The sequence below is a fragment of the Centropristis striata genome, chromosome 1 (genome assembly GCF_030273125.1).
Source record: "Centropristis striata isolate RG_2023a ecotype Rhode Island chromosome 1, C.striata_1.0, whole genome shotgun sequence".
Classification (NCBI taxonomy): Eukaryota; Metazoa; Chordata; class Actinopteri; order Perciformes; family Serranidae; genus Centropristis; species Centropristis striata.
In genome coordinates, this window is record NC_081517.1 from 35,028,430 (window position 1) to 35,316,787 (window position 288,358).

The 288,358-nt window shown below is 40.2% G+C and overlaps 2 protein-coding genes and 1 long non-coding RNA gene across 3 annotated transcripts; all 3 read left to right on the forward strand.

The window, feature by feature from the left end:
- The first annotated feature begins 599 nt into the window (after positions 1 to 599).
- Positions 600 to 134,476, forward strand: LOC131976848 (alpha-1,6-mannosylglycoprotein 6-beta-N-acetylglucosaminyltransferase B-like). Its single transcript, XM_059340036.1, has 18 exons — positions 600 to 1,205; positions 7,954 to 8,066; positions 44,258 to 44,408; positions 56,982 to 57,091; positions 60,215 to 60,291; positions 61,002 to 61,181; positions 64,310 to 64,474; positions 74,361 to 74,530; positions 106,824 to 106,955; positions 117,864 to 117,997; positions 118,793 to 118,923; positions 119,767 to 119,772; positions 123,775 to 123,930; positions 124,143 to 124,289; positions 126,431 to 126,547; positions 130,233 to 130,307; positions 131,053 to 131,336; positions 133,434 to 134,476. Exons 1-18 carry the CDS (start codon positions 1,138 to 1,140, stop codon positions 133,630 to 133,632), a joined length of 2,415 nt encoding a protein of 804 aa, XP_059196019.1. The 5' UTR covers positions 600 to 1,137; the 3' UTR covers positions 133,633 to 134,476.
- LOC131977890 (E3 ubiquitin-protein ligase TRIM69-like) lies at positions 29,238 to 30,655 on the forward strand. The gene has a single exon (XM_059341389.1). It carries the CDS (start codon positions 29,238 to 29,240, stop codon positions 30,339 to 30,341), a length of 1,104 nt encoding a protein of 367 aa, XP_059197372.1. The 3' UTR covers positions 30,342 to 30,655.
- Positions 134,477 to 210,569: 76,093 nt separating the features above from the next.
- On the forward strand, positions 210,570 to 212,613 carry LOC131971638 (uncharacterized). Its single transcript, XR_009394397.1, has 4 exons — positions 210,570 to 211,395; positions 211,570 to 211,639; positions 211,826 to 211,990; positions 212,265 to 212,613. It is a non-coding gene; the product is annotated as an uncharacterized LOC131971638 (long non-coding RNA).
- The last annotated feature ends 75,745 nt before the right edge of the window (positions 212,614 to 288,358 follow it).

The following is a 288,358-nucleotide window of genomic DNA, read 5'->3' on the forward strand; positions in this document are numbered from 1 at the left end:
ACATTAACATCAAACAGATTTCTTTCCCCCTCCCCCATTTCTCAGTAGTGACCCCCAGGCTTGTCTGGGTTATAAATAAACAATAGATAAAATATAAATTTGAAATGTGTTTTATGAAGCATTTTATTTTAAAAAAGAACAAAAGCTAACAGCATCAACACATTTTATAAATTTAATTTAGGATGTAATCTATTAAATGTATTTTTTAAATTATTTTTGGTGTGTGGATACTATAGTGTAGATTGATAGCATGTGAAACATTATAACCTATAAAGTCCCCTGATTATAAAGTCTTGGGCAAAAAGTTTGATTAAGGGTTTTATAAATATTGACTATGAAGACATATGTATACTTCCAAATGTAGAAAGCTATGTGGGAGTAAATGTTTGTAGGCAAGAGAAGGAAGACTTCCCACACACTGCTTTATTATTTGGTAAAGCAGCTTTGAATAAAGGTCTGAAATGTTGTATTACTTACTATAGGTTATTGTAAGTAAATGACAGTGGAATAATTGTTTAATTGTGTTGCTTTGCCCCCTGCTTAGATTCTTAGAAATGATCGGTCACGGACGAGGCTATTATTTTGAAAAGATCAACCGGACGTGTGAAACTCTACAAAAATCCAAATTGTCTCTGGAGAAGTGGACGAGTACGAGGCAATACGGCTAGATTGCCACAGTCGCGCTGGCTTCGCCGTGAAGTTTAAACGTCCATGAAGCTAGCTCTCCTCTCCGTGAAACCCTGCACAGAGACAACGTAGATATAAAACGACACACATTTTCACTTTTTGACCAAAACGCCATTTTTTCCGTAAAGAACTCACCTCGGATATGACTCCAATTGTCGACACAACCTGCAGCGACTTCACCTCAGATTCAGAGTGTTTGTCTGACGACGGAATAACGCTTTAAATTACATTTTCAGCCACGGGAAAGGAGACTTGCTGAATGAAACTTTTTTTCGCCATAGCCCCTTCGGAGAGATAAATAAGCACTTATAGGTGCCGTGTTTGTTTAAAAAATAAGCGAGTTGACTTGCAGCTGTGGACCGCTGGATGGGACGCTGATAAAATGTTTGGACACGTCAAGTTTCATGTTGGGAGGTTAGCAACGATGTCAGGGGTCGCTCGTTTTGGAAAATGATTACTGGCTGCACCGACGGTAAAATAATGGTCAGAAGATGTCTAGTAACGTTCAAACCGTTCAGGTAAGAGCTCGCAGCGTTATCCTAACCTGCACCCAGTTTCCTCTTTAGCCTCTAGCATTGTTGTGGTTGATTACAATCTGTTTTCCCACTGCTAACATGCACCACCAGGGCATTGTACACATTTTGTGGGGCCAAGGTGTGTGTATGTGTGTCACCACTCCCCTAATCACACACATACTCACTCACTTACCAGATGTTTCTCCGCTGGATGAATTGGATTAGGATCCACATGGATAAAGGGACAACACGCAGCGATAAATCATGAAAGAGCCATTGTAAATCCGCCTGTACTGGCAGTCAGGCGAGCTCTAACTTAGTTTCCTCCTGCATGGGTAGCTCCATTATCACTGTGTGGCTGGGCTTTGTTTGTGAAGATATTAAAGGGAAGCTGTTACACATGTTAACCACTTAAACAGTTGATGCTTTACAGTCCATTGGGCCATGCTGTGGCAACCTGCTTTATTTTATTTGCCCTGATAGGTATAGAATAATTACAGGCTTGAGATGAATTCCTCTATCTTTTTTTTTTCTTCATTCTGAGAGTTGGAGATTAAAAGCAGCATTGATTATAAGTTGTACGAAGCTAGAGGATCTCCAGTGTTATACTGACACTCACCTTTTACCCACTTGAACCTGTTATTACTTATGGATTTTCAAAACAATCTCTCTAGAAGGCCATGATGGAGTCCGTGATGGTTATATTCATGCTGCACTGAATTGCTTCACCTGTTGTCAGGAGATCAAGCACGTATTCAAGTGCACTCAACTAAGCAGCTATGTGACAAAGCTGCACTTGCCTTGACAAGATAGACAATGAGAACTCTTCACAGGTGATTTGTGTGTATATATCTTGTTCAGAACATCTCTGGCACAAATATTGGTATTTAGTCATTTTACATTGGCTTTTTGCCTTAATTTGATAGTTTTGACAAGAAAAAGATACAAACATTGGGAGAGATACATTTGCTTAAACTATGGATTAGGGGTGTAACTAACCATTATTTTCAATATTGATTTATAAAAAAATAAGGCCAAAGTAATGTGCTTAAATGTCCAAAGCTATTCAGTTTAATACGATACTAGACATAAAAAAGCAAAACATCTTAATTGATCATCGTCATTCTGACTCTTTCTGGTCAGTTGGTTGAGTAGTTGGTCAGCATGCTCTTGCCTGACTTAATGTTCATTGCCAAGCTATTTTCCAAGTGCTAGAGAGATTTGGAGAGGGCATTGTTGTATCAATGCCCTTCCAAAGTGCGATGAAGGGTTCTGGTTGCTATTATATGAAATATCAGCAGAAAAAAATATCAGACGTAAAACTGGCACAAGGTGGAGTACTTTCTCTGGATGAAATGAAGCTGATGTTATTGAACCACTGTGTAACAGTTACGAGTGGCAGCCACAGGATTTTCCCCATAGTTGAACATTTTGCAAACACCAAACATGCAGCAATTATAGTGCAGGATAAACACTCACACTGCTGGCATTTGTAGTTTAAATACTTGGCCATTGCAAAGGATGAAAAAAGTAAGCTGACATCAGGAAAAAAGCCTTCTGGCGGACAAGCAGCGTTACCTGTGTTGTTCAGTGGTGGCTGATTTAGTTTATCTAAAGATAATTTGCAGATTTTTTTCTCCATTGAGTAAAGTTCAGTCGACCATGTCCTTGGTTGACTAAAATTATACCTACTCTTCTAGTTGACTTCAGCCCTATGATTAACTACTCGATTAGTTGACTCATCATTATAGCTCTACTACAGATTGTGAATATGCATCTTAGATCACAGGAGCAGCAGTGATCAGATATTAAGGCAATATAGATAGTCCAAATTTATTTTTTCTTTAGCTAAGAGGAATATTAATTAACTCGACTGATCTTAGGCTAGTTCAGAAGCCAGTAAAAGTTTCTTGGAAAACACCACAACTAACAACTACACCATGCGTGGCAGACGTCCTCCCGCTTCAAAAATCATCTACATGTACCTTGAGGCAAAATCTGATAAGTCTATATGTGTGAGGAAGCCAATTAGCTGATAGCAGATCTCTCTTTCTGATCCAATTATAGGGAGCAGAGCATTTACTTTAAGCCTGTTAATTAAAGACTTGTCAGGCAGGACCGAGGCCTAATCCTCTCATATCACCCACCTAACGCCACTTTGGAAAACGGCTAAATGATAAGAGAGGAAACGATCGCCCTAGGACAGCATCGGGCAAGCTTCTGCACACCCACATGAACTGAACATTTTTCCTGTTTTGTTTTTTTGTCCTCCATCAATCGCTGCGTTGCTTACTAGCATTGGTGCTTATTTTCCCTGCACACACACATAAACACACACAGGATTGTTAATCCTTAGATCACAGAGAGAAGATGAAGTGAATTAGAAAACTGAATGGCGAGCTGTAAAATCAGCCAATTTTCTTCATGTCCTCTGTGTAACCCGTTTATCTTTTCATACCTGTCAGCGGGCCTCTCCAGACTCCCTGACTGTAATAAGACGAGGCACTGAGGATGGGTATGAAAAACAAATAATCGGGCAGCTGAAATGTTTAAACACTTGTCCTAAATCAGGTCAGCCGTTCTGATTTTCAGCTTTCACCTTGGATTGCTGACCTTACGGTATAGAAAGTGCATAATCCATGCAAGGTTTAAGTATCTCTGGATCACGGCGTCATATTCATGACAAATAATCCCTTCATCGTAATGATTGTTTGGGATTGGATTCACATCAGTTAATGTATTGCTGCTCTGTGGTCCTCCGACAGTTATTGAGCTATTCGGATTCATTCCGCAATATGCTTGGAACAGATGGGGGTTATGTTTTATTATTTCATAATATTACAGTATCCTGGGAGAGAGGTAAATGAGAAACCATAGTGAATGAGCGTGCTCCAGCTGCTTACTGTAGATGCTGGGACTTTGATGTTTTATACAGTATGGTTATAATTTCCCCACGTGTAAATCAATACAAAAATGCTACATGCTGGAGCAGTCGTTGACTTGCTGCCACTTGACTTTGAGGCTGTAATCCTGATGATCACACTGATCATCACATTAATGGGTCTAATAATCAGTTTCTGCCACCAGCAAATTAAGTTGATAATCAGAAATGGGGAGTCTAATTTCAACATGTATTCATACATAAATTACAGTTTGTCTTGTTACAAGTGCAATCAGTGCTGTGATTCATTAGATCCACTTCCAGCTCAAAATGTAATCTAATTACTTTGCCTCCAAAACGTATGGAAAACGAAGATAAATTACCAATTTAACTGGAGCGACTGTATAAATGTAATCATGTTTGATGCAATCCATTAGATAAGAGCCTTAATGATTATGAAGATGATTTTTCACTGTCAATATGTTTCTTTGCTGTGCAAAAGTTTCTTCTCAAAGAGCCACATCCTGCTGGCTGTCCTTGAAGCTACTGTATTGTGACTGAGGACAAGACACATTGGCTCTGTCTTGGAATATAAAGTCACTGTGGGAGCTTGCCAAACCGCCACGCTCTATACTTAACAGATTATTCAACATCATTTTGATCCCTTCGGGTCAATCAGATCACTCCAGCAAATGTTTTTTTAAGTGGCCATTCTTCCTTGCTGTTGATAGGAACTCATTTCTTATGGCCTCATCAATATTAAGAGGTTTTGTTCACAACTTCGCGTGACTGGAGCTACTTACCATTCCAGGAAGTGCTGTCAGATTTCACAGTGGCCTATGCATTCAGGCAAACAGCTCTGGCCTGGCTGTTAAGAGAAAGCAATATTTATAAATAATGAATTGCTTTGTTGTGTTAACATTACATTTTCTAACATGTGGTGCAGAAGTTATGCCTTTAAAGCTTACCTGTGCAAGGTTGCTCTTAAATGATGAAGTAAATTGTGATCATTTTAACATCACAACAAAAGTTAGTTTTGTTATTGTTGTTTTATCTCATTACTACCATTGCTTTAACCCGTTAGGATGGCTAGGGGAACAGGGGATGTTCAGGGAAAGATAAAAGGTCAACAATTGATGCCACATAGACATTTGTGTACAAGTACACTATATAAAGGCTTAGAACCTTATAGTGGGAGTGTATGGTAGACATTTCCATGCTAAATTTGGCCATTTCTCACCACCTGAGAATTGATAAAGAAATCCCTCTTATACCACATTAAGACACCAAAACCTTGAGGAGCAGCTTAGCAAATCCACGCTGTGATTTTATGCCAAAAATATTGACATTTTGGTTTCTGCAAGAATAATATTTTATTTGGCAATTGGATGGTGAGCACTTTTGTTCTGGAAACTGCTGACCCCTTTATTATCAGTTCAGCTGGGAAAGGCCGACATGCCCTAGGTCTCTATTAAGTGACCTGAATAACGAGTGGCTGCAATTTTCCCAGAGGTCACAAAAGTTAATTTTATAGGTCAAGTTTCAATAAAATTATCTCACTACAATGAAATGGCTACAATGGTGACTACCGCCATCACACATGAATAAATTAGGCTCATTGTGGCTTTCCAGTAATACCCAGTTTATGTATTACCAATATTGTTTAGGGGTCTCAGTATGCAGAAATATTGAAATACAAAAGGCAAAATAACACATTATACAGCATGAGAAAAACCACATGGTTCTCGCCTCAAACTGCATGGGATCTTTATAAAGTGGGCATGTCTGTAGAGGAGAGACTCATAGAGCTCATTTTCACTCAGATCCCTTTGAAAAGGTTCATGCCAGTTTTTCCCTCGCCCATTTTATATACCATCCTTCCCGCCAAGATATGACATGGTTGGTACCAATTAATTTCGGAGGTCTTTTAGTTTAATATGACACCAGTGTCTTCACTGAGCCTGCTCCAGCCTCTGAAAGACAGAAAGTCAACTGGGATTTTCCTCATATGCTGGATAGGATTTCTCACTGTTTGTTATAGCAGCCCTACATATTTTTAAAAAATGACAATGCATTCACCCAAACAAATTAACATAATGAGGATATTTAGGGACATGGCTTCAGCTGCTGAAATATGCAGCATAAGTACTGGAGTGTTAGCCATTCTTTGTCACATAATTCTGATTTTGTTCAGCACCACTTCTACAAAATCTTCCAAGAATGTTCTCTTGTGGGGTTTAGCAGCAGAGCAGCAAGCATTTTAAAGTGGGACTTGTTAGTCATGGAAGCTGACTGGTATTTTGTCCAGCGGATGAGAATCACTGACAGCTTTGCCTCTCCGGTTCCCCAAAGAGTCTTGGCATCATAAGATAACCTTTGATCCATATACAGTGAAGCGAGTAGCTTAACTAGGGCAGGATTTACACAGATACAAAAGACCTGATTTTCAAGTCTTTTAAGTCAAAGATCTGATTCTCTCATGGCTGTCTAACAAGGGAGAACCCACACAAGTTTCATCCTGTTTCCCCTTCTGAGGCTTTAAGATTTATAATATCAGAGCTGTTCCACAAAGTAGAGTAAGGAAGAAGTTTCTGTTTCTGCACTACAGATCGGTGCCCACATCCTGCTTTAAAAATCTCAACACCTTTGACCAGTTTAAAGAATAGGTTCATTTTTTTTCCAAGTCCATCTTAAAACAATGCTGACATGACCACATGTACATGACAAGAGTTACTGGTGGCTCAAATCATTCCTGCTGTCCATACTGGCTGATTTGGCTAACTCTGGCTGATCCAACAGTTAAACAGACGATTTTTTAATTATGTCCCCACTTGGATACTATGCACTATATTCCCAATATCTGTTCTATTGTTAAACATACTTTGTGTAAATAAACGGTTGGATAGCTATTTGGACACACTGAAGTGCCGGTTGGATATGTGTATCTGACACAAGGCATGATGGAGGACTCTGACCAAGGCAAAAGTTAATTTTGGTAAAAAATCATTGTGAAAATAAAACGAAAAGGAGTGCCAACCATTAAAACATCACTGTCCACGGTTGTCTGTTATGCACATTTTTTCGTTACTACATTGCACTATAGGATATTTATGGTGCCATAGTATACAGTAACTCACACAGTGAACACTGTTGACCTAATTATGTTTGTGTTTAGACAGAGGCATGAGTGAGGCTAGTTTTTGTGTTCAGGGACTTTTGTGAATATTTTACGTATCTTTATGATCTTATTCTCACCTCTCACCATCCTTGCCTTCCCTTCCCTTCTCCTCTGTACACTTCTGATATTACATTAATAAGCACATCCGTTTTGCCTGCGCTTATAGGGACAAAATACTCACCCATATTTTGGCAGTTGTCCGAGAAGTATGCCAACCATTATCATCAAAACACTGAAGTGTTTCAAGTGCCCTTGAGATTCAAGTTTGTACTTTTTTATGTGTGATCGCTGCTCTATTTATGCTTTCCTTACAGGGCTTTCTGGAAGGAAGCACTGCTTGCTATTTCTTGCTTGTCGCTCTGTCTCCCTTCCTCTTCTGCTCTCCTCCACATTTTCCCTCACCCCCTCTTTTTGCCAGTCATTCTTTCCTGCAAACTGGCCTTCCATAATTGTCAGCTTGTTCATCTGCCTACATTCTGCCTTTTGTTCTTCAAGCCTCTCACTCTTTATCCACTCCTTTTTGTACCTCAAAATATCTCACTATCCACAATTCTCACTCTCTCTCTCTCTCCTCATCTTCATATTTTACTACTCACTCAAAACACCTATTTACCTGTCCTTCCCTATAAATATGTTTATCTATCTTGACTCCCTCTTCATTTATTTCCTCTCTCCTCCCCTTTGTGTTGCAGGATATTCGTGGTGGGGATCGGCTTCTTCAGCCTGTGCTTTCTAATGACCTCTCTGGGGGGGCAGTTCTCAGCCAAGAGACTGGGGGACTCCCCCTTCACCATCCGCACAGAAGGTACTGACATGTGTTCAGTGTTTGTGTGTGTGTGTGTGTGTGTGTGTGTGTGTGTGTGTCTGTGTGTGTCCGTGTGTGTGTGTGTGTAAACAGTACCCTCACGGAGTTGAAATGCTGTAATGTCACTGCATATTGCCGTGCTATAACTCTTCATGGTCCTGCTGGCACTTCACTGCCTCGTGCCACTTTGTCAAAGCCGCACCACCTGTCACTGGAAGCATAAAACAGCCAGGAATAGTAGGATGAGGCAAAGAAATCATGAAGTAAATGTAAATTGCATTGTAGAACCAGTATGGCCAGTGAGTTTCATTCACATAACTCTCAGTAGAAAGACTGCATTTTTCCATAGTTGCGGTCAACTGCTGAGAGATAAATCAACATGCTTATAAAAAAAAAGGATATTGTGGGTGTGACATGAGGTAGAAACGCCAGCCAGTAGCTTGTAAGTTATTGGTCTGATCCCCAGCAGTGACAGCAGTGTGGGTGGCTAATATTATATCTGTGGGTTTCACTCTACTACTTTCAGGGACTCTACACTAATGGCAGCAACAGTATATGCTAGGGCTGTGTGTGTGACATATAAGATATGAAATACATGCAAATATAAGCTTCATTAAATGTTGTTTACTCAGCTGTCAGTACTTTGCAGCACAACGAAACAAAACTATGCATTATTTACAACAGAATTAATCCTCTTTATGGTGATAGATTGACAGCAAAAAGCACTCCACTGTTTGTTTGCACTATCTTTGATGACTTAAGAGAAACAATAAGCCATGCGGCCTAAAATGCATTTTACAGCTCCCCTGAACCCTTCCAGGATCCTCTGTAAGACGCTTTATCATATAAGAGTCCATTAAAGCAAGCCTTTCTAACTTTTGCTGTAACCACAAGTGGAAATAACAGTATGATGATGCAGTGGGTTAAGTACAAAAAAATTAATGTTGCCAAGCGACAAGGAATAAACTATCTTTTTACTTACAAAGATGTGGGGTTGTTGAGGGTTGAATGAGGTCGGGTATGGAGGGAAGAAAGGGGGTTGAGGGATGAAATGACGTAGGTCGAGTATGAGAAGATGAACGGAGGTTAAATGTGGACTGATGATGGGCCTGCAGGTGTTGAGGAACCCAGGGAGCGAGACTCAGGGTAGGTACGTCTCGCTGAGCCTTGGTGTCATCATCCCGCTGTGGTTCCTGATTTTTTAGAGGAAAGACGGAACAGGATATTCGGGATAAGGTTGTGAGAGCTCAGACCAATTAGGCAGAAAGTGGTTAGAAGAGACCATCTAGTCTAGATAGGCACAGGAAACCTAATTGGGATGAAGTGTGGTCTTGCCCTTGCACTTAAAGTAACATTGCTATTTTTTTGCAGTTCAGCGCAGCAGTTGTGTTGAATGCAATTTACTTTTTGATCGCTGCCGTAATTATGAACTGCTGTACATGTTCTAAATACATGCTGTTACTCTTACCAATACTATGCTCAAACACTATTCAAAGCAAGCAAGTGGCAGCCTCTTGCTCGGTCACTCTTTTCTTTTCTCTTCTCTTCTTAGCTTCCTCCATCAGTGCCCCCCAATCAATGCTGACACTGCACATTGTTTACTGTACTTGTGTTGCATGGACAGTGAGTCCAGCAAAGCCATATCTCACCAGTGAAATGTCATTAGCACATTAGCCAACCAGCAATATCACATAACCTGGAGTGAAGGCTGACTGCCAGAGGCAAGGCAGGAAGAAAAAAAGAGAGCCATTGTAATCTCCTGCTGTACGAGGTGTGAAGATTGAAAGTCAGAGGTCATTTTGTGGAGGCCAGCCACTACTCACTGCTGCTACAGTTAAAATAAGAAATGTTCCGAGGGCGCTTCGACATGTGTGTAGCATGTGTGGATGCACAACGGTAGCTGAAGCATGCCATGTGTCAATCTGCATGGGCGTGAGAGCAAGAGGAAGACGGAGCAAGTGCTACTATTTGTGTGAATCGCTCAGGTGTTTGTGTGTGTGAGTCTGTGCTCTAATCTGTCAGGAAGAAAGATGAACCAGTGGAAATGGAAACAGAAAATAGCAGACTTAACTGAATGCATAGATGCAGAAGAATATTAAAAAAGGCACTGTGTGTGTGAGAGAGATAATGGGGCGGAGGGTCATTTGGGATTACTGATCTTGTGATAAATTAAGATTACTGTGTTTGTGTGATAAATTAGGATTAGTTTGTCTGTGTATCTTGTTAAAATGTACTTGATTAATCAACTAGTCATGCACGGCAGCCTGGGAAGACATCTGGCGCGAGCTCATTAAAAACTGTATAGTGTCCATCCGTGCTTCCCCATAGGAGTTTACTTTGGTGTGCATGCCTCTACATGTATTTGTGTGTATGCCTTTATGTACTTTAATACTTTTGTGCTTGTCTATGCACAAAACATTCCTGTATCTCTATCATCAACAGTGTGCCTCGGGTATATTTGTTTGCCTATGCCCCACTGTTTCGCCTCCTTTCCTCCCTTTATGCATGTCTCTGTGGTCTACTACCTCACACTGCTTTCGCTGCTTTCTGCCTTTGTGTGTGTGTGTGTGTGTGTGTGTGTGTTTGTGTGTTTGTGATGAGCTGGCAGGAAATTGGCTGTTAAATGGGGCGACAGCAGCAATGTGGGACAAGATTGAGACCAGAGAGACCGAGAGACTGATCCATCTGCTCTCTGCAAATCAGCCCCGCGAAACAACTGGCCCTTTCATTAAGCCTCCAGTCACCACCTGCAGAGCAGCAGCACACACACATACAGACACACACAGTTCCAGTCCCGTGTTTCATTAACTACATGTCAAATCTGGCAGACCTTCCATGTAAAAAATTTGCACCTCCTGCCAAATTAAAAAATTTTGAGTTTCTGGCCTTTTCACACAGGACAGCAGAGCAGAACTAATATATTCTGTGGTGACTTTAGCTGTGGTCATTTTTATTAGCCTTTAGGTCATTTTGCTCGGATAATGAAGCATTGCTTTTGAAAAGTTTTCCACAGACAGAAATAGGCTTTATCATCATCATCTTGGTTACCATTTGACAGCTGCCAAGACATTTCAGATTTCTTGTTAAGGAGCAGCCAGGGCTGAAAGATTATTTTTATATTGAAATCGTATTTTTGAAAAAGTACTGACTAAATTGAGGGACCCACAATTTAAGTACGGACCCTAAAACACAAAATGAAATAATTTGCTAATCCTTTTTGACATATATTCAATGGAATACAGTACAATGTCAAGATATTTAATGTTTAAATTGCTAAACTTTTGTTTTTTGTAAATATATACACGCATTCTGAATTTGATGCATTCCGCCCCAGCTTTTTTTGGAATCAGGGTTGTACAATTGCATAATAAACAGCGTCTCTCCAAGCTATTGGAAGTTAAGGATTGCGAGCTATTGATGGTTCCTCGTCTGTACAGATATAACTACCACTAGTGAATTAATTTAGCTGCATAAATGAATGTAAGTTGGGGAGTCGGCTGTTTCTCTGTACTTTCTCTGCACAATTAACCATTGGCAAAAGATGGTTTTGTGCAAGCAGAAACACCACCCTGGTCAGCCATTTGTGATTTTTTTTCAAGGAATGTTTCCACAGACACTCAGTTCGTAATATCGCGAATGCAAGGGCTTTCATCAGTAGGCTATAGGTTGAAATATATGTTGAAAACAAATACAGGCGTCTAGTTTCTAGTCTAGAAGGGTTCAGCCCCAGGAGCAGCTCTCTTATTTTAGCATCAGTCTAAAATGTTCAGGAAGTTTTCCCAACTCATGGCATACATTATGTATCGGTAAAAGCTTTATTCCCAAGTTAAAACAGAGCCTTTTTATGAAGAAGTGACTTTGTCATTACACAGCAAACTGTCAAAGACTGTTTTGTTTTGTCCATTGCCTTTGGCTTTCTCTCTCAAACATGACCTCTAAATGGAAATGCTTCATGGCAATAAGCTGAAAAGTGGGTTTCCTAAAAAGATGACTGAATTTAGGTCTTTCATACACAAGTGACACAATGAGCTGCAAAAGATATCTTATTAAACCCCTTACAGGCTACATATTCATAACACCTTTGTCACTCATAGCCCACAGCAACCCTTTAGTCACTACTGTCCATTTCTATTATCTCAAAATATGAATGTGTCTGGATGTCATTATATAACAGGGCTTTCTATGTCCCTAGTTGAGGATATCTGATGACGTCAGCAGCCATCATCAAATGCTACTCATTTGTGTTGAACAAGGCCATCAGGAACACAGCAGACAATATGCTTTTCTGTTTATAAATCAAATTCACAGGATATCATCTCGCAATGTGACTTAGTCCTTTTTTACACAGACATTAGCTTGCCGTTTGCACACAATAACAGAAAAAATTGTGTAGGGCTTTGTCACCTTAGCAGGAGTTGCGATGATAGCAATTGTTTGGGTATTAGCTGAATTTCGTCGCCACCTCTCGCTCTCGTGGATTATCAGCTTCCACTTGGAGGTTCAGAGTGCTGGGTTGTCGTTCAAATTCCCGTCTCCCCTCAGTGACTCACAAACTCATCAAGGGCTGTGAGCCGGAGATGGAGAGGTAGGGGCTCAATAGTGAAAATGAGAAAGTGGGGGAGGGCGACAGAGGTGGAAGTAGAATAGAGCATGTATGTGTTTGTGTGTGAATCTGTGATTAAGCAAGAGAATGAGATTTCTAGAGGTTGCTTTTGCTCACGGAAGAGAAAGATGAAAAAGCAAGATAAAAAGGTACATAACCAGATTTTTTTCCCTCTTGACTCAAATACATCAGACATAAGGGAGATGTTAGCTTGATCAAAGGCCTTCCCTATGGAGCTTGTTTATACTCGGCAGTTTATTACATTAACAAGGACCCATGACAGTCCCTTCACCCTAAGCATGTTTGTCACAAGTGTTTGTTCTAGCTGAAAGACTCGGGGCTCTCTCACTGTCGAGGCGGGTCCCTGCTGGGAGAGAGAATATGATTTTACTTTTTTGCCTCAGTTTAAATTTTGCAGTTCTCTCATCTCTGCAGGTTTAATGGCTAACTACTCGAGAATACTGTCAATCAAAGACTTTGATTTATAAAAACGGAAGACATCTAATCGCCAAGAAGAGATCACTCTGTTTGGAAATGCTGCTGTGCTGAGATCCAAGCAGCGGCCGAGACTAATGGTTGTTTGAGTCGCATTAAACTCAGTTCTGTGATGTTCATTAGAAGGTTTCCATGCCATCCGTCAGAAAAAGACTCATGCCAATGTGTCACATTCCCAAAATATATTTCTACTTGTGTCCTCAGAAGACCTGAATCGAAAAAACATGAACCAATAAGTAAGTGCAGCTTGATTGCATATGCATTCCCCCCCCATTATTCTAAAGATCGTGTATATTTCAGTACATCAGTATGCAGTAGCTGGTACCGGTTGAGCACACCAGACACCCCCGCTCTGTGGTCCCCTTTCATGTTTTTTTCACACTGGATGTTCATCTCTCTCACCCATTCCCTGCAGTTATGTTTCCTTCCCATCGCTTCATGTCGAACAAATCTGGCATGACAATCTTCTGCATGTCGCTGGTGCTAGGTGCAGCAGGGGAGTCAGTCGGGGAGTACACTTTATCAGTGCCCTCATAGCCTGGGGAGTTTGAATGGACTGTGTGTATGTGTGTGTGTGAGACTACTTGTACCTCCTACATAGTGAGGACCGGCACAAGTTTTTAACAGAGTAAGGACAAATTTGGAAATCGGCCCTGAAAAAACTCAGTCAATCCCTATTCATGAGTCCTTTTATAAAAGCACTTAATATATTGTCCTTACCAGCTTCTTTCATACCCCTTTGCTTAGTTGCCTTACATCTTCATCACACACAAGTACAATGGCCCTCATTTATCAAACGAGCGTAGAAACCAGCGCAGATCTGAGTGTATATTTTGTCTTAGGACATCGCTCACGTGTGATAAACGATCGTATCTCGCCAATCGCATGGTAAAAATGATCGGCTGTTGATAAATGTGGCGGCTCGAAACGAGCGTCATTTAAATACCACGCCCTAATATATACCTGATTCAGATGCCTCGCCTTCAGAGTTTACGACACCAAAGGACGCAATATGGCCAAAAAGAGGATTTTTTTTACCCCCTAAAGTCAGCTTTATTAGCAAAGTGCACCGTTACAACAGGGGCAATATAGACATATTACAGAAATATGCAGTGAACTTGTTTGAGTTTATAACTATAAGTACTTTTATTTCATGAACCTCTGGGTTTATGAAATAGAAGTACTTATAGTTATAAACTCAAACAAGTTCACTGAATATTTTACATTTGGAGCACGGACAGCTTTTTGGTTGAAGGAGGTAAACAATGTTTTAAAGTAAGTTTTAATTCAAAAAGAAGAGGAATTTCTCAGAGGCAGAAAGTAAAACGCTGACGTCCAACAGCTGCAACACAACAAACTGGTTTTGTTTGGCAGCATAAAAAGTGAAAAGGAAAGAAATCAGTGGTGCTGTCAGCAGAGTAGCGGACTATTAAACTCCCGAGTAATTCATTTATACATTGTGATATAAAAAAGCCTTAATCTATGTAAAATCCGAAAATTGCTATTATTATGATGGAGATATATTATTCACCTCTTTACATTTACTAAGAATGATGTCCTAGTCAGAGGAGCGTGTGGTAGCGATGATTGGAAATGTTTCTATTCGGGCAGCACCGGCGGTGAAGGAGACACTGACGCTCCGGTGTCGGAGCTGGATAACAGTAAACAGCAGAAGATTTAACATTTAATATCCTCGGCTGGTATTCTGTTTCAAGAATTTCATGATCGCAGGGTGTATTTATTTTTGGATTATGTTTTAATGATAAATGATGTAGTCTAAACATGTTTTGCTTTGTCACCATTAAAAATCAAAAGACCACAGAGTTTTATCAGCTCAAGGCATCGATACAATAGTCTAAGATCAATTCTCCGACCCAGACGTGTGGACTTCACGCTGACACAAATTTGAGTACAAGAGCTGAGAGCAGACGTGAGATCTGATCGTACCCTCCGCTCACGTCCAAATTGATAAATGCCGAGGCTTGCGTAGAAATGATCTTACGCACACTTTACACTCACTTTCTGACGTACGCTCGTTTGATAAATGAGGGCCAGTGTGTTTGCACCTGTATTTTTTATACACACACACACACACACACACACTGTATTATCCAAATTTATATCTCTCCTCCCCAACTTTGTTTCCCCTCTGTGCAAACTTCAGGCCATTCACTGTGCTATTCCATCCTTAGCCCATTCCTAACACCAATACATATTAATGAGAAAGCCTATCCAATTTCCAAGTAGAGAAGGCCATTGTTCTGACCTAAGTGCTATTACCAGGCCGTAAATGAGAATTTTCCCCGCTGCACATTATATTATGGTTATGTCTCTGGGAAGGTTACTCAGCAGCAATATGCTGTCTCAATTACCCAGCCTGCATCAAGCTTTGTCTACAGGTCGCTAACTCATCGTTTCCTCCACCGTAAGCTGGGTATTTTCTCCGGTCCTGATAAAGTCATACTCAAGCGCGGTTGTGCTTCCTTTCTGCAGATATACACTAATGGTGTTTACGAAGCCCTGGCCTCTGTTGCTTGACGGTTTTGGGAAAACTACCGGTTGTATTATGTCTGTGTTGACAAAAAAATGGCAGCTGTATTTGTCTGGTTCCTTTACTGGTGTGGGCTGATAAGGTCGTTAAAGCACATCAAGCATGACTTGAGATTATTTCTTTCCTCAAGCCACCTATTTTCCCACCTCTCTCTCCTGATTCTCATTCTCACTCTGCTTTCCCTCAGCGATGCCTGGTGAGAGTCTGAATAATTGTAGGGTAGATGTAGCTTTTTTTTTTGTCTCCTCGGCTCACTTCTGCCTATTCCTTGACCGCCTTTTCTCCTTCTCTCGCATGCATGCCTGTGTTCCACAGCCCAAAAAAACCCACTCCTGCCTTTGTCTGAAAAGCGACCAAATAGATCACTGCAATGCAGGGGAATTAATTTAATTGGCACAAAGAGTAAATGGAGGGGTGATTAAAAAGGCAACAACACAAAGGGCTGTGAACTATTTTCATATCTTTAAAATGACAGATTTGACTCTAAATAAAGTTTCATTTCAGATGGTTAGCAGACAACCATCAGTTGGAGACTATCAGAGAGCCAGACCTCTTTATGGGCAGTAGCCCTTGCCTCTTGTGTTGTCTTTTCACGTGATACATGTGCAAAGATACTGACACTATGCCAAATGCCAGCAGCAGTATAAAATGTTTAACATGGACAAATAACCTCTATTTTTTAATGCAATATTAGAATATATACTGTAAACAAATGAGAACATTGCCATGACATTGATAAAATGTACTATCTGTTGGAAAAGACACAAAAGAATATTGATTTTTTGCAAAAAACTGAGAGGGGATCATTTCGAACCAGAACCAATCGGCTATCATCTGGTGACAATATGCCTCTGGGGGCTAGAGGTTATATTTCTAGGGTTCCAGTGTAGTCCGTGGATATCTGGTCCAAGACTTTCTCTTTTATGTGCTGGCCTTTGTTTACAGTCCAGTTAGCAACTTGAGACATGAGTTTGAGTTGAAAAACAGCATCTATGACCAGATTGTTTCATATAGCCAGTTTAGCTTTTAGTTAGCTAAGCTAATAAAAAGTTAAATCTTCATCAGACGATAGCTGATGGATTTTGAGATTTCATTTCAGCCAATGTTCTACAGTCTATGGTTCTACCTCTACTGCTCTCCACAGGGACTGTTTACCTACATTCAACCAAAGCCCACTCAAATGTAACTGGCTTTTAAAGTTTCCCAGTGGAATGAGGGAGGGCTGTAAACGGTTTTCTTTTAGAGAAAACCCCACAAACAGAGCTCCACCATGGAATGAAAGTGGCACCATTCAGTTTATCACAAAAAACAATGTATTTAATTGGAAGTTTAATTGTGCAGTTGTGTTAACAATTCCTACCAATAATCATAGTCTCATTTGTTTAACAGCTATTATGCCAATCAGTTTTTAGTAATATTTGACAATTTATATTTGAGAAAATGCAATATGAGGGAAACATAAACTCACACAAGGAAGCTGAGTTGCCTCATTCATGCATACTCTTCTCCTTGACACAAAAAAATGCATTACAAGGGGATTTGTGACAGGCGGGTGCTACAAAAATGGCATAAGGCATGCCACACTTTAATTGTATGCAGTACAACAATGAAACTGCCCCTGGTAGAAATGGGTAGAGAGCAGAACTCAGCTTAGAAATGGATGCATAAGCTACCATAAATAAATAATGTTACCAACACTGATTTTAGATTGGTGGAACAGTAAATCCTATATACTGTATGCACTGTATGTGGATGGCTTAGTTGGATACGGTGCTTATGTAGCAGCACAATGCCTATGAGGGCACTGGTGCTATTTCAGGAAACGCTGCAAGGAGGAAGTGACACGTCTCTTAGGGCAGCAGAGAGGCAATAAAGATAAACAGATGAGGAGAAAACAATAGATGAGAGAGATCTCTCTAATAAGAGTTAACTCTGCTCTGCTTGTTTGTTTCACAGTGCAACACACTCCTTTTTGATTTGCATCATTTGCTGCATTGACACTGCAGCTCTCTTCTCCTCCATGTCAATGTGGCTTTTTTATTTTTCTCCCTGTCATTGTCTTTTGATCTGGCTTCTTGTTCGAGAGCAGTAAATGTAATGTTTGTCAGCAGGTTTGACATTTTGGCACAAAGAGATCCTAAATTATTGAGCATTTACAAAACATACTTGACATTACTGTACCAGTTTGTATGAAACAATCATGTAATAAAAAAAAGCATATTTACACATAAAGCAACCAAAGTACACAAATAAAGTCATTTACATTGGGTTTATATAAGCAGGGCATACACACAAATATGTTTTGGACATGATGTTACTTTGTCCACCGCTCAGTTTTGATATTGTACTTTCTTATTGTATGTGGTTTAAAAGGCTATTTGTGGAGATTGCTATTTCCCAAATATAAAGAATTGTGATTCCTTAATGTGTATGCCATATGAAATGATTAAACTAAATATACTTCCAGACACACAGCTAGAGTGTTACCTCAACATTTTTTAAGTTTTCCAAACATTATTGAAACAAAGCAAATGGCTAACAAAAGCCCCTGCCATGAATTTAGAGCATTATTTAGCAAGATTTGGTATGTTTGCGACATACATTACTTATGATCAGTAAGTAGTGAGTCAACTTTTCTAACACAGCTAAACATCAAGCAAGTGCAACAACACAAAACGTGGCAAGTCAGCTAATATGACTTACTTATCCAACAGCAAGAAGACTAGCTTTGCATCTGTCTTTTATCTTTTTGTTGTGCAGGTCTCTGCCTCTCGTCTGCCACTAAAAGCTCTATCAAAGATTTACTCTTGTCCGGTGGCATCTTGCTTGGTGCCTCACTTTTTATTAGCTTCCTCCATCAAAGTTCTTTTCTATCTCTTTGCGTCTGCCATGACATCCATAGTGGTTTGCTGAACCCGGTTCTGTTGCGCACTGTTTTTGGCAAGATACCAGCGTAACCAACGCAACAAATAAATATTTCTGTCAATCATCAACTGAAGGACATCAGATGGAAAGCCTGAGAATATTTTCTCTACAAATCTGTGACATAGCTGGTGGTGTGTGACTCAGCGCTATAAAGCCTTACATACTTCTCGTGGGAAATTGTACCCACTCAGCAAAGTTACAAAGTGGCTCAGAGTGGGAATGACAGAGGAGCCATACTCCCTATTACAAGTCAGTGTTGCTTCAAAATGATTTTAAAGTTATCTTAGGGTAAATAGTTTCATAATGTTACTTTAAGGATGGACACACTCTCTCCCTCTCTCTTTCTCAAAGCTATACAAGCACACTAAAGATAGTTTCTTAAATCTTTTCTTTACTCCCCTACCTCACCTCTCCGTTCCTGCAAGATGGACACAGAAACCGTCTCTTGCTGACAGGTAATAGCAGAGAATGAGAGAAGCAGTTTGACTACAGGAAAAAAAAAAAGGCCTGGAAGAGAGAGAAATGAATGGGTGCTCAAGGGAGTCTCCCTTAGCACCAGACAGGTGGACTTAACCTCATCTACGTGTGTGTTTGCTTATACGTGTGTGTGTGAGAGAAGGGCCTGTTTGCAATAGCTGGGGAGATGAACTGTCTGAGCTAAGGTGAAAGGAGAGGAGAGTGATTGCACAGAGTTTAGAAGAAAGCTCAGTTTAGGGCAGCTGAGATGTTTTCATTTTAAAAGAAGGGATACACAGGGGCGTAAAGCTAAATTAAGATGCATGTGTGCTGGAGACACAGATCTATAAACATGGTCTTTTGCGCACTCGTCACGCAGTCAGTTGAAATTACGGTCAACTTCACTGCATCTCTTTTCTTTCTCCCCTTCTGCTTCTCGCTCTCTATCTATCTGCCACACAACCTGCACACAAACAGACACACAAACAAACACGTGCCAAGATTTCCCATGCTTCCAATAATCACATGGTATCAATGATCACACCAGCAGCGATAATTATAGCCGTTATGTTGAACATCTGTCAGCGATACGTGATAATGTCAGGAAGCTGTTGATGGTTGCCACCAGTCCTGTGACACACAAACACTTGCAAAAGCTATCACTTATAATTACCTTTCAGAATATGTGTTACATTTTTAAAAAAAATCTGTTTTTACCCCGATGAGGTGTAGTTGTTTGGTTTGTAATAAAAAATATTATTGTTTGAAAGAGCAGAAGTGTTTCTTGAGCGGATAATGTCACCTCTGACTTTACTGTATGTTACAGAGATAAGAAATAACTTGTTTCAAAACCACTGGCTACTTGTACCAAACATTTTGAACATCTCAATTATAGATAATGTCACACTTCAGTTTGCAGTTTGGAATCATCTGTTATATTGATGTTTTTCTTCTTTCCTTCAATAACGGCTATTTCAACAGAGATTAAAAACAGTCCTATTCAGACACATTTATTCATTTTTGAAGTTGTTTTGACCCCCAAAAAGAAAACATTTCTGTCTAGTGTAACTGTTGTAACCATTTTTCTGCCAAATCCCCTTTGATTTCAAATGTGTTTTCTAGCCCAGAAATGTGTAAGTGACCCGAGATTATCTTTGGGCTTTGCAGTTTACTAAGTGGTTAGACTGAATCATCTATTAAATAGCTTTGCTAAAGCAACACGCCTGTTAATGCACTGATATATGAACCTGTCCTGTTTAAATCTGCATTCATTTTAATGCTAATTTTCTTTCACCAAATGACTGGCTATTTGTTATATTGTTACTCAGCTGTAGCTCATAGGTGTCTTTGTCTTTTTCTGCCATTTAAATGATTGTGGTTGAACCATAATGGGACAAGATTTTGATATTCTGGTTATCTTTTCTAGTCGCTTTAGTTTTGACGAATCGTGTTTGAGTGATTTGCTTGAATGCAGGTAAACAGTCCGTGTCAAGACCAAGAAAGAGACGGAGCGCATTGGCTGAAATGAAGTCCTAGAACCCACTGTCTTTAGTCCGTTGAGGATTTAGCCTTTTATTCGCTTTTCTTTTCAATGTATCTACATTCAGAGAACCAGTCCAGTTGTAAACATCATCTGTCAATTCCAACTCCATTGTTGCGGCTCAAGTTGCTAATTAGACGAAGAAGAGGAAGTCTTGGCCCAGATATCTATATCTGCTGGCTACAATGGATAACCCGGAAATATTGGCGCTTGCCCTCAGATGCTAAATTGTCGCCAGACTGAGAGCCGATGGGTTCCGACATTGGTTAAAGCATTGGAAATTCGCCTGGATATTTTGGGGACCTTTTTATTTAATTTTTAATGACCATTGTCTTGGCCTACAACATGCTCAGTCTGAGAATACATGTAATATCTTCTTGGCACTGGATGTTGTGGATGATTGTGAGGCACTAATAATAATATAATGTGTTCATAGAAAGCTATTTAATATGTGCATACAGTATGCATGAAGTCGTTTATTGTTTGGAATGACAACAAGCTCTTCAATTCTTTACCTAGACATACATGCTGCCTGCTGACAGCTTTCTCTCACTCGAGCATCTTTTTAGCAGCTTACTGAGCTGATCTGGTAGTGTGTGAGCTGTACTGCCAAGCCTTGGGCTCTTCCTCTCTCTGGGAAAGTTAAAATGGCATTACCTGTCAGCTCGGATGATAGGGCCCATCCGTTTCTCAGTAAATAAAAGACATGCCGAAGCACAACAGAAAAAAAGGCAATTTCTAAAAGGTTTTCCCAAATCTCTCATTCTTTGTTTCTGTCATGTAACATTCAGTAGATTTGTCTGCTGAGAAATGCATCACATTTGAATGGAAACGGCTTTAACAAGCACAACCATTTTTCCTTGTCAGAAACACTCACCTTACCATAGACGTGGTGGAGTACAGTCGCTTTCCTGGGATTTACAAATAAAAATGAGAGTTTAATGCTGTTCACTTCAAGCACAAGTTCAGTTGCAGCCAGAGTGGCGAGGCGTGAAACATTTACAATGTTGTACAGATACTAATTATAGCTTCTGGCTAATCTTTGTAGTCCCAAAATGCCTTAATCGTGCAGTGCTTTGTATGCATCCATCTAAATGTTTGTAGGAGTGTGTACGTATGTCGGCATGTGTGCCAACATGTTGCATTTGGCCCTGCTTACATGTGGGTGTGTCAATCCAGATTTAGATTTCTTTATCTGCCTCCGGGAGATCAAGTTGGATTAATCCGTTTTGATTGATCGCTCTCATTTCCTTAATGGACTCGCTCAAGGCGCCGTCAGTCTTTGTGGCTCCCACCAGGCTTTCAGATTGAGAAAAAAATGAAATGTGTCCGACTCAGCATCCTGTGGCCGGGGAATCTGGGAATACACACAAACCTGTGGTTCATGCTGTAGATTATTTACACATACAGTGGTGTGATCATTCCCAAACATATATAGGACGGCACATATATATAGGCTCCGACCTCCACGCTCTCCCTCTCTCACACAAACACAGCTAACTATACCCACAAGCTTTTGAAGCAGCTGAGCTCAGACAGTTTAGCAAGTCGATGGAGAAAATTGCCTCAAGCCCCTCAGCACGGCTTTGTGCAAATAAAATCCATGCTGCATTCACATCTAGAAAAAAAATGTTCACAGCAATTAAATGTACTTTACATCTACATTAAAATGCACCCAGCTGTAGAGCAGTTATTGTATCTTCTTCTGTGATCCCCTGGGATTGTGTTTGAAATTATAGATTTGTTTATGCATAACCCACCTCCTGTCCACAGTGTCCATTGTTCTGCTCCTCTACACAAGTCCCACTCTCTGTCTTCTCTCTACTTTATACATTTATATGGGTTGGTTTTGTTTACGCCAACTGCCATGTAACGCGCAGGCACATTATATTTTTCTGCTCAAGATGTCTTGTAGAAGCACTGAGGTGTCTTTTGCTGCCATGTTTCAACATGGCTTCTCTAAACTGCCGTGTCAGCTTATCATGGACCCATACTTTCAACCATTAGTTTGTCTTAAATGTTTCTCTAGTCTTAGGTCTTATTTCTTGTGTCCTTATCAAGGAAATCATGCTGGCATAAAGTGGACCCCTCCCTCTACCTTTTGAACTAAACGTTTGCTGTGTGCAGCTGAACAAATCGATACCATATCATCATTACCAGACCAATCAGTGTCACCGCTGTCAACGACCAGACAGAATCTGTTAAGGTTAAGCTGTGTTGTGCGTGTCTAAGTGACCACGTATTATCATTTGTTGGACAGAGGTGGGGGTGTGGGAGGAATGAGCAGCCTCTATTCAATGCCAACATTTTCAACTGTTGTTCTGTCACTCTTTAGCTGCAGCCATCAGTCCATTACAATATGGTATCAAGCATCACAAAGACACAACACTGAAGGAGAGTTATTGTACTCACTTTTTCTAGATACTGTTTCTCGTGATGAGCAGATAACTCATGTCAATACCAAATTATAGCTTTGAAATAATTTAGAAACAATGTCACTATTGCACCATTTTTTTCACCAGATAACACTGAGAAGCAGATTGTAAAATGTCCCACTCAGTATCTATCCTGATCAAACTCAAAATTGTTTGTTTTCATTATGTTAAAGAAATCTGCTGATATATTGTTATTTGGTTCAAAGAATGAGTAAAGTTTCGTTCGGCTAAACTGGATTAAAAGAAAAACTAAAAGAGCACTCAGTCTGAATTTGACGCATTCTGTTTTTATTCACCATTTACACATCGGCCCAAATGTTTTGAATCGTACTGACACAGCCTGCAATACACATCTGCAGCACAGTAAGGAGTTCAAAATGAAAATGTCTTTGACCAATCGGGAAATGGTTTTGATCACTTCTTTGGCTGAAGCGTTGAGATTGTACTAATAAGAAGCAACAAAGATTTTACAATATAAAAGCAGTATATATAGCAGTATATCGCTTTGTGTGTGATGGCTTGTCTTCAAAGGGACTTTATTGGCATTGTTACACAGAAAGGTGGCTGCTGTGAAGCAAAAAGTGGGTCATTCTTTAACAGCACTAAAGCGGGCAGATTGACAAAAATTAGTTAGACATTTCAGCTTTAAGGAAACTTTACTGTGCATTTTTCTGAATAACATGGAAACTAGATGTAATCTTATTGAATATGCCACACAAAGAACTGCTAATGCAATTATGTAATTAACAAACATACTTGGAACTGTCTAGTCGCTATCATCAATATTTCATAAGAACATCATCCTCAGCACAGGGGAATTAGTAAATAATTGATTAGCCATCCTGTGGGATTTAATTAGAGTTTTCTTTGCACGTGTGGTGTTATGATTTGTGTGTTGTGCCTCTGTAAATGTAGCGTGGCATGCCCATGTTTCTACTGGGCCAACTGTAATCATTGCCCACTATCATCTTTTTTTTTTTTTTTACTTTTTTTTTAATTTTTCACATTTTTCCAGTGTCTTACACAGACAATCAAGACATATGAATCTCATAAATCAAAACATACATAAATCAGAACATACAGGTCACCGAGGGAAATCAAACTCTTTGTCTCAGAAAAAAAAAAGAAGAAGAAAAACACACTATGAAGTAGGGTCACAGTAATCCATAGGTAGGAGGTTAGGAGTTATTCTGTTTTCTCATTTACATACGTAAGCCATTTCGACCAATATTTCAGGGCTTTGTTACGGTTCAGTCTTAGAGAAAAAGTCAACATCTCCATTTCATATATCTCTCTTACAGTGGCTGACCACTCTCCCATCGTTGGTGGCTCTCTGTTAAGCCATTTCCTAGTTACTGGTTTTTTTCCAGCTGCCAATAGTATCTTTAGTAGGTATTTATCTTGGGATGTAAGGTCAGTTGGTAGATTGCACAAATAAACGGTTTGAAAAGTATATTTAATGTCAAAACCAAGAATTAAGTTTATTTCTTCACCCACTATCATCTTTAAGTGGCCCGCAATGTTGACGGCGTAGTGCGCACTTTGTTCCAAATCTCCCTCTGGTTTGTCAAAATGTCTCATCTCCGGGTCAGCGTCAGCAGATTAAAACACAGTCGAGTCTCAGGTAGCTGAAAGATAATGCAATTAGGCAGAGAGCACAGAGCCTCAGCTGCAAACGGAGGCTTATTGAAGCTGACGCTGCTGTCAGATTAGGCTGGGAGGGAGACACATCAGAGTCTGAGCTTTAGTATATGTATATGTTGATGTGTGAGTGAGTGTGTTGGACAGAGCGGGCGGGCGCGGCAGCCTGCTGCAGATTACACAACAGAGTGTCAATTGGGAACAGAGACAACTCTCCTCTCCATCCCTCTGTTTGGTTTCTCTTCTTTGTTTGTTTGGTTCTTATCCTCAGCTGCAGATTTCGGATCTAATCACAGGTTTTATTATATTTGAATTGGTCTTTCAATGAACTTTACTTAATTGAGAATATTTCATTCTTCATAACAGTTGCCACCAAATTTTATAATTCCACAATGATCCACAGAAGCTCATGGGCAACATGAAACTATTAATGGCAAAATATTACTCTTTGGTGTATTTGATAGACTATTAAATGTTTTGTAAGTGATTTTCTTATATTTTTTGCTATCTTTAGAGGGCCCATTGGTTTGCCTGGTTTTATTTCTAAACAGATTAAAGCTATAAAAGCATATTGGACTCTTAAACTAAGATGCCACACCCTGAACTGAAATGAATGGTGTTGGTTTCTGTTGTGTTCTGTACAGTATTAAGAACAGAGTTCAGTGTATGATACAGAGTCTTTATTCCCTTGCTTGCTTGCTTGCTTGCTACGTACAATGTTTGTGGTAATGAGGTGGAAGATCAGTCATACATAAAATCATGATAAAAGTGTTTCATTATTCAGTGCCGCTTTGAGATTAGCTAGCTGCTATGTTTCCTGAAACTTTAAACAATGCCTTCTGTTTTCTGTTTTACTCATCTTGGCAGGGAAAAAAAAAACACATTTGCTGCTTTAAAATTCCATCAGCGGCTGAAAGTTTGGGAGTTTGCACTTGCAAAAAGCATTGATGGCTGTTTCAGCAAAATGCTGTTTATACCCGTTTTTCACGAGCTGTATAGAAGCTGCTTGCACTTTAACAAGATGTATGCTAGCCACAAAACACTTCTGGTGCTGAATGAATTGAAGTCGGTATGAAAAATGAAAAAATAAGTAAATGTGTGAAGTGTTTTCCACATTAGAGGTAACAACTGTGTTGTTCCTCTAAAGCGTGACGTTCATTTTCTATTTTGGCGCCGTGAAACACATGTCACAGGTCGTTGCCACTGGCTAAAAGCCTCCAGATAAACACCTTTTGCACTGTACACCTGAAGTGCCCCTGGCCCAGCTGTTAATTTTAACTGTAAACATTTGTATATCCCTAGTTTGCAACTCAGCCTCCCAGTATCACAGGGCCAGATGTCCATTCTGGCTCCAAGAGTGGTATATCTTTCCTCTCTCACACACGGTTTCACCAGTCCTTTGCTTCATTACCTGTGAGCCAGAGTAAATAACGGGATGAGTGAAGGTGCCAGGCTGCTGAAGTGTGCCATTGAGCAAAAAAAAAAAGGAAAAAAAGACGGCAGCTTCTGCCAAAGCTCTCGGCACGGAGCAAAGCCTTGACAGATGCTAATTTATCTGCTGAGGGCTGAATTATAGAGACAAACACTTATAAGTCCAGAGAGGGAAACAGGCAGAGACTATTGGATAAGATTTAAGGAGAATAGGGAGTGAGAGATGCCAGAAGGGAAAGTATGAAGAAGTCAGGAATAGTGTGGATGAAGAATCTGTGAGTATATAAAAAAGGGTGAGGAGACAAATGGAGACAAATGACAGCGAGGTTGCTGAGTGATATTACTTTTAGCCCAAATAGCTGCTAAAGCATTTTGTACAGAATAAATGTGTGATAAAGAGTTAAAGGAGAAACAAAAAGTGGTAAGAAAATCCTTTTTTGTTTCACATTACACATAATCACCATATAAACTTCCCACTGGTATGTTGCCAAAACAGGTGTAAAATGTATTCACAACACAGTAGGTCAATCGTTCCGAATGAAGTTAAAAGTGAATCACTGTCCTCTTAGTCATCACAAAGCCTGGCAGCAGAAGTTACTGGCTCCATGCATTTCTAGAAACTGAAAACAAGTAGCCAGCAAGTGCTTACGTACAATGAAATGTTTCACAAATGTTAAGAAGGAAGGATAAAAAAGCATGGTGCTAGGAAAGGCCCTATTGATGTGAGCTTTACAATTCAGTATGTATAACATAAATTGTGACAGTAGCCTCTGGCATGTATCTTGTTATTTCTGGAAAACTGATGGATGACCACTGAAATCCACTTGTCTTAAACCGGTTTTACCGCTGCTCTTCCATCTTTGCCTTATCCTTCCCTCAGGGCTGCTGTGGAACTATGTTTCATTGTGATGTTGATTGATAGGAGGCCTTCAGGTGATGTAGTGAAAGATAATGGAGAGGCAAAGAAGATACAGCACATGCAATTACTGCCTTGGACTTGGCATGTCCACAACAGTTAAAAAAACATACTGAACCATCTTATTGTGATGCATCTATTTGTCTATTTAATATTACAGTTTCTCTGATGCCAAATGAGCACCACAGATGTTGGTTTCAATGTGGAACTCTTATTGACTTTAATGGCAGGAAGCAGTCTAATCTTTCTACTGGGATTTTCAGTCCAGATTTTCTATTTCTTTGTCTGTGCACAGTGTAATTGTAGCTACAGGCAACTCTGTGCAGCATTTTTGCACGGTGCAACCATGTAAATAAAACTGAAAAGATGCAGTCTGTCCATGAAATATTATTTGTTTGCAGCACATGTCATGACTAAGTCAAAGGTAACTGGTTTCTTTCTGAACATGTCTTTACTTTAACGAATGGAGCTTCATTGTTCATTATATTGTCACTAAATTTAGATATTCTTTTGAGATTTGTTGTTCCTTTAGATCAGGCATGTCCAAACTATTCCACAAAGGGCCGTGTGGTTGCAGGTTTTCGTTCCAACCAAGCAGCAGCACACCAGACTTGACTCAGTTAATCAACTGATCTCAGTCTTCAGACAGCTGATTGGTCAAACTGTGTGCTTTTGCTTGGTTGAAACGAAAACCTGCAGCCACACGGCCCTTTGTGGAATAGTATGGACACGCCTGCTTTAGATTATGTAAGTCAGTAAATACAGTATAAACATTATATCATGTGAGCTAGCTGTTGCAGTTGTGTTGCTAACACATATCCCACAGGGTAATGCATATATAATATTAGAACCAAGAATTAAAAGGAAAATGGGTAAAACTGAACTACTAACTATTTGAGGTTTCACTTAAAATAACTAGTCAATAACTTGACTAGTTATTTACTATGACTTATTGGTCAAACTTATACATAGTGTTTGTTAGAAGTGTGAATCAGCAGAGGCCCACGATACGATTTTATCACGATACTTGCGTCACAATATGCTATTATTGTGATTTTAAGCATTTTGCAATATTGTGAGTATTGCAATACAATATATTGCAATTTAACTGTTTAAATGCATTTTGTGTCCTCAAAATGTAATTTAATCAAGAATTGTTTAGCAAATAAGAGAAAATTCTCAGTCTATTCATCTCACTTCAGTCTTTTTATTTCTCCACAATGAGAGTCAAACCCACAGACTGACCAACAAAGTATTCAGTCAAACTGAACTGATATCAAACATGTATGGACGACAACAATTGGAGCATTTTCTCAAAATTGAAGCTTCACTACTCTGAATTTTTTTTATAGGTTCAACTAATTCAAGTTCATGTTTATGTTGTTACCTTGAGCCTGGAATCACAGGACAGTGTTTGCCATATTTACTTTACGTGGAAAGGCAAAAGTATGTCACTTTTCAAGTCAATCTTGAAAGGCAAAAAACCCTTATCTTCTGAGAAGAGAGGGGAGGAGCAACTCTGGTAAAGCGAAACAGTTTTAATGCCACATAAACACTGCACCTTCGTGTGAGCAACACCAGAACAGCAGTCGAGACACTTGTTTAATTTTCTCTCAAAAGAAAAAGTTGACCTAAACAGGCCTTTCTCAACAACACAGCAGAATCTCTGTCAACACCGGTGAGTACAGCTGAACATTTTTAAACTTTTCAACATTGGCAAAAAACTCCAAGACATTCCATTGTGTTAGTGTTTTACTTAAGTGTAAAATGACTTCTTGATATTCCGGTCGACCTATCTAGGTTTTTTAATGACACTTTCACCTTTGCCTCACTGTAGACATGTCTGCTGTCAGCTGTCTGCTGTCTGAAGATCAGTTTCTGTGCACCGTTTGTCTGGGTGTGTTCTCTGAGCCAGTCACCCTACCATGTGGACACAACTTCTGCAAAATCTGCTTTACTGAACACTGGAATATTAGAGACCAATGCCATTGTCCCAACTGTAAAAAGGACTTTGAAACAAGACCTGAGCTGCATGTCAATACTTTCATCACTGACATGGCTGCTTTGTTCAGACAAAAATCTCAACAAAAAGCAGGAAAAATTCCCTGTGACGTCTGCTCGGGAACTAAACTGAAGGCCTGGATGTTCTGCCTTGTGTGTCTGTTTGTCATGCTCTGGATGGTTTTCGACAGCAAGACACAGGATGTTGTTCCTCTGAAAAAGGAAAATGAGAAAAAGACGTCCGAGCTCGGGCTGACAGAGGCTGAAATTCAACAGGCGATCCAGAAGAGACAACTGAAGCTGCAGGTGTTCAAACACTCAGTGGAGCTCAGTAAAGAGAATGCAGACAGAGAGATAGCAGAAGGGGTTCAGGTCTTCACAACTCTGAAGGAGTATGTTGAGAGAAGCCAGGCCGAGCTCATCGACATGATCGAAGAGAAGTTTAGAAAAACGGAGAAACAGGCTGACAAATTCGCCAAAGAGCTGCAACAGGAAATCTCTCACCTGAAGAAGAGAATTACTGATACCGAGTCTGAAGACGACCTTCCTGTCCCCCAAAGCTCCCCATCCCTTAACACTGCTCCACCCATCAAGGACTGGACAGAAGTCAGTGTCCATAAACCTTCATATGATGGGACTGTGGTGAGAGCTGTGATCCAGCTAGAGCAAAAACTCATGGATGCGATAACAGATCTGCTTGTGGCCGAGCTGAAAAGGGTCCAGCAATACGCAGTGGATGTGACTCTTGATCCTGATACTGCACATCCTTCATTAATTCTGTCTGATAACGGAAAACAAGTAAATTGTAGTGATGATTATAAGAATCTTCCAGACGACCCAGGAAGATTTAATTATTGTGTTAATGTCTTGGCAAAGCAGAGTTTCTCTTCAGGAAGATTTTACTATGAGGTTCAGGTTAAAGGGAAGACTTCTTGGGATTTAGGAGTTGCCAGAGAATCAATCAACAGGAAGGGAGAAATCATACTTTCTCCTCAAAATGGTTTCTGGACAATATGTTTGAGGAATGACAATGACTTCAGAGCCATTGCTGATCCTAATGTTGATCTCTTTCTGAGCAGGAACCTTGAGAAAGTGGGGGTGTTTGTGGATTATGAGGAGGGCCTGGTCTCCTTTTATGACGTTAATGCTGCATATGTTATCTACTCCTTTACTAACTGCACCTTCAATGAGAAACTCTACCCATACTTCAGTCCCAATCTTAACGATGGTGGCAACAACTCTGCCCCCCTGATCATCTCTCCAATCAATCACACTGACTAAGAAAATGACTCATTTACCAGTATGGTGTACTGTATGATTAGTTTTCTTCATACTCTGATTATTCCCCACCTGAACTGATTTTGTTTGAAGCATGTGTAACTAGTCCTGCTGCAGCTGTTAGCCTGTGTTGCCTCATATAAACAAAATGGCAGTGTTACAGTTTGATTAGTGAACCTGTTAACTCATGATCTCAATTATTTACGGCAATTAACCAATACTTGATTAATCCTGACATCTCTAGTATGAAGTTGGGACTTTTGGCAAATCTTTCATTCGCTTTTTGGTTTTTGGTAAAGCTCTTTATCTTTCTGCAGATTACCAAGTTCATTAAAAAAAGCTTCATGACTTACACAATATCAAGATGCTTTGGTGGTTTTATTTCCGGTGAGGACTTTATTTATTACACACACACACACACACACACACACACACACACACACACACACACACACACACACACAAAGATCAAATAAAAAAACACTTCTGAATATAAATAACTGTTGATTATTCCTTACTTAGTCATTGTGCTTTAAGAATGGCCATCAATAGTTCAGCATGAATGTGTGAAGTATTTATTTTATTCAACGGCCAGGCCATGCTGACTGTTTTTTTCAGAGACTGTAGTTGGCTCTGTTTTAAGGCTAGTGAAGGTACTTGTATCGTATGAAATTAAGACCTAAGAAAACAATTGGTACCATGCCGTGATATCTTGTTGGGAAGGGGGTAAATAACGCCTCAAAGTTATATGGGGTACATTTTAGTGAGGGAAAAACTGGCAAGGCCATTTCAAGGGGGCTTGACTTTTGACCTCAAGGTATCTGAATAAAAATGGGTTTTATAGATATCCACAAGTCTTTATGTTCATTCCATGGAGTTTGGGGCAAAAAAACATGTAATTTTCCCATCTTAACCTTCCATCCCATATGATTTAAATAGTATCCCAGTGAGGTGACCACACGCTCCACTAGTGCAGACACATCCCTGTGTTATTTTCTCTCCCATCTTTTCAGGAAGTCCTGAATGAGACTAAACATCACCTACTCATACATACATATACTCACACACATTTGTGAACACACTGTAGCCAAATATGCACACTCAGTCACACAGAACAGCGAAAAGGTCATGTCACACAAATTCTCAATCTAAATTCTTGTACCCCCCCCATCTAACACACACACACACACACACACACACACACACACTCTAAACTCAACCTCTCGCTCTCTGCCAGTCCCGCTGTAGAACACAACGCTCTGTCACACTAACATACATTGACGTGGTTGTGGTGAAAGGAACCCCGCGGCTGTGTGTCTGTCCGCTCTGAACAGCAGAGCTGTGCTGAAGCAGTGAAAGTCAACAGAGAAATGCTTTCTGAGAGACAGCCGCTTCAGTAGGTGGTGGAAATGGTAATGAGGGCCACGGCTCGTGTTTGTCAAGCTTGTCGGGATGGAGCATGACAGTGCCTGCATGTTATCATATTTGTGTGTGTGTGTGTGTGTGTGTGTGTGTATGTGTGTGTGTGATCATAAGGTAGGTCATAAGTGTCACCATTCAGTTCAGTAGATAAACACATTGCATGTGTAATTCCAAGGGGAATAATGCTATCTGATGAAGAAGCCTATTGTTTTGTTTTCCATTTGAAATTGCAGTTTGAAACAAATTGCTATCACCCTATTTCATCACAATTTCATCAAGAAACAAACACACCCACGCAGATGCACTGCACTTGTCTACAGATTAGCCTTTCATTCTGCATGTGTATATGCGATTTGGTCTGTATTCAAATATTGTTTTTTATTCGTCTGTCTCAAGTGCTTTGTGTGTCTGCAAGCTCACTTTTTCATCTTCTTCTTCTTCATCATCATAAAGTAAACGAATGAGAAATGAATCAAGACGACAGAGAGGGAAATAGAGAAAATTAAAGAGTGGTAGAGAAAGATAAGAGAGAAGAATAAGTGATGCTTTTGCAGATGGGCGAAGGGGCGGAAAATTTCAAGAAGAAAGATCTTGTCCACTTTGAATGTGACATCTTCAAAACCAAAACAATAACACAACAGCTTACAGAGGCTTTGTACACAAATAAAGTTAGGAAAAAAATTGGGGGGAGAGGGTTGAATTGAAGCTGAACTGTTGGGACACAAAGAGCTAGATTACAGCCATACACCGTTTTTCTTCATCTCCTCCTCGATCACTTCGAAATAGAGAAGCACTCAAAAGAGAAGTGACAGAAACTGTCAGCATTAATAGGCATTGTAGCTGTCTGTCTTTCTTTGTGTCTTTTATTATCCTCTCATCTATCCCTTCTCCCCTTCATGAAATCCAATTTGCCTTGACACGACTGGATGAATGGTGAGAAAAATGTCAAAACCAGATGAACAATAAATATTTGAAAAGCTGAACTAAAAGGAGGAATTATAATGGAGCAAAATGGCTTTCTTTTTGTTTTTCGATAATCAGCTGGTTCTATTCTGTTCTGTAAGGTATAAAATAGCTTATTGATCATCCCCATCACATGTGATCTTACATGTTAATAAATTGTCTTTTGGATCATTGGCATTCATTGTGTTTACTTCATTGCCAGCACAATATTTCACTTCCTTTACGCTTCATTTGCTGCATTTTCATTTGCCTAAACCCTGCTCCCTCCGTTACTTCCATTCCCATTGTGCAGCTAAAAAAACCCCATCCCACTCTTTTCTCTCTGCACTCAGTCCTGCCGTTCTTTAGCTAATGAACATTAGAGCTCCTGCGCCATAATAATTAAACTGCATGTAATTTGTAGTAATTGAATGTGGGTGTGGAAATGAGGAGAGGAGATGCACTGGAGATTGGAGTGGTAGCAGGGCATTCAGCACCAGTTTGTCTGTCTGTACATCTGTCTGTATCCCCCGCCAAGGGATAAGAGAGGAGTTTTACTGGTGATTGTGTTGTTTCCTTTACTGCAGCTGGAGAGGGAGGGTAAAGAGGAGGAGGAGGATGAAGAATTAGGTGAAGGAGGATGATGAGAGAGAGGCATGAGAGTGAGGGTAAAGAAGGAAGAGGTTTAGCGAGGAATAAAGGTTAGTGGGATAGAAGTGAGGAAAGCAGAAGATGACGTATGCAGGGGTAAAACAGCATAGAGTCATACCTTCCTTTTTTTTTTTTTTTTAGTAAAAACTTAGCTGCTGGCTATAGAAGTCATTGCCTATACTGTTTTGTTTCTAATATGCAACTAGCCCCCTTGCTGGGTTTAAATACTTGTAGGAAACTTTGCTGATATCCAACCGGGTGTGTGTCACTGCATCAAGCTAGCTAGCTAGCTAGCTAGCTAGCTAACTAACTAGACAACCGCTTAATCAGTACTATTTAATAACTAAATGTTTCATACACTCTTCTCACACAGCGTCGGAAGTCACACTGCCATTGCCAGATGAGTCACAACTTTTTTCTGATTTTTTTTGTAAGTGCAGCAAGAAAGCATGTCTAAGTTGGTACGCTAGCTAACTAGCCGGCTGTCCGCCACAAGCCCCCTGGAAGTGTGCCAGGCTTTGATCCCCATTTGACATAGTGGTCTAACAGTGGATTTACAATTTCTGAATGCATCACATGATGCCATTGGGCCCAGAAATTTACATTGGTAAAAAGATGTCTCTAAATAAGTGGATAATTTTTTTCGAATGTCACATCCCCATGAAACATTTGATCCATTACCTCTGATTACATTTGGAAAGTCTGGAAGAGCTGTACAATTAGTTTAATTCACATTCGAGTTAGTGGAGCACAGAACCGGAAGTAGCCAACTCGGCCGGTAGAAGTCATTAGAAGAGCATTGGAACATCCAGGTATTTTTTATAAAGATCTGGGTATTTTTATGCATCATGTGCCCCTGAGGAGCTTTCATAGGGAATAAGCACAACCCCGCCTAAAACACTGTATCCATTTCTCTTCATACATCCATGTTTTGCAAGTTACCTAGCTTTAGTGCTACACTGGTGACAGAGATGGACAGGTTCATCAGTGCAGTCATTGCCAATGCTTCTTAAGGCTTTCTTCATATGGAAATGGGTGTGGTTTCCCTTAAAGAGGGTAGGGAAAATGATGTCTGTTCCACCAGTTGAGATTGACCACTGACGATGTGTGTTGTGCACTACAATACATCATCTCAATACAATATATTTGTATCAAAAGAGGATTATCTGTATTTTTGACGGTATTAAAAATCATAAGGTTGGGATTTCAAAATACCCTGTTATATTGTAATACCATGATATCACCAAAGCCTCGTAAAGTGTACGTATCAGCTGGAGGTTATTATTTGTTGCACAGCTCGGTATTAGTTAATTATTTTTAATAAGTCACTCTTTAACCTGAGGAGCTGATAACAGACTATGGTGACAAATCCTGGAGCTGACAGTGAATAATGGAAACCATGACAGCGCCCAAAGTGATTTTACTGGGATACGGCAGCATTTCCTGAGCCACAGCTGGAAGCCCTGCATGCTAATTATAATCAATGGGATAGAATAACTCACAACAAAACATGTATGAGCCAACAGAGTTATTAAGCGCTGATGAAACATAATGTACTATGTGACATCATCAATTCTTGATTCTCAGATTTTGTGACAAAAATAGAGAGTTTATTGTTGTTTTTGTTTTTTATATATTTACTTCAACATATGAAATAAACAATTTTAGTTTTGGGGTGGATTTTCCAGTTTAACTAGCTTTCTGTGCTGTTTGCTATTCTGTGAATGTGTTTCGGTGTGTGTGCTCTTTTGACAAAACGACATCGGTCTCCGGTTAATTTAGCTGTGTCAACTCATATCCAGCAGGCCCTTCTGTTAGCATTCATCAAACCACAAATGGTTTTCTGCTTATGAATATGCAAAGCCCCCCCCAGCCAATCAAAACACCATCCTGCTCTGGCTCAAACAATACCTCACGCACACAGATGTGTGTGTTGCAATGCTTAAAGAGACGATCGTATAGGCACACTTGCACAGCATTGCACGTACACGGCATTTTCACACACACACACACACACACACACACACACACACACAGATGATTGGCTGACTCACCGTAGGAAGGATTATAGTTCAGAGCTGTCTCACAAACTCACCACATATCAAATGATAGAGTTTGCTTCAAGACAGTTTCATTTTCAAAGACAGAGCTCGATCGCGCCTGATATGTGGAGATGGGGAAACATTTTCAAAGTGCCATAACTCCACTGCAGGTGAACACTCATTCCTCATTCCTGAGTTTTTCCAGATCGGATTTCATCATTTTCAAAATGCTATTTTATGGGATCACGCCATATTTGATTTGTAGTTCTAAACTGTCAATACTAAATTGTTCAGTACACATGTCAGATTATGGTGGATATTTTGCCTTCATATTTCATACTTTGTGCATTGTGATTCAGTTTACTTCAATTATCCAATGCAAAAAAAGCAGAGATACAAGCCCACCCATTCCCTGCGTAGCGTGCACTCTTTGTGACCTCTGTCCTTTTAACAAACATACACACACACACACACACACACACAGAACACCTCCAGGCACAATCACACTTGTTATGACAGGACCCCACTGCTTAAAAGCCTTTTTTTTGGCCTGCTTTCAACCGTAATGGATAAATCCATTGTATTCAACCCTGCACACATTACATGCCTTAGCCATAGACGTACTTACATACTGTACAAACCTGCCAGCGCTGTTTTTTTTTTCATGTGGCACCCTACTGAGCTTAGATGTGAAATGTAAGAGGGTGCATTTGACAGAGAAATACTGTTTTCAGCCTTTGTGTAATTCCTTTTTTCTTTCTTTTTTTTCTTTTTAAATAACTGACATACCAAAGGAATTTGATGGAGGGGAGTCATTGCTATGTTGTATTGACTGACCCTTTCTGTCATTTCCATTACAATAAATTCAAGCAGACAGAGACACTGTGGCAATTTCATGAACTCATTTTCTAAAGCACATGTACACATATAGTGTATACACAAAGACACAAACAGGGAATTATTAAATTAGTTTTAGTGTTTCTGTATGGATTCTTTGTGAAGCTGCATCTGTCTTTGCAATTTAATTTCCAGTTCCTAATGTTAATTGTTCCCACTGTCAAGAATGTGTAGCTCAGAAGGTGAAATTTGATCAGGGACAGTAGCCAAAGTTCTGTGTGGGCTACAGTGTGTGTACATATTCACACATCACAGTACACATACACAAACGGCCTCCCTCTCAGTTTTCAGAAGTCTGTTTAGAGACACTAACAAGGATTCTGTTCACGCTTCACGCATTTCAGACCTCAGGAGAAATATGATGTGCCGTGACACTAAATATTCAGTCCAATATGGTGGCTAAAGAAGGGCACTGTGTGTGTGTGTTTGTGTGTCCATATGTGTGATTGCGCTGATTTATTCCACACCATGCCAGTGGGGGGAAGTCAAACACGGCATGAAATAGTATGCCAGCAGCGTGGTTCTGTTGGCTCACTGCTTTGACTCTCATTGAATCTTAAGTCTGCATTTATCTTACACAAACAAAAACAGGTAGTCAGTGAGACAGTACAGCAGCTCTGTGCTGGATTCATGACTGAAGGCGTCCAAAAATCACTTTTGTTTGATCTTTTGAGATAATTATTCCCTCATGCATAGCAAATAACTTGCAGCATAATTCTAATTAAAGTAAATATTTGGTTATTTTGAGTCAGTTTAGAAGTCTACACTACTCAGCCAATTTTCCGTTTCATCATTTTCTTGGGATCAAAGTTGACATTATAGCGTAATTGGAACTTCAGGGCAGTGGAACATCAATCAGCTTTTACCAAAAAAAAATGCACGCATTGATCAAGATTAGCAATTTCATCATGAAGAATTTCATTAACAGTGTGTTCTAAATGGTAAAACTCACAAATATGGTTGACTAACCACATCGCACTGTGGTCTCCATCAGTCTGCTTCACGATGCCTTTGGCTAGATTTTCTTTCCCCTCAAACTTGCTAAATGTGGTATTTTAGTCCTCGAGGCAACTATCACTATTAAAAGCTGATCCGACTCACTTTAAATTTGGTTTCAGCATGGACCTTTATTTAACATAAGCCTCAGTGTGCCATAGTGCAAGTACACTAGCTACCTTACTTACAAGTAATGGAATATTTATCATGCATCTTTATGATGGCATTTGCAAGTGTAATTTACCAAATGTACTTTAAAATGTTTATTCATAAAGGATGAATTGATTGTATTTCAGCAGGTTGAGAAGAAGGAGAAAGCTGCCATAACACCATCAGCTATTAATAGGGATGGTTTTTCTGATGTAGGGAAAATATGATCAGTGTCCTGGGCATTAACAGCAATGGGAGGCCGACTTTGAAACCTGTTTGTTATGTGACTCTTGTCAGAATTTGAATGCATCTTAAATGTGGATGCCCCCCCTCCCTCTTTCATACTGTGGACTTTGGTCAGTTTATTTTGGTCTGTTGCAGGATCAGAGGTGTCAAATATGGTCTCTGCTCTTGGAGTTATGCATATTAGAACTAAATCCCCAGACTCTTTGCTTCACAGCATTTAAGTTTCACTTACTGCTGCAGGTCAGAAACCTCTTAATTCCGCTTTGGTCTTTATTTATTTCAATCCTATGACATTTGGCTTCTTTTTGTTCAGTAAATTGTTTTGCTTCGGGACCAGTAAAATGTATGCATAAGGCATTATGCTACATTAAAATACAGTTAGGCTGTTGCAGTAGAATTTGTTTTTTTTCATACTCATAACATCAAACCTTCCTGACCTTTCACGAGGGCATACAGTTTATGAAGATATTTGTGTTTGTGGTTGCTTAAATTTTAATACCATTACTTAAATTTTACTTCAAATAGTCCTGTAAGTCAACAAGTTTCTCATCTCAACTGTCAGTTCCACCTAAAGAGACTGACCTCTGGTCGGGTGCTGTGCACTTCACATAAAAAAGCAACTATATCAGTGTGCATAGAATGAAAGAGCAGTGTCTGAATTTCTTATGACATTTAAAATAATACTGCCGGGATTTCTAAATATGGCCTAGAGGTTAGGAATCAGGCTTGCAACTGGAGAGTCACCGGTTCGAATCCCGGTAGTGACAGATCTAGGACTGAAATACCCTTGAGCAAGGCACCTAACCCCCCGCACAGCTCACTGCAGCCACTCCTTGCATGGTGTGTTCACTTGTGTGTAAAAAAGGATGGGTTAAATGCAGAGGTTGAATTTCCCCATTGTGGGATTAATTAAGTAATCTTCTTCTTCTTCTTCTAAAAGTTTCATACTAGTGTGATGTGAAAAATGCTGTGTGGGAATACAGAAAATCCACATGTGGCTTCTTTGTGACAGTTATGCACACCCTGTCCGGTGGCAATTAACTGTATTGCCATGTTCCATTTTCCACTCAACACAACAAACACCTATCCAGGTATGGGTGACGATAGGAGCTGGGATAGGATGAATTGGGTAATATGGCTGATATGCACTTGCTAATGTTATGTGTTACAGCTAGCGTTAGCTTGAGGTCTGATTAGTTTCTGTATTATGTTGGTAATATCAACTACATTAGCTTCTTAATCATATCTCAGCTACTGGGGGATCTTAAGCCATACATGTAATATTGGCCTTTAAGAATCAAACTGATAAGATGTTACCCTATTTAGGCAGCAAGATAGATATGGCCTAAGACCATAAGAAGGGGTGGGTTGGAACAAGGAATTTCATTGGTCAAACATATACACTGGTTGAAATTGAGGTCTGTCTGGATTGGGATGCTTTTATTGAACTCAACTGTGAAAAATTGTCGAATATATTCCCCAAACAATGGGCTAACTGCAGCAGTGAGGACCCTATTAGAGTTCTGGTGTTTGTTTAAAAAATAATCTGTGTTCAGTGAAAGACTCCATCCAGATACTCAGAGGGGGAAACTGGTCTCTAGTTGTCTTTTACTCTTGGTTCTTGTCCATGTTTCTTTGTTCATCCGTATCTACCTACTTAATTGTTTTCTTTCTTATCTTGATGTGCATATTTCTGTTATCAGTGTTTCCAGGTGCTATTTTCTCTGTGATGTCAATGTCACACACACACACACACACACACACACACACACGCTACTGTTTTTGACTTCCTTGACTTTTGAGCTTAAGCAAGTCAAATCATTACCTTCTCTGCAGTTTCTGCTGTTTATCTTCTTTCTACTCATGTCAATTACACACAGTATCCGTGGTCACTGTGTCCTTCACTTGCAGCTATATTACACCAGTGGGACCTGAATGAGGTTTCATCTGATGAGAGCAGAGAAGGGCAGGCATTTTCTTTGTAATGATATCATTTAAACAAGCTACTGGGAATATTGGCAATCGTCCTTTAAATTGGTATTTGGGCACCACAGCGAAACACATTAAAAAGATTGAGAAGTGTGTGTCTTTCATGAAGGTATACAATGAAAATCATGACAAGGATCAGCTTTTCGAAGACGGACATCATTTATTACAGCTGGTCATTTGCCATCCATGGGGGAGCAGCTTCTGTGACTACATTTTGACACGGAGATTCATCAAGAAACAAAGAGTCATAAAGAACAATTAGCCCCCTGACCCGAAATGATATTTGATTGATAGACCATGGAAAAATATGAAAGATCTATTCTTTAACTTTTTGGACCCCTTGGCTCCCATTTCCCCCACTGGCTGCACTGTTCTTTCTCAGTAAGGATTTTTATAATAATGTTTGGGTGTTTGTATGTTTTTTTTAATTATACATATCTCATTATTAACAGCCAAGTACAAACAGAACCCAAACATCAAATTTAGCATGATATTAGCAAAACAAAGAAAGTGAAAAAGTGTGTTTACTGTTGAGTCATCTAAATGCACTTTTAGATGGTTTGCCAAAATTATAATAGGCCTATCTGGGAGAAGCACTGAATATTAAATAAGCCAGTCTTTGTTCAACCCAATACAGAATTATAATTTTGTCAGCATGGTCGCTGCTTTAGTTTACTTGACCCTCAGCGTGGAAGTTATCCATTATCAGCCAATCACAAAGATGTCAACAGAGCGACCCACCGGCACACTCTGACACAGCGATCCATCACAGCCAAAGGACATGACACTGCCAGTCTGAGACGAATACATCTGTCGCTGAGGAGATAAGTCACTGAACTTAGGATTCGGCTGTTTGAAGAGATCGAGGCAGACAATGACCTTGCACCGGAGCTGTTAGGCACCGGAACCCATTGGCTGTAATTGCCTGTCAAGCAGCAGACATGGGGTTTGACAGAGTGGTCGGTCAGCGTAATTCAGGTGTTTGTGGTATCAATATGGGCCCTTCCAGGTCCTCTGATGGGAGGCTTGGAGAATACACTCTGACCTTTGTGTCCCTTATGCCCCAAGCTGCATCTTATTAGGCTGTTTTCTCCATCATCTGTGGTTACTGAGGATTTAATGATCGCATCAAATTGAAGTGGACAGATTCCCTCAGGCCCTCTTTACTATGCGGCAGAATGTGTGACTATATTTAATATATATTTATATTTAAACACTGTAGATATTGAAATTAGATTTCTATGAGCAGAAACAGATTATCAAGAATCCCTTCCCTTCTGAATGTGCAGTCTTTAACAGTTTTAGTATGAACATCTCAGCAGGCTCTTTTACCATCTGCTATTATCCATTTGCATTTTACTCTTTTCATTTCCTCATGTGTTTGATTTGTATTCACCTACTAATTGCATTTGCACACAATTCATTATAACTAACATACTTAAGAGTCCTGTTCATAGTCTTGAGAGTCTTTCTGACCACTGAATACTTTTTCTGAAGTTTTTCCTCAATAACATTAAATATTTATGCCGTAACAAACAACCATTAAAAGCTAAAGTTAAAGGTGAGAGACATTTGTTGATATCTTTTATTAAAAGTTCAGCACTCAGGAATTCAAGCTGATCTGCTTCATCGGGACAGTGTGGTAGTTTGATCGGATTTGATTCACAGTGTCCTGGCAACATAAACACTTATTGGATTCTCTTTCAAATGTTGCAGAGACAAAAACAGAAATAAATCTTTGATAGGAAACAACTAGGGATGCACCAATTGTGCAGTGCTGGGATGATTAAAATAACAATTTGGCAGATAACCAATGCTGATACCAATGTTTTGTTGTTGTTGTTGTTTATTTTGACTGTTTCAAGAACCTACTGTATCCATCTTTGTACATATTTTGAAGTACCTACATAGCCTGAAAAAAAACTTTTTTTAAATTGTAAACATGGACTAAACATAGTTAAATGTAAATCTTCTTGTGCTTTTCATACATGTTCTGGTTGCAGATCTTTCTCAGAGACAGTGTAATACTTACATGTGGCCAACATTTTCTTGGCCATTGGCCAGTGACTTCTCATAATCAGCAGCTGCAGTAGCAGCATATGCATCTCCTGTTATTCAAGTCTGACCAGAAATATCCAACGTTAAATTTAGCTGGCGTAAAATGGATTTGACACAACAGATAAACATCTGCCACTGCAATCAGTGAATGTCTTCTTATTTAGAAACATGCTAATATTGGTTGATACAGATGTTTTGTCACTGAACCAGTGCATAGAAATAACCAATACTATTCTTATTTTAATAAAAGATTGTATGTGGAGAAGTCAAGACCCCATCAGTCGGAGTAAGCATCAGGAATATGTGTTTTCAGGGTGTAAAGGTATAGAAAACGGTGGTGATGTAACTGTCAAGCATGTTATCAATGATGTTTTCTTTCCATTTGCAGAGTGAATTCTAGCAATATGGAAGATTTATATAAAGATCGCTTGATCATGTGCTTGAAAGGGCAAACACATTAGCTTTGTATTTTTTATACAGTGCTGCATAGTGAAAGTTGGATAAGAAAGATAAATGGCACACCTCTCTACTTAAAACGAAGTCTTGCTCAAAGAAATAGCTATTCATCACAAACTGAGCCGCAATTTTTGTCCCTCTCATTCTCATCAGCGATTGTTATATCCTAAGATTATTCTGTTGCTTTTTTCTATGAGCACTTAAAAATGATGAGTTAGACGTATATAGGAGAGATTAGTTCCACACAGACATTAAATGAGAAAGCTTTCCATCTGCGTCTCCACCTTTCAGTCACCTTCCTCGTTCTGGGCCATTATGACTGAATTCACAGACACTCTGACCCTGGCAGTGTCGACGTAATTATCCTAATGAGGTCTCATACACCTTTTATACAGTCAGAGTATATTCTAGCTCTCTCCTTCACTGTCTCCGGAGCGGCATCTGTGTGTGTGCGTGCAGATGTGTTAAGACTCACTTTTCTGTCCTGATGGCCAATGATGTATTCATCTACACACACACACACACACACACACACACACACAATACATACACAGCCGCTCCTTTCTGTCCACAGAGAGCCCTCTCTGCTATGAAGGGTGAAAGAAATAAATTGGCCATCACACAGATACAGACAAAAAGAGAGGCAAGGAAGAAGAAAAAAAGCCTCTGTGTAATTAGTTCCTGGCTTTTCATAACTCATAGTCTTGGTGGAAGTTATTCTCATATCAAAGGGTATCAAAGGATATAAAGGTAAGCCCATATTCAGACATCAGACTCCAGAGTGTCTGGATGTCTGGCCCGAACAAAAGCCAGTTTATGACAAAAGATCAGAATACAGCACTGGGTGAAGTGCACTGCTGTAGGCAGAGGAAATGAGAGATCAAGCTTTAGATATCCAGGTTAAAGGCTGAGATAATCAACTTGTTGGCTTCGGGCTTCACAATGAGGATTTATACACAGACCTAAGTGAAGAAGAGGTGCTCTCATGAGGTTAAAGTAGTATTATTGTAGAGGTGGTCTTTCTCCTCTGCAAAGTTGTCATTTTTAATTTTTTTGTACAATACTGGATGTTTATTGCAGCTGCATAAATAGACATCTGACATTTTCGCATCAGCTCAAAGCAAACATCTGAGTCAATGAAAAGTCAAAGGAGTTTGCATGTTGGTTGCACCTAATGTTCATTACTGGTGAAAGTCTAATCAGCGAGATGGCATCATGGATGTATTTTAGAACTGGAAACTGTGCTGCCATTCAGGCTCGCAGGCAATTTTTTCATCTGGTGGCCACTTGCTGTACTGCAATACAACACTTTCTTTCTCTCCAGCCCAAAAAGCATTTTGGGCATAGACCACCATTATCAGAAACGTTTGTAAAACTGTTAAAAAAATATATATATAAAAAAACACCTTGAACTTCAAATAAGGTGTGTCTTTTTTCATTTATAGATATCTGATCCATGAGGCAGAGAAAAGCGAGTGTGATGTCTTCACAGTGTAAAGTCTAAATATGGGCCGAAGTAGAACTCGTGGGCGAGGCCACCATTTTTGCATATGAACTATCTCACCAATTCTCCTTGGACTGAATAGATGCCGTTCATGGCAATTTATATTAATGAGTGGCATCAGAAAACTGCTCCACTTTTTAAGGATCCATTCACTTCTACAGGTGATACTGTACTCCACTCTAACCCACTTTGTCATTTAATGTTATAAACTAAAAGCACCATTAAAGATTAATCCCACTAAATAGAAGTTATACCTTTTTAAATGGATGCTTAATTTAAGAGGAAATGCCGATTTTTCTTCATAAAAATGCCAAATCTAATTGAGGACTTTTGCATTGTTTGGCACGCAACAGAAGGGAATTTGCTTTTGATCTGCATTGCAGTGAAGTGCATAGAGACAGTTGTCCAAAACAAGAGCGCAGCCAAAATCAACACCAGAAGAAGCCAGCCAAAAGAGCTGCAGGCTTTGTGATTAATGTGCATGCTGTTCTGCAAGTTTCTGCAGTTCGCTCTCCAGCTTCTCATTCATATCTTGTCTTTCCTTCCATGTCTGTCTCTCCACTCAGTGCTGGGAGGCGTGGAGTCACGTGGTGTGCTGAGGAAGATCAGTGACATGCTGGAGGTGATTCTGAAGAGGATGGACAGCCTGTCCAAACTCGACAACACCTCCACCACTGAGGCCCGGCGCCTGGATGAGCTTAGCTCTGCTATCAACAGGTAAGTCGACTATTGTTTGATTCTGTGTTTAACTGGTAAACACAAACATTCTTATCACATTAATCATTACTCCCTATGCATAACAGATTAGATGAAAAAATCATCAGTCAAATTATCAATCATCATTAGTTTAAAAATAACATTTTTGTAACCTATTTGAAAACATTTATCAGTGGTTCATAAACTGAATTACATTAGTATAGCTTGGTCATCTGTTCACAACAGATTGAGCTTTTGCCAAATTGCAAATATCAGTAGTAACAATTCAGTGATTGGGTACTATTTTATATAATTGATAAGGCTTCCAGCGTGTAATAGTCAATGTATGTCATTTCAATCAAATGTCAATTCCAAGTATTAGTTTTGATGCTGCCGTTGCACAGACAAACAGACTGCATTCCTTTTTCCTTAGAGCTACCAACGACAAAGAACACCCTGCATTTGTTTCCAAACAAACTGTGCAATGAGACATAATTATATTTTCAGTCAGGCTGGACTGGATCAGTCCATATGTTCATATATCATTATCGTTAGCAACACGACCATTACTTGCAGCCTGGCTAATTATACTATAAAAATAATAAACAGCTGTAAACGCCCAATTTGAATGAGAAACCCCAGTCTCTGTTCTATGATAAAGGCTGAGTAAAACACCTGGTAGTATGATTTACTTTATAATCTAGCATTGTAGAAAGAATGTTTTAATCACTCTCCGTCCCCGCTTCAATCAGATGGCCTCTTTTTCTTTTGCGGGGTTTAGAGTTTTCACAGATATTCAAATGTTCAACCATCCACCATTTCCACCGACTGGGGATAGCTACTAGCCTGGGTATACCCATACTGCCTTGCACTCTCAATTTCATTTCGAACTGCAAAAGGGTCTGGCAACTACGGCCATTTCTTAGCCCTGTTTTAAGGATCCAATCACAGAACGGGGAGGGACGGCAAGACGATGGCGCGTACTACTCGACAGATGGAAGCTTGTAGTTTTGTAGTTTTCTATCGCTCACTGCTGTAACGCCGGTGACAGCGGAGCCGCCGAAAGACCCGCAGCAGCTCGTCTATTGCCCATTAAATCAGTGGATGTGTGTGGCTGAATGACATGAGCGGGAAATAAGGTATAAAAATAAATAATCTTGCAGAAAGCGAGAACTGGAGAAGCAAAGCAGCAAGCAACACTCTCTCACAGACACACACACACACAACACACACACATTGACACTGCCGGTAAACTGTGAGCTGAAACTATAGAGCAGCCAGAGCCACAACATGCTGCAGAAAAACGTTGCAGAAGCAGAAATCTGCATTTTAGTCTCAAAGTAGCGATGGGCTAGTCTGGCTAGGTCAACGTCAATTTCTGTCGCTCTACATATGTCAACGGGTATAACTGATACGATTGGCTAAAAGAACCAGACGCTTTTGATAGACATTCGTAGCGCCCAATAAACAGCTCTGGAGGATCGCAAACCACGCCTCCTCTACGGAGAAATTAATGGCTGGTTTCCAGACTAATCTCATTTGTGATTAGTCTGGTGTTAGCCAGGCTAGATAGCTACTGCAAGCTATTTTGTGCAGTTACCTCTAAAGGAAATGCTCTCTAATATGCAGTAAAGCAGTGTATATGTCTAGGGCTTTTATTGTAAAAGATAAGAACAGAAGGAGTGAAGCTGTAATGCAAGCTGTCGATATGCGAGACAACATAGAGTTTGATGTTTTAATTCAGACTCGGAGCCTCTGTGTTATTGTATTACCTTTTTAAGTATAGGCACTAAAGTGCTGTCCTCTTCTGTTTTGTGCCGTAAATCGAGCCTTCATTCATCGAGGAGATCAGACCATGTGGCAGACAGGATTGCATAGTGAAAGCGAGCCTTATAGGTGTCATTATTCTGCAGCTATTACACTGTGTAATCAACATTTACTTCATAATGATACGTTAAAGCATAAAACTTGTCTATTGCCACTTTAAGCAAGACTGAATTTCGTATTAAAGGAACACAATCATTTTATATAAAATGTTTAATGTGGTTGTAATGGTATAGTAATAGTAATAGCAAGCACCGTTATGTCTCCTTATGAATTAAAAAGTATAGACATAGAGATGATGCTTTTATAATACAGCATGCAGAGTACTTTGGTCACCTCAGGTGTGTATAAACAGAGAGCAGCTGCTAGAGCTTTGTATGCTGACTTATCCTTTATGCCACTTAGATGTGAAATATTATAATGAGACCAATGTATTTAATATATATTGCTCATTGGCATTCATACCGCACATCAGCACTCTGTCTCTACTGTAGTCTTGACTTCCATCTTCTCTTTTTTTTACTCCTCGCCTTTATTGTATTTTGCACTCATCTTTACTCTCATTTTTCCCCCTCTTACGGTCGCTAGTGGAAATTGCTGCCTATTACCTCAAAATCGCTGCTGCAAACACACAAGTGTTGCATGACCTTGCCGTTACTGCTTTTATCAAACGGCTCCTCTCTTTGCCCCGTTAGTACCAAAACATCCAATTTGTCTTTTCTATCTTACATTCTCTCCATTCTGACTCCTTTCATTTTCAAACAGCCTGACTAAACTCGGTGCAGCAGGAGTGATGTGATACACACTGACAGAAATCCCCTCACTTCTTCGAACCTTGTTAAATGATCCTGGATAAGCGCTCAGGTTCAGATCTGCACGGAGGCACTCGAGCAGAAGGATGGAACGATTAATACGGGCTGGCGTTAGTGTTAACTGCAATCAATGTCTAGTAATGGGCTGTTTAATGTGGAGGAAGCCGTTCAACTCTTAGGGCAGGACAGGGGAAAGGTGTCCTGCTAACGGCATCTATTGTCAGGGACTCTAAGTCGGATGGTACATGCATGTGTTCTTGCAGCAGAGATCAATTTCTAGTTATTGCCTTGAAGGGGGGTAGTTTGGGTGGATAGAGGGTTATGATCAGGGTTGTGAGCGGTTATGAGAGGGTTATGAGGGTTAAACACAAGAGTTGAAACCAGTGTTGCATGGCGTGTCATGTTTTAAATATGGCAAATGAACAGTTTGCACTCAGTGGCTCACCCTTCAATTTAAATAACAAGTAAATGTACTTAATTTGCTCTCCAAATCAGTTGAAAATTTAGACACAAATGACAGGACTAAACATAATTATGATAATTACATCATAATTGACATCGTTATTCTTTAATGAACCTTAATTAATTAATTTTACCTACAGTTTCATTTTCCCATTCGGTGAATGGCTCTGCATGTTTTATTTGCAGATTTCTTGTCTTGTGGAGGTTAAATATAGCACACATGATTAAAATAGCTTTATATTAGGTTTTAGAGGGTGCCTGAGTGGCACGGGGCAAAACAGCACTCAGCTACCACTGCAGCAGGCTTAATCCCCAGCAGCAGCGTCTTAAACTTGGCTAGACAGTCCCTGACACACAACTGGCATTCAACCTTTTACCCATATTTGTAGCTGAGATTGCACTAAATGTTTTTTCGTCTACCTACTGTATTAATTACACCAAAAGCAGTGACCAGTTAATAGGGAGTTATTGATACTAGTTCTATTATAGATTCTGCTTATCAGTATGATTCTTTACAGATTCCTTTATTGATTCCTGATTGATCTTCTGTGTGGGAAAAAACAGAGAGAAGATACAGCATTCGTTTACATTAGAGTTTCTGTTAAACACATGGCAGGCCTGAAATTTACACCTGTTTTGTGTGGAGAGATGTTTCAGCATATCGCTGGTGTTTCCATCCTTACTTGAAATTATAATTTTAGAGGAATTTCAAGCAGCACTATTATCATCGAAATGAAGCTACGATTTGGGCTGTTTTGTCTATGCAGTAGATCGTGCATTGTTTGTCAGATGCTAATGGCTCCGTCTGTTCATTTATAAACAAACATAATATTATATTAAACACATTGTCACAGTGTACCCTGTCATCATCCTCAACATTTCTTTATTACCAGACAACATCACTCTTTCTGTGCTGACTGCCAAGCATGTACATTAGAACGAGGGGAGATGTTGGGTGACGGATGGTTCGGTTCTCTCCAATGGATAAAACAAAATAAAAACTAAAAATTGGTCTAAAAATAAATATATCTCAGCGGCCTACCCAAGTAAAGTCTGTATGTCTGAAACACTGTAAATACAAGTTTTTTTGTGTGCCATGAAACGGTGAAGCATAGGCCAAAGAAGAATCCATCAAATTTTGGAGCGCATCCGAATCACGGGGCGGATACCTAAATTGTCTTCCCTTCGTTAACATTGCAAGAAAGGCCTTGGTCTCGGTGGAGGTTATCTTGGTTTACATTCTGAATGATTGGAATGAATAATTATTTTGCTGTTCCTTTTAAATCAAGCTTTTTTCGAACAGGAAAATTGAGAATGTGTGGCTTGTGACTTGCATTTGACAGCTTGTCTAAAATAATGTTTGTACAAACTGATGCAAGTCAAGGTGGGTTATAAACGTCAAACTCCCCGCAGAGACCAAACGTCATTCAGTGAGCCAAAGAAAAGTTCCTCAGAGCTCAGAGATTCTTTTTTGCCAACTTCTGCTACTTGAATTTCATATTTCCTTTTTCCGTTCTTTTAAAAATAAAAATTGTCTTCATCAGCAGCACTTTGGGAATAATGTTCAAATCAAAATCAGAACAAACAAACAAAAATCCATTTTATTTTCTGAGCACATTGTTGTTTGGTTTGGACTGAATAGACCCTCAGAGCAAAACTGCATAAGTAGCTTGAGTAAAAGTTTTGATTCAGGGAGCAGACTGAATAAGGATATCGACTTAGGAAACTAGTGGCCACGTACAAACACACACACCTTTCTTGTCTTGATGATGTTCCTCTGATGTCCTCCACTCACTTAGGAGGGAGAATTATAGCCGTTTATCAAGTGTGTGTGTGTGGTAGTGTTTTTGTGTAAATGCAGCATGCATGTGTGTGTCTATGTATTAGTTCACTTGAGGTAACACTTGTTAAAACCAGTCTGGGCATGAGACCAGGGCACAGACCCCTGACTGAGGATATAGCCTGCAGGATTAATAGGAACACACACACACACACACACACACACACACACACACACACACACACAGGGATGACCTAAGTCTCTCTTCAATCCAATGATTTCCATTCCATCACTCGTTTCCCATTTCTCCCTGTCTCTATTTCTTCTTCTCTCTACCTTTTCTCTCCCTCCCTTTGCTTTCTTGCTCTCCGTCCTCTTTTTACTTTCTACTGTTTCTCTTCCTCTTGCACTGGCGCATATACACAGAGCGAGGGAGGGTGTGTGAGAAATGTAGTTGAGGATGAGTGACGTGGTAAAGTGTGATTTTAGCCAGCGGGGAGAGGAGAAAATGGGAGGAGAAAGCTTTATAAAAACATATCCCAAATCCAGGCCAGTCAGGCACGCATTCACAGAAAGACACACACACACACACACAGACACACACACACACACACACATTGGGCGGGAGTCTCATCTCCGTGTGAGCTTCATTGGTGCTGACACACTCCCGTGTAGCAGCGAATCGGACTTGATGTCTGAGGCCCCAGCCTGTGATTCGCCCATGGGGCAGCCACTCGTTAGAGCAGAAAACGGAGGGAATATAACGAGGGGGAAAGAGGGACAGCAAAAAGCCTGAGAGCGGGGGACAAAGGAGGGGAAAGGATGCAGAGTTGATTCACTCCGTTTTACTTTGCGGCGGATGAGAGGGGAGATTGGTAAGTCTCCCCTTAGGCGTGCGCTTTCTGAAGATCACTGCTCTGGCTTGGCTTTACCTATTCCTCCTCCCTTAAGCACCCATCTAAGCTCCGTCAGTAACAACCTTTATCCCGGGAGGCCTTCTTTTCCACGGCACTCAAGTCAATGTCATACTGCAGCTTTGCTGGAAGGAGTCAGTGAAGCGAAGGAGACACTTTTTTATTTCTTCTTTCCTGATTTTCTTTGCTGTGTGCTTAGATCAGTGGGCGGCATAAGGAATGCTGTTTAAGCTAGAACAATTACTTGACTACTCAATTCAAGTCAAATCAGCAACTATTCTGACAGTTTATATGTATCATAATTATTTTATTTAATTAGCCCAGGAGCCAGTCAAAAATGTTTGGATTGTGTGCAAACCAAAGATATGTAATTATAATCTGCTACATGTCTTGTCCAGTGATAAAGCATTACGATGGGAAAGCTATTTAGGTCTGCCGCTGGTCGGAGGGTAGCTGGAGAGGACCCAAAAAACTGAAGACTTTACACCCGGAGATCGGTGTTGGCGTTCTGTTGTTGAATGCTTTGTTCAAAAGTAATGTTCTTGTGTCCCGTTGTTGGAATTTATGTAATTACTGTTGCCTAACCCTGTTATTTTTACTTAACCTTGTATAGTTTGGGTGCCTAACCTTAATTAAGTTTTAAACCTCTTAACACATTTCTGTAGTTTGTGGTTGTAAAGTTTCATGAGGCTGTTATTATCCTAGAGGTCACAATAGGTAATTTTATGCAGTGAGGCTAAGTTTCAAAAAATTTTCTCATTGAATTGAAATGCTATCATGGGGACTATAATCATCACACATGAATAAAATTGGGCTCATTGAATCAACAGGAGTCTCAGATTTCCAGTGATATCCATATTTATGAAATTCATGGACTGTTTAGTGACCTCAGTATGCAGAAATATTCTAAATATAGTCTTCAAAATAGAAATTAACAGGTTTGTTGTGGTTCTCACATATTTGCAGCATCTAGACATTTAAAGACATTTGCTTGGACTTTTTTTTTTTTACTATATTTGACATTTTATTGACAAAATTATTAATCCCTTAATGGGGAAAATATTTGTCGGATTCATTCATAATGAAAATAATCGTTAGTTGCAGCCTTAGTTTAAACCAAAACCAATAACGGAGCTAATGCATGTGTGTCTGTGTGCATTCATGCATGTGCCTTGGCATTTCTATATGTGTTGGACACATGTGGTGGAGTGAGCACTGCTGAGTGTGATGTTTTAACACCACGCCATGGGGCCGAACAAGTCAGGACTCACTCAGAAAAACCCTAATGCCGATGCCTTGTCACATGCATCTCTTGCCCCAGACGGCTTTGGTTGATGGGATGCTGCCAGAACTGTCCTCTTCCCTTAAGAGGATGAGCTCATTAGATAGAGAGGGGAGGGAGAGAGAAATAAGGAAAGCATGAGAACACATCTTTGTATCCTTAGAAACTCTCCCTCTAGTCATCATTGATTTTCCTCTTACCGCCTCTCTCTCAGTTTCGTCTTTTTAGAGTGTTCTACTTCTGCTCGGCATCCATCAGTGGATTCCCTCTCATCATTTTCTCCCCCCCTGTACTCTCCTCCCGTTTTGTCTTCTCTTTGCTCTTCCTCATTTCTGTTTTGTTCCCTTCATTTGTAAAAGATCCAACTGTCTACATTCATCAAAAAGTAAGAAGCTTCATTGCGAGTAGCTCGTAACAGTGGGCCATCAAATATGTATATCCCTGTATTCTTTGATCCTAATCAGCGTTTAATGTTTCAGTCAAGCTCTGTGTTTGCTTCCACACGAAGGCGCAGAGGTTCTCTTTATTTTATTCTTTCCCTTTCTGAACACAAAGGTCCCCCTAGTACAGTTGGTCTGTTTGCTGAGGATGGTTGATGTCCTTCTCTTTATTTTCTGTCTGCTTTTATTCCAGTTTTCTTCACACTGTGTGTTTCTCTGTCTGTCTTTTTATTCCCTGTCCTCTTTGGATCTCATTGTGCAGCTCTCTCTGCTCCTTCTCAGCCTTTCATCCATTCTTCTGCCCGAGTCTCTCCGTCTATGACTCTCCCATTCTTCTTTTCTCTGTGTTTATCTCGAGGGACAAGTTCACATTGTAGCGCACGTTCGAGGTGAGATTAGAAGGTCAAGCCTTATACTTGCACAGTCACAGTGAAGCCCTCCGAAGAGACCTTCACAGTAACAGGGGTTACTCAGCTTACCAAGCAAAGGTTTTGTCCTTCAGGCCAAATACATTGCAACTTTTACAGGAGGCGCCATGGTAGCTGTAATCCTCTACAGCTGGGAGGTTTTGTGAAATGCTCCATGTAATAATATTAATGTTTTAATATAATTTTATTGCCTAAACTAATGCCATGTCATTATAAGACAATATAAGGTAATAACTTTCACTAAAGCGTATACTGTATTTTCCTCAGTTGCACAGAATGGAAGAGTGAAATTATAATTAGTTCTGTCAGATGATTTTATTGCGATAACTCTGTCAGGGAGTCTTTATGCCGAGCACATTCAGAAAGGTTTATTTACACTGTGGAGGTTTTCCCTTTGGTGTCGTTTAACACATGAGAGGAATTCCATACATATTATCTAGCATTAAATATCCACACTTACAAAAATGAAAGGGTTCACAGTTATGTTTCCAAACTGTGGTGCAGAATGCAAAAACAGCACTGAAAAACTATGAATGATCATCAGTAGGTGAAACTATGGTGTTATATATCTACACATAGAAATCTGAGACCATGATACTAAAAAAAACAAACTGATTCTCCTCTTCGAGTTTGGAGAGAGTCACTCTGCAAAGTGATGGGGTTCAAGTATTTTTGGGTCTTGTTCACTAGTGAGGGCAGGTTGGAGATTGTCAAGCTTATTGGTGATGCTTCAGCCTCCTTGGATTGTTGCGCTGAGGAGGCAGATCTTGATCTACTGGTCAAATTTCCTTTGCAGAGCATCCTGCCCTGGGTCTTTTATTTTTGAAGGTCAGATAAAATGGTTCGGGCATGTGATTCAGATGCCTCCTGAATATTCTGTTGAAAGTATTCTGGCCATGTCCAACTATGAGGATACCATGCAGCAAACTCAGAACATGCCAAAAGGATTATGTATCGTATTTGGTTTGAGAAGGCCTTTGGGATCCCCCAGGAAGAGCTGGAGGACATGGCCCCTGAAACAGCCTCTTATGTGGATAAGAGGGGAAAATTGATGGATGGAGTATCATGCTTAGCTTAGGTCTCAAGACTGGAAAAAGATTTTGCTTTGTTGATTGGTTGTGTCGCATTAAAACTATAACAAGATAAAGTACCCAGTGCATAGAGTGTAGTTGATAAAAACCCAAGACTTTCTGGAGGTTAATGCGAGCCTCTTTGTCTAGCCTGGATCCCAGATCGGCTGCTTTGCTTCTACTTCATCTCCCACCATGGAGCTAGATTTTCTGGGGTCCATCTATTGTCAACAGTCTCTAAAACACAAAATCTCAGTTCGCGTACAGGTCGTAATTTTAGTTTTGGATGTAAATCGTTGGTGTACAGCTAACAGTGTAGTTGCATCTAATGATTCATCCTCTCTGAAGGCAGACTGGATGCTACAGTGACTCACTACTGCCTCTTGAGGTACAAATGGCATTACACAACAGGAAGGGCCAGAGCTTGCTTGTGGCATGCTAATTTTAGTAGATATTTCTGCAAAATAATACAATGTTGAAACTGTTACTTCTATTTCTAAAAATATTTGAATCCTAAAACTAATTTAAAAAGTTAAATTATTAATATGACTATAAAAATAGTGAAAATACCTTTACTATATGCTAGAAAAGCTAACATACAGGTATAACATATGCCTATATAAAAGCTTTATTTCTTGCAGGAATAAAGTATTTTGCCATAATTTTGCATTTCTGCAATTGTTTCTGTAGGGCCTCACAACGGGGCACCAAAAATGTTGGGATTCTGAAACACCCATTAATGTTCTATGCCTCGCAACGAGGCAACATTTATGTTGGGTATCTGGTTACAGATACCAATTGCCTCCATCACGGGTCATCATTAATGTTGGGGTATCTGGTTGGCTCTTTTATGAATAAATGATGACCTTGCACAGGGGGTCAAATATGTTTATCAAAGGGCGTTATCATAAAGGCTATCCCTCCCATAAGGATACCAAATATGTAGGGATTAACCTGAGCAACACTTATGTGAATCTCACGGTTCAAAAGTGTGGTTAGATGGCTATAAGAATTATTAACAATTATCATAAATAATTATTAATTATAAGACATGATATGACTTGATTTGCTCTATGTCATAGCTCGTTGGGGCACCATCTGTAAAACAGGAAAACATAGCCAATTCACCTAAATCAGTCTCATAAAGTTACTAAACTATCAATTTGGAACTGATTATTATTATGAATATAATTATAATAAAATTACCATATTAATATTTAGTAGTGGTTGAAGGAATCGTGAATTCTTGTAACAGCAGAGGCCCGCATATCGTTCATAATGTACAACATTAAATACACAGCATTTGTCATCAAAAGGTATTTATTCTAAAAACAAGCAAAGCAAATAATGGTACACATCTATAAAGTATAGAGAACTACATTACAAAAGAAGAAACGTGTGTGTGTGTTTGTGTTTGTGTTTGTGTTTGTGTTTGTGTGTGTGTGTGTCTGTGTGTGTGTGTGTGTGTGTGTGTCTGTCTGTTCCTTGCACAAAAGAAAACTCCAGCTGTGAAGCCGGGTGACTCGGCCTGGTGGCAGTGTTACAGCTAACTTAAAATATATATTATGTGTAAAGCAGTGTGTGAGCAGGTCAAAGGTTAGTAAGTTAGTTGCATACAATACTGACTGTCTGTATAAAGCAAGATTAACATATAACTTTGATTTTAACACGTAACCAAATCATTATTTACAGGTCAAATCCTTCATACTAAAGTCCTTGCTGATTGCTTATCTAAGCCCAGTTATATTACTCACGATTCCAGTTGAAAAGGGGGGAAATCCTTTTCCAGTGGAAGAAGGAAGTTGAGTTCAATAATTACCTTTCTCTGGCAGTTGCAATAAACTTTGTGTTCATTGATGCAACTTTGGTGTGCAGAGAAGGTCAGAGTTGCAGTTGGTTCAGAATCCTTGTGGTTAGGAGATTCTGGATGAAGAAGGAGGAGGGGGGCTGGTGGATCCAGTTTCTGCTCCGGGGGCAGTGGAGAAAGAGAGAGAAGGGAGGGAGGACTGGCTCCCTTATAGCAGACCAGTGGACCACCTGCAGTGTCAAGGTCCCTTGACCAATGAGGTGACCTGGAAGGTGTCGTAAATGCTGAGCATTCTGGGAGGGAAGTTCTTGAGAGGACACAAAATGGCGCTGACCTGCCATTTTGTGAGTTGACTCAGAAAGCTGTTTCATTTAGTCCATAAAAGTCCACAAATGAACCCAAGATTCACATGTGGTATGATCCCAACATTTCTAATGATTTGATACAGCTGTTGCCTTGGAAATATACATGCAGTGGAGAAAAATGACTTTTTTTGTAGTGAACATATTAAACAGGGCGAAAACACACTTTGCAACACTTTCAAGTGACACTTGCAAAGCTGTTAATGGAGCATGGAGACTGCCTGTGACTTTGACAGCTGTCTGCTTTTGTGTTTACAATTTGTAAAGCAACAAACGTACTTTCCTCGCATTATTCCCTCGATCCCAACACTTTTAGTTCATTTTCATGCAGCTGCTGTGAGCATTTAGTTTGTTAATTGCATTCCATTCTGCACGCACACATACTTTTGTCTTCTTTCTTTGCGAGGACACTCATTGGCAGAATTAATTTCTTAGCCCTTTACCCTAACCTTAACCATCACAACTAAATGACTTCTCCTGACCTAAACACTTGTAACCTTAATCTTTAAACCATGTCTTAACCCTGAAAAAGTTAGGACAGGCTGAAATGTCCTTACTTTCCAAAAATGTCCTCACTCAGTTGATTAAAAACTTTGAATGGACCTCACTATGAAGTACAAGAACACACACACACACACACACGCGCACACAAATCAATAATTCTGATCATCATCTCTGAATCTCTGATGTGTTATTATGCTGCATTTAATCCTCTGGCTTTAATGAGGGTTAATACCATCTGCTGATTAGACAATACAGAGAAACAGGAAGGCGCTCTCTCTCACAGATACACACACACACACACACACACACAATACAAACTGAAATCAAGTCATTTGAATGGACATAATGGGCACAGCAGTATGAGCATGTGTGGGTACGCAGGCTTGGCTTTGCGTGATGTGCAATCATGCAGTCAGATGCTTCGGGAATATGAAGAACTACAATGAGCACACAAACAGATACAAACACACACGACAAACACACACATTTCACACACTTCTTATTATGTGAATGGGAAGTCTCTCGCCCTACAGAGGAAGTGGTATTAACAGCGCAGGTCTTTTTCTATTTCACGCTCCAACCAAGTGTCTAACAATTTGCATCTCCCACTAACACTTCTACATCTGTTGAGATGTAAAAAGGGAGGGAGGGGAAGCGGAGAAGGAGAGGCAAGGGAGAGATGAGGTGAGGGAAGAGTGAGACAGGAAAAAAGTAGAAACAACAATGAGACAAAACTAAAAGATAGGAGGAACGGAGAGTGACCATCTCAAGTGAAATGAGGAAGAATGGGGGTGAGATCTTGGTTATTAGAGGTTCTTGTTGATGCAGAGGAGCATGCATTGTTTAACAACAGTGTGACGATACCTCTCTTTACTTCTTCTTCACTCTTCATTCATGTGTTATGTGCAGGTTTCAACCAGCCGGCCTGGTGGAGAGGATCCAAGCTATAGCGCAGAATGTCTCCAACATGGCCACCAGGGTGGAGCAGATACTGCAGAACAGCATGGTGCAAGGAAGAGGTACATTACCACTCATCTTCATCATTGGTGTGAAATTCATTTACTACCTGGTTTTAGTTTACATACGATTTTATATATAATGCATAATGTTGGAAAAAATAAGTAAGTTATTTTGATAGTATGACTCTTGATGTGTTGTCCCAAGCATCTGATCGGACTTACTCTTCTGTCCCTAGATCAGCCATATGAAAAAAATACAGCACAATTAAATCACAAAAACATTAAATAAGTAAACAATTCTACGCACATATCATTTAACCATCTCATCCAATTATGTCGTCTGACATTGGAATCCCATGCACACCCTCTGTAGCCTGTTTTTTACATCACTTTGATTTTTTTGTTACTATTGTAAGTTGCTTTTGCCAGGAGCGTCAGCCCAACGAATGCAAACATAAAAGTATAATAAAAGATAGCGCACCTAATAATTAGACAGCATACAGTCTTGTGTGAGCAATAAACGGTCCTACGCAGCACCAACCTAAAGTGTTTATCCCCTTGGCGTTCCATTAACGTTAATGTTCTAAACCCTAAAAAAACTTAAATAGATTTCATTAATGTATTAATCAAGCCAGTTTTATTAGATATTTATAAGAAGGATAACTTGACTCACTAAGCTGCGTCTCAAATTCATCTTCATGTTCTCAGCTTTCAGATGGTTTACACCACTTCCATGTGGCATCTACTGTTGACCTGCTATCTCCCCCTAAAAATCCACCGCCCACAACCCCCAATCCTCTATAAAGGGGGGGCTGATCACTGAGGCATTAAACAAGTACACATATCTGGTATAAGAAACTATTGTTCACAAGAACAAAAATCAAAGACGCACACAACATAACTATTCAGTGATTAGTACTACTAGAACAATACTGTTGTCATAAGACTACATTTTCATTTTACAGTGTTTCCCATTAGAGTGGGTGTAGGGAGAAGAGTGACTGTAAACTTACCAACATTCAGAAGAAAAGAAAAAAGCTACATTACGTATATTTCTTCAGTGACGTTCGACTTGAAGCACAGATGGACTCGTACACAGCTGTCAGCTTGTGTTGAAGCGAAACTTCAATTGCTGCTGTTACCCGCAACAGAACAGAAGATAATACAAAACAGATCTGCAGACACACATGCAGAGTAACACACAAACACACACACACACACACACACATCCTCAGACTAATTTAAATGAGAATATGGAGCTGATTTCCACTGACACAAATCACTTCTGACACATGCCAAAATACACAGGTGACAGTTTCCGTTTGATCTTCTCCACACAAAAACAATTTTTAAAAAAACAATATTTTACCATGTGTGCATTACAGCAGTAAAAATAAGTTGTCAAAAACAACAATCAGACAAAAAAACATTCAGATCAGAGAGATTCACCTTTGCAGCATTTTTTCTTGCCTTTTCTAGCTTAGGTTTATAGGTAGGTGGCAAATTGATTTTATTTTTAGTTGTAAATGGAGATATAATGAGAGTAATAAACTCATCTTGGAAGCACTGTTTGTCCATGTGGGACACCAGTCATCTCTGTATTTCTCATCATTGCTTTATTGCTTCCATCCAACCCTGGTGTTTTCTCTTGTCTTGTCTTGCTCCTGCACATTTTTAATCAAAACTTAAATAATACTAAGCTTGTGACGCACACAACATAACCACCATTATGATCATTCTTCCCTCCGTATTCTCCTTTCTCACTTTTTCTCTTGAGGGTAATTGCCCAACTCTTTACATGAGAATAAATGAGCATTACATTTCCTTTTGTTTTCCCCCACTGCATCTGCAGGGACGACGGCACACGCCAAAATGAAAACACTGCTGCTTTCTCTAATCACAGATGAATTGAAACACTGCTGGCAGACTTTATTATCATACGGCTCAGTGGCGGTTTATTTATCTCGTGGTCAGGCATGTGCAAGAGGGAACGATGGGAGAGAGGGAGAGAGAGAGAAAATGAGGACGTGATTAGAATTTCCTTCCCCTCAAGCACCGACAAGGCTTTTATTTTCTGTCTTGCAGGGACAGGAGTCAAGTTTTTATCTAGTTAGTTGACCACATTTCCAATTGTTGCTACAGCGGTTGCTATTGTAATCATATTTGTAAGCAGTGTGTGTCTCAGTGTGTGCGTTTTCAGTCGATGGAGAGAAGCTCCGGGGAAGACTTATGTGGAGAAATGTCTCTTTTTCATTAGGCAAATGGAAACAGACGGAGCCTAGAGAAAAGGCAAATATGTTGGTCCAGGGAGAGAAAGAGGGAGAGAAGGAGGGGAGGCTGAAAGACAGAAAAACAATGAGAAATCCAGGCTGCATTGGTTTTCTTCTCGGATGATATCATCCCAGTTCTCTCTCTCTCTCTCTTGCTCCCTCTGTCAATCTCGTCCCTTCTTTTCCTCACATCAGCAGCAGAGAAGCAGTTAACTAAGTCAGTGGAGCAATTAATGCAGTGAGTGTAGCCTAAGTGAGCAGACGTACTTGCTGGCGTAACCCTAGGACGGTTGGCAGCAGCGGGAGACGGGCCCAGTGAATAGTGTGCACTGCAGTAGAGCAGATATGGTGTGATGTTGCAAAGGGGAAACCACAGGGATTTATGGTCAATGACGGCGCATATGGCATATGCTGGAAGCGATGATGTTAATGATGATGGAGGACGCGAATATTGCCATAAAACGTCCACAGGCAAGAAAAGTCTGTTAATGCGAGTGACACTGTAACCTGGCGGTTGTGAGGGGGGAGTCTGTGGGTCAGGCAAGGTCGTGTCTGCAGTCACTTTGTAATAATTATTTGATTGAAGAAATGAAACCTGCATTTTTAAGAGGCTTTGACATGCACCATATGCTGCTAAAGCAGCTGATAGATAATATTACGCTGGCTGATTGCTGTTGGAATAGTTATTTCACTGGAGAATAAACATTCACATTAAGGCCAGCTGACTTCAGTGAGCTAAGCCGAGACTAATGAAGCAGTGATTGTGGATGAGGCGAAGTATCTCACTCACAAGAGTCACATATTGATTTATTATTCAGCTTTATTAAAAGCTAAAAATGGGAGTGGATCCTGGTGCATCTAGCCTAAAAAAAATATATCAATTTCTAAAATTTGAATTCAATCTTCTTTTCAGCAGTGAGAGATGGGACGTCAAACCAGTGTGAAGTACCAAGAGACCCCCGCTTTCCAGAGTGTCCTGGAAAAGTAGATGTGAGTATCAATCTGTTGTTTTTATTTTGAATATGATGGAACAGGTGTTACTAGCCTCTTGTATGCCTCTGGGCTGCCTACAGGGACAGAAACATTCTGCTTTTGGGTTATCTATCTGCCAATTCTTGTGAACGTGAAATCTCAGGAGCACCTTAAGACCATATTTTTCATTTCACATACATTTCTAATCAGACAAAATTCTGATATTTTGTTGATGCTATTTATTGTGACTGTATTTTTATTTTATCATTTGCTGTTTCTATCTTGTTTCTATTGTAAAACTTTTTGTTAACCTTATGCTTGTCCCTCTGTGTATTTAGGTTTAATTCTACAGCACTTCAATGGTCAATCATTGGTTGTTTTCAATGTGCTATAGAAATAAACTGACTTGTAATGACTTGACTAACAGGGATATCACAACCCCAAAAAGTTCTGGGAAATATAACGAACTTATTAGACATTTTTATCTCCCCTATTTTCGTTGAAGAAATTCCAGTAGCTGCAAGTTGCACTAATGAGTTTGTTGCTTTTGCTAATTTTTTGGGAGATAGATACAGTAGAGACAACAAGTCTAAGGTTAGAAAAGCTAAAAAGTTATTTTTTCAACTCTTTCACTGAGTTATAGAGTTTCCCTGCAGCCCAGGACGAAAAAAATGCATGCCTAGCCTAGTTAAACTGCTTAATATATATGCTATCTGTATACCATCCAGTGGATGCGTGCGCGTTGGACATCGGACCCTTGCTATGCCTTCTACGGTGTTGACGGCTCAGACTGTTCCTTCCTCGTCTACCTGAGTGAGGTGGAGTGGTTCTGCCCTCCAATGACCTGGAGGAACCACAGCAGCCCCCCGACTCAGTATGTACTGCAGCCAAAGGCCCCCAAAAGACAGGTGAGATTAGTAATTACTGTTGACATGTCAGAAATAAATAGAAATATACTCAGAAACACACATTCATAATGGGAAAAAAGCTGCAACTTAGTAAAGACAGTTGGATGTAGAGTAAACACACAGGTTATTATGCTTGGCTGATCACTTGAACAGAAACATAACTAGACTACCTACAGAGTGCTTACTACTACAATAATTTAAACATACTCAGCAAGGCAACTCCCAGAGGAAATAACACATATTGCATTTAATCCTGTTTAAATGTTGTGTAGAATCTGTTGCCAGGACTGCAGAGGACCTTTACCTCATGCTCTGTGCACACAAGAGTGGTTTCTCCATTCTTTGGCCATTACTTTCACAGATACCTCACCCTCCCAGTTAATACCCATGACTCACATGCTAGGGGCTAAACATTTTATTAGATTTTCTGTTAATCAAGTTCACTTAAATACAGTAACATCTGGTCTGTTAACAGTTTGTTTGTTTGAAAAAATCTGACTAGTTCATACTTTCCAAGTATGCTTAGTTCACCAAGGTGATTGTAGAAATATACAAATTAATGGGGAGTCAGGGCAACAGTGCCTTTGGAAATTCAGACAATTCTGCGAAGGTAGAAACAAGAGCCAAAGAATGCAGCTGATTATTAGGAGTGGACTTTGTGGTATTTCATCCTGCTCACATTTTTCTCATATAGCTGCCATATATTCAGGAATGAATGTAACTACTGTCCCCTTTTGGCCACTGGAGATGATTTGCAGAGGCTGCTTGGGCTGTGGTATTTTTTCCAGTGCAGTCTGGGTCCTAAAAAGGACAGGTTTTTAATTTAAGATCAACTAATGGCGTACTGTGAAGTAAAAGAAAATCATCATTCTTATTCCATAACATGTTATCAACATGTACAATCTTTCCCTTCATACCAACCGTTTATTCTTGAGCTTTTCTGCACTGTTGCCACCTCTGTAAATAAATATCTACAGTATTAAGTTATCAAAGAACTTAAATGCTAATTCCTTGCTTCATTATTTAGAGTGTTGAGTCCTGTAATGCATAGAGATTAGAGTAGATTGACTAGAAAAGAGAGTGATGAAAAGAAAACACTTTAAAGCAGCAATAATGTTTTTAGTCCGCTACTGGAATTGACAAATAATTCACAGTCGTGTTATAATTATAGTTTTTTACCAAACAAAAATACCATCAAAGGCATTTTTCTACCTCTGTTATTTGTCCTAAATTGTTGCTTTTGTATTTTCAGATTTAGACAGCCTTTAATAACAACAAAGACAGAAAATTGCAAATGAAGAGAGTGATTGATGGTGGTCGTTATGTTGTCAGTCACATGTCCACAGTGCCGGTCAAACGAGGGAGAATAAGTGTGTGAACAGGCCTTTTGTTCCAAAGATGCTGCTGAGTAATTGGAGCAGTCTGCCCCCATCACTTCATAATAGTTAACCTTCATCTGACCCTCTTCACTCGCTACTAATTAAAATAGGCCTGATCTCCCTCATCATTATCCTCCAACCTCTATTTTTCTCAACATTGACTTTGAGGTCATGGAGCAGTAATGCTTTAATTCCTTACACAGACAAACTAATACACACTAACACGAGTGTGAGCAATTTGCAGGCTCACAAAAACACACAAACGGTATCGAGTTATCTTTCTTGCTCTCTAGCTTCTTAAATTCATGAATGGCACAAATTATGTTGCTGTTAACTGTGAAGGTCTGCCCTAATTCTCCCTACTGGATTTTATAAAGGAAAGTGACATTCTCCACTCTTAATTTTATACTGACTGCTTTTTATCACAGGCCAATGAAATTGCCTATATTTTAATACAAACTACTCTGTTCCTGACATTGGTGAAGGTGTCCCCTGGGGCTGTGCGGCGATAATAAGGGTCTTTGAATTTGGATGTTAACCAAATGGAAACAGGAAAGTCTTCATGCAGACTTACATATAGAGTTTAGTATTGTTCCCAGTTACAGCAGCTCAGTCAGCCTTCTACAAGGTTTGTTTAGGAACACAAAGTAATCATAAATGTTTAAAGTTGTTATTAAAGTGATCTACGTGCACCATGTCTTTATATAGTCTAACCTTGCTTTCTACACTTCATTTCCGGCAGCAGTAAAATGTTCAGCAGGTAAAGCAGAGTGAAGACTGATATCTCCAACCCCATGACCCACATTACTGAACTGTGGATTACAGTCGTCCTGTATCTTGCACACAAACAGGGCTGAGTCAAGGTTGTTCTCAGAGGAGAAAAGTCTTAAGTGTTTATAGTATTAGTTGGAAAATGCATGCAGTTGTAACTTTTTTTTTGACAGGGGAAACTAAAGCCAATAAAGCAAACTGCAAAGTGAACAATTTTTAAAGGACTGTTTTCTTCTGAAATATTAACATTGTCAGGGCAAATATTGCATCATGTTGCAAAATGGTTTATTCTTTTTAAATGTACCAGTTAGTGTTTGCCTGCATTTGCAGGGAAGTTTGAGTTGCACAGCTTCCATCAGCTGGGGTTCTTAAATCGGCAAGTGACACATTTCTCTTTCCCATCTTTTCTTACTTGCTTTTAGTTGTTTTGTAGCCCAGCAGTAACAGTAGTCAAATCAGGGAAAGACAAAAAAGAGAGCGTCACACAAATGGCTAAGTGATGCTGTCAAGCTCATTATTGAGAAACCCAACCTTGACAAATTTTAATTCTGATCTGATGAAGGCCAGGTCAAAAATCCCACGAGTTTCTACACCAAATAAACTGGTAATCCATCCAGCAGTTATCAAGATATTTCACTCTGAACCAAAAATGTTCACCTGCTTCTGGTGCAAGAGGAAAAGACAGAAGATGATCAAAGTCAGTCAGATTTATCCACCGCCAGGAACCAAAGATATCCGTAGAAAATTTCTACCAAGTTGTTAAGCTATTTCAGTCTAGACCAAATTGTTGAATCCACTGACTCCACCTTTCCGAGAGTTACACCACGACCGTAACTGAAAGCTTGAGATTAACACACATCTTGCTGGTGTGAAATGTTAACTGACTGTGGTGCTCTTTCTGTCTGATTTCTACATTGTCACACTTTCTCTTCACTTCTTCCCATTTCTCTTTATACTTCCAATCCCTTCCTATCCCAGGCTGCCTTTCGCACAGACCTCTCTGTGCTGCTGGACCAGGTCGGGGCAGGAAAGGAGTCCCTCAGCTTCATGAAGCGCCGAATCCGACGGCTTGCACAGCAGTGGGCAACGGCCGCCAACCGCCTGGATGCCAAGCTGGAGCAACGATGGAGGGACCAGAAGAAGGTGAGAAAAAGAAAAGGTTGATTTGTGGTGGAGGATTTAGGGTAAAGTTTTTATTTTCTCACTTTGATCAGGTAATAACTTTTTTGTTTTGGCTAAATGTAAAGTGCAGCTAAGAAAGACTTTGCAATAAGATTAAGAGCTTAAATGTTGTAGAGTATAACAATACATACACACGCACAGCAGTGGTAGTCTGTTGAAAAAGGAGAAGGGAGGAGTACAAGAGAACTTTACAGAAACACATTAACATACATAGTGCAGCTTATGGTACAAGATAATGCCTTCTTGAGTGTGAGTATGTACCCAACCCAAAGTTATCTACAGTGCCTCAACAGTGAAATGAAGGATTAAAGGTTAGCTTAAATCATTTCAATAAAAGATCCAAGGCATGGAAAACAGTTTTTTTCAAGTCTTTAGGCATAAAATGCTTCTTGAGGGTTCTCAGTTTGAATGATGGTAGGAGAAAAATGATAGAGGAGGTAATGATACGTTGTCATCCATCGCTGCAGTCGGCATTCTTCTTCTGTAATTGGCATGTAACTGTCATTATGTATCTGTTCAAGATAGCCCTAAAAGCTGTATACTCTGAAATAAGAATTTACTGCTTTATTGTACTGTTAAATTGTTCAACCTCATTTTTGGTTGGCTCCAAAGCTGTGCAGTATGGACTTGGCTTCTCTCTGCCAGGGGGCCATGCATGCCAAGGGCTTAGTGTGAAAGAAAGGAAGAAAGAAAGAGATGCAAGGATAGATGAGAGGGCCAAATGAAAGGGAGAAAGGAGGTGAGAAATGATGATTATGAACGATTGGGATTATGATGAAATGCCAAGCATGTGCCAGTGCAAGAGGGAAAAGAATAAGATGAGAAAGGAAGGAAGGACAAAAGGGGGATGGATGGCAGTGGGGAAGCTATTGTAGAATATGGATAAGTAAAGGATTGATGGTGGTGAAGAGGGGAGTCATAAGGGTGAACAAGAGACAAAAGATAAATTGGTTAAAGGTCCTAAATTGAAAAAAGTGAGATTTCCATTTCTTTTATTATAAAGCAGGTCTAGCTGTATGAAAACTGAAATTCCTCAAAATGCTCAATGCACACAGCACACATTCAGAAACTCTGCCCTCAAATGAACTGTCAGGACTAAAATATGGTTGTGAAGTCACAACTATACTATATATCGGTAGAAAGTGCCACTACAGTGCTGTTACAGTCATTCCCTGGCTGCAATGACAGTGCAGAGACGTGGAAACAATAACCAATCAGAGCAGACTGGGATTTTTGTGAGGGGGCTTAAAGAGACAGGAGCTAAAAAGGAGCGTTTAGACAGAAGGTGAAACATGCTTAGAAACACAAAATACAAATATGAGCATATGGGTCATTTTTTAAATAGCCAATTTGTCTCCATCACATTTCAGTGCCATAATTTCTTAAAATCATTCTTGCACTGCAGCTGGATCCTTGTGTCACCACAAAATCAAAAATATCTGCCTGAAGTTAGGAGTTTGAGTCTGCATGCCCAGCGTTTGGACCAATCGATTATAGAGGGTGATAGATGGACGAGAATAAGAAAACATACAATGCAATGTAAATATAGAAGAAACAAATGTGCATTGTCCAAAAAGAGAAATGCAAGCTAAAAAATAAGATTGTAAATGACCAAAAAACCTGCATGTGTCAATCAGTTGCAGCTATAAGTGTATATGACTTTTACTTGTGTGGTCGGCGTTGTGTGTGTTTTATGCTGAGTATTTTCATGTCCTTTTGATGCACTGTTATGCAATATTTTCCCTGAACCACCATTATTATTCTGGCCTTATACCGATCCCTCCATTACATTGCCTGAAATTGCATCGGCTGAAGTTTTTTTTTTATCTGAGCCCCTATGTCCCCACCACTTTTCAACCTAAAATGAAAATGAGCATATTATGTCCCCTTTAAAAATATAAAACTCAGGGTGTAGTTTAAAGGCTTACTTTCTAAAATGTCAACAAACACAATATGTAATTTAAACTTCGTAAGTGTTAAAAACTTTTTCACTGCGTGTAACCTTTTACTGCACCACATTCATCGAATCTATTATGTTTCCTATCCTGCTCTAAGTAGACTCATAATCTTTTACTCAAGAAAATAATGATAAATGAATGAGTTAATGTGAGAAGGCAGATTGAGCACACGTTCTGCTTCTTCTACCCAAAATGTCTCTCTCTGGCCCGATCTCTCTCTAAAATAAGTTAACAAGTGTGGAAATGGTCCTCTGTCACTGAGATTGATGTTCTCCTTTCTTGTAGTGCACTGAGGGGATTTGTTATCCTCTATCATGGCTCCGTGACTGCTCCAACAGCCTATATGCCTTACAACGTGCTGCAGGAATCTAAACAGCACATGTCCCAGTGTTTGTAAGAGTTGGCCTTGGCTGTTGAAAGCTGTTTATCACAATAATTAGAAATGGAAGTAAAAATGTGTTTGTGCATGATGGCTAATTGGATATCACTGCCATAAAAGGCAAAGGGCTGAATCTCATACATTTTACTTGAGAGTTTAATTTCAGACAGTAGCAATCAGACTTACTGCTTTTGACTGTTTTCATCCTCCCACTCAGGAATATTCCTTTTCATTTTAAGTCTAAAATAAGCACTCACTTTACCATTGACAAGGAGAACACTGTTTGATTTTAATTAACCCTGGCCTCGGAGAAAACATTGTCTGAATTGAATTGACTGCGGCCTTGCACCCGCCTAACCTTTGTCTTTGACAAAATCCCTCGCTTCCAATAGCAACTTTTGCATTCTGCTGGAGTGTGCAGTCTTTACAATTCCAATGGGGCTCTGTTGGTTCAGTTCTGTTTCCTTGTTTGGCTTTCTCTTTGATTGTAAGCGGACTGGATGTTTACTCAGAAAAAGAATAAATTAGCAGAGCAGACAGGCAAGTATGCAGGGAGACGGGATCGGGAGAGGGAGAGAAAAAGCAAGATGATTCTTTTGAACTCTCAGCAGCTGACACAAGGACAGGAAACCAGGGAGGTGTGTGTGTGCATGAAAGTGACTGTAGAAACTTTGAGAAATGTATTTCTGAAGCCATTCAGTCAAGTATATATGAGATATAGACATTTGGGGGATTTTGTATGCAGGGTGCTGCACTGAATGAGGTAGAATCCTGCCTTAAATATTCTAGGAAACCTCTTTTATTTTGTGATTAATCTGTCTATTTCCACAGTGATTGTGGAGATCAGAAAGAATACAATCAACCTTTTGCTGCACTTCACTTTCAAAAGCTGAATACATTTTAGAGAACTCACCTTTTTTTTAGTGCAGTTATCAAACTAAATCAAAAGCCTGGGTCAACTCATTCAGCCATTATAACATAGCTGATGGAATATTTTGTGTATAGCAAATTGCTGTTCTCTTTTTTTAGACATCACTGAAGACATACTCAGCTCAGCCGTGGTATAATGGAAAGGCTTTTAAGAGACAATAGTACAGATTGAAGGACGCTGACCTTATCCTGTTAACCTGCTACAGCGCAGTCACTGCCTGTCTGGATGGAGCTAAAGTGTCTCAGCAAGCGACTTTGTGTGCATCTGCGGCTACATTTTGTGTGTTTGTCAGCATATGCCAAACTGTTAATTCTCCCTGTGTCTGCCCTCTTGAGAGTTAATTGACCTCTGACTGATGAAGTGCAGACAGAGTAGGAGACTAATGGGATATGGAAGGTGAAGTGCGGAGGGAGGAGGCGGGTGTAGTGTGGGGACGGAGGGATAAGAAAAAGTAAAAGTGAGGAAGAAAGAGGAGAGGGAGGAAGCTGGTTGGAGGAATGTGACAACAAGGAGGAAAGACGTGAGGAGAAATAAAGTGAGTCCGTAGAGGCGTAAAAAGAGGATGACGGAGAAGGTGAAATTAAGGGTAGAGTGGCAATGGTTGGCAGTGCCAGCTTGTGTTGCCACCCGTGGCCTTCCATCGGACAGCTGCGACCTTCATAGGGGCCACAGTGCATGAGTGAACAGGGTCACACACACACACACACACACACACACACACACACACACACACACACACACACACACACACACTCAAACACACGCTCAAACACACATGCATTCATGCAAAGCTTTGTGCTAACAGATGCTGAGACAAGCATTAGCATTCCTCTGTCGTCAGTGATGAGTGGAGCAGAGCAATGGAGTGGTACCATATACTCGAGAGCCACTTCTACTCCCCTGCTCTCTCAGATGTATGCACCAAGGACTTTCCAAGGGTTTTACTTACATATTTAATAAAAACAAAATGTTAAATAAAACATTCTTAATATCAGAACATGAAAGAACAAGAAAAAAACTGTTCAGAACGGAGACGATGTTATGGAAAGACCTTGATTTGCTCTAGTTGAGCTGCGCCTTAAAAAGCTGTCCTTTGTTTGTCTTCTTCTGTGGTGGGTGAGTCAGGGAAAAAAGTGCAGCAAGGGAAGACTCACACTTGGTTGCACTAAGGAAATTAAACTAGGGCTGGGCAATCATTCAGTTGTATTGTTTTTCAATAGACTCATCGTCATGATTAATTATATTTCAAGATATTATATATATAATCTAAATTGATAATAACAATCACATACTTACTCAAATTTCTCCTGGGCCTAGAGGTTTGGCATAGGGCTTGTAACTGAAGGGTCACCAGTTCAAATCCCAGTACTGACGGGTCAAGGACTGAAGTGCCCTCGAGCAAGGCACCTAACCCCCACACAGCTCAACACAGAAATGTGCTGCACACTGCTCCTAAGCACGGTGTGCTCACTTGTGTGTAAAAAAGGATGGGTTAAATGCAGAGTTTGAATTTCCCCATTGTGGGACTTAATCTTGGTCGGATGCAACATATTTTGAACGACTATCATGTGAAGATTGCTGTTTTGTTTTACATCACACTTTTTTTATTTCATCTCAATTCAATAAACAAACTAGACTCCAGCTGGCAATCTTCCAGTCATAAGCTTCTCCAACCTTTAAGCTCTATTACCCAGAATACAATAGTGCTTACAGCTCAGGATAAGGTTCTTTCTGCATAATTATGGTAAGGAATAATTTGAAAAATGTTTATTATAGCCAAAATGCTGGTTAAAATAAACTGTGAGTGGTGTTTTCTAACAGCAATGTGCACAACTTTTCTTTAAACATTCATCTTTATTGTTCAACTCTTGCTTGCATACACCCAAGAGTTCTGCTTTTATGAATACCCCAGTGTGGTTAAATCAAACTATTGTCCTATTCTGATTACTCTGCATTTGTGTGTTCATTTTACACAAAAGTGTTTAATTAAATGGGAAAACCTTCATTACTCTTCATTTGTCTCATGTTTAATTCACACAGGACCACACATTTTGTCACTGTCTATTAAGCCTTGAAAGTATCAAATAGAAATACTTAAAATCCAGACTCTCGTCCAAATGTTTAATTTTTTCGTTCTCTGTTAGAGGCCTCCTTTGCTGCACAAGACCTTGATTTGTGGTATTAAAGTTTTGCAAGATGGGTGGCACATGAACACACGCACCAGAAGATGGGGTGTCGTAAAGGTGAGCGTGAGATTTGAGCACAAGAGCATTTGTTATTGTACCTCTCTGTGTGTCTCAGTGGGTTTGGCAGGTCTTTGTGCTCGGTCCCCATGGGAGGTTAACAGTAGAGAGTAACTTCAGGTGCTTTTGAGAATACCCCCCTAGCTCACGGCGAACACACATCCCCGCACACACAGAGTTCACTGATGTATGTCAGTGTGAAACAAATGCAGGCAAACAAAGAAAAACAAACACAATTTCAAAATCCATCAGGGCAAACTCACACACTCAGACACACACCATCTGGGAGTGCCATAAGTCCACTGAATAAAGAGCTCCACTCTGGTGTGTGATCAGATTCCTGAGGGAGGCAGCTGGCCATGATACAGGAGTTTATGAGGAAGTACAGCTTTAGCTTCAGAGCTACTCCCTTTGTTGTCGACATCCCATTGTGTGGCTTTCCCACCCGTTCATCTTCATTTTCAAGTGCGTGTGCGAGCAAATATGCAAGATTGTGTTGGCGGCGAGAGTGTGTGCCGGTGATCTGCACGGTAAAACACAGTGTGAACCCACCCACACTAGCTTCTCTTGCCTCTCCGTTCTAACTATCGATTCCCATTCTGTGATATAAAGGTTACCTCTCCAGCACTGCTCTCGTATGTGTCATTGAACTCCACTCTAATTTAGTTCCCTTACAGAGGAATTAACATTTGCAAATGGAGATAAATACTGGCTATTACAAAGAAAGTGAAATCCTCCTCAGCAGTTTCGATCATGGGTGCAAGTTGCCAGATTTTGTAAAGCACCCTTCACTCTATTAACTTTTCATTTGTGTGTGGATGCCATTTTTATAGAATCCAATCCACAGTTATTCAGCTCTGCTGCCATTGGGCGATATTTCTCATATTTATTGAGCAGTGTTACGGTGCTGCTGCCAGTATATGAAATTCACCTCCTTCTGTCTCCATTTCTGCGTGGTTGCCAGTGTTTGTGTGATACGCTCTCACCAGCACCAGCACCACCAAGCCAAGAGAGTGAATAGTATTGGCGCCATGAATTCTCACTCTTGCCATCTGCCACCCAAACTGTAATTAAATTTCACTTATCTTTTTTTATGAAGCAGAAGTTAATAGAGCGGGCTTATTAAATCAGGGGATTTTTCACGCCAGCTGGAGTCTCACTGGAGCTTGACTCTGCTGCATACACACCATTGTCCAATGTTTTACACACAGTTGGTACATGTTAACTTAAGTGGAAAGACTAGCAGTGTACAGACTAGTGTACATTACTGGATGTACACAGCTGTAATACAAAAGAATCTTCCTATATATATATTTATATATACATTATATCATAGGCTGTATAGATGAAGTGTACATAGCCTGTGGGAAAGAAAAGTGAAGTCGTTCCAAAAATGCCTTAAACAGGTATTCTTTCAAATGTCCAGCAGGGGATGAGTCCACAGGTTGTAAAAACAAGTCTGATTATACAGTCTATGAGAAAATGGTCCTATACTTCTCATTTGATTTATGTCCTCAGTAACAATTTTCCTCAGTAGTTTATAGTCTTAGCAACAATATCAATGGCACTGTGTAAATCTAAATACCCATGCACTTGTTTTTGCATCACCTGAAACTATGGAACATAGTTTATGAGCAGCAAATATTCTTAGGATAGCCAGGAACCAGGTGCAGCCAGATTAGTGGGTGTACCCTCTGGTTCTCAGTCAGATCCATCCTCTCGTCTAAGTATGATCTCTTGCGGCTCCAAAAACCAAGTGGAAATGGACTAAATCACCGTAGTCTCTCTCACTGGATGAAGACTATTGGGATGAGTCTGTCTTCCACTGTCTATTTCCAACACCAATGCTATGTCAGTTATCAATTTTGCACCATCGCTGCATCCTGGGCCGTGTAGCGCCCAAGACTATTTTGATTGGTTTAAACTAACAAGCCAGAGGATTTTGATCCCAGAATGATAATAGTTGCAGCCAGACCTTTCTCCAGCATAGACATTCTGGAGTCAGGCTATGCAAGTCAATCTAAACCAACATGATCTCACAGGAATCCATGAAATAGCCACGGATTTGTTTAACTCAAAATCCGTGGAATAGCCACGGAATCACTCAAATTTCTGTGAAACTGACACGGATTTCGCTACAATGCAAGTTAATGACAGTCATATCCCGTGGCTATTCCAACATACAAAGTGATTATGTACATTCACTGAGTGAATATTTAGAAAATAAAACATATATTTCTCGCTAGAAATGTGATCAAAATCCATTTTTATGCAGAAACTAAGTCAAAATATTGATTTTTTTCACTAAAAATGATAGAACTGTCTGACTTGTTTTTTGTTCTGACTGCCGGGACCTTGAAAGTCACGTGACTTGGAACAAACCAATAGGAAAAAACATCCATGGAATAGCCACGGGATATGACTGTCATTAAGTTGCATTGTAGCGAAATCCGTGTCAGTTTCACGGAGATTTGAGTGATTCCGTGGCTATTCCACGGATTTTGAGTTAAGCGAATCCATGGCTATTTCACGGATTCCTGTGAGACCAGGTTCATCTAAACAGTAGTAAAGAAATCAGTGGGTGTCTGCATCTGCTTCTTATGTCCAGTCTATGATTTATACTTATACTAAGTTATGAAATATCTGTTATCCTGCGTTTCTTCTCTTTCTGGTTTTCAGACCTAGTCTTTTGCTGGATCATAAAATGTGTGGTGTTTACAAACAGTATGTGTGTGTGCTGTTTGCTGGTGTCTGTTGGCTCCTACAGTAACCTTCAAACATTAGTGTATTGTGGCTAATGTGGCATGATGAAGAGGGGAAGAGAGCAATGAGAGAGTGCACTGCAGCACGCTTCTAAAAAGCTCTTGGAAGCTTTTAATCATTACCACTACAGTTCAAAGCTGTGAAGGTACAAACAGACGCATATGCACTTACATACAAGCAGAGCGAGAGAGAGAAAGACAGACATAGTAAGCAGCCGCTGTCAAAACTTTCTGGCAAACTCCACGTAGTTGGCCTTAAGCTCATTATGTATGTTGCATGGAGGTGTTCACGCTGCGTTAGCTAATCAGGATTACTCAGTAGAGCAGTGTTTGGACATAGCTGTGTCTAATCCTCTGTGAAAGGCAACGTGTTGCTCATTTCTCAGTGGGTTGCACTAATTATGCAGGAGCTAGGTGGACATGATGTCAGGACTGTAGCCTGTAAATGAAAAGTTGTATAACAGTAAAACATATAAAATGTGATCATTCCTTCACATGTGTTATATGATGCTTTAAAACAAAAGGGATTTCCCATCAAGTACATAGGAATGAGTAACAGCAGTTATCTTTATAAACATACGGTGCATAAGAAATGAGTGCACGTGCATCCATTGGTGCATGAGGGGATTCATTGGGGATTTTGAAGAATTACTTTTCAGTTTCCATAATTTTCTTTTGGAAGAGGCTGAAATTCTAATGATTCTAATCCTCAAACTCATTAAAACAGTTTGCACTGCAGAGGCTTAACTTTCAAGGAGCTTAACTTTATACAGTACAGTACGCACATATGTAAATGATATAATATAAATCAGATTAAATTAAATTTACGTGATGACATTGGGCATTATGTGTCTATAAGTTACGTGCACCTCCATCAATATATATTGTCTATAAAGTGTTATCTACAAATGTTAATTTGATGCATGTAGATTAGGCTTATTATCGAACAGGATATATTGGATATTTCACTCAGGATTTGTGCAACCAAACTATGAGTTGAGAGCCGCCACTTTCAATTCAGAATGTGACATTGAGATAACAGAGGAATCAAACAAAGTCATGCACACGAGCTGGCAGGATCTTTGGTAATTAGTAAAAGTATTTTAAGTTAATAAATGTGCAATAGGTCACTCAGGAACATATATACATACAATTACACATAGTTCAGCTCCCAGGTTAGCCAAACTTATTTAGAAAATACAGTAATTGTTCTTTGTTGATGTGACATTTCAAGTGCACTCAATTTTAAATTATGTGGTTTAGATAATCTACAGTAGCTGATTATGTTTTTGTCGCATTGGACACATTTTGCAATGTCATCATGGTCCCAGGTCTCACTGATTACCTTGGTGAGTGTTTACATATCCAATAGAAATGACGGCCAAGACTATAAAAATGAAACCATTCAGTTTGAGACTAATTATGATAAGTAGTCATTAACAGAATTATAAGCCTCCATAAACACTTTTGGTATATTTAACAGTCTATATTCTCAAATGGAGCTTTTGTTTTTGAGTTTCTCCACAGACTTTAATTTTAACTTTCTGCCACAATGTGTCCCTGTCCTCCTTCAGATCCTGGTCCATGTCGGCTTCCTAACAGAGGAGTCTGGAGATGTTTTCAGCCCCAAAGTGCTGAAGGGGGGTCCTCTGGGAGAGATGGTCCAGTGGGCTGACATCCTCACCGCACTCCATGTTTTGGGACATAACCTCAAGATCTCCATGTCTGTCAAGGAGCTGCAGGGGTGAGTTACTGAATCCTCAAGCTACCGAATTCTGGGCTGTTTGACTCGTTAGCGGCGGCTGGTTTTCGGCAGGTCATGAGAATGCATATGTTATCCCTGTTCCTCATCCGTCCAATCAACCAGTGTTTGCTTGTGAATCTGAAACTGCTGCATTATGTCGATAAAGAGATTTTCCCGACAAGGAAACAAGATTGCTTTAAAAGGAGGAAGGTTATTGGTTGGCAGGGTCAATATCAGTAAACTGTTTGATTACCAAAGAATGTCCATTTCTAACATGTAAATATTTACCTCCCCTCATGCCATTTAACAGTTCACTGGAATGATACAAAATGAAACTCCAGTAATGACAGCTGTGACAATAAACCAGTCATCTCCTATAATCCTCCTGTTATCAATGTGCTCTTGTACTCCCACAAATTGTATTCAACATGTTTAAGAGAGCATTGTGCTCTAATTACACCCCATTCCCACTTAAGATTATGTATGAGGGCCCTAAGGTCCGGTTGATTTATTTGTTGTTGTATTGATCCCTTATCGACGCGCTGCACAGCTTCCTGTCAGATTGACTGCGTAGGTGTGTGTCTTTTTATCTCCGCGTCAGCACGCTTGCATGTTTCTGCTGACGGATACAGCTATAGAGCCAACACACACACACACACACACACACACACACACACACACAGACGGGTAGATGGATGTAAATCAGCCCTGTTGGGAAAGATCCCTCAGGCTTGTTCTGTCCAGTCTATGCAATATCTACTTCATGGTCGAGACTGAATAAATCACACAGGTTGTCAGGCTCCCGTGAAGATGGATGGCTAATGTTAAACAGAAGAAATATGAATAGGTATGAGTTTGAGAAGACAACTGAATCACGTTGTACATGGGCGACGTCTTTGTTCAGCCTTGATTGGGCCAATCGTCTTTGTCTTTCTGCTATCGTTGATCACGGCGATGACACAAGTACAGAGTATAGATCAATATAATGATGTCTACAGAGGCCCCGCTGCACTCTTTTACACTGTGCACTGCCCGCGACAACTCTCACAAATCATAGAAGAAGTATTGTATTGACCCCCAGCCTTTGGCAGTCATTTTGTAGACATATAACGCCTCTGCAGGGAGCAGAAGAGAGCGTGGAAAATCTAGAGGAATTTTATCCTTAAAAAATGAGTTTAGAGATGGCAGGGACATCCACAAGGCTGAGCTCAGTTGTCAGATTTTAAATGGATGGCGCGATCGGTTTTGCTGCGTGGGTGTCACTGTAGAGTCTAGGGACCCACATTTTGAAATTGGTCTTTCTCACAACCCGAGCAACGATGTGTTTTAGGCGACTGTGAAGTGTAATCTCACCTACAAGCATGAAGAATTATTTTGTCCAGCTCGCCCACATGAAATGGCTTTGGAAGGAAAATAGTTTTTAGCTTTGGATTACTTGAGGAAGCAGTCTAATCTTTCTTCAAACTGCATTTGGATCCTGACTCAGTCCTTAAAAAACACTGGTGTGAGAAATAGCACATCAACTTTTCCTCCCAATGTCAATCTTTCCACATGGTTTGCTGCAGTAAAGTGGAACAGAGAAGGGTTATGCTGTGTGTCCAATCGTTTTTTGTTGGTATGTCAATTTTTTGTTTTCACACCTTTCATTTCCCTTGGTCCCTGCCTTCAGTAAAACAAAAAAGAATGAGAGTTACGGTTGAACTAAGGTGGTAATGCAGTTTGGCTTTCATGGAGTTGTATTATAAAAAATACTGTGTTCTGCCATCCTGTGACTCTCATATTGCCCACAAATATGTGGCGTCTTTATTGATCTTTGGCTAATGTTTAGAAGACATTACAGATAACATGCCATAGATGATAATGTAATACATTAGAAAGGTTCCATTCAGTTCAACCATCAGTGAAAAAATCAATGCAGAGCAAATAGATGCTGCATAAAGGAGAACACACTGTTTTTATCTATTAGTGGCATAATGATCCATAAGATTCATTCAGCCTATTCCATCGGCCTATCTGACATATATCAGTAAAATATTGATATAAGATGTATATTGCACATGTTGCAGATGTTTTTTTCAAATATAATGCAGGAAGAGATACTTTGGTCATTTAAAATTGGTCCCTTAACAAAGTTTGTTAACTCTATAGTGTCATTCAACACAGGTGCACAAGAACTTAAAATCAGGAGCAGTGTTTCCATCAACAGATTTCAATGAACATTTTTTAAGATTTGCATGAAATAATGAATTTGAAGGAAAACACCAGAATTTAAAAAAAACAAAAAACATTTAAAAATGTGCATATAAGTTCTAACTCTCACTTGTGGGGGGGGTTTTTTTTGTCTTTTTTTGAGAAATAGTTAATGCGCTAAACGGGAGATGGAAACGCATTTGTGAATAATTTTTGACGTAGCGAATAACTCATGACTGATCAGCTGTTTCTGCTCAAGATGAGCTGACATGAAAGAACAATTATAAGTTGCCCAATTGAATCTAATTCCTGAAGACATATTTTCTCTCATGGGTGACCAAAGTTGTCTGATTAGCAACCTCTTTTTTATTATTTTTTTCTCTCTTGCTCAATCTCTTCTTCTTCTACTGTTTACTGACAGATTAGCCTACAGAAATACACTACACTGCCATCTTCTGACGAAAGCATGTTAAAGCAGATTTGTTTATTCAATCTAACCAGTTGAAGGAAATGTCCCAAATTAAATTTGCTTTAATGCGACATTTCAGAATTTTGCTTCAAATTCAATTAAACTTTAATGGAAACACAGCTAGTATGATAAGATACAGCTACCGTCAAGAAATGTAGCAACCACCTTATTTATAGTTGAAATTATAAACCAGCACAAAAGTGACAATTGCCACCGTTGTAACATAAAACAACAAACTAGCAAACTATATACTGTATGCATATAGATTATCTGATTTTTTTTTTACTACCTTATATTGGTATCGACGTCAACCCCAAAAGGCCAGTATCGTCTATCCTTTGTGCTCTAAAGCTATGTAGTTCAAATGCATATTTATCCACCATGTTGCCTGCCTCGCTGTAAAGCTACACAGACAATTTTGCAGTGATTTGTGATTTGAAAAGCATGAGTATTGATTTTCTTGGCACTTTAAAATACACAGAGGGAAAAACAATATTCGTGGAAGAAACAGTATTCTCTCAACACAAAACAATGTGATGCATTTTTCTGGTGTTTCTCTGTACCCAAACACCTTTCTCTGTACATTCACACATTGGCTTTGTGTATATCCCCTTCAAGCAAATGCAATCATCATGTTTTGTCACTAAACAGAAATGAGGAAGCCATAGTGAAAACACCTTGAGTAGCTCACAATCAGCATTTCACTATTAATACCACTCAGATGCAAATCAGACACTTGCGGTGAGACTTCAAGCTGAAGACTACAGTCCTATTTCAGTTCAGATTTTTTACTATTTTTGTCTCTTACAGCACTCCCGTGTGGTCTCAAAATAGTTTCTTTCCTTACCTAATATCTTTCACTCGTTCTACGTAGTGTCTATTTTTTGGGACACACTGCACTTCCTCCATTGTTCCTTCTGTCCTCAATAATGTACAACTTATTAAGACACAACGATTTAGCCAGATTTGCAAACACAAATACAGACAAATGGCCTGACAATCTGGACTAGCAGGTCAACTAAGACAAATTAAAAACCAGCCACACAGACAACAGTTGCCCCAAAGAGGCTGCTTAGTGGAAGTTGAGTCCAAACACAGATTTAGGAACGTTTCTTCACTTTTCTTTGGACAACACTGCAGCATTCGAACAAAACTGTACAAAAAGTGCCCAGGGTCCATCCACCTCCACAAATCCAGAACTCCACAATGGTTTGTGTGTGTTTGTGTGTGTTGTGTGATACATTGCTCTCATGGCCACATCTGAGAGTTGTAGTTGGCTTAGGAGGAAGCAGGAGGTAGCTGTAATTGGCCACTGAGGGGATGATTTGGTCCATGGTTGTGTAACTGTATATAACATACACCCTGATTTGTCGTTTCTAGTCAGTACTACTATCAGGTGGCTGGACCTTATTCACTGGAGATGTGTGATCAGAGCACATAGAGACTCACTAACATACTGTGGCCCACAGACAAAGTACAAGAGAGAGAATAAACCAAACAAAGCATCTTCTATTGATTTGACTTGGAATGCAATAGACTTGTATAGATAAATCCTGAAATAAGTTGAATTCTAATCTGTTTTTGTTCTCTCTGTGCATTAATGTGGGCGGCTGTGGCTCAAGGGGTCCGCTAATCGGAAGGTTTGTGTGTCCTTTCGCATGACACTGAACCCCAAATTGTTCATTATTTGTTATCAGATTTTAAAGCAGTAAATAACACCACTTTCCCCCCTCCCAGTTGCGCATCTGGCTCTAGATGTTTCAGCTCAGAGATGCAAAACTCTTGTCAAGAACCGAAATATTCTTGCAACTGTTTTCCTTATTAATCTGAAAAATACAGCTGTACACCTTCTGAATTCAATTTTCTCTCCTTCACTGAACAAAGACTAGTTTAATCGTTTTGTTAACTCATCTAAAACACGTCATTCAGACTCAATACAAACGTAATAAAACTCACTGAACCCACCATAGTTAGTCTTTCCCCTGTTCCAACACTCACCAACTCAGGTCATAAAAATGAAAAGCAGAAAATAAATATGAGAAAAACCCCTGTTGTCTGTAAATCGCCATGTTTCTCAGTGGCCTGTTACAATTATAGAGACTGACCTCTGGTGGCGTTTGCTGTGCATTGCACGTCAGTAAATATAGCATCTCTTTATCACTTTAATACATATGGATTGAAAAATGTATTTTCGACTGCATTGAAAATCATAACGAAAAAAAAAGTATAACATAGCCAAGGTATTGAAAATCATACTTTCAGGATTAGTCATTATAATCCTGTAATACCGTGATACTGCCCAAACCTTATTATTATTATAATAGAGGAAATCATTCATGATAAGCTCCCTTTTCTGTGACATATCTCACTCCACGCTGTCACTGCGTGGGAGGATGAGAAAATATGAGTGAAGAGGCCTGTGGGGGGGAGGGAAAACAGGGGAGAACAGCAAAGTGCTGAGTTGGCATCTGTGGAGTTTGAGCAGGGACTTGTGTTATTCAAATATGCAAATAATGGATCTTTGCATTGGATTTTTTTTTTTTGAAGGCTCTCTGATAAATGTCATCCCTTTGTTTTGGAACTTGCACTGTCCTTCATTTCTGCACAAAGCAGATTTTTACTTGCATCATTCATTTGCCCACACACACCAGCACACAAACCTGAGTTAATTCAATACGGGTTTTTGCATCTCCGCTTCTGCTGAGTGTGCACTCCTTACAATGTGGACTAACTGAGCAGCTTGATGGAAATGAAGCTGAATTTGGTGCCAATTAGATTGGCAAGGCACCTGAGATGTATCAGTGTTAGAAGGAGAAAAGACAGGGCTCCGCCTGCTCTGCATTACAGACTCCAGGGTGCAGATCACTGAGAGCTGCTGCAGTCAATGTGAAGGTGGACCGTCAGCACCTTTGTACCTGATCCTGTGACTAATGTAAAAAGAAATATAGGAAGTTTTATAACACTGAAAGACTCTGCTCAGGAGAGGAAAATATGCCCTTTTGCAGTTAAACACACTCTGGACATGCGTCATGGACTGATGAACTGTACAGTACAGCATTCTGGATGTGAAGATCCGAGGAACAAATTAGCTACAATTGGTGCTTTTCTTGAGCATCACGTGTGGTACTGACAGTGTCAGGGCTTATGTAGAAATAATAGATATTTTCTTTAGGCCGTGGCTCAGCTGATAGAGCGGTCACCTGCTGATTCGAAGGTTGGTGGTTCGATCCCAGACCACTGGCAGCCTACATGTTGGAGATTCCTTGGGCAAGATACTGAATCCCAAAAGGCCCATCTGCGTTCATCGGTGTATGAATGAACTTCCAATGGTGGCAGGTGGCACCAGTGTGTGTGAATGTGTGTGTGAACGGGTGTAGTGTAAAGCGATTTGGATAAAAGCACTATATAAGTGCAGTCCATCTACCATCCATCTACCATGTGTGTCATCTTTTACTTGATGACTAACAGCAATTGTGTCATTATGAGAGAGTTAACAAAGGATGTGGGAAAAGCAAGATGAAAATGACCAGCTACAAACTTGCGGGATTAAGAGCCATCCGTGCTCAATGTGTCCGACCATTTCTATAATTTTCCGAGACGGATATTCGTTACACAACTATGTCCAGCAATGTGAACCAACAAAAGCAACACTATGAATGTTTTCTAGGTGAAACTGCCTGTTGACTGCCAACTAACAGTTGCTTTTGGAAACTGCTCAAATGCTAAATTTATATTATATTTTATTGTATTCTTTGTGAATATTTAATTTTTGTTTGTCACTTTGGAGTTTCTTCTCTTTCTTCTTTCTCTACTGAAGGGTACGAAGCTGAATTAAGACCATTTGCACATTAATTACTCCCCACATGTTACTTTGACTTCTCAAAGAAAACGTTTTTTCTTGCAAGCGTCTAAAGTGAACGAAGATGTAGTAAATGAATGCAAAACTGTATCAAAACGTACATTTACAATATCACATACAATTTGTGCAGTATAATACAAGTCAACTTTTTTTCCCCCACATCATATTTTTTTCAACACTTTTGCCATTAACGTCTCAGGCTTGTGCAGGTGTGCTGGGAGCTTGTGCCAGTTGGAGAAGAAGTGCACCTGCACAAACCTTCACATGCCAAATGTATGTTTATACTTAATTTAAATATGTGCACATAATTTGGGAGGACAAAGATGCTATAAGTGCAATAAGAAGTGCATTTCCCTCTTTGCGGGTGCTTTAAGGATCCTCTGTTTTTTTTTGTCTTATTTGTGCAGGTTAAAACAAACTCTGCCCTCATGGCTTTTAAATTCTCAGCCCCTTCTCGTGCTCTGTGTGACTCGCTCTCACTGCCTTTTGCATTCCCTCTCCCTCTCTTCCTCTAACTTAAGGCTGTCAAGTCTCACAATCTCATCCCAGCTGCAGGTAATGTCTCAGTTGCCATGGAGATCAGACTTCTGGCCTTTAGCGGTTGGAGGTGGAAAGATGCAGAGTTACAGCCAATCAACACCTCCAGTAGAGTAAAGGAGAGAGAAGAAGTGGGGAAGGAAGCGAAACATTTCAAGTCTGAGTGATATTGTTATCATTGAGATCTGCTGATAATTTGAATTTGTAACTGGACAGATATGAGGCACTTTCAATCAAATCTTCCAATCAGATGTTTGAGGGATTTTAGTGCCGGTGTTGTTATGGTAGAACTACAAAAATTTGAGTCTTCATGTCCTTCAGTCTAGTTGTTAGAATAGTTTCAGAACTGTATTTTGTATTTCAGTCTTGCTTTCACATCTTTCCCAATCACATAAAAGCACATGTAAAGCAGCAAAGACTACAAGGATAAGTATGCTTTACATAATGCTTCACAATGAAACTGTCATGGTTTGCACTGCTTATGCATATGCCCATAGAACTGTCCTTTATGTGAGCCTAATGTCACACTATGGGAACTTGAGTGCACAAGTGCTAATCTAGTTGGTCCAAGTAGCCCCCGAAGTGCATTTCTTTGAGCACTTGATGGGCATGTGGAGCGCTCATATACCTCATTGGTTGGCTCTCTGATCAACAAAATGTCACCCTTGGCCAGGCCCCTGGGCCACAAGGTCAGGTGCTTCTGTCATGTGACATTGGGGCAAAAATTAGCCTTAACCCCAACTGTGAATGTTTGATAATGGTATAATTATCTTTTGTATCCAAGATCACTTTAAACCACTCTTACTAACAATTAAATATTTCTATAAAGGCCATCTGTTCACAAATCTTTTACACTTTAACTTTCATCCTCACCATAAACCTCTTTATGTGCCTCTGTACATTGCCAGATACGTTCTCTGAGCATTTAATTAATTCTAGTTCTGCTTCCACAGTGGTGCTGTATTCTCCTGTCCTTTTCTTCTGCCCGTCACTCTATTGAAGTCACATAACAAACGGAATCACTGTCAGTGTCAGTGTGCCTTTCCCAGAGTCAAATCCCCTGGGTTATTGTGCGCTCACAGTAAGGGTAAACGGGTGAATAGGCATCTTTTTGTATCTTGTACAGTGATTAATGTTTACAATTGATACCTTTCACACTGACATATCGTGGAGTTTTTGTTCTTTTTATTTTTCATAACCTCTCCTTCTCTCCTGCTCCATCAGTATCCAGACATTGTGTGTAAGAAGGTTAAATCTGCTGGTAAAGGAAGTTGCACGTTTATATCTTTTGGACAGGGCATCAATATCAAAAGCCTATTGAGCCTCTGGTGACGCGTTGTAAAGCAACGCAACAGCCAGTCTTACATTTCCAGCCCTAAGGCACTTCAGTAAAGCCGAAGAGAAAGGCTCCATATGTACTTGTGAATCCATTTGTGTGCATGTGCTACTACAGCATGCTGCAAAAAAAAATCTGAAGCTAGTTTGCATCATAAGCTCATTGCTATAAATCTAGAGATTTGGCCTAGAAATTGCTTGCATAACCCAAGAGATTAATTCAAAAAAGAGCTATCCACTGAGGTTACGTAATGCCTTATAAAATTGGATTGGTCTTCAGATTCTCTCTGTTGCACACTTGTTTTCCTCTGTGCTTTCCGCTCTCTTCGTGACTCTTTTAGTCTGCTTCTTCCTTCTCCTTTCTGTTTTCTTACAGTGGCTCCACTTGCTTTTGGTTACAGTTGTCTCTCTCGCTTACATATAAGAGCATCATGACCTTGTTACATGGTTTGTGTTGCAATTTCCAAGAGTCTGAAAGTACCAGGTCAAAGTCTTTTTAGCACACTGTCAGCTAGGGAAACATGCATTTCCTCTCAGAAATGTGACTTATGCAATATGCAGAATATAACTGGATGTGAATCTGTTTTTATTGTTATCTGTTATAAAGTTGTTTTTTTCGGTTCCGGTGTGCACTACTTCCTCTTTTTGTCCTGAGGTGTTTCTGGTTTTCCTTTTAGCCCATGAAAAGTCAAAGCCACGCTCCGGGTGACGCTGTGCCTCTTAAACCCTCCTTCTCTCTCTTCTCCCTCCATCACCCCCCATCAACCTGACTCCCTCACCTTCCGCTATCATTAAAGTGAATCCTGTAGAGAGACTGGAGTTAGTGACCCCGCTTCACCTCTTGCTCTCCCACAGGCAGGCTACGAGCTGCCTTATTATATCTGCCCCAAGCAGATAAGGACACACACGCATACACACACATATATCCTTTTTAAAACCCTGATCTTGCTTTCCTTTCTTCTCCCTGGCAATTAAGCTGCTCTCACTTTCCTTACATCACTGCTTTAATAATGTTCTGTTCCTTCTGACTTTGTTGTGCAACAACTATGCAGGTTTAGGGGGAAATAACTTGTAAAGCAGATGACTCAAAACATTATTATACACTTGGCAGTAAGTGCGGGGGAGAAGCGTCTCCTATTAAAAATATCCAAGCACGGAGTTATGAAGTGTGTGTGTGTGTGTATCCGATCACTTTGTTTAAGAGAAGCTGCTGAGGTGTATGAAACTCCAAAAGAGGCTTGTGAGGTAACTCCGTCTTTAAGAGAAACTGTAGCACATTAACATTAATCAGCTGGGGGAGTTGTCTGTGTGTGTGTGTATGTGTGTGTGTAGGTATGCGTGTGTGTTTGTTTGGGATGTGAGGTAGAGCGTCAGCTTGTCTCTTTGTTAAAAACTAGAGCGTGCAAATGAGTAGTATGCTCCGTCTGCATCATTTTGTCTGCTTAAAGAGAGTGAGTTAGCAGAAACTTCTTTCCCCCCTCTTCTCTCCTCTCCTCTCCTCTCCTCTCCTCTCCTCTCCTCTCCTCTCCTCTCCTCTCCTCTCCTCTCCTCTTTTCTTCTTCTCTTCTCTCCTCATCTATTGTCCTCTTCTCTTTTATTCCTCTTCTCTCCTCTTTCCTTCTCTTCTCTTCTCCCCTCTCCCTACTTCTATCACTTTTGCTCCCTCTCTCTGTGGTTCCCTGTTTTCCCCTCTAAGCTCAAATCAATGTGCTTGTTAGCAACTTCCCAGATTTTTACAGCATTTCATCACCCCTATCCTTACTTCTAACCCCTTACAGACACACACGCACGCCACCACACACTTGGTAATGACTTCCTTCATCCCATGTCTCAGATTTAAAGTGCTGAGGGGGAAAAGGCTGTTGTGGCCCATGGGTGACTTTGTCTTTCGTTACTGGTGTTGCTTTGACTCACATCTCTGCATGACATTACCTCTAATTGGTCTGCTTGACACAACTGGGACTAGAAAATACAAATAGGACAAGTTGCTACTTGCACATCTTAAGCTGATTTAGCACAATGCTTAATGTAGTTACATTAGTGTGTCAGTGCATGCTGGTACGTCTTATCATGTCCCTTTAACATTTCTATAGCATGAAATTGAATTGAAACATCAAATACAATAACTAATGATATAAATTGAATATTGTGATATGAGACTAGAAATCTGGAATTGTGGTTGTTCTATAACTTAAATATTTACCTAAGGACTTCAGTAGCTTGGGTAATGTGACATAGCTGACATCGTGACTGAAGCTGTGGGTGGGGGTTTAGTTACGAGAAGGATTTAAATTAATCTAATTTGATTGGATTGAAATATGAGTTTTGCAAATCTAGCGCAATTTTGCAATTGTAGGACTGTTTACCTTTATAGGCTGCCTCCAGTGTCCATATAGAATTCTTTTTCTAAGAACCAGCATTTTTTTTAATTGATTCCCAATAAGGAGAGGGCATTTGCAGAGAAAAACCACTGCATCCCATTGTTTTTGTGTGTGCTCCAATTTTTTTTGTGCAGCTGCTCCAAATACTTCCTATTGAAAATCTCTAGACTTTTCAGAAAGACACTGGTGTTGTCACTGTCTCTCCTTTTAAGGCTACCAGGGGATGGGACTCTATACACTATGGTAAAGAAACTGGCCCCAGTGTGTGAATGCGGCCTGATAAATCTAAACCCTAGAATGCATTACCATGGTTTTAATTACACCTGTGCCTTTCATGCTACATGTCAGTATGTCTGCCATGAAAACGGCCCTGTGGAGAAATATATTTCTCTGTAAGCCATTTTGGCCCATTAAATAAGTGTGTCCTGTGAGTACTTTAAAAAATAATGATTGATCGAAGGAGAGAAGTAGAGCGTAGAGTAAAGGCAGTTTCCATGTTGGTCTTTATACGGCCTCAGTTGTCTGACAACGTGAGCAGAGGCTAAGGGAGGTCAGCCTCTATCGGCTGCAGGGCCAAAACAGTTGGCTTTGGGTGAATAAAGTGAAAGGGGAAAAAATCTAGACAGATAGGTACCACAAGGGGGATGTGTAAGAGACGTGGTGTGTGTGTTGTATGAGAGTGTGAGTGTGTTTCTTCATCCCAGACTCTGGTACTGAGGGCTTTTCAATCTCCTCTAACTGGGGAATGGAAGCAGGGGAGGTGAGTTTTAGCACTGAATAGAATCCAAGGCCTGAGGACACATTGAGGTGAGCTCCAGTAAAATCAACGCCATCGGCCGTTAATCAGCCTCCTTCCCCCTCACGAGCTTTATTTCTCACGAGAAGTTGCCTGAGGCAGACAGTAAAGGAAATAAGGAAAAAGACAGAAAAAGAGAAGGTGGAGGAAGTGCAATATTATGTAGTAACACATCTGGCTTTTCCTAAAATGCTCTGTTCGTCTGACCCATTACTGCCCTCTTCCGCTCCGTAAACTACTATTGTTATTCTCTTGGCTAAAGCAACATGGAGAGAAAAAAAATAGCAAGCATTGCTGAACAGTTGATAATGACACCAGATCGTCTGAGAAGTGATGTGTGGAAGCATTTGATAAAAACCTTGGAGTAAAAACAGCTTGCTGTAGTGAAGCAGTGGAGGCGAGGCACCCCCACACTCATTATTTGAACAAAGTGTGTGTTGTTGTTTTTTTAAGCAACAGCCTAAACATTGAAAGGATTACATTTTATTGGACAAAAGCCTGCTATTTGCAAAAAGAGATGAGTCTTCAGTAAAACAATCTTTTTAAAGTGTTTCATGTAGCCAAAGATCTTGTGTATTTTAAATTTACAAAATAACAAAAAATTACTTACAAAATAGATGTTAGTCTTATACTAATTGTGTTTTTCACCCAGGAAAACTAGAGTTACAGTCTTGAGGCCGTATGCCTCTGGTTACAAGCCAAGTTGAAGTTCACACAGGCCCGTTTGGTAGATCGGTTACCCACTGAGCGGAAGATTGGTGATTCGAACCATGTCAGACTACATGTCGAAGTATCCTTGGGCAAGATACTGAACCCAAAATTTCTCCTGATGCTGCGTTCATTGGTGTATGAATGAATTCCCTATGGTGCACTAAGGTGGCACTGTTAAGACAAGTGTAAAGCGATTTGAGTGGTCACAAAGACGAGAAAAGCGCTATATAAGTGCATGCTTACATCTAGGCTCATATGTAGCCATGACAGTAGACAAGGCTTCAAATGTGGATGTTGCTGCAAAGAAGCTACAAATTCTAAAAAATTGGAGGCTTCACGACTGTGACATTTACATTTAGTAATTTAGCAGACGCTTTTATCCAAAGCGACTTTCAGGAAAAAGGGGAAAAATCTAGGTATAGTGCAATAAGAGCCATTAGTGCAGCAATAAGTGCTAGTGACAATTCTTTAAGGAGTAGAATTGTCGTGTCGTGCTAGGAGAGAAGATTTGGGTCTTCAGGAGTTTTTTAAAGGTAGAGAGGGACGCCCCTGCCTTGGTAGGAACTGGTAAAACTGTGAATAGTTGTAAAGACAAACAAACAAGCTGGGGCGTTTTTTCCCTTGTGAGGGCAGCCTGGCCATTCTCCTGTGGTGATAGGTCCGGCCATGAGAGACTACAATGACCTTGACCTTTGACCTCTAAAATATATTCAGTTCAACCTTGAGTCTAAGTGAGTCTAAAATCCCTCAAGGGATTTCTGGGACATTGTGTTCATGAGAATGGGTCACAATGACCTTTGACCATTGACCACCAAAATCTGATTAATCCTCGAGTACATGTGCATGTTATTATTGGGTTGACGAGAACTGGATGGATGGATGGATGGATGGATGGATGGATGGATGAATGGATGGATGGATGGACAGGCCACTGCATAATACCCCACAATACTTCAGTGTGTTGCTGAAAGAACCAAATTCATTCTTTAGTTAAGAGAAATAATGAGTCCTGGCTTGAAAGATTATCAACATCATGATGATTCTTAATTGCTTCTCAGTGCAATGGTGCATGACCACAACTGATAAATTGGTGCGCAGCACCTGCAGAGTAAGCACATAGTCATCAATTTTGATGTTGGGGAAGTATGCAGTCATGCATTAAAGGAAAATATAAATGGTTACATCATCAATTATGTGCATCGTAAAACTGAACCACTGGTAGTGATCAGTTACAGTACATTCTGGATTCTTATCTCTGTTTCCCAACAAATTATTTTATTTTGACTTGTATCCATGATGAATTTTGAGCATAACAGCTTTTTCTGTGTACTAGGTCAGTGTCAACTCTTTTCTTTATGTAGCCATTAGAAAGTATAATTTTATCTTTAAAGCTTGAAGTAATTTAAATGGTATTCAGACCAGAGACACCAGTTTATCACATCTGTGCTGAGCACTGTTAAAAGTGGGGTCACAAACCTCTTATTATCCACATTTTCCTTTAGCAAACTTGACAGTGCTTGTTAGTCATATCAGAGCCCTTGTTATCTCCGCTTTCATTGAAAAGAAGTGCAGCTGATGTGAGCAAAGTCAAGCATAATTGGGTTTTGGTGCCTACATACTGTACCTCATGAGGCCTCCCTGGAGTTGTTAAGAGTCAACACGAGAACCCAAAACATTTTGCTCAATGATGCTGTCAATGTCTCCTTTTCCTAATGGCTTAAAAAGCAACGGGCTGTCAAAGCCGGGCTCAAACTGATGTCAGTACACCTGATATCTCTGTGCCCTCTCTGTAGAGAAAATTGGGCCATTTTAGGGCAGCCAGCCTTGAAATTAGGCTGAGCGAAGAAAGGTGTTGATTTCACTATATCTAAATAGATTGCTGTCTTTTCTCTCACCTTTTTATCTTTTTTTCCCTTTGATTTCCCACTTTGTCTCACCTTAGCCTTTTTTCCTATCTCTCTATCTGGTTTTTGCAGCAAATTCTAGGTAATAACTGAACATAACTGAACAAATGCAGTTATAAAACATCCACTTTTTGTGGATGCAGACAGTATCAGTGCAGACAGGCGTTGCTCTAACAGCTTCTTTACAGCTCCTTCACCGACAAACTGACATTGGGTTTCTGCTCCATTTGTCTGATGGAGGGATGTGAGCAGGTGTAAGAGAGCCCATAACATACTATATATCCCACAGAAACCACATTCAACCATCTAATATCTCTTATTCTTTCTTGAGTTAGAATTAAGAATATGGAGTGTTGAAGAGCCTGAGCAGAGTTCTCTCACCATGAGAGTATAGTATAATTAATCTTGTGTCCCTTCTGTTCTGCTGTTATTTCATCCTAGATTTAATCTATTTATATAATTTCTCCTCCAATTTGAACAACTAAATACATTGTATGTAATAGCCCGCCAAAATAGCACATACAAGTGTTTTCTCACAGGACATACTCTGCGAGAGTCTCCTAAATCACTGTTGCAAAAGTAAAACATTTTTCTCAGACAGTGAGTTTTTGTTAGGTTGAGGCACAGGGTAGCAGGAAAATCCTGGTTTGTCTACCAGTCTATAGTCATGTTAGTGGCTCTGCCAGGCTGTCTTTAGGCACAGCAGTGCTTTGAACTTGTATGTTAACCATGTGCACCATTTTAGTTTATTTTGTTAGCATGCTAAAATTCCGCTAATTGCCACTAAACACAAAGTACAGCAGAGGCTGATGGGAATGCCATTAGTTTTGCAGATATTTGGTAACAAACAGTCCATCAAGTAGTGAAGATATTTCACTCAATACCTTTATTTTCTTTGTACTTGCATATTTCATGCATGACATATTCTCTCATTTAGATCTATGCATCTGTCTGCATTGACTCCATGCAGGCTCGTGTTTCAACTATGTCTCATGGGTGTAACTGTGACCTGAAGCATTCATTCAAGCTTTTTTTGATGATACAAGCATATATTTGAGGTTGATGCCCAATAAAAACTTACTGAATAAATATATTTGTCTAAATTTTACAACTTACACTGGGCAGTTTGTAATTCCAAAGACTCTCCCTTCACTTTTGCCCAGCAGCTGGGAAGCAAGACACAGGAACTTCTTGGATATTGGGAAATGTTTTTCATGAGCAAACTGTAACCCACACTGTACATTTACTGCCACCAGACAACTCTACTGCTAACCTTCTCCTTTAGCACCTGTCTGCCCTGAGTGAAGCCACTGTCACTCTCTCTCTCACTCAACCACACATTCACTATGTGCTCACACTATATACTGCCCTATTGAGCCTTGCTACATTGCAGACATATCAAAGGGAAACAGTACAGTGCACAGAAAATGTTGCTGCTTCTTTGCTGCTAAATGCTTTGAAAATAGTGGAAAAGACAAAATAGACAATTCAGTCTTGTGTGCGTTTGTAACATGAACACAGGAGGGAAGACAGATTATGATTGCTGTATTAATCATCTTTCAGAGCACACACAATATACTCCCCTGTAACTTTCCTAAGGAAAGTTGCGATAAAATCTTTATTAACCCTTGTGTTGTCTTAGGAGTCAAAAATGACTATGTTTAACAGCATAGGAAACCCCCTTAACGATCTTTTTCAACTTGTTTTAGGGGTCTTTTGATCCAGCAGCTATAAAATAATACAAAAAACAAAAACCATAAAAACCTTTCATGCATGTATGCATGCATGCATGCTTGCTAAAAAAATGTTTGCACCTATGCCTCTATACCTTATGCCTTTAGCAATAAGAATGATAAAAATAAACCCCAACTTAAGTAAAACAGTAAACCAATTATGACAGGAGAGCTGTAATAAATACGAGTGGATTCCACTGATTAAATTCAGTTTTTCTGCGCTATATGAGGGAAAACCTCGATATTCACATCGTTTGCGATGACTGACAGGTTGTTTTCTTCATGCAAAATAGATTTGGGTGTTAAAATTCAATCAAGCTGCTTTATTTAAGGGGTTTAGTGAAGGTGGGTAATTTTCACCTTTAGGACAAGTGTATACAGAAAGTTAAGACACGAGGGTTAAGTTAATGAACTTGACACCAGCATAGGCATCATGTGACCATGGTGTTGCCGTCATGCAGTGTGGTCACAGCTTTACTGGCAGCATAAAACATTAAGCAAACAGCAACCTCCCTTGTCAAAAATTGCTCTCCACTATAACCTCCTCCTTCTGAAGCTTTATAACAAACAGCCCACAATTTTCTCCTTTCTTCCCAATGGACAGGAGGCTTAATTCCAATGGCAGCTTGAAGGATTTGTCACTTGAACGTAAACAAGTGTTGTTTTGGGGCATTTGCTGAAATCACCGTTGCGGTCGTTTTTTATTAACAGTCAAAAAAAATGCCACATGCAATTAATTCAGCACTGTGTTCTGTTTCTATCCGCCCCATCAGCTTTAACACTTTTGAAACGTGCATGGCTGCTTCGGAGTCACATCAGCTCTATGTGCGAACAAGCAACCTGCTAATTATCGCTTGTCAACACCGAATGATAGTTACTAAAGAAAACAACTCTGCAGACTTTTCCCGCATGTTTCTGAGGCATAGATGAGACGTGGGTTTATTCTCTGTCGTTTGCCTGCCGCTGGAAAAACTCTTTCATCTAGCGCCAGTGTGGGTTTGAAAGTCTAATTTCAGGTGTGAGCTCCAGCTCAATTCAGGCAGCTGAGTGCAGCTTCAGAGGGTCAATGGCCTACAACACACATCGCCGAAAATTAGTTCTCAGTTGGCGCTCTGCCCTGTCAGCAGGGCAATACTAATGAGTTCACTTGAATGCGCTGTGCGTGTGTGTGTTGGGATGTGGGATGGCTCTTGCATCCACACATCCACTTGACTTCAGATGATTTGTGAGTGTTTGTTCCTACACATTCATCCATATGCGTGCGTTCGTTTCCCTCTTGAGTGAAAGGCATCTGCCCGCTGTACTGTTTGACTGGCACTCTTCTTCTGTTCGTTCCTTCCTGAGTGCCGGTAGCAGGTTGCAAAGTGGATTTATCTGATCTGCACCATGTGTGAGAGCATAATGATATGTATATCTGCCAAAGTATCTATTTACACACCCGTATCCCCAGCATATGCATTTTCATATGTCTGTGTGTGCTGCGCGGCCCCTTGTGTGTATCCGTAGATGTGTGTGCGTTTTCAATTCCCTAGACTTTTTCCGTCACAACCAATGCCGACTCTTATTCTTCTTGATTTAGTGGGATTAGATCAAAAGTTGCTGATAAAGGGAAAAAGGCTGACCGCCTGACGTCTTGGGAGACAAAGCGGGAGCTGGCTTTATTAGCAAGGTGTGTGTGTGTGCCTGTGTGTGTGTGCCTGTGTGTGTTTATCTGTAAATTCAAATTACATTCAGCAACAAAAGTCAGACTTTGAGGTGCATTTTCCATTCCTGAGTGGCTGAACCAGATATTAGCATACCTGTCTGTTCTTAATAATAGCCACCATCAGGCTTTAACACCTTTTTTTGCAGTTTACTTACTGTTTACTCATCAGCACAATCATGGCTGGAAGTGGGAACAACTCAAAAGTGTCTTTTTGCAGTATAACACAGTTATACTATATTTGTGTAATACATTGTTTTTTATTTTATTTTTTAACAGGGTCTAGTTAGTGAAAACTGTTTATTTTTGGCAACGTTAAAATGAGACCTCAAAATAGGAATATCAAAATTTCAAGCTTTGTTTTGGTAACTTGTGCTAACAGAAATGTTTAGTAACCAATGATCTATTCAAGGACTGTCGGAAAGTTCAAACTCTGTGGATAATGTTTTTACAGTTTCTTTTTTTAATGAAAAAAACATTCTCATGGTGGGGTTCAGAGGGTTAAACAGACAGGTGAAAGGGAGGTGGCAGATAAAACAAGTAGAAAATAATGATAACCACAAAATAACAAGTTATGCAGAAAAAAATGTATTACATCATAAAGTAAGACACAAATCTATATAGGTTTTTAATTAGGTTGTGAGACACCTATTTTTTGACAAAAACAAATGTGATGTCTATATCTTCATTAGGACCAGGATTCTTTTAACACATCTAGTCAACGGATCCAAAAAGCTTCCTTTTACATGGTCGCCCATAAAGTTGAAATAAAATGTTTTTTAACCTCTTTCCATGAAATGATAGTTACGTTTCTGTATTCTGTCTTCCCCCATGTGACCATTACCTGTTTTATATTTCCCTTTGTGCCCAATCCTCTTTTCTGTTCATCTTTACCCCTCTTCTTTTCTCCTCTCTCTCTCTCTCTCTCTCTCTCCCTCTCTCTCTACCCGCCCCTTGCACCTAACTTGTCATTTCTCCTTTCACCGTGCAACCCCCCCCCCCCCTCCTCTGTGTCTCTAACTCTCCCTCTCTCCAGTGGAGCTCTTCATCTGAGAATTTTATTATCTATGACAGGAGTGTTGAATTTTTCTCTCTTCCTTCTTTCATCTCTGATTCTCCTCTCCCTCCGCCCCCCACTCTCTCTCTCTCTCTCTCTCTCTCTCTCTCTCTCTCTCTCTCTCTCTCTCTCTCTCTCTCTCTCTCTCTCTCTCTCTCTCTCTCTCTCTCTGTATTGGTGTTTATGATGCCTTGCGGCTCCCTTATCTAGTGCACCCTGCCTTGGCTGATAACTGGGGCCTGTCAGCTGCTTATAGCACTGCCGTATATGTACGTGTGTGTCGGTGCATGTGTGTGTTTGTGTGTAAAAGATTGCGCTGAGTGGTATGTACGTACTGTATCTGCTTGTGTGTGTGTGTGTGCGCGCGCGCAAGCGTGTGGATGTGTGTGTGTCAAGTAACAGAAACTTTGCCACAGATTGCCATCCCCTGGGTGTAATCAGAGGCGGATGCGGAAACAGATGATTACATGGATATTTAAATGTTTGATTATGCTCTGTGTGTGTGTGTGTGTGTGTGTGTGTGTGTGTGTGTGTGTGTGTGTGTGTGTGTGTGCGCGCACGCGCATCTGTATGTACCCAACTATCATTTGATTGCGCTTAGAATTAAGAACATGTTGATTTACAACAGTATTTACTTCTTGGGTTTGAATTTTTTTAAATACTCAAGCTATCTCTTCGACCACACACACACACAAACAAACAGTAAGGTAACTTCTTGACATGTAAATAGACTTGTCTTCCCAAACTGTGTATTAGGCTGCCTACAGCTGCCTCTAGGGTCCACACATAAGAGGATCAAGCTCGTGTTGCACAATTTTGTCATCATGTCACGGTGATAAACTTTTTAACTGAGTCTTAAAGCGGAAACTTTTTGATGTCACCTTATGCAACACCAAGGCAACATCTTTGATGACATTTAGGGCTAAGATTATTCTCTATTTGATTTTTGCATGGCACTCCTTTGAAATTGTTTGGAGTGACTTAGGCTTGTACGCAATTTGCATTTTGCATACTGGGTCAACATTTCCCTTTGAGTTTTGTGCTAAAATCTGCAAAAGATTCCTGATACAATATTTTAGGCATGCATTTCAATTTCACACCATCTTTACTATAAATATGCTCACTTGGCTTGACCGTTGTGCCATGCAGAAATAGAAGTGAGAAGTAATTTCCTCTGTTTTTGTTGTTTATTCCTTGCAGAATGAGAGCTTTTTTTCTTGCATGTATAATACTTGTATAGCTTTCTCTCAATCATCCATCAAAACAAAAAATAAGACAATACTGTTGTTAATATACTGTTGAAAAATCATCATCCAAATTGTTGTTTTGGTTCTGAAAAGGTAAAGAATTGTAAGTGTCCTGTAGTCCAGGGGATATTTTTAAGAGTTCTTCCACATCTACCTCCAGTAGCTTCGTCAAATTTAACTTTTACTTGAGTCATTTTTTTCATTCCTAATTGTGCTTTTGCTTGAGGGAAGATTTTCAGCATTTTACCCACCACTGTATACAATGTAAAAAAAAATAATAATAATAATATTAATAAAAACAGGTGTGAAAAGGCCCTTAATTAGCTTTGACTAATTTAAACAAGAAAAGAAAATTGCAAAAACAAAAATGTGATTAAAATAAAGTGCTTTGTTTTAAATGTCAAAACATTTTCATGACATTGGTGTGCGGCGAAGAGATCATTCTGTTAGTGCGTTTCTTTATAAATATAATAAAAATTGACAAAAAAAAAGCATGGGCACTAGAGTGTAGTTATTATACTGAATATACTGTATATCAGTCAGACTGTACATAATGTACACAAAAGTCCAACAATATTGAGTGAACCAGACCACAACAACATCTAGATTTGAATTGATCCAAACATAAACATTAGTCTGTTTGGTCTGTTTTGCCTTGTCTTTATTCAGTACTACTACTATTTACAATTTAGTATAGTAGGACACACACACACACACACACACACACACACACACAAACACACAAACACACACACACACACACTCTTTGCAGTGTTGGTCACAGTGTCATGCGCCTCCACCCTCCTCTCCTGCTGACCCCTCCTCGCCCTCTGTCAGCCAGGACAGTGGGGATGACATTATCTGACAGCAGTGATTGGAATGCCCTTCAACTTTGTGTTGTGCACGTGCGCACACACACACACAAACACACACACACACACACACACACACACACTTCAAAAATGGGGAAATTCATTTATATTCACAAAATGTTTGCACATACATGCACAGAACACACAGTCAGTTGCACACATCCCTATGTTCAGTATGGGTAGTTAGTTTTCTCTCTCTCTCTCTCTCTCACACACACACACACACACACACACACACACACACACAGACATACACAAGTATACGGTAATAGAGCTATGGGCAAGGATAGATATCAGCTCCCCATAAGCAGTACACTGTGTGTTATTCCTCATTTTGTGCGTCTAATAACACCCTGCTAAATTGCTCCTTAGGAGATCAATACAGGCATTTGGTATTGAACGGAATAGCTATATAGCACTATGCACTGAAAAATATAACTAGTAACACACACAAACACACAAAGTACAACTGCAAACACGTACATACAGTTTTCACTGAGATCTATTGTTGTATACAGGATGAGCAAAGATTTCAAAGTTTTTAAAGCTGTTTTTTTCATATGAGAAAGTTGATATGATAAGGAGAATCAAGGAAAAATATAAACTGTGAACACAAAATCTAATAATCTGCTCATCTGTTTCCTGTTTCACAATGAACATTAGAGCTGCTCATATGGTTGGAATTAATATCATGATACTATAAAAATATGTACTAGTACAAGTCTATTTTATCACACGGGACAAATGTGGAAAAACAATCACAAATAGAATCCTCAAATTGACAACACGCTTCAGTAAATATGTCTAGTTTTAAATAAGAGTAATCTTTCAATTAATAATTTGGACCAGAAAAACACTTAATGTAGCACATCTATTTCATGAGAGCTGTAAATGAGCAGCAGAGCTGTTTTTATGTATAACAAATAAAACACTTTCATTTAATTCATGTCTGCAGTGGAACAACCAGATGTCCATGTATTTTTAAATGTATAGGTTTGTGTTCCGTCAAAAGTGGACAGTGCTGTGTTCAAAGTGTTTCCCGAGCACTGGACCATATGTACAATGTTACTGTTAGACTGTGGAGCTCCATCAACATTAGCAACACATATTTCTGCAAGACTTCTGGTTTTCTATTAGAAGTTGTTTGTTTATTTGTTGGTGTGGGCAACTCAGGCTCAGGAGGTGGAGTGCTCGTCCTTTAATCCACATGTGAGTCCACATGTCGAAGTGTCCTTGGGCACAGCTCTGATGGCGGCTACATTGGTGTAAGTGTTTGTGTGAATGTTTCCTCTCTTGTGATAAGGTGGAACCTTGTAGGGCTCCTCTCTGCCACCAGTGTGTGAATGGGTGAATGCTGGCTTTTGTTGTAGAGCAGAGATGGGCAACTTAAATGCTGAAGGGGGCCACAATTTTTCATCGGCACTACCACAGGGCCACATATAGGACTGTGCACTTAACCAGATATGATGAAACTGCAATTTTAAAAATGTTTACAGTGCAGTAACTTAACATATTTCATGCTCAAATGAATGTATAACAGTAAAAATAGGAATACAAAAGGTTTGAAGCAAATGAAAAATAACCACTTACTGTGATTTATTTTATTTTCAGCGCAAGAACAGCAGACAAACATTAATTGCAAGAAGTAATTCTGTGCATTTTTATAGTGAATTGTTATTGGTCTGGAAATATTAATTGAAACGCTGCTCTCCTGCACTCTCTCACACATGTATTGTTATACTCAGTGGAATTTTGTTGTTTGTGTGTGTGTGTGTGTGTGTGTGTATTATTCTGCGGGCTTGTTGACTAGATGCCAGCCAGGAGACAAGAGAACCTTGGGTAATTGGACTCCTGTGTGGTCCTGCATGGCACTCGAATTGTGTCTGGGATGGCTGCCACAAGTGTGTGTGTGCGTGTGTGTGTGTGTTACCGATGTCTGTTTTGAACCCCTGAATGAAGTCTTTTTTGCGTGTCAGCATTCATACATTTACAGTAAAGTTTTGATCTGTATAAAGTCGCTTTTATGTGTACCAAAGGTGAGCCGTAATCCAACTGGTTTTGAAACATAAATCCAGATTGTTGTTGGGTATATTGCTGTGATTTCTCAGCTGACTTTTCAGTTTATAATGTATATATTGCAAACTACAGCTAATTTTCACATCCACAATTTCAGATTTAACCTTCAAAATCCAACTAATAAAAATAAAAGTACTCACTTTGCAGTAAAATGTTTCTTGTCATTGTTTTAATATATGATGTTTTTAGATTAATAATAGTACTGCATAAATGTACAGACTGTACAACCCTATGAGACAAATTTGTGTTTTTGGGCAAAAAAATATTGAATTGAATGAATGTGTATGGTGCATTTTATGTACTGATGTTTCAGGTTGCACCAATTTTAGCTACTTTGTGGAGTGTTGGGATTAAACTACAGCAATGCATATTTTTTTATAAGAATACCTCATGGTTGTAGCATTGCTCTCCTGTGACAATAACTTAATTTTAATAGCCCTGTTTTCAGATTTGTGACAAGACATATTCCAGCTAATCCAAGGTTCTGTTTTTATTAATGTTTATTCATTTTTTAGAAGTTTATCAGGAAATGTAAAGTACACAATTTAATTTGGAGATACATGGTTTTCACTGGACAGGAAATTTGAGTAACTTCAGCTGGCAAAATTGTAGCAAAGTAAAAAAACAAACAATGGGCCTCATTCACAAACCGTTCTTAAGAACAAATTTGTTCTTAAGTCATACTTACGAAGATTTTACAAAGATTGTGGCATTCATGATTTTTTTTCTTATCCAGGATTTTTCTTAGGTAAGAACAAATCCTACGAACACTCAGGAGTACTCTTAAGCACATTTCAGTGCTGACATGTTGGCATGGTTGTGTTGTCTTCTTTTGTTAAGTTCAATAAAATACATTACAGTGACATTTCCGTCATATTTATGTATTTATTTATTTCATTTTTTTTCATTTATCAATTTAATTTAATTAAATGTGCCAACGCTTTAACATGAATCAAGTAAATTGGAAATCATGCCGTCCATTAGTGATACCACCCTATTTATAGGTGGCATTTCTCCATCCTAAAAAACAATGGCATATATATTGCTGCTGCCCGAGGGCTCTGTCCGTTCTGGTTCTGTTGCAAGTTGGCTCTGCGGGACTTCATCTGTGAAAAAAATAAAAAATTAAAAAATAAAATCAAGCCAAGCTTGCAACCTCTCAGTCATATACTAAAGACATATTTTGAGTTTACACACTATGGTAAACTACTGCCTTACAGGGCACACGTTTAAAAAAAAAAAATATATATATATATATATATATATATATAAGGTATTATTCAACAGAATGCTTTAGGCATTCTGTTGCTGTTTCCTCTGTGTGGCGTCTGCACACGGCCCTGCAGTCCTTTTTATTGGTCCTTTTATGGGCATTAATGGGCGGTTACCTATGTTAATCCTATGTTAATTAGACTCACCTGGCACGCCCGCTCAATTTACGAGGAGATGGCATTCATCAGTTTAAGAACATGGCTGCGAACAATTCAGCGGCTTAAGAACACGTTGATGAATCTGACGTAGGGTCTTCTTAGAAATCTTAAGAAGGACTGAAGAAAGAATCTAAGATGATTCTTAAGAAGATATTGGTGAATGAGGCCCAATATTTGCCCATGAGATGTATTGGAGTAAAAGTATAAGGTTGCATGAATAGGAAATGCTCAAGTAAAGAACAATTACCTAAAGTTGGATTTAGGTACAGTGCTTCCGTAACTGTAGGAGTGATTCAAATGTACCTGCATCGATGCTTAGTTTTGACTTCATTCTTCAGTGTTGAGGACTGAATATAAAACCACTTGAAAAATGTTCTTCAATTAAATAAAAATTCAGTTTCAGCACCTTTTGCTTTGTTTGTCTGACATTCTGTCGGTTTCTCCAGCAGAGACAGCATGTGTCCAATTAGCAGCACATCCAAATTTAGTTCCATGCCATTGACTTGTCCTGTACAAGGTGTGAGCAGGGTGTTAACACTGTACCAACATCTATCACTGGATCTATTGGACAGCTGGTTCAGTTGATCTCTGTAAAAATAAACCATGCAAAGGTCAGGTATTCAATTTAGTTTCATCAGAGAAATTGTCCTTCGCCGTCTTTAACAAAAGTCGGAAGAAAATTTGACTATTTCCAGAATAAACAACTCATTTTCACTTTTGGCCAATATACTATGGTTGAGCAGCTGCCAAAGGAGAGGGATTAGAGGAAAAGAATAAGGGACGCGGGCTGCTGATGGAAAATTAAGAACCAAGGAGCTGCTTGTATGCTGCTGTTTTCTTAGCTGTTGATACATTACAGTGTGTGTTTTTCTTTCTTTGTTTTTTTGTCTGCCTTTCTATAATTCCTTTGAATCCCGGTTAGTATTACTGGAATTATCCAAGCCCTTTCTCACTGCCCCTCATTGTCCCGCTTCCCTCTGTTATGACACACAGACAGACACACAACGTGACTGATAGACATCTGCAGGCAAACAAAAGGCCCCAGACTGGGCTGCAGCGCTGCGTAATGAAAATGGATTGTACACATTATGTTAATGTTGCCTTTCTCACAATGAATAACCAGAGTTGGTGTAGCGATCATCATGAATTACAGCTTTTTTCTGAATTTGATGGAACACAGAGTGGATGGATGTGCTTTATTGGGTGAGTGATACAAAGCCTTAATGAGGGTATGAATTTATTTATGTATTTCTCTTAATCTTGTGAGCAAAAAAGTTTAATCTGAAGCTTCTGAGTCCCTTCTATAAACAGTTTTCTAATAAACAGAGGAACTACTGACATATCAATTTCATGCTCGGAATACCAATTCTGGGTTATATTCATAGACTGTATATATAATGGACGTAGCGACCCTGACGTCACCCATTGGTCTGTGGACTGTTCGTTCAAGGCATCAAGTTTGGCGTGACATTCTTGGCCATCTTGCGTCACAATCTTGTTTTCGGAAATGGGGAGCAGACCATATTTGGACTGTGGAGGAGCGAGAGGGATCTGACAAAACTGACTACATGCCTCTCTACACCGACAACCTGACTGAGAGAAGTCTCTGCTATTTCATGTTAGCATTAACTGGAGCATTAACTGGGATGTTAGTTTTGGCTAGCGAGAAACAAAAAGAAAATGTATGTTACTTACCTGAAAAACTGAAGAGGGATTCCTTGGAGTGTCTATTAGTCCAACCAAACGCTGAACAAGACATATTTAATGAACAAAACATTCAAATAAGCTGTCATTAAGTGAAAATACAGTGTTAAAGGGTCAAAGTTATTACCAAACCAGTACCAGTACTATAACTATTAATTTATTGACACGTTGCCGTGGATACGCATTGTTCTGCCTCTCTTCTGTTGACGGCTCGCCTTGTTAGCCACCTGTCAATCAAAGGTAGCCACGCCTCAAATCATACAATTCTTTATCTTCTATTTTCTTCTAAATGGGGCCATTATTTAACCTATTAACATCAAATTGTCTTGAAGAAGATTCTTTACTAGCGATTGAGACCATAGTGTTGGCCTAAAAAATATTTCTGAGGTAATAAATCAAGTGAGAAGTTTTCTCATTTTGTATTGAAATGAATGGACCGAAATGCTTTAGCATCTGCCGTCAGTGCCCCCCTGTACGAATTTTTGGTAGAATGCCGCTTAAGGCACTGGTTTGCCTCACTGCTCAGACCCGGAGGTTGTCGCCTGGTTAAATTTCACCCACATCTGACTTTAGGCCACACCCACTCAAAATATAATATGTGGATATTACAAGTACGGATGGTGTTTTGGTGGTGGAAATTTTAAATGGTAAACCATGAAGCTGAACATGTTCATTTTAATCTGTGTGAACTGAACTTTGAGCTAGCTCTTGTAAAAATGGGAACTCACACAACGCCGGTGTCAATATTTTGGTGCATTAACATAAACACAAAAAAACTGTCTGTCACATGAGCCCACATCACTAAAACAAAGCTTCTTTTGAAGAGCATTTAAGACAGAATCTGATGTGGTATTTGGGAATTGAAAGCAGTTTGGGCTCATTCAGTAAGAATGACATTATCACCCCTTCTATGCTAATTTGTTTTATTCTTTTTGATTCTGTTTGATTCTGTTTTGTAAAATATGTAAAAAGAAAACTGGAAACTGAAAAAAGCAGAAAATGTCACAGTTAACACATTTCTGTTAAATCATAAATACAATGAAATCACACTGCTTCATTGAATACCTTGCTACAGTAAAAACAGGCATGTCCAGAGTGTGATTATTATTTTCTTTCTGAAAGTACAAACAGTGGAAGCATGGTGTGACTGAGCATTTTCTCATTGTAACACTTCCTGACCTTCCAGTCCAAAGTTGGCCATGAAGTTTTCTCAGGAGAGGAGGAAATTTAGCAGGTGTGTAAATGTGACTCAAGGTGTTCTATTATAAGAGAAAAACATGTTAGAATATGCTCTGAAAACTAGATAACACTTGGAGGATGAGCAAGTATACAGGCTAATTTTCAAACCATGGTTGAAAACATTGAACACTCCAAGGCCTCATCCAAAGACCTTCATAATTGCATACAGTGTTCCCTCTCTTTATTTCCACACCAATAAATAGAGCTCACCTGTTCTATAAGAGAACAGTTTTGTTCATAAAACAGGTCTCTGTTTTATGAACAAAACTGTGAAAATATCACAACACTCAATCCAAGAAGAAATGCACACAGCATCTGTTCTGAAATTGTGCCTTTGAACAAGCCACTAGGACTTCTACCTATATCTGATGGTGCAGGGACAGAGAGCGCAAAGATGCGAAAGACTCATTTTGACTACTTTTTTTTTTTTTTAAACATTTAAGCCTGTGAACATGTTTGAACCTGAAAATGAGCACAACACGTCCACTTTTTAGTGCCCCGGTGGTGGAACGACCTTCCAAACTCCATACGGTCTACTGAATCCTTGTCAATTTTCAAAAAGAGGCTGAAGACCCAGCTCTTTACTGAACATCTACACACACATAATCAACACAGAGAACAAAAAATGTAGCCCATGCCACTTATTCTCGCTTATTTTTGTGTTGTTTCTTGACTTCATCCTTACTTGTGTTGTATGATCTCTCAAATGAACGTTGCTTTGGATAAAAGCATCTGCTGATTGACATTGTAGGTTGTAGACTTTAAGGATTAGGACCTAAGGTACATTTTTATATAAAACTTTAACAGGTCTTAGTAATACTGTAGATAGCTTTATTTCACCTGTCATCTCTGAAATATGATTGATCTCATTGAGTGGACTCTTTGAATAGGCCTCTTTAACTCTCAGGGTTCTCTATTACCTGTAAAAGATGGAGGCAGACAACGAATCGCTAATGGAAACTAGACTAATGAGGGGGACCACACTCCAGGCAGAGTGCACACTTGAAATCCCATCATACTATTCCATAATGCGTAACAAGGCTTCAAACCACAAATAGCAGCTAGCCTCTGAAGATGCAGACACCATTACAGTTGTGTTTTTAATAAAACCTGAGGGATTACATTGTCTGCTGTGAGATGATATGTAAGAGGCATGGACCCGTTGAGACTTTTTGTGAATGCACATGAAGCACAAAGACTGTGCAGTTTGTCTCCCATCACTTACATCTTGATCACAATAGGGACAGATCTTTTAACAGCCAGTATGGACAGGAGGAACAATTACATACACCAAAATCTGTTTTAATACATATTGACAGACTTGAAAAAATGTAAACCTATCCTTCAAATAACTTTTCTGCACACGATTCTGCTTCAGTTATAGTCTTGTTACAAAAATATGTTGTTTTAGTTAAATATTCTTCGTTTTACTTGATGGAAGTTTTAATCTCTAGACAATTTAGTCTCATTTTTGCCTCAGAAAAATTCACATAATTTTGTCTAATTTCCATTTCATGCATTTGTAGAATTTGTTTTTCAATTTTACTGTTCAATGAAATCTTTTTGCAAAGTTTTCGTCTGTTTTAGCAACCTAAACCTCATGGTGCATTTAATAATATAGTACACAGAAAGTGAAATTCTTTGTCTTTTTTTTTTAATACATACCGAAATATGCCTAAAATTATATTCTAGATTTTGGGAATAGCAAGTTTCTCTCTACTCAGTTCAAAACTCCAGAAAAAGAAGTGAGTAAAAGGACTTGAGGTAAGATTATTCTGTCACATATTCTCAGCACACCAAACAAAAACAGCCCCTGAAATAACACACTGCAGTTGTTGGTTTACAGGGCAAAACAACTTTTCATCTTTCACTCCAGTCCACCACCTTAAATTATTTTATTTGTGTGTTTTCGCTGCTGTCCTGTGTTTGTTATCAGCTGCCAGCGAGGCTCCTTTAAGTGCAGCCTTGCAACACTATCAAATGACCGTTTGCACAAGCAGTGCAGTCAAAAAGACTCCAATGTAAAACTAGCATAGCAGAATGAAACTCACTGGGGGTACGCATTGCATTACAGCCTCCATTAGCCTTTGGCCTCATCCGTCACAGAAATAAGAGCTAAGTAAGAGCTAGCAGACCACTCACAGGTCAGATATCCAATAGCAGGTCTGTCGGCACGGTAACAGAGAGGCCCTCAGTCAATCAATACGTGAAATAAGGATGTGAAACTGGACACAGTACATCACACACTTGAAATAACATCTCTTCTCTCCTTTGTTTGTGTGTGTGTGTTGAAGATCTTGTTGTAATCAAAGTAGACTATTGGGAAGTGGTAGGGAGTGTGTGTATCAATAGAAAGGCAGCAGGTATACATCATACACACAAACACACACACGCACAAGCACTTATACAGTGACGGACCTGACACACAACAAAACCTCACCACATCAGTTTGTCTCTCTTTGTTTTCTCTCTCTCCATCCATTTACCATCTGCTGTTGTTGCTGCTGATGTTGCCGCTGTAAGGTTCAATCCAGCCAGGTCATTACACATTCAGCTCTTTTCATCCTGTTTGTTTGAATTATATTTTGCCAAAGGCCTCGCCGGCCGCTGCGCCCTGGCTTGACTTTGATTGAACTCAGCATAACCCGTACGATACTATCAGATCAACAAACATGATTAATTCAACTTTCAGTCAAAACACACTTTTTTTCTCGCTTCACTCAGGGGAATTAGATTTTTAACTTTGATATGAAAAACTATTTCCCAAGGCACGGGGAGATGTAAACAGTGATGGGCATTTGATTATTTTCACATCACCTTGTTGGGTCACCTCATCAATATTTTCAAGGGCATTCTGGTGGATTTTATCGTTTTTAAGCGCTCAGTGTAAGGACTTCCCTTCAGTGTGGCTACCATCAAGGCTCTCATTTTTTTAACCACCATCTTCAATACAATTCATACAATACCAAAGTAAATGCTGACTCTCCCAGTTATGAAATTACTGTTTTTCTACATACATGTGTTACATTTATAATAGTGATGCGTGGAATCATTAAAACACCATGGAAAAATGTGTCCATGTCTGTTCTGCTGTACACTTTGTATCTTCTTGCTGTTTGTTAACGTGTCAGTGTGCGTATTGAAATGTGAGATCAATGTTATAGTTTATATGTCTTGTATTTTATTGTATTGTATTGTATTTTTTTATTCTTTGAGACAAGGTCTTCCCTTCGACCTGCCACCATCCCAAAGAGTATTTTTATTCAGTCCATGATCAGTTTTTTTCCCTCCCCAGGGCCATGTTTTCCCCCAAGGATGACATACATTTGATTGGCTAGTACTCATTGCCTTTGGTTGTTTAGGTTTAGGCATGAGGAGAAAGATTAATTAAGGACGGGGTAAGAATATTAGGGTAGTAGAGAAGAGCAGGTCATGCCTTTGCAATCCTAGGAAACAAAATTCATCCCTGGAGAGATGAGAAGCCCTTATCTTCGAGCCCTGACTATAGTTCATTTTGGTTTAAATTCCTCTTCTTGCTCTACTCCAACTCTGGCTTCATGTTGCCATCTTTACAGTCTGCCTCTCCAGCTTGTGTTGGTGTGCAGCTCAGCAGGTTGAGTTTGACAGCTCCAGGGTTAGGGCCTTTGATTTCGTCGAAGGACATGCATTCTCAAATAGTTTACTTCTGGTGCTATTTTTCAGGGGAAAAATGTCCATGTTTTTTCATATCCTCAGACCTCACAGCTGTGGTGTCTGCACTTCTGAGAGATAAACTGTCAATCAAACAGGATTTTGTGCTGATGAAGTTTAGTCTCTCTGATGTTGTTTTTTTTGTCAGTTCGGCTATAACTGCTCATGCTAACCACTCAATTATTCTGCTGATGGGAATGTGTAATTCAGCACTCCTTGTTTTCCAGATGACTATACAAAATTTCATGGCAATCCAGTCAACATTTATATTATTTCTATCTGGACCAAAGCTGTGCACTGACCAACAGACTACCATTGTGTGGAGCCACAAAGCTTGCATGGCTAAACACAATACAGAAAATTAGACATGTTATCAAACCTATGTAGTAAACATAAAACTTGGAGCCAGCTAAGCAATGTGATCAGGTTTTTATGTATTCAGATGCTTGGAAGTCATAGAATTTAGGGGCTGCAGAGAGAAAGTCACCGTACTGTACAATGTAAGTATGCAAGTTGACACTACCATACTGCATATTTTCAAAGCAGCAAAGGATGATAATTGCAAGAGCAACAGAAAGAGAAAGCAATAGTTTAATATAGACCATAAAAATGCACTGCAATGAGAATATTCTACAAACCTTCAAAGCCCTTATAGTGTCGCATATGAGGTCTACATTATAATAAAGAGCTCTTACCATGTCACTACATCTAAATGAAATATACAGTGAAAAATGGCATTTACCCTATTACTGCACAGCAGCAGTAATTAATGATAACGTGGACTGTGGGTTTCCACTCTTGCTAATTAGCTGCTCTATGTGACTGGACTGAACTCGGCTCCCTATTGTTAGAGTCCGGGTTGACAGATGACCAGTGATTATATAATAAATTGGTAGAAGTTGACTCATGTGACTTCCAGCATAGAAAACCAGTATTTGAGGTACAAATTTTCATCATAAATGGATGAATAAAAACAAAATAAAGTCCTATATTTCCACTGGTGAATACCTGAGTAAAGGAGGAATCATTAAATACAGAAATAAGTACAAACCTTTTTCTTTAATTTAAAAAAATAAAAATAATAAGCTGAAACCCTCAGAACCTCTATTTCACACGTCGATGAATGCATTTGACTCCCAGATAATGCTGCTGTAGTGTGTGTTCACCTCCTCTTTACCGTTCCTTTCTGGAACAAAACCAAAATGATTTTGTCCAAGTCAATAATGAATGCTTGGATGCTCTGAAGTGCGGCCCTTGTGCACTCACTATCTATTTTTGGAGTGAATCTTCTCTCTTCTCTGACAGTCATGTTTCTCCACTTGTCTAAACTCTTTTTTTATTTCTGTGTGTGTGTGTTGCAGGTTCCTCGGCGTGCCCCCAGGCAGAGGCAGTTGCCCGCTGACTGGCCCGCTGCCCTTTGATCTCATCTACACTGACTACCATGGCATGCAGCAGATGAAGCAACACATGGGGCTCTCACTCAAGAAACACAAGTGAGTGGATGTGCATTGTGTTTGTGTGTGTAAATTTAAGCATCACTTTATGTGTGTGCGGCTTTACTGTGCCTGCGTATATTTTTACGTGTGTGTGCGCGTCTGTGTGTGTGTGTGTGTGTGTGTGTGTGTGTGTGTGTGTGTGTGTGTGTGTGTGTGTGTGTGTGTGTCAGCAATTTTCCAGTCAGGCAGGTACGTTTATTGTCTGTGTTTATGGATTAATTATTGCTGGTAATAAGGTGTACATGTCTCTGTCCAGATGTCTGACTGTAACTCATTCAGCTTGTTAAATTCACACTCTCTTTCTGTCAGACAAACACACTCCTGCACACACACACACACACACACTAGGGCTGCACCAAATAGTGTGAAGCTTTATTCATAACGTCGACATTAGTTGCTCATTGTCTTTTCTTTTTTACATGTATTCATGCAGTCTGAACTCAGTAATGACTAGAGTACACTAATATTATCGGTGTTATACTATTTGTAGGATTAGATTTGAGTAGTGGCTGCCTAGGAGTGTTTCCAACTTGTTTGATATGCATCCCTCGATGCTGCCAGGAGAGGGGATGGCAGCTTCAGAGACAGACTTTTAGTAAGCAGCTGCAGCAGTTCGAATCCAGGCATCGCAAACCCCAGAGTCCCCAACACTGTCCTCTGTCCACGGCGGACAGAGGACAGGGTCTAACTGGCAAAAGAGAGTTTGCAGACCCTGGTGCTGGTGCTAGCACAGGCTGCATTGGCTGAATTCGAGTTACAACAGCTGCTAACTGAAGGTCCTGCTCCAGAGTTGCTTTCCACTTTCCTCCTCAACAAAGACTCCTAGTGGCAGGAAGTGAGGCAGAGGAACCACTGGGTGCACTAGCTCCCTAATTCTTGTCTCATTTGTGCATGAGATAAGCAGAGAGAGAGAATGAGAGCAGGGCAGGAAAGGGCTGAGCTAATCAATTTGCTGCCTGCAACTCTACAATTAAGTAAGATTTTACCTATTTTAAATCATTAAAAAAGAAAAAATCTATATGTGGCAGGCAGCCATAAACAAATACAATAAATCACATTATTCACATTAGTATTTCTTCAAGGATTTTTGTTTTAGGGTGATGATAACATATGATATCATAAAATAGGAGACAGATATTTGAAGCAAAATTTAAAAATGTATATAATTTAAGTATAGTTATTTATAGGTTTAAGAGGGAGGGTCGCTTAAGCCATTTGGGTTTTTTTAATCTTGCCTGCACATTTTTGTCTGTTTCTTGTACTGTTCTTTCTTTATTATTGTATGTTTTTTAAGCACAAACAACAATGAATAAAAAATAAAAACCTCAACAGATGCTTCTAATGAAGAAAAACATTCTGAACAGGTCTAATGCACACATATGCATATGCAATATCCCTCTAAACATAATACTAATCTCCATTGAGTTAAAGACATCAAATGCACAATACGTCAAACACATGATTTTATATTTTGTGATGTAATGGAACAACTTAACAATGCACAGTGCAAACTGGACTTACACCACCCGTCATGCACCATTACTCTTCACAGCAAGAGTAATAAAAAATCTCATGTACTACAAGATTGGAGGTGTATGACATTGGTCCACATATGTCAGTTTTTGTGTGGACCCATTTCTAATCCCACCCTGTTTCCTCCACTGTTATTGCTGTTGCTGTTGTTTGAATGCACTCAGAGGCTCACTGTCAGCAGCAGGGTGGCGATTAAACACAGAAAGAAGAAGAGACAGGAAGACAGGAAAAAACAGGAGACATGTGCCTCATGAGAAAGAAGAAAGATTAGTGAGATGTTAAAAAGAAACAGGCTGAGAGGTTTTTTGTGCAGCTACAAAAGTGTGCTTAATGGCTTTTGGCATTGCTACAAAGATGGAACAACTTGGAAAACTAGGCCATGACAGTCATGAGACCAAGGCTACATAACAGTAGAGTAATACCCAAAACGAGAATTGAAAAAAAAAAGCTACACAATCCTGCAGAGAACAACAATACAAGCTCATATTTTCTTCAGAAGTCTCCCATGTTGTTGCCTCAGAAATACATAAGTCCAGCTTGAGCCTTGTCCTCTCCAGCCCCTTAAAAACAGCTGGCAGCCACCCCCCTCTGCCCCACTCTCATCCTTCCAGGTCCAATAAATTGGCATCTCTGTCTACCCCCCCTGTATGCGGTGGCAGCAATTGACATTTTGCTTTCCTTGTTCTTGCTCGCAGCGTAAAGAAGCAACAATGAAAGATAAAGGAGGAGAGGGCATGTGTGAGTAGGAGGCCAAATGAAAGTGAAACAGAGAAAGGAAGAGATAAAACAGTGAAAGTGTGTGAGGAGATGGCAACAAAGGAGGAAAGAGAGAACAGAGAAAGAGAGATGCCACAAAGAAGCAGAGACCTGGAAGGTGTCTAGTCAGCCTGACACCGCTTATAAAGGACCGCTCCATGTATTTTTAAAATCCAATTATGAGAGAGAGAAATGCATTACGGGTGGGCTTGGGAGCTATTTTCCCAGCACACAGCCTGTTTTGCTGTCTCTTTCTTTCTCATGATTTGCCTCCTTCACACACACACAATCCCACAATACCCCCAGACAAGATGCCAGTCAGCCGGCAGTCTGTCTCTAATTGCTTGCTGAGGTCAGCAGTCCTCCCGCTCCATCATTATTGTGCGGAGTGTTGATTTCTGCTTTCCCTAACAGAATGTGACTTTTAGTGTTCGTGAGAGACGCTCTTTTGTTCCCTCCGCGAGAGAATTATCTGAATGTTTCTGCGATGCAGATGAAGAGAAGAACATCTATCCTCACTTTTACAAGACGATGCGCTTCACTGATTTCAAATATGTGAAGAAGAATGCCCAGGATATTAAATTCTCTGGTCAAGTGTAGATTTATTAGCACACTGTAAGCTTTAAAGAAGTCTCTCAAATTTACAGTCGGCACCAATAATATGTATTGATCTACTGGAAAGCAAAAAAAACGTCTTTTTATATTTTCCCCTCTCAGGCAGCCGTGCCTAACCTCCTCATCCATTTATCTTAACCCAACAATTCCCCTTTCCCCAGAGGTTTAGGACAGGTCAATGACATGTTTGCCTCTCTCTCTCCCTCTCTTGCCTCGTCAGGTTAGACCAGTTCAGTTGAGCCATGCGCGCTGAAAGGCATCATTAATCAAGCGCTCTGAGCTTTGGGGCCCTTCAGCTCCCTTTAATTACTTTTGTTTTATGTTCCCACCGACATCCACATTCATTTATTATGCCTGGACAACATGATGCTGTCCAGTTTGCTGTGCTGTTGCATTTGTGTGATTGCGCCTGTGTGTGCGTGCATGTGAGGGTGTGTAAGTGCACGTGGGCTGCCGTTAAAGATGCTGAAAGCCGATAGGAGATAGTCTTAAATCACACCCACTCATCTGATAATAGGACTAGCATATTGATTTCCTCTACATGCTGAATTTACTGCTCTGATAGAGGCGGATCGGAGAAGATATCCAGGGGAAGGCCTGAAAAACAACAACAACAAAAAAACCTTACTGAGACACAAGATGAGCAGAGTACCTGTGGTTCCCTGGAGCCCGATGACTCTTTGGGGACTGTAGTGGTTAGAAAAAGAGCAGGTTTCTGTGAGGCATCAGAAGCTGGTTGCTTGTTTTGATTATGTTAAAGTTATCATCTTGCTCAAATTTTGTTTAACACATTAAAAACAGGATGATCTACAGAGCTTAACATTAGGGGTGACCTCCAAATAGTAAAATATTCAAGGATTTGATCTAAGGAGCCTGATTCAACTGCCAATCTCACAGCTTCGTAATGGCGGAAAATGTGGTTATGAAATAATGAATTGTTCCATTCAGGCTATATGGGGCTAAATTTCTTGTTTTTCCTAAATCAAAGAATGCATATTTTATTTGCCTGCCCCAGCATTGAACATATCTCCATTAATGTATGTGCATAGGTCCTGATTGTGCATGTGTGTATATTTCCGACCCGTGTGATGTGTAAAAAAAACAGAGGCAAAAAATTGAATTTCCCCTCAGAGATCAATAAGGTCTGTCATTTTCCTCTTCTTCTAAAATAGCTACTATAGCCTATCAATCAGGGGTACGACCTTTAGGTGTCCTGACAACACTTTAACAACCACTCTGACATGATTAATATCTATAATCCCTGGCATGTTCTTCCAGCTCTGTGCACCTGTATCAATCATGGTTTTCCCCAACTAATTCACCCTGTTTCAATTTAAATTAAAACATTAAAATAAAAAAACACCATGTCTGCACTTCGTATTTAGTATGCTCAACTAGTTCTGCTTTACAAAGTCTAAGACTAATGAGAATAGCATAGTGGGTAAGCCACAGCATCTGCTAAAGTAATGGGGGATAAATGACGGATGGATTACATGAGTATTGTACGCATCACTGCACTTTGAAAGAAAGGAGTCACTAAGATACAGGTACACTGTGCAATGGGACATATTTCAGTGTCAGTTCAAGGGACAGTTCACGTATTAGTGTGAGTTACCAAGTGTTAAAAGTCTTCAAAAAGTAGTGCTTCTGTGTTTTTCCCCACTAAATTACATGTCTGAAGGACCACATTTTACCATGATAACACACACACACACAAGGTGTAAACAATACTAGCCACATGGGGCGGATGGTGACAAAGTATCAAATTATTAAAACAACCCCAATCCCAAAACAGTTGGGACTCTGTGTAAAATTCAGAGTGAGTGTATATATTTACATAAACATTTCCCAGTTTCAGCATTACATATCTTGTGATTTGAACAGTATTCAATTAAATGTAGGTCACAAATTGCGTTCTATTATTACGTTTTCATAGTGTCCCAACTTTTTTGGAATTGGGGTTGTAGCTCGCTACTTATGCACACTGGATTGTACTTAGATCAGCAATTGCCAGCCTATTTACAGCTATGTTTGTAAATAATAATAATAATAATGACACACTTTACATGAACCACAAAACAAAAAAGAGCAGTATACAAATTAATTAGTCCAAAAAAGGGAGACTAATAATAGAGTTTGTCAGTGGTTTTAGGCAGATTTGAATAGTTTTGAGGGATTTCTTGAAGATTGAGAGTGAGGGGGAGTCTGGGATGATTTTTGGGTGATTTTTGGGTGATTTGTGAGTTCCAAATGGTGGGAGCAGCAATGGAGAGGCTCTGTCACCCCAGGTGCCGTCTTTAGTCCTGGTAGGGCGGGGGAGCCTAGCCTCAGTGGACCGGAGATGGAGTGTACTACTCATGTCACCGGTGTATCATTTATGATGTTAGTGTATTGATACACAGATTAAAACTAAAGAGTAATATACTTGTTGAATTACGGTTGGATCTATGATCTGGTTTAAATCTTTCTAAATCTCCTAGAAGTTCCTTTAAATCATCATTACATTACATAATAACCATATCAATAAACAGGGACAGCTGAATCTTAATTTCATCATGCGTGTCATCAGTATGAGCAAACATTGGGGTGTCATGTTAGAAGAACTTGTGTCTAAAAACTCTGCGTGATTTATCAGTCTCTGTCTCTAAGGTTGCAACTGCTTTTTTCCTCAGCAGTTAAGCAAACAAGAGAAAAAAGAAAGACGGAGATGGAAAGAGACGGACAGAGGCTACTGGACTGACGGCAGTAAACCGGCGCCATCAGCCGATAACGCTGCAGTGCAATGCTTTCACTCCGGCAGTAAAGGATTATCTTGCATGTCACACTGCTGTGTTAGGTGTGGCACACTGATGTTGGCGTGTGACGGATGCTCTGCTGACAGGCATGGTTATCTGAAAAAACGATTGTTGGAAAAGGCTTACTTCTTATTGGGCTGTGTAAAGTGTAATACTTTTTTTTTTTTTTAAACAGCTTAAAATTACAGTGTCTTGTTGTCCAGTCTGATCTTGATTTGTCTTACTCCCCTTGAGCCAAAGCTGAAACTGTGACAACACACTACCCTGCCATATTGCCTTCACCCCGGAGGACTGTTGAGTCTTGCTGAGCAGCCGTTTAACCCAGATTAGCCCCATACTCTGATCTCCTGATAGATATTCAGCTCAGCTACTCCTCCGCTCATCCCCTCTTCCTCTCCTCCTTCTTTTTTTCCCTCCCATCAGGGACCTCTTATCTATGGGCAGAAACATTTTCACCATTTCAGAGCTGGCGATATGTGATAGCTCAGGTTGGAAAAGGGGAGGAAGGGAGACATGGCAGAGACAAGTGAAACTAACATCTATTATTAATAATTCATTGTCAGCTCTCTGTGACCCTTACAAATAGACAGACAACATTTTCCACAGAATGTCTTTCTTAGTGCCTCAAAACAAGGCTGTACAGATAGGTGCATGGGTTTTTTCCCCCTGTGTCTTGCAGATAAGCCAGTTTTTATAAGCTCCTTTGTGAGATATATCACTGTTTGTTGGTTGAAAATATCTTAGAAGTGTCAAACAAGATTGGGGTGTCACCTTGTCTCTATCAAGACAGGAACGCCATCAGAGAAATAGTTTTTCTTCTCTGCGTTAAAGCCTCCTTCCTGCCATGTCTTGAAAATATACAATCACCCAAGGACCCTGTCTTTAAGTGCGGCGGATGCCTGAATGCAAAGCTAAACGCCGTACTCGGAAATTGTGAACATCGAAGGTTAGAGAGCAGCAGTTCTGATCTTGTTAGTAAGTGGGTGAGACACAAGACTAGCAATACATAAGTAGAGGAGCTCCTTAGAGAGCCACTGTTGATGACATTGCTCATTGGAGGGGATAAGTGCTTAAATGTAGAAAACACAACATCTCATCCAGATATTTCAGCTCTCATACAGGAATATAATAAAGAAAAAATCTATAGGTGTCAGGTTATAACAGAGACGAGGGGTCTGGGTCTGCAAGGATGTTATAATGCTTTCAGAAGGCGGGAGCTGGGCGAGTGCATCATCACGGTACACGGTGCTCAGTGGATACATGGGAGGTAGGTGAAGGCAGAGGTGGCGGAGGATGGGTCATGCCAAATCCAGTTGGTAGAGCTGCAAAAACATCTCTGCGACAAACTGGAGTTGTAAATGTACTGCACTTGTATATTGCTTTTCTAGTCATAGTAACAACTCAAAGCGCTTTTACATTACAGATTAGCATTCATCCATTCATACACTGGTGGCTACCCTACATGGTGCCACCTGCCACCATCAGTAAATAACCATTCATTCTACAATGACGCAGCATGTGGAACAATTTGGGGTTCAGTATCTTGCTCAAGTAGGCCGCCATGGTCAAGGATCAAACCACCAACCTTCCCATCGAGCGGCTGTGGCTCAGTTGGGCGGCTGTGGCTCAGTTGGTAGAGAGGTTGCATCCTGATCGGAAGGTTGGTGTTTCGATCCCAGACCATGCAGCCTACATGTCGAAGTATCCTTGGGCAAGACACTGAACCCTAAATGGCCACCAGTGTGAATGTGTATGTGAACGGGTGAATGAGCGTAATGTAAAGCGCTTTAGGTAAAAGCGCTATATAAGTGCACTCCATTTACCATCAGTGGGCAACCACTATAATTGCACCTATTTCAGCAATAACTGCAACTATGGGCTGCTTTTCCTGTATTCACAACAGCGCTGGTGCTTGTTCCCCCAGCAGCCTGTATTTCACATCATCGAAAACGCAGTACCTGATTGGTCGTGAATGTTATCAGTAATGGCGTTGTCTCTGGTTGGTTCAGTATTTCTTGAAATAAAGTGGAATGAGTGAAAGACCAGACTGTCATGTAGAGCCAACAGAAACGTTGATTTCATGTGATAGGAGGTTCTACCAGGATTGATGTTAACATTTTTTTTAAGTCTAATGTTGTAGCTTGCATACTTTTTTTCCAGTTCCACCTGTATAATGTTAATGAATGTTGGTAATGCTACCATTTTGACGACAATTACAACATAAGTTGAGGTCCTCAGCCAAACTGCCAACTAACTTAACATTAACGTTTTACTCTGATGGTTCTATTTGCTCAATGCTAGGATTATATTTGCAAGGCTAATACTGTTAAAAGCACAACGTAATTAAACAATTAGCTTTTGGATTTGTTTTGGAACAAAAGACTAATTCATGGGACAACCGTGTGGACAATTAGCTAAAATGTTTTTTATGATGTAAGTTAACTAAACGGAACTCTTGTGGCAGTAGCTCTGCTTCATTTGAGTAGGGGCAAAATGCCAAGCTCACTTAAGACGACAGCTACAATTCAAATGACCTTGTTACAGTTGTTCTTTTATTTGTCAACTTTTTCCACCCCTGACCAGTTTGCATAAGAATCAAAGTCCACTGGCTTTTTTCCCCTGAACTCACCAATAACACCAGTTCTACACAGTTCATCATTGAACACACAGGGAAACTAACTGTGTGCAGCTTCAACGAGCCATGAAACAGAATAACAGCAAGACATGTTGTATTTGTGTAAAGATGTGGCTGCAAATCTGTGTGATCAACATCTCTCGAGGGTTCGCTCTGATGTGAAAGGCAAAGGTCATGTGACAGAGGAAGCTGAATGCTTTGACAGTTAGTAAGACTCTTGCATGTACAGTCATTACTGCTGAACCTATCTTTGAAAATACTTGTTTATCAAAGACATCAATGATCTGTTTCATTTACATATTTGAAAGCAATAACTTCATGTTTCTGAAAAGTAACTGAAAGAAAAAATGGAAATTGTGTACTTAAATACAAGATAGTTGAGGGAAAGCGCTACAAAGAAATGACAATCTCAGAATACATCAGCCTGATAGTCATTAAGTCTCTGGGGGCAACTGCCAATATTGTGAGAGTTCTGGTTTAGCCAGCGGATATACAGATAAGAGATAACAGATGTGGGCCAAGATTTCCTCTTCCCTGCACCAGTCATTGTTTACAGTCCGATCAACATCCTCATCAATACTTTCTGTAGGTGTTTTAGGTCCAGACAACATTCGGATAACCTCTGTAGACAGATATCTGCATGGCCAATGGTTTCTTAGATTTCACTATTTTACTTTCCACACACATCATTTACCTGCTCACACATAATCGCTCTAACAGAAACCAAAACCCTTTCGATAATGAAATCTAGTGGAAGTCAATGCAGAGAAAACCACTTATTCAAGATATCTGAATATAAAAGAATGTGAAAATGGACCAGTGGTGTGCCAGAGGACAGTTAAGTGCCTTTATAATGAAGAATGTCGTACAGAGACATACAGTTATCTGCCAGGGAAGAGTACCAGAGCTGAGGAAGTGGACTCTGGCACCTTTAGCTCTTGTTAATCCCCCTGAGCTAACAGACTGGCCAGATTGAACGCTCACTGGTACAGACAAGGGCATAGAAAGGTGTGTGTGTGTGTGTGTGTGTGTGTTGTGTGTGTGTGTGTGTGTGTGTGTGTCTGTGTGTGTCTTTGTGTGTCTCTGTCTCTCTCTGTGTCTGTGTGTGTCTGTGTGTGTGTCTCTGTGTGTGTCTGTGTGTCATGTGCCCTGGTGTACAGCCTCAGTGCTTTAGTGCTGTGCTACTAAGCGTTCACCTGGAAACCCTATCAGTGTCCTATCACAGCTCCAACCTCCAAACCTCAAAGTGATTCCTTTTTTATATATTCTTGTCATTTTCACGTCAAACCTCCCACAACTGCACTTGGCAACTTCCAGTAAAAACTGCAGGTTGCTTTTATTCGTTTTTGGCTTCTACTCAATAGAATTTTCTTCTTTACTGGCAAACCTGCAGATATGGACTATTATTTGTGCTGTTGTGCAAAATAATGTTACCATATTGTGCTGTTAGTAGTTTGCACTCATTAAGCCTCTTGTCAAAGCTGGAAACAGAATGATTTATACCACATAGGGCCAGGTTTACTAACTTTAAAGTGAAAGACAGGTTTCTGCTGCGCATTGCATTCAGTTTTTGCTCACAATCTGTGTAAACCTAGCGTGTAATTTAGTCAGCGCCTGGCACAACCGTCCATGCATATCCTGCAAGTGAGGCAGAGCTCAGATTTGTCTGAGGTCACCAAGTTCAGAAGAGAAATTATATTGCTGCAATGCACATACAAGTTTTCTTATTTTTTTAGCTGCACCTGGAAACGTGTTTATTATTAATGAAATCACAGTTAATGCAGCATGTGAACAAATTTCATGGAAAATGAGACATGATACAGTGACCACAAGACCCACAAAGTGATGGCCTAAATATTTTTGATGAATTAAGTAAATATAAGTATAAAAGATGAAAGGCATCATTTTCAGCCATGTGGTTCCATATAGTGTGTGTCAACACAAAACAAATGGCAACAAGCTCCATTTAGCATTTATAAGCTGTATACAATATAAACGCTAGTAATAATGTTCTTGCAAGCAAATAAAATATCATTGTAAGTGCGTATGGTTTTATTGTTTTGTTTATTGCTTATGTCACAATTCTAACTTTGTCTTAAAACACACACAACTGGTGTGTGTTTTAATATAGTGCTAAATGATGCTAGAGTACAGGTTTAATTTGTGTTTTATTTAAATTTTAATACCATCACAGTGCTTAACTGCATCACTGAATGGTAAATGGACTGCACTTATATAGCGTTTTTATCCAAAGCGCTTTACACTACAGACTGCGCACATTCATCCGTTCACACACACATTCATACTGGTGGCCGAGGCTACCAGGGCACACTGGTGCCACCTGCCACCATTGGGAATTCATTCACACGCCGATGAATGCAGCATCGGGAGCTATTTAGGTTCAGTATTGACATTCCGATTAATTGGTGACCACTCTACCAAATGAGCCACAGCCAAATGAATCAAATGTGCTGTAATAACATATGATTAAAAACCTGTAAAAAAAAAAATCCATCCCTGATGTTTTATGTGAGGAACATAGTTTGAAGTGTTTGTGCTGTTTCTTTACAGATGTCACATCCGAGTGATTGACACATTCGGGACGGAGCCCGCTTACAATCATGAGGAATATGCCACGCTGCACGGTTATCGGACCAACTGGGGCTACTGGAACCTCAACGCCAGGCAGTACATGACCATGTTCCGTAAGAAAAAAACTTAAAGAACAAACATCTTTTTCTTTTACATCTTCTGTAATATACTACACATACTGTCAGTATGTTGCAAAATAAATATTATTGATATACACCTCACATTTTAAATATGATTTGCACTTTTTTAACTTTGGTATCATATCTTGTGTCTTTTAAAACACAAGAATTTATATTTTATAACTTCAAAACATGAAAATTAAATCTCTCTCCCTCACACACACACACACACACACACACACAGATCTGTCACCAGTTTTGACAGTGTTTTCACTTTCTTTGACAGGTCTGGCTGCTTGTTCACATGAATTTGGAGTAAATGTGTCTAATGCAGCTATTTTCAGCCATGACACCGCTTCAAGCCATATCTGTTCTTCATCACGTTTTCTTCTCTTTTCCCGTTTCATGCTACACAATATGTCTGATCTGCTGTTTTCAAAGCCCTCGCTGCTGTCTGTCTCCTCACTCCTCCTGACAGAAACACTGACTACTTTACTCTCTCCTGCGCTTATATTCACTTTCTAACAATGTCATGCTCTTTCAGCTATAGTCGGCCCTTAACAGCAAGACCATCACTGTTTATAACACTTAGGGAGGCAATAATCACACTGACTCAGCCGCTGAGCTGAAGCAAACGAAGATGTAGTGCTCTTTTTCTGTCTTTCTTCGCTGCATCTCTCTAACAATGAAACTTTCTTTCTCTCTTTCTGTATTACTTTCTCTTTTGACTGCTACCCTGCCTCACCTTACTATTCACACACACACACACACACACACACACACATTCAGCTCACACACCAGACAACTCATTCATGGGCTTCGTTTCGGAGGAACTGAACGAGACGGAGAAGAGGAGCATCCAGCAGAACAAAGTCAACAACATGGCCGTCGTGTACGGGAAGGAGGCCAGCATGTGGAAGGTAGACACAACAAATGACTGTTCAGTGTTTCAATGTTCAAAGCAAATTAATTGCTGCATGGCACGAAGCATATACAGAAAATACATATGTAGGCAGCCATGGAAATCTACACACTTGTAAGCATGCACATATACATGAATGTTCATGCATGTTTTACAACTGCTGCATGCATAAACATCTCACAAATGAACAGATATATACACGCAAAAAAACAGGTTCATTGTGAATTCCTCAAACAGCAGTCTCTTTCAGTGCTGATACATGCACACTCTCTCACTCACACACAATACCCTCCACAATATACTGCACTGTTAACAGAAAAATCCAATGACAGCATTTTGCACACCCCTGCTGTTTGCACCATTACAGCTCAGCTTCATGCGGCTCTATATACACAATTGTACAGCTTTAATTTACAGGCAATTTTCTCCTCAAAAGCTGCCTGCTTGTTTCTCTCCATACTGTAGAGCGGCACAGTTGTGCCTCCGTTGTTAAAATTATTACAAAGATGTTGTTTGCTGCCAGTACTTTTCACTGTGTGTCTGTGCAATTCCCTGGCTTTCTTTATAGTTGTGGCTTGTAGAAGAGACGAGCACAAACGGGAGAAGTCAATGGTGTAAAAGCGGAATAACCTTATGAACAAAAGCCTTGTGAAAAGGCAGACAATGTACAGTAATGTGTAATTATTGTCTGCTCTCGCTTCTTTGTTTGTTCACCATTGTTGTATTCTTTATGAACATTTTTATCTGATATATCTCTCTTTTTTCTGTCTGTCTGTCTGTCTGTCTGTCTGTCTGTCTGTCTTTCTTTCTTTTGTGGTGAATCTGACTGGATGCTCATCAGCTTCAGGTAAGAGTTACTTTTACCACATATTCTTCTTGAAGGAACAATTTACCCCCAAACTATTTTCTTTCTATCACAGCTCCAACATAAAACTACTCACAACAAGGTTTGCAGACTTTAATCTTGAGTTCTGTAAGGAGACATTGCTGTTGAGTTTTTTCAAATGCATTTCTTTGTGCTTTAAAGTGTCATATATATTTAAGAAAAGGCAGACATCTTAACTGGCAATATCTCCAGCAGTCGGCAACTCGCATCCAAACAGTCTAGATAAATAAATATAATTACAGGTTAGAGGGAAAATATGTATATTTGGTCTAGGGCAGGGATGGGCAGCTGGAGGCCCGGGGGCCCGCACCCTTACTTGAAGTGGCCCTCAGTACAACTACATGCATTTGAGCATGAAATCTTAAAAGTGCAGTGTAAAAATGCACAAAATTACTTCTTGCAATTAATGTTGGTCTGTTTGCACTGAAAAAATAAGAAATCACAGTCAGTGGTTATTTTTTATTTGCTTCAAACCTTTTGTATTCCTATTTATACTGTTATACATGCATTTGAGCATGAAATAAGTTAAGTTATCTGTGCACGGTCGTATATGTGGCCCTGTCCCCTTAAGGACATCTCACAGCCTTCTCATGTGCAAAAAGGGACTCTGAGCTGTTAACATGTCAAGGAATACACACATGCCTTTAGAAAAACACAATTATTGTCAGGGTTGAATCCAGAAAAGTGATTTATGAGAAGCTGCTTGTCACAAGTGCACTCAAACACACAGCAGCATTCACAGAGAACCGAGAGAAGAGTTCTATGTATTACAGTGATTATCTTCTTATCCTCTTACTTGTCAGAAGGCACAAGGACTGACAGTCATTTCAAGGATGTAGAGTTTGCATTGCAATACAATGATTAATTTTCTTATAACTGCGAACAAGCCTTGGCAAATGTGGCCAATGCAGCATTTGTAGGTCTTCTCGAGTGGCTCTCACCTTATTTCTAACTATGATTTTATTGTTTTGTTCTTGTCTGCTACAAATGAAAGCTTGCTTTTGTCTACCTCTGTCTGAAATCAAGGACCCGTGGTGTCTAGTGTGGTCAATCTGCTGTTGTTTTCTTTATAAACTAGAAAAGTGCACTCGGTGGAGTGCTGATCTCTCCCACGTGTCTCCCTCTCCCCTTTCAAAAAAGAATCTCACTTATTGCCCCTATCGGCTCACTTTAAGTCAAGATGGCAGTGGAGATAACAAAAACGGGGATTTATTACTCGTATTGTGCCTGACTTTAGTGGTTCATAACATACCAGCTATGGAATTAATCTGCAGATGCTCCAATTAAAAAACATTTTTGAGCCACAACAGAGGCCAGAACGTGGCGTGCAAGAAACTAGTTAAAGCTTTTTTTTTTCACGAGCTGATTGCTGGAAATTAATTTTGCTCTGTGATTTTTTGCGAAATGTATTAAGGCATTCATTTAATCAATGGATTATTTTTTTAAAGTACATAATAATCATGCAACAAAAGCCCCCAAAACACTTTTCAATTATAAACCAGCAGATAAATATTAAAATTACAAATGTAACAATCACATTAAAAATATCAATGTTAAAAGGTGTTAAGGACTTTGTTTTTGTTTTTGCACCCATCTGACATGCTTTGAAAATTGAAGTCAACATGTTAATATCCTGCAGACATTTTCTTAAATCTACATAACATGAAATGAGATGAGGGATAAAAACCAGCACAGCAGAACATACTTATTAGCAGTCCTAATCCGATGCATGTTGAGAGAGTTAGCTTGCATTAGAGACACAGAGAGAGACAGAGAGAGCTGTTGGTGCAGGTTATGGCACTGCACTCTTCCACACCCGTGTTTCTCCTTCTGTTAATTCATGTTGTCTGCTGCACTTAGCGCTTGAACTAATCTTCTAATTGGCTGGGAAAATCCTCACAGAGGAAGCTATCGATCGCTACAGCCTCCAATTACGGGTGCGGGGGGCCACACCACAGAGCAGGGATACAGTAAGCTCTTCAACACCAGACAGCCAGTCAATACTCGGGACCAGGGTTACGCTCCATTCACATGATTTTAGTTTCGGCTGTTAACTGATGCTGGTTGATTTCTGTTCTGCCTATCATCATGTACAACCTTGACTTAGACAGTGTGCATCTCTGGATCTCTCTCCTCTCACAAAATTTAATGACTGATACTAAAGCAGAGATGAATGCAGAGCTACAAGTAAGTGCGAGTAATGCCTTTATCACACCTCTCACTCCCACACACGAGCCCTGGCACAATCAGTTTGTAAATGAGAAACCTATCTGCTGAACGCTGCGACTGAGTTCAATGACATTTCATTTTTCTATTATTTTTTTATTTTAGTAAATAGCCTGTTGATTTCACGAATGGATGATATTCTCTTACTTTTAATACCAAGGCTTTAAACCAGATTCTGCATCTCAAGGCCAATATAACCCATGTGAAAGGCAACACTGAAGTCTATATCTTTAGGACTTGTTTTGTGGTAGGAATGTCATACATACATACATACATACATACACACACATACACACAAGCACATACACACACACACACACACACTCTTACTGTGGATGGAAAAGGACTTCTAAATGCATACAAAAATACATAAAAACATACGTAGGCTACATCCAAACACACTTAAAAACAGTAATATAGGTGTACAGGCATCGAAAAACAAGCTATGTCTCGCCTATTTCGCCTACTGTAATCCACCTGCCGCCATCTTGCTGACATAGTAGTGTTTGACAGCCAAGTGAAGTTTAAAAGGGCGGATTCCAGCAATTAGTTGGAGGTTGGGGTGGTGGATGAACAAGCAGCGGACTTTCACCCAGGAGAGCAGGGTTCGCGTCCTTTGTGAAATCAAAAGTAAAACATTTTTAACTTAAGTTACGTTGTTTATGTGACTGTTTAAACTGTCTTTTATAACGCCTTACCAGACGTTTTTTGTCCTAAACCTAAGGTCAGTGGTTTCACAACATAAATCCACAGAAACTGCAGCCTTTATTTACAACTGCGGGCTGTACATGTGTGCTATTTTTAGAACGCGCCGCTCGCGATACGTGCTTACGTGCCATAATTTGTGGTACTGACACACGACCTCTTCTGCCGTTCCTGATGGAGAACTTGTTCTTTTTTTAACTTTCTATGATTACGCTTTCTGAGCCCTTTTCACAGAAGAGAACTGAAAACAGTAAAACAGAACAACTGAATTATGAGTTTCGGTATATTGAAATACAATAAAAGCTACGATGAAGAACATGAAGTGAGAGAATAGAAATGTATCCTGCTGAGACTGAGCAGTTGTTTTCCAAGTGAAGAGGAAGGAACATGAAGTCTCTAAGTGTTTTGCTGTTTCCTTTTGCATTTTATACATCCATAAGTGTGTACAATACGTTAAAAAAGGTCCCATTCCCATGAATGCAAAGGCTCTTAAAGGCCACAAGGTTATTTCTTTAAATTTGGCACAAGCAACCACTTCAGCTGAGGATGAATTAGATTAGATTTTGGTGGCAAAAGGTCATTGTGAGCTCACAAAAACAGTTTTGGGCCGTAATTCAAAAATTCATAACAATGCTAATTATGACAACATTTCGCACAAATGTCTGATATCTGATAAACTGCGAGGTGTCGAGTCTAATTGAGCGGAGACATCTTTAAGAGGATGACCTGAAAATGCTAGTGTTAAAATTTTAAAATATATTCATCACGTATGCAGTCTTAAATTTGAAGACAAACATGGATACATTGCACTGCACAAACAGTCTGACAGCTCGGCACACTGACAGCTGACAGCTCACACAAAGATCAGCGACGAAGCAAACACAGCACACTTTACTTGAACACAGTTTCTTTAATCATATTCCCTTCTCCCCTGTTCTTTTTTTCAACAAACACCTTTTCCATACACCCTCCTCTCTTCACCTTTCGCCCTCAATCTCACCAACCCATCTTTTTTCCGTCCTCTCCCAGCAGGGTAAGGAAGGTTTCCTGCAGATTCTCCACAGGTACATGGAGGTCCACGGCACAGTGTACTATGAGACCCAGAGACCTCCGGAGGTCCCAGCCTTCGTGAAGAACCATGGCCTGCTGCCCCAGCATGAGCTGCAGCAACTGCTGCGCAAGGCCAAGGCAAGATAACCTACATACAGTACAAACTTGATCCGCTGAATTCTCTCTGCTGGTGCTATTCTGCAGCTTCAATTTTGTCTTTAACTGCACATTCACATTTTTCAAGTAACTGATTTTGGTATACACGCATAACACATCACAATGTTAATCTATAAACATATCGGAGCTGATTACCATAATTGTATAATAACATTCCTGATCGTTTTTTTTAGCTCTTCATTGGCTTTGGTTTCCCATATGAAGGCCCCGCCCCTCTGGAAGCAATAGCCAATGGCTGCATCTTCCTGCAGCCCAAGTTCCAGCCGCCTCACAGCTCGCTCAATCATGAGTTTTTCAGAGGCAAGCCCACTTCTAGAGAGGTAAGCTCATTATGTTCATAACTCTCACACCATTAGTCACTGATGAGAATAATTTGGCCACTGCGGTTTTCACTTCTAGTCAAGTGCCAAGTAACCTTATTCATCAGTAGATCTTTTAAAAGAACTGGCACCAACTGAAGTTGCAGACAGCACGTGTTAGCACTTGATAGGAGGCTGGAACATGGCGTTCCTGGTACAACATGATTTATGTTGTTAATAATGATTGTCCACACAACTTTTTTAAATTCTTGCAGTACATTTGCTGGACCAGTTCAGCCCTGAGAAGAACATCTTCAAAATGTTCCTGCTAGCTCTGCTCTAAATGTATTAAATTAGACAAACATAAAATGTTTTTATTACTAAATATGTAAAATGGTTAATACAGTCAAATCCCCAAAATAAAAGACTACATCATTAATGACAGCATCCTCATTACTGTAAGTAAAGGTTAAAGGGACAGCAGGGAGGTTTTATGAGGGACCTATCCATAGTCAGTGTATTACCTACAGAAGCAACATGGTCTCACAGAAATCCGTGAAATAGCCACGGAATCACTCAAATTTCCATGAAACTGACACGGATTTCGCTACAATGCAGGTTAATGACAGTCAAATCCCATAGCTATCCCATTGATATTTTTTCCTATTTGTTCGTGTCCAAGTCACGTGACTTTCATTATTCCGGCGGTCAGAACAAAAAACATGGCGGACAGTTCTATCATTTTTAGTGAAAAAAAATCAATATTTTGACTTTGTTTCTGCATAAAAATGAATTTTGATTACATTTCTAGCAAGAAATATATGTTTTATTTTCTAAATATTAACTCGGTGAATGTACATAATCACTTTGTGGCTAAGATCTCGCCAGAAAAAGACGATCCGCTGTGTTTTATTTTGAAATCTCCCTGATCCTCGGTGTATTTAACGGATCAAACCTTTGCCCATTACATGCCTTGTGCCTGAGGTTGATTTGCTGATCAACATATTTTTCTGTTGCAGCAGGAGACACTACTGTTGACAAAGTGACGACTTACGATCTATGAGTTACGATCTACGTTTGTCCGCTGTTTTGTTTCGTAATCTACCGGATGTGTTTTGCGATCTCATTGAATCGCGCTTCACTGTAAATGCCTCGGGCTCCATTCCATTAGGTGTTCACAACCCTAAAACGGAAGAACTACAACAATGGTGCTGATGTTGACATAAGTACTGAAGAGAGGTCTAGGGAGTTGTAGTTTTTTTAATAAAACAGGGTTTTCCCTAAAATTGGAAGTTGGAAATACTTAATTAGTGGCTTTCCAGGGTTTTGAGGGGATGTCAATCACAATTTTGGCATCAGAATTTAAATATTGTCTTGTTCAATGGGGGATTTTTTTATTTTTTCAGCATATCCTAAAGCCCCCCCACCCCCAAGCTCCAGGTTTGGAGAAGCAAACCATTCAAGCGTACTCTATATTTAGAATATTTTCACTGCTTGCTGTCAGAAAGCCTTGTTTAAGTTGAACGTGTGGGGACTGCAGCAATTATCGATTCTCTTTTCAAAGCCACACCAGACTGCATTGATAAAAACAGTTATTTTACGTTGTTGGTCAAACACTGCTTTGATCACTTAGTTACTTTCTGCTACTGACTTTAGTGAGTCTGAACTAACCCTTTAAAACACCAAAATCAAACAATAAGACAAACAAACTGATCAAGGCAGCGGTAGACCTGCAATTCCTGTATTCTGAAAGGTAAAGTAACTGTTTTCTTCAAAGTAGCCTGGTGGCTTTGAAGAAAGTATATAGCTAACAGCTTCTTCAGAAAGTGCTCCGACAGAAAGGTAAAGCTTTGAAAATATTTCAAGTATAGTGTACACTTCAACTAATGCTTCTTTGTTTTGTTTTGTTTTTTATGTGACTAAAATACATTTTGCTACTCAGTACATTGCTTAGCTTCTGCGTTGGATCCCCTGCCAACTGCCAGCTACTGTAGGTCATACACTGACAATGGATAAGCACCTCATACAACCCCACTTCAATAAATCCAAACTATCCCTTTAACAAATAAGCAGGAGAATCTAACTCCCTGCAATGAACCTTTAAGATATTTATTAGACACATAGCACTCTTACTCTGTGTCCTATGTATGTGTTTTCTGTAGGTGTCCTCCCAGCACCCGTATGCAGAGCAGTACATCGGCAGACCTCACGTCATGACGGTGGACTACAACAACTCCCTGGAGTTCGACTCTGCCATCAGGGAAATCATGAGGACCAAGGTACTCCTACACACTGTGTGCTATAAGGACAGAAAATGAGTCGTGTGCATCCATTGCATGCCAATACTTTCAATTGTTTTTGATGCAGCTAAGCTGTCGGGCAATGAAATTGAAACTGAAAAGCCTTTTCTACCAATCCATTCTCCTTCAGTCAAATCAGTCATCTGTATCATGAATGTGAAGAGATGTTCTGCTCTAATATCTTATTAAATCATCCTTGTTGATTTGAATATGAATACTGAGGGGCGAGCTTGGATCTTATCAGCTCCCTGATGTGAATCTGTTTGGCATGAAATAAGATAAGAACTATAATTTAAAAAATAATTCAAATTTGTGACATCAGAGTCTTGATATTGAATCGCTCTATTCTGTTAGTGAGTGAGGTTAGATTATCAGATGTCCTTGTTCTGTTTTCCAATGTTTATGTTTTGTGTTTGCATTCGCCATTAGAAAGCTGTGATGTTGTTGCAGTAAAGAGTACTGGACCTCTTGCTGCCTCTGTGAGCTTAATAAACCATTTTAAAATTTGAATACAGCAGCACAGTGGCACTCATGGAGCAATGCGCCAGTATGTAGGTAGCAGTCTGATATTGCAGAGTGCTGAACTTTTCCTCGCAGGAAATGTGGGCTGACAGAGAATATGAGGATGGTCGGAACTGCCAAGAGTGGGAGAGAGGTTAATTAAGGAGTCAACCAGGGAGATTAAATCTTTCTGGAAAGCCCGGCAAAGGGGGGAGAAATGGGAAAAGAATAGAGAGAGAGAGGTGAACATACAGACAGAGAAACAGAAAGATTGAGGGGGAGACTGAGGCCCAGATCGACTAAATGTCCACATGGTCTCGAAAGCTTTCTGTTGTCATTAAAATAGAAGACTTTAGAGTGCCAACCAGTCACATAGCCTGAACCTTTTATATTTAAAATGAGGTACAAAAAGTTAAGATTATTGGTGCATTAATTGCATGACATTCACACTTTGAATTAGATACTGCAACAAAAACAAATGGTGCCTTGTGTTATACAAACACAAAACGTATTTGAGACACATTGACAGCAGCTTTTCTGTGATGTTTACAACTAAATAAATCATGATGTTGCTGCCAAATGGCATGAAGCTTTGATTCTGCATTATTTCTTCCCATTTCAGCCATCTCCTGTAGTTAATTGCATATTGTATTTTGCAAAAATAATCTTCCTTAACGCTCCAACAAAGCATCAATTCCAACTGCTTGAATGGCACTGAGGGATCATGTGGAGGACAGCTGCCTGCATGATCCATTAAATGTTCCGAGATAGTTTGTGCCTTTAGCAGATTACCATAAGAGTGCATGGAGATTAGAGGAAAGGTGATATCTGTAGTGATGGCTGTGTGACTGTGTGTGTGTGTGTGTGTGTGTGTGTGTGTGTGTGTGTGTGTGTGTGTGTGTGTGTGTGTGTGTGTGTGTGTGTTCTCATCGCTGCGTCTTGTCTGTGTTGTCAGACAAGCTACAGTTCAGCAGTCCTGGCTGACGACTCTCCGTCTGCACTGTCAGACCGCTGAGAGAGGGCTGATGGACCCCTTCACCCTTCACTGGAGGCACCATGCCCCATCAAATGCACACACACACACACAGTCAGATAATTTTCTTCTCTGTGTATTTATCCAAACACAAACGCATAACCACAATTTGAAAGATACTGACGTTGCATAGATTAGGTATATCAGCACACAAAGTATTACCCGCACATTGCAGCCACTGACTTAAAGACACACACACACACACATACATGCACACACTGTGTGTCTGTGTGCGTATGACAGAGCCTCATGTTCAGTCATGCAGGACAAAGCAATCTCTGGCTGGCTGACAAGTCCTCATGTTCCAATAAATCCTTTCTTTCTTTCTTTCTTTCTTTCTTTCTTTCTTTCTTTCTTTCCTTCCTTCCTTCCTTCCTTCCTTCCTTCCTTCCCTCCCTCCCTCTCTTCCTCCCTCCCTCCCTTCCTTCCTCTATTCCGTCATACTGTCTCTGTCCTTTATTCTTCCTTCCTTCCTTCCTTCCTCCCTCCCTCCCTTCCTTCCTCCCTCACACCCTTCCTCCCTCCCTTCCTTCCTCCATTCCGTCATGCTGTCTCTGTCCTTTAATCTTCTTTCCTTCCTCCCTTCCTTCCTTCCTTCCTTCCTTCCTTCCTTCCTTCCTTCCTCCCTCCTTCCTTCCTTCCTTTCTTCCTCCCTTTCTTCCTTCCTTCCTCCCTTTCTTCCTTCCTCTATTCCGTCATGCTGTCTCTGTCCTTTAATCTTCCTTCCTTCCTTCCTCCCTTCTTGCTGTCACTGTCTCTGTCCTTTAATCTTCCACCGCCCTTCCCTCTGACCTGCTCCATCTTTGCACATTCATTGCAGCCAAGGATTGGCTGTAGGTGGCACCTTCTACCTATATGTAGTATAGTTGTGACGTCATAAACTGACAGTAGTCAAAACAGCTGGTTTACAGTAACAGTCTCTGAATCACGCTGTGTACATTTCACCATGGATTGAGCTTTTTGATACTTTCACAGTATTTATATAGCACCTTGATCTTGAGCTTTATAATTAAACATGGAAATCTCACTGTTTACAATATGGGGCCTTTAATAAAAGGTGAAAGCTTTGGTAGTTAAAACATTTTTTGAGAAAACTTCTGCTTTTCTTTGTTTTTTTTTAATGCATCACTTCCTTATACTTGCCAGCTGTCTCTATTGTTTAAAACATATAAAAACTCCTCTTAAGGGTTGCTCCTGTAAATGAGAACATGCTCTCAGTCACCTTGCCTGGTTAAGTAAAGAGACGTGACATTAAGAAAATGAGGAACTCTGTTTAGCTTGTGAGTCCGTCCCTCGTATGCACGTGTTTATTTCCTGCTCCGGCTTACAAAGTAGATTAACATAAGGCTTTGATCACATTTGCTGTGTGCATAACTTTTTAAAATTGCATCATCCGTGCACACTTGCTTCTCAGTGATTTTCACTTGAAATGGGCCAAGTCTGATTTCACACATGGTTGAACATCAGACTGCTTTGATTTCAGATTGGAAATGCAATTTAGTGAGTCGTGTATCATTTACAAAGGCAGGTCTTTTGCATTAGGGCATAAAGACAAGCCACTTCGAACTCTCCTGTTAGCTTTTAAATGTCTTCCTGTTTGTCACACTTTTGTTCCACTTTCTTTTTCTCCAATTATGGAGCTTGAATTGACATTTCTATAAATTGTGGCTGATCTCCAACGAGAATATCAAAAATATAGAAACAGTTTTTTACATCAACTACTTAAATTTGTATTAATCTGAGTACTGCAATTGCAGTTTGTTTGCATATATTGACCATGATGGTATTAGTGAGGACACAAAGGAACATATATTATATGGTGTTTCCAGCTCATCTCTAATTAGGGCAATCAAAAGTGTGCTTTAGTTATAGAACCAGCACATCACAGCAGGGGATGATCTATTGGTATGCAAATAAAGCCTAATGAGTTTCCAGGCAGTGACACACTGTGATTAGGCTGCACAGAAATCTGACAATAGAAACATTCATCTGCTGAAATGAACAAGGAGAAAAGACAGTTTATTGCAATTAGTGTGAACAATGAAGTGACGGCAACAAAAAGAATGTTTTTTTTTAAATGTGCAAATTTTGGAAATAATAATGGGGTGTGTTTCTGTGTGTCATTCTCAGGTTGAGCCATATCTGCCTTATGAGTACACCTGTGAGGGGATGCTGGAGAGAGTGCATGCCTACATACAGCATCAGGTGAGTTTCAGCCCACGTCAACACACACAGCGATGAACAAAACACACACATGCACGGACTCTCTCTCTCTCTCTCTCTCTCTGATCCTCCCTTTCTCATGCACTCTGTTCAGCAGCTCTCCAACTCCCCACTCTGCTCAATATTTCATTATAGTGTGCATTCAACACCCAGAACATCGTGTATCTCTGTGTGTGTATGTGTGTGTCTCAGTACTCCACATATGTAGACTTGTGATTAATCTACATGCTAACTCTCATTACAAACCACATATCTGCCCTCCGGCTCTAAAGCAGAAGGCCTCCTGACACTAATGAGGAGGCATGAATAAGGAGAGAGAGCGGAAGAGTGGGCATGATGATGATGGAGGACGAAAATGAAGGAACGTTTTTTTTAATAATGGCACGTTAGATGTCAGACAAACTGCAGAGGTGTCTCTCAACAACCTTCCTCTGCTCCTCACTGGCTGCTGGCTTGGACACAAAAATGCTACTTCAGCATTTCTACTGCTGAAAGGGATTTCTGTCTACTAATTAATCAAAATTTATAGTGACAGTGACCAAAGATGTAAAACAAAAAAAAATATTTATGCCTTTACCCATCTTCATCTTGTTTAGGTTGACTAGAACTATGGGCATTTTAGTTTTATCTTTATCTTTTAAAAAATACATAGTTTGTATAGTTTAGTAGCTGTACTGTCTACCACAATAATATGAAAAACTAATGTTACCATATCTTTCACCTCCAGGACTTCTGTGCCCCAGAGCCTGCCTTCATGCCAGCCAACGTCTCCAGACAGGGGTCTGCTGGTGGCAGCAGGATTACAGGACCTTTGTTTGTGCCCCTGCCCAATTCCACAGCTCTTGGCTGGGCGTCCAATGTGACGGCTCCCCCTGCCTGGCCTCCTCTCAGCTCCCTCAGGCTGCTCGTATCTCAAGAGGGCCAGTCTTGTGTGGAGGCGTGCCATTCCGATGGTTTCATCTGTGAGCCGGCTCACTTTCGCTTCATCAACAACAAGGAGGCGCTGCATGGGTAAGTTAGCCTGAGGTCCATCTGAGTTACGGAGGGGCACACCTGGCTGAGAGATGCATACTTGCTGCCTGTTAATCAAACTTCATTGGAAAGTTCAGTAACAATAAGCTTCCTTCATTTTCCTCACAGAGTTATTTCTGAGGCAAGAAGATTGCGTTTACCATTTAATACATCATGTGTTGATTAGGAATGTTAATAATTAACAGTTTAATTGGTGTCTCTCAACAACCCTTCTCTGCTCCTGACTGGCTGCTGGTTTGGATACAAAGAAACACATCTACAGCATTTCTACTGATGAAAGGGATTTCTGTCAACTAATTAATCAATATGTAAAGGGATAGTTCTCCCCAAAATGTAAAAATATTAATTTACACATCCTCATCTTATTTAGGTTGACTTTAAGTCTGGACAGAGTTTTTATCTTAGTTTAACCATTTTTTTTGTTATAGTTTAGTAGCTGTACAGTGAATAATTAACATTTTAATTACAGGTGCATCTCAATAAATTAGAATATCATGGAAAAGCCCAATTCCAGTAGTTGAAGACAAATGGCCCCAACCAAGTATTGAGTGCATATAGATGGACATACTTTTCAGAGGCCAACATTTTCATATTAAACATACTTTATAAAATTTGTCTTTTGTAACATTCATTTTATTTGAGACATTGAATTTAGGTATTAATTTAATGTAAGCCATAATCATTATAATTAGTAGAAATGAAATAAATTAAGACATGAAATGTTTCATTCTGTGTGTAATGGCTCTATATAATGTGTTATTTCCACTTTTTGAATTGAATTACTGACATAAATAAACTTTTCTATGATATTCTAATATATTGAGGTGCACCTGTATTAAGTAGATACAACAACTGGGGTGACACGTGCAACAACACCTGTCTTGTATTGTAGCTCATTGGAGAGCCTAAAACACACTTTGAAGTTGCATTTCAAGCCAATTTCTTTCTGCTAACTTCATGGCTCCTATGACTGATTGCTGAGCGGCTCACACCAGAGAGCTACGTGATACACGCCACAATATCGATGAGGACTGGACGTCCTACTAAACAATTAATGGACAGCATTTGCATAGTGTTTTTCTAGTGGATCCCACTTGTTAATACATGTTGATGCGGAAACAATCCTCAGTCGTCGGCTTTCGACTTCTGGGACGAGACAGAATGATGACGTCTTTTCACAACTTTTCTCTCTGTGCTGCTGTACTCACTCTCTGAGCTTCTCTTGAAGAATATCATCTGTAGTCCAAACACCATCAAACATGTCTGCATAGAATATAAAGCAGAGCTGGAGACAAACAAGCCTTTTCAGATATTTTTTTTTTGTCTTTGAGCACAAAAGTGAAAATCCCCCTCAAAGAAAAATGTATCTAAAACATTCCTGGTGGTTATACTTCATCTACACACAAAAAAGAATACACAGACCTACCTTGTGTTCCTACTCTGCCTGGACAGATACGTTTTCTTATCTTAGTTGACACTGAGCACAAGGTGAGTCTCACCAGGTATTTATTTAGTTTACTGTACCAGCTTCAGGCAGTTGCACCAGAAACTTAACTTTCTGGAGCTCTGAGACTGAAAGCCTGCTGGTGTTTGAGTCTCTCCTCCAAACATCTCCTTCCTGACTGCTTTCAGCTTTTTCTTTGCTCTTGTTTCATCCTCCGAGTATCTTTTGTGGTTTCTGCCTGTCTCGGTTTACAGTGCCGCTCAGTTTCTGTTTCTCCTCCTCGTAGCTCAGTTCTGTTCTCTGACACAAGTTATCTTTCTCACATTGACACTTTCATATCTGCCTCACAGTTCTTTCCAACTTCCTTGTCGCTTCTCCTCTAAATTTTGTCGTTCTCTTTTTAAATTGGCATCTGTAGTGTGATGAAAGTGATGAAATCTCTCTCTTTTCCAGTTGCTACATTTATTTTGAGGTTATGCCAATTCCACTCTCCTGTTACTTGTGTCAAATAAAAATAACTTATATTACTTGTGTTATCTGAGTTAACCTTAAAGGACATTCTTCCTGTCTATAAACCCAGTGACCTGGTATTTTAGGGTGCATACCGACCTCTGCTCCTCTGTTTCCCTCAGGTTGGAGGTGCAGTGTGAGGTGGTAGACTCTGAGATCAACCACATCCTTCCAGCCTTCTCAGTGGTGCGGCGGGAGTGCGGCCTCCAGCGGGAACCCCTCCTCTTCAGCTGTGCAGGATATTCCCCCAAATACAGACGTCTTTGCCCCTGCAGGGACTTTCGCCGCGGACAGGTGGCACTGTGCAGAGACTGTCTATAATGACGGGACAGGTGAAGAACAGACACAAAAGAATTAGACACAGATTGGTGTAGGGGGTGAAAGGCACAATAACAAGGCACGGTGCATGGTGCAAAGAGGCAGCTTCCTCCCCAAAAAGAGTAAATGTAGGATAATGTGGAACAGGCATGCATGGATTTGAAGAGCTGAATGTAGGTCTGAATAGCTGCCAGGTTGTAAGTGAGGACTTTGGTTGGCTGTAGTTGTTCTCACAGCTGTAAGAGAAAAAGCAGTCAGACTTCATAGAGCAGGGCTCCACTGATATCAGGTGTCATTACAATCAGATGCAAAGGCTGTGTTACCACTCACAGTGCCAACAAACCTTTAAATTTAACCTTCAACTACAGAATAATAGTTTCTACAATCGTTAAATGGTGTTGTGATCCAAAACTTTGCATTTTGGAGCTGTGCATCACCAGAAAAAGGGTTTAAAGTTGGAAAGTATGCACTTGGAAAAGAGTGTCAGAAGTGTATGTGGAGAAACTCAGTATTGGGACTATAGTGTCATTCCACGACAGAGTCTTCAAATATCTCTCTGCTTGGAGAAGGCAACCGCGGGTCAATATCCAATCTCCTCTCTGCACTTGGACAAAGGATGATGGACAACCAGGTTATCTGCCTCGCTTTTACTCCCGTCCTCCAGTGATGGACAGAGTAATTTATCAGACCGAACCCCAAGTCAGAGGCAACATCGGACAATGCAATCATCTCTGTTGCAAAAAGAAAGAGGAGGAGGAGGACAGAGGACAAAAAATAAAGGGTACAAGATTATTTTTCATAAATAAGCCTTAAGAGCTCTTAACTGGATTTTTAAAGAGTCCTCTGGGCTTTGTGATGGAAAAAATCATAAAATAAAAAAATCAGAAGAGATCAAAGTGTTGAGATTTGTTATATATTGTTTTTTACTGTCTGGTCTTGACTCGCTTTCTTCCTATCTTATTAGGTTGGGGTATTTCTTCTCTTCTTGCACCTACACCCATCTGTCACAGTCCTCCCACCATTCACTGTCATCTGCATTTCCACCAATCTGACTGTAAGGCGAGATGTTTGATTATTTTCACGTGGAGGGAACTGCCAGCACAAGTCAAAGCTGTCGATAAGAAGTGAGGGAACAAGTGGCAGAAGGGAAATCACATTTCAGATGAACGTCCAGTATTTCACAGATGGGCAACAATGTGCTTTTTACGGGTTTTTTTTTACTCTGGAGGCTGGAAACAGGAAATCTCTTGCAGCTTTAGACCAAATGTATGCACCAAATTACAAATCATTACAGAAAAACTTCTGGAATAATTTGAACATCAAAAACTCAATCAGAATAACAGTAACAGTCTGGAATATTGTTAATTGTAAATGCAGTTCATGACTGCAAAAGCATTTCTAACAAAGTTGGTGGTGGAGACCAAAAACAGAGCTAAAATAGAGTGAATATTGAACTTTATCCCCTGCATGCGGTTTAGACTATAAAATGGGTATGTGCAAACAACGTTTTATGAGGAAAGAATGTGTGGTGAAGATGTGCATAACACACACATACACGATTTTAGCTCAGATAGCTCCTGGTGAGGTAATGTGAAGGAAAAAAGTTCAGGAACGGTAACATTGTTTTAGATTGTTGCCATTTTCACTGATTCTGGTATTATTGCAGCCTACACAGCGTTCTGTTAAATGTCAATCAAAGGCACATTTATAAACTTAATTTTAAATTATTTATGAGTTATGATTTTATCAATCTTCCTCCCCCTTGAGTCTTCTCCCTCTCCTAATTATAATTTAATTGTATCCTGAATTATGAAGAAAGTCAATTTCAACACGAGTACTATGAATGAATCATTGATCATCCTTCTGGCATTTAATAATAATATAATGATTGAGATTGTACTGTGATGATGTTTTTTTTTAAAAACAGCAGTGCTTAATGACAGCTGCTCTGTTGGAGAACATTGCAGATGCAACACAGTTAGTGAAATAGCACTTCTTTGCTGTATTCCTCATTGACTGGTCTATTGACTGGTGGAGCGGGCAACTTTCGATATGCAAATGGTTGTGTGAGGCTGTTTCTTATCCATTCATGGCTCACCGTGGGTGTGGAAATGAAGCTCACATACGTGCCCTCGTCCACAATGAAAAACCAGAATCGGGCATATGTATAGCTTATTTACGTCTCTGCGTGTACACAGAGTTTCAGTCATGAATCCATATGGACTTTCATGCATCTTGCCCCTGGTAGCATCTATGTCATGCTGTGGTTCTTCCACACTATAATGCCACACTGGCCCCTGAATAGAGTTTCTCTGACACGTTCAATGGGTCTGCAGTGACCTGACGTCCTGGTTCTTCTAGGTCAGTCCCAATTAACGGCTCTATGTCCAGGTGTCCCAGATCTTTGACCTCTCTCAGTCCTCCATCTCACCACATGTTCCAAAAACCTCCAAGTACGTTATATTCTTCCCTGCAAGTACAGAGATTGGTTTTATTCATCTAAAAACAGGTGATTTGTAGATGTTTTTATTATTAAGGTGATTTTGCTGATTTACCATCTTAAGCAAAATGCCTAATTCTTGTAGAAACAAATTGTCAACTGGAGGAGTCAGTTTAGTTTAAAAACCTTCAAAAAGGCAATTCAGTTAGGTATTTAGTGGAGGTTTTTTTTTTTTTTTTTTGCCATATTAGAGTAACCTCTGCAGTAGTGAAGGCCGACCATATAATCAATACACAGCTCTGTGATGAACAATTCAATGATGACTTGTGTGTTATATCAAACGTGTGTATGTGTGTGTTTGTGTGTTAGAGAAATCGCAGTGACTAAAGTAGAATTAAATGAATAATAAATCACAAGTGTGAATGCCAAAGTAGATTCATCAAATCCTCATTGACCTGCACCAGCATGGAAAAAGGGAATGTCACCTCATTCACCAGCACACTGTGATTGCACCAGAGGCAATTCAAATTGCAATGAATACTTTTCATCTAGGCAATTCATCCATCTTCTTGAGTGAAATTTTTACAATGATCATAAAAAAGCACTTAGACCCTGTGCAGAAAATCACTTCTTTCTATCCATGAACGCGGCACATGAGAGCCAGCTGCAGCCAATATGTTCCACTATGAAATATATGAGCATAATGTGTGATGATGTCACATTATATTTTATTCATTCATAAGAATTAAACGCGGCACACATAATGCATACTCTATATGTTTTGAACCACAATGACATTTATTCCTCTAGCTACATCATGAGAGAGAGAGAGAGATCTTCTGATTGAAAAGGGAATAGGTCGACATTTATACATAGAGGTGCGGAGCTTTAATGAATGTCTCTATCTTACATGCCAAGCTTCTATTAAGGTTTCGAGTGAAGCGCCAAATGTCTCATCCTATTTTTAGATGCCTCTCAATAAGTCCTCATAGCTTTTTAGTATAAATTCACAAAACAAAATCACAACATTTCTTATTCTGACACCTATTTGTCTTTTGAAATTTCTGTCTTTCACAGAAGACTAACTAAGACTAGCTCAATGCTTCCTTGAGTCATCATAAAACAATTCAAACTCAAAAGGAACAAAAGAAAACACACTAAAACAGTCACAAATAAACCCTTAATTCAGCAAGTTAGATGTGAAAATATAACATTCACACTTTCACTCTGCCATTGCTGACTTTTTTCTTCTTTTTTTTTGGAGAGCCAAGTGAGGGCTCAGTGGACAGCTCATTATTCTGAGGAAGACCATTAAATTAGCTAAATAAAATGACAAAAATCTGTCCAAAACACCAACTGGCAATGAACACTGCCAATTGCCAATAGCTGAGCATGTACAGTGGCTAGAAAAAGTATGTGAAACATTTGAAATTATCTAGTTTTCTGCATTAATTTGCCATAAAATCTGATCTGCATTTAAGTAGTATAGTAGTATAGACAAACACAATGTGCTTTACCTTATACCACACAAATAATTATAATATTTCACATCTTTATTGAACACATCAATTAAACATTCATAGAGTTGCTGGAAAAAGTAAGTAAATATAAGGATTTGACTTTGTAACCCCTACCAGTCTGATGCAAATCAACTCAATTCTTGATCATAGGTCATCTTTTTTTTGTGATTCATGGTTCACATCAGAAGATGCTTCTTGTGAATGGCAAACTGATAAAAAAGTAAAAAGTAAAAGTATTTTTTGTTAGTCAAAATAGCTCTACTCCTTACTCAAATATCAACCTAGTCTTCAAGTTCTGAATGTTTCACAGATGATAGACATGAAATATTATTACTGTTTATGTGGTATTAGGTTAAGCACATTGTATCTGTCTATACTTGGGACTTAGATGGAGATCAGATCACATTTTATGACAAAATGAATGCAGAAAACTAGGTCATTTCAAAGGGTTTACATCCTTTTTCTTGCCACTGTATACATACAGTAGGTAACCATTACCGTAGTGCAGCATTTCAATGATTTTTACTTAGAATGTCAATGTACAGTAGTGTTCAATATAATAGCAGTCCAATGTGACTAACTAGATTAATCCAGGTTTTTAGTATATTTTTTATTGCTACATGGCAAACAAGGTACCAGTAGGTGCAGTAGATTCTCAGAAAACCAACAAGACCCAGCACTCGTGATATGCAGCTCTTAAGGATGTGCAATTGGGCAAAGTGTGTTCAAAAATATATCAGTGTGGCATTCAATCAGTGAGGTCTTCAATTTTGTGAAAAAACAGGTGTGAATCAGGTGGCCTCTATTTAAGGATGAAGCCAGCACTTGTTGAACATGCATTTCTCTTTGAAAGCCTGAGGAAAATGGGTCGTTCAAGACATTGTTCAAAAGAACAGCGTACTTTGATTAAAAACTTGATTGGAGAGGGGAAAACTTATAAAGAGGTGCAAACAATTATAGGCTGTTCAGCTAAAATGATCTCCAATGCTATAAAATGGAGAGCAAAACCAGAGACACGTGGCAGAAAACGGAAGACAACCATCAAAATGGATGGAAGAATAAGCAGAATGGCAAAGGCTCAGCCAATGATCAGCTCCAGGATGATCAAAGACAGTCTGGAGTTACCTGTAAGTGCTGTGACAGTTAGAAGACGTCTGTGTGAAGCTAATCTATTTACAAGAATCCCCCGCAAAGTCCCTCTGTTAAAAAAAAGGCATGTGCAGAAGAGGTTACAATTTGCCAAAGAACACATCAACTGGCCTAAAGAGAAATGGAGAAACATTTTGTGGACTGATGAGAGTAAAATTGTTCTTTTTGGGTCCAAGGGCCACAGACAGTTTGTGAGACGAGCCCCAAACTCTGAATTCAAGCCACAGTACACAGTGAAGACAGTGAAGCATGGTGGTGCAGCATCATGATATGGGCATGTTTCTCCTACTATGGTGTTGGGCCTATTTATCACATACCAGGGATCATGGATCAGTTTACATATGTCAAAATACTTGAAGAGGTCATGTTGCCTTATGCTGAAGAGGACATGCCCTTGAAATGGGTGTTTCAACAAGACAATGACCACAAACACACTAGTAAACGAACAAAATCTTGGTTCCAAACCAACAACATTGATGTTATGGAGTGGACCTTAATCCAATTGAGAACTTGTGGGGTGACATCAAAAATGCTGTTTCTGAAGCAAAACCAAGAAATGTAAATGAATTGTGCAATGTTGTTAGAGAATCTTGGAGTGGAATAACAGCTGAAAGCAAGGCTAAAACATGGAGTGAATCGTGGTGAAACAGGAGTGTAAAGTCAAACGTTGTTTTTTCTTTTAAAATCAACTTTCCCTCTAAACTATTTAAAACGCCGTCTACAGTTAGATCGAAAGAGTTTCACATCTGCTGCAGCCATGTTGGATCCGTAAGAAAACTACAAAACTACAAGCTTCCATCTGTCGGGTAGTACGAATCATCGTCTTGCCGTCCCTCCCCGTTCTGTGATTGGATCCGTAAAACAGGGCTAAGAAACGGCCGTCGTTTCCAGACTGCCTCCAGGTTCGAAATGAAATCGAGCCCGAAGGCAGTATGGGTATACCCAGGCTAAAAAACTGTGGTCATACAACTAAATATTAGTTTAGTGATTCACAGGATTGCTAAATCCTAGAAACAAAAAAGTTTGTACAAAATAGTTTTGTGTTTAAAGTCAACGGCAGACACTGCTATTTTTTTTTTAACACACCCCTTGTACAGCCTTAAGAGCGTGCATATCATGAATGCTGGGTCTTGTTGGTTTTCTGAGAATCTACTGCACCTACTGGTACCTTGTTTGCCATGTAGCAATAAAAAAATATACTAAAAACCTGGATTAATCTGGTTAGTCACATTGGACTGCTATTATATTGAACACTACTGTATAAATGGAACTTCACATTATTCAGTACAGACCTATTAGAGGTGGATGAATAAATTGTTAGAACTCATACTGACTCATTCATAATGAAGATGGAGCAGCTTAGCACAAACACTTGAAACAGAGGGAAACGGCAAGCCTGGCTCTGCCTAATGATGGTAAAAAAATGTGAAAATGTTCATTTACAGTTGAGGGATACAGGATGTGAAAACACACCTCCACTGAATAAATTAAATATTCCCTGAACTCCACACCTGTTTTTTTTTTTAACGTTACTGTATAAATTCAACAGTACTTCCTGCTACACAACATTGCATACATCACTGATGCAAATTAGCTCAATATGAATGTAATCCACAGGAGACCAGGTATACGGTCTTGATTTTTGTATCTGCAGGTAGTTTCTGTGTGACACTGTAGATGGAGGCACATGAAAGTGAACCATCAGAGACTAAGTATAGTTTTATTACAACCATCAGATATTAATTTGAGCCGATAAACTCTTTCCAGCTCTCTCTGAAAGTCTCGATCTGCTCTCAGGGTGACTTTCAAACTTTACACATGGCTGCCGAGGAGCCAGATGGGGAATTTTCCCAACAGCTGCATTTCCTGTTTATGTCGAACCCCCCCACCACCACCACAAAACCTCTTCACTCGCTTCTGAAGGGCACTTTGTGTGTGTGTGTGTGTGTGTGTGTGTGTGTGTCTGTCTGTCTGTCTGTCTCTCCGTCTCTCTGTCTGTCTGTCTCTCTGTCTGTCTGTCTGCGTGTTGCATGAAGATACACTGCACAGCATGAGCCTAAATAGTCCTCAAAATGCCTTCGGGCTACTTTTCCAGCAGAATGTTTTTTATGCTGCAAGTTTCCACAATTCATTTTGACTGAAGGCTCCATCCAGACAGAACGACATAAACCAAAAGACTTACAGCAAGTAAGCAAAAGGAACAAATAGTGCACAAACAGCATGTCATAAGTGGATTTAAATGTCAGTGCCAGCTGCTTTATAGGTCCATATTTGTTCTCTGTCTTCGATAAAAATGACAAAAAGACATTTCCTTGCACATTTTACGAAGGAGAATTATTATAGTGCCATCGAGACTTGAAAAAATAAACAATAACAGGCAGCAGTTATGAGTCTCGTCATGGTTATATTCAACACTCAGTATAAGAATTTGAAAAAAACAAAAACATCTTGCATGATATGTCTGGTGAATCCACAGTGAATGGCTGATCACTGAATGTTTTGCTTAATCAAGCATCCTTCCTTTCCTTTCAAGGAGGTTCATCCGTGACTAAGACTGTCACTGAACAATGACTCTTGATGCTGCTTTTTGTTCTGCAACAAAGAGGAGCGTACATGCAAGTGTTTAATTTACACTGTTGTTATTTGTATCAGAATTCATCTCACATTAATGCTGCATGATGATGCATAATTATCTATAGCCTCCATCTGATTTTGAAATGTATAATTATGATGCCAATGTCCCCTGAAATAAATATAAGCAGTCTTTTGGAAAACATCAGTTTTTACAACAACAAAAAAAATTGTATTTGTTAATTTATTTAACAATGTTTGTTTTTTTTTTTTGTTTTTGTTTTTTTTTTTTACTTTTTTGCATGTATTTATACAGTACTGTGCAAAAGTCTTAGCCAGGTGTGAAAAAATCCTTAAAAGAATTGATGCTGGTTTGAAGGCAAAGGTGATAACACCATAGATTAGATAGAACATGGATTTGATTTAGATCTTCTGTTCACTCACTTTGCATTTTGTTAATTGCTAAAAAATAAACTATTGATATTTTTACTTTTGAAAGCATTCTTATTTTACAGCATTTTTCACGCCTGCCGAAGACTTATGTACAGTACTGTATATTTATGATTTATTTATTCATATCATTAATTTACTTTATTACTAATCAAATATTTACTGTCAACGTACGTCTGCTAATAGTGTTTGTTTTTATGACTGATGAGCTCAGTATCATACAGAACTATTTTTTCTCACCTTTCACTTGATCCAGTATATTTGTTTTTGTGTCTAACAAAGTTTCACATAAGGAGAAGTCTCGTGCTGAAATCTCAGGAGGTGACTTGTTGCTGGAAGACATCGGTGGAAACACGACAGAGTTGAAGAGAGAAATGTAAGAAAGAGTTTGTGTTTTGAGGAGAGAAAGCAACTACTTTCAAAACGACTATCCTCATTCATTACTTAGACTTGGAAAATTGAGTCCAGATTAAAAGTACAGAAATTTCTCTTTAAGTACTGAGCAAAGTGTAAATGAAAGTATCAAATGTATAATCATCATTATGCAGGCCGAATGTCTATGTTCTTGCATTATTATTACTAATGCATTAATGTGTAATCTGAATTTTAATGTTGTAGCTGGTGGAGCCAATCTGTAGTTTTATGTAAAGCAGTTTATCCTATTTATAATATAGAAGAAGGAGCTTGCAGTGGAATAGAATTATAAAGTAGCAGAATATGCAAATAAGTTCAGCACTAAGTAAATGTACTTGTGTCTGTTCTGTCTTTCTGAGTGTACACGCGTGTCCATGTCTTATTGTCACCTGTGACTGTTTTCAGTGTTTCCAGGCTGTGTGGGCGACAGTATCTACAAAACGGCATTAATGAGCTTATTATCAGTCCTATTTGGTCTGTCAGCTGTTAAACGAATTTAAATCTGAGCATAATATTTATGCTGCTTAAACAATAATTAATCAGTACAGGAACAGATTGATGTACACAGCTGAATAATTACTGAGCCAATGAAGATGATAAATATATAACTCACAGGAAATATGTTTGTCACAATCTGCCGTTCCTTCGCCGGTGATTGACAACACACGTGGACGTGCGACCACGGTAGGACACACACATAGAATATACACACACACACTCATTACATCTCTCCGAGGAACACAGTCTGTCCTTTAAAAACTCACTAGATACTCACACACAGACACACATACAGACTGTGAACACACAGGTTTTCAACCCAAATCCAAACCCTCATATTTTTACTCTTTTCCTTCCCTCCGCTCTCTTTGTTTGTGTTTTGTTTGTCATTTTTCTAAGGGCTCTCTGAGGTCCAATTTGCCCGCCAAACCTTTGGCACAACAGTCTTGCTGACACACGCTTTGTTTGTTTGTTTGTACATCACTGCTGCTGCTACTGTATGTGCACCTCTAATTACCTCTCCCCCTGTGTTTTTTTTTACCTCCACACACTGCGCTGTCCCCGTTCAGCCTCGCCTTATACAACAATGTGTGTGTGTGTGCATTTGTGTGTTTTCATTTATACGTGCGCACATAATCACGTATGCCCCACTGTGTTGATGTCTGAAAGTAAGCGGAAGCTTTTCAGTGAATGTTTTTAAGTGCGAGCTCGCCCACTGATGTGAAGACAAACACTCATCTCTTTGTAGTACTTTCTCATGTTTCCATGGCACAGCTCTTTAAGGGAGCTGACATTCTTTTGAAGTGGAAGAGGAGGAGGAGGAGAAGGAGAAGGATGCATCCAGCGCCTTTAGTCATGTGGTCAGATCTCCGCTGGGCTTTTCACATCAAGGTGAAGTGGAGCCTGTTTCCTGCCTCAGATGTGCTGCATTTTCAGTTCTACTCTCAATCTCTCTGGGAAGAAATCTCCCCCAGCGTGCCAATAGAGCTCCGGTAATTGACGTCACGCAATCACACATTCACACATTCACACATTCAACTGTCAAATTCAAAACACCACTATATTGGCAGGAAAGCGGAAGTATTACTGGGCAACTATAATAATGTTAATAATAATAATAATAGCTTTATTTATATAGGACATTTAAAACAGCATTTACATAGTGCTTTTACACCATTTCGACCAATGCGAACCTAGTTCTTTTGCTGGTTCGCAGTTGGTCCAGTCCAGTCAACCTGTTTGCACAGGTTCAAGAGCCACGTCATCACATCACTGTATACATCTGCATATGTCTCCGCTTTTCGCAAGCATAACAGGGGCAGTCCGTGGCCTAGAGGTTAGGAATCGGACTTGTAACTGGAGAGTCGCTGGTTCGAATCTATCGAAACTAGGACTGAAGTGCTCCTTCTGAAGTCTGAATTTCCAGCTTGGCACACCGACTACATTACACTGACAGTTGCTTATGTTAATATTCACTAATATGACACTCGCCCTTCCAGTGATTTTTAGCCGGTAGACTCCAAGGATAATTATTCATCACAAATCTAGCTTTTGTCCATTTGTTCCCCTCCAGGTGTTTGTAGACTTTTAGAGACTTTTAATCTAACAAATTTTGCAATATAGCCTTAAAAGTGCAGTGAATTCTGACAGCTTGAAATTAATGCACCTTTAATAAGTACCATTAATTTTTGCTTACACTGTACCTGCCAACATGGCGGTGTAAACAAAACAAGTAATACAATGCCCAGAGATCTATGCTGACAATTAGTAGCATCAAATCTCAGTGAGATGTTGAAGTGTTGATAATAGCACCGTATCAATTGAGAACAATAGAAATATCTCAATGTTTCGTGTATTCGTGTATGAATCACTGTTAATCTACAAATAGATGGAGATGTTATTGTAGTGAAATACCTCCACATCTACTCAGAGTGGGACATGGATGGGAGAAAAATAAGAAAAAGGAAGAGAAGAAAGGAGGGAGAGATGAAAGATGCAAGATAAAAGGAGGAGATAAGGTATGAGGGAATTAGAAGAGTGAAGAGGAGTGGGTGAAAAAAGAAATGAAAGGGTGTGATGTGATGTGATGGAAGGAGAAGGAGAAAGGGGGAAGAGGAGGAGGAGAAGAGGTGAAGATCGGAGCCACAAGGGGTCGACAGCATCCTCGTCAATAATGCATAGGTAATTGGCTGACTCCTCCTGAGCCCCGACGTGAGCCTGAATAAATAAAGTTGTGTGTAAATAAAAGAGCCACTAAAAAAAACCTGAAATCAATGGCAGCTGCCCCAAGTGAGAAAACCCCTCTCTCTATCCTTCTCCACCCACTCTCTCACTTTGCCTTTACTTCTCTCAGTATAAAATAAGCAGGAGGCGGGCTGTGTGTGGCTTAAAGCAATGTGTAACAATAAGCTGTGATAACACCTATGGAGGTGTGTGTGTGTGTGTGTGTGTGTGTGTATGTATGTGTGTGTGTGCGTGTGTGCGTGCACTTCTTTGCATGCAATTCTTCCATCTTTGTTCTTTTGTCCACCCTCCTCACAGCAGCTCTCCCCTGTTATCTCCTCTCTAACCATGATACCTCACCTATCCCTCCTCTATTCCAACTCTTCTTCCATCATCCCTCCATCTCTGTGTCTGCTCTCCTTTCCCCAAACCTCTTTCAAAGCTGACGTAGGTGAGGCAGGCTAAGACTGATAAGGATCCCCTCAGGGACATGCGGTAATGAGGTAGAGAATGAGTGTGTGTGTGAGAGTAAAAAAGAGAGAAGCCTGATTCAGAAAGAGATGTTTCAACAGTGGCAGTGATGGCACAGTGAGATACATGCAGTGATGAAGTGGTAAACAAAATACAACCTTCAGGTAGTGCACAATGAGCAATAAAAGTTTAACAAGCCATGATGTGCAGGTTTTGAAATTTGCAAGTTTGCAGACAAAATCCTTGTTTATAATGACAAAGGTGAATGAACTGCAGTCAGTACTGCTGGCGCTCATTCTCGCACCCCGAGCCAGCATACTGGGCACTGCCCCAAAAAGAAACTATATAGGCCATACAAGACTGAAAGTGATTGACTGGCATCACGTTCATAGAATGCTTAAAATAAATTACAATAATATTAAGAATATTGTTTCTATCTGAAAGTTCCTACATTTCATTTGGATCGTTTTTCAAAGCAATGAAAGCCAGATCCCTGCTACATAGCTATGTAACAGCTAGCTGGCTAAGCTAGCAAGCTGGCTTAGGTTACAGTTGGCTAGTGTGCCGCCCCTGCCTTGAAACGCTCTATACTATTTAGTTACAGGCCTTTGCTTGGACCATTTCACCATTTAATGTTGGTTGAAATCAGCATTGTTTGTTATAATGTAACATTTCAATTAATATACTTACCGCTTTTATCCAGAACAATGTAGTAATGTAGTACATCTGAGAGTTCATACAGCACAAGCAAAGATCTAGTCAGAAGACATCACATGATGTAAGTGCCATGGGGCTACATTTGAGTCAATGAAAATAGACTACACAAGATTTTTTTCTTCCATTTTATTTCCATTCCCCATCATCTACATTTTTTCAAATCAAATCAAATCAAACTTTATTTATATAGCGCTTTTCATACATAAAAATGCAACACAAAGTGCTTTACAAAAAATAAGAATAAAAACAGACAATAAAAATGACAAAACCCACCCCTCCCTCCCCCACATACACATCTGTATGTATACATACACAAACAAGCACACACGCATTTAGTCATGCATGCACACAAACACACACTCAGACTCACACACAGCACATATTGATTGACAGTGTAGAGACATGGCAAGGCACGGAGGATCCAGATGAGGAAAAAGCAACCTGTGGGAGCATCCACACTGAGAGGTGCCAGAGCCCACAGCCATAGAGGACGCCGTCATGGTGCAGAGCCGCCTAGTCCCCCGGGCCCAGGGAATCTCCAAGACCACATCCCCTCGGGCAGACCCAACACACCCCCCAGTGCGGAGTTCCCCATGAGGGAACACTGGAGCTAAAAACTAAAAGACTAAAAGACAACAGGACAGGATAAAAACTAAAAGACAACAGGGCAGGATAAAAACTAAAAGACTAAAAGACAACAGGATAAAAACTAAAAGACTAAAAGACAACGGGACAGGATAAAAACTAAAAGACAACAGGACAGGGTAAAAACTAAAAGACTAAAAGACAATAGGACAGGATAAAAACTAAAAGACTAAAGGACAAAAGGATAAAAAAATAAAAGACTAAAACACAACAGGACAGGATAAAAACTAAAATACAATGGGAAAGAAAATATAAACAATGTGATGAACAACTAGATAGGTAAATAGATAGCTAAATAGGAGAATAAATAAATATATAGTAAAATAATCAGTTAAAAGCTAGACCAAACAGGTGAGTCTTGAGCCTCCTTTTTAAAACATCAACAGTCTCTGCGGTCCTGTTGCCCTTTGGCAGGCTGTTCCATAGGCGCGGGCCATAATGGCTGAATGCAGCCTCCCCTTAGGTTTTAGTTGTAACTCTTGGAATAATTAAAAGGCCTGTGCCAGAGGACCTCAGGACCCGCGAGGGTTGATATGATAACAGCATATCCGATAGATAAGATGGCCCAAGACCATCAACACATTTAAAAACTATTAAAAGAACCTTAAAATCAATCCTGAAACACACGGGGAGCCAATGCAGTGATTTTAAAACCGGTGTAATGTGCTCCCGCCCTCTGGTCCTCGTCAGCACGCGTGCGGCTGAGTTTTGTAGTAATTGTGAATTGTGGATGCTCTTTTTGGGAAGACCAGAGAGCAGGGCATTACAATAGTCTAAACGACAGGAGATAAATGCATGCATCAGCACCTCCGTGTTGGCCAGAGAGAGAAATGGGCGGACTGGCTATATTCTTAAGATGATAAAAACCTATCTTAGTTACATTTTTAATATGAGGAATAAAACTTAGCTCAGAGTCAAAAATGACGCCCAGGTTCTTTACACATTGTGAAGTTTTAAAATCTCGTAGTTTTGGTAAAAGTTTCTCTATCTCTCTCTCCAATTACTAAATCCTCTGTTTTGTCCTGGTTGAGCTGTAGGAAGTTCACTGCCATCCATGACTTGATATCTAAAATACAGTTTAAAAGGGAATCAATTGGCTCTGTGTCATCAGGAGACACGGCGATGTACAGCTGTGTGTCATCAGCGTAGCTGTGGAAGCTGATGCCGTGTCTCCTGATGATGTCCCCAAGGGGAAGCATTTAGAGATTAAAAGGAAATGGACCTAAAATTGACCCTTGGGGAACCCCACACTTGATTTCATGTGTTCTGGAGGAGCATGTATTCATACTTACAAAGAAACTTTGATCTGAGAGATAATAACTGAACCAGTTAAAAACAGTACCAAAGAGGCCGACCAGGGTTCGGAGTCTTTTTAATAAAATCTGATGGTCTACTGTATCAAAGGCGGCGCTGAGATCCAGTAGAACCAAGACTGTTAATTCCTGTGAATCTAAATAACACCTGAAGTAATTTAAAATATTTAAAAGAGCTGTCTCTGTACTGTGGTTCATTCTAAAACCAGATTTATATTTCTCTAAAATGTTGTTTCTATTTAAAAAATAATTGAACTGGTTAAAAAGCAGTTTTTCTAAAATTTTACTTAAAAATGGTAAGTTGGATACAGTCCGGTTATTTAAAATGTTGGGGTCTAAATTACTCTTGGAGACCAGGAATGGTCTTGGTTATTACAGTTGCAATATCATCCAAGATGTGTGTTACTGAAAAATAAAAATTATTAACTACATTTTCAGATAATAAAGTTAAAAGCAGAATGCGACCAAGCACTCCTAACAGAGTTAGTATATCTAGTGATAACTTTATCGGGTGTGTCCGCACAGATGGTAACTGGTTGGTAAAATGGTCTGTGGTGTTATCAATATGAATATTGAAATCACCGGAGATAAGGATTGAGTCAAATTCAATAGTTTAGTTTAGATAAAAGCTCAACAAATTCAGCTATAAAGCCTTTTTTTAAGCCTTGGAGGGCGATACATTGTGAGCACTAGACAGGGATTTGCAGATTTCATAACCAGGGCTTAATACTCAAAAGTAGTATAAGAGCCATATAAGACACTTTTACATGATAAAATATTGGGGGAGAAATGGCAGCAACACCACCACCCCTTTTTTTCTGACCAGTTAAAATGTGAAAAAGAGAAATCAGGTGGTAAAGCTTCAATCAGTTCCTTGCTACCAGTATCATCAAGCCAAGTCTCAGTAAGGAGAAAACAATCAAGCCTATGAGATGTTATGAGATCATTAATAATGAGAGTTTTATTAGTAAGGGATTTGACATTGAGAAGTGCAAACTTTAAGGTGTTTGCAGAATAGCTGGAGTTATCAGCTGTGGCAGAGTAAGGTCTGCTGTGGCTAGAGTTTTCCAGAGACTGGGTTTGAGAGTCGGAGCATACTCTGGCAGGACCCATACATAGAGCTGGATGAAATGAGGGGAGACACATAGGTTTGGATTGGGTAAAAGCTAAATAAATGATAAATTAAAAGCTATAAACTGGATAAAATTATCAGTCAACTGCATTGTTCCCTTTCTATTTGGGTGCACACCATCATCTTGAGTTAGTCCAGAAATAATCAAAGTTGGAGATGAAGTCAAATCCAGCAGCAGAGCAGAAGTTTTGTAGCCAGTGGTGTAGTCAACAGTAGCAGTGTGAATAGTCAACTAAATCGTTCAGAGTTTTTGGAGAGATTTGGAATAGGGCCAGACATGATACAGCGTCTTCCAAGACTCCTGTATAGCAGAGGGAATCAAGGTCTGCCTGTAATTTACTGGAGTTCCTGGCCATGACGTCATTCACTCCCACATGCGTTAAAACAAACTTAACAGCAGGTCAATGAGAGTTGGAATGAGTTCAATTAGATTGATAACCTTACCCCCAGAGAGACAGTAGTTGATAGCACCGGGAAGAGTCAAGTGTCTGACGATAGAGTCGCCGACTATCAAATTTCAGGATTGCTGCTTACCATACAGTTGTTGTAAGTGGAAGGTGGTGCGGAGCACTGACCAGGCTAGCAGAGTTAGCATCAGTGTCGGCGTTGGTCGAGCTTTGCAGGTCTGGGTGAGCAGCATTCTGGACGGTGGGACCCAAGCCGGGCGGGTATACATTAGTAAATCCCCCTACTTGTGAATTTTGAAATTTCCCTTGTCATTGAAAAGACGGTTGCTTACAAGTGAGACTACAGAGGTTGTCGGACAACGCCGGACACGAACAGAAACTTACAGCCTCTAGTTGTGATTTTAAGTGCTCTTGCAAACTTGTGATAACTTTAGGATAATAAATAGTTTATTAAGCTACGATTTCGCTAGCTGGTTAGCTTGTTGCAGACCGTCTGAAGCATAACAGTTCAAGTCATGCGACTGTGGTGTAGTTCGCCATAGCATAACGTTAGATTTTTTCTCTGGTCGGCTGCATCAATGCTTCAAACATCATAAAAGTGCTGTTCATTTGTGGAGATTATCCTGATGAACAAAAAGCGAAAGCATCCGAAACGCATGTTTGCCACAGAGCTTATTTTCCAGAAATCCAGAAAATCCTATAAGAGGATTCTCAGTGGACCCCATGGTTATGCTAACTTCTGGGAACTTCCTACAATAATTTCATTTGCTCACTATACATAAGCAAGTGTCATGACAGCTGCGCTGGTGAAGTAATTTGGCGAGTCAGACAATTAACAAATCTGCTCAGATAGTATTTTAGCGCTGTAGGGGAGCTGAAGAGACACAAGGTCCTTGGTCACATCCTTTGGATTTGAGACCAGACGTTTGTTCGGCACTGGGCATGAAAATGACAATAATGTTTATAGTCACTTAGATACTGTTAAAGGTTGCTAATGCACAGGTACACTTCCACTGCAGTAATAAAGCCAAAAGCAATAAACGCCACATAAAGCTTTTCCTTGTCCAAGCCATTCCTGCACTTAATGTCTGTAATGAATATTTATAGCAGTTTGTCACAACACAGTCTGAGGAAAGGGATGCTCAACTCTTGTTAAATGTGCCTTGATTGGATGACAAGCATCAAAACCAATACATTTCAAAATAAAACACAGGGTCAAATTAGTCACCAGCTGGGATCTGAAGAAGAACCATTTGCTAATTGTCTTTTTCCTCTAATCTTGGTTTAAAACAAAAGAATAACTGCTTTAGAAAAAAAAAAGACAGAAAACAGAGAAAGGATGATTAAAGGCGACGGATGAGCTGCGAGCCGGCAAAGAGGCTGGCCTCTAGCTTCCCTCTGCCCAGTGAGGGTCCTCGGCAGGAGGGCTGAGAAGATAAAGAGGCCTGTTTGAAAGGGATGGGAATGAGAGTTTCTTTTAACATTCATCCAATGTTTCTTGTCTGATGTCTGAATCAACCTTGAACGCCTGTCACTTCACACGCTGACCAGATCACATAACAAGAAAGCTAACAAGCCAGACAGCAGGTAAGCAGTAAAGGAAGACAGAGAGTGGCAATTACCTGCAGGGAGCCATCATGTGAAAAATAGTAAAGGGAAGTGAGTCAGACACAGAAATTCTCTCATAAACAAAAAGCATAAGTTAAGTTGTACTGATCAAACTTCAGCCTGCAGGCCTCGTATATTTTGTGTCAGTCAGGCTGTATTTCAGCATTTCATTCATTTCTCCTGCCTGATACACCACATTTTCATCTCTGATCTGTGGTGTTATTGTAAATGTAAGTACAACACATCTATATATATATATTTTAAGAGATCGCCCTGTTTATATCATAAATTCCAAACTCTTCCTCTCTATGTTGCCTCTCTCAAATATTATAACGTGTTTAAAGGAAACACAATCTGCAGGCAATGATACACTGCAGAGATCAACCAAACCCAAACAGGAACTTTGTGTTAGCAGGAAACATTTGCATTTATTTCAATCAAGAGCCTCACTTTGTATCCTTGTTAATGGCAGCGTTGTTCACTTAAGAGAAAAACTTGTTTTATCCTAAACTGCCTGGTGTATTAGCACTCGAAACACCCTGGGACATAGAAAGACACTTAAAGGTAATGCAAATTGGCAATTGTGTCAGTTAATCCTCATATAGCTTTTTTGTTTGTTATTGTACCGAGTTTGTGCTCTTTGCCTGAACATTTCAGGTGATACAGATTAAAGCCCTGCAAACCCAAAGTATATCTATACAGGTGATTTTAATTATCTTGGTTGATTAGCGTGCCCTTTCAGTAGAGGAAAAGTGATGGGGCGATGCAAGAAATCTTTATGCAAGCTGCCACGCCACCTCTTTTCTTTTTTCCCTCACTGCCCCTCAAACCAGAGTCCACCACTGTTTCTGTCTGTTTTAATATAAGCAAAGGTCTATTTTCTGCCCTCTTTACTGCATGCAGGTGCACAGCTAAGACATTTAAACACATTTCCAATAAATGTCTAAGACAGCAGTTTGCCTTCGAGGCCGTAAAAACAGTATTGAACAACAAATTAACTGATAGTGATTACAAATCATCATTACTGATGAGAAACTATAAACAACAGCCTGACTAAAGGTGCTTTAAAAATGAAATATCCTACAGGAAGAGGGAAAGTGGAGTCACAAACGTGAAGGCAAGCTGTGAAATTAATTACATCGTGCTTCATGGTAAGACGGAACAATCACCGGTCCCCTAGAAGGTAGAGCACTGTGAAGAATCTACTAAACATAGACAAATCCAAGAGAGTAAAAGTAAAAAGAGCTAAAGAAAAAGAAAAAGTTATGCCACCAATAACTCAACAGTTTGCTGCTTAGAATGATGCATTAGCAACACATTAGCTCCAGTCCAACAAGATCTCCAACTGTTTGTTTGTTCGTGGTACACAGCGGAGCATTCTAAAAATAGCGCACATGTCATTACACATAAGATTCTCGGTTGTGATAAAAAGGCTGCAGTTTCATTGAATTTAGGCTACAAAACCACTGACCTATGTTTGAACAAAAAAACTTCCTGATAAGGCGTTAAAAAGACAGTTGAAAAAGTAAATAAATATTTGTAAATGCAGGAATTAAAGTAGATACGAGGATGACATGTCTACCCAAAGTCACATCGTTACTTTTAAACATGATACATGTTTTGACATTTGAGGCATGGAAGTTCAGTGATGTTTAAATCACATTGTTTACTTGTGTTTCCACATGGGACACGAACCCCGTTCTCCTGGGTGAAAGTAAAAGTCCTGGGTCTTTAATCCATCCACCACCCCTCCTACCCGCCACAAGTATAACTTCCATTTTTTTCATACTCCTCATCGCAGTTATTCATAATTATTACAGTCACTAGAGGGCGGGGGAGGACAGTCTCGAATGTAAATATGAGTCGTTTTTTGCTGCCTTTTGTTTTTGAGGGAAGACCAGTCTGCCCGGTCAGCTAATGTTGTTGCTCGCTTGGTTGGCAGCCAGCAATGAAATCACAAATCAACTATCACAAAATAAACTGAATACACATACGAGCGAAGGATTTTTTGTATCTCTCCGCCCTGCAAAGGAGAGAGAGGAGCCATCCACTGCTGTTTTTTTGGTCCATAAAGGTTTTGTGTAGCGGATGATCCGGGTATTTCAAGATGGCCTCGAACGTCTTGACAGATCATCTCTCCACCACCTCCTCCAGTGTGTCCAACCTGGCTCCAACCACAGAACCAGCTCTTCAGACCAGTCTGTCCAACCACCTTGCATCTGTGTCTGATGCTGCCTCCCCAGCAGACTGCAGCATAAAACAACGCAATGGAAACGCGCCTAATAATGTAATTATGACAAGTCACAAAATCAAGCAAGCTGCAAAAAGAAAAAACTTGAATTTTGAAAAATGAAAGTTTCTAGAAGTAGATGGGTTTGAAATATTTAATCTGCACGCAATTTTTTTTCCAAAAATGATTTGTGTTTAGTCAGATAAAGCCTTGAGGGAGAGTGTAGAAAAGCTGCCTGCATGGCAGGAAAGTGGATTTACCCAAAAATATGAAATGCAGCATAAGTTAATCACTGAAATGTAGTGAACATCACAGATGGACAAAGTAAGAGGATTTACAAGAGGAAGTTTTAGAGCTATGAAATGGAAGTTTCCAAAAATGAAGTGATTGTTCCAACCCAGGGCACACTTTCACGATTTATTTTCTTCTTAATGAAATTTTACATGCAAGCTCAACGCATGTTCATGACCTATTTTGAGCGGTGACCTCTGGTTTATGAAACACTGCAGCAGTACGTGTTTGCATTTGTTCGCTGCTTAAATAACAGACATGGGTTTTAATAATAGCTGGGATTGTTATGAATCAGAGTGTGTGTGTGTGTGTGTGTGTGTGTGTGTGTGTGTGTGTGATATTATTCATGCGTGGACCCTAGGGACTTCTCTACAGCAGGAAGGAGCTTTGATCAGCCCAAGGCAACATGGACAGGGAAACTGTAGATTATATTGGAGAGGAAAGATACAGTAAGACTGCAAACACACACACACACACACACACACACACTTACGTTAGCCTTGAAATAATGTACACATCCTCTGTCCACATACACACAGTAAATATAGCTTATAAAATAAAAGCCTGGTCATGTAAACCTCAGGAGAGGTGTGATGGACGTTGAAGATGGTGTTGACAGGATGGGACACAAATAGCCGAGCTATACATCTCTACATGACAGTACAGATGGATACAAGGAGATTGCTTGGAGGCAAAAAGCTGCCACTGGGGACACAGCAAGTCAATATGAACAACAGCCAAATATATTTACTTATTGTACAGCATTGTAGTCTCCAGGGCATTTAACTATATACTGGAGAGAAACAATATTTTTCAAAATTATTCAAGTGTAAGAACACTGAAGGGATAACTGGATGCCTGCTGTAATTAACTGTGTTGTTTATTGCTCATTCTTATTAAGTTTTATTTTTGTTCTGTTAAAACTTGCATGTTAGTAATTTATTGCTATTAGTTTTGTCTCTGGAGCTGCCCCATCTCCCAGCTGACAGAGACACCAGTAAGCTCTTTTTAGGCTTTTCTGTCCTCAAGTTATTTTATATTAAACAGCAGATGATAAAAAGAACTTTACTCTATTGATTTGATTATGTAAAATGTATTGAATTGAAAAAAATGATATCTCCTGAGATTATTATTATAATCAACTAGCAACTAGACAAACAAATGATAAAGAACAGTAAGAGTCAGGATTGTTCATGTCAGCATTAACCAAAGATCCTCTGTGAGGAGTCACTGTTACCTTACTAGAAACTCTCCTAACTAGATACAAATATGTTCATTAATTCAGATGACTTGAACTGGTCTAATTTCACATTTTCCTTGACATGCAACCTCATGCCAGTTGTGACCATTCTCTTTAGAAAAATAGGTCCAATGAATAAAGGTGGTTGGTATTGATAACTGATCATGCAAACCATATAGAGTTCATATCAGAGAACAGGCTTTGTGTTTTGTCAAACGTAATCTCTCTCAGATTGGCTGGAGAATCAGGTCTGCACATTGTCCGGATTTGCCCTTTCACATATGTAGAAAACATCAGGAGATTGTACATGTCACCTGCCAGAAATACCTGCAGGAGGCAGGATATGACAGGGATTACATCACAATTACGTAGCCAGTTTGTAATTTGCTCATAAACAAATGAGTCTCTTGCTGTTACTTACAGCATCCGCTATTAACTTCACTACAGTGAGACATTTTCATTGACATTTTTGTAGGACCTGAAATGTACCTTTTCTATATGGATTGTACACTGATTTTGCTATGATATGACTCTGCAAAGTTACTCAGACGGCTGCTTTCTGAAAGAGATAACTTTCTTTGGGTATATTTAACATTATGATACAGTATTATACATTGTACAAACAATGTATCATACTATCAGCTACATGGCCATCTTTGGAGAAGTATTCTCACACCTTATTGTCTGTAAGTCTCTAAAACAGTCTCTAAATCACCCAAAGTTGGTTTTCTTCATTATATGTTATTCTTTTAAAAAGGTTTTTAAATACATTTTGGACAACATATACACAGATACGGTTACTGATATCTCCGCAGCGCAGTTTTTTAAGGAAACAGATGCAGTGTGTCCTGTGTTGTTGGTGGACTTGAGGAATATGTGTGTTGACTTATAACTTGGCAACCACAAGGTCATGAACTATCCTCATAACTAAAGCCAGTGTTTGTATTTAAATAGAAAATATTTTCTAACGCACTGGTTATGTTGTCAAGGTCACATTTTTATTGATTCAAGTTCTTCCTTTTTTTTAGGCTTAAAAGCCGCCCAAAGCTATTCACTACAGTTATTTTTCATTTATTTGAAGTTTACATCCTACATTCTTTTGAGGTGACCCTGCCTCTAAAAGCTTCAGGCACTGAGTTGTTGTAATTGATACAAACATTAATGAAACTCATTGTAGGTGATATTAACAGTGTTTAATTAGCTAGTTTATGTATTAAAGCCTCTGGCTATTTATTTGTACAGTATATTCCCTGTAGTCCCTCTGCCTCCGTACAAAACAGGACAGCTGGTTTCTCTGAATTTGCATTTTCTTCATTAAAAATGCCTGCAATAAATGTCAACACTGAATGTAAATGTGTACAGTGTGACCATAAGCAATCAACACAGATGGTGTAGAATAAGGCCACAGCACATAAGCTACAATCAAGCTTCATCATTTTATACTTTCATGAGTTTAACTTTCTGTATTCTGTATCTAAAAACTTTATGTGCTGTTTTATGCATGATTATTATTATGGTCATATACGTAATTTTTATTTCATAAAAACTTTAAAAACTCAGCATTCATATTTGCATCTATTCACAAAGGACTTATTCAATTTCTGTTTTATGAGAAAAAATTAGAAAACAAGTGAAGTCAATACCAACACTATACCTATATAGGAGGCTAATACTACATATATAAACACATGTCAAATGGTATTACAATGAAACAGGGAAAAGATAAGAATACATGGCTATTATTATAAGTAGTAGTAGTTGTAGTAGTAGTAGTAGTAGTAGCATTTTTAAAAGGTATAATAATGATGCATTTGTCATTTCTGGCCACTTGCTCCAAAACAATAGGGGGCAATATTTCACCTCATGCAAGTAATGCATGATTTACTAAATGCAGCAATGACACTCATCAAGATTGTCTACAGTTAGACACACAGTAAACCTGCAATGTCCTCAAAAATGCTTGGCTAACTTTCTAAACCAAAATTGTGACTCCTCTCTGCAGGGCCTTTAGTCTCTGTGCACTCTGTCGAGCAAGTAATCTCCACCGCGATGGAGCAAAACATTCCAGGGTCGCAGAATATCTGTTCAGGTGGAACATTAGTTTTTAGTTTTTAGATTTTAGTGTTAAGTATAATATAAAGCTCTCTGAGGGCAGACTGAATGCCACAGTGACTCCATTCCCAATTCTCAAGGCACAAGTGGTGTTACAAGACAGGAGGGGTTGAGGCTAGCTGCTTAGCGTGCTATTTTCAGTAGATATCTCCGCGAGACAAGACGTCACTTTCTTAATAATGTTAGTTTATTTTTTTTAGAATGTTTGAAACAAAAATCTGGCCATATCTAACAGATCGCTCTAAACTAAAAGCTAAAAAAAAAAGATATATTTAGTCAGCTTTTGAAAGAACACTGTTTTAACAGACCTTAGTTAATGTGCTCGAGGATTTCAGAGAGCAGGACCATAATGGCTGATGGCATCATAAGGTTATTCCAGTGAGGATACATTTTTATATTGCTACTCCCTTCTCATAAGCCTTCTTTCATCCTTCCCATAAACCATAAAACAGTGGCTTGTTCCCAGTATGAAATATTGCTATCTTTTTATATTGTCAGAATGGGAAGATGTTTTTTTCCCTATGCTGTTCCATCTATATTTTATTGTGTGTGTAAACTCCAGGTGATGTTGTGAACCCCCATAGTGCAGCAAATGATTCACCTGAAAACAGATTCCTCACAGTTCCACTAACACTGAAACTTCTTTGACTTGTCTGTAAGAAACAGTCAAAGAACTTCGCTCAGATCTGCCATATTGTCCCTGCAGGCTTTATCCAGCAGAGAGCGTGGAGACATCAGAGGGGAATTTCCTAACAGCAGCCTGACCTGCAGGTTCAGATCCTCTGCGTCAACATCCATTCATTTGCTCCAACCCTTTGTCAGCGTGCATCTAAGTTCACTTTGTGAACAGTGTTTTTTCCTCATCTCAAAGGACTTTTATAGGTTTTGTGGGTGTGAAAATGTTGCTGTGAGGGCAGGAAAGCTTTCTCTGATCTCCCGTTTGTATCTTGTGTCTGTGTGATGTTACACAAAATCTTTCACTCCATTAAACTCTCTTCTCAAGGTTTCAGTTGACAACCTCTGGGCGTAGCGGCAGAGCAGAAAAAGCCTACGTCCTAATGAATGGCTTTGGCACTGTCAACTCTTACCATGTTTTTGAAAAGGCCTTCCACTGTCAGATTCCTCACATACTTCTGTTGAGTGGCCCTGGGTAGTATGTACACATTCTACATGAACCTATAAAGCTGACAGCAGCCACAAAGGACACCACTAACATCACCGCCAACAAACTGAAGGACACATGCAGCTTTCTTCTTTCATTCCACACTCTGTGGAACTCCTCATTGGGTTAACTCAGTATTGCACTCTTCTCAAAGTAACAGTACTCATAAATAAATATTTTTATCACTGCTATAACAGTGTTCGCTTTCAGGCCATGGGTTCACTTTTACATGGACTATTGATGGAAAAACATGGTGTGAAAAAATGAAACGTAATGACTGAATGCAAAGCAGATTGTAATGGTAGTTACATACAATGTTAATCAAAAGACATGATTGGACGTAATTGGCCAGGGGGTTGCAAATTGATGTTGAAAATTAGCTGAATCCCCCTTAAAGGGGACCTATTGTGCTAATTCTGAGGTTCATAGTAATATTTTGGGTTTCTATAAGAACATGTTTACCTTTATAGTTAAAAAAATCATTTTTCCCTTGGGCCTCTGTCTTCTGCTGTCCGCTCTAACCTCCGTAGCTTAGGGGTGTTTTTTGATCAGTCTACATTGTTTGACAAACATATAAAAAAAGTTGACCAGATCTTGCTTTTTCCATCTTAGAAACGTCAGTAAACTGAGATCTGTAGTTTCTAAAGGTGAACTTGAGATGCTCATACATGCATTTATCTCATCTCATATTGATTTCTGTAATTCGCTTTTCTCCTCGCTAAGTATGTCTGCTCTAGACCGCCTTCAGTCAATCCAGAATGCTGCCGCAACACTACTCAGTGGTTCAAACAAACGCTCCCACATCACCCCGTCCTGAAGTCTCTTCACTGGCTCCCTGTTGCATACAGGATTCAGTTCAAAATTCTTACTCTCACATATAGAGCATTGCATGGTCAGGCTCCCCTATATATTGTTGAACTACTCCACCCACATCTGTCAGCTCGGTCTCTTAGGTCAAACACACTACATCTTCTGTCTGTTCCACGTACCCGTCTGAAAACACGTGGTGATTGATCATTTGAATATGTGGCACCCAAACTTAGGAACTCTCTGCCTCTCCACCTACGGTCTGCTATTTCTGTGGACTCTTAAAAATCACCTTAAGACCTATCTTTTTACACAGGCATTTGGATGACCACCATGGGTTGTAAATATTATTTTATAATTTTTATTTTTTTTATGTTTCATTGTGTTATAATTGTGTTTAAATTGTGTTTTAACTGTATTTTAATTGTCTTATGTTCCCCTATCTTTCTTTTTATCTTCTGTAAAGCACTTTGTGATTTTATCTGTGAAAAGTGCTATATAAATAAACTTTACTTACTTACTTACTTACTTAAAGACGTGAAACAATGCATCATTATTCATGTTATTAGAGAAACAAAACGTATCAGATCAAAAATACATTTTGTGGTATTGCCTTTCCTATAATGTGGCGCAGTTTCCTTGTCATCTGTTTTTACCTCATTGCAGGAAACGACTAATTTGTGACTGACAGCCCTGTCAGCAGCTGTCCAACAGTCTTTATTAGGGGAACAAAAGGCCCCATTTTCTGTCTTGCTGTTTAACATTCTTAGAAGTTATTTGCATATAAAATTATTATGAGACATTCACTTGTCACAGAACTGCTTTCCACAAAATGACTCGCCACAACACGTAACATTTAGAGGAAAGTTGTCTTCTGTTTGCAAAATTTGGTTTTGGACTGGTGTTGTGGAAAAAAACAATATTGGAATGTCATTTCTCCCTCAGAGACAAAGGCAACCACCCGAGACAATTCATTTTCTGTCACTTTATCCTTTACATTCACTACGCTGCGCTCCCAGCCCTTCCAGGTCCCTTGAGGTTTGTCAGACAGAGACAGGAAATAATCCAAATTCAGCAGAGCAGACGCCACATAAGAAACATTGAACTCCAGATTCCCTTCATATACACCTAGTTGATCTTTTCAGAGTGGTGGCTGTAATCCCAATGTGTATTTTCTCTCTGCTGAAGTTTTCTGACTCACTACACAGTCTTTGACATGCTGGCACCGTCTCCTCACTGTCTCATTTGCCTGAGGACTGTCATTCCCCCTGGACATACACAGACAAAACCTCACTGCTTTAACTTTCTTTTTCTTTTGATGCTGTACTCTCTGAGTGTTGAGAATTGACAAAGTAAAATATACTTTGTCAATTCTTGTCAATTTTGTAACAGCATTTCCTTACCTTGGTTGACATGCTAATGTCTCCTGCAGCAGCTTGATGTCCCCTGAATACCATTTTCAAATCCTGTGCAAAAAGTCACACACTCTATTATTTACTGGATATTAATTTTTAACTTGGCAACAGGCGGTCATATTGTTTGTCAATCAAAACTGGCTGTCAACTTGAATTTGGTAGCTTATTTATTACCTTCCCAGGGACATTTGTTGTTATTTTAATGAAGTTCTGGAAACAACAGAAAGTTATTGGTTCGGCTGCTGATTTGACCCACTTATTCACACGATCAGGAAGTGGAGCCCCAAATAAGCTTGGCCACTTGACTCTTCTGAGTCATAACTCAAATCTAAACATACAACCATGATACACCTATTTTTTTAGAATCTGCATGGCGTATACATTCCGGGGATATGGTATTATATTATAAATATCCATGAAACTGCTTAGAAATAATAGAAAAAAGACCTGTCTTACAACTCCAGCACTTGCCTTCGAATCATCATGTTTTTAGTTTTCTTCAGATTTTAGCAAACATGGTTGTGTTTGGGAAGCAGTGAGCATCTGACTGGTTGAATAAGACTTGGATTATACTTAAGGATTTGTGTGGGAGTTTGTAAACTGATGTTTTGATATAGTTTTTTATTGTGGCCTTCATTGACTTGATTTCAGAAAAGATTTGATACGTTTTAGGGTTGTTCATTCACCGAGAAGGCATGCGGGAAAAACACAGCTTTTTTCAAGAATTCACGTTAACACAAGTTAAGTAATTGATATACAAATGTTCATTTTATGGATGGAATCTGTCATATTTTTCAATATCTGCTTCACTGTGACGTTACAGGTGTTTTGCTGCTGTTACACATGGCCTAAGTTTACTTCATTTTATCAAGAATTTCCTCCTTTTTTTGATTCTTTATTCACCGTGGAGGCATGTGAGAAAAACAGTTTTCGTCAAGAGTTCTAGGTGAGTAGTCATTTTGCAGGTGAGGTATATATTTAAGGAGATTGCTCATGAAGCACAACTGCTACTTATGACACAGGCTCCCTCACCATTATGCACAACACTTCTAACATGTAGTATAATCTAGGCCTCCCTGTTCTTATCAACAGGCGCGTGCAGGGAGGCGGCTGAGGCTGCTTGAGCATCTGCCCCTTAATGTCCAAAGTGCCTTTTATAAAGTTTATTTTAATTTATGTATTTCAATCTTTTTGTGAAGGCCTGCCAGTGGCCCTTATCAAGAACATTTGACATTTAGTACTTGTAGTAGTAGACTTGCAGTATTATATATACAGGTGCATCTCAACAAATTAGAATATCATGGAAAGTAGTTCCAAGTCAAATAGCCCCAGCCAAGTATTGAGTGCAAATACATGGACATACTTTTCAGAGGTCAACATTTCCGTATTAAACATATTTTTTAAAATTGGTCTTTTGTAATATTACATTTTTTTGAGAAACTGATTTTTAGGTCTTCATTAAATGTAAGCCATAATCATTATAAATAGAAGAAATTAAATAAATTAAGACGTGAAGTGTTTAATTCTGTGTGTAATGGATCTATATAATGTGTTATTTCCACTTTTTTAATTGAATTACTGACATAAATAAACTTTTCTATGATATTCTAATTTATTGAGATGCACCTGTATTTTTGTATCCTAAGAAGTCATGTGTCTATGACGTGCATCATATGATAAGATCAAGATTTCCTTTATTGCCATTGTATAAAAAAAATATACAACAAAATATTCAGACATTATGCAGAATAAATAGTCTAAAAAGATACTAAATAGTTTAAAGGTAAAAGATAAAGTAGCGATGGATGAAAATGATGTGTTATTGTCCATTTAGGGTACATATTGCTGTGGGAAAGAAACTGTTCTTTAGTCTGTTTGTCCGTGATTTGTGTGACCTGTAGCATTTTTCTGAAGGCAGGAGGGCAAACAGGTGGTGGCTGAAGCTCTGCCCAGGCAGATTGTGCTGGCGATCTGCTCCAAAGATGGAAAAGTCCAGCCAATGATCCTGCCTGCAGTGTTTATCACCCTCTGTAGGGCCTTTTTGTCTGCTGCAGAACAGGCAGCTTACCATATAGTGATGCCACATGACAGAACACTCTCTATGGAGGAGCGACAAAAAGCGACCAGTGTCTGTTCTTCCATACCATTCCTTTTCAGTAGCCTCAGGAAATTAAGTTGTTGGGCTTTTTTGTCAGTGGAAAAGGTGTTAACAAACCAGGTAGGAGTGTCAGAGGTGTGGGTGCCAAGAAACTTAAAGCACATATGCCATCTTAATGTTTACTAACTGATGTGTTTTGGTGTTTTCCACAGTGCTGTCAAACTTTATTTTCCTACATCATTTGTTTTCTATATATTTGACAAAAGAAAATGTAGTCCACAATATCTGAGATCAGGTTTTAGATCAGGATATAATTCAAAACCGTAATTGAATTGCTCAGTTTACCTCTTCCTGTGAGGAGTACTCACACCTACCACTCAATGGGCCTCATTCATGAAACGTTAGTAGATTTGTGCGTAGATTTGCACATAAAAGCCTACGCTACTAAAAACCTACTCCGGATTCATGAACGCCGCGGGAAACTCAGATCTGATCGTAAACACGTGTGTATGATCATGAATGCCAATCCATCGTAAGGTGGCAGCGCGCTCCCGGTAATCAGCAATTAGCATGAACCCCGCCCATGAATTGCTAATGACCACCATATAAGGAGGTGTGTAGAGGCATCCTGTCAACCTGTCAGTCATGGCACAAAGAAAAAAAGAGCGAGAAAGAAAAAAGAATTTTTCCGAAGTGGAGATTGAAGTTATTTTGGGAGAAGTGGAGTCCAAAAAAATTTTTTATTTTCATCTGTTAGTAGTGGTGTGACAGGGACAGGCAAAGCGAAAGCGTGGAGGGAGGTGACGGACGCAGTAAATGTGGTTTCTGTAGTGCAAAGAACTACGTCCGAGGTTAAACGTAAATGGTTTGACATTAAACTTGACGCAAAGAAACGCATTAGCGCACACAAAAAAAGTACATCTGCCACAGGAGGAGGACGCTCAGAGTCCAAATACCCCGTTGGTGAGCTCTACAACGGCCCGAGTAGCCGCGTGCGCCTCATTGTATGCTCCTGTGGTGTCTGCGGGCTGGCCAGTGGGGTCATAAGCCACGGCGTCAGTGGGTAACCCCTATCCCCTATGGATATAGAAAGGTAAGCCCATATATAACACACACATGTGATTATGCAGGCTATATTCTTACCAATGAGCCAGCCGTCTCTCACAGCTCCATCCTCCAAACGCGTGCCAACTGCGCAATTACGCAGGATGAATGCGTCATGCGTCCCACCGGGCCACCGTGCCACAACGTTTAACAACACACACTTTGCGTCACAGATCAGTTGCACATTCACGGAATGAAAGTTTTTCCGGTTAATGTAAGCAAATGCATCACCGGATGGAGCCTTGATGCGTACGTGTGTGCAGTCTTTGGCACCAATAACACCTGGCATGTTTGCAACTGCGCTGAACCCCTGCATTACTTCTGTCTGCCGTTGTGCGCCGTATGGAAATTGGATATACTCTGGCATTAATTTAATGATACCTCTGAGAACTGCAGGCAGGATGCGTCAATTTACATAGATAATTCACAATTATGAGTTTAATCTGAATCTTAATCCCGCCAATTGCCAACTAATTTAACTAAATATGTTATATTTTTAATCGTTTGCCATGTTTATATCACATATTTCAAAGGCATCTGCGTATTGTGTACATAACAGAACGCATTATGAATTAAAATTGTAATTTCCAACAGTGACGAGCATTATTTATATGCGTTCTTAAATTTACACAAGCGCTACGTGTGGTCAGCAGCATGTGTAGATTTTGTTAGTAGCTACGAAAAGATCGGAGCTACTAAAATATTGATGAATGCGGAGATGCACGTAAATTTCCGTCTGCGAACGGTTTACACACAAATTCGTTCTGCTCACGTTTCATGAATGAGGCCCATTGAGTGTGATCAGTGATCAGCTCAGTGCAGTGTCAGGTGTGTGTGTCTCAGGTTGCCCCTGATTTGGACCAGGTGCGGGAAGCCTATATATGTAGCTGGTTCCAGTACTCTGTGTTGACTCATTGTCTCACCTACAGAGGCAGTGAGAGCATCATCTCCACTTTCATGCATTAAGTAATCTTTGCTCCTTTCTTCTAGTGTGTTGGTTCTTTGCCCTCGGTAATTATTAAACCCAGCTCTTTGGGTTATTTAAAGGATTCTATGACAGCCATTTTTGTGTTTTTATCTTACGCTCCTTGAGTTCTTTTTTTAAGTCAGCTGCTCGGCAGCGGTGGTTTTGTTTCCCCCCTTATTCAAGCCTTTTATTTAAAGGAGCTTGTTATTTCTTTTCATATTGCCTTATTTAGATATTTCCCACTCTCCCATCCAGTCGCTCTAAGATACCCAGAGTCCACAATTGTGTTCCATATCTCACCATACCTGACGCTTTCGATCTGGTGCAGTGAGATAAAGTGTTATGTTGCCTCTATATGTACTGGGTACTATTTCGGGATAGCCCATATTTGGAGTAATACATTTTTTATCTTCCAAGATGGGAAGAGTTGACTTGGATTGGAGATGATTCAAGTTTTTACACTAGCACTAAAAGTAGTCTGACTATTAAAGCAAGACATTTACATTTTTTGGAAAGTTTTTTAAAATTTTGATCCATGTGCCCTTTTCTTTTTTACTTTGAGAACCCTCCCCTCAAAGCATTGGCTTAAATTCCCATTTCTTCAAGAAATCCTGTCATATCCTCAACAGCACAGCATGTTATACAGACTTGCAGAGAACTGAATTCCCTTTTAGTATGTGTGAGAAAATAAGTTGAGGGTGGTTAACTATTATGTATTTGGCCATCACCAAAACTATGATCTCCAATTCAGAAATGGCCCCAAGAGATAACTCTGACTATAAATAACAGGGGTAGCAATGATGAAATCTTCTGGCAGCTGTCAAGATGATTTTCACTGAGTAATACACATATCAGAGAGCCATCTATCTTGAATGTTGGCTGTAGGATACCCACCTCCTGTCTCTCCTCTGCCGCTCCAGGGCAGGTGATATTGTTGGCCAGCAGCTACAGCAAAAGGTTTTACTGCTGTAGCAGCTGTGGAAACAGAACAGTCATTGAGATCCAGGCAACCACCTGGCACTTCAAGGAAGCTCCCTGTGGCACAGTGTAGCTAACAGCTATGTTACAGGCCTCCAGGCATAATTGCACCTTGCTGCCCTCATATTCATCCAAAGAGAACAACACAGATTTTGGCACACGGGACGTGGTACTTGAATAAGATGGCTTCATCATTTGGGGTTTCAAGGTCATTATCATAATAAAAGGATCTATGCTACATATTCATTTCCAGAACTGATTATTATTTGTAAGGCAGCCATTGTTGAAAATGTTGGGACTTGTATAAGGACTTCTTTGTCATTGCAACTGTTAAGTGGAAGGTGAGACAATAGCAATGCTTGGTTGTATGACAGTGAAGATGTCCAGCGTCGTGGCAACCTGCAGGGCTCAGCTTTGTGTTGCTGCATGTTCTGTCTTGAACATCCATGAAAGTTTATTTTTATGTTATAGATACAGATGAAACACATTACAATCTTACTAGTGTCTCTATACAAAAAATGTATTACAAGAAGATGAAGTAGGGTGGCTGTGGTCGAGTTGGTAGACCGGTTGCCCATTTATCGGAAAGTCAGTGGTTCAGTCTCTGGCAGCCTACATGTCGAAGTATCCTTGGGCAAGATACTGAACCCAATATTGTAGAGAAAAGTAATTTGACACAGTGTTGAGTGGCTGTTATACTGCCCCCTGGTGATGGCTTTTGTACGTTGTTCTGTTCTGAATAAAAACACGTGAGACCACAATAGGTTATGGGCCCAGAGCGTCGCTAAAAAGCCGTGTTGTGATATAAACAGTGTTGTGGGATTCACAATGGAAGATAAACTGTTTATTGACAAGCTGAGCGGACCAGAGAACTGGGCAACATGGAAATTTCAGTTGGAGCACTTGCTGAAGGCAAAAGGACTGTGGGGCATGGTAATGGAAACGGATGTGCTAGCAACAGGAGCTAATGCTGCTGCACAAGCTGAGTTTCAACGACGGAAAGAAAAGGCATTTTCCGTCTTGGTGCTGAATGTAAGTACACCCCAGCTGTACCTGATAACAAGCTGTCAGACCCCAAAAGAAGCGTGGGATACGCTCAAAGGACATTTTGAGAGAGACACTCTTGCAAATAAACTGTTCCTAAAGAAAAAATACTTCAGATGTGAAATGAAGGAAGGAGAAAGTTTAATTGAACATTTAAAACGAATGAAGGAACTGACTGACAAGCTTGGAGCAATAGGTGCTGTAATTGAAGAGGAAGACCAGATTGTAACTCTCCTGGGTAGTTTGCCATCAAGCTATGCTACTATTGTCACTGCATTAGAAACAAAGATGGACAATTTGACACTGCAGTTTGTTCAGCAAGCATTAATAAATGAAGAACAAAAGAAAGTGCAAGCAGATGATAATGGAGCTGCATCAGGTGGTGCATCAGCCATGTCAACGCAAGTTCGTGGAGATATGCAGCCTAATTCTAAGGCAGTCGGAGCTGACACATCCAGCTCATGGAGATGTTACAAATGTGGAAAAGAAGGTCATATAAAGCGTGACTGTCCAAGAGGAAAAAAGAAAAATAAAACCCACAAGGCCAAAAGCATGATGTGTGAGGATACTGAAGAGAGTGCTTTTGTAGTTAAAGAGACTAATCAGAATGAGATGTCACAACAGGCTCAGTGGTTGATTGACTCTGGAGCATCAAAGCACATGACTTGCTACAAAGAGTGCATTCAAGACTACCAACAGTTTTCAGAACCACAATCTGTAAAACTTGGTGACGGCAGGGTGGTGGATGCACTAGGACTTGGCAACATCAAACTCAAAATGACATTCAAAGTCAGTGCTGTAAAAAATATCACAATGTACGATGTGCTGTATGTTCCCAAGTTATCCGGAAATCTTTTCTCAGTGGGAGCTGCTACAAGAAAAGGAAATACAGTGCAGTTCAAGAAGTCTCGCTGCTACATACGTGGAAAAGATGGAACTCTCCATGGAATGGGAACACAAAGATCTGATGGGCTGTATCAGCTGGACGTCGAGGGAAGTTTGCCTGTGTGTCACGGTGCATCAAGTGCATCAGTAACAGCCAGCCTGTGGCATCAGCGCCTGGGTCACACCAGCAAATTAAAGGAACTCAAAAATCTGGCAAGTGGAGTGGACTTTACTGCAGAGAAAGAAGCTACCTTCTGTGAAGCCTGTGTGGAGGGCAAGCTGTCTAGAAAACCACACAAGCCAGTGGGAGAGATTCGCTCCAAACGTAAGTTGCAGTTGATTCATAGTGATGTCTGTGGTCCCATGCAGACTGAGTCAATAGGTGGAGCAAAGTACTTTGTGACTTTCATTGATGATTATTCCAGATGTTGCAAGGTCTACTTCCTGAAACAAAAAAGTGAGGTTCTCAGCAAATTCAAGGAATTTGAAAAAACATTCTCCAATGAGTGTGGACACAAAGTCACAAGGCTGAGAACAGATAATGGTGGGGAATACACATCCAGTGAATTCCAAGAATACTTGAAAGCTCAAGGTATCCACCATGAGATGACTGTACCTCACACACCTCAGCAAAATGGTGTTGCTGAAAGAAAAAACAGAACACTGATTGAAGCAGCCAGAAGTATGCTGTCTCATGCTAAGTTGCCAAAAATGTACTGGGCAGAGGCTGTAGCAACTGCAGCATATATACAGAACAGGTTGCCCACATCTGTTCTGAAGAAAGCGACACCCTACCAGAGATGGAGTGGCAAAAAGCCGGACATGAGTCACATGAGAGTATTTGGCTGTGTTGCGTATGCACATGTTCCAGACACAGAGAGAAGAAAACTGGACAAGAAAGCTGTGAAGCTTCGCTTCATGGGATACGCAAACAATGCAAAGGGCTACCGTCTCTTCGACGAAGAAAAAAGGAGGATTCTCATTCGTCGAGATGTCATCTTCAATGAATCTGACTTCGGCTGGAAACAGGAAGTGGATGTATCCTGTTCAGAGAAGGAAACATGCATCAATACTGATGAACGGGAGACATCATCTGACGAAGCCACCGTCAGTGAATCTGCTAGAGAAAGCAGCAGAATCAGGAAGCCTCCAAAGAGATATGGATATGATGAGTTTGCTGACAAAGTAACTGTTGATCATATTGCCAATGTGTGTTGTGTTACAGAGCCAAGCACACTAAAAGAGGCATTAATGAGTCCAAATGCAAAGGAATGGCAGGAAGCGGCTGACTTGGAATATGAGTCACTGCTAGAAAATGAGACGTGGGACTTAGTGGATTTACCAAAAGATCGCAAGGCAATAGGATCGAGGTGGGTGTTCAAAGTCAAGCATCACAGTGACGGACGAGTGGAGAGACACAAGTGCAGACTCGTTGCTAAAGGCTACTCACAGATGTATGGTGCTGACTATGATGAAACTTTTTCACCTGTGGTACGATTCAGCTCGATTCGTACATTACTGTCTTTTGCTGTCCAGAATAATCTACATGTACACCAGATGGATGTAGTAACTGCGTTCCTAAATGGACATCTGGAGGAAGAAATCTACATGGAGCAACCAGAGGGATACATCAAAGCAGGACAGGAACATCTTGTGTGCAAACTGAAGAAGTCAATATATGGACTGAAACAGTCTCCTCGCTGCTGGAGCAAGGCTTTCACAGAGTTCATGAAAGACATTGGCTTTAAACAAAGCACATCGGACCCATGTGTGTTTGTGAGATCTCGACAGGAGCTGGAGATTCTAGCTGTGTATGTTGATGATCTGATTTTGATCACAGAATCAACAGAAAGCATGGATGAGTTGAAACAAGCTCTGAAAAGGCGCTACAAAATGAAGGACATGGGGGAGCTGTCCTATATCCTGGGCATCTCTGTTGTTCAAGACCGAGCAAAGAAGTGCGTCTTTCTGCATCAGAAGCATTACATTGAAACCATTCTCCAGAAGTATGGAATGAGCAATGCTAATCCCATTTCAACCCCTGCTGATGCAAATGTGAAGCTAAGAAAAGATGATGGTGTCAGTAAACCTGTGAACCCAAGTACTTATCAGTCCATGGTAGGTAGTTTGTTGTATGCAGCAATGGCCACACGGCCAGACATAGCACAAGCAGTGAGTGTTGTGTCAAAGTTCAATGCAAATCCAAACACTGCACATCTGACGGCTGTGAAGAGAATTCTTCGATACTTAAAGGGAACAGTGAATCTTGCCCTCAAGTATGAGCAGTCAGAGTCAGGAACTTTGATTGGTTTCTCAGATGCTGATTGGGCCGGAGATCAGGATGACCGTCGCTCAACAACTGGAAATATGTTTTTCCTGAGTGGAGGAGCAGTGAGTTGGTTCAGCAAGAAACAGTCAACAGTTGCACTGTCAACAGCAGAAGCCGAGTATATTGCACTCAGCCAAGGAGCTCAAGAAGGTACCTGGCTGAAGCGATTACTGACTGAACTTGGAATGAGTGATTCGCCTGCAGTGATCCTAGAGGACAATCAAGGAGCCATCGCAATCGCAAAGAATCCAGTCAATCACTCAAGAACTAAACACATAGACATTCGCTACCATTACATTCGTGAATGTGTGCAGAATGGGCAAATACAAGTACAGTATTGTCCAACAGCTGATATGAAAGCAGATATCTTGACCAAGCCACTGACAAGACAAAGGTTTGAATACCTTAGGAGAGGGATCGGACTTTATCCTGTTTAAATCTGTGTAACATGCTTACTGTACTGTCTATTGTTCAATATGTTATGAAAACAGTACACAGGGTAACAGATAATAAGAGAAAAAGTAATAAGAAAAAAAAATTTTGCAAGTTTGGAAGGATTTATTATTTTTGGCATTATTTGTGAGGTTGAGCACTGATCTTAGTTATGGAAATTAAGTGCTTTAATGCCAGTGTAAAATTAAGTGGGAGTATTGTAGAGAAAAGTAATTTGACACAGTGTTGAGTGGCTGTTATACTGCCCCCTGGTGATGGCTTTTGTACGTTGTTCTGTTCTGAATAAAAACACGTGAGACCACAATACCCAATGCTGCATTCATTGGTGTGCGAATTAATTCCTGATGGTGGCAGATGTCACCATGTAGGGTAGCCTTGGTGACCGGTGTGTGTGTGTGTGTGTGTGTGTGTGTGTGAGAGAGAGAGAGAGAGAGAGAATGAGCGCTGTCTGTAGTGTTAAAGCGCTTTGAGTGGTCGCTAAGACCAGAAAAGTATAATAAAAGTGCAATCCATTTAGCATGTAAGTAATGAAATGGACAGCTTCACTATTTACCGGCTTGCTGCAAATTCTTGTGCCTTTTCCCTTACTAGCAGAGCGGGCAGTACATGCAGATGAATGGCACCCATCTTCCTCCTTGCCCAAGCTTCAGGCTTCAGTGACACAGCAAAGTTTCACTTTAAGGGGCCCTTACAGGACCAGGCATTATCAATCTACTTGAAGAGGGTGGCTTCAAAAACATGCATGCTTTCCCCATGCACATCCATCTTCTGTAGGTAGCAACAGTGCCCTCTTGGATGCCTCCATGGTAGATAAACCATGATAAAGTGCTCTCTATGGTGCCCTTAAAATTACAAAGACGTGATGCAGTGCCATATAGGCTGATGCATGCTAGAAAACCTTCAGTGTGCCCTTTTTATTTTGTTGCCCCTGCCCCTCAGATGGCCTGAGTCCATCACTGCAAGACAGCATGAGGATGGCACTCACCCGTCAGGGAGACAACATTTTTCATTTCATCATTTTTCCTGTCATGAGTTCAATGTGCAGCAGCACCAGCTTCAAGTAGCCAGCTGGAAAGCAGATGGGTTACTGCAAGGCAAAGAGTTACCATAGTTTTACATCTTTAGCCATGTGTTGTCATGTACACAACTTTAATTTACCTTAATGGGATTATTTCCCACAATAATCAGTTTCCCCTGTAACAATAGCACCTAAGGCCCAAATATCATCCTTTGTAAACCAAAAACCATGACTGAAAAACAAAGCTGTCATACTGTATAACTTTCCTCTTCTCTCTCTCGTGCAGCACTATAATTTGTACAACCACGCAATAAAGTACAGTTCATCCTCACTGTGGAGCAAACAACCAGCAGGAATATGGGTTTTCTTTCTTGCTGCTTCAATAAGGACAGATTTGTCCTCCACAGAGGCCTCAACAGTTGTTGATGGGGCTCTTGTGTCTCCCTCAAGGCCGCTAGTGCTTCACTGATTCCCTGCTATTGTTGGATTGTCCCTCGTTCAGACAGAACCTCTAAAGTGCAGCCCCACATTTTTTATATATTTCTTTTTTTTTTTCATTTCCCCCCTTTGTTACCATCGTGCCCAAGGCTGGAATAACAATGTCACAGTGGGGCAGATATTGAGGATAAAGAAGAATGACATAAAAGGGTGCAGGATTCAGGGAAACATTGCAGCAGAGTGGGAGTCTCAAAGGAATGCTTCATCAAATGACCATTTGTATCTTAATTACTCACTCTGTTACCTTGAATTCTTAAAGAAAATTGTGTTTTTGTGGAAAGCGTCCTCTGTGAATGCAGAATCCAAAAGCATAGGAAATCCTTGATGAATTGAAGTACAGGTGGGCGTTTCAAGACTGCAAAACTATATCAAAACATCCGTTTACAACCTCATAGAACTCGTGCAGTATAATCCAAGTCTCATTTCAACAGTTATATGCTCACTACTTCCCAAACATGTGCATTTCCACAAAAAGCAGAGCAGAACATGTAATATTAGGACTCATAACGTAAATATAACTGCATTAATTGCAGTATTAAGTGCAGATTTGTATGTCTCTGTATTACAGTAAGAGATTTAACCTTTAAAATGCTAATAAAAACTAGAAAATTTCTAAAGAAATTTTGATTGTGTGCTTGCCTCTGGCCCTTGATTCTCGTTGCTTAAATCACCACTTAAACAGGGACTCTATGCCGAGTAATCTGACATTTTATACAAGTTTCTAGTACAAACGGTTCATTAGTTATGAAAAGGGGCGTGGCTAATCACAAGGGGTGGGGTCATCGATCAACAGTTAAACAGGGACTCTGTCCTGAGTTCACAGACCTCATACAAGTCTCTAGAACAAACGGTTCATTAGTTAGGAGGGGGGGGGGGTCGAGGGCTGGGGGAGGCTTTGGTAGCTAAGCAACCACGTGGCCAGGTGGAGTCGACCAATCAGAGCAGAGCAATCAACTGAAATTAACTGAAGGTGGAGACAGTTCCGCCACACTGAGCAGCCAGAGGGAGACAAACTGAAAATTCTGGCCTCGAACAGAAAGCATTTTTGGCAAAACCATAATACCTATCATTGATCCGACTTCATTTTGAGCGTCCTGAGTTCTTCCTGAACGTCTACATATGGTTTTTTTTTTAAGAAAAATGAAAAAATAGCTTTGTTAGAGCGATTTAAAAGAAATGTTAAATTTTTTTTGGGGAGAAATCTTCCTGCATTTTTAATATGGGAGCCAATGAGGCAGTTGGTGCGTTTTGTTTGTGCATCTGTGCGTCCTACGCCAAAACTATAACTCTGACAGCTTTACCAGAGGATTGTGAGTGAGAGGACAAATTTTCCTACGTTTCTATGTATAAATTATTTCTGTAGAGTGAAATTTGCGGCCTGGAGCGCAGTTTTCAAATTTATTTTTTGACAATTCGTTCTCTCCCTCTACACTCTGTTTGATGACATCACCACTCTAGACTCTCCATAGGGTTACATTGGGGGGATTTTTTGACGTGTTTTTGCCCAATAATTTGAAAACCGTTTGTCGAAACCCTTAGAAAAGTCATAGCACACTGGTCATGGGTGAGCCGGTCGATTTGATACCTTTTTTGTGTATGTGCGACCAAAACTCTGGGAGGAGTAGTCGACGGAAAAACAACACGGAAGAAACGGAAGAAGAACTAGAAAATTCCTAAAGAAATTTTGATTGTGTGCTTGCCTCTGGACCGTGACTCTCGTGGCTTATCAAAAGGGGCAGGGATTAAACAGGGACTTTCTGCTGAGTACACTCACACCTCATACAAGTCTCTAGGACAAACGGTTCACTAGTTAGTAAAATGGGCGTGGCTTATCAAAAGGGGCGGGGTTATCAATCACCAGTTAAACAGGGACTCTATGCTGAGTAATCTGACATCTTATACAAGTTTCTAGGACAAACGGTTCATTAGTTAGTAAAAGGGGCGTGGCTAATAAAAAGGGCGGGAATTTATGAATTATTGTTATGTAGAACTGAAAAGTGATGAACCATCATCATGCATGACAAGTTTGAGGCAGATTGGACAATGTATGGTCAAGTTATAAGGTCTCGTGTTTTATGAAGAAAGCCATGTCTGTTTACTTAGAGTAAACTGACAGTTATCAGTTAGAATGTCTGTGTTGGAGGAGGGGGGGAGGCTTTGGCAGCTAAGCAACCACGTGGCCAGGTGGAGTCGACCAATCAGAGCAGAGCAATCAACTGAAATTAACTGACGATGGAGACAATTCCGTCAAAGTGAGCAGAGAGAGGTCGACAAACTTGAAATTCTGGCCTCGAACAGAAAGCATTTTCGGCAAAACCATAATACCTATCATTGATCCGACTTTACTTTGAGCGTCCTGAGTTCTTCCTGAACATCTCCATATGTTTTTTTTTAAGAAAAATGAAAAAATAGCTTTGTTAGAGCGATTTTAAAAAACTGTTAAATTTTTTTTTGAGAAATCTTCCTTCATTTTTAATATGGGAGCCGATGCAGCAGTTGGTGCATTTTGTTTGAGCATCTGTGCGTCCTGCGCCCAAACTATAACTCTGACAGCTTTACCAGAGGATTGTGAGTGAGAGGACAAATTTTCCTACGTTTCTATGTATAAATTATTTCTGTAGAGTGAAATTTGCGGCCTGGAGCGCAGTTTTCAAATTTATTTTTTGACAATTCCTTCTCTCCCTCTACAGTCTGTTTGATGACATCCCCACTCTAGACTCTCCATAGGGTTACATTGGGGGGATTTTTTGACGTGTTTTTGCCCAATAATTTGAAAACCGTTTGTCGGAACCCTTATAAAAGTCATAGCACACTTGTCATGGGCGAGCCGGTCGATTTGATACCTTTTTTGTGTATGTGCGACCAAAACTCTGGGAGGAGTAGTCGGCCGAAAAAACACCACGGAAGAAACGGAAGAAAAAGAAATGTAAAAATAAGCCCGGTGAATAGTAGTTAGTGTGCTTTTGCAAGCAAGCACACAAAATAAGCCCGGTGAATAGCAGTTAGTGTGCTTTTGCAAGCAAGCACACAAAACTAGAAAATTTCAAAAGAAATTTTGATTGTGTGCTTGCCTCTGGACCGTGACTCTCGTGGCTTATCGAAAGGGGCAGGGATTAAACAGGGACTTTCTGCTGAGTGCACTGACACCTCGTACAAGTCTCTAGGACAAACGGTTCACTAGTTAGTAAAAGGGGGCGTGGCTAATAAAAAGGGGCGGGGTAATCAATCACCAGTTAAACAGGGACTCTATGCCGAGTAATCTGACACTTTATACAAGTTTCTAGGACAAACGGTTCATTGGTTATGAAAGGGGGCGTGGCTAATGAAAAAGGGCGGGAATTTATGAAATATTGTTATGTATAAGTGGTCAGTGATGAACCATCATCGTGCTTGACAAGTTTGAGGAAGATTGGACAATGTATGGTCAAGTTATAAGGTCTCATGTTTTATGAAGTCTGTTCACTTAGAGTAAACTGACAGTTACCAGTTAGAATGTCTGTGTTGGAGGAGGGGGGAGGGGGGAGGCTTTGGTAGCTAAGCAACCACGTGGCCAGGTGGAGTCGACCAATCAGAGCAGAGCAATCAACTGAAATTAACTGCTGTTGGAGACAGTTCCGCAGACAGAGGTGGACAAACTGAAAATTCTGGCCTCGAACAGAAAGCATTTTTGGCAAAACCATAATACCTATCATTGATCCGACTTCACTTTGAGCGTCCTGAGTTCTTCCTGAACGTCTACATATGTTTTTTTTTAAGAAAAATGAAAAAAAATAGCTTTGTTAGAGCGATTTTAAAAAACTGTTAAATTTTTTTTTTTTGAGAAATCTTCCTGCATTTTTAATATGGGAGCCAATGAGGCAGTTGGTGCGTTTTGTTTGTGCATCTGTGAGTCCTGCGCCAAAACTATAACTCTGACAGCTTTACCAGAGGATTGTGAGTGAGGGGAGAAATTTTCCTACGTTTCTATGTATAAATTATTTCTGTAGAGTGAAATTTGCGGCCTGGAGCGCAGTTTTCAAATTTATTTTTTGACAATTCCTTCTCTCCCTCTACACTCTGCTTGATGACATCACCACTCTAGACTCTCCATAGGGTTACATTGGGGGGATTTTTTGACGTGTTTTTGCCCAATAATTTGAAAACCGTTTGTCGAAACCCTTAGAAAAGTCATAGCACACTGGTCATGGGTGAGCCGGTCGATTTGATACCATTTTTGTGTATGTACGACCAAAACTCTGGGAGGAGTAGTCGACGGAAAAACAACACGGAAGAAACGGAAGAAGAACTAGAAAATTTCTAAAGAAATTTTGATTGTGTGCTTGCCTCTGGACCGTGACTCTCGTGGCTTATCAAAAGGGGCAGGGATTAAACAGGGACTTTCTGCTGAGTACACTCACACCTCATACAAGTCTCTAGGACAAACGGTTCATTGGTTATGAAAGGGGGCGTGGCTAATCAAAAAGGGCTGGAATTTATGAAATATTGTTATGTATAAGTGGTCAGTGATGAACCATCATCATGCTTGACAAGTTTGAGGAAGATTGGACAATGTATGGTCAAGTTATAAGGTCTCATGTTTTATGAAGAACAACATGTCTGTTTACTTAGAGTAAACTGACAGTTATCAGTTAGAATGTCTGTGTTGGAGGAGGGGAGGGGGGAGGCTTTGGTAGCTAAGCAACCACGTGGCCAGGTGGAGTCGACCAATAAGAGCAGAGCAATCAACTGAAATTAACTGCTGTTGGAGAAAGTTCCGCAGACAGAGGTGGACAAACTGAAATTTCTGGCCTCGAACAGAAAGCATTTTTGGCAAAACCATAATACCTATCATTGATCCGACTTCACTTTGAGCGTCCTGAGTTCTTCCTGAACATCTACATATGTTTTTTTTTAAGAAAGATGAAAAAATAGCTTTGTTAGAGCGATTTAAAAAAACGGTTAAATTTTTTTTGGGGAGAAATCTTCCTGCATTTTTAATATTGGAGCCAATGAGGCAGTTGGTGCGTTTTGTTTGTGCATCTGTGCATCCTGCGCCCAAACTATAACTCTGACAGCTTTATCAGAGGATTGTGAGTGAGAGGACAAATTTTCCTACGTTTCTATGTATAAATTATTTCTGTAGAGTGAAATTTGCGGCCTGGAGTGCAGTTTTCAAATTAATTTTTTGACAATTCGTTCTCTCCCTCTACACTCTATTTGATGACATCACCGCTCTAGACTCTCCGTAGGGTTACATTGGGGGGATTTTTTTACGTGTTTTTGCCCAATAATTTGAAAACCGTTTGTCGAAACCCTTAGAAAAGTCATAGCACACTTGTCATGGCCGAGCCGGTCGATTTGATACTTTTTTTGTGAATGTGCGACCAAAACTCTGGGAGGAGTAGTCGACCGAAAAATGACACGGAAGAAACGAAAGATTAAAAATAAAAATAGTCCCGGTGAATAGTAGTTAGTGTGCTTTTGCAAGCAAGCACACAAAACTAGAAAATTTCTAAAGAAATTTTGATTGTGTGCTTGCCTCTGGACCGTGACTCTCGTGGCTTATCAAAAGGGGCGGGGATTAAACAGGGACTTTCTGCTGAGTGCACTGACACCTCGTACAAGTCTCTAGGACAAACGGGTCACTTGTTAGTAAAAGGGGGCGTGGCTAATAAAAAGGGGCGGGGTAATCAATCACCAGTTAAACAGGGACTCTGTGCCGAGTAATCTGACACCTTATACAAGTTCCTAGGACAAACGGTTCATTGGTTATGAAAGGGGGCGTGGCTAGTCAAAAAGGGCGGAAATTTATGAAATATTGTTATGTATAAGTGGTCAGTGATGAACCATCATCATGCTTGACAAGTCTGAGGAAGATTGGACAATGTATGGTCAAGTTATAAGGTCTCATGTTTTATGAAGTCTGTTCACTTAGAGTAAACTGACAGTTATCAGTTAGAATGTCTGTGTTGGAGGGGGGAGGGGGGGGGAGGCTTTGGTAGCTAAGCAACCACGTGGCCAGGTGGAGTCGACCAATAAGAGCAGAGCAATCAACTGAAATTAACTGCTGTTGGAGACAGTTCCGCAGACAGAGGTGGACAAACTGAAAATTCTGGCCTTGAACAGAAAGCATTTTTGGCAAAACCATAATACCTATCATTGATCCGACTTCACTTTGAGCGTCCTGAGTTCTTCCTCAACGTCTACATATTTTTTTTTTAAAGAAAAATGAAAAAATAGCTTTGTTAGAGCGATTTAAAAAAACACTTACATCTACTTTTTTATGAAATCTTCCTGCATTTTTAACATGGGAGCCAATGAGGCAGTTGGTGCATTTTGTTTGTGCATCTGTGCGTCCTGCGCCAAAACTATAACTCTGACAACTTTACCAGAGGATTGTGAGTGAGAGGACAAATTTTCCTACGTTTCTATGTATAAATTATTTCTGTAGAGTGAAATTTGCGGCCTGGAGCGCAGTTTTCAAATTTATTTTTTTACAATTCGTTCTCTCCCTCTACACTCTGTTTGATGACATCACCACTCTAGACTCTCCATAGGGTTACATTGGGGGGATTTTTTTACGTGTTTTTGCCCAATAATTCGAAAACCGTATGTCGAAACCCTTAGAAAAGTCATAGCACACTTGTCGTGAGCGAGCCGGTCGGTTTGATACCTTTTTTCTGTATGTGTGGCCAAAACTCTGGGAGGAGTAGTCGACCGAAAAAAGACCACGGAAGAATAATAAAATTAAGCCCGGTGAATAGTAGTTAGTGTGCTTTTGCAAGCAAGCACACAAAACTAGAAAATTTCTAAAGAAATTTTGATTGTGTGCTTGCCTCTGGACCATCATTCTCGTGGCTCAAATCAGCAGTCAAACAGGGACTCTGTCCTGAGTTCACAGACACCTCATACAAGTCTGTAGGACAAACGGTTCACAAGTTAGTAAAAGGGGGCGTGGTCACTCAAAGGGGGCGTGGCTTGAATCAGCAGTTAAACAGGGACTCTGTCCTGAGTTCACAGACACCTCAAACAAGTATCTAGGAGAAACGGTTCATTATTTATGAAATTGGGCGTGGCTAATCAAAAAGTGCGGGAATTTATGAAACATTGTTATGTATAAGTGGTCAGTGATGAACCATCATCATGCTTGGCAAGTTTGAGGCAGATTGGACAATGTATGGTCAAGTTATAAGGTCTCATGTTTTATGAAGTCTGTTCACTTAGAGTAAACTGACAGTTATCAGTTAGAATGTCTGTGTTGGAGGAGGGAGGGGGGAGGGGGGAGGCTTTGATAGCTAAGCAACCAGGTGGCCAGGTGGAGTCGACCAATAAGAGCAGAGCAATCAACTGAAATTAACTGCTGTTGGAGACAGTTCCGCAGACAGAGGTGGACAAACTGAAAATTCTGGCCTTGAACAGAAAGCATTTTTGGCAAAACCATAATACCTATCATTGATCCGACTTCACTTTGAGCGTCCTGAGTTCTTCCTCAACGTCTACATATTTTTTTTTTTAAGAAAAATGAAAAAATAGCTTTGTTAGAGCGATTTAAAAAAACACTTACATCTACTTTTTTATGAAATCTTCCTGCATTTTTAACATGGGAGCCAATGAGGCAGTTGGTGCATTTTGTTTGTGCATCTGTGCGTCCTGCGCCAAAACTATAACTCTGACAGCTTTACCAGAGGATTGTGAGTGAGAGGACAAATTTTCCTACGTTTCTATGTATAAATTATTTCTGTAGAGTGAAATTTGCGGCCTGGAGCGCAGTTTTCAAATTTATTTTTTGACAATTCTTTCTCTCCCTCTACACTCTGTTTGATGACATCACCACTCTAGACGCTCCATAGGGTTACATTGGGGGGATTTTTTGACGTGTTTTTGCCCAATAATTTGAAAACCGTTTGTCGAAACCCTTATAAAAGTCATAGAACACTTGTCATGGGCGAGCCCGTCGGTTTGATACCTTTTTTGTATATGTGTGACCAAAACTCTGGGAGGAGTAGTCGACCGAAAAAACACCACGGAAGAAACGGAAGAATAAAAACTAGAAAATGTCTAAAGAAATTTTGATTGTGTGCTTGCCTCTGGACCGTGACTCTCGTGGCTTATCAAAAGGGGCAGGGATTAAACAGGGACTTTCTGCTGAGTACACTCACACCTCATACAAGTCTCTAGGACAAACGGTTCACTAGTTAGTAAAATGGGCGTGGCTTATCAAAAGGGGCGGGGTTATCAATCACCAGTTAAACAGGGACTCTATGCTGAGTAATCTGACATCTTATACAAGTTTCTAGGACAAACGGTTCATTAGTTAGTAAAAGGGGGCGTGGCTAATAAAAAGGGCGGGAATTTATGAATTATTGTTATGTAGAACTGAAAAGTGATGAACCATCATCATGCATGACAAGTTTGAGGCAGATTGGACAATGTATGGTCAAGTTATAAGGTCTCGTGTTTTATGAAGAAAGCCATGTCTGTTTACTGAGAGTAAACTGACAGTTATCAGTTAGAATGTCTGTGTTGGAGGAGGGGGGGCTTTGGTAGCTAAGCAACCACGTGGCCAGGTGGAGTCGACCAATCAGAGCAGAGCAATCAACTGAAATTAACTGACGATGGAGACAATTCCGTCAAAGTGAGCAGACAGAGGTCGACAAACTTGAAATTCTGGCCTCGAACAGAAAGCATTTTCGGCAAAACCATAATACCTATCATTGATCCGACTTCACTTTGAGCGTCCTGAGTTTTTCCTGAACATCTCCATATGTTTTTTTTTTAAGAAAAATGAAAAAATAGCTTTGTTAGAGCGATTTTAAAAAACTGTTAAATTTTTTTTTTGAGAAATCTTCCTTCATTTTTAATATGGGAGCCGATGCGGCAGTTGGTGCATTTTGTTAGAGCATCTGTGCGTCCTGCGCCCAAACTATAACTCTGACAGCTTTACCAGAGGATTGTGAGTGAGAGGACAAATTTTCCTACGTTTCTATGTATAAATTATTTCTGTAGAGTGAAATTTGCGGCCTGGAGCGCAGTTTTCAAATTTATTTTTTGACAATTCTTTCTCTCCCTCTACACTCTGTTTGATGACTTCCCCACTCTAGACTCTCCATAGGGTTACATTGGGGGGATTTTTTGACTTGTTTTTGCCCAATAATTTGAAAACCGTATGTCGAAACCCTTAGAAAAGTCATAGCACACTTGTCATGGGCGAGCCGGTCGATTTGATACCTTTTTTGTGTATGTGCGGCCAAAACTCTGGGAGGAGTAGTCGACCGAAAAAAACACGGAAGAAACGGAAGAATAAAAACTAGAAAATTTCTAAAGAAATTTTGATTGTGTGCTTGCCTCTGGCCCATCATTCTCGTGGCTCAAATCAACAGTCAAACTGGGACTCTGTCCTGAGTTCACAGACACCTCATACAAGTCTGTAGGACAAACGGTTCACAAGTTAGTAAAAGGGGGCGTGGTCACTCAAAGGGGGCGTGGCTTGAATCAGCAGTTAAATAGGGACTCTGTCCTGAGTTCACAGACACCTCATACAAGTTTCTAGGACAAACGGTTCATTAGTTATGAAAGGGGGCGTGGCTAATCAAAAAGGGCGGGAATTTATGAAACATTATTATGTATAAGTGGTCAGTGATGAACCATCATCATGCTTGGCAAGTTTGAGGAAGATTGGACAATGTATGGTCAAGTTATTAGGTCTGTTCACTTAGAGTAAACTGACAGTTATCAGTTAAAATGTCTGTGTTGGAGGAGGGAGGGGGGAGGGGGGAGGCTTTGGTAGCTAAGCAACCACGTGGCCAGGTGGAGTCGACCAATCAGAGCAGAGCAATCAACTGAAATTAACTGACGATGGAGACAGTTCCGCAGACAGAGGTCGACAAACGTCCTGAGTTCTTCCTGAACATCTACATATGTTTTTTTTTTAAGAAAAATGAAAAAATAGCTTTGTTAGAGCGATTTTAAAAAACTGTTAAATTTTTTTTTTGAGAAATCTTCCTTCATTTTTAATATGGGAGCCGATGCGGCAGTTGGTGCATTTTGTTTGAGCATCTGTACGTCCTGCGCCCAAACTATAACTCTGACAGCTTTACCAGAGGATTGTGAGTGAGAGGACAAATTTTCCTACGTTTCTATGTATAAATTATTTCTGTAGAGTGAAATTTGCGGCCTGGAGCGCAGTTTTCAAATTTATTTTTTGACAATTCTTTCTCTCCCTCTACACTCTGTTTGATTTCATCACCACTCTAGCCTCTCCATAGGGTTACATTGGGGGGATTTTTTGATGTGTTTTTGCCCAATAATTTGAAAACCGTTTGTCGAAACCCTTAGAAAAGTCATAGCACACTTGTCATGGCCGAGCCGGTCGGTTTGATACCTTTTTTGTGTATGTGCGACCAAAACTCTGGGAGGAGTAGTCGACCGAAAAATGACACGGAAGAAACGGAAGAATAACTAGAAACAAAATTCCAGGGAAATTTTGGAGTGCCACGGGACTACTGCCGGATGATTCTCGTGGTTTAAATCAGCAGTTAAACAGGGACTCTGTCCTGAGTTCACAGACACCTCATACAAGTCTGTAGGACAAACGGTTCACTAGTTAGTAAAAGGGGCGTGGCTACTCAAAGGGGGCGTGGCTTTAATCACCATTCACACAGGGACTCTGTCCTGAGTTCACAGACACCTCATACGAGTCTGTACGTCAAATGGTTCACAAGTTAGTAAAAAGGGGCGTGGCTACTCAAGGGGGCATGCCTTCAATCACCAGTAAAACAGGGGCTCCGTCCTGAGTTCACAGACACCTCATACAAGTCTGTAGGACAAACGGTTCACAAGTTAGTAAAAGGGGGCGTGGTTACTCAATGGGGGCGTGGCTTCAATCAGCAATTAAACAGGGACTCTGTCCTGAGTTCACAGACACTTCATACAAGTCTGTAGGACAAACGGTTCATTAGTTAGTAAAAGGGGGCGTGGCTAATCAAAAGGGGCGGGAATTTATGAAATATTGCTATGAAGACAATGCGTGATGAGCCATCATCATGTATGACAAGTTTGAGGCAGATTGGACAATGTATGGTCAAGTTAAAAGAGTTAACTGTTTTCAGTTAAAATGTCTGTGTTGGAGGAGGGGAGGGCTTTGGTAGCTAAGCAACCACGTGGCCAGGTGGAGTCGACCAATCAGAGCAGAGCAATCAACAGAAACTAACTGTCACTGACAATGCTTTGCTAAAGTGAGCAGCCAGAGGTGGACAAACTGAAAATTCTGGCCTCGAACAGAAAGCATTTTTGGCAAAACCATAACACCTATCTCTAATCTGACTTCACTTTGAGCGTCCTGAGTTCTTCCTGAACGTCTACATATATTTTTTTTTAAGAAAAATGAAAAAATAGCTTTGTTAGAGCGATTTAAAAAAACTCTTACATCTGATTTTTTCAAAAATCCTCACGTGTTTTTAATATGGGACTCAATGGGGCAGTTGATGCGTTTTGGTGGCACTTCTCTGTGTCCTGCGCCCAAACTATAACTCTGACAGGTTTACAAGAGGATTGTGAGTGAGAAGACAAATTTTCCTCCGTTTCTATGTATAAATTATTTCTGTAGAGTGGAATTTGCGGCCTGGAGCGCAGTTTTCAAAGTTATTTTTTGACAATTCCTTCTCTCCCTCTCCACTCTGCTTGATGACATCACCGCTCTAGAGTCTGAACATTCCGCGCAATACACACACATGGGAAAATCTCCCTCCCCATTAGTTTGGAAAAATGGAAATGTTTTCGCACTTCGTGCGAAAACTATACGTGCAATCGCTTTGAAATTTCACAGGACTAGAGTTAAATTCAGGCCCTACAACTTTCTAAATCGGTTCGGAATTTTACGAGCAATGGTTTGCGAATGGTGAGGCCCCAAAGTTTGCGCAATGCGTTCCGGATGGGCCAAAAAGTGCACGTTTGTGCACGTTGTGCGAAAACGTGCGCGCCGATCGCTAAAAAAAGTCATTCCACACGATTCCCGATTAGGGCGCAACTTTTGACGTTTTTACTTTTCGCGATTTCTCAAAGCTGTGAGACTAGTTACGCGCCAAAGTTTTTACGGAAGAATAATCTATAATAATAATAAACACTAGAAACAAAATTCCAGGGAAATTTTGGAGTGCCACGGGGCTACTGCTGGACGATTCTCGTGGTTTAAATCAGCAGTTAAACAGGGACTCTGTCCTGAGTTCACAGACACCTCATACAAGTTTGTCGGACAAACGGTTCAGTAGTTAGTAAAAAGGGGCGTGGCTACTCAAAGGGGGCGTGGCTTTAATCACCATTCACACAGGGACTCTGTCCTGAGTTCACAGACACCTCATACGAGTCTGTACGACAAACGGTTCACAAGTTAGTAAAAAGGGGCGTGGCTACTCAAGGGGGCGTGCCTTCAATCACCAGTAAAACAGGGGCTCCATCCTGAGTTCACAGACACCTCATACAAGTCTGTAGCACAAACGGTTCACTAGTTAGTAAAAAGGGGCGTGGCTACTAAAAAGGGGCGTGGCTTCAATCACCAGTAAAACAGGGGCTCTGTCCTGAGTTCACAGACATCTCATACAAGTCTGTAGGACAAACGGTTCACAAGTTAGTAAAAGGGGGCGTGGTTACTCAATGGGGGCGTGGCTTCAATCAGCAATTAAACAGGGACTCTGTCCTGAGTTCACAGACACTTCATACAAGTCTGTAGGACAAACGGTTCATTAGTTAGTAAAAGGGGGCCAACTGGTCAGTGATGAGCCATCATCATGCATGACAAGTTTGAAGCAGATTGGACAATGTATGGTCAAGTTAAAAGAGTTAACTGTTTTCAGTTAAAATGTCTGTGTTGGAGGAGGGGAGAGGGAGGGGGGGAAGCTTTGGTAGCTAAGCAACCACGTGGCCAGGTGGAGTCGACCAATCAGAGCAGAGCAATCAACAGAAACTAACTGTCACTGACAATGCTTTGCTAAAGTGAGCAGCCAGAGGTGGACAAACTGAAAATTCTGGCCTCGAACAGAAAGCATTTTCGGCAAAACCATAATACCTATCACTGATCCGACTTCACTTTGAGCGTCCTGAGTTCTTCCTGAACATCTACATATATTTTTTTTTAAGAAAAATGAAAAAATAGCTTTGTTAGAGCGATCTAAAAAAACTCTTAAATCTGATTATTTCAAAAATCCGCCTGTGTTTTTAATATGGGACTCAATGGGGCAGTTGTTGCGTTTTGGTGGCACTTCTCTGTGTCCTGCGCCCAAACTAAAACTCTGACAGCTTTACCAGAGGATTGTGAGTGAGACCACAAATTTTCCTACGTTTCTATGTATAAATTATTTCTGTAGAGTGAAATTTGCGGCCTGGAGCGCAGTTTTCAAATTTATTTTGTGACAACTCCTTCTCTGCCTCTACACTCTGCTTGATGACATCACCAGTCTAGATTCTGAACATTCCGCGCAATACACACACATGGGAAAATCGCCGTCCCCATTAGTTTGGAAAAATGGAAATGTTTTCGCACTTCGTGCGAAAACTATACGTGCAATCGCTCTGAAATTTCACAGGACTAGAGTTAAATTCAGGCCCTACAACTTTCTAAATCGGTTCGGAATTTTACGAGCAACGGTTTGCGAATGGTGAGGCCCCAAAGTTTGCGCAATGCGTTCCGGATGGGCCGAAAAGTGCACGTTTGTGCACGTTGTGCGAAAACGTGCGCGCCGATCGCTAATAAAAGTCATTCCACACGATTCCCGATTAGGGCGCAACTTTTGACGTTTTTACTTTTTGCGATTTCTCAAAGCTGTGGGACTAGTTACGCGCCAAAGTTTTTACGGAAGAATAATCTATAATAAATAATAAACATGAGCAATAATAAGAGATGCCTCGTGCTTCGCACGAGGCACTCATGCTCACTGCTTGCAGTGAAGATGAGTGCCTCGCTGCTCAGCCGTGGCACTAATAATAAACATGAGCAATAATAAGAGATGCCTCGAGCTTTGCTCGAGGCACTCATCCTCACTGCTTGCAGTGAAGATGAGTGCCTCGCTGCTCAGCCGTGGCACTAATAATAATAAACATGAGCAATAATAAGAGATGCCTCGTGCTTCGCACGAGGCACTCATCCTCACTGCTTGCAGTGAAGATGAGTGCCTCGCTGCTCAGCCGTGGCACTAATAAGCCCACGGAATAACAATTAGTGTGCTTTTGCAAGAAAAGCACACAAAACTAGAAAATTTCTAAAGAAATTTTGATTGTGTGCTTGCCTCTGGACCATCATTCTCGTGGCTCAAATCAACAGTCAAACTGGGACTCTGTCCTGAGTTCACAGACACCTCATACAAGTCTGTAGGACAAACGGTTCACAAGTTAGTAAAAGGGGGCGTGGTCACTCAAAGGGGGCGTGGCTTGAATCAGCAGTTAAACAGGGACTCTGTCCTGAGTTCACAGACACCTCATACAAGTATCTAGGAGAAACGGTTCATTAGTTATGAAAGGGGGCGTGGCTAATCAAAAAGGGCGGGAATTTATGAAACATTGTTATGTATAAGTGGTCAGTGATGAACCATCATTATGCTTGGCAAGATTGAGGAAGATTGGACAATGTATGGTCAAGTTATTAGGTCTGTTTACTTAGAGTAAACTGACAGTTATCAGTTAATGTCTGTGTTGGAGGAGGGAGGGGGGAGGGGGGAGGCTTTGGTAGCTAAGCAACCACGTGGCCAGGTGGAGTCGACCAATAAGAGCAGAGCAATCAACTGAAATTAACTGCTGTTGGAGAAAGTTCCGCAGACAGAGGTGGACAAACTGAAAATTCTGGCCTTGAACAGAAAGCATTTTTGGCAAAACCATAATACCTATCATTGATCCGACTTCACTTTGAGCGTCCTGAGTTCTTCCTCAACGTCTACATATATTTTTTTTAAAGAAAAATGAAAAAATAGCTTTGTTAGAGCGAATTCAAAAAACTCTTACATCTCCTTTTTTGAGATATCATCCTGCGTTTTTAATATGGGAGCCAATGAGGCTGTTTTTGGGTTTTGGTGGTGCATCTCTGCATCTCACGCCTAAACTATAACTCTGACAGCTTTACCAGAGGATTGTGAGTGAGAGGACAAATTTTCCTACGTTTCTATGTATAAATTATTTCTGTAGAGTGAAATTTGCGGCCTGGAGCGCAGTTTTCAAATTTATTTTTGGACAATTCGTTCTCTCCCTCTACACTCTGTTTGGTGACATCACCACTCTGGACTCTCCATAGGGTTACATTGGGGGGATTTTTTGACGTGTTTTTGCCCAATAATTTGAAAACCGTTTGTCGAAACCCTTATAAAAGTCATAGCACCCTTGTCATGGGTGAGCCGGTCGATTTGATACCTTTTTTGTGTATGTGTGGCCAAAACTCTGGGAGGAGTAGTCGACCGAAAAATGACACGGAAGAAACGGAAGAAGAACTAGAAAATTCCTAAAGAAATTTTGATTGTGTGCTTGCCTCTGGACCGTGACTCTCGTGGCTTATCAAAAGGGGCGGGGATTAAACAGGGACTTTCTGCTGAGTACACTCACACCGCATACAAGTCTCTAGGACAAACGGTTCACTAGTTAGTAAAATGGGCGTGGCTTATCAAAAGGGGCGGGGTTATCAATCACCAGTTAAACAGGGACTCTATGCCGAGTAATCTGACATCTTATACAAGTTTCTAGGACAAACGGTTCATGAGTTAGTAAAAGGGGGCGTGGCTAATAAAAAGGGCGGGAATTTATGAATTATTGTTATGTAGAACTGAAAAGTGATGAACCATCATCATGCATGACAAGTTTGAGGCAGATTGGACAATGTATGGTCAAGTTATAAGGTCTCGTGTTTTATGAAGAAAGCCATGTCTGTTTACTTAGAGTAAACTGACAGTTATCAGTTAGAATGTCTGTGTTGGAGGAGGGGGGGGGGGGGGCTTTGGTAGCTAAGCAACCACGTGGCCAGGTGGAGTCGACCAATCAGAGCAGAGCAATCAACTGAAATTAACTGACGATGGAGACAAGTGAGCAGACAGAGGTCGACAAACTTGAAATTCTGGCCTCGAACAGAAAGCATTTTCGGAAAAACCATAATACCTATCATTGATCCGACTTCACTTTGAGCGTCCTGAGTTCTTCCTGAACATCTCCATATGTTTTTTTTTAAGAAAAATGAAAAAATAGCTTTGTTAGAGCGATTTTAAAAAACTGTTAAATTTTTTTTTTGAGAAATCTTCCTTCATTTTTAATATGGGAGCCGATGCGGCAGTTGGTGCATTTTGTTTGAGCATCTGTGCGTCCTGCGCCCAAACTATAACTCTGACAGCTTTACCAGAGGATTGTGAGTGAGAGGACAAATTTTCCTACGTTTCTATGTATAAATTATTTCTGTAGAGTGAAATTTGCGGCCTGGAGCGCAGTTTTCAAATTTATTTTTTGACAATTCTTTCTCTCCCTCTACACTCTGTTTGATGACTTCCCCACTCTAGACTCTCCATAGGGTTACATTGGGGGGATTTTTTGACGTGTTTTTGCCCGATAATTTGAAAACCGTTTGTCGAAACCCTTATAAAAGTCATAGCACACTTGTCATGGGCGAGCCGGTCGATTTGATACCTTTTTTGTGTATGTGTGGCCAAAACTCTGGGAGGAGTAGTCGACCGAAAAATGACACGGAAGAAACGGAAGAATAAAAATAAATACTAGAAACAAAATTCCAGGGAAATTTTGGAGTGCCACGGGACTACTGCCGGATGATTCTCGTGGTTTAAATCAGCAGTTAAACAGGGACTCTGTCCAGAGTTCACAGACACCTCATACAAGTCTGTAGGACAAACGGTTCACTAGTTAGTAAAAAGGGGCGTGGCTACTCAAAGGGGGCGTGGCTTCAATCACCAGTCAAACAGGGACTCTGTCCTGAGTCCACAGACACCTCATACAAGTCTGTAGGACAAACGGTTCACTAGTTAGTAAAAAGGGGCGTGGCTACTCAAAGGGGGCGTGGCTTCAATCACCAGTCAAACAGGGACTCTGTCCTGAGTTCACAGACACCTCATACAAGTCTGTAGGACAAACGGTTCACTAGTTAGTAAAAGGGGCGTGGCTTATCAAAAGGGGCGGGGTTATCAATCAACAGTTAGACAGGGACGCTATGCTGAGTAATCTGACACCTCATACAAATTTCTAGGACAAACGGTTCATTAGTTAAGAAAGGGGGCGTGGCTAATCAAAAAGGGCGGGACTTTATGAAATATTGTTATGTAGACAATCAGTGATGAGCCATCATCATGTATGACAAGTTTGAGGCAGATTGGACAATGTATGGTCAAGTTAAAAGAGTTAACTGTTTTCAGTTAAAATGTCTGTGTTGGAGGAGGGGAGAGGGAGGGGGGGGGGGGCTTTGGTAGCTAAGCAACCACGTGGCCAGGTGGAGTCGACCAATCAGAGCAGAGCAATCAACAGAAACTAACTGTCACTGACAATGCTTTGCTAAAGTGAGCAGCCAGAGGTGGCAAAACTGAAAATTCTGGCCTCGAACAGAAAGCATTTTTGGCAAAACTATAACACCTATCACTAATCTGACTTCACTTTGAGCGTCCTGAGTTCTTCCTGAACGTCTACATATATTTTTTTTTAAGAAAAATGAAAAAATAGCTTTGTTAGAGCGATTTAAAAAAACTCTTACATCTGATTTTTTCAAAAATCCTCACGTGTTTTTAATATGGGACTCAATGGGGCAGTTGTTGCGTTTTGGTGGCACTTCTCTGTGTCCTGCGCCCAAACTAAAACTCTGACAGCTTTACCAGAGGATTGTGAGTGAGACCACAAATTTTTCTACGTTTCTATGTATAAATTATTACTGTAGAGTGAAATTTGCGGCCTGGAGCGCAGTTTTCAAATTTATTTTGTGACAACTCCTTCTCTGCCTCTACACTCTGCTTGATGACATCACCAGTCTAGATTCTGAACATTCCGCGCAATACACACACATGGGAAAATCACCGTCCCCATTAGTTTGGAAAAATGGAAATGTTTTCGCACTTCGTGCGAAAACTATACGTGCAATCGCTCTGAAATTTCACAGGACTAGAGTTAAATTCAGGCCCTACAACTTTCTAAATCGGTTCGGAATTTTACGAGCAACGGTTTGCGAATGGTGAGGCCCCAAAGTTTGCGCAATGCGTTCCGGATGGGCCAAAAAGTGCACGTTTGTGCACGTTGTGCGAAAACGTGCACGCCGATCGCTAATAAAAGTCATTCCACACGATTCCCGATTAGGGCGCAACTTTTGACGTTTTTACTTTTTGCGATTTCTCAAAGCTGTGGGACTAGTTACGCGCCAAAGTTTTTACGGAAGAATAATCTATAATATATAATAACTAGAAACAAAATTCCAGGGAAATTTTGGAGTGCCACGGGACTACTGCCGGATGATTCTCGTGGATTAAATCAGCAGTTAAACCGGGACTCTGTCCTGAGTTCACAGACACCTCATACAAGTCTGTAGGACAAACGGTTCACTAGTTAGTAAAAAGGGGCGTGGCTACTCAAAGGGGGCGTGGCTTCAATCACCAGTCAAACAGGGACTCTGTCCTGAGTCCACAGACACCTCATACAAGTCTGTAGGACAAACGGTTCACTAGTTCGTAAAAAGGGGCGTGGCTACTCAAAGGGGGCGTGGCTTCAATCACCAGTCAAACAGGGACTCTGTCCTGAGTTCACAGACACCTCATACAAGTCTGTAGGACAAACGGTTCACTAGTTCGTAAAAAGGGGCGTGGCTACTCAAAGGGGGCGTGGCTTCAATCACCAGTCAAACAGGGACTCTGTCCTGAGTTCACAGACACCTCATACAAGTCTATAGGACAAACGGTTCACTAGTTAGTAAAAGGGGCGTGGCTTATCAAAGGGGCGGGGTTATCAATCAACAGTTAGACAGGGACGCCATGCTGAGTAATCTGACACCTCATACAAATTTCTAGGACAAACGGTTCATTAGTTAAGAAAGGGGGCGTGGCTAATCAAAAAGGGCGGGAATTTATGAAATATTGTTATGTAGACAATCAGTGATGAGCCATCATCATGTATGACAAGTTTGAGGCAGATTGGACAATGTATGGTCAAGTTAAAAGAGTTAACTGTTTTCAGTTAAAATGTCTGTGTTGGAGGAGGAGAGAGGGAGGGGGGGGTGGCTTTGGTAGCTAAGCAACCACGTGGCCAGGTGGAGTCGACCAATCAGAGCAGAGCAATCAACAGAAACTAACTGTCACTGACAATGCTTTGCTAAAGTGAGCAGCCAGAGGTGGACAAACTGAAAATTCTGGCCTCGAACAGAAAGCATTTTTGGCAAAACCATAACAACTATCACTAATCTGACTTCACTTTGAGCGTCCTGAGTTCTTCCTGAACGTCTACATATATTTTTTTTTAAGAAAAATGAAAAAATAGCTTTGTTAGAGCGATTTGAAAAAACTCTTACATCTGATTTTTTCAAAAATCCTCACGTGTTTTTAATATGGGACTCAATGGGGCAGTTGATGCGTTTTGGTGGCACTTCTCTGTGTCCTGCGCCCAAACTATAACTCTGACAGCTTTACCAGAGGATTGTGAGTGAGAAGACAAATTTTCCTCCGTTTCTATGTATAAATTATTTCTGTAGAGTGGAATTTGCGGCCTGGAGCGCAGTTTTCAAATGTATTTTTTGACAATTCCTTCTCTCCCTCTACACTCTGCTTGATGACATCACCAGTCTAGAGTCTGAACATTCCGCGCAATACACACACATGGGAAAATCGCCCTCCCCATTAGTTTGGAAAAATGGAAATGTTTTCGCACTTCGTGCGAAAACTATACGTGCAATCGCTTTGAAATTTCACAGGACTAGAGTTAAATTCAGGCCCTACAACTTTCTAAATTGGTTCGGAATTTTACGAGCAACGGTTTGCGAATGGTGAGGCCCCAAAGTTTGCGCAATGCGTTCCGGATGGGCCGAAAAGTGCACGTTTGTGCACGTTGTGCGAAAACGTGCACGGCGATCGCTAAAAAAAGTCATTCCACACGATTCCCGATTAGGGCGCAACTTTTGACGTTTTTACTTTTCGCGATTTCTCAAAGCTGCGGGACTAGTTACGCGCCAAAGTTTTTACGGAAGAATAATCTATATATAATAATAATAATAACTAGAAACAAAATTCCAGGGAAATTTTGGAGTGCCACGGGACTACTGCCGGATGATTCTCGTGGTTTAAATCACCAGTCAAACAGGGACTCTGTCCTGAGTCCACAGACACCTCATACAAGGCTATAGGACAAACGGTTCACTAGTTAGTAAAAAGGGGCGTGGCTACTCAAAGGGGGCGTGGCTTCAATCACCAGTAAAACAAGGGCTCTGTCCTGAGTTAGCAGACACCTCATACAAGTTTCTAGGACAAACGGTTCATTAGTTAGTAAAAGGGGCGTGGCTAATCAAAAGGGGCGGGGTTATCAATCAACAGTTAGACAGGGACGCTATGCTGAGTAATCTGACACCTCATACAAGTTTCTAGGACAAACGGTTCATTAGTTAAGAAAGGGGGCGTGGCTAATCAAAAAGGGCGGGAATTTATGAAATATAGTTATGTACAACTGGTCAGTGATGAGCCATCATCATGCATGACAAGTTTGAAGCAGATTGGACAATGTACGGTCAAGTTATAAGGTCTCGTGTTTAATGAAAGAACGCCATATCTGTTCAGTGAGAATGTCTGTGTTGGAGGAGGGGGGGGGGGGGTAGGAGGTTGGGGGAGGCTTTGGTAGCTAAGCAACCACGTGGCCAGGTGGAGTCGACCAATCAGAGCAGAGCAATCAACTGAAATTAACTGAAGGTGGAGACAGTTTTGCCGCACTGAGCAGCCAGAGGTGGACCAACTGAAAATTCTGGCCTCAAACAGAAAGCATTTTCGGCAAAACCATAATACCTATCACTGATCCGACTTCACTTTGAGCGTCCTGAGTTCTTCCTGAACGTCTACATATATTTTTTTTTAACAAAAATGAAAAAATAGCTTTGTTAGAGCGATCTAAAAAAACGGTAAAATCTGATTATTTCAAAAATCCTCGTGTGTTTTTAATATGGGACTCAATGGGGCAGTTGATGCGTTTTGGTGGCACTTCTCTGTGTCCTGCGCCCAAACTAAAACTCTGACAGCTTTACCAGAGGATTGTGAGTGAGACCACAAATTTTCCTACGTTTCTATGTACAAATTATTACTGTAGAGTGAAATTTGCGGCCTGGAGCGCAGTTTTCAACTTTATTTTTTGACAATTCCTTCTCTCCCTCTACACTCTGCTTGATGACATCACCAGTCTAGAGTCTGAACATTCCGCGCAATACACACACATGGGAAAATCTCCCTCCCCATTAGTTTGGAAAAATGGAAATGTTTTCGCACTTCGTGCGAAAACTATACGTGCAATCGCTTTGAAATTTCACAGGACTAGAGTTAAATTCAGGCCCTACAACTTTCTAAATCGCTTCGGAATTTTACGAGCAACGGTTTGCAAATGGTAAGGCCCCAAAGTTGGCGCAATGCGTTCCGGATGGGCCAAAAAGTGCACGTTTGTGCACGTTGTGCGAAAACGTGCGCGCCGATCGCTAAAAAAAGTCATTCCACACGATTCCCGATTAGGGCGCAACTTTTGACGTTTTTACTTTTCGCGATTTCTCAAAGCTGCGAGACTAGTTACGCGCCAAAGTTTTTACGGAAGAATAATCTATAATAATAAACATGAGCAATAATAAGAGATGCCTCGAGCTTCGCTCGAGGCACTCATCCTCACTGCTTGCAGTGAAGATGAGTGCCTCGCTGCTCAGCCGTGGCACTAATAATAACTAGAAAATTTCTAAAGAAATTTTGATTGTGTGCTTGCCTCTGGACTGTGACTCTCGTGGCTTATCAAAAGGGGCAGGGATTAAACAGGGACTTTCTGCTGAGTACACTGACACCTCATACAAGTCTCTAGGACAAACGGTTCACTAGTTAGTAAAAGGGGGTGTGGCTACTCAAAGGGGGGGGGTTATCAATCACCAGTTAAACAGGGACTCTGTCCTGAGTTCACAGACACCTCATACAAGTCTGTAGGACAAACGGTTCATTATTTAGTAAAAGGGGGCGTGGCTAATCAAAAAGGGCGGGAATTTATGAATTATTGTTACGTAGAACTGATAAGTGATGAGCCATCATCATGCATGACAAGTTTGAAGCAGATTGGACAATGTACGGTCAAGTTATAAGGTCTCGTGTTTAATGAAAGAACGCCATATCTGTTCAGTGAGAATGTCTGTGTTGGAGGAGGGGGGGGGGGGGTAGGAGGTTGGGGGAGGCTTTGGTAGCTAAGCAACCACGTGGCCAGGTGGAGTCGACCAATCAGAGCAGAGCAATCAACTGAAATTAACTGAAGGTGGAGACAGTTTTGCCGCACTGAGCAGCCAGAGGTGGACCAACTGAAAATTCTGGCCTCAAACAGAAAGCATTTTCGGCAAAACCATAATACCTATCACTGATCCGACTTCACTTTGAGCGTCCTGAGTTCTTCCTGAACGTCTACATATATTTTTTTTTAACAAAAATGAAAAAATAGCTTTGTTAGAGCGATCTAAAAAAACGGTAAAATCTGATTATTTCAAAAATCCTCGTGTGTTTTTAATATGGGACTCAATGGGGCAGTTGATGCGTTTTGGTGGCACTTCTCTGTGTCCTGCGCCCAAACTAAAACTCTGACAGCTTTACCAGAGGATTGTGAGTGAGACCACAAATTTTCCTACGTTTCTATGTACAAATTATTACTGTAGAGTGAAATTTGCGGCCTGGAGCGCAGTTTTCAACTTTATTTTTTGACAATTCCTTCTCTCCCTCTACACTCTGCTTGATGACATCACCAGTCTAGAGTCTGAACATTCCGCGCAATACACACACATGGGAAAATCTCCCTCCCCATTAGTTTGGAAAAATGGAAATGTTTTCGCACTTCGTGCGAAAACTATACGTGCAATCGCTTTGAAATTTCACAGGACTAGAGTTAAATTCAGGCCCTACAACTTTCTAAATCGCTTCGGAATTTTACGAGCAACGGTTTGCAAATGGTAAGGCCCCAAAGTTGGCGCAATGCGTTCCGGATGGGCCAAAAAGTGCACGTTTGTGCACGTTGTGCGAAAACGTGCGCGCCGATCGCTAAAAAAAGTCATTCCACACGATTCCCGATTAGGGCGCAACTTTTGACGTTTTTACTTTTCGCGATTTCTCAAAGCTGCGAGACTAGTTACGCGCCAAAGTTTTTACGGAAGAATAATCTATAATAATAAACATGAGCAATAATAAGAGATGCCTCGAGCTTCGCTCGAGGCACTCATCCTCACTGCTTGCAGTGAAGATGAGTGCCTCGCTGCTCAGCCGTGGCACTAATAAACATGAGCAATAATAAGAGATGCCTCGTGCTTCGCACGAGGCACTCATCCTCACTGCTTGCAGTGAAGATGAGTGCCTCGCTGCTCAGCCGTGGCACTAATAAACATGAGCAATAATAAGAGATGCCTCGTGCTTCGCACGAGGCACTCATCCTCACTGCTTGCAGTGAAGATGAGTGCCTCGCTGCTCAGCCGTGGCACTAATAATAAGCCCACGGAATAACAATTAGTGTGCTTTTGCAAGAAAAGCACACAAAATAAGCCCGGTGAATAATAGTTAGTGTGCTTTTGCAAGCACACAAAATAAGCCCACGGAATAACAATTAGTGTGCTTTTGCAAGCAAGCACACAAAATAAGCCCGGTGAATAGTAGTTAGTGTGCTTTTGCAAGCAAGCACACAAAATAAAAAGAAGTAGAAATAGTCCCGGTGAATAGTAGTTAGTGTGCTTTTGCAAGCAAGCACACAAAATAAAAATAGTCCCGGTGAATAGTAGTTAGTGTGCTTTTGCAAGCAAGCACACAAAATAAGAAATAGACCCGGTGAATAGTAGTTAGTGTGCTTTTGCAAGCAAGCACACAAAATAAAAAGAAATAGTCCCGGTGAATAGTAGTTAGTGTGCTTTTGCAAGCAAGCACACAAAATAAGAATAAGCCCACGGAATAACAATTAGTGTGCTTTTGCAAGCAAGCACACAAAATAATAATAATAAACTAGAAAATTTCGAAAGAAATTTTGATTGTGTGCTTGCCTCTGGACCGTGACTCTTGTGGCTTATCAAAAGGGGTGGGGATTAAACAGGGACTTTCTGCTGAGTACACTCACACCTCATACAAGTCTCTAGGACAAACGGTTCATTGGTTATGAAAGGGGGCGTGGCTAATCAAAAAGGGCGGGAATTTATGAAATATTGTTATGTATAAGTGGTCAGTGATGAACCATCATCATGCTTGACAAGTTTGAGGAAGATTGGACAATGTATGGTCAAGTTATAAGGTCTCATGTTTTATGAACTCTGTTTACTTAGAGTAAACTGACAGTTATCAGTTAGAATGTCTGTGTTGGAGGAGGGAGGGGGGAGGGGGGGGGAGGCTTTGGTAGCTAAGCAACCACGTGGCCAGGTGGAGTCGACCAATAAGAGCAGAACAATCAACTGAAATTAACTGCTGTTGGAGACAGTTCCGCAGACAGAGGTGGACAAACTGAAAATTCTGGCCTCGAACAGAAAGCATTTTTGGCAAAACCATAATACCTATCATTGATCCGACTTCACTTTGAGCGTCCTGAGTTCTTCCTGAACATCTACATATGTTTTTTTTTAAGAAAGATGAAAAAATAGCTTTGTTAGAGCGATTTTAAAAAACGGTTACATTTTTTTTTTGGAGAAATCTTCCTGCATTTTTAATATGGGAGCCAATGAGGCAGTTGGTTCGTTTTGTTTGTGCATCTGTGCGTCCTGCGCCAAAACTATAACTCTGACAGCTTTACCAGAGGATTGTGAGTGAGAGGACAAATTTTCCTACGTTTTTATGTATAAATTATTTCTGTAGAGTGAAATTTGCGGCCTGGAGCGCAGTTTTCAAATTTATTTTTTGACAATTCGTTCTCTCCCTCTACACTCTGTTTGATGACATCACCACTCTAGACTCTCCATAGGGTTACATTGGGGGGATTTTTTGACGTGTTTTTGCCCAATAATTTGAAAACCGTTTGTCGAAACCCTTATAAAAGTCATAGCACACCTGTCATGGGCGAGCCGGTTGATTTGATACCTTTTTTGTGTATGTGCGGCCAAAACTCTGGGAGGAGTAGTCAACCGAAAAATGACACGGAAGAAACGTAAGAATAAAAACTAGAAAATTCCTAAAGAAATTTTGATTGTGTGCTTGCCTCTGGACCGTGACTCTCGTGGCTTATCAAAAGGGGCGGGGATTAAACAGGGACTTTCTGCTGAGTGCACTCACACCTCATACAAGTCTCTAGGACAAACGGTTCACTAGTTAGTAAAATGGGCGTGGCTTATCAAAAGGGGCGGGGTTATCAATCACCAGTTAAACAGGGACTCTATGCTGAGTAATCTGACATCTTATACAAGTTTCTAGGACAAACGGTTCATTAGTTAGTAAAAGGGGGCGTGTCTAATAAAAAGGGCGGGAATTTATGAATTATTGTTATGTAGAACTGAAAAGTGATGAACCATCATCATGCATGACAAGTTTGAGGCAGATTGGACAATGTATGGTCAAGTTATAAGGTCTCGTGTTTTATGAAGAAAGCCATGTCTGTTTACTTAGAGTAAACTGACAGTTATCAGTTAGAATGTCTGTGTTGGAGGAGGGGGGGGGGCTTTGGTAGCTAAGCAACCACGTGGCCAGGTGGAGTCAACCAATCAGAGCAGAGCAATCAACTGAAATTAACTGACGATGGAGACAGTTCCATCAAAGTGAGCAGACAGAGGTCGACAAACTTGAAATTCTGGCCTCGAACAGAAAGCATTTTCGGCAAAACCATAATACCTATCATTGATCCGACTTCACTTTGAGCATCCTGAGTTCTTCCTGAACATCTCCATATGTTTTTTTTTTAAGAAAAATGAAAAAATAGCTTTGTTAGAGCGATTTTAAAAAACTGTTAAATTTTTTTTCGGAGAAATCTTCCTTCATTTTTAATATGGGAGCCGATGCGGCAGTTGGTGCATTTTGTTTGAGCATCTGTGCGTCCTGCGCCCAAACTATAACTCTGACAGCTTTACCAGAGGATTGTGAGTGAGAGGACAAATTTTCCTACGTTTCTATGTATAAATTATTTCTGTAGAGTTAAATTTGCGGCCTGGAGCGCAGTTTTCAAATTTATTTTTTGACAATTCTTTCTCTCCCTCTACACTCTGTTTGATGACTTCCCCACTCTAGACTCTCCATAGGGTTACATTGGGGGGATTTTTTGACGTGTTTTTGCCCAATAATTTGAAAACCGTATGTCGAAACCCTTAGAAAAGTCATAGCACACTTGTCATGGGCGAGCCGGTCGATTTGATACCTTTTTTGTGTATGTGCGACCAAAACTCTGGGAGGAGTAGTCGGCCGAAAAACAACACGGAAGAAACGGAAGAATAAAAATAATAATAAAAATAAGCCCGGTGAAGAGTAGTTAGTGTGCTTTTGCAAGCAAGCACACAAAACTAGAAAATTTCCTCTGGGAAATTCTGAAAGGGCCACGGGGGCTACTGCCGGTGTGTGTACACTATGATGAGATTCTTCAGAGATTTCAAACTACGCCCTTTAACCTCAAAATGTGTGTGTGCGTGCGTGTGTGTAGCATGTGTGTGTGAGGAGTGTGTGCACTTACGCGCATGTGTGTGTGTGTTTATCTGTAACTGTAATCACATCAAAGATCAAAGGCAATCAGATCAAAGCAATCAACAGAATTAACTGACACCTGTTCCGGCACAGTGACAGCAGAGGTAGACAGACTGGAATTTCTGGCCTCGAACAGAAAGCATTTTTGGCAAAACCATAATACCTATCATTGATCCGACTTCACTTTGAGCGTCCTGAGTTCTTCCTGAACGTCTACATATGGGTTTTTTTTTCAGAAAAATGAAAAAATAGCTTTGTCAGAGCGATCTAAAAAAAACTGTTCCATCTCCCTTTTTCAGAAATCTTCCTGCGTTTTTAATATGGGACCCAATGAGGCTGTTGGTGCGTGTTGGTGGCGCATCTGTGCATCCTACGCCCAAACTATTACTCTGACAGCTTTACCCAGAGGATTGTGAGGGAGAAGACAAATTTTCCTACGTTTCTATATATAAATAATTTCTGTAGAGTGGAATTTGCGGCCTGGAGCGCAGTTTTCAAATGTATTTTTTGACAATTTTTTCTCTCCCTCTACACTCTGGCATTCCGTGCAATACACACCCATTATAATCTCAGAATTTCTGCAAAAATGATCATAGTCATTGAACAGGGATTGGTAAAAAACTATATGACCTATCAAAACGTGGATTAATACACCGATACACAAGACTTGTGTCTATTGTTTAAAGTTTAAATGGAGTCTCTAGGTGAAATTATGCCGGAGAAGTAGATGTTTAAAAATCTCCAATTATTGTTCTTTTTCGCTAATTTTTTCCGGCCGTCCCATTCACTTCAATGCAAAATTTTGGGCAGTTTTTCCCGACTTATGTCGCGAAAAATTTGTATTCCTCTTCTTGTATTAGGACCTCGGGGCAATCGCACCGAGCACTGGTCCCATACAGCAATAGCTGTAGGGACCGGTGCTCGGGGCAAAGCTACTGTTATACTGTGGATTTCTTCTTATTCCTCTTGCGGATGCAATTTCGTCCCGCTACAATTTGATTATATATCAAAACGTGCGGTTTGATTGGGATCGGTGTGCTATTACTTTTCCCTACGGAATACGAATTTTTCGCAACGTAAGTCGCAAAAAACTGCCCAACTTCAACTGCATTGAAATGAATGGGACGGCCGACAAAAAATTAGCAAAAAAGAACAATCATTGGAGATTTTTAAACGTCTACTTCTCCGGCATAATTTCACCTAGAGACTCCATTTAAACTTTAAACAGTAGACACAAGTCTTGTGTATCGGTGTATTAATCCACGTTTCGATAGGTCATATAGTTTTTTACCAATCCCTGTTCAATGACCAGGGTAATTTTGGGAGAAATTCTGAGATTTTAATGGGTGTGTATTGCACGGAATGTTCGTGTCAGAGTGTGTGATGTCATCGCTCAGAGTGTAGAGGGAGAGGTAAAACTGTCAAAAAATAAATTTTAAAACTGCGCTCCAGGCCGCAAATTCCACTCTACAGAAATTATTTTTACATAGAAACGTAGGAAAATTTGTCTTCTTACTCACAATCCTCTGGTAAAGCTGTCAGAGTTATAGTTTGGGCGTAAGACGCAGAGATGATCCACCAACACGCACCAACAGCCTCATTAGCTCCCATATTAAAAACGCAGGAAGATTTCTGAGCTGTCTGAGATTTAACAGTTTTTTTAGATCGCTCTAACAAAGCGATTTTTTAATTTTTCTTCACAAAAAACATATGTAGACGTTCAGGAAGAACTCAGGACGCTCAAAGTGAAGTCGGATCAATGATAGGTATTATGGTTTTGCCAAAAATGCTTTCTGTTCGAGGCCAGAAATTCCAGTCCAACTCTGGACCTCTGTCCACCGGCTGCTGTCACAGGTGTCAGTTATTTCTGTTGATTGCTTTGATCTGATTGCCTTTGATCTTTGATGTGATTACAGTTACAGATACCCACACACACACAGGTAACTTTATGCGATTTTCGCTACACACACACACACACACACACACACACGTAACTTTATGCGATTTTCGCTACACACACACACACACACACACATTGAGGATAAAGGGCATAGTTTGAAATCTCTAAAGAGTCTCATCATAGTGTACACCGGCAGTAGCCCCCGTGGCCCTTTCAAAATTTCCCCAGAGGAAATTTTCTAGTTTGTCCTGCAACTCTTCCGAGTTGTCGGACTAGTAGCGGGACGAAATTGCGTCCAGAAGAGGAAGAAGAAAAAAAACACAGTATAACAATAGTGTTTTTGGAAATTCAACTATAATTAACCTGCTTTACATTATATAAAATAAATAATAAAACCAGCTTTTATATGGCTGAATTCTTTGTCAATGGAGGTATGAACACAGCATTTTATTTGATTCCCTAATCAGCCAGTAGCTGTGTCATAGAGCCTTTGTGATCTGTAAATCTTGTTTCTCTCCTTACAGCCAGGAAAAAACACTGGGCTCAAGAGTGGCTTTGAGCAAATCTATTATTGCTGATGTTTATTTGTGGACTACTCTCCTAGTCAGCAGCTGATTGGCTGTCTTGCTCACATGACTTGTGAGTGTTTACAGATAATTGGATTTTACATTTTACAGTAAAGTATAAATAGGATATATTTATACCTGCATCATATATCTTGATGCAGAGCAGGACTTTGTGGCTGCTGGGTTTAAATGCTGTAACAGAATGTACACTACAGTTGAATAACTTCAGGTTGCTTCATAGGACTAGGTTTTACAATCCCTGAAGATTTAGCACAACACTTGTCTTATGTGGAGTTGGAGATGTCATTTTGGGTTGGGTTAGGTTCAGTGATGACCGCTTAGTGATGTTTCCACCAGTACAACACATCTTCAGTTGTGTACCCCGACTTATTTTGGTGTTTCGGCCTTTTATCACAAGACACCTTCAGTCAAGGTGGGCCCACCCCATGCTGATCAGACCTGGGTGTGTATGGCATGGTGGCTGTGTGGTCATGTGGTAGCCCACACTGTCTCCTTTTCAATGATTATATGCATTTTGTGGCTAAGTATCCTTGTTTGCTTTGGGAAATTCAACTATAATTGACCTGATTACTTCTACGACTGCATTATTTAACTGCTCTTTAACTAACTCTATGCACTAGATTTGCTCTCTTTCCCCTCAGCCTTCTTCTTGTCATCAAGTGCTCATAATTTTGCCTGCTTCCAGCGTAATAGTGACTTCAGTACCCTCCATACACAGAGTGCTGTGTTGTCGTTATTGTTTTTATTTTTTTACATTTAAAAATTAATGTGAACAGTCAAACAAAAATAATCTGACCTCCACACAACACTGAACAGCCGTGTCAACCATGACAGCCCAACAGTGTCCAGAGCCTTCAGCATGTTAGGGCGAATCTCATCTAACCCTGGCGCCTTGCCATCAGGCCGCTTCTTGACTACCTCGGTGACTTCTGCCTGGGACATTGATGAGTTTTCCACTAAGATTGATGAAAGAGTTCTTCAAAGTGGTCTTTCCACTGCCCAACTATATCTCCAGGCCGGCTCAGCAGGTCTCCTCCCCTGCTACACACAGCTTCAGCCAAGCCCTGTTTTCCTTTCCTGAGCCGTTTTGACAGTTTTCCAGATCCTCCTTGAGGCCGATTGAGTCCTCCTCCATAGCCTCCCCGAATTCCTCCCACACTTGCGTTTTTACTTCAGCGAGTGCTGCAGCTGCAGCCATTCTGGCCGGACTGTACCCATCTGCTGCCTCCAGAGACCCCTGGGCCCATCAAGCCCGAAAGGCATCCTTCTTAAGCTTTACGGCCTCCCTCCCTACTTAGGTTGCCGCTGCAACAGGCACAGACGACTTCTGACCACAGCTCCTGGAAGCCATGTCCACGATAGAGACTTGGAACATGGCCCACTTGATTTCAATGTCTCCAAACACATTCTGAATGCAGGACAAAGTGTCCTGGAGGTGGGAGTTGAAGAACATGAAGATAGGGGCCTCCGCTAGATGTTCCTAGTTCACCCTCACTACATGTTTGGGTTTGTCAGGTCTGTACAGCAGCCTCCCCCGCCACCTGAACTCACCACCAGGTGGTGATCAGTTGACAGCTCTGCTCCTCTTCACACCCGAGTGTCTATAGTCAAAAATGTGTCTCTCTTTCCCCTCAGCATTCTGCTTGTCATCATCTGCTCATAACTTTGCTTGCTTTCAGCATAAGAGTGACTACAGTGGCCTCCATGTTTACCTCCTTTCATAGCATGCTGTGACATCTTTCTTATTTTTCTTCTGCCCATGCGTGCCAGTTCAGGGCGGTGAGCAGTTCACAATGGAGTCTGACATTAGCCACATTTAAAAATGAATGTGAAAAGTCAAACAAAAATAATCTGACCTCCACACAACACTGAACAGACGTGTCAACCATGACAGCCCAACAGTGTCCAGAACCTTCAGCATGTTAGGGCGAATCATGTGGCTAATGTCAGACTCCATTGTGAACTGCTCACCGCCCTGAACTGGCACGCATGGGCAGAAGAAAAATAACAAAGATGTCACAGCATGCTATGAAAGGAAGTAAACATGGAGGCCACTGTAGTCACTGTTATGCTGAAAGCAAGCAAAGTTATGAGCAGATGATGACAATCAGAATGCTGAAGGGGAAAGACAGACACATTTTTGACCATAGGCACTCAGGTGTGAAGAGGAGCAGAGCTGTCAACTGATTACCACCTGGTGGTGAGTTCAGGTGGCAGGGAGGCTACTTGACAGACCTGGCAAACCCAAACGTGGAGTGAGGGTGAACTGGGAACGTAGAGCGGAGGCCCCTATCTGCATGTTCTTCAACTCTCACCTCCAGGACAATTTGCCCAACCATATCTCCAGGCCAGCTCAGCAAGTCTCCTCCCCCGCTGAACACAGCTTGAGCCAAGCCCTGCTTTCCCTTCCTGAGTTGTCTTGACAGTTGTCGGACCTTCCTTGAGGTCAACCGAAATTCCTCCTCCATAGCCTCCCCGAATTCCTCCCACACTTGAGTTTTTACTTCAGCGAGTGCTGCAGCCCTTCTGACCGAACTGTACCCATCTGCTGCCTCCAGAGACCCCTGGGCCCATCAAGCCCGAAAGGCATCCTTCTTAAGCTTTACGGCCTCCCTCCCTCCTTACGTTGCCGCTGCAACAGGCACAGACGACCTCCCGACCACAGCTCCTGCTAGCCACGTCCACAATAGAGGCTTGGAACATGGCCCACTCGATTTCCATGTCCCCAATCACATCCCAAATGCAAGATAAATTCTCCTGGAGGTGGGAGTTGAAGAACATGCAGATAGGGGCCTCCGCTAGATGTTCCTAGTTTACCCTCACTACATCCCAGCCAACATGCATAAGTGGGCCCCATATGGGTTACAAATGGGCAGCATGGGTACAGAGTGGGCATGGGCTTGAACTGGGCAAATTGGCTGGACCCCATATGGTTTCATTAACATGGGTCCTATATAGGAAGCCCATGTGGGCTGACCATATGGGTCCCAAAGGGGATATGAATTGGCAAAGTGGGCATGGGATAGAAGTAGGCGAATTATGTGAGTCCCACATGGGTCACATAACATGAGTCCCACATTGAAAGCCCATATGGGCCAACTCTAAGGGCCCAATAGGGGATTTAAGTGGGCATGGGGTGAAACTGGGTATCATTTCTTGGGCCCCATGTGCTTCATCCGATTTGGGTCCCACATGAGCTTCCCATGTGGGCTGACCGTGTGGGCCCTGTAAGTGATAAGAATTGGCTAAGTGGGCATTGGCTGTAAGAAGGCAAGTTGTGTGGACCCCATGTGGTTTCAGTAACATGAGACCCACATGGTACGCCCAAGTGGGCCTACTCTATGGGCCCCATAAGGGATATAATTGGGCGATGTAGGCATGGGGTGGAATTCTGAAACAATATCTGGGACCCATGTTGCTTCTGTAACATGGGTCCCACATGGTAAGCCCATGAGGGCCTTTTGTATGGGCCCCATAACGGAGATGATTGGGCAAAGTAGACATGGGGTGGAAGGTAGTAACAATATCTGGGACCCATGTTGCTTCAGTAACATGGGTCCCACATGGTAAGCCCATAAGGGCCTACTGTATGGGCCCCATAAGGGATATAATTGGGCAATGTAGGCATGGGGTGGGAGGTAGTAACAATATCTGGGACCCATGTTGCTTCAGTAACATGGGTCCCACATGGTAAGCCCATGAGGACCTACTGTATGGGCCCCATAAGGGATATAATTGGGCAATGTAGGCATGGGGTGGCAGGTAGTAACAATATCTGGGACCCATGTTGCTTCAGTAACATGGGTCCCACATGGTAAGCCCATAAGGGCCTACTGTATGGGCCCCATAAGGGATATAATTGGGCAATGTAGACATGGGGTGGGAGGTAGTAACAATATCTGGGACCCATGTTGCTTCAGTAACATGGGTCCCACATGGTAAGCCCATGAGGACCTACTGTATGGGCCCCATAAGGGATATAATTGGGCAATGTAGGCATGGGGTGGCAGGTAGTAACAATATCTGGGACCCATGTTGCTTCAGTAACATGGGTCCCACATGGTAAGCCCATAAGGGCCTACTGTATGGGCCCCATAAGGGATATAATTGGGCAATGTAGACATGGGGTGGGAGGTAGTAACAATATCTGGGACCCATGTTGCTTCAGTAACATGGGTCCCACATGGTAAGCCCATGAGGACCTACTGTATGGGCCCCATAAGGGATATAATTGGGCAATGTAGGCATGGGGTGGCAGGTAGTAACAATATCTGGGACCCATGTTGCTTCAGTAACATGGGTCCCACATGGTAAGCCCATAAGGGCCTACTGTATGGGCCCCATAAGGGATATAATTGGGCAATGTTGACATGGGGTGGGAGGAAGTAACAATATCTGTGGGACCATGTTACTGAAGCAACATGGGTCCCACATGGTAAGCCCATAAGGGCCTATTGTATGGGCGCCATAAGGGATATAATTGGGCAATGTAGGCATGGGGTGGGAGGTAGTAACAATATCTGGGACCCATGTTGCTTCAGTAACATGAGTCCCACATGGTAAGCCCATGAGGGCCTACTGTATGGGCCCCATAAGGGATATAATTGGGCAATGTAGGCATGGGGTGGGAGGTAGTAACAATATCTGGGACCCATGTTGCTTCAGTAACATGAGTCCCACATGGTAAGCCCATAAGTGCTTACTCTATGGGCCCCATAAGGGATGTAAGTGGGCAAAGTAGGAATGTGTGTGTTTTTTCTTTTTTTGCTGAACTCTGTTGTTTATTGTGTGCATCTTTAAAAACATCAAAATACTAATTTGACATCTGTGGACAATTTTACATAATCCTAATTAACGTGAGACATGATGATACCAGAATAAAAAGGAGCATGAAGCCTGATTAAAATCTACAGGCTATATTATCCTTCTTAATAACTCTGTGACTGTAGACATGAAAGCAGCTGTCAGGTGTGCTGTAAGGAAATGTGCCTCATTTTTTTTTTTGACTGACTGCCACTTGAGACTTATTGCCCATACAGTTCATATCATCAATATTACAGTCAAACTTTAGCCCAAAACAACATGTCAGCATTGTCATCAGCATTATCTTGTATGTGGTTGTGGCTTGTAAGGAGCGATTGCTCTGTGGTTGTAACAGACCTGGTCAAACTGTAGACAGATTGCTGGTGAATAGTTTGAGAATTTTAGTGCTCTCTTACCTTTGACACATCTAACACACATTACAGGGGAAAAACACACAACACAGTTTAAAGTTGACATTGAGGTGGAACTTGTTTTTTATGATCTGCACCCTAAAACTATCTCACATTTTTTTGGTCTTGTGAATTTACATAGAAGCTCTGGAAGGACATTGCCTCCTTTGTTAACACAAATATTTTCACTGGTTTTACTTTGCCTTATAAAGATGTCATATTTGGCTGTTTTGATCACAAAAAGAAGGATGATGATGCATCATTTCTTAAAAATGTATTTTTTCTTTTGCCAAATACCACATACACAAATGTAAGTTTTCAAGTAAAAAAACAAATTTCTTTTTGTTTAAGTCAGAGTTTGAACAGTATATCTCAACTCTCTCCTGTCTACAAAACAAAAAAGCTGTGAAGACTGCAACATATGCTCTGCGTTTCATGTCTTTAACACGTAATCTTGCGTCTGTTTATTTTATTATTTATTTGTTTTTGTTTCATTCTTTTCCATTTAATTATTCTTCTATTTTATTTTAATTTTTAAATATTTAATTCTATTTTATTTTAAGCATTGTTTATATTTCTGTAACTCGTTTCTTCTTTGTAACTGAGCATTGTATTGCTGTTTGATATTAAAAAAAATTAATTAAAAAAAAGCACACAACACAGGTAATACTGAATAACAAAAGCAGCTGCAGTTCTGTGGGGGCAGCAGCAGAATTTATTCATCCTAAATAAATACAAATAAAATAAGAATATATATATATATATATATATATATATATATATATATATAGATATAACAAAATAATATTGATAAGGTTAAGATTAAGATTAAGATTAATTTTTAAAATAAAAAAATGTTTTTATTTTTAAGGGTACACGGTTTTTGCTTTAAATTTAATTGTTTCTTAGAAATATACATTCAGAAGATCCAAGATCAGCCCCCTGTCATTTTTTTTTTTTTTTTTTAGAGTTTAGGTCACGTGTACATAACGGTCACACTGCGCGCTTTTATTTTGAATTTCTTGGGAACAGCGCCTACAGCGGCAAAGAGCAGCAGTCCGCAGTAGAAGCAACATCGTGCATTTGACACTGGTGAGTGGCATATCTATCTCTCTATTATTAAAGTTATTGTATTAAACCATCATTACTATCCAAGTACTGTGAGGTAAGACACTGGGGAATTTTCAAAAATGCTTGTTTGAACGCAGGCTCAGCTAATGTGGTGAGTGTTTTAGCTAGCTTTAGCTAATGCTAATAGGCCTAATAAACCTAATTAGTCGAAATGCCGTTACTGTTTTTATATAGCCCCTCTCTAAAACAAAGGCAGTATATACAATTTCGAATAAAAAAAATGCAAGCTGAATTAGCTCAACAGGCCCATGTGGAGACTTTTTGTTGCTGTGGCAGTTAGCTCTTCAGCTAGTTACTGAGTGTAGTGGGTGAATTTAATCAGCCCACAAGCCACTGTGGCCAGTTAAAAAAGAAAAAATATATATATCATGGCGGACCCGTAACAACATTAATTGACAGCGTTTGCGAGAGTGTGAGAGACAATCGTCCGTGTCACCTTGTCGGCTGACTGTTTAGTGTGTGTGTGTGTGTGTGTGTGTGTGTCTCGCTGCAGCTGGAGAGCTGGAGTCAGACGGAACACACGTGAAATAGACACACAGCGCTGAAGTCGCGGACATCGTTAAACTTCTCACACTCACAGATCACTTCTCACACAGCAGATAGAGAAGCAGGTATTTATTTAAAGTTAGAGAGGGAGGAGGAGCGAGGTGAGCCGAGGGAGGGAGGAGGGAGCGAGGTGAGCGAGGGAGGGAGGAGGAGCGAGGTGAGCGAGGGAGGGAGGAGGAGGAGCGAGGTGAGCCGAGGGAGGGAGGAGGGAGTGGACAGGCAGGAGAGGCTGGGATAAGAGGAGAGAAGCTGCTGATTGAGAAAGGCAGATAAGCTATTTAATTTTGATCAAATTATCATGTAGTTGATTTATGGATAGTGGAATAAATATTGCATGGTGGAGCTTACTGTGGTATTATCATACTGTCAGATCTTGATATCATGATATGTCTTACAATACTGCAATAAATATCATGGGCTTGTTATTGAGGTATTGTGATATTTTGATATTGTTACAACCCTAGAGCACAAAGAGCAGAACAATAGGGGATGATACAGTTAATCTACGGTAAAATTGAACGTGTGTGAAGAAATAGAGCATTTTCTAAATCAATATTTTTACGTCGTGTACTGTTGACTTTTAAAAAAAAAAACAAGACAAATTACAAATGATACAAATGTATGCTTGCAAAATGGTGGCTGGTAAAAACATTGAGTGACTGGTAGAACATCATATTTGTTGAATAATCAAATCGTAGAACCCTGAATCGTAATTGAATCAAATCATGAGGTGCCTTCAGCCTTATACACACATTAATCTAATTTTCAACAGATTCTTTATGTGTGAGACCCCACACATGAAGATAAAAAAATCTTTGATTGAACAGTTTGGATCATATTGTGTGTGGTGTGCTCCGATATTCCAAATACAGCACACCACACACATAAAGATTTGTCTCATGACACACAAGATTCTTGTCCCCTGTGCCAGAATTCTAGTGTGATCAAACGTGATCTGATATTTTTGAAAATATTGAACATGTTTAATATTTACAATTGTCAGCGCCGACCGTTTTTTCTGAGTCGATTGTCGGGAGAATTTTACTCTTTAACACACCCCACACAACAGGATAATCTCATAAAATAATCTTAGGATATCTTAAAATAATCGGCCTAAAATATTCTTCATACTTTTGCCAATATGGCCCTGAAGTTGGCCATTGTTTAATTCTAAATGATGTTTAAAGAGAATATGTTTTTTAATGTTCATAGCTCATACTGTCAACCAAATGTATTTTACAGAGGCTCTTAAAAAGAACTTGTTGACAGCACATGTGAACCAGCAGGAAGCAGAGAGGGAGCTGTCCAGATGGTTCACTGGGGCAAGAGACAGAGGAGGAGGAAGAGCAGCCAGACAGCCGGTGCCAAATTAATAGTAAGCAGTGGTGGAACTGTAAAACTCGTAATGTCTAATAAAGTTACTCCTGTCATACAGAGCCATATATTAACTCTTTCAAGTCAATAAAAACATGGTCCCTCTTCTCTTACTGCACTTCAAAGAGCTCACTGTGGAGAAAACTAAAACCACGGTTTGTAAATGTATGCACCTGGCTGGAGTCCTATACACTGTTTGTAGCTCTCTTTTTTTAAGTGCCCATGTTTGTATTGACTTGGAAGAGTGCCTATATGGCTGTCTATGACAGGAGTAACTTTGCAAGTTTTACAGTGAGGTCAAGACACACAAAACAGCAAACACACACACACATCTAACAAAACACAGCAAATCTTGTTTTCATAAGAAATATTAGCATAATGTAGTCAAACTGGCATTTTAAGGGTTAAAATCCTGATGATTATTCAATATTTGATAGTTTTGATGAGGACTGAAGTTGATCAAAAGATTTAACCCAAAAAAGTTGAAAAAAATATATCAGTAATAGTTTTATTGTGTTTTTGGAAGTGGACATGTCTGCCATAAAAGGGTAGTACAGTTTAAAATCTGACACTACACAAAAAAAAACTAGAAATGCATCAAAATCAATTTTGTTGCTATCTTTGACATATCCAAGACTGATAAATGCCCCAGCCAAAAAGTATTTCTTAAATGGAAAATAACTCAATTTTTGTTTGTTTTTTCTTTGAAAAACAGTGACATCGTGGAATCAAACTGGCATTTAAATGGTTAAAATCCTGAAAATAATAATTGAATATTTTTAAAGTGTTATTTAGAAGTGGGCATGTCTGCCAACAAGTGGCCAAAAAGGGAATTTTACATTTTAAACCTGACACTACACAAAAGCTAAAAATGCATCAAAATCAATTTTGTTCTTAATCTTTGACATATCCAAGGCTGTGATAAAAACAATGCCCCAGCCAAAAATTATTTATTATATGAAAAAAGCTCTAGGTTGGATCTTTATTCAAATTGTACTCAGTACTCAATTAGGATGTTTTAAGACAATATTTGTATGTGTACATCTGTAAAAGGTAAGAGGTTTGTTAAAGTGGGACGCATGTATCAATAAATTCCTTTTATTATGGTCAGTGGAGTAGCATAGACCAGGGATCTTTAAGCTGGGACCAAGATGGGTCTTGTGTATATAACTCAGTTGGGGCCCACTCACACCTAGTGTAATGCTGCCTTAAACCCACAGGGGCACGCATGCGACCAACATAGGACTCACAGACTATCCACCCACACTGTAACGAATTGCTGTAAATTTACTGCAGGATTTCAACAGTATTAAGGCGTTTTTTTAAAATGCAGTGCTTTACTGTTAATATTAAAGAAAATCTGTTAAATTACAGTCCATTCAGTTTTTTTAACAGAACTGTAATGTATTCCTAAAATACAGCACTTTACCGTAAACGTATCTTAACTAACACTATCATGCAGTATTTTGGGCATTCTGGGAAGTGGGAAGAGCATTGCCCGAGCTGCACATGTGAACCTGCCATTCTTGATCCATCCCCATCCTTCTAATTATTTGATGAGTATAGCAATTTTATTTTATTGTTTTATATTATATATTTATATCATTGTTTTATTTGATTGTATTTGTTTTGTTTGCAATGATTACTGCATGTGCACATCATGCTATAGAAGGATATACCAGCTAGCTAAATTAATTAATCAAACATACAAGGAGCACATTTGAATTTCTACTAAGTTAATGTGTGTTGACACCTGCATTTTGCCAGTGAATTCATGAAACTTTATGATAGTCTTGTGTAAACATTTTACCGTCTAAGTCACTTCGACAGTTGACTACAGTGCATGCTAATTATTGTGTGTCACAGTGCAGATTCAAATAAAGGCAATATTATTTTCAAGATATTTATTGGATGACAAATTAAGTACTGAAGAATATTTGTTTTGCTGAGCTCGATTGACTTTTGACACATTTCTTTGATATTACAGATGCAGTAGATGACTTTACTGCTGCCCTACTTATCATAGTAAGTAGTATACTTGCATGTTCATCACATCACAACAGTCAAGTCTGTTCGACTTGCAATGATGTTTTCTTGTCGGATCTGTAGACAAGTTTCTTTATGATACATACATATGCCATGTCATACACTTACTCATCTTATAGCAGTACACTTTGTATTTCACTTTCTATGTCCCAGGGTTCTGCCACTACAGCTGATATTGAGAGGACAATCGCCATACCCGAAACACCTCGTCTGATACTGCTTGGTATGTTTACACCACTGGATATGCAAGCAAAAAAAACCTGAACCTGAATTTTTCTTATGTTTTCAATCCTAACTCTACACATTTCTGACTTTTATTGTTTTATTTATCAGATTCAGTTCAACAATTTGATTTGTTACACATATAAATACAAATAAACATATATATGTCATATATATAATTTTTCAGGCCTTTCTTTGGAATAAACCCAGAGAGGCACCAAGACTGGACGAGGCAAAGTCGTATCCAAGAAAACGGGCAAAGTTACAACCAAGAAGAGTACCACAGTGAACCCACATGTGTCCACTCTGCTAAGGAGACTCATGGATTTTGAGTGGGACTTCATTTGAGATGGTGAGATTACTCAATCCCATTAATCTATTTGTCAAAGCACCTGATTTTCTTTCTCTCTCTCTCTCTCTCTCTACTACTCTACAAATACTTATTATTTTCTCATTACCACACATAAACTGTTTGGATGTTTCTGGTTGGAATGTCATTATGATAGGAGGGAATGAGGGGCACAAATGTTAATTTTGTATGCATGTTGTATGTTGTATGTTAATTTTTTATGCATTGTAAGTTGTTTTGGAGCTGATCTCTCTCTTTCTCTTTCTCTCTGTCTCAGGCACACACACACACGGCTACCTAGGCTGGATTGAGAAACCTGGTGTCTTTGAATGAGTCGTAACTCTCCTGCCAATGTTCTTGGACTTTCGCACTAACAGTAACTACAGTTTTGTAACATGTACTGTTTAGTGATGTTCATGTTAATTAACATTCATTTAATTAACATGCAATTGCTCTGCATGTGAAGGTTTTGCATGTCAACTTTACATTCAAATAAAAAGTAAAGTGCAATAAGAAGCTGTGCAGCTTTTTCTCTTACATTGCAATCACAGGATTGAAAAAATCAGTAGGTTTATTTTATTATGGTTCGCCATCTGTTTGTAGCCATGTTTCAAACAGAGACAGTGACATCTATTAACATGTTTTCCTTAACAAAAGTGCCTTTAATTGTATGCAATCATGTTACTACTCATGTCTTAATTTAGTTTTAAAAAATAGTTTATTAAAATGTATAAATAATACAAACTAAATAGTCATTTAATTGTAAAATACTGTGAAATTAATTTTAAAAAACAGTTCATACTGTATTTTTCATGAACAGTACAAAACTGTAAAGTAAGCGACAATAAAAAGATGTTAATTTTACGGTAACAAAAGGGCAACCCAGCTGCCAGTAGTTTACTGTTTTTTTCATTTACAGTACAAAGCTGTAACTTTCAGTGACAGTAAAAAGATGTAAATTTTACGGTAGTATAATGGCAACCCAGCTGCCAGTTGTTTACTGTTTTTTTACAGGAACATTTTAACAGTGCATGTTTCAGCTCACATTGTCCCCATTTAGGACCAACATAGGACTTAAAGCTGGGACAAAAAAGGGTCTTGCATATCTTGCCCAGTTGGAGCCCACCTGACATCTAGTGTAATCCTGCCTTAAACCCACATGGTCAGTTAGCATGGGGCCAATATGGAACCTGTGGACAATCCCACTTGCAACCCATATTTCAGCCCATACTGTCCCCATGTAGGTCCCCCATAGGATCTAAAGCTGGGACCAAGATTGGTCTTGTCTGCTTTGCCCAGCTGGGGCCTACCTAAAACCTTGTGTAATACTGCCTTAAACCCACATGGTCAGTTAGCATGGGGCCAACATGGAACCTGTGGACAATCCCACTTGCAACCCATATTTCAGCCCATACTGTCCCCATGTAGGTCCCCCATAGGATCTAAAGCTGGGACCAAGATTGGTCTTGTCTGCTTTGCCCAGCTGGGGCCTACCTAAAACCTTGTGTAATACTGCCTTAAACCCACATGGTCAGTTAGCATGGGGCCAACATGGAACCTGTGGACAATCCCACTTGCAACCCATATTTCAGCCCATACTGTCCCCATGTAGGTCCCCCATAGGATCTAAAGCTGGGACCAAGATTGGTCTTGTCTGCTTTGCCCATCTGGGGCCTACCTAAAACCTTGTGTAATCCTGCTTTAAACCCACATTGTCAGTTAGCATGGGGCCAACATGGAACCTGTGGACAATCCCACTTGCAACCCATATTTCAGCCCATAATGTCCCCATGTAAGTCCCACATAGAACTTAAAGCTGGGACCAAGATGGGTCTTGTCTGCTTTGCCCAGCTGGGGCCTACCTAAAACCTTGTGTAATCCTACCTTAAACCCACATGGGCAATTGGCTTGGGGCCAACATGGAACCTGCGGACAATCCCATATGGGTGTGATGTGAGAATCCCATATAGGGCCCATTATTTAGCCCACTTTGTACCCACATGGGCCCCACTTAAAAATGTTGGCTGGGATGTTTGGCTTTGCAAGGTCTGTCCAGCAGCCTCCCCCACCACCTGAACCCACCACCAGATGGTGATCAGTCGATAGCTCTGCTCCTCTTCACACCTGAGTGTCCAAGATGGCTGCAGATCTGATGATGTAATAACCGAATCGATTATCGATCTTTGGTTTTGAGTGCTCTGATACCAAGTACACTTATGAGCAACTCTATGCTCGAGCACAGAGTTGCTCTTAAGTGTACTTGATATCAGACAACTCTAGGCCAAAGGTTGGTGATCGATTTTGTTATCGCATCATCAGATCTGTAGCCATCTTAAACACTCGGTTGAAGAGAGGAGCAGAGCTGTCAACATATCACCACCTGCTGGTGAGTTGGATTAGGTGGCAGGGAGGCTACTTGACAGACCTGGCAAACCCAAACGTGGAGTGAGGGTGAACTGGGAACGTCGAGCAGACACCCCTGTCTGCTGGTTCTTCAACTCCCACCTCCAGGACAATTTGACCTGCATTCCGGGTGTGGTTGGGGACATGGGGTCTACGTGGGCCATGTTCAAAGCCTCTATTTTGAGTAACTATGGCTCAGAGCAACCATGAGTAAATCCTTAATGGCCATTAATAATGTATTTCTATTATTTTGGTGTTGGTAAGAGGGAACTCTATGGTGGCCTTTAATTAAATTTTTTTCTATAGTGTTGACATAAAGCGGGAGGAAACCAGAGCAACCTGTAAACCCTAAATGGCCATTAATTAAACTAATTCTATTATTGTGGTGATGGTATGAGGGATGAAACCTTAAAGTGGCCTTTAATTCAATTTTTTTCTTATGGTGTTGATGTAGAGCGTGAGAAAACCAGTGCAACCTGTAAACCCTAAGTGGCCATTAATTAAACTAATTATATTATTGTGGTGATGGTACGAGGGATGAAACCTTAAAGTGGCCTTTAATTACATTTTTTTCTTATGGTGTTGATGTAGAGCGGGAGAAAACCAGAGCAACCTGTAAACCCTAAATGGCCATTAATTAAACTAATTATATTATTGTGGTGATGGTACAAGGGATGAAACCTTAAAGTGGCCTTTAATTAAATTTTTTTCTTATGGTGTTGATGTAGAGCGGGAGAAAACCAGAGCAACCTGTAAACCCTAAATGGCCATTAATTAAACTAATTATATTATTGTAGTGATGGTATGTGGGATGAAACCTTAAGGTGGCCTTTAATTAAAAAATTGTTCTATGATAACGTAAAGCGGGAGGAAACCGGAGACACCCGGAGGAAGCCCCATGAATCTCTATAAGAAACTTGGACAGAGGCCACTAACTGGTCTCTGACAGACATTTGATGTCTTCACGATATCAAGACCGTTTAAAAATACCAGTGATGGATTTGAAGGCTTTGCCGAATGAGCCAAAGAACTTGCTCATCTTGTTCTTTGGTGGTGTCAAAAGTAAGTATTTGACAGAGCAGGCAATGTAGTTCTCAACTACTTCTCCTTCAAGTGCCATTGCCACCAACACATCCTCTACACAGCCCCATTTCCTGCACATGTTTTCGACAATGGTTTTGTCCAGGCTTTTGTATGTTTCCGGGGTGATTGTAAAATCTTGTCCCTCAAGTTCGGCCCATGTCTTTTCAATCACCCTCCTAATAAAAGTTTCTGGTGATTCAGCTGGATGGGTTATCTTGGCTTTGCTGTAGATGCGAGAAACCACCTTAATAACAAGTACACTGAGTTGTGTGTACTTCACTGTCTGTTCTCTTGTAGCAGCATGTGTTGATGATTGACTGACCTGAGAAACTGTTTTTGAGTTGAGCTGTTGGATGTCCTCCTCAGTTATTGGTGATAGAACCGTTCTATGTACTATCACTTTGGGTACTGGTGATAGAGAGTTTTTTGGTGGTATCACTTTGAGTGGTGGTGGTGGTAATGGAGAGTTTCTAAGTACTCTCCATTCGGCTGATGGACATGTGTTGTCTGAGCTTTCAGACGCACTCACATCGGGTTCTGGCGATGCGCTCTTAGACACTGCCCCCCTGGGTGTTGGTGAAGCCTTCGTCACTGAGGGTGTCCGTGATTTCTTCTCAGACACTAAAACAGTGGGTGATGGCGATAGTACCTCAGAGTCCATCAAATCCAATGCTACTTTATAACTGTGTCCAGAAGCTTGGGTTACTGGCAGTGTCACTGTAAGTGTTGGCGATGTGCTTTCAGACGCTCTCACTTTGGGTGCTGGCGATGTGCTCTTAGACACTGCCACACTGGGTGTTGGTGAAGCATTTTCTGATTGTGTCACTGAGGGTGTCTGTGATTTGTTCACAGACACTAAAACTGTGGGTGATGGTGATAGTACCTCAGAGTCCATCAAATCAAATACTACTTTAAGACTGTGTTCAGAAGCCTTAGTCTTCACCCACCAGCGCATCATTCCCAGCAAACGCCACACTTTGCCGGCTATAGCTGCATAAAGGGTCTCACGTGATGGCTGTTTTGAGTCAGCTTGAGAACTCACCTCCTCTGAAAGGTGACTGTGAAGAACATCACCAAGTTTTTGTGTGAAGGCTGAGTCTTGTCCCTCTGATATGCGCCGTAATTTACTGAACACAGCATGCTCATTTCCACCAAGTTCGTCACCATTCTCTGTTTCAAACAGTGTGTCAATACTGTCAATGAAAGACTGCAGTGACTCCCTGTTTTGAACTTTGGAGTTGGGACAGAACATGTTCTTCAGTTGTGTCCGGATTCTATTGATAGACAATTTTGTAAACCATGTGGCGAAAAAGGTCTTTACCTTGTCCCCCACTTCTTTCAAGAAGCCTCCCTCTCTTGGTAGGGGGCTGCCACTTGTCTTCTTAAAATCTGGACTTGGACTAAGCTGCTGTAAGGATGACCCTCTAAGCGCCTCAACAATGCTCTCAGCAATAATACAGGAGACATTTTCAATCTTTAAGGAGGTGTCAGAATCAAGCACTGCACACTCATGATCTGCCACATCATGCAAAAGAGGTTCTGCCATCGCACTGACCTCTTTCGTAATTATGTCCTGGACAGCTTTAGTTGTTTGACTTATAAAGCTGTCCACTGATTCTGACACAAGCTTCTCAGGGGTGGATGACTTGACAGACCCCATGGCTGTCTGGCAGAGATCTCCAATGTCCGCAATCTCATCTGCCTCTGCTAGTTCTTCAGTGTCCTGTCTTTTTCGTGTCCATGGTTGAATTGTGCAGAAAGCATTGACCTTTGCCCTGGATACTTTTAACATGGAGCAGACATGAAGGACCATACCCTCAAGTCTGCCTGCTAAAGGTATGCGGTCAGGAGCCACAATCTCGTACATGCCCATACTCTCCATCTGACTATTTCCACCGTTTACAGCCTCCTGAGAAATGTATTCTGTTAAGGAGTTTGAGATGTGAGAGTCGACATAAGTTACGTTCAGAACCTGAGCAAAGGCCTGAGCAACTGAGTCACCCAGACTGGACATAACAAATCTGTCAGTAAGGCCAGCTGCATTACGGCCAAGAGTTGCCTTTACTGATTTTGACACGAATGTAATCAAATCTAGCACTAACTCTGCCAACAAAATTTTCGTGGCATAATCAGCCTCACCAATCGTAATCTTGGCCCACTGTTCCTCTGTAATCCTTTCCAGAAACGACTCAATCAGTGGACGGATGTCATCAACTTTAATTGTAGCCATTATCTGTGCCTCGGAAGGTCCTGCTGTATCCATTTCGGTATTAAATAAATTACAATGGATGATCCTAAGTCGTCTCGTAGTTTGTGCTGTGTCGTCCCTTCAAGTGCTCCTCTCGGCCCTACAGGAATGAGAAAGTGTCTCTCCTTCAGTTCCCAAGTCTAAAGGCAAACTCTGAAAGGAGATATGTGATGTCATGTGGTGACGTCACAATGTTCCGTGACAACGTGATGATTTCACCATCCAAGCGAGATCAAAGTATTAAGATCAAAGCATCTCTGGAATTTCAGTGTTCCGTGATGATGTCACCAGGGTATGATGTCATCAGAGCAGTGAGATCATAGCGTTTCCTGGAATGTCCAATGCCCCCAGAGATATATATATATATATATATATATATATATATATATTGCCAATACTATATTGATTGTATGTGTTTTGTGGCTATATATTCTTGTATTGTTGTTTGTTTTTGGAAATTGAACTATCATGAACCTGATTCACAGTATACAACATAAATAATAAAACCACCTTTTATATGGCTGAATAGGCTATATGTGACGCGTTCCATCAAAATGAGTCGGATGTTGTGATGCTTTTATTTTGAAAAGGTGCCGTCCAGTGTGAAACGGATGCTTTAATTTTGTAAGGTAGTGACAGGAAATAACAGGTGGAACAGTTAAATGAAAAGCGAATGGTAAATAATGACGACTCCGTCGGTCGTAATTCATATAAAGTATCAAAGGACTAAAAACACTATTGTTTATTGCAGCGCACTCTTAACTTTAACACTTATCTGCTCTACTCTACTGCCCTTACTTTTTAACTACGCAAAGTTTGACTTGTGCTTTTTATTATTTTATCTCTTTTCTTATCCTGCTGTATCTTATTTTATCGTATTTGTATTTTTATTTCTATTTCCCTGTTTTAATTGACTGTTTTTACTGTTTTCAATTGTGTCTTGCTGTTTTTAATGTTTATGTAAAGCGCTTTGAATTACCTTGTGTTGAATTGTGCTATACAAATAAACTTACCTTGCCTTCAAAAAGGCTTCTGTTTTATTAACTTTGTGCTAAAAGCAATACGTGTTTTTGACAAGGTACCGAGGTAACCAAGGTTTTTTGCAGGTGGGTATGCATGCAGGCAGATATACGTAAACCCCCTTCAAAATAAAAGCACTGCAGTTGTATTGATTTCTAATTTCAGGGTAACCTCAGGTGGCCCGTGGGCCGCCCAATGCCCAGGTCTGGGTAAGTGTGTGCTGTGTTACCAGTTGGGCTGGACGTTGTGGGGTCGACCGAACAGCTCAATCTTCCTGGTGCCTGGAGACAGCCTTTCTATCATCCCGTAGATCTCGTCTGGTTTGTGCATCTTTGATGCATCTCGTCTTAAATGGAGGAAACCAGTGAGCGATCATCAGAGATATTGTGCAGAATTCTTGTTTCTCCAGCTGATGCAAAGCCTGTTGCTTGTGCAGTGATTTCCTTTCCTCAATTCGGAAGAATCTCCTTTTGCAGTTTTATGTTGCACATTTGATCTGCATGAGTCACATTAGCATGTAATTACTTGTTGGCTGCTGCAGAGCTGTTTTCCAAGGAAACTTGTCAGATCTTCTTCAGGAATCCTATGAAAACTTGGCACCAACTCACCCACTGGAGGTGTTTACTATTTATGTTGATAGAAGATGGATGATGATGATGATGCCGCTAATTACCATTCCTCAGAAATCCTCCCACGGATAGAAATATTTCTCAAAATGTTTAGACCTGTGTGTATTTTAATTAAGGCCGGGACTTTAACGCGTTAATTAAGATTAATTAATTACACAAAATGAACGCGTTAAAAAAAATTGACGCATTTTAATCACACTTATTTTTGCACGGCGGAACGTTTCTCACTGGATGAGTTTCAGGCGGACCGATTATACTGGAGCACCAACTAGCGTTGATGAGTTCAGACAACAACAAACCACAGTGAACATGAAGGAAGAAGCTGATGAGACCTTTGGTTGGCCCTGTGGATGATGGGACATTTAGTTACTAAAAACCAACGGATAGAAGCGTCCATAAGAGCATGGTTGTGTTGCTAGGCAACAAGGAATTCACATATCACCGCAGCACATCCAGCCTCAAGTATCACCTCAATGCTAAACATATAGCAGCTAGTGGCTAGTGTGCTAGCTAGCGTGGATTGTGTTTTACTTCAAAAACCAAAGTATTCTAGTTTACAGAAGGTCTACCTACCTATAGGCTACCTGGATTTATGAAATGCTGAAATTTTGAAATTTCAATGTTTGTCCTTTGGCGCAGAAATAATAATAATTCAAATCCACAGTATGTCAAAAGAAAAGTATCTTTATTCTTTACTAACAAAATAATAACTAAAAAAATGTACATTAAAAATGTGTCTGTGTTTTTGTTGATTGTGAAGTTTTGCAGCCGATTAGATGCAGAAATGTGCAGAAATTATGGAAACATTAGTCGGAAATTAACACCAAAAAGGGATTCACATTATTTTTTCACGTATAAACCATTTCTTAAAGTTACAATCTGGAAGATCTGCGTTTTAAGGTTTCCTCCATCTTTATACACAGTCTATGAAAAATGCACTAACCAACCACGTTTCATTATTGTCAGTTGTGAAAGAAGTATTCAGATGTTTTAATACAAACAGTAGAAATACCACACGGTAAAATTAAAGTCCTGCTTTCAAAATCCTTACATTAGTAAAAACAAATGTGAGTATTATCTGAATAAAGTATAGTAAAAGTACTTATTCTGCAGAGAAAAATAGATAACTTTTCATGAGAAAACAGGCCTTTTATCATCTTTGGGACAATATATTTTCCATCAAAGATCGTGTTTAAACTGTTTATAAACCGTTTAAATATGAGACAAGGTTCAGATGAAAAATTATTAAAAATGTGTCTGTTTTTGTTGATTGTGAATGTGAAGTTTTGCAGCCGAATAGATGCAGAAATGTGCAGAAATTATGGAAACATGGGTCGGAAATTAACACCAAAAAGGGATTCACATTATTTTTTCCACATATAAACCATTTCTTAAAGATCTGTGTTTTAAAAACAGCTGAAGAGTCTGTTTTTATTGGTTTCTTGTATAAATTAGTGGAATTCATAATCCGTCCTGTGGGTGACAAACCATATTTGTTGCCACCCGGTTGCCATGGCGCCTCTTCAGCCAATCAGAACCTCCGTTTTCTTTTGGAACAATTGTTGCCACCCGGTTGCCATGGCGACTCTTCGGCCAATCAGCACCTCCATTTTCTGCCTCAACTACCCGGATGTTCGTCGCAGAAAATTTAAATTGAATCTTGCGAACTGAATTTGAATTATTAGAACTGAATGTTCAGTTCCAAACGAATAAATCAAATTTCAAATTACTATTCAGATTCAGTTTTTCAATGCAGAAATTATGGAAACATTAGTCGGAAATTAACACCAAAAAGGGATTCACATTATTTTTTCACGTATAAACCATTTCTTAAAGTTACAATCTCGAAGATCTGCGTTTTAAAAACAGGTCTGTTTTTATTGGTTCCTTGTATAATTTAGTGAAATTAATAATCCGTCCTGTGGCGGACAAACCATATTTGTTGCCACCCCGTTGCCATGGCGCCTCTTCGGCCAGTCAGCACCTCCGTTTTCTTTTGTTACATATGTTGCCACCTGGTTGCCATGGCGCCTCTTCGAAATTGAATTTTGCGAACTGAATTTGAATTGTGAGAACTGAATGTTCAGTTCCAAACTAATACATTAAATTACAATTACAATTCAGATTCAGTTTTTCAATGCAATGATTCAAATTGAACAGTACAAATTCAAATTCTGTGATTCAAATTCAGTTTTTTTAATTCAATTATTCAAGTTAAGCAATTCAAATTCAAATATAAATAATTCAAATTCAGTTTCTGGTGGCACATATTTCAGCCCATATAAAACCACAGCACTTCATCAGCCAGAAGAGACTTAACAAACATTTATTTCAATAAAAAAAATTCTTCGAGATTATTACTTTTGAACAAGGCACAGACAATATATCATGTTGACAACATTTTATTTAAAAAATAAGTTCAGAGGTATAAAAAAAACCTTTAAAAAAAAAAAGAAGAAGAAACAGTTTATAGACAAACTTCTTCCAAACATGCGAGCACACAAAGTCTTCACTGCATGTTTTTAGGTTTGGAGATGACGCCGTCGGGATAACGGCTCTTAAAGCGAGCGACCACGTCCGGATCCAGGAGGTGGATCCCGTCCAGCTGGTTCCCCAGAGTCACCCTGCAGGAGGAGCAGGAGGAGAAAAGGTCAATCAGGAGGTGGGACATATGTTTAACAGGGAATTTTGGGGATTTTTTTTATCAGCAGAATGTCAATTTTACAATACATTTACAATATTTAAACATACATTTGTGTGTTTCAAACATACAAACACATTCAATTAGAAATGGATATATTAAAAAAAAAACCACAAAATAAATAAATAGGAAAAAAATACTCAGGACAAATACATTTTAAGTTGATGTTAAAAATAAATAAATAAATAATGAAAGAAACAAACTAATTAAACTAGAAAATTTCTAAAGAAATTTTGATTGTGTGCTTGCCTCTGGACCATGACTCTCGTGGCTTATCAAAAGGGGCAGGGATTAAACAGGGACTTTTTGCTGAGTGCACTGACACCTCGTACAAGTCTCTAGGACAAACGGTTCCCTAGTTAGTAAAAGGGGGCGTGGCTAATAAAAAGGGGCGGGGTAATCAATCACCAGTTAAACAGGGACTCTATGCCGAGTAATCTGACACCTTACACAAGTTTCTAGGACAAATGGTTCATTGGTTATGAAAGGGGGCGTGGCTAATCAAAAAGGGCGGGAATTTATGAAATATTGTTATGTATAAGTGGTCAGTGATGAACCATCATCATGCTTGACAAGTTTGAGGAAGATTGGACAATGTATGGTCAAGTTATAAGGTCTCATGTTTTATGAACTCTGTTTACTTAGAGTAAACTGACAGTTATCAGTTAGAATGTCTGTGTTGGAGGAGGGAGGGGGGAGGGGGGAGGCTTTGGTAGCTAAGCAACCAGGTGGCCAGGTGGAGTCGACCAATAAGAGCAGAGCAATCAACTGAAATTAACTGCTGTTGGAGACAGTTCCGCAGACAGAGGTGGACAAACTGAAAATTCTGGCCTCGAACAGAAAGCATTTTTGGCAAAACCATAATACCTATTATGGATCCGACTTCACTTTGAGCGTCCTGAGTTCTTCCTGAACATCTACATATGTTTTTTTTTTTAGAAAAATGAAAAAATAGCTTTGTTAGAGCGATTTAAAAAAACGGTTAAATTTTTTTTTTTGAGAAATCTTCCTGCATTTTTAATATTGGAGCCAATGAGGCAGTTGGTGCGTTTTGTTTGTGCATCTGTGCGTCCTGCGCCAAAACTATAACTCTGACAGCTTTACCAGAGGATTGTGAGTGAGAGGACAAATTTCCTACGTTTCTATGAATAAATTATTTCTGTAGAGTGAAATTTTGGGCCTGGAGCGCAGTTTTCAAATTTATTTTTTGACAATTCTTTCTCTCCCTCTACACTCTGTTTAATGACATCAACCCCTCTAGACTCTCCATAGAGTTACATTGGGGGGATTTTTTGACGTGTTTTTGCCCAATAATTTGAAAACCGGTTCACTCTGCTTGATGACATCACCACTCTGGACTCTGAACATTCCGCGCAATACACACACATGTGAAAATCGCCCTCCCCATTAGTTTGGAAAAATGGAAATGTTTTCGCACTTCGTGCGAAAACTATACGTGCAATCGCTTTGAAATTTCACAGGACTCGAGATAAATTCAGGCCCTACAACTTTCTAAATCGGTTCGGAATTTTACGAGCAACGGTTTGCGAATGGTGAGGCCCCAAAGTTTGCGCAATGCGTTCCGGATGGGCCGAAAAGTGCACGTTTGTGCACGTTGTGCGAAAACGTGCGCGCCGATCGCTAAAAAAAGTCATTCCACACGATTCCCGATTAAGGCGCAACTTTTGCCGTTTTTACTTTTCGCGATTTCTCAAAGCTGTGAGACTAGTTACGCGCCAAAATTTTTATGGAAGAATAATCTATATATAATAATAAACATGAGCAATAATAAGAGATGCCTCGCTGCTCAGCTGTGGCACTAACTAGAAACAAAATTCCAGGGAAATTTTGGAGTGCCACGGGACTACTGCCGGATGATTCTCGTGGTTTAAATCAGCAGTTAAACAGGGACTCTGTCCTGAGTTCACAGACACCTCATACAAGTCTGTAGGACAAACGGTTCACTAGTTAGTAAAAGGGGCGTGGCTACTCAAAGGTGGCGTGGCTTCAATAGCCAGTCAAACAGGGACTCTGTCCTGAGTTAGCAGACACCTCATACAAGTTTCTAGGACAAACGGTTCATTAGTTAAGAAAGGGGGCGTGGCTAATCAAAAAGGGCGGGAATTTATGAAATATTGTCATGTACAACTGGTCAGTGATGAGCCATCATCATGCATGACAAGTTTGAAGCAGATTGGACAATGTATGGTCAAGTTATAAGGTCTCGTGTTTAATGAAAGAACGCCATGTCTGTTCAGTTAGAATGTCTGTGTTGGAGGAGGGGGGGGGGGGGGAGTAGGAGGTTGGGGGAGGCTTTGGTAGCTAAGCAACCACGTGGCCAGGTGGAGTCGACCAATCAGAGCAGAGCAATCAACTGAAATTAACTGAAGGTGGAGACAGTTCTGCCACACTGAGCAGCCAGAGGTGGACCAACTGAAAATTCTGGCCTGCGGGACTAGTTACGCGCCAAAGTTCTTACGGAAGAATAATCTATATATAATAATAATAAACATGAGCAATAATAAGAGATGCCTCGAGCGAAGCTCGAGGCACTCTCCTTCACTGCTTGCAGTGAAGGAGAGTGCCTCGCTGCTCAGCCGTGGCACTAAAAAGACATAAGCCCGGTGAATAGTAGTTAATGTGCTTTTGCAAGCAAGCACACAAAATAATAATAATAATAATAATAAACATGAGAAATAATAAGAGATGCCTCGCTGCTCAGCCGTGGCACTAAATAGTCCCGGTGAATAGTAGTTAGTGTGCTTTTGCAAGCAAGCACACAAAAAAATAAGAAATAGTCCCGGTGAATAGTAGTTAGTGTGCTTTTGCAAGCAAGCACACAAAACAAAAGGGCCGCTCACTGTCTTTGTTTAAGAAAGGAGGTCAGACTCCCTATGAAGTGAGCTATCACGAGAGCTACGACTTACTGTGGCTTTTGTCAAACTCACCATGTCTGCCTTATGGCTTATAGGGATGTTAAATCTATTTTTTCAGTGAAAACTACAACACTGGCTGAACTAATATTACACTGGAACCACAATGGAAGTACAATGAACGGGAGCCCTGTGCGAGTCACTCAAGCTCACGCCCTCTCTCCCTCTTTCATGTCTTGAAGTCTTGAAGATTGTTTTCGAAAAAAAGTGTAGCTTTATCCAACTAAATTCTCAGCTTTTAGCGAGCAGAACAGAAAGCTTGTATGAAGGTATTATTGGTGCAAAAGATTTGAGCACCTCTAACAGTGGGATTTGTAGTTGTGTACAGTGATTGTGCATGCGTATCAGTAAATTTGAAGTCACATACTCTACGAGTTGTGTACTTGTAGATTTATTTTTTTTCTCCACAAATACAACACTTACACATTCAAATTCTTAATTACAGGTGCACAAATCCTATTTTACAAGTCACAGATTAAAAAACTGACACGCTCACATTTTTGCTCACGCTGTAGGATATTTGGTGCAAAACATATTTGTGTACCTGTATCAAACAATGAAAAGTTGTGGACAAAATTTGAATATGTGCAAATCTGAATATGTGAACTTGTGCAATAAATGTTCAATGTATGAGAAATAATTTCTCAAAAAAAATATTTGTGTTCTTTTAAAACACAAACACAAATCGGACATGTCCCTGTGGAAGAGCAGAGGCGTTTTTTTTCATGAATACATATATATATGTGTATCACTAGATGGCTCACGCAGTCAATGGAGACCAACGTCCTCGCATGGCGGCCATCTTGCCATAAATCCAAATTAAACTTGTGGGATACCTGTGACCCCTACACAAGTATTAAATAATTAGACCACTCTGTTTTCCTTAATTTCTTGTTCATTTTTATGCCTGGAGCAACTAAAGGTACATTTGTTTGGACAAATGTAATAATAGCTCATAAGAGTTTAATCTAAGAGCTGACATCTAGACATTTTCCATGGTTTTCTTGATAATGATTTTGGTTAAGAACACTATGGAAAATGTCTTGATATCAGCACTTGAATTAAACTCAACAAAAGATTAAGAACAAGAAATTAAGGAAAACGAGTGGTCTAATCATTTCTTCCATGACTGTAGTTTCTGTAGGCAAAATAGATGTAGCCTTTAAAGTTTGATTAAGCTGCTTTATTTTAAAGGGTTTTGTGAAGGTGGGTCATTTTGACCCGGAAGACACATGGTGTATACAGAGTGTGAGTTTATTAAACCCTCCTGATGTCCTCATGTTGGTGCTATTTTTATTTATTGAGTAGAAAAACACACACACACAAGAATAAAAAAAATGTTTAAATATGAAATTTTTTAAAGGCACACACTACTGTAAGATTGTCAGGTCATGCCTTGGAAGTGTGCAATTGGGTCATGGTCCAGGGAGGGAAGGGAAGGGGACCTAAGGCAACAAGAGTCTTCAGTCCAGTGGGATCTCACAAGGAGACGGACGAAGACGGACTGCTCAGTCCTTGTAGGAAGGCTTGCATTTTCAGTTGCACCTGTAAGGACTGCTGTGCCAATTGTCGTCTCTGCAGGTGCTCCTTCGTCCGTGCAGCTGCAGCCCGCTCATCATGCTCAGTGAGCACCTGCACCAGGCGCTCTGTGTCCTCCCTTGCTGGTCTCCTGCTTCTCTCCTCTGCTTCTTCTCCTCCAGCTCCAGCAAGGCGTCCAGCAGCTCGTCCCTTTTCCTCTTTCCTGAAGAGAACAATAAAACATAAGAGACAGATTTGCTACTTGTAAGCCTCGGGACCAGAAGTGTAGTAGGAATTTCCGTAGATTGAACGGGTGCTGGAAATCGTTTTTTTCTCCCCTGAAAAAAGCCTGATTGCTGATTGGATAGGACTCTAAGCAGGATGTGACGTAGTACTCCACACCACATCAACACGAGCCATTTGTAAGAGCCGGCAAAGCAGTGTTGCCAACTTAGTGACTTTGTTTCTATATTTAGCGACTTTTCAGATCCCTTTAGTGACTGTTTTTTTTTTTTAAAAAGCGACTTGCGACAAATCCAGTGACTTTTTCTGGTGTTATTGGAGACTTTTGGAGAATCGTTCTTACTCCTCTAAGAAGAGTAAGAACGAATCGAAGTGCCATCCGGAGTCTCGTAAATCCCTTTGGGGGCGTTTTGTAATGGAGACACGCAGAGTGAGAGGACATTTGACAGGACGTGGCCTGAGACTTTCCCGGTGGCCACTCTTCCCCTTAAGGAAACACGGCTGCTGCTAGTTTAGCATGCCATGCCATGCTGAATCCATCGGCGGGAACTCTTCTTCCCATTCTCACACCGCATGAAAACAAAAGGCCCTCTCCTCTGATTGGCTGTGGGACAAAGGTCCCTCTCCTCTGATTGGCTGTGGGATCAGTCAATCTCAGATCAGCACCCGCCTTTTGCTCCATAGACTGAATGCACCACATACCTCAGTGGAGGGGCGCGATTTGTGTTTTGTAGTTGAAGGAAACAGAATGTTTGACTCATGGGGAAGATTTGAGCAGTTGTACTCATCGATTTGTGTTTGTGTTTTAAAAGAACAGAAATATTTTTATGAGAAATTATTTCTCATTCATTGAACATTTATTGCGCAAGTTCACATATTCAGATTTGCACATATTTAAATTTTGTCCACAACAGGTACACAAATATGTTTTGCACCAAATATCCTACAACAATAGGAGCAAAAATGTGAGCGTGTCAGTTTTTTAATCTGTGACTTGTAAAATAGGATTTGTACACCTGTAATTAAGAATTTGTGAATGTGTAAGTGTTGTATTTGTGGAGAAAAAAAAATCTACAACTACACAACTCATAGAGCATGTGACTTCAAATTTACTGATACACATACACAATCACTGTACACAACTGTTAGAGGTGCTCAAATCTTTTGCACCAAAAATACCTTAATACGTTCAGCCATGTTTCAGCTCAGTGAGTACCGATATGCAGAAAAGGCTCTGTGAACAAATCTTTTGTACAAATCTTTTATATGAACTCATTCTAATAATTAAGTACACTGAGAAGAACTGCTTTGCCAACCACTACTGCTGTCTAGGTATAAAATTCCTTTCCTCTGCTGTCACTGCATTTTAGGTGAAATCGTTGCAGCCCTCCTCCATCACACTCGCCTCTATTCACAGCTTTTAGAAGCTAGAGAGCAGATTAAAAAATGGAAATACTCAAGTATTGTATGAGTACTCCAAAACTGTACACAAACAGTATTTAAGTAAACTTACATTCGACTACTGGCACTAACCCAGCAGTCCTTATCAATATTATCACATTTTATGTTGAGTATAAGAGTAAAAAGCTTGCTTTAACCCATTGAAGCCTGAAAAGCGGATACGTCGTTTTGTAGTATTTGTATAAGCTCTCAAATACTTTTAGAATTTCATTTCTATCTGCTACAGAGGCTGAAAAATCTATTATTTAGTAGAAGCGTTGACACTTCTGTTGAATTTCCAGAAAAACTTCAGGTTTTAGGGGCTTATTTTAAAATCGCCCAGAGGTTTTACAGGCGTTTCAGGCCTCAATGGGTTAAAGCACTGAACATTGCCTCAAACATGTGATCTCTCTCTCATTCACTCACTCACTTACACACACACACACACACACACACATACATATATATATATATATATATATATATATATATATAGTACACAGCTTGTGTCACCCGCAGCTTCCTCTGACCCTGAGCTCCATTGTGATTTTTCTCCGCTTTCCGCTCAGGCAGAGAGGAGCTGATCCGTCTGCTCTCAGTGAGCGAGGTAAACACAGATGTTACAGAGGCTGAATGTCCACTTAGAGCAAATCACCAAGACAATCAGGCTGATAGAGATGACACCCAATCACCTGTGTGTTGTAGATTGGTTGAGGGGGGGAGCAAGGGAAGAGCGAGTGTGTGACGGTGTGGAGATGTGGTGGCATGACTGCTGGTGCAGAGTGTGTGAGGTGTTTAGGATTGTGTAATACTGCTCCTATGTTTTGGTGTCCTTGGATACATACTGATCTGTCAAGCTAGGAGATCTGAAAATCGTTCTCCCATTTTCCCTCTGGCACACACACACGCACTGTATTTCATCTCAAGTGGCGAAAAGCTTTTTAACTGTAGAGAAGCCCGATGACGGGAAAGACAAAAGCCACTGAAGTGTAAAAAATCACTTGAGCCCAGAATTGCCCTCCATCTATCCTTGACGCCCTCCGCCTTCTCCTCTGCTCCTTCTGCTCTTGTCCATTTAAGGTCTCCTGGACCTTGGAGATTTAAGTATACTGTGAAGATGCTCTAGCTAAATCTACAGTATACTTTTCTTTGCCTTCTAGTGTATAAAAACTACTGTAAACTAAGACATCCGCTGGAACTAGGTCACTGCTTGATACATTTCCGCAGCATTATCTTTGTCTTACAGAAGGAATACACTGGATGTGCTTTATTTTTATTTTTTTTAGCTTTTCCCTTCAACATTCGCCAGGTTGTCCCCTGAACTTCTGTTCTGTACTGTAGTTCTTTATTCAGAGAATAGAACACTGTCAGCTCAGGTTTCTGTGTGTTTTTCTGTCGAAAAATATGCACTGTTCAGTATGTGTGCACGTGTCTGTGCTTGTCTATTTGTGCATCCTAACTGAGAGTATGCATCCACATACAGTGTGCTGATGCAGGTGTACATACAGAGAAGTGCGCATCATAAGATAAGTGTATTTTATTTGATGTGCCGAAGCTCCACAGCTTCCCTTAAACATATCTAACAGAACAAATGCTGACTCAGCGCCGGGAGGGCACTCTGCAGAGTGTCTTAGCAGGATGTCTTGATGTTGAATCGAGGTGGCCCAGTGTCAACACAAGGAAATTGTAAAGGAAAGGAAGCCTTTTATTTTCCATTTGCTCTGTAAACAGAACTTATTTCAGGTGGTTCAGGCTTCAAGGAGTCGGCATGCTGTGGCTCATGATGAGGCACTGTACATCATCATAGAAAAGAAATGTAAAATAAAGTAGGAACCAATATTTGTGATGCAAAATGTAATCAAATAGAACCGCAAACACACCTGTAACGTATAAAAGATGGGAACAGTGTTGGAAAAAGTTTTCAGATCCCTTGCTTCAGTAAAAGTACTAATACCCCATGGTGGAAATACTCCGCTACAAGTGAAAGTCCTGCATTCAAAACTTCCTAAAGTACAAGAGTAACAGCATCAAAATGTACTTAAAGTATCAAAAGTAAAAGTACTCAATATGCAGAATGGACCCAGATTGTTTCATATATTTCAAATATATTATTGGATTGATATTGATGCATTTAAATAAGCAGCATTTTCATTTTCGCAAGGTAGGGCTAATTTTAACTACTAAATCAGACTGATCTTCCCTCAAAAACATCAATATAGGGCATTTGTAGAGGCAGCCAAATATGACTCACACTTACATTTTAGACTTTCCTCCGCCACCATCTTGAGAACGTAGTAGTAATGATTGACAGTGATACAGAGTTTAAATGGCAGATATCAAACTCAGGATGGGAGGTGGAAAACACAGTGTGAAAACAAAAGTAAATTATTTTTAACATAACTTGTGTTTTTTTACATACCTTAGCGTAGTCACATCACCCTCAGAAGTACTTCACTTCTGGCATTTACATACATTTATTTACTGTTTAAACTGTCTTTTATAACATCTTAATAAGAAGGTTTTTTGCCTTAAACCTAGGTCAGTGGTTTTCTAGCATAAATTCAAGGAAGCTGCAGCGTTTTTCTACAACCGCTAACCATTTATGTACGTATAATGATGTGTGTGCTATTTTTTTATGCTCCGCTGTAGAGTGAGACTTGAAACGCTCATGTGTCGTTATGGATGGTATTCAAAAATGGTCTATTCTGTCATTTAGGTTGGAGATCTTGTTGACTTAATATAATGTTATGATATTTTTTTTTAAATGTAAAAGTCTAAACAATTAAAATCATGTTTTTATGTTAAATCTTGACCTGAAGAGTAAGTAAAATGTAGTAGTATAAAGTTACATAAAAAGGAAATACTTCAGCAAAGTACCTCAAAATTGTATTTATGTGAGCCCTGTGTAAGTGTATTTAGCCATAAAAAGTCAGGAGTTATCTTCACCACTTCATGATCTTATTTTTGTATACAGTTGTTCGCTCTCTTGCTACTATCTCTGTGTTTTCAGCCAGGAGTTGTCAAATGGTACCACAGAGTCATTTTGCCCTATATTAAAATTGTATTATCGTCCTTTCACAAAATAAATCACTTCAGGATGTAGACAGGTGCACAGCTGGGGCCCTCCGAGGGATACTTTATTTCTCTCACTCTTAGCTATTCTTCTCTCCCTTTCTCCTGTTCTCCCCACCAAATTAATCTCTCTGAGCAGCTCGGCTGAAAGTCGTCCCAGTTTGGGTGACGCGCAGCCGGAGTTCTATAAATGACTACGATCCCACACCATAAACTGTGGAGCAGCCATACCATGAACAATGGACGTCTTAGAAGGATTCATTTAGAAAGGGGTTCTGTGGAAAGACAGCCAGTCAGACAGATGGGCAGCAGGAGACAAAGGACGGACACAGAGCACAGTTATTCTGTTCTGGAAAGCAAGACTGTTGTGAAGCCTTTTGTTTCTTAATTCTGTATAACAAGCGGCACAGTACAACATGCTGGCAAGTTTGGAGGCAGTCACATTAAAAGGCTGAACAATGTGTGTAAACATCAGGTAACTGTCATTTTACACCAGTCTACATATCTCATGTGATATGAGTGGAAGTGCTGACATGTCTCAGTCCCAATACAGTGTCCTACATTTGATTGATTTGTATTTGTATAGCACCTTTTATACATGTGAGTGCATTTCAAAGAACCTAACAACTGACGGACAAGATGCTAATAAGGGAGAATAAGTGTAGGCCATAATAAAACAAATGGACACAAACAAATTATTAACATTTAGTTTTTGAAACATATATAATCAATTAAGAACTGCTTTGTCATCAAAATATGACCACTTTGTATGATACAGATGCTAAAACCAGATGAAAGAATTAGATAGGATGTATTAAAAAGATAAAACAACAATGAAAAATTATGACAATTTTTTTTTAAGTCAAAGCTATAAAGCTTATCTACTTATATAGAATTTACATATATCACTTCATGACACTCTTAGCTGCTTTGACTCATCCATCCTCCTCCACCAGTGGTGAAATGTAACTAAGGACATTTATTCAAGTACTGCACTTTGTACTAAAATTTTGAGATACTTGTACTTTACTTGAGTATTTCCATTTTATGTAACTTTATACTTTTACTTCACTACATTTAGCTGATAGCTTAAGTTACTTTTCAGGTCAAGATTTAACATTAAACCTGAAAATGTAAAATGATAAAACTTTCTTTTGTTTTTAAACAAGCCTCATAATAGTATAAAAATGAGCCCTACCATGAGAAAATTAAACCACAATTTACAGAAATGCATTTAAAATGCTGCTTTCATAAATGCATCAATAATAATAATACAATAAAATATTTGTAATATATAAAACAATCTGAGTGAGGCTGTTCTGCAAAGTGAGTTATTCTACTTTTTGATGCTGATACTTTTATACTTGCAGGTAATGTACAGTAATGCAGGACTTTTACTTGTAGTGGAGTAATTTAACAGTATGGTATTAGTACTTTTTCTTACATTTGACTTAAGCGGTCTGAATACCACATGGCTGAATCTTCCACCACTGCTCTTCACTGGGAAAACTACTAAATCAGTGCATTTTCTGCTTGCTTTGAGAGATTTTGGTTAGTTATTCTACTACATGTAAAGTAGCCTTGAGCTGCTACCTGTTCCTGAGGGAGGAACAGGTAGAGAAGCCTCACAGAAATCTGCTCTGAAAAACAAATTGTCTTTCTCACCACACCACCCTTATTCATGCATATTTTGCAGAAGGCGGAGAAAGGCTCAAACAGTGAGTGTAATTAATCTTTAGGTAAACAGTGTAAATCCCCTGTATCTGAAATGAATAAATGCCACATTAAACCCACTTACAGTATAAAATTCACTGAATGAGGCTTTCAAATTTCTATTTTCTTGGATGTAGATGTATCTTCTTTCTGTCCTCATAGAGACATTTCCTGTTAATTGTTTTGATCAGCATATAATTGTGTTCATGCCTAATCGAGTTGATATTTCTTTATAGAGGCTGTACTATGAACGGATATTGTTAGTTTCGATGCAGCTCTGACAGCTGTGTTACACCTTGCTCATGTTAATAAGAGTACATAATAAAAGAACAGCCATACACATCATTCATATTCCTTATTAATTATGTAATTTATAAACACCTTATGGAAATGCTAACAGTACCTCCCTCTATTTCAGTGACAGGAATATAATTAATAGGCATAGGTGTTAATGTTTCTGTGAGGAAGGGAGTGTCATTTTTTTTACTGATGGAGCTGCAACACCACCTATTGTCACTCAGATGGTGTTATGACCTCAGCCGCCAGGCCCCAATGGAAATTCGCCTTTAATTAGAACAGCAACACATTGGCACAGCAGGCGGGGTGTGTGTGTGTGTGTGTGTGTGTGTGTGTGTGTGTGTGTGTGTGTGTGTGTGTTCTTGTATTTCCTACATACTGAGGACCAGAACAGGTTTTTAACCAACAGAGTGAGGACATTTTTGCAAAGTGAGGACATTTCGGCCGGTCCTCACTTCTTTAAAGTTTTTTTTTATTTCAGACTTTGTTTTAAGGGTTAAAGGTTACATGATAATGATAACTAACTGAAACTGTATTGTGTGGTTACAAAATGAACTAAAACTAACTAAAATTATAGTGAAAATGTCCTTAGTTTTTGTCTTTGTCACCTTTTTTCATACATAATGAAGATGGTTAGCAAAGGAAATAAAGGCAAAATTTACTGTGACCTCTTTTAATCTCCCACCCAACAAATACCCCATTACCAAAAACTAAAACTAATAAAAACTAAACTAAAACTAAAGCTTTTCAAAAAAAAACTAAACTAAACTAAAACTTGCAAACTCACTCTAAAAACTAATTAAAACTAACTGAATTTGAAAAAAAAAAAAATCACAACAAAATTAAAACTAAAACTAATGAAAAATCCAAAACTATAATAACCTTGCAAGGGAATTCACTATTGCAATGAGGGTCCTCACAAAGATAAAAGTACAAGAGTGTGTGTGTGTGTGTGTGTGTGTGTGTGTGTGTGTGTGTGTGTGCTCCACTGCAAATGGCACGACATGTTGTTTTTACTTGAGAAAACAAACTTAAAGAAATGGCATGCATTGTCCCTACTGACAGAAACATTCATACTGTTGTGTTTTTATTACTTTCGCAGGTATATATTAAAGAGCACAGTGATCCAAATCATATGAAGGTCACTTTTTATCGTAATTTTATTTGTTTATATTTCTGAGATGCAGAGATTGTTTCCCCCCTCCACTGGCTCACGTCATCCTTCAACACCTTCATGTAACTCTGTAATAGATGTGGAAGTTATGACCCCTACTTCACTCTCTGCTAACAAGCGCTTTGTTTCCTGTCCAAACTTCTGTGCTGCATCATTTACTCAGGTAATCCCTTAAATCCTTTGTTTATTCACAGTTGCTGAGTTCTAACTGCTGCAGTGCTTCTGTATATCCCAGAGGTCACTTATCAAACTGTCGGCTGCTTTCTTTTTCTATCCGCTCTTTTACTGTTTGTGAACAATGATGACATATGTTAAACATGTGCACACAGTTTAACCAAAGTATAGAGTGCAAGGCTGCAAGAGCTTGTCAAGCTATGCAGGGAATAGTCAAATGTGAGTGTTTAGAGATAAATCTTGATGTTTAAGTGGAAGATACTCATTCTAATCTAAAAACTCTAAACACAGAACTAAAAACAGTGATGTTATGACTATGTTGCCAGACATCAAGACACAATCTGTTTCAAAGAAAAGGAGATTTATTTAAAAGAAATTATAGTCTGGATTTGCCATTAAAAACTGTCAAGATCCAGAACAATGCAATGTCAAAATTAATGGATATGAGCTGTCACAATCACAGATAAAAATGTCACTTTGACTTACAGCCCACCAATAAAAGAGATGCATCTCAAATAAAAGCAAAGGAGATGGTACAGCTAGGGTCCGATTGCATGGCATCACAATGTATCTCATGGGAATATAAATAAAAAGGTGATTGCCAGTTGAATCAACAAGACTGGGTAAAGAGAGTTGTGATTAGGAGAAGTCTGTTTCCAAGCAGATAATCAAAGATAAGAAACACCTGACATTTAAAGGAAAACGAAACACATGCAAGATCAAATCAATGATTTGATAAGTCAGCTACAACATGGAAAATGAAATGAATATGTCAACTTAAACATGCAAGAGGAAATCACAGAGTTTGTCCAGCCGGCAGGGCGTGCTCCAATTTACAATTCGGTGGCAAACAGCACAGAAAGAGAGTCAACCGTATAATGCCATTCAGCACCGGGAAAGAGCTTAAAGTCATTTCAGCAAAATAAAGCTGGCGTCAAAAAATGTCACGGCCACCTCACTAATGATTAAAACTATAAACCAGCACAAAAATAACAATTAGAAACATAAGCCACCATGTTCTGAAAATACACATTACACTAACAAAAAGTAACATGTGCTTTTTGGAACATAATTTCAAAACTTAATCAGAATCATCTTTACTGGCCAGGTACGTGTGCACAAGCAAACACATGCAGTCATGCAGTCTCCATTTGCAAACATTTGTGATGCAAAATGGGTTGTTGTGAAGAGCTCAGTGACTTCAAGCGTGGTACTGATAGGATGCAGTAAGATGGTTCGTAAAAATGTCATACATGCTGGATATTCCACGGTCAACTATAAGTTATTTTATTAGAAAGTGAAAGCCTTTAGGAACAACAGCAACTCAAGCTTCCACTGGCATTAATGTGAGCACAAAAAACGGTGCTGCAGGAGCTTCATGAAAGAAATCACCAAGTCCAATGCCAAGCGTTGGATGGAGTGGTGTAAAGCTCACCCTCACTGGACTGTGAAGCAGTGGAATCACTCTTCTTGTGAAGCAGTCAGATGGTTGGATTTGGCCGATGCCAGGAGAACGTTACCTGCCTGACTGCATTGTGCCAACTGTGAAGTTTGGTGGAGGAGGGGTCATGGTATGGGGCTGTGTCGTGGCAGTTTTGACAACTGCACTAAGTTAATGGGTGAGCTGGCCAAACATGAAGCACACAATACTCAGTTCTCCAGGTTTTATTAACACATCCATACTCCAATACACCGCTCAGTCCCTGATGGTTATTTTCCAAAGCAACAAAGTCCCATACACCGCTCGACTTGTGGTTGTTGCACTTTCCAACATTGGCTCTTCAGCAAGAGGCAATGTAGCCCTAACCTTCCTGCCTATACATCACATCAGGACAGACCCCACTCATTTACCTCTGCACCCCTATGTACACGGCCCCCCTCTGGGTGAGGTGTAAGAAAGAGAGCTTGCGCAAACTCCAGGTTGCATATAAGGACTGTCTCAGAATCCTGCTCAAGAAGCCCAGGGGTAGTAGTGCTAGCAAGCTTTTTTGTGATTTAGGGATAAACAACTTCCAGGCCACCCTGAGAAGACTGATGTATAAGTTTATATGTAGACTGTTGGGGTCCCAAAATAATCTCATTATACAGTTGACCAATCCAAGGTGTAGTTCTGTATGGTACCAATCCTATATGTGGAAACACTGGTATTTGTGTCTTTTATAGGAAGTGTATAAGCACTGTTTTTTATATGCCACTTTTCACTGCTATTATTCATTAGATGTTTTTTTATTGAATTTGCATAAGCACTTTTTTTAAATATTAGGTGATATAACGCCATTTACACTGTATGTTTTATGTACTGTATGTGATTGTATGTCTATTTGGACGTTGGAGTCTGCAATAAAGTTTTGATTGATTTACACGTTCCCCTCTCACATGGTGTTATCAGAGTTAAGTTCACAGTTTGAGTCCAAAGCGCCTTGCGTCTTGAATATCAAGTAGGTCGCCGCCTACTTCATGCCTCACCATGACAGGAAACGCCAAATTTCCTTCACAGCTGTTTTTCATGGTTTGGGCTGGGCCCCTTATCTCCAGTGAAGGGCTATGTTATGCTTGACATACCAAGGCATTTTGGACAATGCTATGGTTCCAACTTTGTGGCAACAGTTTGGGTTAGGCCCTTTTCTGTTCCAACATGACTGTGCCCCAGCGCACAAAGCAAGGCCTATGAAGACATGGTTTGATGAGTTTGGTGTGGAAGAACTTGACTGACCCGCACAGAGACCTGACCTCAACCCCATCGAGCACCTTTGGGATCAACTGGAACGGAGATTGCCAGCCAGGCCTTCTCGTCCAACATCATAAATGCTCTACAGAATGAATAGGTACAAATTCCCACAGAAACACTCCGAAATCTTGTGGAAAGGGACAAGCTCCATATTAAAGTTTATGTATTTGAATACAATGTCATTAAAGTCGCTGTTGTTATAATGGCCAAGTGTCCGAATACTTTTGCCCATATAGTGTACTAGGAATTTGACTCTCAAAATATGTACTGGTATTGCAGTGGTATAAATAAATAGTTAGAAAAATGTCTTTTTACAGGCACAGTAGTGCTGAGGGTCACTGTCTGTTCTGTGACTGACAAACTACTGCTCATTCTACCTATACTTTATGACATAAATTGGAGTGTTAAGGTAACGTATATTGGCTATTATGTCAATAATTCTTTACTCCCTAATATTGGTATCAGCTTCATCATCCTGAGACTGGTCTCCCCTCAAAAACGGCATTATAACGCATTTGTACATACGGTTTTAGACTGTCCTCCGCAGTGTTGGGAACATTACTTTAAAAAAGTAATTAGTTATAGTTACTCACTACTTGTTCCTAAAAGTAACTTAGTTAGTAATTGAATTACTCTATATTAAAAATAACTAGTTACCAGGGAAAGTAACTATTTGTGTTACTGTAAAAAAAAAAAAAAAAAAAAAAAAAAGTTGCTATATGTCAAAGAATTTGGATATTTCTGAGCAGTTAAGTCAGTTGAAATGAGTAGAACAGACAGCCTTCATCTGTGGTGGAGGTATTGGTGTTTGTGGCCACTAGCTTTGTAGATGCGTGTATCGTTGTGAGATGCTTCATTAAATTAGAGTGGCTTACAATGAATGTCTTCACTCCTGGACATAATGTACATATTACATGCATGTTCTTGCCTTTGACCTCAATTAATTTGAAGCAGTGGTTATATCTCCACCTTGAAAATGCAAACTTTTCATGGGATTGCTCCAGACTCTCCATTTCTGGTGCTATATATGTATGTGTGTGTGTGTGTGTGTGTGTGTGTGTGTGTGTGGCGCTGAAGCGTGTGTGCTGGCTTGTGTGTAAAAACACTGGCTCCGATTGGCTACCATGAAACATGACTCTGCCAATCATAATCGCTTATCTCGTTAACCCACCCACCCGGTCTCCTCACTTGCTGTGTGTGGAGTGGTGTGGAGCCAGGGGTGCATTCCAGGTGCGTTCGGATTACACAGTTTATTCAATCAATGCATAGTAACGCATCGCATTTAACGTTCAGTAACATTAACAACGTTCAGTAACATTAACAACGTTCAGTAACATTAACAACGTTGTAACGACGGAAACAGTAATTAGTTAGATTACCCCGTTAATGAAAAAATAACGCAGTTATTTTAAACATCGTTATTCCAAACACTGGTCCTCCGCCACCATCTTGCAGACATAGTAGTAATGATCAACGGCAACGCAAAGTTTCTTCTTTCATCCAGGAGAATGGGTTTCATGTGCCATGTGAAAACAAAAGTAAATGACTTTTCACGTAACTTCCGTGGCTCATGTCACACACATGTTTACATACATTAATTTAGTGTCTTTTATTACGCCTTGCCATAAAGTTTTTTTTGCCCTAAATAAAGGTCAGTCGTTTAGTAGCCTAAATTCACCAAAACTTTTTTACAACCATGATGTGTGCGCTATTTTTAGAATGCTCTGCAGTACCGTGAGCCGCAAAACTCTCATTTTGACAAATGTTCATTCATCCATTATCCTTAACCGCTTAACTGCATTTGTGTCACGGGGGCTGGAGCCGATCCCAGCTGACATTGGACAGGTCACCAGACTATCACAGGACAAACATAGAGACGGACAATTACGCTTTAATTTAGAGTCACCAATTAATCCTTTTTGGACTGTTTTGTGGGAGGGAGCCGGAGTACCTGGTGAGAATCCACACTGACATGGAGAGAACGTGCAAACAGAAGAGCCGAAGGCCGGTGTTGAACCGGTGACCTTCTTGCTGTGAGGCAAGAGTGCTAACCACTACACCGTGTAAACCCCAAGAATGCTCATATGTGTCGTTATGGGTTGTGTTGACAAACGGTCTATTCTGTCGTTTAGATTGCAGATCTTGGAGATTGGAGTTGATAAATTCAGTATCCGTTGGGCTTTAACAGCCATGGTGGCTACTGATGCTCACTCCATGCATACAGAAAACAATATTAATGCAAACACACACACACTGGGCTGTACATGTTTGCACAGTGATTTTGGACCATCTCTGTAATATGTTCTGGTTACTTGAAGAAAGTCAGAGTAGTGCAGGGGAACAGCAGAGTGCGTGCATGCATACATGTGTGCCTAATTTGGCTCATAAGTAGTGTGCAATATATTAAGCATATTCAATTCTTCATCTCTACCTTTCAGTCTCTTTTGGGATTTATTCAGTATGAGAGTGATGCGCATACGGGAGGATGAAAGCAGAGGAAGCGCTTTGTAAATGAATAACCTCTATGCCCCTCACTTCAGCCATTATTCATTAGGAGATGAGTGTGTGAGAAAAAGATAAGGTTGATGTGAATGATTTTTGTGTAAAAGTAACAGAGGTACAGGAAAACAAAGAGAGTGAGAATAAAAAAAAGAAAAAGGACAACGGAATAGAGAAGAGTTGAACACTTCTGTGCCACTGCAGTTTTCCTCCAAAGTGTGTGTAGACATGAGGGCTGATGTTCCCCAAGAGTCTGCTGCACATTAGACCCAGGCAATCACACACCATCAGGCCTCTGCCCATTAACTGCCTGAATCCTAATTAGATCCATGCCTATGCACACACTCGCACACACACACAGTGCATAAAAGAATCCCCTTATGATCAAAATCCAACACCGAGCAATGTGAACCAGCTCATATGGTTTACGGCTGGAACATACAGTACAACTAGAGGGAATAATGTCTGCTTCTGTGGTGCTTTTGTGCTTCGGTTTGGTTGTTTCAATTTGGCTTTATGCTGTGCAGTTGTCTGGTGATCAGACTGGCAAAAGTTTTCTTTGGAAATGGAGTTTGTTGAGGCATTATTGTTGCTTGGCTCATTTTCCCTTCCTGTCCACAGAACTTTTATAAATATCAGCTAATACAATTCTAATGAGAGGCCATTATATTCACAGTACAATTTCAAGCATTGACACAACTCATCATCCTTCAAATTGCTCCATGCAGTGCGATTCACACTGTGCGGGTTCAATGGACGACAAGCTGTGAAAACAAAGATATGGAAATATGTGCTTCTCTATTTGTGGGTAGTTACTAGTCTTCTATAATGCAATATACAACCCCAATTTCGAGAGAGCTGTCTGAAACTTAATTAACCAGAATGTGATGATTTGCTATTCCTTTGCAACATATATTCAATTGAAAACTGTTCAAAGACAATATTTAACCACTGAAAACCCACCTGCCCCCCAGCAGGTAGGGATTAAAACCTGTTGTATTTTTTAACTGATGTGATTTCAGTTGTATTTATTGCTTAACAAGCACAACTTCAAATATGAGAAGATATTACCTTTTAAATATTGCCTCATTCATGTAATTTTCACTCACAGTTCTTCTGTTATAAACGTTTGTTTTGTAAATAAAATAAACACAGAAAAGCTGATTATTCTGACAGAATGTGAACACAAAAACAGTGAAAAACATCATGTGTGTATCCTCCCTGTGATCTGGAACCGCTCCAAAATGTCAGAATGTCTTTCTTGACTCATCCTACATCCTTCTGCCAAGTTTCATGAAAATATTCTGTATTCTGTAACCCTGCTAACAAAAAAAACCAGTCAAAAACATGACATCTTTGGCGGCGGTATTAAGTATAAAAATAGTGGTTTGATGGTCGCAGGTGTGGGTGGGCAGTGTGAATAAAATGATCTGACAATGTGTAATAATAGACAGAGATTTGACCTGATGCGACCGTGTTTCATGACCTGGGTATGAGACTCACAAAAAAGGTAAAGATCCATCCATCCACTTATCCGGGCCAGGTCGCAGGGGCAGCAGTCTAAGCAGGGCATTTCCAGACGTCTCTCTCCCCGGCCATAATGTCCAGCTCTTCCTGGGGAACCTCGAGACATTCTAAGGCCAGGTGAGAGATATAATCTCTCCTCCATGTTCTGGGTCTTCCCCGGGGCCTCCTACCAGTTGGACGTGCCCGGAACACCTCTAACGGGAGGCACCCGGGAGGCACCCTTACTAGATGCCCAAACCACCTCAACTGGCTCCTTTCGACGCGAAGGAGCAGTGGCTCTACTCCGAGCTCCCTCCAGATGTCTGAGCTCCTCACCCTATCTCTAAGGCTGAGCCCAGCCACCTACGGAAGAAAATAATTTCAGCCGCTTGTATCCACGATCTTGTTCTTTCGGTCACTACCCAAAGTTCATGACCATAGGTGAGGGTTGGAACATAGATGGACCAGTAAATCGAGAGCTTTGCCTTCTGGCTCAGCTCCTTCTTCACCACAACGGTCCAGTAAAACGCCCGCATCACTGCTGACGCTGCACCAGATAGGGAAAGATACCACAGAATAAATGGTGTGGCAAAGATGGTAGACAAAATTGACCATTTCATTCAACAGTACTTCGTCATATCACCAAACATGGTGAACCTTTATTCCATGGCATTTTGCCTCACTTCCACCAGTAGGACACTGGACTTAAAATTGTGTGATTCTAAACAAAGGTGACCCTGACACAATCTGCCATTTGTCTTCATCACTGTGTTTGTGTCCTCATATGTCTTTGTATGAAGTGTGTTTATATGTGTGTGTGCTTGTTTTTGCCATGCATGGATGAAGAGAGGGATGGCGAAATGATCCACTCTGTCTCAATGAGTCCAAGCTGGCCACATGGTGGCTGAGCCTGGCAATGACCATCTGGACCGGCTGGCAGTGGCGCCTAATGGAGCGCAGACCGGAGTTTTGGCTGGCAGGATGAGTCTTCAGTTTGGATAATGACTATGGTGATTAAATGGGGTGTGGATTCTGAACTTGGCTGTGAGAACATCATGCAGTAAGTAGTTTCCATTGCTGGCTGTGTAGCATCTTGGCCACTAGAGCACAAATAGCACTGTGAGTGGATGCAAGGCTGGATGATAATGTTGATGAACCTCATAATTAAAGCAAATCTGCTCTTCAAAGTTTTGTTGCCCTGCATCTGTCCAGTTTGTCTAATGGACGAGCTTTGCTTAAGGTAGGTTTAAAAGCCCAGGGAGCAAGCTTTTAAATTCAAATGAAAATTTATGTGCGGAAACTGACAATAGCTGTCCAATTACTTCAATGAGATCTTTGCTAGCAGCATAATTACTTGAATGGGAAAAAAATCCACCAATGCTAATCGGGGTCGTTAATTGATCCAAACACAGTCTCTTGATAGATGATCATAACAGTTTGCTTATCTTTTTATTCTAGTCTAATCCTTGAATTTATGAAATTAGCCAGTGGGGTCCTTCAATGTTAGCGCATGCTTTCAAGGGCTTACAAGAGAAGATGTTTTAAAATAGAAGATTTTTCTGTGAGGTTTTAATGTCAAACATAACTTCCTCCGGCTTTGGCTTGCTCGCCACTGTGTGAGTTGGTATGGGAAGGATTCAGCAGGTCTCATTTGAAGCAGGCAGGAGAAAAGGCCAATTCAACAAAAACAAGGTCCTGATTCCCCTCGGGCATTGCAGAGGTCTCTGTGGGAGGCCTCTTTTGCTCTTATCCTCTCTCTCTCTCTCTCCCCCGTCTGTTTATCTCCCTTCTTCGGTTTCTTTAATTTACTGGTTGGTCCTTGATCATATGTAGCCTCCAGATTTTTTTTTCCTGTATGCCTTCAAGCATACTGTGCACACACATGCACACACCATGAAAGCTCAAGACAGAAACACTAGCACATTAAGTTACATTTAGCAGTTCGTACTGTATCACATATCACAAGTTATTCAATTATGCACCCGCTCTACACTGTGTGTTAACAGGGCCAACTATCTGCAGTAGATTGGTGCTCACACAGGGTTACCCACTAATATCTATCTATAAAGCAAGAAGTGTGTGTGTGTGTATGTGTGTGTGTGTGTGTGTGTGTGTCTGTCTGTATGAGGGGCATTTTATGCCAGCACACTATACTAAAACGCGTGTACAGCGCCTATGCGATGACATCAAACGTCTAACGTGCGCGTGTAAATTCCATTCACTTTCAATGGACAGACAGGCGTCACGTAGGCGTCACGCAGACGCTGTACACGCGTTGTTGCGCATACGCCTACGTGACGGCTGCGTGACGGGTGAACTACGCCTCAAATACGTGACATGAAGACCCGCGTGACTGTTAAGTACAATTCTACATAGGCGTACAGACACGCGTATTGCGAGTACACCAGATAACATGGGTGACAGGTGAAAACTATGAGGGGTATTTTATGCCAGCACACTATACTTAAACGCCTAGAATGCGTCGCCTGTGCCAGCATAAAGTCTGATTAATAGGCGTGCTTACAGACACGCGTATTGCGAGTACACCAGATGACATGGGTGACGGGTGAAAAGTGCCACGAGCGAACGTAGTGGACGCCTGTGTGTGTGTGTAACGCGTGTACGTTAACAGTGTGTCTGTGTAACAGTTCAGCTGTTACACAGAGTCTCAGCTTCATATGGTATTGTTTATAAGAAAGCACAACTTACAGATGAACTCCAAGCCCCCACAGAGCTGTCAGGATATTTCTATTATTTTCAGGCCAGTTTTTATTTTCTTGTTAACGAAATCTCTCTCTCTCTCTCTCTCTCTCTCTCTCTCTCTCTCTCTCTCTCTAGGTTTGAATGATATCGAATTGATATTTAATGATAGCAAGGGTGAAAGGGATAATTAAAATAATTTCAGCTACTTAAAAATAGTAGGCTAATAGTAAAGTGCAACGCTCACAGCCAGTTCCCAGCTTCGCGCGCGGACACACAGTTCATTACGCACCAGCTGTAATTAGGTAGGTTTACCTGCCTGCAGAAGCCGTAATCGCTGTCACCCCTGAATATTAAGTAGCCATGCGGACCTATCTAATGAATATTCAGTAGCCATGTGGACAGCAGTCCGTTCACAATATGATTCCATCGGACCTTATATCTACACTGTTTAACCCAATTCGGCACTTATGCACAGTCCCATTATGTTTTACAGACATTCGTAGTTAACTAATGAGGTAAAACATTTTGTTTAAGCTGCATTTTGCTGACTTTCACTCCTAAAACAGGCTAATTAAGCCTCCGGTTTTGGCCGGAAAAACGTTAAGTTTATCTGGTACGTACGAGATAGTCTTTCTCTTCATCTATAAGTTCTGCTTTCTTATAAACAATACCATATGAAGATGAGACTCTGTGTAACAGCTGAACTGTTATAGGCTTACACGCGTTACACACACACACAGGCGTCCACTACGTTCGCTAGTGGCACTTTTCACCCGTCACCCATGTTATCTGGTGTACTCGCAATACGCGTGTCTGTACGCCTATGTAGAATTGTACTTAACAGTCACGCGGGTCTTCATGTCACGTATTTGAGGCGTAGTTCACCCGTCACGCAGCCGTCACGTAGGCGTATGTGCAACAACGCGTGTACAGCGTCTGCGTGACGCCTGCGTGACGCCTGTCTGTCCATTGAAAGTGAATGGAATTTACAGGCGCACGTTAGACGTTTGATGTCATCGCATAGGCGCTGTACACGCGTTTTAGTATAGTGTGCTGGCATAAAATGCCCCTCATAGAAAACTGCCACGAGCGAACGTAGTGGACGCCTGTGTGTGTGTGTAACGCGTGGACGCCTATAACAGTTCAGCTGTTACACAGAGTCTCATCTTCATACGGGGTTGTGAAAGCAGAACTTATAGATGAACTCCAAGCCCCCACAGAGCTGTCAGGATATTTCTATCATTTTCAGGCCCGTTTTTATTTTCTTGATGACATTTAATGATAGCAAGGGTGAAAGGGATAATTAAAATAAGTTCAGCTACTTAAAAATAGTAATACTAAAGTGCGACGCTCACAGCCAGTTCCCAGTTCGCTCTTGGACATACAGTTCATTACGCATCAGCTGTAATGTACAAATTGAATATTAAGTAGCCATGCGGACCTGTCCAATGAATAAGGATGCTTCTTGAGTAATTTTATGCGCTTGGACATACAGTTCATTAAGCATCAGCCGAGGCGTGTACTTAAATTGCATTTAGGTAGACTGAAACAGCCTAAACTGTGTAATAGCTAGGTCTCTCTTGGTAAAACATGGATTGCTTTAATTGTGAAGCGAAGCGGCTGTTAAACTCAAAATTCGCCATCATAGTTTGATAAAAACATATTTTGTTACAAAAAATGTAAACAAGTATGTAAGAAAGGATATAAATGTATAATTGCATTTGTAACTCGGCCCTTGTGACCACCCTGGAACTCTTTGTTGACGGGTGGTCGTTATATTTGCGGCTCGCACCGCGTCGTGCTTTATTTCTCACAACGGCTGGCGGCTCAACCTTAAACAGTACAAGTAAACACTGGCGTGAGACAACAGAAAGATTAAAGGCCGGTGTGTCCTTACTGGTTTCCACACTAACTGGTTGCTGTAGGATATGATCTGCGCATGTTCTGTTACGCATGAGCTGTCCGTGGTACTGAAACAACAATCGCCGTTAATGTGAGGATTCTGTCTGATGTTGTGCTGTTCCTTAACACCTTATCTACTGTTTGGGTTCATCTGTAGTCGGCACTTTGTGCAATAAAATGATTTATTGTGCCGTGCGATAGAGCCGATACGCATGTTTTGTCTTTACAGTTGTATTGTGTACAGCCTTTATAGAGCTCTGTTGGGAGAGCTTGTGTACGGAAGCGCATTGCATTCACTGGATTAAAAAAAAATAGACACCTTTTCTCGTAATTACGAGATCCTGATCTCATAATTACGAGATCCTCGTAAGATAAAGAAAAAGGAAACGTCTGTAAATCCTCTCTCAGTGGCAATGATGGCGCTATCGCAGTTAATCTGCTACCACTACCTTCTCGGTTTGAGATACTGGGAAATACTGATGTTTCTTAAAAATGAGGATGGTATTAATATTAGTATGTCAACACTGCGTGACAAAAAAAAGTCCTGTATTAATAAATACTTATTATCAAGCATAAAAAAGAGGGAAAAAGTATCATCATGCACTAGTATAGGCTACTGTCCTCTGAACCATGCACGGTTCACATTTATTAACATAATTATTATTATTGATTATTAATCATAATCATAACTAATGCCGGCGGGTGAGCCTGATGTTTGGGAAGGTTATGTTATGTTATACAGCTCATGTTATACAGAGCGCCGGGCAGAAGGTGACGGGTGCTGCTGATCGCTTCTGAAGTAAGCTACTTTCATGTTGTTTATCTCATCACCATGGCAACGCAGTAGCTGCATCATAATAAATCCCTGGAATATGGGGGAAGCTTGCTCGCGATCGCAGCTCCTTTGATGAGAACGCGCACAGAGCACAAAGCTCAGAACCGGACAATGCTCGGCTGATGCTGAATGAACTGTATGTCCAAGCGCATAAAATTACTCAAGAAGCATCCTTATTCATTGGACAGGTCCGCATGGCTACTTAATATTCAATTTGTACATTACAGCTGATGCGTAATGAACTGTATGTCCAAGAGCAAACTGGGAACTGGCTGTGAGCGTCGCACTTTAGTATTACTATTTTTAAGTAGCTGAAATTATTTTAATTATCCCTTTCACCCTTGCTATCATTAAATATCATCAAGAAAATAAAAACGGGCCTGAAAATGATAGAAATATCCTGACAGCTCTGTGGGGGCTTGGAGTTCATCTATAAGTTCTGCTTTCACAACCCCGTATGAAGCTGAGACTCTGTAACAGCTGAACTGTTATAGCCATACACGCGTTACACACACACACAGGCGTCCACTACGTTCGCTCGTGGCACTTTTCACCCGTCACCCATGTTATCTGGTGTACTCGCAATACGCGTGTCTGTAAGCACGCCTATTAATCAGACTTTATGCTGGCACAGGCGACGGGTTTTAGGCGTTTAAGTATAGTGTGCTGGCATAAAATACCCCTGATACTGTCTGTGTGTGTGTGTGTGTGTGTGTGTGTGTGTGTGTGTGTGTGTGTGTGTGCGTGTGTGTCTAGAGCATATCTCGCTGACCGTTAGTCAGACTCACCTAAGATTTCGTATGTGGCTTGCGCATGGCAGAAAGGTGTGCATCCTCGATTTTGAAGAGTTTGTTGAGTCAAATTAAGACGCAGGTTCCACTTTGCTCTCTTTCCACGCCTGACTCATCTCATCTGTAAGTCTATTTAGCCTAGCTATCTTTCGCATTGCGTCATATTTGAGTCAAAAGTCGCACGATCGATAACACATCAGCACTCGCACAGATCTCGCAATTTTTAACCTTTTTATTACCAGTGATAAAGCGTAGAGTTGTGGTCGTGAACGTCATGAAACAACCATTGTTGTTGTTGTTTAGATGATGCCGCCGCTACCACTGAGCTGTCAGCAGAAAACTGAAAAGGCACCCACGTGGAGGGCTGGAAAATGACCAATAATAAGAGGCCCGGGGTCGGCCTTGGTCTTGGTAGTCTTTGTATGAGCACCGATCCTCAAGCCCGGCCGGGTAGTGTGCCGTGCAGAGCAGCAGCGATTTGCTCGCCAGTGGTAGCGCTAATGCTGTTGTTAAATCACAGCTAACAATGCTGCAACAATGCTGCCTCCATTATGGCACAGCCACCTCCACGTTTACGTGCTATTCCTGGCCCCGACTCTGTCAATCAACCTCTTTTGAGAGCTGTGTGGAAGAAATTCCAGTCGAGATGGATTTTTTTTCCAGCACCTTTTCGAAAACACACACAAAGTTCTTCCCAAAAGATAAGTGTTTTTTAATCCCATCATGAGCTACAATTTAGATTTTAAATTTCATGGCCAACAACTACTTTCAGGAATTTGCTAATTAAGAACATCACTATGCTGGCACAGAAACAGCTTGAGCTTGAGGATAACAAAAACTTAAGGCATCTGAAGCATCCCTGGCACAGGCTTCAGTGACTCATGGAAGACTCACCTCACTGTGCTATGCAAATAGCTGCTGAGCAGATGACCTTTTTAACTGGAAATAACAGGCATGAATATGGAAATATATGTATCAGGTGACTTTGGCCAACAAGCAGGGGTGCATAATTGTACTATCATCCGCCCACAAAGCCTGAAATTTTGTGAGTGTGACCTCCACTGTGATCGTTCTACCTTGCAGACAGTGTGTATGTGTGTGGCTGCGGACTGTGGAGGATACTGATCAAAGCTCAGGGCAACAAGAGAGATTTAAGAGGATTGATATGCTATGCCCTTGTGTGTGCCTTTGTACCCCTGTGCCCGTTTGCACACACATATGTGCATGTATTTGTGCTGGCGTGTAGGGATGCACTTTTGTGTGTGTGTCTGGGTGCAAGTGCATCTGGGTATGTCAGCTTACCTTTCTGCACCTCTGCCTCCATATGTTTTTGCATATGTCCATGCTGCGTGTCTTGCATATGACTTTGCATATCTTTATTTTGGGATCAGAGCTGGCCTTAAAATTGTGCAGTGTGGAAAAAAGTTGCTTTAATTTGAATAAATTAAATTATGCCTGAAACTTTAAAGAAAAATGTAGAGGACATATGTCTTTGAGGTGGGTAAAACTTGTGTACAACATTTCATAAGTAATATACAGTCAAACTTGCCCAAGTTTAGACACATGCTTCTTTGTATTAGAACTAGAATAATTGGAGTCAATTGCACTGCGCTCAAAAATATATAAATAGGTATAAATGTAAAATTATTTAGCCAAAACAGGATTGTGCATGCTGGATACCAGCTCTTCTATTGTCATTGTGGTTAAACTGTCATAACACGTTAAATTCAAACAGTATGTGTTTGCGAGTGATTGTGTCCTCCTTTATGCCCGTGTGCAGCTCATCACAGACACCCCACCATTTCAGTCATGTCTGCACAGGTCCCTTCATCCGATCCTCACAGGCGAAGCCAACACTAAGAGCTGCATACTCAGAGCCAGGGGTCTTTTGGCGAGTGCTGTGAGTAAATGGGACTGATTAACAATGAAGCAGCACAGAGAAGATAGACAGACAGATGGGAGTCAGACAGAGAGAGAGAGGATGTCAAGCCAGAGACAGAGCGAAGCATAATCACACAGTCCTGTCCAAGGCTGGATGGAAGTGACTTTGAATCCTCAACAGGGTGACCACTGACGTGTGTGTGTGTGTGTGTGTGTGTGTGTGTGTGTGTGTGTTTATAAAAAATGGAGATAGAGAGATGGAAAACATTCTGCATATACTTTGGCACTGGGACCAAATTTGCATAGATGGGAACGAACCAATGAATATTTTAAAACAGCACGTCACTCGACAACATACTGACTGTCAGCTGTGTAGACAAACACATATATAGTCATAAGTGAACACACAGTTACTGTACACTGTATGTCCCTACTAATGTTAGGTTTGCAACCAACTCCTCATGTGTCTGTTCTTTCATCAGCTACTGTAAACCTCCTCTGTGTCAGTGTTAACTTTTTCTCTGCCATGTTTTTTTTAAAACTGGTCCAACCAAATGATGATCCTCAAGTGACAGTTCACTAAGCCCTGCGCTGCTTAGTTAGTGTTGCTACAGCTGTGGCTCGATTGGTACAGTGGTCACCCGTTGATCGAAAGGTAGTGGTTCAATCTCAGACAATGGCAGCCTACATGTCGATGTATCCTTGGGCAAGATACTGAACCCCAAATGGCTCCCGATGCTGCGTTCATCGGTGTGTGAATGAATTCCCAGTGGTGGCAGGTGGCACCAGTGTGCTCTGGTAGCCTCGGCCACCAGCATGAATGTGTGTGTGAATGGGTGAATGAGCGCAGTCTGTAGTGTAAAGCGCTTTGGATAAAAGCGATATATAAGTGCAGTCCATTTACCAAAAAGAAGTCCAATAGTATGAAAGTCAATAAGAAAATGAGCCTACTTCTAACTTGATTTATTACCTGAGAAAAGATTTACCTAATGGGCTTATGGTCTCAATTAGTTTTCATTAGTTTCAGGTCTTTCAGTATGATGTTGATTTAGTAAATTATAGTCAAATTTAGAGTAAAATAGCAGTCCACTTGTTTATGGATATTGTCTCTTGTTTTTGTCTCAGTTTTGACCCTTTCGCAGTGTGTTTTCTGTCGATGAAAGTTAATTTTAACGTTCGGTCACCTAAAAAGCAGGGTTGTACTAAAAGACGCTCAAAGATAGAAGTTGGCTGGAAATTTTGTCCGAGAAGTACTTTTTGTTTCAAGCCTTTTTTTTCCACTGGCCAAAATTAGCATCCCAATTAACATCACAGTAATCGTGAATTACAGGTGCACCTTGCAAAACAAGCGCCCATCCAAATAACAACAAAAAAACAACCAATATGGCAACAGCCAAAATGCCAAACTCAAGGTTTCCAAACAGTAGTCCACAAAACAATAGTAGGAATCTGTTGGTTGCATCCAATTCTTTTAAACTGTCTACGCGGATTTGTAATTTGTGCATGGAGAAATCCATAATTCTTGTGGCGAGGCTATGATTGGACAAATACTGTTTCAGGCTTCAGCAAACTTTAAATTATCCTCTCCTCCTTGCATCATTGAAATGAAGGTAAATTCTAGGAGGTCAAAGTTGGACAAAACAGCTGCATATGCATATGTATGCAGTATTTTCTGTTTGCACACAGGCCTACACCACTTAAGAATACAAATGAACAAACACACATAAATATCCACAGACCAAGAAAGCTATTAGCCTTCTATTACCTGTCACTGTGGAAATGTCAAGACACTATTATGTGGAGCCGCATTGTGGTCTTTGCTCAGCTCACCTTTGGTATTTCCTCTTTTTTTTGCGACTGAGATGCCAGTGTCATGGTAATGTTCATTTTGATAAGCCGGCTTCCGCGGCTTGATAGACAGGGTCTGGAACAATAGGAGCTCTGGACCCATCGCTCTTGGCAGTAGGGCAAGAACACAAAGGAGACATAATGAGCAGAGATAGCATTGTGATGGGAGGCTGCAGATGAGAGAGACTGAAGGTATTGTGTGTTGGTGTGTGTGTTTTTGTGAGAAGGGCAGAGCGTGGGAGGAATCTTGTACATCAGTTTGATTGTGTGTTTGCGTGCGGGCATCTGTGTGAGTCAGAGTGACAGAGAGAGAGACAAAATGTCCAAGTGTCTGCCAACCAATCGTTACGTTGACGGACAGCCTCTTGTCAGCACAGTGTGTTTACGTGTGTGCGTGTTTGTGTGTGTGTGTAGTGTGTTTTACAGAAATACACAAAGCTACATAACAGGCTGATCAATAGCCTATTCAAGGGTAATGAAACACCAGTCAATATCACCACCCACATTCTGGCTTATAAATTGATGACAGTCTCTCCCTTTCTCTCTATGTCTGCCTTTCTGTCTGTCTGTCTGTCTGTCTGTCTGTCTGTCTGTCTCTGTGTCTGTCTGTCTGTCTCTTCTCTCATTCCTCAACATGTTTCTCTCTGGAAGGATGAATTAGGAGGCAACGAACCAAGACTAAACTAATCTTTGCTGCATTATTCTGAAAGTAGTGTGCTTTCCTGTTTTCATATTATGTAAAATGTACGTTGTACTTATTTGATTCATTATATCCGTCCCAGCTGGGCTACTTTTATTCAATAGTGCAGGTACATTTTTGGATAATTTTGGCTGATTTTTCTTCCATTTTGGCAGTTTACACCAATGAAAAGTTAGGCTATATTCCAATAACTCAGCTCGGATGTCATCCAAGAAGTATCATTGAGATTGATTTGGGTACTGGGTTCAGAAGACTGAACTGAGGCAACAACTGATAACTGACAAGCATCAAAAATCTAATTTTGTTTCAGTTTATTACAACTAAATTCATTTTTTTGCCAATGCACATTATAAGGAGCCCACCATTATCAGGGTTTAATAGATGAGGGGGAGTCCAATGCATTTATGGGCATTAACTTGCCAAAGAAAAATACACCATTCATTCATATTTTCATGCATTTTGCAAATAAAATCTGAAGTGTTTCATTAGCCACAGCTCTGTTTCCCTGTTAACACCTGAGGGTGAGATTAATACCGGGATCAATTGTTAACATCCCATAAGGCTTCCATGCTATTAAAATGTTTTCCAGTAAATAGGACAAACCTCAGCTACAACTTGATAATATTTGGATTAGTTACTGTAATTTAATTACACATTTTTTTGTCAGTAACAATTACATTTATTTTGTGATTTAATTACATAATCTTTATGTAATGCTCTGCAAGAAAGCATATAACCATATTTTTGAAAATGTTAAACCGTTGTTTTTAAAAGATGAACATGCAAGCTGTTGTTTCACTGTGACATTTGAATTCCTTGCCCATTTTTTGGGTTGGCAGAGAAACTCTTCCTTCCTCTGCTCATTTGTTAAACATGCAAAGAGTTTGATCTCCTAGCTCGGACTAGGCGTGGTGATAGAAGGCTCTGCACTTTGTCTTATAATAAAGACTGTCCCTGCTGGCTAATATTGTATTTCATTAAAGTGTAAAATGTCTCCAAACGTTCAGGTAAGATGATGCAAATACTCCATAATACACAGTAACCTATACCAGGAGGGAAAATGTTTCATTAACTGTATTTAGGTTTATCACTTGATAATAAATGAAAGTGAAAGCCTTGGTTAAATAGTTTATGGTGCTACACTTAATCCACAGTTTGGTTAGTTTAGACGAAACCAAGAGGAAAATCTGCTATGTGAAATCAGGTTAATCAAAGGATGTGTTGCAAAAAGAAATTCAATACCAAACTCAGCAACATGCTGCTGCTCCTCAGGTGCTGATTCTTCCGGGTTGCCTCTCCCCAGCTGTGGAGTACTGCTGTGAACAAACTGGACAAGGTTACACAGCAGGGCAACACCTAAAGTTTTTCGCACAGTGCTGTGGCTCTCAGGATTAAATCAGTACAACTCAATCAAGAGACACTTCACCCACACAATTTCATATTTAATAAAAAAAAGAGCACTTAGGATTAAAAAAAATGTTAAGTCAAAGTACAGTGGCAAGAACACTTTTTCTGCATTCATTTGTCATAAATGTGATATGATCTGCATCCAAGTCCCAAGTATAGACAAAGACAATGTGCTTAACTCAATACCAGACAAACAATTATAATATTTCATGTCTTGTTTCATCCATGAAACATTCAAAGTGCTGGTGGAAAAAGTAAGTGAACCCATAGGCTAATAACTCCATCAAGAGCTAATTGGAGTCACAAGTTAGCAAACTTGGAATCCAGTCAATAAAACAAGATTAGTGTAGAGCTAACATTGTTTAAATCATTGTTTGTGTGGTAATAAATTAAGCACATTGTGTTTGTGTATAGTTGGGACTTAGATGTAGATCAGATCACATTTTATGACAAATGAATGCAGAAAACTAGGTCATTTCAAAAGGTTCCCATACTTTTTCTGGCCACTGTAAATGTGCAATATGATGTCAAATCCAGTGCTTACATGGAATTTTAACTGCTGAGATTTTCTTAATGAGCACAAATAAATGAGAAGAAAGAAACATTGAGTGGTTCAAGACGAATGAAATGTATTGGTGATCCATATGTTCGTAATACATGTGAAGTTGTTCTGTCCTCCCCTCTCTTAATGGGATGGATGTCATTCATACTTGAGTCCCAACAGGACCAGTGTAAATTTTTCTCTATAAATGTGATTAAACAATGGGCGCAGCGGTTGTCTTGGCAACTACTGGGAGCAGGTCGCCGTGGTAAAAATAGACTTTCCTGTCTGTGGCGAGACGGCTAACTTCCTTTTCTCATTTACTCTGCACCTCTGTGTTGTGATATCATTAGCCAGCCAAAGAAGTCGAGGGTAAAGACTGTGTGAACAGGTGTTAAAGGATATCAGAAGTGTGCGTTTTGCACCTCACAAGGTGAGGCATTTAGAGGAGTGATTTGGAGTATTACATGCTGATTACACCGTAACTCTGCTTACACACGGAGTGAGCAGAGAAATACCTGTACTATATGATGTAACGTCATGCAATACAGCAGCAATAAAGACTGTCTTATTGAAATATTCACTTGAGAGTTCTACTTTAGTTGTTGGTGTGTAAAAATCCAGTGCTGTGGTAGTTTAAGGATGAACTTTATGTAGTTGTGCTGTATTTTAAACGCTGTTTCTGATCAGTGCCAATGAAACAACACTACAGAAAATAGTTATATTTATTGTGACACTGTTAAGTTGGACTCCATTACAATCGGACAGCAGTTACAATTTTATTTCAGTTTCTCATTTGACACACATGCTAACTAGTGCATATTTCCACAAGAAGGTGACACAAAGGGAATAATAATAAAGTTGTTATCAAACTATATTTATATTTTTTGCCATGAGGAACCAAGAGTAGTGTTTGTCTCACCCAACTCGTGGCCTACTAAGTTGGTCTAAGTCCTGCACTGTCTAAAACCTCATAAAACTCATCAGAATCAGAACCGTCTTTATTGCCAAGTAGGTTTTCACATACAAGGAATTTGCTGTGATGTATTGGTGCATAAGAACAGACAAAGTATTAAAATATAAATAGCAGCTTAAATAGAAAATAGGAAAGGGTTAGGGGTTGGGTAAGACTGCCGAAAATCTTTGAACCAAAGCTTATAAAAAAAGAACTCTAAGGTAAAAATGCATGTAAGAGGCTCTCATTTGAAACGTAAAATCTTCTAGTGTCTGATTTATCATATATGGCTAAAAAGACATTTACATCAGTTTAAACAGACAAAAGGTTATTTTCATCAAAACCTAACCTAACTTTTTTCATGTTGTTAAGTTACCTACATAAAAATACTGTAGAAGAAGAGTTAGGTGCTCAATGCACTACATCTGAAGGAAAAAAAAGAAGAAAAAAAAACTTCAGTCCTACCTCTGCGGACTTTGTTTTTCTATACACCTTGGCACCTGTCTTCCTCCTTTGCTTCTGTCACAATTGCTATAGTCACTTTGGGGTGCTGCCAAATAAATGTAAATTTTGGCATTTTGGGGGGAAGAAGATTCTCTGAGGGTCTGTGGGAAATATAACTTGGACAACACTAAATGCTTCAGGTTGCTGTATTATTTTTCAGCTGTTTCCATGTTTGAAAAACATCACAGCTCACCAACATCACCACAGACTATAAAAAAACAACAAGCTATACTACCTGCTAGAACATGTAGATGAACATACAGTATATTTTACAACAAATAGCCCAGCAGCTTAATGCTTCTGATTACACAAATACAAATAGCTCACCTTTTTTTCTCGGTGATGTTTTTATTCCTGACTGTTTCACCCTGGCTCAGTTTATTTTCTGTGCTGCTCAGAAAATTATTCATGAGAGTCAACACAAAAATGGATACTGTGTCTCCAACTTGTTTGGTGCATTGAGGCGCACATATCCCCACAGTCACACCAATCGTTCCTGTCACAAATGCTCGACGCTCGCTCTTACAGTATAAATCTGGAGAACCAGGAGACACAAAGAAACACAAGGAAACACTCTCTTCATGGGAACTATTAGATTTTCAAAATCTTCCCCCTCAGAATGGGAACTGGGATGCTATAAATAACATCATCAACAATCAGCCTACAGGAATAACTTGACAAGCTGAAGCACCTGCACAGTGTTGCAGGTGTTCGCACTAATTTTGATGTGTGTACAGACAGCCTGATTTACAGCTCTGTTTCTCTCCTGTTAGCTTTGCAGCACCTATCAGGGCAGGATAACTCATACGTTTATGTTTTTTAGGTAAATAAAGGTTACAGATGTCAGTAAACTCCCAGCGTGGCTCCAGAAAAACTGAATAATGTGTGAGTGTGCAGAGCTTTGAAAGCCTTGATAGAGAACTGGTGTATAGCAACATTTACTGTCACATGGTGTGTATTCTAATGATGGCCTTGAGGCATTGAATAACATGGTATACTGATATTTTATTTATGTGTAATAAATTCAGTGGTTCGTCTGTTCCAGCATTCTTGCTGATGCACAACGTGCCTACTTTACAGCCACTGTTTAGACATAAAATCTGACTTCCAATTATAAGTTAAATCCAAACATTATCACAATGACTTAATGTAACAGCAGATCCAATCAGGCAAAAATGTCACTTACGACTGCTCCGATAAATAAACAGCACGACTTTTTGTGGTCTCATCTTAGTTTGCTGATTAAAGGCCACTTGTTCGAGAGTGACTTCATCTCCCAAACTCCATTTCCTGTAATCACTTGGATCGCGGCAGCAGGGCCCTCCGAGAGCCAAGTGGCACTCTGCCCACGTAGCAGGAACTAATCAAGTAAATAGGGGATGACTTGTAATTTGTCCAGTCAAAACCCTGTTGACCTGCAATTAAGGTGCTGTGTAGAGGTCAGAGCCAGAGTTTGATGTGTAACAGCCGTGTTTACTGGGGTCACTTACTTAGAGAAATGGGTTTAGGTGTGCCAGGCGACTTCAGTTACAGAAACATGCACTTACTTACTCATTGTTTTATTTTTTTATTTAGCATATACATTGTATGCATACACTGCAAAAAAGCCAACTTGTATTTTTTGGCCCAAAACAGTGATTTAAGTGGTTAAAACTTGGAAATATAAATTATTGACATTTAGGGCAAATGTAAGTTAGCACAACAAAGGAAGCCAGTTGTATGCTCAAAAACAAGTTTGTGAGTTGTTGTTACTTATGTCTTTAAGTTGGGGTTCACAACAAGGGACAATAGTTCTGTTAACTCTTTACTCACTGTAAAGCGGGGAAAATTCGGTCATTAGCAAAAAGCTAGCGGCTAACTGATACTAGCGGCTAACTGATGCTAGCGGCTAACTGATGCTAGGGGCACTGCATGTTACAGCTACAAGAGTAGCCATTAGCATATCAATGCTAACTCAAAATTGTGGTCGCAACATTAGCTGACATTTCATAGCGGCGTTACAGTCGTGCCAATTCAGCACATTGCAGAAGTTAGCAGAAAAAAAAAGTTATTACAATGTAAAATTAAAAGTTAGTACAACTTACAGTTGAGTTGACAAAAATCTGAATTCAGAGTTGATCAAACTCAAAAACAAAACTTAAAATATTTAATTTAATTGTCCAACTTAAAATTTTATCAAAGTTTGTTGCCTTGAAATTCTGAGTTCACCCAACTTTTTTTTTTTGCAGTGTACTATTTCCTATTTATAAGTTTTTATGAAATAAAGTAGGCTCTGTGTGTACAGTATATTTAAAATTCATACAACTGGTACTGGATGTATAATCAGTATTCAGCAGGTGCTATGTAAATTAAGTCAATAATGACACATCTTATAAATTATTAATCGGATAATTGATTATTATTAATATTAACCAAATATAAATACATGTTTGCACATAAAGTTGGATTTTTTAAACCTCTTTCCATGAAATGATTGTGACAATGTGATTCATTCTTGACAGATATCTTCTCAAATTTTATAAATCACTCTCTTCCAAACATATCACAATGAAGATTAAACATAAATTAACAGAGGATTGTGTCTGAAAACAAAATTATTCAAGCTTTATGGGCAGCCGTGAACATTAAGCATATTGTGGTATACGTCAGTCTCAGGAATATATTTGTATTTCCTCCATGACATTGATTTCTGCCATATTGCCCAGCCGTGGGCAGCTGCAGAACCAATGCTAAAGTTATACAGGGATGTTTATTGAGTAATCTGTAGTATGTGCATAAAGGTGCCTGTAACATTTATACAAACTAACATTTAAACTATATGTTTCTGCCCCCCCCCCCCCCCCCCCCCAAGTTGTCCTGTCCAGGATTTCACAGATGAATAAAGCAGTCTTTGTGGATGCTCTTCATGTGGCCTTGCTCCTAGCTCTGCCTTTTGCCTCAATCCTGGTGATCTTGATTCTAACATCACTCTCATCAGTGCTCCTAGTGCAGCTCCTGGCACTGGTCCTTGTCTTGTCACTTCAGTGAGTTAAAACTTTTTACACTAACCACACTCCTTTTTAAAACACATTATGCAGCAGGCATATTTCAAAACAAGGTTTTAAACATTTAAACAAATTGGTTTACTGTGGACCCTGCAAGACTTTTAACTCTTGTACTGCAATACCAGAGGCTCTTGTTGCAATGTCACTACTTATAAAACAATGCAAAGTGTTGTTTAAACTGATTCTCACGGAATAGATTACAAATTGACTAACCCTGCTTTTTAATTTGAAATGTAAAATATATCCTCTGTTTATATCTCATATGCTTTTCCCTTTCCCTCAAGAAACTGCAGTTACTTCTTAGCTTTATAAACATAAAGCTGTATTTATATTTCTGTATTAAGGAGTTACACTGTGCATGAAGCAGATTTTGATACTGCATTATATTTATTTAGCACTTTTCTGGATACTCAAAGACGCTTCACTAGGATGTGCTAAAGGGTTGTTTTTTTTTGCCTCAATCTCATCTGAACCTTAATATTTTGAGAATCTGATACCAAGTCTCTGATATTTACATTGACCTGTATATTTATTTATCCTTTCTGACAAGCTACTTGATCTAAATACTGAATGTCCTGGTTCACTTAAGCTTCAATTATTGATAAAATATGAATAAAAGATTAACTTGGAATTCCTGCAATGTATGTGATGCAATCATTTAGAGAGAAGATGTATAGTTTTGTTGTAGGAACTACAGAAACACTTAGATGTGCAGAGTGGTGTTACAGAGTGGAGGTGCAATCCTCAGACAGAGCGCACACACACACACACACACACACACACACACACACAGATGTCCCACTTGGACTGCTAAAATAGAAACATATTGGTAAAAACTTGAAAAGAAGTTATTTTTGCATTACACTTATGCAGAATATAGTCTGATGTAATGCATAAAAGTAGAACACACTTATTTATAGCGAACATCAATTTAGTTATTTTCATAAATTTGCCTTACTTTGATATTTATCCACAGAACACCCTTTTTAAAACCATATTGATCAAATCTATATTGCCGAGCTGTAGGTGGTGACTCCTTTGTGTGTATAATGCACTGGTTTTTGCCATCCTTCCCTATGCCAGCAGTTGCCTATAAGTCTTTTTTTTTCTTACATATTTCTATTTTGACAGCTCAAGTGCATGAGTGCTTTCTTGACAAGGCAGAGGGAGACAAGGCCTGCATGGCTCAGAAGCTTAAAGACATGAAGGTCAAAAGACAGAATCAGCAGTGAGCTTAGTTCACTGGTCTCCTATTACAGATGCTTTAATCACATTGTTGTCATTGTACTTCCATTCCAAAATGATGTGAGATGCTTGGGTTTCCACACATTTTCAGCACAGTAAATATCTCTGTATTAATAGATTTTCTCACTCCGATTGTTAGACTTTCATTCTCTGACTCTTCAAAGTGCTCTTCAGACAGTTTTGACTGATTATTCCTCATGAGTAGGGCCTTGGAGGAGGTTTTTGTACCAATTCTTCTATTTTTTTGATGATCTGGCTCTGGAGATCTTCCAGCTGGGTCCTTGTGGAGCTCTCAGTCTTCTCCCTGCTCTGAGGCCTGAAGGAGGGAAGACTTGTCCTCCTGCCACTCGAATCCAATGACTCTCCAGATGCTGCTCAGCCTGCTTCAGAGCTTCCATGAGAGTGTTGTACTCTTGTTTTTGATCGTCAAGCTGAGCTATAAAGAGGCTCTTGTTTTCTCAGTCTCTCTAGGGAGGTGGTCACTCTCAAGCTGATATCTGAGTTTACTATTCTCATGTCTCGGTTCGGTCAGTTAAGCCAGACTGGAGGCTCCAGGTTTTTCTACGGAGGCATTCAGTTTCCTTGCTGCAATCTTCTTGGGCTTTGTGGAAAATGGTATCTTTCCTTCTTAGCTGCACTCCTCCACCTGTTTTTCGAGCACTTCCTCTATATTGAGTATCACAGGGTATTCTGCAGCTTCTGAGCTCCAGCCCTATCAAACACAAGATCACCCTCCAACTGTTCTGCTTTTCAGCAAGCCTCAAACTCTGCTGTGTTTTTGTCAAACAGCTGCACCTTTAAGCACAGAGTTGGCATCTCTGGGTTGTCTTCAGCATTGCACGCAGCTGCTGTTCAGCACGGAGCTCTATCTTCACTGCCTCCACTTCATTTTGAAGGACATCTTTTTTTTGCTATCATCTGCTCAAGATCATTCCAAGCTTTCTGCAGCACATGCAACTCAACCCTGAGTGTCAAGTTGTTATAGTCATAAATCTGTCATAAAAAAACAAGGAATTAATCAATCAATTAGTATTAAGGTGTAAAATGGTTTCGAACACAATGCAATGGCTTCATGAAGTCCATTTCCATGTTCAACGATATCCCATTGCCATTTACACAGCTCTGTAATTTCCCAGCTTGGGATGAATAAAGTCTGTCTATCTATCTATCTATCTATCTATCTATCTATCTATCTATCTATCTATCTATCTATCTATCTATCTATCTATCTAACTATCTGTCCTATTTTAATATTGAGAATGGATAAAAAAGTATAATCTTATTCAATATTATAACTTATTCAAGAATACCACATTAAGACAGCAAGACCTTGAGGCCCAACACAGAAAAACTCATGCTGTGATTTGGTTTCAAAAACTTGAGACGTTTTGGAGATTTTCTGTATTTTCAGCAATTGGATCCTGTGCACTTCTGTTTTCGAAACTGTAGGTAAACCTTATTTTAAATATACCTAGGAAAGCTATATATCCTCTGAATGCTCTTAGTCCATCTTTAGTTTGTGGTTGTAAAGTTTCATGAGGCTGTGATCATTCTAGAGGTCAGAACAGGTCACCGTATTGGCTACTATGGGGACTATATTCAAGATTGTTTAGGGACCCCAGTATACAGAAATTTTATATTACAATATTATGATACAATAGGCGAAAATAGGGCTAAGCGGTAGTGTAGTGGTCAGCACTATTGCCTCACAGAAAGAGGATCGCGGGTTAGAATCTAGCCTGCAGTTCTTCTCTGGGGAGTTTCCATGCAGCTTAGGTTTAATTGGTGACTCTAAATTACCCGTAAGAGTGAATGAGAGCAGTTAAGGATAATGGATGGGATGGAACAGGTAAAAATAACAAATTTTAATGCATGAAAAATGATGTGATTTTTGCTATCAGCTGCATTATATCAGCATAAGGTCAGCACGTATGTAAAGAGGAGACTTGTGGGCACCCATAGAGCCCTTTTCAATTACATATCTCAAGGTCAAAAGTTAGACGGCTGCTTTAAAAAAATCACCATGTCAGTTTTATCCCCTCGCTAATTCAAAATTATATCAATACCTTCTCTGTCATCTTAAAACTGAGTTTGCTACAACTTCAGAAATAAAAACAGCCAAAAAGTCAGATGGCCTGCCGGTGGGCTGACAGATCTTAAAGGGGTTAATTGGAAATAAAGGCATGGTTATTTCTGACTGAGTAAGCATTGTGTGCTTCCGGAAGAATATAAGGGCTGAATTACGAGCTAGGTTAATACATAGTATATTCACAGTTTAAACACACATACCTGACCACACATCCCTTTACAAAGGCCAGCCCCAGCAGAAGTATTTATAAAGCAGTGAAATGTGTTTCTTGTCTTTATTAGTGGCTTTGGCACCCAATCTGGGCACCTTGTGACAGTGATGGAGCAGTCCATCTCAGCCAGATTGTATAAAGGTGGTGGTGGTGGGGGGGTCAGGGGGATGGAGGCGAACTGACCCATATCCTGAAGAGAAAGATTCATTTCATTACTGAACTCCAGAGAAAGAAACAGAGAGGGAATCAGAGGAGGGCGGAGGTGGAGATTCATTTTATTACAGAACCCCAGAGCAGAAACGTGTCCCCATGGTGACAGATCGCCACAGCAACTGCCTCTGATGTTCAGAGTGAAGCAGCGAGGCTCTCTGCGGGACGCAGCCCCCTGATTAAGTCAGTCACATAGGCAGATGCACTGATCACACATGCACACACACACTTGCTGACACACTTACATACTCACACTTACAGAGAGAGAGAGAGAGAGAGAGAGAGAGAGAGAGTCTGGAAAAGTCATGGAAATGGGTAATTCCTTGAAAGGTTCATGGATTTTTTTTTTGTTTGTTATTACAAAAATGTTACAGTAATCTCCTGTGGATAATCTTGCTTCTATTTTAACATAACAGCAAATTTACAATCCCAATTCCCAAAAAATAAAATAATAAAATGAAAACAAAATGCATAAAATGAGAATGAGGGTATATGTTAAAGAAAAACAAAAGTTGCCCTGTTTGAGCATTAGATCTCTTGTATTTGTACTGAATCAAGTATCTGCAAATCACTGCTTTTTTTAAACAAACTTTTTTTCTATTGGTATAGTATTTTCTGTAGCTGTTGACGTAACTTAACATCGCTCTAGTATTCTCTAGTAGTTTCTCCCTCCTTTTCGAGTTGACATGACATGAAGAATTAATTTATGTGATTATTGAAAGAAATGTTGAACAGTCTGGGCTTAAGCCTACTGACTTATTTTTGCTGCATTGTTTTCCACTTTGTAATGGAAATGTAATTGTGGCTCTTTGAAAAGTCATGGGAAAGTTTTGAAATGTTTCAGAATGTATTTAGAGAATAATTTTAAGTAATGAAAGAAAGAAAGAAAGAAAGAAAGAAAGAAAGAAAGAAAAAAAGAAAGAAAGAAAGAAAGAAAGAAAGAAAGAAAGAAAGAACAGCTTTAAAAAGATTGGACTAAGAGTTCCTAAACCCTCTAAACTGTGATTTAATACCTTTTTAATGCAATGTCACAAACACGTACTGAACTAGAGAGAATCTGACACAAGCAAATATCTATCTGATAGAAAAAGAAATAGTAGGTCTCAGGAGATTTTCTGCATATTTTATGCATCGCTGTACGGCCCAAAGTATGCAAATGGGAAAACCCATTATCTATCAAAGTACAAGAAACAAATTGAGTAATAAACACGAAAGTCATGAGTTTCAGTCGGATTTACACAACACTCAGCATCTCTACAAAATAATCAGCCCATACTTTTTTCTTCTCCCAACTGCTTCTAAAACAGATATCCCAATGAACATTATTGGACTTTTTTTCCCACAGGCACTCAAGTAATGGGATTTTATACAGTTTAGAAGAGTTTTTGTTAAGTCCACTGGGGGAGCTGATCAGTGTCGGGATTCATTCTCTCTTCCATTACTCTGATCTGTCCCAGCGACTCAACAGGAGGCGAGAGCGTAGAGAGCTGCAGATGGGTGGAAATGACAGGAATAGATGTTTATAACTTACATCACAGTCCTGAGAAAGTACACAGACTCACAAAAACATGCTTGATAAATGCATGTGTTCATACCCGGCAAGCAGGTGACATCTTGAGTGCAACATTCATGCAAATGAGATTTAAATGTTTGATTCTGTCACCTAGTGTGGAAATCACTTCCCATCAGTTGAAACTATTCTAAAAATAGTTGTTGTCCCTTTGTTATAATTGCATTATCAATATGATCAAAAGCTAGCCAACAACTTTGCTTACACAGCCAAACTTCAAGCAAGTGCAGCAACACAATACATAACAATCCAGCTAATATCACTTACTTGTCCAACAGCAAGCTATCTGCAGCATTTAATTTTGCGAAAGTTCTCATGAACGACTACAAGCTAGTCTGAGAGTTACTTGTGAAGCAGCCTCTTACTCGGTCACTCAGACTCCTTTTCTCTATTTATTTTCCTCCGTCTACATCCTCTTCACTCACTCTATGCTTCTATATTGTCCATAGAGGCTGCTGACTCCTTTGCACACTAGTCTGGCTCCATTTCAAGTCGAAGCTCCTGTGCTTCTCCTCGAAGCATGGCTAACTGAGCTAACTAGCTTACAAAAGCTACAGTTAGCTAGCAGTTAGCAGCTAGCAGTTACTTTAGCAACAAGTATAACTTTCTGTCAATAAGGAAACTCATCAATCACAGAGGCTGAACAGCTGGACATGAACCGAGGGAACACCAACATTTTTCTCCATAAAATATGAACCAGTATTGCTGGATATGGATACCAGGGGATACATAATACTGTTATATTGTCACTTTCATATTTTCCCATTTGAATTTCGCATGTCATAACACTTATTGCAAACAAGCTATTGTTATTATATTTGTTAAGTCTTTCATTTAGTTTATCTCTACCTTCTGATCAGCTACAAGTGTCTTGACATCCTGAATCTGCATTCAAGAAATCTCTCTACTTAACTTATGAGTTCATTCTTTATGAATATGAATTTTTATGAACAGCATTGTGGCAGCCTTTGCCAGCAGCTTGCTCAAGTACAAGAGGCTTAGAGATCTCCCTTAAGAGCTCTGTCAGAATGAAGTTTCCCTCGTGCATCGAGGTGATGAGCTCAGCCCGACAGAGCCAGATGTTGGATAAAACTACAGCAATTTACTCTGCGGCCTACAAGATCTCTTTTAGCTTGTCATGAGATCGTTATGCAGGCAGTCCTTTGACCAGTTCATGCATCAACAAACCCATCTGTTCCCAAGTGTCAAGTCTACAACATTCTGCACTAACACAGAGAGGAGCAAAGCACTGTTCTTCCAATCTCTGCTGTAATTATCTCTCCTTCTTCCTTATCTTCTTTTCAATCAAAGCAACAGGGAAATAATTCATCCCTCCACTACAACTACCTTTTAGACTTTTATTACAGATTACAACTATTAACTAGAACATTTCCTCTGGGGAAATTCTGAAAGGGCCACGGGGGCTACTGCCGGTGTGTGTACACTATGATGAGATTCTTCAGAGATTTCAAACTATGCCCTTTAACCTCAGAATGTGTGTGTGGTCACTGGTCCCTACAGCTATTGCTGTATGGGACCAGTGCTTGGTGCAATTGCCCCAAGGCCCTAACTAAATGTAAGTTTAACCCTCATTACTAAAACATATGTGTTCATGTCTTTCTGTGAAGGGTACTCCCACCTGCCACTCATTGAGTGTGATCAGTGATCAGCTCAGTCAGTGTCAGGTGTGTGTGTGTGTGTGTGTTTGTGTGTGCATGATCATTCTTAGTGTTTTCCTGAGTGTTGGTTGTTTACCTTGGTATTTTATGTTCCCTGAGTTTGTTTTTTAAGTCAGCTGCTAGGCATTGGTGGTTTAGTTCCACCCCCCTTATCCAAGCCTGTTTACTTAAAGAAGCTTGTTTCTTTTTGAATTGCCTTAATTAGACATTTCCCCCTCTCCCATCCAATCACTTGCTATTTTTGTGTTTATCCTTCCGGAATATTTTTTAGACACCCCTAGTCTGCAACTGTGTTCCATATCCCCCTTTCTTGACACTTACGTTATTTAATCTTGATATTTAACTAGATTTGTTTTAGATTTTTTTAAAAGCTATTAGTGTTTGTAATGTTGCTTTAATATATCCCCAGGGCACATTCAAACTGTATTTGTAGAGAGTGTGAATAAACCATACACAACAGTGCAGTAGCTCAACATATTTACATGAAAGTTTGTATGATTTCCCATAAAAAAGTTTTGCAGCACGATTCCTATATCCTATGAAATGTAACGTCAAGAGTGTTTTCAACCGGTTGCACAATCATGACACATGACTTCCGTTGTCAGCTGATTAATGGTTAGGGTTAAACATCAAAACCACTATCCTAAGGTTCAGAAAAAGAACAAGGACATGGCTTGACATGAAAACCAGTCTCCTCGTTCAAAAACTGGAGATTTAAACTATTCACCACCCCGCCCACCCACCTGTCAAGCAACCAATGTGCCTTTTAAAATGACTTTGCTTCCTCAATACCAAATTTCGTAGAATACCTACCATTCCCAGTTCATTAATTTTTGTAGCAAAGTCTGAGAAGTTTGCCCAAAAGTATTAGAGTGAAAAAATGTCAGAGTTTGTGCTTAGCTGAAATGGTGCAATGAGGAACAAAGGCGGTCAATAACGTCCCCGCAGTCTCTCTGGTATTAATTACCCTTTTCGTTTTGTTTTTCCTCTTTGGCACAGATAAAGCCTCCATGGCTCTAGACACCTGCTCCTCCACTGTGAATGTCTTTATTCATCTTTTTTTACTTTTTTTTAGCAGATGTCTTTGGGAAACAGGAGCATCCAGTGAGGCACCAAATGTTATTCCAGGGACATGTTTGGATCCAGGATGTCTCTGTGGCTTCTTTCTTGATTATCTCCCATTGTTGTTGTTGTTTTTGGCTAAGTAAGCATTCACCAGGGATATAAAATGTGACTCTTGTCGAGAGGTAGGTCCGTCGCCAAGGAGGGGCATTGGGGTGCAAAGACTGCTCATGGCCTGTTTAATGCTGCTTAACAAGAGTGATGAGTGAGACAGAGCTGATAAAATCTATATCACCTTTTATGTCAAATTTAGTATGTACTTTCTGTTGAATAAAATATTTTACCACTCATTTCACCTATGCCTGAGATGAAGTTTTTAGTCACATGACTATCTTAATTTTGCTTTGTGTTCATGGATGTGTGCCTCATGTTTCTATGTAGACTCTATTTTACTTCATAAGTGAACAACAGGTTTATTTCATGACATCATCAAAAAAAAGGCTTTAAAGTCTCTTCCTGGCTTTATTGCATTACACCACGGCCCACACACCCCATTTTCCCCTATTTATATGCAGTCACTGCCAGCTCCACTGTGGATTAGGCTGTCATTGTTTGACTTCAAATACGCAGCGTGCTGAGCCAGTATGATTTTAAGTTAAACTAACAGTGTGTTTTGCAAGTTGGATGACACTATCTGCTCTCACGGCCAGCTCAGCCATCAGAGGTAAGAGATTTGTTGTGATATAATTCATGGACAACAGGGGTCAGATGGGCCAACGGCAACATGTCATCTGAAGTTACAGTGTGCTGAGGAAAGGCACAATGGGAAATGACATGAAAGCAGAAAATTTAGAATGGATGCCTTACCTATTCTAATAATATTTATATTCTCTCAACTGAGTGTTAAGATGCATTCCACAAATCCCTGGTTTCAGTTCTTTTCTTCTTTTCCTTTGTTGCATGTTTCCTGTCACATTCTTTCAGTGCACTAATAAATAAAGATGAAAATACTTGGAATTTAAAACATGAGTATACTATAAATGTAATAAATACTCACCCCAGTTGCCAGATAAGAACTTTAATCCTTGAAAATATGGTTAAGGTGAGAAAAACATTGTGGTTTTAGCAGATAAACAATGGTTAACCATCTAAACTTGATGTTTTTCATGTACAAAAAAGTCCGGCAATCATGTGGGGATAAAAAAAAAAAAAAAGCACCATCAGAACTCCTTTTGTGCAGTTTAAAACCATTATAATACCAAACATAATTTTTAAAAAGTACAATTTATTTTACAACTACCAACATTGTGGGGGGGAATACATGGTGAACTATTTACATTTTTAACTATGATTTTTACAACCTCTCTTGTCCACTCTTTCTCTGCTCTGTGTAAGTAGCCCACAGTTCAGTTGAAGTTTCATTGACATTTTGTTAGATGGCTGTTGGTCTCAGTGTTGTCATTCATGGATTCACAGTTGTGCTGAGGAGCAAAGAATTTTATGGGTTTTTTACAGGATCTGGTTGGTGCAAATGTTTTATTTTGCCGCAATTTCAAGACAACTAAAACACATAGGTTAGATGAAAATTGTGTTTAGTATAAAAAGCCCTTTCATCTCCAATGTGCCCTCCACATCCTGACAGTTCTTTCAACCACACTACATAATGGGCAGACTGCTGTCTAGAATGACACTGGGTGTAAATTGTGAGGCACAAAACTGTACAATATGGACTTAATTTCCTGACTTATAATACTATAAAATATTAACCTTTTCTACTATATAGTAATAGTAATATATTTAACTAACTCGATACTCTAAAAAAGAAGTGCCTTGAGTAGTTTTTTTGACAAATTGCACAGGCAGAGCATAATGTTGTACAGTATACTGTATGTCTGCACTTACAAATACACAGGCATATAAAGACATCCATTCTCTCGAGGTCACTCCTCAGAGAATAGTCATTACAGCTTATTCCACTATGAAACACGTCCTAGTCTTTCCAGTGAGGACTCTCTATGACCTGCCCGGGCCACAATAAATACTCCAGCTACCTTCTCTAGTGCTGTTCCCTTCGATTACCTTATCATATCGCAGGCTGCAGTTCAAGCATATGTTACAACTCCAGCTATATACACAGATATACTCCCTATAGAAACTTAAACACACTGGACACTTCCTCCTTTTGGAAAGTGTTCAAAAGTAAACACAAAGTGGAAGAAAGAAGAGAAACTTTAAAGTGATAGACTTATATTGGTTTAGAGAGAGACAGAGGCTATCAAGGGAAATTTATTTAGGCTTGCAGCTTAAAGTGCTGCAGGTATACAGGCTTTATTGGTGTTTGGTGAAAGGTGGTTGTAAGCCCTCTGCCTACTAAACAACAAAGTTTTTCGTTAGGTTGAGGATCGAGAAACAAGAAGGATATTTCTATGTCCTGAAGATGAAACTAAGCATTTATATTGTATATAACAATAATGTGTTTTTTTATTATTATTTGGGAGACAGCAGCAATTTGGCAAGCATAAAAAAAAGCAGGACATTTATTTCAAGAGAGTCATGATTCATTTGGGTGTGGGCTAATTGTACAAACACTGAAATGAGATTTAAAGTAGTGGTTTTCAAGCCTGGAGGTGAAAATACACGCGTATTATTTTACAATTTGTTAGTTATATTGCTGAATTTATGTTTTTGATGCGTTTTTTATAGGTAGAAGCTGGAGGCAAAAGAAGTTTATTTCTTCACATTAGGGCTGAAGCAGTCATAAATATGAGTACAGACAGTGTGCAGGAGATGTCAAAGGCCTGCGTATTGTACCCCATTAAAACAACTCAAACAAACAACACAATAAATATAACCTATAAAACAGGAGGATGTGTGTGTGCCTCTGTGCACTGAATGTAAAATGCAGCTGCTATAAAGCTCTTTGTGCCTCTCAGTATAGGAGATAAAAGAGGGATGTAACACAGGTACAACACATCTGCAAAGCTTAAATTTACTGTACCTCACAATGCAAAGAGTTCAAAGTCTGAATAACAAGATAGTGCTATGAGGCTGTGCCAGCGGCAGGTGTAAAATATCTAAAGACCATGCAGCGTCTTACCTCCTGTTATAAATTCTTTAGCCTGGCTGAGCTGAATGTTTGGCAGCAAAGGAAGAAGGAAAGACTGGTTTGTTTGTAAAAAGTTAGAGCAGCATGGAGTCATTTGAATGCCTAATGGATATTTTCACCCTCTATTGTCAGCCCACTTTCTCAGACACACACACACACACACACACACACACACACACACACCCCAAGGCTTCATATTTCTTCTTCTGCTCTTGTCATTATTGTTTTATGCTTTTCATTATCCAACACTGTTTCAATATCTCTAACTTCCTCTTCATTTATCCTCTGATTCTCCCTCCCTGAGCTTTTTCATTACACTTTTGTTTCTATCTTATTCCATCATTGTCCCTTATTTTCTAGTAGACACACTGACTGAGATGGAAACATTTTATCTCTTCTTTTCACAAACACACACATCATCTGTCCCTTCCTCACTTTCTTCATATATACTTTCAGCGTCCACACTCAGCAAGTGTACACACAGTAGAAACTTGTCCCTCCGCCCTTCTGTTGAGTCTGAGTCGCTCTCCTGTGGGCTGACCTTCAGCCAAGGTTGCATCGGTGACATGATGAAGAGCCCGGCTGAAAACATTTAGCCAGCTTCATTACTCCCCTTCCTGAGCCTGTGTGTGTGTGTGTGTGTGTGTGTGTGTGTGTCTCTTTCTTTGTGTGTTTGAGTCTGCTCTATGAAGTGATTAACAGAAGCAAGGCTATCAGAGGAGGACAGAATAGAGGGTAAGGGAGCACAGAAGGGAGGGAGGAGCAGAGTGGAGAAAAGACAGGGTAGGTCTGTCTATATCTGTGTGTATGTGATGGTGGGATACTACATCAAAATATACCAACATAAAAACAGAAATCAGGACAGCTCGTTAATAGCTGTTTGTTACATTTGGTCAAATTTGTTCCTTTTTTCTGTTTGTTATTTTGCAGGAGAGATCCAGGGGGAAGACACAGAGCGAGATACATTAGAGAAAGGCCCTGTTCAGACCTAGAATTAATACGAAGACATGTTTTTTTTTATTCAGCATGACATTTTCCAAGGATCTCATTATCCCAGATGTCCATCTCATATATTCTTGAACAATTCTCTGAACTCGGGTCACGGTAGGCTTGAGCCAATCCCAGTTGGCTGACATCAGGAGAGAGGTGAGGTACACCCTGAACAGGTCGCCAGACTATCACAGGGCAGACACATAGAGACAGACAACCACTCTTTACGCTATCATTCACAGGCAATTTAGAGTCACCAATTGAACCTAAGCTAAGTTTTTGGACTGTGGAAGGAAAAACTGTTGACACATGGACAGTGGTCCCTTACTTAAGTAAAAGTACTAATACTACAGTGCAGAATTGCTCCACGACAAGTAAGAGTCCTGCATTAAAAACAAACTTAAGTAAAAGTACAAAAGTATCAGCATCAAAATGTACTTCAAAAGTAAAATGTGGCAACTTAGATTGTTATGTACAAAAATATAATTTGATTATTTTTGATGCATTAATTTAAGCAGATTTTTACTGTTGTCCAGGTAGGGCTAATTAAAATGACCTGATATACTTTTATGTGGTTACATTTTTTAACATGCACATGCATCATTTTCAGTTGATTGTATTTTTTCATGTTAAATCTTGACAGGAACTAAAGCTGGCAGCTAAATGTAGTGGAATAAAAAGAACAATATTTGCCTCTAAAATGTAGTGGAGTAGAAGTATAAAGTTACATATGTGGAAATACTTAAGTAAAGTACTAGAACCTCACAATTGTACTTAAGTACAGTACTTAAGTACTTGTAAATGCATTTAGTTACATTCCACCCCTGCACTGGGATAACATGCAAACTCATGCAAAGTGAAGAACCTGACGGATTCTCTTGCTGTGAGATGAAAGTGAAATATATCAATTCCTAGCATGAAATTCAGCATAGACATTTAAAGTGTAACTTTGGTAACTTTGGAGATCTGCTGACAAACTACCTGAGGCTAATGGCTCCTCAAACTTCCCTCTCCCCTGATTTTTCCTACATCAGTATTCAATCTGATGCATCCAACAAATGTTGTAATTTCTTAAAACCAGCAATTCAACAGTCGGCCCTTCATGCAGCAACGTTCCAGGTGTGAGGGAGAAAGAAAGTTTCCCTCAAGTTTTCTTTTTAAACTCTTCACAAACTATCCTGTCACTTTTACTGTGTTCCAACAAGAGCAGCACAATGACTCTGAGCCTTTGAGGACATTAAGTGTGTGGAGTTTCAAGAGCCTCTAGACCGGCTCTTGTTTCAAGTTTTTTTCAAGCCTCAGCCCAAGAAGAAGGAGTTTAATTAGAGGGAGCCTGTTGTTTTTTGTGGGGAGGTCAATCTTGTTACAAAAGAAACAAGAAGATAAGGGCAAAGTTGGTCCGACTTGTTACACTCCTGAGAAGTTTCAGGGGATTTGAAACAGTCGACAGAGTGAAAAGGACACAGAGTAGACGCTGATCTCATCTTCCTGTGAGCTGATATGCAAACCTTGAATTGGTTGCAAATTACTTCCACAGAACTCCTGATGATTGCCAGCATTATGGAAAGAAATAAGCACCCACATTTACTGCAGTATCACATTTCTAGACAGGACTTACTTTTCAGGCAGAACTAATTATATGGCTGCCATTAGTAATTAAAACACTATACTACTATATCTACATCAGATTAATAATTAAAATGTAGCAAAAAATAATTTTTTTTACAGTAACAGAACAAAGTTTTTGATATTTAGTGACTCTAAATTGCCCGGGGTGTGGATGAGAGCATGATTGTCTGTCTCTATGTGTCAGCCCTGTGATAGTCTGGCGACCTGTCCAGGGTGTACCCCACCTCTATTCCTAGTGATTTATTGTGTCTTCTAGTGTGCTGGTTGTTTTCCCTGGGTCATTACTAAACCTAGGTCATTGAGTTATTTACAGGCTTCCTTCACATTTTGTTTTTGTTTATTGGGGCTATCTTCTGTGGTGGTTAAGTTTCTCCTTCCTCCTTATCCAAGTCTTTTTATTCAAACAAGATTTTTATTTGCATTGGAAGGAAATAAGCATTAATTCAGACTTTCCTTTGCCATTTTTTAAAAAATGATAAAAATGTATGATACGTTTGGATTGTTGACTTCCAAGCAATGTCTTCATGCTGCAAGAAGAGACCAACGGCAACAAAACGCCTCAAGACCAACACAGCCAAGGTCGCACAGATGTGTGCAAGTACATTTCCAGAACGGGGGCACTGAAGGTGAAAATAACAACCATGTCAGTCTGAATTTAACAATGACAGTTTATGTAATGTGCTTCTTCGTAGCACTTTGCACCAGGTGTAAGATAGGGCCTTTGATTTGTTACCTTCTCTAGATATGAAAACACAAAGTCTGGGGTTAAATGTTTATATTTTTTTTTTTACAATGTTCCTCATAGGCTAAATCAATATTGCTTTTTACTGTTTAAATTACTGATTTCCCTGACATAAAGTCAAACCTCCACGTGAGAGAGTTTGTTTATATCTATAGGAAGAGCAAAGTGAGAGCCTGAAGATGGAGCTGGATGAAGCCGGCCTGCCATTATTTAATTATCAACATAAAAGTTAATTGTGGAGCGTTTGGAGCTGAGGATGTGGAGAGAGGGCATTATCCACAGGTTTGTAGAGACACTATTGAAGAATGAATGATGAGCCACCGCTGCCAGCTGCTATAACAGGGAATGACCATGAGTTACTGACAGCTGAGCACTGCGTGGAAACTAAATATAAAAGGAGAGAATTCAGTCAGTATGTGTGTTGTAGCTTCTCATAGTATTATCTATGATGATGGGAGAAACAATACCACAAAAATAATGTGTGCTTGGCTTAGACAAGTATACAGGCAGAAAGCAGGCATTGTCTTTATGTATTGATTATTTTTCATGCCTGCAAAAGTTTCTATGATTACTTCATCCAACCTTTTGTGCTTTCTGGTGTATAATGAGCCTCACAGCCTAATTGTGGGGCCAGTTGGCGTGGCTATGGGCTCACTTTTGTCTTGTAACAATAAGAAAATAAAATGAAGGTCAGAGATTGGAAGGAATACAAATAACTGTTACAGTCAATGTGCTTGTGTATACAGGTGCATTAGAATATCATAGAAAAGTTTATTTATGTCAGTAATTCAATTCAAAATTTGAAAATAACACATTATATAGATTATTACACGCAGAATGAAACATTTTATTATTTTATGTCTTTATTCAATTTCTTCAAATTATAATGATTATGGCTTACATTTAACGAAGAATGAATAAAATTAATAAAAAATGAATAAATAAATGAATTAAAAATATATTATGTTTAATATGGAAATGTCTGAAAAGTATGTCCATCTAAATGCACTCAATACTTGGTTGGGACTATTTGACTTGAACTACTGGAAATTGACTTTTCCATGATATTCTAATTTATTGAGATGCACCTGTAGAATTATTTCCCATATTCTATTATATTATAAACTTTTTTAATGTAAGTGAGCTTTAATTTGGCCAAAGTGTGAACATACGTATGACAGCCCATGAATCAAGCCTCAAGCAACATGCAAGTTGTGAAAACAATCTGTGAGGTGTGCCTGCAGGTATTAATTATAACCCACATCATGACACAACTGGATGGCAAGAGGGAGCCTGTTTTTTGTGGGGAAGTCGATCAGTTTTCAGAAGGATTGAAACAGTCAATAGAGTGAAAAGGACACAGAGGAGAAGCTGATCTCATCTTTTAGAAGCAAACTTCCTGTGAGTTGATATGCAAACCTCTTATGGGTTGCAAATGTTTGGATTATTGTTTTTGCATCTCCTCTGATGATTGCCAGCCTTATGGAAACAAATAAGCACCCACAAATCAGGTTTTACCGCAGTATCACGTTACTAGCAGGGCTCACTTTTCAGGCACCAGCTTTTGGTTGCTGAAACTAATTATATTGCTTCCATTAGTAATTAAAATACTATACTACTATATCTACATCAGATTAATGATTAAAATGTGGCACAAAAGAAAAAGCTTTGTTACAGTAACAGAGCAACGTTTTGGGGGGTTTGTGACATTACACAGGACCGTGTGGAGCAGGTGATGAAGAAGCAACAAAGCTTCTTTCTTAAGGGAAAACTGCAGTCATCCTTCATATTAAGCAGGGGAGTGCAGCTTGCTCTGGATGCAGTGCGTCATGTGTGTGTGCAGGCGCATGGTCAACTATAGATTGTATCATACCTTTTTTTCATTGTCAACCAGGTCATTCATGTGAATCATGTACATGCATCTCGTCTACAGCGTGACTTCTGCTTGAGGACGCCCTCAGCCTTGGCAAATGTGACAAGTTGTTTTCGTAGCGAACATTTCAGTGCATTGTTACTCATGTTTGAAGGTGACAGTGCAGCATTTTATTTGCTCAGACTAAAGTAAATTACTCAAGAATGCTTGTCCAGGGGCGTCCCGGTGGCTCACACTGGTAGAGCGCTTACCGTGAAAGCCGTGTGCTTGCTGCAGCGGACCCGGGTTCGAATCCAGCCTGAGGTCCCTTTGCTGCATGTCTGCATGGGGGGGTAGAGTTCAATAGTGTCACAGCTCTATGGTAGAAGCTGTAATATAATATATACTCCAAAAAACTTGGAACACTGTAAAGAACAAAAAAAAGAATACAATGATTTACAAATCATTTGCAACCTACATTCAAATAAATGTCTATTGATCAAACTTTTGTAAAAATATATGCACTGTTTTTAAATGTTGTTGTTTTCATTTACATTTATATTGGCCAAGTAACATCAATAAACACAAACAAAGCAAATATTGGTTTTGTGCCTTGTGTGAACACACCATTAGACTCATGTCTTTCTCAGTAGTTTGCAGTGTTAAATATATGTGTTAAAAAGTCAAGCTAAGTGTCTGTATGTGATAAATTGGGAATGAGATCGAGAGCTGTGTGGGGGCAATCCTGTCTCAGACTCGCCTCGACCCGGATCCATCTCCGAGATCCGCGCCTGCAGCCACAGTTGATCACCGGCCAGTGGCTAGCAGCGGTGAGTTGACTCGCTTTCCCACCATGGGACCAGTCCAACGCTCCCTATCCCGGACTGCAACCACTTTTTCCTGCCGGAGGATCACCAAGGAGGCTGTGCTCAGGAGGTCTTCCTCGCCCAGAACCACGGAACTCCTCTTCCAAATCTGGGGCTGACAGCGTCGCACGGCACTTGTTCGCCCCCACAGTGCAGAGTCTAACTGCACTCTCTCTGGCCGAGACATACCCCACACCTCTCTTCTCTCCAACTACAGTCATAGTTGGAGACTCCATAATCCAGAATATGCGGTTCTTCAACGCTGCCACTTACTGCTTCCCTGAAGCCATGGTCCAGGACCTCCTGAGTAAACTCCCGGGGCTGCTGCACTAACTCCCGTCCTCTGTCGGAGGCAGTCAGAACTGACCGACAAAATATTTTAACGTTCTTTTTAATTTTTTAAGTTCCTGTGGAATACCTGTTTTTATCTCCGGTCCCATCCCTTCAGTGGTCCAGGGGATAGGGTATTTTAGCAGACTCCTCAGCCTCCACTTGGCTCCAGTCCATCTCCACAGCTTTTAACTTTGGTTTTATTGACAATTTTAACCTGTTTTAGGACCGTCCTTCCCTTTTCCAATCAGACGGTATCCACCCCAACTTGCTAGGTAGCCAGAGGCTAACGGCTAACATACAACACGCCGTTCAGGTTCAATGGCACACACGTGCATGACTGTTTACATCACAAGCCCCCTCCCCGGAACATCTGTCAACATCTCCTGCAGCTCAAAGCACTATTCCACTAAGCACTAACCCTTTTCCCGTAAATTCACCCTATAAATTCATCATATACAACCCCAGACCTTTGCCAGCACGTTCAACCTCACACCACTCTGCAGCCAACCACAACAATTTAATTCAAATCCCCTGAAATACCCATGTTCCTGACAATAATCTTGCCAATTTCGGTCTCCTGATTGTCAGGTCACTCAACAAAAATCTTTTTTATGTCACGATTTTATCACCTCCAACAAGTTTGCCTTTTTTATATTGACTGAGACATGACTTTCTCAGGGAGATTTCAGCCCACTCGTTGAGACGACCCCCCTGGTTACACACACCTTCATCATAATAATTTCTCATCCTTCGATCACCTTGGTTTTAGACTTAACTCTAAATATCCTGTTCTTATTTTAATAATCAACAGACATCCAAAACCCAACAATGTTTTTATAGAGGAGTTTGAGGAGCTTTTATCTCACTTCTTATCTGTTTACAGCAAGATTCTCATTTCAGGCGATTTTAACATTCATGTTTACTGTCCATCTCAACCACTCACTAAGGTTTTTATGGATACATTAGTCTTTTAATCTTACTCAGGCAATACAAGAGCCAACTCATGTGAAGGGTCACACTCTGGTCTCAGCCCTAACTATTTTAAGGTAGAGGATATGTGTGTGTCCGATCATAAGGCCATTTTATTTAGCATAGCTCCATAGCACTGAAACTGCCCTCCTCCAAAGTCATAAACAATCTCCTTTAGCCGGCTGACAGGGGTGAGAGTGCAATTTTAATCTTTTAGATCTCAGTGCAGCTTTTGATACTATAGATCACTCAATTTTAATTAACCGCCTCAAAACCAGGGTGGGCATCAAGGACTCTGCACTTGGTTGGTTTTACTCTTATCTTTTAGAAAGAACGTTCTCGGTCACCACAGGGTCCTCTTCATCAACTCGTATTACCTTGTGGTGTACCGCAAGGTTCTATTTTGGGTCCAATTTTATTCTCTATTTATATGCTCCCTCTTGGCAAGATCATTGAATCCCACAATGTTTCTTCCCATTCTTATGCAGATGACACACAGATATAATTCCCCCAGAGACCTGCTGACCCGAGAAGACTAGCTGCTGTTTTCGACTGTCTTAGCGATGTGAACTGCTGGATGGCACAAAACCTCCTGAAACTAAATGATCAAATCAAAATCTGAAGTCATATTGCTTAATGGCTTACTGGTTTTAACAGACGACAGCATATTACTCCAATTTTAGCTTCTCTTCACTGGCTCCCTGTTAGGGCATTTGCCATAACGGCCCCTCGACTTTGGAATACCCTGCCTGAGGACCTAAGGCTCGCAAAATCAGTGAATTCTTTTCAGTCACTTCTCAGAACACATTTTTACAGACTTGCATTCACTTGGTGTTGGTCTTTTTAACTTGTTGTCTTTAACTTTTTTTCTTCTTCATTGTTGGTTTTTCTTTTATTTGAATTTTATTCATGCTTGTTCTGTCAAAGCACTTTGTGAACACTGTTTTTAAAGGTGCCATATAAATAAAGGTATTATTATATATATTTTTTCTATCTTCGCACTGAACAGCTTTTCAGAGGATGTGTTTTGTTTGTGTTTGCAAAAAAACTTTAAGATATCACAAGCCAATGTTTCACTTTAGTTGGGTGTAAATACAGTTTCTGATGCTTCTACGAAGTGTGAACAAGCTGATGATTGCTGCAAGATAAAAAGATGAAAAAATGACAGTTTGTGACAACGAGAAATGTTTTTTTAGATCACTCACATATTCTCACAAGCTTAATTTCTTCATGTCATTTTAGTTCAAATAATTTTTTTTTCAGTTTTCCTGTCTCAAGACGTTTCTGGGTCCGGATGGTGTATTTCTGTTACATCTTCTCTCTCATTTCTTCATGCCATAAAACCTTATGTAGCTCATTATACATATGATGAGTGCTCCCATTGGGTGAAGGACTGTATGTATTACCCTTAATGCTTTTAGTATATAGCGAAACACCCCGTGACCTTGCAAATGAATATTTTCAAAGGTAATTACCCAGAATCCCTCAAAGTGTGATTAATCATTACGAATGAGCCAGGGGGAAGTAGTACCAAGATGAGCTCTGCATTAGTCACATATATAATATATGCATGTATATTTCAATCCTGAGCCGGGCTTACATGTACATTCATCAAGTTATCATCAATAATTTCTGTGTGACTGAACACATTACCTCAGTGACAGAAGGGGTTTGAGCCTGCTGCCTTTAACATGGTCTGTGTCATTGAGAAGTCACAGCTCGCTGTACTTAAGTTAATCACCTGTTCCATGTGAAGGAGTGCAGGGCACAACACGCCCTGTTAATGAAGACGTTTGCATGTGAGCCATGATGGAGGTGGCAAGACCTATATGGCGTGTGTTTTACAGAGGGTGTGGGAAGGTTGGCACCTTCTCAGAGTTGTTCACAGTGACGGAGTAGTTAATTAGGGGAAACAAGAAGATTTTCAGGTTGGCCGGGCTGCAAGGGCCAGTGACAGGGTAGGTAAACACAGCTAGACTGATCATGTAAGCTATAAGAGTGGCCCCAACTAAGAATTTATAAAGTAATGGTTATGACTTTCACCTCACATCGCGAATGGTTGCTGGTTCAAAACCAGCTGTGGGTTCTCTCCGGGTCCTCTGGCTTCCTCCCACAGTCCAAAAAATGTGCAGCTTAGCCCATAATTGTGAATGAGAGCATGAATGGTTTTCATATATGCGTGTTTCGACTGAGTACTTTTTTGAGTACTTTTAGGAAAGCGGCTGAGTGTTTTGGCTACGCCCACTAGTTAGTTCCCCTCAGCCTCTGTTCCCATACAGGTACTTTTGAAGTGGCTAACCAACAGAGGTTGAATGTGATAACAGACTGGCGTGGCAAGTAATGTTGCCAACTTAGAAAATTTTTCTGGTGTTATTGGAGACTCGTTCCTACTCCTCTTAACGAGTAGCAGGCCCCGTCCCAAAGCACTCACAAGCGGCCCAGTCCTCCCTCAGCAGTCTCATGTGTCAGCCCTGCGATAGTCTGGCAACCTGTCGAGGGTGTACCCCGCCTCTCGCCAAATGTCAGCTGACATTGGCTCCAGCCTCCGCAACCTGAGTTTGAAAAAGCGGTAAAAGATGCTAAATGGTAAACACTGTGTATAACAAGATTGTAGTGGAAAGTGCACAAAAGTGGACTTACATATAGCTTTAATATTAAACCTCCAGAATAAAAGGTGGCATTGTCTGTGGTAGGAAATTCCCCGAACCGAAAATGATTCCCACTCTGGCTCGGGTTGTTCAAAACAGGAGACATGTTGATTTCTTTGGTTATTTCCTCTTGGTGGAGCAGACAAAAGGCACACCTTGAAACTGACAAAGGTTTTCCGATGTCTGTTGGTTTTTGTGTTTTGTTGTGCTCATTAGTGCTATTCATGTACAAGGCACCTTTTAAAGACTCTCTCTGTCTTACTCTGTGGCCTTAAACTGAGGCTAATCACTTTCTTTGATTGGGCCTAATGATGCTCATCAGGGCTGCTTATACAGGTTTGGCCCTCCTGTGCATGTATGTGTGTGTATACGTGATAATAAGCCGAGTTTTGTCTGACCTCCAGGGAGCTCTTCGTTGTGACAGAAAAGTCACTTGACCTTCCAGCAGACCTGCAATTAGACACATTATGACCCTGACGAGAGTAAAAGTGTGGCCTTGGATCGATGCCGAACACAGAGAGCCTCCCAGCGAGAAGAAGTCCCAATGATGTTGTTTGTTATGTTCTTCATATGTTCTTTTAAGCATGAATAGAACTTTACTGCCATTTGCACAGATACAAGGTAGTACAGGTACATTGGAATTTGTTCGTTTTTCTCCCAGAGTCAGCCAAGGTACCAAATTATTTCAACAAACACACACTTTCTGTAAAAATATACATATACATGTGTAAATTATGGGGTAGGAAAAAAAGGTGCAATTTGACCATAAAGCGCAGACATTCACTGTTTTTCTCTGCCATGTTTTAGTCAGGGTTCTGTGAAGGATAGTGATCTTACCAAAAAAGTATGCACAGTATCAGTGTTACTGGTCATGTCTGTAAAAACTGGTGACACGAAGTGCTGTTAGGGTTTCCCCTCCCTTCATTACAATTTTTTTTCAGTAGTCAGTAGGTGACTTTCCGAGATGATGTAGTATTAAAGTCTAAAAATGTATAAACTGAGGTTCTGAAGAGTTACTGCGTTATTTGTCAATATTATTTCATAAAAACACTACTGTCCTTCCAGTCAGTAATAGTCCAAGTAATAAAACAACCATAGATCGGATCAGTAAAGTCAAATATTTCATTTATTTATTTTTAAAATATTCTGCTGTTTATAATATTTTGTTTAACACTGTTTTTCCACATTAAAAAAAACTCTCTGAAAAGTCTGTCTACTCTTTCGCCCTCATTGAGAAATTCTGAATCTGGCCCCCCCTCCCCACTTTCCGCTACAATCTTGTTATTCACAGTGTTTACCATTTAGTATCCTTTACCGTTTATCTAAACTCAGGTTGCGTGGGCTGCAGCCAATCCAAGCTGACATTGGGTGACAGGCGGGGTACACCCTGGACAGGTTGCCAGACTATCACACTGACACATAGAGACAGAAAACCACTCACTCTCTCATTCACTTCTATGGGCTAAGCTGCACGTTTTTGGACTGTGGGAGGAAGCCGGAGGACCTGGTGAGAACCCACACTGACACAGGGAGACTATGCAGTTTCCACACAAGCTGGATTTGAACCAGCCACCATCTCGCTTTGAGGCGAAAGTCATAACCACTGCTGCTTGGCCTGCTTCATCAGGTAAACCTGCGTGCTTTATGCTGCAAATTAGTTGTTTAGCAAATTTTGTTGCCCGTGTGTGTGTTTTCTATACTGATAAATCCGCTCTGCACTGGAGGTTTCAACAATCTTTTCCATCTTATGGATATTGGGCAGCAATTAGGTTTTCAAAGTTGTGATTTCTCAATTTCAAATTGTACGGAAGTGCACAGACATCTCCATCTTATTTGAGGAATGTGAAAATACCTCCAGTGACAAATTTTACACAGACACAAGTCAGTGTATTCAAGGTCACACTTCTGAGAGAAGGCGGAATTTAAGTTATTATATCCACAGTTCCTGCACACTTCCTTACTTTGGCTCTTTTCTAAAAATTATTTCTTCTTGGTCTGCTGTAAAATACTTTTGGTTGCCATTACTGACTGTGGGATTAGCAATAAGCTTTAAGAGGAAAACATCCAGAGTTTAAATCCCTGTGGGTTCTTCTGTCCTTCATGCTCCATGTTTTGCTCTTGAAGGTTATTCTGTGGGTTATCAGATGGCCTCTGTAGAGGGTGTTTGTGTGTGGAAGAGAGAGTGTAGTGTTTCTGAATGTGTGTGTGTGTGTGTGTGTGTGTGTGTGTGTGTGTACTGTATAACCATGCTAAGGTTAAGCTGTATCAGAAAGGTCCAGAGAGTGGAGTCTCTTATCTCTACTTTGAATAATGCAGTTGGCCCAAGGGCCAGAGAGCAGTCAGAGCCTTTTGCTGTTTAAACACACACACACACACACACACACACACAGTACATACTCATAAATAAACATAATACACATACAAACTCACCTGCCTCACGGTTAATTATCCTTTCTGAGCCACACTTGGGAGGAGGCAGAGAAAAAACAGGCAGTTGTGATTATTTCGCTCACAGTCACTTTATTTTACTCAATCACTGACCTTTTCACTTCAGGCTAAACGCAACTCCTGGCCAAGCAGTAGTCAGAAATATGTTCAGTGCAATTACTATTTCTAATAACAAACCTAGTTATCGCTGCTCAGTAATGAGAGCGGAGAAAAGGAAGACTCATGAGTCAACCTTCAGATCCATGAACTCAGAGCTGAGATGAACTAATTTTCATGACTCGATTTCATCCTGTTTGACCTCTATAAACTGGCAGAGTTATGGTTTCCTGTAATTGGTTTGGTTGGACTAAAATAAACTGCTATCTTGGCACCTTCCACTCTTCAAATATGTGATGATATGTAACTATAATAAATGGAATTAACACATTTATCTGTATAAAAAATTGTAAAGGTTAAAAAGTAGAAAAAACATTATGTTCCATCTGTAATATGTCTTTACGAATCACTTATGTCAGCCTACATGTTAACATGCTCCTTTGTGTTCACCTAACACTTAAGAAACATTTCTCCCACTGTCGCAATTATTCATTTTATATTGATAATTACTATTCAGAGCGCAGAATGCCGTGTCTTTTATCCCTCATGCTGTTTTTGAGATTCCTCAACATGAGCCATTATTCATAATTATTTGAGCAGAAGAACATCAATTTTATGTCCAAGGCCCTGGCTCTCTTATAAATCTGGTACAGAGCATTGGCCTCAAGTGTTTTGTGATTTACTTGTCATATTAATAAACCGCGACTGTGAGGCCTGAAGCAGTGGTTTCTTTATACTGCACGGTATATTTATGATGTCGCTGGACACTTCAAACTAATGGATTATACTTAAAGACTGTGTTGAAGCAGTCAAACGAAGTTCGCTGTGTAGGTTTTTTCAGGGCAGTGAAGTAATAATTACGTTCTGATGATGAACTTTATGACTCGAAACTCAGGAGGACTGTGTTTTTTAATTCAACAAGCTACTGAAAATCCTAATTAAACGTAATGAACCATGCCAAGGCATAGGTATAATTTCAGCAACAATAAAAAATAATACACCGTTTCATATAAAGAAGGGATGCACAATGGTATCAGTGCATCATCAGTATCGACAGATAAAGGCTTTATAATCAGCACCAGTTAGACATAAACAGGCTAATACGATGATGCAACATTACAATGAATGTCGAATGTCTCACTAATAAAACCTAGTGATTATAACATCTATGACATCAAAGTTTTCTAATTACTATTTTTAGAACATCGAGACTTACTTTAGATTGTGTCCTTAAAGCTGTAACTTTCAAGTTTAAAAAAACATACATTCAATAATGGCCATTAGGGCTGCACGATAAATCGTTAAAAAATCGCGATCTCGATTCGCACATACACGAGATCTAATTTCTACACACGTCGATTCTGAAGTATTTTATATCTGGAGCTGCATCAGAAACAAATGCTCCTATTATCTCCCGGATTTTTTCAAGCGCCCCCAAACGCAGCACTGCCGCTGCCTCCTCCCTCAACCAATGGTAAAGCATCTTTACGTTAACACGTGATTCAGTGGAGGACGCCCGCCTGCAGTTGAGTGTTTTGGAAAGAGTGAGCTAAAGCGGAGGAAAGTCGCCGGTAAGGAGGGTTGAATGGATGGCGAAGAAAACCAAAGCTGTAGTGGCGAGAGTCACCCACCGTCCCGAACCGACCTCGAGCCCAAAAAAGGTTCACTTTTGGCGGTGTGGAAGTATTTCGGATTTCAGCCAGATGATGACAAACAGTGTGAGGTGCATTGTAAAGTGTGTTTTGCCCTCATTGCGGCGCCGCAAGGCAACACTACAAATCTCTACAATCACCTTAAACGTCACCACAAAGTACAGCATGATGAAGCCGTACAAGGCAAGAAACAAACACAGACGTCAATAACCGGAACCTTGTACAATGCGACGGCATACCCACCAAACTCCAGTAGACATAAGGAGATCACAGCAGCTATCACATATCACCTAGCCAAAGATATGGCCCCAATAAACACTGTACAACATACACTCTACGTTCTAAGGAAATCAGACTGTTTGATGTGCATATGATGATAGGGGGAAGTTGTTATCACCTGCATGTCTTAATTTTTATTTTTTATTTTTGTTAAAGTAATTTATCTTCCAATGATTTAACTACTAAGACCTTGTCAAAGTTCATCAGTGCAATAAACATTTAGTGAAAAAAAATCGTGCCAGAGAATCGTGATCTCAATTCTGAGCAGAAAAATCGTGATTCACATTTTTTCCAGAATCGTGCAGCCCTAATGGCCATTGTCTGTCTTTTTCGACCAGAGCTAGTTCCCGACTGGTGCCCAATTGCGAACAGTTCTTTGGTTTCCCACCGCCAAAGTGCCGGCTCCTATGTGAGAAGACTGGTTCTACAGCAGCACCAACCCTTTGCTGGACTTAGACCACGAACTGCTAGTCAGGGGCTGGGGGCGGGGCTATCTGACCAACAAGACCAACTTGGTGCCGTTGCGAGAGAGCAACCAAAATGTGTATCATTCATTTATTTGATTTGTTTAACTGCAATGTGATTGATCGGGTGAGCTCGCATGCTAATGTTAGCGGGCTAGCGTTAGCTTACAACAAGATCCAACATTACCATCTTACGTTCAGTGTCAATAAGAATGGATTCATCTGTTGGCGAATCAGACGATGTATTTCCAGGGGTGAAAGTAAGCCGGTACGGTCCGGTACTGCGTACCACTAAAAGATTCAGTGGCGGTACGCAGTACCAGGAAGATGGGAGAGCGGCTGCCTGCTATATGACCCTCATTCAAAGCCAGTCACGGCTGCACTCTGGGTCAGAAAATAGATGCGCTAAAAATTCCTTTTAACTCATTCTGAATAGTTTCTGAAGTGTCCGTGCTGTGTTTTAGTCCATGCTGGACGGAGCCTTGGCCGGGCAGCTCCCTCTCTCCCCTCGGAGAGAGCCCGGTGGTCTCCTCTGCGCCCAGCCTTTGAAAGGTGTACAGCACGTTTAATGTCTTTACGTTAGTTGCAAAATGTCACAATTAAAATCAGTAGGAGAGTAAGCAGTGCAGTTGTTATTTCATGTTTCATGTTATTTTGTTTAATTTTAACGATACAGAACAGCTCGGAAAATAAACTGCTTATGAGATAACGATCGGAGAGTTCACTCAGCAGTACGTGAGTGCGCATGCGCGTCTACTTCCGAAACACAGCGGTTGCTATGGGCATCGGTGCGTTTGATTTAATGCACTGGGACGTTTTCCACAACTGGGCCACAGACGTCAGGCTTGCGCCAGGACAGGACGAACAATAAATTAAACCAACGAAATTCCACAAATTCTTGTGGTTGGCTGAAACACCTTCAACACGATTTCAGTTATCACATTTTTAAAAAAACGGAGAGAAACACTACAAAACAGTCATTTTTTTCCCCAAAGTAATAATGCAGAGAAACATAACTTCTTTGTTCAAAGGAAAGACAGGGACAGATGGGTTACCACAGAAAATGAGAAAAATACCCAGTGATGAAGATTTTGAGCAAGCTGGGAGTTTTTGTAATAGTACCGGCAAGAATTTAAAACTACTTTCACCCCTGTGTATTTCTGTCACAGCGTGATAAAATAAGATGACGTTCACCCCATCCTGGTATCATCTACATAGAGCTCTGCTGTTAGGACAGCACCTGAAACAATGAGTAGAATATTGTGAGAGTGCTAAGTAAGAAGTAGGTGTGTCCTGTGCATATAACATGCTTGTGCATGACAGCGCTGAGGTTTTACATGTATTATTGCAAAAGTAGAGCAAAACAGTTCAAAATGGCTTTGATCTCAAAGCGTTTCATTGACTACCGTAGAGACTTGATGTAATTAGGTGGAAAGAAATATATGTGCATATATGACTATCGTGCATTCATAATACAAAGCAAACAGTGCAAGATTTCCAAAAGCAGGATGTGTCCTTCAGCTGGAGCAGGCGCACACAGCCGCAGCAGAGACTGTTGAATCAAAATACTCCTGGGCACAATTGCTCACATCGTTGAATATCGTGTATGAGTGTGTCACAGAGTACAGAGAGGCTGGTTCTGTAGAGCCACTTGTGTTCATTTAGTGGAGAAGTTGACTGAATGGCCTCAGTTATGTCAGCATGAGTTCTTTAGTTTCTGTGGGGAAATGAGTGTGGCAATTGATACACACCACAACACTAACACTAATCTAATGACATACACCCACACACTGATCTGATTTAAGCTGCTGGAGTCCCTGACCCTTGTCTTTTTAATCATTTGTACAAACACATTGTGACATACATTTCACTTTTTTGTATGTTTTACACAGCATTCCAAAGGATTACCAAATTATTACAGTTTCTTTTAACTACGTTTTAGACAATGTCCCAACTTTTTTGGTATAAGTACCTTTAAACTTGCAATTCATACACCATTCATTGTCATTTATTCAGTAAGCAACATGAGCTGGTAAGAAAAGCGTGAACAAATAGTGCTGACACAGCGGCCAGTGTAGCATGATCGCTGTATGGGAAACCGCATGGAGCATCACTTTCAAGCTGCACTAATCAATATTTTATATCAACAATAGATCACATGACTGCATGTATGTGAAAGGGGTCACTCGCATGATGAACCCACTGAGAATTTTTGCCTGACTCTGCAGCTCCCTTCAGCTCTACGGACTGTTTTAGTGTCTGTTGGGTCGTTGCTTTGGTGTACTGTTTCTGATTCACTCCCAACGCTCTCATCAGGACTGTTTCCAGCAGCAGGCAGCTGTTTTCAGGCAGCAAAAAAGCTCTAAAGGCCCACTGTACACTGTACACAATCCATTGGGAGTTCAGAAACTACTACAAATGAACAATCATGCTACTCTGTGCAGAAATAATAATGCTGGGATTGTACGTTTCTGTAAACCACAGATGGTTTGATATAAACCGTACAATAAGTAGGGAATGAGAACAAGTTGCAGGGCGTCTTTGCTTCTGAAACTTTTGCAGAAGCAAACAATGCCAGTATTTTATTCTGGCGTCAGGGTTGATCTGCTAGATGTGTAAATAAACAACATGTTTCCTACAGACTTTATAATGTCACATGTGCTTCCAGCTAAATGAAATAAGGTTAAATATTTGGTAGAAAATATGAATTATATATGAGTCTGAGTTGAGCTTTTTTATGATGAGTTTTTCAGTGGGTTAATCAAAACAAATAAAATTGCATTGGCTTCAATTATACAGTGATGGCTGCAGAAGCCTCCAGTAGTAGAGAGCTCTCAGTTAATAGAACCAGCAGCGACATGTCGCCAGGCTGCAATTGTGTTGGAAACAACATCATGAAGTTTTAATTTTGACTCTTGTACAGCAACAACTTCTGAAAGACGGTTATATTTATGTTTGCAAATGCTCAGTTTTTCTTCTAACCTGTTTAATTAACCTCAAGTAGCAATTTTATTTAAATCAAAACTATAACAGGTTTCATATAAAATCCAATGTGAAGTGGTATTAGAAAAAAAACCCACCATATTTAAAAAATGCCTGCAGTGGAAACTACAGTGTAATTTCTACAAGCATTCAATGCCGATTTTGACCGGGAACCTGCTTCTTCTTTATACAGATCACATTGTGATACCACTCCTTCCAGTTATAGAAGATTAGGAAGAGTGTAATGGAATGACAGGCCTGTCCGGTGCTCTCAGTCTAGGGCAATCTTGTGACAGCAGAAACTTCACAGGTGCAACATACACTGGAAAACATGGAAAAGAAGCAAATAATATTATTTATTAAAGTCTAACATTTCTACACCAGGTGCGTCTTCATCAGAGTCGATGAAGTCTCCACACTCCTTCCTATCCAGCTCTTCTGCTAAGTGTTGCTTTGTGTACGTCATTTGTTTTTGTCTTGGGCGTTAGTTTACCATGTAAATATTTTTACATGTTAAAGAAGCCAAAGTACATGCAAAGTTGTATCCTAAATAACCTTGACACCTCAGTAGTGTGCCATTGCAGAGAGGAAAAACAAGCTCAGCGACAGCTCCAGACCACAGACCAGAGAACATGGAGGGAGCCATCTACTTACTTCTTCTTTGTGCAGCCGTCGAGGGGCAAATAGGAAGACACATTTATGTTCCTACCCCTATGACATGGCTTAGTGCTTACAAATACTGTAAAGAGAATTACAC

Coding starts and splice junctions, on each gene's coding strand:
- LOC131976848 (XM_059340036.1), top strand. CDS start 1,138: ATGATTACTGGCTGCACCGACGGTAAAATAATGGTCAGAAGATGTCTA. Junction 1,206..7,953: donor GTAACGTTCAAACCGTTCAG/GTAAGAGCTCGC, acceptor TTTGTGTTGCAG/GATATTCGTGGTGGGGATCG. Junction 131,337..133,433: donor AACAAGGAGGCGCTGCATGG/GTAAGTTAGCCT, acceptor TGTTTCCCTCAG/GTTGGAGGTGCAGTGTGAGG.
- LOC131977890 (XM_059341389.1), top strand. CDS start 29,238: ATGGTTTTCGACAGCAAGACACAGGATGTTGTTCCTCTGAAAAAGGAA.